Here is a 276,621-nt window from a genome sequence, read left to right on the forward strand (position 1 = left end):
GGCTTGAGAAGAGCAGAGAGGATTTTACATTTGTCTCTATTTGGGTTTACCAGGACGTGAAAGAAAAGGATATTCTAAAGGCTGCAGGAGATTCAGAGAACCGTTGCTGAATGAAGAAGCTGGAAGAGTAAAAACACCCACCTGCAGCATAGGATGGAAGGAAACATATCATTGTCATTTCTTTCTTTCTTTTTTAAGATTTATTTATTTATTTATTTATTTATTTATTTATCCATGAGAGACACAGAGAGAGAGAGAGAGGCAGAGACATAGGCAGAGGGAGAAGCAGGCTCCATGCACCGGGAGCCCGACGTGGGACTCGATCCCGGGTCTCCAGGATCAGGCCCCAGGGTTAAGGCGGCGCTAAACCGCTGAGCCACCCAGGCGCCCCCCACCCTTTTATAAAGATTTATTTATTTGAGAGAGGCAGAGCATCCTTGCAAGTGTGGGGAGGGGCAGAGGGAGAGGGAGACAAGCAGACTCCACGTTGCGACCAGAGCCCGACAGGGGGCTGGATCCCAGGACCCTGAGATCATGACTTGAGCCAAAATCAAGAGTCTTCCGCTTGACCAACTGAGCTACCCAGGCCCCACCTTGGTTTGTCTTTCTAAAAGTGGGTCATCCTGTTTGTCACTTAGCCTAATGCTTCTGAGAGTCACCCGCATCGTGTATTTCAATAGATCTATTGGGAGATCTACTAAGGGTATTTTGTAGGATGGATATACTATTGTTATTTTTTTTTAAATCTATTCACTAGCTGATGGACATTCTTGCTGTGTTTGGTTTTCGGTGATTATGTGCACATGCATGTAGGGCTCTGTATGAACGTATGTTTTTCTTTTTCTTGAGTAACTACCTTGGCGGAAATTGGTATGTTGGATGGTAAATGGATGTTTCACTTCGTGAGAAAGTCTCCAGGGCTGCCCGTGTGGCTCCACGGTTTAGCGCCCCCTTCGGCCTGAGGCTTGATCCTGGGGTCCTGGGATCGAGTCCCACATCGGGCTTCCAGCACCGAGCCTGCCTCTCCCTCTGCCTGTGTGTGTGTGTCTCTCTCTCTGTGTCTCTCATGAATAAATAAATAAAATCTTTTTAAAAAAAGAGAGAGAAAGTCTCAAATTTCTTTCCAAGGAGGCTGTGCCATTTTACATTCCCCCCACCAGCAATACGAGTTGCTCTACATCCTAAATAGCATTTGGTGATTTGAGTTTAAATTTTTTCCCCCTTTTCAGCCATTCTAATGTTGTGTTTTTTAAAAATTCCACCGCAGCTATTTTGATGGACATTCACAACTGTCTCAAATGGAACTGAGACGAAAAGAAAACAGAAAGATAATTCTTCCTGTGAAGCTGGAGAATGGGACAGGTGTGGCGAGGGGCCTGGGAACGCACGTGACCCTGAGCATGTTCCGGGGAAGGAATCCGGTTTTGGCTGAGCTTAGCGTCAGGATGACCCAGACCCTCCCCTCCCCCAGAAGCTCACACCAGAACCCTGAAAGTTCCCAAGAGGGAGGAAGGAATAGAGGAGGGGAGGGGAGGGGAGATGCTTGCTCAAAGTCCATTCTCAGAGGGTGGCATTCATGCGAGCTCCATGAACTGCCCATCCATCCGCCGTCGGCCTGGTCCCCTGCTCTGTCCAGAACCTGGCTCGCTGCCTGCCCCTTGACAGGAGCCCTTGGGACACAGCGGGATGAATGAGGGAGTGTCACTAGACTGCCTGTCTTGCCATCTCTCCCCACTCCTTTGTGGATCTGGCCCTGGAGTAGCAACTCCACCTCCTGCCAGCTGGGAGAAAGCCCCTTCTGTTCCCCCGAGGCCCAGTTTGTGGCCCATCTGGTTGCTTCCTCATACCCCTCACACCTACCCACCCCACTGCTCCTCCTCTGGGACCACTGACAAGCTGCCTAACAGCCCTCCCTGCGCCCTCACTTCTGATCTATCCTATCCTGCACCAGTGCCAAATTCATCATTCCCAGCCCTTCCTGGTAGCTTTGCATGCACACATCTCCGCTGGCCCTTTGGTGCCCACTGGAGAAAAGCCAATGGGCAGTCTGGCCCTGCTCCCATCCTACATCCCAGCTCCCACCGGCCCTCTGCAGGGCTGGGGATTTTGGTCAGCTTGCACCTTCATGTCTTCTATCCTTTTTCTGCTAATGCTACTTCCTGTCTAGCCTGTGAAGCCCCTCAATGGAATGAAAGAACTAAGGCTTGAGAATCAGACAGACATTGCAGGTCCCCTTATTTCCTAACCAAGGGGACATTGACAGATTCTTTACCATGAGCCTCAATGTCCTCTTCTCCAGGATGGGCAATAAAAATAACCTACGTTTCGGGTGGCTGTAAGGAGATGGAATGTATAAAGGGTCTCTGGCACATAGTAGGTGTTTAAAGAATGGTAGATAATATTTTTGGTAATTTCTGCCTCGAATAAGAAAGAAAAAAAGGCTAAAAACAGGGATAATTAAGCCTTTTTTTCTAATCCCCATCCAGCCAAAACACTGGGGGGACACTTCCCTAAAAACATCAGAGGAACTGTCTGGAAGAAATAGAGTTTTAAGTATGGCTGCTGCTGCCTCTCAGAAAAGTGCCCTCACCATGGCATTTAGGGTCTCCTCATCCATGTTAATAGCTCCCATAACCCAGAATTTGGTCAGTCAAGATGCTCCCCACTAGTCCCTTCTACCCACTTCCTACCCACTGGCTAGCCTTCCTCCTTGGGAAAGAGATGAGCTAAAAGATCAAGTGTACAATGGGAAGAATAGGGAGACCAGCCAGTGAAGAACTCTCATTTTCCAATGTAGGCAATACGGGTCATCTCATGTGTGAGCCTCACAAAGGAGGACGGTCAGGATAAGCCAATAGAATGTGTTCCTGGGGCACCTGGGTGGCTCAGTGATTGAGCATCTGCCTTTGGCTCAGGTCATGATCCCAGGGTGCTAGGATCGATTCTGCATGAGGCTCTCCACAGGGAGCCTGCTTCTCCCTCTGCCTGTGTCTCTGCCTCTCTCTGTGTGTCTCTCATGAATAAGTAAATAAAATCTTAAAAAAAAAATCAACAAGACAGAATGGGGTCCTGATTTCCTGATTAGGAGCTCCCTGAGGGCAGCCACTGAGCCAGGAATGTCCAGAGCAGGGACCAGAAAAGACAAATGATGGAGATCTTCCAAGAAGGGGACCTTAAAGCTTCTCCAAAGCAATGGGCCCCTTTGGAATAGAAGTTCCCCAGCATTGATAGTATTCTAGAAGGAACATTTATGATCATGCACTGGGGAAGAGCCTGAAGCTTCAAATAGGCTCTTTGATTAGATGTCCTCGCAAGCCCAGCTTCATTCTGAGTCCTGCAACTGAGAAAGCTCTGGGGTTTTGAAAGCCTTTCAGCTGCTTGAAAAGTAAACATAAACAGAAGATGGTCATACGTCAATAGCAAGTAATTAAGGAAAGTGGGGGCTATAAATATGAGGCAATGTCAGTATAAGGAGATGTGTGCAAAGCCGGGTCATTTTTAGTATTTGGTGAAGGCATATTATTCTTTTGACGATAATAATAAAGACAGCAATTAGAAACTCCAGGAAAGTCAAAAGCTGTACAAAAAGACATGGCATACAAGCAAAATGCGCTTTGCCTTTGAGCAACTGGTGGAGCATGAAAAAGTTGAATACATTTGACTTTGATGTGTTCCTAGTCACCCTTTGTGTAGCTTGGCCATCATGACATGGGATCAAAGGACAGGAAACGTAATCCTTAGGTACATACTCCTGGGCTCAGTACTCACACAGGCATGAGAATGTAATATTGGTTTGTCACTTTTTTTTTTTAACTTTTAAAATCAATATATGGCCAAAACGCAACTGTTGAAACAACTTCAAAAGTGCTTAAACACTATCACCTCTGAAATATAAAGGTAAGGCTATTACAGACAGGCTAAGAGGTAGAAGAGTTGGGGGAAGAGGAAAGATGGGAGTGGAAGATTTCTCATGTTCATAAATAGTCATTAAATAGCATCTCCACTCTACAGAGGAGGAAGTAAGGGGCATTGTTTAAAGCACAAATGTCACCAATAGGGGAACCAAGAATATTTTAACTAGCAAAAAACGGAAGGAGGAAGGGAGGGAAGAACAGGAGCACGTAAGTGAGCTTAAAGCTTATTTTGTAGATGCATGTGTTAGTTTCCTAGGTTTGCCATAATAAAGTACCAAAACACGGTGACTTAACAGAAGCGGATTCCTCTTTGAAGGCCCTGCTTCCAAATAAGATCACATTCTGAGGTACTGGGGCGGGGAGTGGTTAAGACCTCAACATACCTTTTGTTTTTTAAAGATTGATTTATTGATTTGAAAGAGAGAGAGAGAGAGAGAGCACAAATGGGAGGTGGAGAGAGACAGGAAGAGAGAAGGGGAGACAATCTCAAGCAGATTCCTTACTGAGCGCAGAGCCCAATGTGGGGCTTGATCCCATGACCCTGAGATCACATCCTGAGCCAAAACCAAGAGTTGGACACTCAACTGACTGGACCACCCAGGAGCCCCTCAACATACTTTTTTTTGAAAGGAATGCAATCCAACCCATAATAGGGAGTCATTAGTCATAATAGGGAGATATTGTCTAAAGTTTCCACACTAAGACATGGTCGTCTGTGCACGTAATTTAGACTTATGTGGGTAAATATCACTTCACTCTCGGAACCCCATGCTTTAGAAGGCTCTGCTCTGACTCTCCTTTGGCCCAGTGTTGCCAGATTTAGTAGAATTTTAGACAAACAAGGAATAGGGCTTTCTGTTTATTTACTTGTTCTTATAATTAATATGTCCCATGTAATATTTGGGACACGCTTATATAAAAAATTATCGTTCTTTACCTGAAATTCAAATTCAACTGGGTGTTCTGATTCTTATCTGGCAATCTGGCAATTTTCCAAGGCATCTTTCTACCTAGAGCTTACATCCTGCTTCTGGACCAGCCTTTGAGGATCTGAGACCCTGGAATTCTCTGCCTAAATGAAATGGCCTGAGCGTGTTTCCAGGGCCTCTGTAAGCCTATCACCCTGACCACTCCTCCCCAGAGAGGACTATACCAAGACATGTGTTTCCCTAGGCCCAAGTCCGTTTGAGGGAGGTTGGGGACGTGGACAGACCTTGACTGTGAAGACTGAGGTGTCTACCTACCTACCTACCTACCTACCTGCCTACCTGCCTGTATGCACAGCGCCCTGCATGCTGCATGATGGAGCTGGAGGTGGGAAGAGAAATAGGACAGCTGCAGGTTGGGAGCTGGAGGCTAGGGGCTGCCCGTCTAGCTCAGGTGAGGGCCTCGGAGAAGTCCAAGAGCTTGGCTTTCAAATGGCTGTGAGGGACATTTGTCAAGGCAGAAGAAAAAACACATTGCAGTTTGTAGGGTTTATAACTTTTAAATATTTAGACATACGGTATGTGTGCCTCCCAATGTCCTTTACCCCAGGCCCTGCAGACGTTAGGGGCAAGGCCTGATGTGCGGCCATAGCGGAACTAAAAACAGAAACCATCCCAAACTGCTGACTCTGGGGAATGGATTGGGGGAGAGGAGAGAGGGGAATCTGATTTCCTGTGTTAACATTTGCATTCTTTACTTTGTTTTGAAAGTTATTCAAGTTCCCAACCCTTCCCCGGAGTCTTCCTGACCCCGACTCTCACCTCTCTTCTAGGAGCTTCTATAACCCTCACTGGCTGTGCAACATTCTATCCGGCCTGGACTGCTCTCCCAGAGGCCTCTGCAGCCATGTCCCCTCCCCAGGCAGACTGGCCGCCTGTCTCCTCTTGTTGTCTCCCCCAAGAGTGGCCGTGGGCTGAGGTTAGCATGGCCGGTTGCGTACCCTGCCTGCGGTCAGCAGCCCCGGCTGGAGCTCCTCCCATGCCTCTGTCTCTAGGTGGGGCTCGCACCTGAACCCCTAGTCAAGGCCCTCAGGGGTGGGAAAGCCAGGGTCCCTGTCTGCAGCCTCTTGCTGGTTGGTAGCGGGGAGCAGTGTGACAGGGAAGCCTCGCTGCGGCCTGCCTGTTGATGAGAAGCAGTGACCGCTGTGCCAGATGCCTATGCTGTCAGTGAAAGGCTCAGCCTTGCTCCCCGCTGTCCCCAGCCTCTGCCACTCCTGTTCTCTTCATGGCTCAGTCTCTGCCTCCTTCCCCCCCGCCCCCCGCCCTGTCTCCCCATTTCTCCTCTGGGCTCTCACTGCATCGCTCTCTAGCCCTCTGCCCACTGCTTCACTTCCACTTTCGCTACGGGCCACAGGGGCACTGCCACCCTCCCATTCCACACCCCAGGCCCCACTTCACCCACGGGGTTACACCACCCCACCCTCACCCCCCACACCTGCACCCACATCCAGTCCTGGTCTTTCAGGCTACCAGATGGTCCTCGGCTCAGGCCCAGTGCCCCACAGCTAACGCAGGGCCTGGAATCCCGACCCTGTAACTCTGTCCCAGTGTCATAGAACCTCAATTCAAACACTCTCATTCATGCCGCTCCCCATCCTACCCCCAGCCTTTGGGAGGGGCGGGGGTGGAAAACTGGAATCTGCTCTGTGCCCTGGGCTATGGCCAAGGTCTGGATTCCTGGAAATTGTGGGATCGGCCTGGGGAAGAACAAAAATAATTCTCATGAAATATGCCCCAGTTAGTGCTGCTGCTAAAAACGGCTCCACAGACTAGGGGAAGGTCAGGAGAGGGCAGCAAGGATGGTGCCGGGAGGAGGACCAGAAATACAGGCTGGAGAGGGGCCAGGGAGAGGGAGGTCAGGGCCACACAGAAGGGAGGAGGTGGCGGTTCCCCCGGCGGGAGGCGGACGGCCGGGGGGCAGAGGCTTCCTGCTGGATGCACCAAGGCCATTCTTCATCCATCCTTTCAACAGCAATTTATTGAGCACTTACTCAGAACCAAGTGCCCACCCACATGGAGCTCACTCTCAGATTGGGAGGATGGATGACAAACACTCCCAGATATGTCCGTGGTAGATCTTTCTTTGGGAGAGGGAGACCGAGACTGACCAGGCCTTTTTTTTTTTTTTTTAATAAGCTGGTCCAGGAAGGCCCTTCCAGGAAGCTGGCATTTGAACAAAGGCTCCAAAGACAAGAGAGACGGAACTCTTCGAATACACAGGGACAGAGTCTAGTTCGAGAGAAAAGCAACAGGGATGACCCCAAGGTGGGAGCAGCTGAAGGGTGGGCCGGACACTGGGAGCTGGGCAGCGATGAGGCTGGAGACGGAGCCAGGGGCAGACCACTGAGGCACATCCAGGTTTCCAAGGTGGGGGGAACTGTGAGCCTCACATCTGTGTGACAGGGAGGGGTGTGCGGAGAGGAAGGGGGAGAGCGGGAAAGGGAATGGGTGGGAGTGAGGCATCTGCTGGGGGTCAGCTTGGGGCCAGGCCGCCTCTGCCCCGGCTGGGCCTCTGGGCGGCAGAGGATGCAGGGGAGAAGGTCCCACCAGGTGCACTCGTGAGCTCATGCACTCTCCGCCCCTGGACCCACACGTGAGCGACACTCACCATCACATACGCAAACCCGGCAAGGCTCTCATGTGCATGAGTAGGATTGATTGCATGTGGACACACACACACACTCACTCACACACACACACACACACACGCGCGCGCGTGCAGACTCATCGTTCATTAGAATTTCAGGGCTCAGGTCACCTGGGCAGCTCAGGGGTTGAGCATCTGCCTTCGGCTCAGGGCGTGATCCTGGGGTCCCGGGATCGAGTCCCTCTTCGGGCTCCCTGCATGGAGCCTGCTTCTCCCTCTGCCTGTGTCTCTGCTTCTCTCTGTGTGTCTCATGAATAAATAAATAAAATCTTAAAAAAAATAAACATATCAGGGCTCTAGGACATTAGATCTTCTCGTCCAACTCGCACACAGGACAGAGAAACCAAGGCCCGGAAAAGGAAGGGACTTTCTCGAATCCCGTGAGCTGGTGGTGTGGGTGGACCTCGATGCCCTCCGCAAGCACACGCATGCACATGCACCCACAGCCCACGCAGACTTCCCCCCACGGCCTCGGCTAGTCAAGGGCGCAGGCCTCTCCCTCCCAGGAGAGCCCCGGGGAGCTGCAACCCCTTCTGCCTGGAGCTGCTGAGCTTCCGCCCACCTAAGCAGGGCGGCGGGGGGCTGCTGGGGTGGACCCGGCCCTGCCGGGCAGCGTGCTAACCCCGGCCCCCAGCGCAGCAGGCACCCACTGGCCCTTCCGGCCCGGAGCCGACTCCAGGCCCGCCGCACCCTCTATCCCCACCCCTGTCTGCATCTCGCACCTTCTCCCTGCCTCAGGTCCAGCCCTAGCCGTGCCCGCACCTCTGCTTTCTCGCCCCCATCTCTGCGTCTCAGTGTCTCCAGGCCTCTCTGTCTGTGGGGCTCTGTCCTTCTCCCTCTGTTTTCTCTGTCTCTTTGGGATCTGTTTTAACTTTCCAGGAAAAGCTGGAGTGGCCCGGCCAGCAGCCTCTGGTAAGCAGGAGCGAGGCTTCCTGGGGGTGAGGGGATGCAGGCTCACAGCAGAGGCAGCAGCGCCCTGGGAGGGGGCAGACAAATGGGAGGAGGAGGGGCTGGCCTCTGCCGAGGGCACAGGGTGCACAACGGGGCACAGGAGAGAAAATCCCTGTGGGAACAAGTGAGAACTGCCCCCTCTCGGTGACCAGTCATGCCAGAGACTGTCAGGATTTTAGTGCCAAGAGTCTGTCATCGCAGAACACGCCTCAATCCTAGGCAAACTGAGACAGCTGGTCACTCTCTGATAACTAGTGAGGTCTGCAAGAGCCAGGGCTGGGGTGGGAAGGAAGGACTCCCAACCCTGTGCCCCCCAGTTCTGCCTTCCACGGCTGCGGGGCTACTGAGGACCCAGGGGGGTGGAGGGATGGCGGGGTCTGAGAAGGGCTCTCCAGGCTTGGGGCCCTGAGGCCAGCTCAGAGGAGGCAGGGACAGAGGAGATGGTAGCCCAGGAGGAGGTAGGGGAGCCAACCTCAGGCTTGTCTCCTGCCTAATCAATCATGTTATCTCCTATGGGACGGGCTTTTCAGGAAGAACTTTAAGCCTCTGACAGCCATGGAGAGATGCAAGGGGCTCCCTAGGACATAATAAGCCCGCATCCTTGAAGGTGTATGAACAACTGGGAGCTGCACCACCACCCCTCAGGTCTACAGGGGTGCTCTTGTGTGACCCACTGTGAAGCATCTTGGAGGGTCAGATGGGTTTGGCTAAGGCCCACTTGGCCATGGTGGCCCTTGCCCTTGTGCTATTGGCCTTCCTGGTGGAGGTGGGGCATGACTACACCCTGGACAGTGGGCAAGAGCTGTCAGTGCCCAATGTGTGTGGACCCAGTTCTGCCTGGGTAGGCGGCTCCCTGTTACTTTTTCTGCCTTTAGCACCCCCTGGCCGTTCCACAGTGAGGTTCTGAGGGCAGACTAGTGTTCAGCTGTCATCAGGCCTTCATGATGGGGAATGGGGGTTCAAGGGCTCCCCTCCTTCAGGAAGGCTGCTGACATACTCAACCACCCAAGAGTGTGGCTCTCCCACGTTGTGTGAAATATTCTTAAAATGTCCTGTCCTAAGGCACCGTGTGACCCCAGGCACAGCCCTGTCCCAGGCTGGACCCTGAGTGCCTCTCCCTAAACGAGGAGGTAGAGAAAGTGACCTCTACAGTATCATTTCTGGCATTTGATGGCCACCCCATTCACCCATTCATCAAGTCAAGAAATAGTTATTAAACATCTCTGTGCCCGGGATTACCAGCAACCGGGAGGATAAGACGTCTGCCTTCAACAGGCTTTCTCTCTTGCGGAGGGCTCTCACATTAAACACGTGGGAAAACATTTCTGCCGAGTGAATTAACTGAGGAGAGCTCTCACAGGAGAGACAGAGTCCCAAACCAGCCAGCCAACAAGGAAACAGGCAGTGCAGACAGAAGGAAGCCTGAACAGAAAAAAAGAGAGAGAGCTATTACTATCTTTGCAGAAATAAAGTATCCCTGAAACAAGAACAGGGTACAGCATGTTTTAAAGAGAACATTCAGGGATCCCTGGGTGGCGCAGTGGTTTGGCGCCTGCCTTTGGCCCAGGGCGCGATCCTGGAGACCCGGGATCGAATCCCACATCAGGCTCCCGGTGCATGGAGCCTGCTTCTCCCTCTGCCTGTGTCTCTGCCTCTCTCTCTCTCTCTCTGTGACTATCATAAAAAAAAAAAAAATTTAAGGAGAACATTCAGCAAATAAAAAGGAATCTCTGAAATTAAAAATTTATGTACCACTCTATGAGAAGGGTGGAATGGTGACACAGGGAAGACCTCCCCAAAACAGCGACAGGAAGATACACAGAGGTGACGAAGGAGGGGAGAGACGAGGAAGTGAGGGGTCCCTCCAGGAAGCGAGACACCTGGCTAACTGGGGTTCCAGAGAGAACAGAGACAGGGGAGGTCAGGGAACCACAGGCTTTCCCGGAGCTGGAGAACAGCTCGGTGGATTATCAGAAGCCGGAGATACAGCGGGTCCTACGGGCTGCCAGAAAGACAAAGCCCAGGTGGCCTGCACAGAATCGACGCCCCAGCAGCGGTGCAGCCCCCACACCAGCCCTGTAAGCACCAGCAAAGCATCGGCTTTAAAGGGAGGGCGTCCAGCAAAGTTCTAGGGTGCAGAGCTCCAGCTGGAGTTCTATCCCCAGCCCAACTATCACTGGGTGGGGGGAGGGGCGGCACCAGAGTCTCCAGACAGGCGGCTCTCCCAACACCCCTCCCATGCACCTTTTCTGCGAGGCGTTGGGGGGTGGGTTCTGCCAAAGTGAGAGTGGGATCAGGAAGCAAAAGGTCCAGGCCCCGAGAGCTGAGTAACGGACCCCCGGACCCCCGAGCAATGGAGGTGGGCCACCCGCTGTGCCTGCGGCCCGGCCACCCTTCAGGTGCACTGGGTAGGAGAGGTCAGAGGCCTCAGGGGGGATCCTCCAAGGCAAAGCTGACAGAGGACCGCATGTGTTTACTCATACTGAGAGATTTACCCAGCTCAAGGAGAGTGGGGAAATGAAATGGTGATAAGTATTAAAAAGATAAATAAAACTAAAAACAAGCCTCCCTCTCTCAAGAAAAACTAGGGGAAAAAAAAAAAAAGAAAAAAGAAAGAAAAGAAAAACCAGGGAGGCCCATGAGGACAATTAATGGGCAAGCCTGCTTTAGTTTTGGCGGGCTCAGAAGGCGCTGCTCTGATGAGATGTTTGACGGAAGCCTGAAATGGGGGCAGGTGCCCGCCACAGCAGGGGTCTGCGGGCTGCGGAGGATCTTCACACTCTGGGCCGGGTGGAGACCGTGAGCTCCTCAGAGCACCTTGGAGGTGGCACGGCCCTCGTGTGAGCCAGGTGGTGTAGGGGCTGCACAGAAGCACAGGGAAGCCCCTTCCACCAGGAAACCCTCCGTGACTGGTATGGAGGTTGCCGAGTTCTCCTTTGCAGCGTGATGGACTCTGGGTGTCGTGCTTCCAGCCTCCAGCGGAGCCACCGAGCTCAGGGCTTTCTCCCCACTTGCCCAGCGCAACAACGACGATGCCAGACAAGGCTTCACCCGCAGTGGGACGGAACTCAGACTGCCAGAACCTTCTCAGGATCAGACTGCGGGGTTTTGCAGGGGGTATACTGTCCTTGCCCGGACTTCTGCAGCCTCGCTTGGCGATGGGAATGGGGGGTGGGGGTGGTGATGAATGCGACGAGGGCTCCCCCGGGGATGCTTTTGACCAAAGAGGACACTGTCTTTGGCCCTGCCAGGACGGTAAGTTGAGTCCTGAGCAGGATTCAGTCCGGTATACAGATGGAAGGAAAAGGAAGGTTGGGGGACGAGGGGGCTGAGGGGACGTGAGCAGGCTTAAGGTGTGGAGGATAAAAGGATCCAGTCTACAAAGTGCTTTTCGGGGGCTCTCCCACCGTCTGGCTTCTCTTGAGGCTCTCTTGTTCTGGGCCACCTTCTCCTCCCCGTTCCTATTCCTCTGAGCCCTCCTTTTCGGAGGAAGAGGTCGGATGCCCTCACCCTGGAGGCATATGTCCCTTCCACACACAGCTAGCGTTGGGACAGTGGAGCCCAGAGAGCAGAGCCGCCTCCACAGACATCCAGCACCAGCGGTGGCATTTCAAGCACCGTGGGAGGACACAGAGAGAATATTCTGGAAGGAGTGAGACCCTCAGCCTCACCCCGGCCTGTCAGGTGGGCCATCCTGGGTAACAAACTGTCTCTGTGAGCCTGGGTATCCCAGATTCCTGGCCGGGGAAACTGGAGGCTGACCCGTCCCTGTCCTGAGTTTTGGGCCACAGGGTTGGGAGCCTCGTCACCCCTCTGCCTGCTTCCCCGACCCTGCCCCTCCCGGCACAGCGGGGAGCCCAGCTTGGCCCCTGGGCGCCCGGGGACTCCCCGGACAACTGTGTCTCCAGCAGCCTCTCCTCGGAGCCAGCAGGCAGGCCTGACACAGACAAGGAAGCTGTGTTTTCTCACAAAAATGGGACTAACATTTTGGCTTCTTACTGAGGTGTGGGAGCCTGGCAGGTTTTTCACACACTTTGGCCTTCTCAGCTTCTCATTGAGACACACCATCACCCACACAGACACGTGGACACAAAGACCCACACTTCTACACGCAGACACACCCCCCATCCACACACAGACTCGCACACACCGGGACAAACGCGGAGACGGCGCACAAAGGCACAGTCTCACGCCTACGCAAACACACGTTCAAACGTTTCCCAAACACACAGATTCACACACATGGTCTCACGCCTCCGTTCCGCACAAACATACAAACTCACCCCCACACAGAAATGTCACACACGTGTGCCTACACAAGCACTTCTCCGGCCCCAGCCTGGCCCAGACCCCCCCGCCCCCCGCAACCCCGCGCATTCTCTTATTCGAAGTGGGGTTCAGAGTGTCCCGCCTTCCAGGAGACTCATTCTTATGCTTCGCTCCGTAAAAAGTCTTCTAGCCCCATCTTCTCCTGGGTCCTGTCCAGCTAGTGCTGTGTCTTTAAGGAAGTTGAAGCTGCTAAAAGTGAGTGAGAGAGAGGGAAAAAAAAGAAAAAAAAAATTGGCATCTTTTCCCTCTCAAGTTTCTGGTGTCACTTATGAAACACGGGTCCTCGCTGCTGCAGAGCAGCAGTTGTTTTGCTAGAAGGAGGGAGTGTCCGGGCCGCCTGGGCTCCCTTCCTGCAGCCTCCTCTCGGCGAGGCCCCAGGCACCCTGTCTGGGGAAGGGCGGGCACGGTTGGGGCGGGACGGGCTGCCCCTGCCGCGGCCTCCTGTCCTCCCTCGGGCACCCGTGGCCCTGCGGCCTCCCCGGGGCCAACTCGGTCCTTTGTTGCTCTTTGGTTCCACCGTAGAAGACAGTCGTCCACTTGGCTAGGAAAGACTAGTTTGAAGGTAAGCCAGCTGGAAGGCGGGAGGCCTGCTGGGCCCCGGAGCTGGACGGCCCGGTGCTTCCCCGTTGGGTCGGGGTGCTGGGGATGATCCCTTGTTTGGATCTGTGCACCGGGCGTCTGCCCCGCCAGCAACCGCATCCCCGGAAACCCCAACAGCGCTTGGGCTGAGCCACTGGCCTCGCCCAAGCCAGCGGAGAGGTCCTGGCCGGGGTTTATTTAGGCAGCTGCCCCTGCAGCTTGAACAGAACAGGCCACGGGTCTGACTCCGTAGAAAGGGTTTGGTGTCTGCTGTGGTCAGAGCCTGTAGGACGGGAGGGGGCGGACGGGGTGGATGGGGGCGGCGTGCACTGCACAAGGGGCCTTGTCTGGGCCGGGGCAAAGCATACCTATGGGGGGCTCTGGTGGGAGGGGCGGTGGCCAGGATGTGGGAGGGCAGGAGGGAGGTTCCCGGAGTGCTGGGGGAGGGGGCCGCTGAGAGCGGATTTCAAGTCATAAAGTCAGCTCGGAGCTGGGGAGCGGGCGAGGCAGGGAGAGCTCTCTGCTTGGAGGAGGAGCTGGGGTCCGTCTTCGCCTCTCCTGGCTGCATGACCTCGGGCAAGTCCTGGCCCTTCTCTGGGTCTCGGTGTCCCCTTCTGTAGAATGGCCTGCGGGCTAGGTGGTGTTGGGGCTTAGCTGGATTTCTGGGGGGCAGGGCCTTCCGATGGGGAAGAGCTCTGGCTGGCTGGGGTCCCGAGAGGGCCGAGCACCTCGCACGGGTCCTTCGGGTCACCTTGGCGGCATGTCCTTCTCTGCAGGAGGTAGGATGCCGGAGCTGAGGCTGCTGTGCTGGGCGCTCCTCCTGGGCCTGGCGCGGGCCTGCCCCGAGCCCTGCGACTGCGGAGAGAAGTACGGCTTCCAGATCGCGGACTGCGCCTACCGTGACCTGGAGGCTGTGCCACCCGGCTTCCCGGCCAATGTGACCACGCTGAGCCTGTCAGCCAACAGGCTGCCGAGCCTGCCAGAGGGGGCCTTCAGAGAGGTGCCCCTGCTGCAGTCGCTGTGGCTGGCGCACAACGAGATCCGCGCGGTGGCCGCCGGCGCCCTGGCCCCTCTGGGCCACCTCAAGAGCCTGGACCTCAGCCACAACCTCCTCTCTGACTTCGCCTGGAGCGACCTGCACAACCTCAGTGCCCTCCAGTTGCTCAAGATGGACAGCAACGAGCTGACCTTCATCCCCCGGGACGCCTTCCGCAGCCTGCGTGCCCTGCGCTCCCTGCAGCTCAACCACAACCGCCTGCACACGCTGGCCGAGGGCATCTTCACGCCGCTCACCGCGCTGTCCCACCTGCAGATCAACGACAACCCCTTCGACTGCACCTGCGGCATCGTGTGGTTCAAGACCTGGGCCCTGACCGCGGCTGTGTCCATCCCAGAGCAGGACAACATCACTTGCACCTCGCCCCACGTGCTCAAGGGCACACCGCTGAGCCGCCTGCTGCCGCTGCCCTGCTCGGCGCCCTCGGTGCAGCTCACCTACCAGCCCAGCCAGGACGGGGCTGAGCTGCGGCCTGGCTTCGTGCTGGCCCTGCACTGCGACGTGGATGGGCAGCCGGCACCCCAGCTCCACTGGCACATCCAGACGCCCGGCGGCACCGTGGAGATCGCCAGCCCCAACGTGGGTGCCGACGGGCGCGCCCTGCCCGGCGCCCCCGCGGCCAGCAGCCGGCCGCGCTTCCAGGCCTTTGCCAACGGCAGCCTGCTCATCCCTGACTTTGGCAAGCCGGAGGAGGGCACCTACAGCTGCCTGGCCACCAACGAGCTGGGCAGCGCGGAGAGCTCGGTGAACGTGGCCCTGGCCACACCGGGCGAGGGTGGCGAGGATGTGCTGGGGCGCAGGTTCCACGGCAAAGCGGCCGAGGGGAAGGGCTGCTACACGGTTGACAACGAGGTGCAGCCCTCAGGCCCGGAGGACAACGTTGTCATCATCTACCTCAGCCGCGCCGGGGCGCCTGAGGCTGCAGCAGCAGGAGAAGGGGTCCCTGGGCAGCAGCCCCCGGGCCTGCTCCTCCTAGGCCAGAGCCTCCTCCTCGTCCTCCTCACTTCCTTCTAGCCTCCCCCCACCCGCCCTGCCCTGGGCCGGCTGGAGCAACCCCAAGGCCTCCCTGATTCCCGCCCCCGCCCACCCCGACACTGTGCCGAGGGGCCTGAGGATGGCAACTCCCAAGGCCTGCGTGGGGGCCTCCACGTCTTCCTACCTCCCTTCTCGTCTCTCCTGGAACGCTCACCACCCCCAACTTGTAAACTTGCTCAAAGCTAGGGACTAGAACCGAATTTGATTCCGTACTCACCGTCTACGGTGCTGTTTGCTGCTAACCACACTGCCCATGCTCCCCGAGCGGGGCGGCCTGCCAGCAGGGCCATGCCTGACCGACCGGGTGAAGCCTCACTGATGGAATTCCGGGCGCTGGGACCAAAGAGCTGGCAAAGGCTGGGGCCCCGGGGCTGGGGCTGGGGGCTTGGCGGGGAGGTGGCCCGAAGCAGACAGGGCGTAGGAGAGAGGACTAGGGTCTAGGGGCAGTGGCTGGCATGGCTCTGGGCTCTTGGTGACCTGCTTAAGCTCCTGCTGCCTCTTGGCATTCTCTGATGGTTTGGGGGCTCGGGAATCTGTGCCCTCATCTCAGACAGGACTGGAGGATCCAGGACGGCCTTCAACTTCTCCCGCTCTGTGCCCCTCCACCCCGGACACCTGTCCCGCCTCTCTCTCCAAGTATGCATCTGTAGCCTGCCCCTCCACAGAGGCTAGCCAGCCCGGGGCGGCCGAGAAATAAACAGCATTTCTGATGCTCTCTTGTGACTGCCTGGCGTTTTGTCTGAATCGAGGACCCCTCCCTATCACCCCGGTTGGGGATAGGATAGGGAACTGGAGAGTCAGGAAGGCCAGCCTGCCCGTCAACATGCGAAGGGGCCTGTGAGGCACACCCAGACTGCGAGGAGCCAGCACGAGAGGGGGGAGCCCGTGGGTCAGGGGCCGGGCCTCAAGCTGAGCAGAGCGGCAGGTGTTCCCTGTCTTTCAACTGGCCTAGGGGTCAAGTGGGGGTGCGGGCCTGATAACCATCACAGAGCTTCCCTAGGGTCCTGCTGGCCCCGAGCAGTGCTTTCTGCCAGCAGTGGCCTAAGGACGCATGGGGTCTGGGGGGCACGGAGGATGGAAGCACCCGGATTGTGGCCCCTCTTCCCAGTCCTGCTCCTGGGAGAGACGTTGGGGAATGGAGAGGAAATGAGGAACAGACAAGGCAAGATGGAGAAGAAAGAGAAAGGAGGAGGTGGGGACACAGACCAGGGGAGAGAGAAAGACCCAGGGATTGAGGACGAGAGCGTCCTGGAGGGGGATGATGGAGATGATGAGTAGTGCTTTCCAGGAAGAAGAAACGGTATTCCTGGAGGAAAGTCATTTGTGGGAGTCTTCCCCACACAGCAGGTGGACTTGGGGGGTGGTGAGGGCCTAGCAGAAAGCCGCAGGTCTCTCAGAGTGGGGAGCACGTGGAAATGGAGTCAGAACCTGGAGACTGATCCCCAGATGTGTGTGAGTCAGAGATGGATCTCCACCCCCACCCCTTTCCAGACCGAAGGGTGCTACACAGAGGGACAGGACCCCCCGTGCAGGAGGCTCTGCGGCCTCCCGAGCTCTGCACTCAGGACCGCTGAGGCCGGCAAAGTGGAGGCAGGGATGCCCAGGAGCCTGGGAGGCAACTGTGAGCCTTGGAGGCTGGCTGGCTCCCCTTCCCAGTCCTCCTGGTCCACAGGCAGCACCTCCCCAGACCCCTCCCCCTGAGGTCACCAGCAGCGCATGTCAAGGGTCAAGGACGACTGCGCACCTGGTGGGAAGCAGCAGGCGAGAGCCAAGTCCCCTGTGCTGTGCCACCTTGGGCAAATGGCTGTCCATCTCTGGGCTGCGGTGTCCTCAGAAAACAAAGGACTGGTGGGATGCTTAAGGGTCCGACTGACTCTGATTATCTAAGGCTTGACATCCTCACCCACCTTGGACCCCTGACATCTCTGGCTGCATTCAGCCCACGCAGCTTGTCTTCAGGAAGTGGGGCCTGGGCCTAAGACCCGAGTCGGGGCAGCTGGGGAACAGCCGAGCTCTGAAAGAACTAGCTAGCCCCCTGATTGAAAGTCCTCGTGGCGCCCCAGCCCTCGGGGTGAAGCCCAGGTCCCCCAGCCTGCCGTTCACCGCCCCTGCCTGGTTCTCCGCGGTCACCCACTACTCCATGCTCTCCCGGACCCGCTACTTAATTGCTCCCTTGGTGGTCTGTGATGTGTTCCCCTCCGCACCTTTCCCTGCGTTGTTCCTTTGGTCTGGACACCCTTTCTCTCCTTCTCACTTGGCTAAGTCGGCTCAAGTACCACCTCCTCCAGTAAGCCTTCCTGGATGCCACACCCACTGGCTCCCAATGTGGATGAGGTCCCCTCCTCTGACTCACACAGCCCCGGGTGTCCAGTGTCCCAGCCTGATCACACTCTATTGTGTCTGTTTCCTTGTTAAGGGCAGAGACCCAGTGGGTCTTCTCGTCCCTGTGACCCTGTCGGACACCAACGTAGGGCCAGGAAGGCATTTCTCAATGGACTGCGGTGGGATCAGAGCCTGCCCTCTTTGCCCTCCTCACGGGCAGCCTCCCAGGTGGGTGTGAGCTCCCTGGCCCCACCCCTAGCTTCATGGGTATTTGCGGCTGTAGTGGGGATGCAGGCCATGTGGGCGAGGAGAGCGGTCGTTCTCCACTAATTGTGCAGACATTTCTCGAGAGCCCACTGACCCAGGTCTGTGGAGTGGCCATGCTTTCCCCTCTCTGTAGCCCCCAGGCCCACCGTGGACCCCATACCCTCAGGCATACATCCTCTACCTCCACCAGTTCCCAGCAAGGGCAGGGATCCCCCCTTCCTCCCAGCTGCCTTTCCCTTCTACGCACAGGGCCTACTCCTTTTGGGACAGCTCTGTGCTGTGCCTCCCCACCACCTCCACATCTTTATTATAATGGTTCCCCTCTTCCTGAGATCTCTCCTCCCCAAGTGCTGCTCATTCTTGAGGACCCAGAAAAAGTCCTACCTCCAAAGTCAATGTCCACAGAGCTCGGGGTTGGCATCATAGGGTCCCTGGTCCCTCTGCCACCCAAGGGGGATACGGCTCTGGGTCCTCCCGGGCCCCGCACCTGGTGCCCAGCCCCACACGCAACCAGAATACCCCAACCCCCCGGGGCCCCACAAACGCAGCGTTGACTTACTGGCAATAGGGCGGTTTCCCCCATGTGCCCCGCCCCGAAGGAGGACTGTTTCTCAGGGACAAGTTTATTACAGGGAGCACACTACCCTCTTTCATAATATCTAAAGGCACACCAACTGCAAACATATCAGGCTCTCAAGTGTGGCCAGCGGGGTGTGGGGCCTGGTTTGTGCCACGACTTCGCTGCCGGGTGGGAGCCCATGGTTTCCTCCAGGGGCTGCCTTACAGGAAGGCCCGAGGCCCCCCAGGGAGCAGCGGGGGAAATGCTGTGTGGTTCGTGGCGGTGAATCCGAGGCTGAGCTGGGCTGAGATGGCACAGGAGGCTGTTCTGGCCTGAACCCCCGGCCCGGTCGGGAGAGGGTTGCAGGGCGAGCTGAGGAGGGTGCAGAGCCAGCACGGGGAGTGGCCTGGACTCGGCCGCCCAGCTCCACTGACCCCCAGACCAAGGGCCTAAACCACCAGTTCCTTCCTCCAGAGGAGGCTTCCAGAGCCTGCGGGGGCCCAACCAGGACCCAACCAGAGTCCAACCAGAGCCCTCCCAAGGCTCCTGGTGCGGACAGACCTCCGCCCGAGCCCAGCGCCCTGGCTTCTGCTGCTGGCGGCTGATGGGGGAACTCACTCAGGCGAGGAGCTGTGGGCACTACGCAGAGGCTCCCAGGGCTGGGAGGATGCTGGGGAGGCTGGGGAGGACGTGGGCTGGGAGGAGGGGAAGCACCCCAGCACCCACCAGGAGGCAGTGGCTTCCCCACCCTCAGGGCCACACTCGTTGGCCTAGGCGCCCGACAGGGCCGGCTTCCGGAAGGCCTGCAGGGCCGGGTTGTGCAGCAGCGTGTAGGCCAGCCCCCAGCGGGCCCTGCCCTGGCGGGCCCTGGACCCCACTCCCCTGGCGGCCGGGTCCTTGGTCTGCAGCAGCTGCATCCCTAAGAGGGAGAGACTTTCTGTGAGTCCGTCAGCAAGCACCCAGCCGAGCCCCCTGCACCAGCCCTGAGCGGCCTCAAGGTCCCTGGGGGGCCTGGGGCCCAGGGGGTTCCGAAAGGCTCAGGAGGTCATCCTGCAGGTGGCAGATGGGGGGGTGGCGGGCACTGGAGGAAGAGCTGGGGTAGCCAGCTCAGTGCCCACCCCCCCGCCTCCTCCATACTCTCCAGGCAGCGGGGTGAGGGGGCAGACACCTCATTTTGCGTGTGAGGAGGGGGTGTGTGTGTGCGCTTGTGGAATGCAGAGAGGAGACGTGTCCGTGTCCGTACCGTGGAAATAAATGACCCTGAGAGGGACCAGGAAACTCCTCACTTCCTTTCTCCCCCAGGCAGCGGAGGAGGGAGGGAGGAAGCGAGCGTGTTCCTGGCACCCACCCCGCTGTCCCCCATTGTCGTTGCACACGCATCCTACGTGGGGGGGACCAGGTGTGCCTCCCTCAGAGAAGAGGGTGGTCTCCACTCCCATAGCCCAGGGGGAGGGCGCACCTTCTTCTTCCTCCCCCCGTCTGAGGCCATCCTGGGGGCGCCGGGGTTGCCGCGTGCGCAGAAGCAGGGTGCAGAAGGCTGTGGTGGCTGGATGCGACTGGCTGGCCTCAATCTTCAAGAAGCTGCAGTATGTGTAGTAGCCTGGGGAGGGTGAGGACGGCAGCGCTGGGGGGCGGGTGGCTTGTGCACCTGCCGGAGCCCCTCCCCGGGAGCCCCCTTCCCCAGGAGCCCACACACACCGCTATACGAGGTTACAGACCGGCTCTGCGGACGGATTACCACGTGCACGAGGTCAGGGCCCGGCCGCCCTGCTCCTGGCCCTGCCCGGTGACCCTACCTGGGTCCAGAGCGGCTGCCCTAGGTGGCATCAGGCTGAGATCCATCTGGCCAAGGTGGATGGCGTTGTAGAGGGCAGAGAGGAGCACCCGCCAGGCGACCACCATGGCACCCACCAGCACGTTGATGGGGAAGAGAAAGAAGGTGACTGCATAGAGCACTCGCCTGGGGTGGGGGGAGAGAAAAGCCTGAGGCTGGACCCCCCCCCCCCCCGACAAGCCCCTTCCTCAGGGTCAGGGGCAGACCTGGATGAGCACAGCCGCCGAGTGTTTATGGACCAGCTGCCGTTTGTCGAGTGCACCTTCGAAGCAGCCTGCCCTGTGCTGGGCCTGCCCTCCCCATACGGCTCGTGTCCCACCAGCATGGGAGAAGGGGGGTGGTACTCCCTTCCGTAGAAGGGTAAACTGAGGCCCGGAGACATCAGGTGGCTTAGCTAAGGCTGTGTAGCTCGGCAGAACTGAGGCTCATGGCCTGGATCTTTCTGTCTCCCTCCCCTAGTCCCTTGTCTACTGACTCTGAGTCCCTCCTGGCGCTGAGGTCCTCCCCCAGCCTTTCCACCTAACGTGCAAGTCATGTTTCTATTAACCTCCTTCCTGTGAAGGGGGGAGGCACATGGTTTTGGGGGCACAGAGGATCCAGGGGGGGAGAGCAGTGCTGATCTCCAGAGCAGCAAAGGCTCCGGGAGTATTTCTGGCACTGTGATAGGTGAACAGAGGTATCCCGGAGTAGGCTGGGCCACTGTTCCCTTTCTGTTTGGGAAAGACAAGCTCTCCTACTCCCCACCGGGCTTCCCTGAGATAGAAAAGGGAGGCATGGCAGTGGAGGCAGAAGGACACAAAAGAAAAGACCCCGAAGAAGAGGCTGAGGTCCTGAGGGGGCCACAAGCCCAGGAGGCTCCTCACCGGTTGGTAAGCTCTGGGCGTCCATGGTGAGTCTCCAGGAAGACCCAGTGGGCTGCCGTGTTCTGTAGGATCACAGCCAGGGACAAGGTCAGCCAGAAGGGCCTGGAGGGGGGGTGGGGAGGATGTCACTATTAGGAGCCCTCTGGGAAGTGGTCCCAGAGCCCCCAGCTCCTCGCCTCTCTCACCATGAGGACTCCAAGTGTCGGAGGAGCAGGAGGTTCCTGCCGTGGAGCACGGGCATGAACACCAGGAAGGCAAGGATTGTGGTCCCCAGGAAGAAGATGATCTGCTGTACCAGGAGCCCTACAGGATGGCGAGGTGCAGAGGGACAGACGTGGGGCTCTGCACGACCCGGCCGCCCCGGCAATCCCAGGGGCCCAAGGGCTGAGGAACGGGACGGGCCTGGTTTCCGATCCCTGCTCTGCCACTGCCTCGCTGTGCCAACCACAGTGAGTTACTTTGCCTCTCTGAACTCCGGTTTCTTCCTCTGTCACCTGGGGTAGTGGCCCCTACCTCGGAAGGCTTATGGTGATGATCCAGTATGTCTGTGGCCACTCTAGGACAGCCTCAAAGTGCTCTGCAAAACTTATGTCCCCCCCAATGGCCCCGGAGTCCTTGGGGACAAGATTGCATTTTGAATGAACGTTTAGGGTCCTACTGGCCAGAGCCTGGCACACGGCGGGCACCGGCAAGTTGTCTATTGAAGCAACTGGCTAGTTGTTTACGTGGGAGACGTGGACAAAAGAGCTCGGGAGGCGTAAAGTCCGCCGGGATGAGGAATCCCAAGTATTGGTGCTAGCAAGTCCTCTTCTCCTGTATCAATCTCCTCCTCCCGCAGGGAGGTGAGGACTGAAAGAACCATCCGGGAGGGGAGTCTGGCCCTTGCTTTTGCAGCACGGACCCCAGCCCCTCGCTTCAGAGGCCTTCATTCACCACACCACCCCGGGGAAGAATCGGAAACTTGGAGCTGGGGCAGCCCCATTGGCTCAGGGGTTTAGTGCCATCTTTGGCCCGGGGTGTGATCCTGGGGTCCCGGGATCCAGTCCCACGTCAGGCTCCCTGCATGGAGCCTGCTTCTCCCTCTGCTTGTGTCTCTGCCTCTCTCTCTGTGTGTGTCTGTCATAAATATATAAAATAAAATAAAACGGAGCTAGGAGGGGTCCTGGAAAGCAACCTAACCTAACCCTCTCGGGGCAGGACCCCTTTCGCAGCCCCGGGGACGGCCACAGACCCTGCCTTCATACCCCCAGTGACAGGGGTTTCACTACCTCCAAGGCAGCCCATGGTGGCATAACGCTCCCTTAGAGAAGCAGGAATAGGCCTCCTTGAGCTTCCCACCTTGCAGCCCTGGGTCTACCCTGCGTGTAAACAGCTGGTGGCACTGAGGGGCTATCCTCGGGTGAGGGCTGTCTTTTCTCCAAGGGCTTCTGCACCTGCTCCCCCTCCCCAAACCTGAGTGGAGGCCGAGAAGGAAGGTGGGTCCGTCTTCTCACTCTCACCCTGGAGTTGGCCCCAGCACAGGTAGGCAGCACCCAGGGGCATCCAAGACCTGCTGAGCACTCTCCCTTCCCCAACTGGGGCCAGTTTTGGGGACCAGTGAAGCCAGCTGGGGTGTGCAAGGGGGAGCTCACCAAGGCAGGTAAAAGCAGTGTGGTAGGCGCTGAAGCTCATCCAACACACTATGGCCTGGCGGGAGGGGTGGGGGTGCTGGGGCAGGGGGCCCAGGTCCAGGGCAGCCCCTCGGTGCAGAGCTTGCAGGTTGGTCCTGGTTGGGGGACAGGGGTGAGGAAGGCAGGGACCTCAGGACACACACACACACACACACACACACACACACTCCCTAAATTCCTCCCTGTCTACTTACAACCTGCGGCCATGGGCAGGAAAGCCAAGGGCTGCAGGAGCCCTGGGGAGATTACTAACCCAGCCTGGGTGGTCAAGTGGGGCTTCCTGGAGGAGGTGGTCTCTGAGTAGAGTCTTAAAGGAGGAATAAGAGTAAGTTTTGGTGCCCAGGTGGGGGCGAGGCAGGGATCAAGGAGACAAATTTAGGCAGAAGGCTCAACCTGAGCCAGTCAGAAAAGTGAGGAAAGGACCGTAGGAATGGAAAGGGACTCGCAGATGGGCCACCAGGGCAGGAGGCAAGGTTCCCGGCAGGCAGAGGCTCGGGGGACTTCCGTGCCAGCCTGGGTAGGGCCAACCCTATGGGGAGAGATCCCTGGGCGAAAACCCCGAGGCCCGGCCAGTGTGCCCTCCGACATCGCCCCCTTTCCCATCACCCTGCTCCCAACCAGAAGCTGCCCTGCCTCTGCACCCACGACTCAGCTCCGTATCCCTCCCCGCGAAAGGGCAAGCGCAAGCGAGGCAGCGTGGCATTCCGCAGCCCAGGGCAGCCCAGCAGCAGCCGGCTCTCCTCCACGCTGACGCGGACACCAGCGCCAACACTGGCACGAGGCAGGCTTGCTCCCGCTGCTGCTCCTTACGCAGCCCTGCAGCCCTTCCTCCCTCTGCTCTGCCTCCTCTTCCCATCCCAGGGCAGGGTGGGCTTTCCACGCTGCCTTCCCCATTGAGTCAGCCCACCCAGGTGGGCCCCTTCCAGGGCGCAAGGTCCACAGGCCACCCCTGGTCACCGAGAAGGCCCCGGGCAGCAGGGCGGACACGGGGACAAGTGGGGCCTACGGTGGCTCTCCCTTCTTCCAGCCCCAGGGCCGGCCCCATAGGCCTCCTGCAGCTCTTCCCCACATCTGCACCCGAGGTCAGAGCCTGCCACTGACCTGTGTGTCACCAGCGAGCGGATCAGCATGAGGAAGGTGAGTGAGCACGACAGGACCAAGGCCGAGATGTAGCAAGCTGGAGGGGCAGAGAGGGAGCCAAGTGGGAAGCGGGAGCCTGCAGTTCCCTCGGGAGCCCCTGAACTGCCCCGGGGAAGTGCCTGGTGGGAGCTATCAGGGCCCATACCCACGCCCATACCCACACCCGCCCTGAGCAGAGGCCCTTGCCACCGCCGCCCGCCCGGCCCTTCTCGGCTGCAGTGCGAGTCACCGATCCCAGCCCTCCCATCCTGCTCAGTGACACGGTGGCCAGGACAAGGAGAGGCCGGCTCTGAGCCTCCAGGCCTGGTCTCCACCCTTGTCTCGCTGCTCCCAGTGCTGTGTGATCCCCAGAGAGAGGTGCCATCCACCCCGGCAACCGCCTCCATCTCGGCTTCCCGGCCATGTGGCGTTCGGGGGGCCACTCGGTCCCCCGGCCTCAGCTTGCTCATGCCGGCACAGCGCCGGGCTGCCCATCTCCCAGCATGACGTGGGCCTTAAAACCCAGCCCTGGCCATGCCCGCACACGAGTCTGCTGGTCCTCAGAGCAGGGGAGCATGCACCATGCGGAGCGAGCGCTGAAGTATTAAAGCCCAGCAGGCTCTCCTGCCCTCCATCCGCAGCCCGCCTCGGCCCGCGCCCTCACGGCAGCCCCACCGACAAGGCCGGGCCCACCCGGGAAGCTGAGGCTCGGCGAGAGGGCCTGACCCTCCAGCCGCACCGCTGGGAAGCGATGGGCTGACACCAAGCAGACCCAGCACCAGCCCAGGGAGCCTGCCCCCCGATGGCCTCAGTCATCCCAGGGCCAGTGTCCCACCCGGAGACTCAAACACACGCGGAGAGGCAAACGCTACTTGCACGTCGCCTCGAGGCCGTAGCGGTGGTCTCAGGGCCGGCAGCCCAGCTGGGCCACCTGGAGCAGCAAAACCCCTCGCCGCCCAGGCAGCACCCTGTGCCAAGAAAATCGGAATTTCTGGGTGTGACATCCGGTCCTGAGCTTTTGGAGTTTTGTGTGCAGCCTGGCGGGGAGCCGCTGCACCGGGGGCCTTCCAAAGATGATGGTCCAGTTGAATCATTGGATCAATTGATTAATTGATCCAATGATCCAATTCATCATTGAATTAATGATTCATTTCAATCAGCAATTGATTAGAATCAACCAACCCACCGATTGGTATCAGGTGCCCGCCACAGGGGTTCTCAGAGGGAGGCTTGCATCACAGCCACCAGGACGGCTCGTTCAGGCATAGAGGCTGGGCCCACCCTCAGTGGTTCTGGGGTCTAGCAAGGGGCTTGAGCCTTGGGGTCTTAAAGAAGTTAGCGGGCGATGCTCAGGCGCAGCCACGGCTGGACACAACTGCAGAGGAAAGCGCTGGGGGTGTGCAGCTCTGCCCTGCCCCACTGGCCCTTAGGGAGCCAGCGTGGCCCCAGCGGGAGGGCACTGTGGCCCGTTTCCTGCCAGGTCAGGAGCCTGCCGGCTGAGCGGGCGCAGGCAAGTGAATGGGTTAACACAGGGGGAAGGCTCAGCAAGCCCCGTGGCGCCAGGCCTGGCTTTTGATCATCATTCATCTACCTCCTGCCCCGCTCTCCTTCAGTTGGTTCCAAACTTGGGTCTCCCCAAATCCTGGTACCCGTAAACCCTTCCTGCTATTTGCTTCCTGGGACCCTGCCTGGTAGATAGATCTCTCTTCCCCCACTGGGTGGAGGGCCTCAGGGACAAGGCTGCCTTTGTAGCTTCAACACCGGTTCTGCAGTCGGGAAACGGGAGTCCCGAGAAGCCGTTTGCCCAAGATCACGCGGATTCTAAGTGATGGAGCGGGAGTTCTAATCTGGTCCACCTGGCTCAGAGGCCGAGCCCTCTGCGAGTGACGCCAGGCTTATGGCCCAGGTGCCCAGGGGCAGCCCTAAAACAGGCTCTTGGAGTTGAGAAGACATGAACTCAGTACAGAGCAAACGGCCCCTGGGCCCGGATATGATCCCAGTTCCAACTGTGGCTTACTGAGTGGCTTTGGGCCTAGCTCTAATCCTCCCCTGCCTCAGTTTGCTCATCTGTGGGCTGGGAGAGTAAACCCTACTCTGTTGGGCCCCTGAATCTGAGAAGATCCAAAGTGGAGGCCTTGAGGCTCGGATGCGATGATAAATGTCAGTGTAGGAGGTAGAAGCAAAGTCCGCCATCCTGGGCAGGTCCCTCCTGGCCTCCGAGCCTCCATTTCCTGTCCTGCAAGATGAGGATTGACGATGCCGACCTAAGAGGGCTGCTGTGTGGGTGCCGGCCTTGGATGCAGGCGGATGTGGGCCACGTCCGCTCCTGCCTGTGGTCCGGCTTGCAGCCAACTCGGAAAAACCTCCCTGGCGATGTCATTTGCAGCCCACCCAGAACTTGTCACCTGTCCAGCTTACATGGCCACAATTGCAGGGTAGCCTCCGGGATGGGAGCAGAGGCGCTCGGGAAGGTGGTGGGAGTGGCGGCCTGGGAAGGAAGCAGCCCCTGCACCCGTCTGTGCCCACCCCCACTTCCTGCCTCTTTCCAATCTGTGGGGAGAGGACGGTGCTAACGGCCAGGAGCAGTGGCGCCGCCGGAGCAGTCACGCCCCATCTGCAGGGTGAGCAGCCTAAGCTCCGACCCCCGTGGTGCTCCTCAGAAGCCAGGGTGCTCATACCCGCGGGGCTCCCAAGTCAGCCGAATGCAGGCCTCAGGAGTCCTGACCACCAGGCTTTGTCTCGAGGTGTGGAGGGAGCCCCAGCAGGTGGCAGGAGGCTGTATTCCTCTTGGCTCCTCTCTAGCGGGTACAGCCCCAAGCAATGCCGCCCTGAGAGTCAAGGGGGGCGCTTCCCCATCTCCTCCGCAGGGCTATTGGCAGGGCCTGTGAGGTGGTGCGGGTGCAAGGCCAGACTAAGGGCTGAAGGAGGCATCAGACCCCAGAAGGGGAGGCCGGTAGGGTTCCCTGGCCCAGGGCCTCATTGTCAAGGCTCCCCCCAAGCCTCCCAGGGAGGGAAGGCACAAGGAGAGGGCCCAGGAGGACAGGGATCAGGGAAGAGGAAGCACTACCCTGCCCAACCCCGCCCGCCATGGCGATTATTAGCTCAGAACCCGGCCCCCTGTCCCACATCACTGCCTCCTTCGCTCCCCCGGCAAGGCTGGAGGGGCTCACACACCCCGAAGCCTTGCCCGGCTCCACACCCGAAAGCTGAGCGAAGACCCGGGAGACACCTCACAAGCCCCGGGGCTGCTCGGATGACTCCTTCAAGTCTCAGAGACCCGGACCCGGAAACTGCCAGCACCCCAGCTTGGAGGTGAGGCAGGTGGGACCCAGAGAGAGGAAGGGACATGCCCAAGAGCACCCCGCGTGGCCCTGGCAGGCTGGAACTGAACGTGGGTAGCCCCTCATGTCCCCGCTGGGCCCCCTCAGGCCTCCCGGGGGCCTCACCTTCCAGAGCCCACAGGTAGTACTTCACCAGCCCCACCACCTCCTGCTTGTCCTCCGAGAGAAGGATCCCGAAGCCGGCCAGCAGGTAGCAGATGTCCGTGGTGATCCCCGCCCTCATCCTCTGGATGGTGGGTACGACGCCCACCAGCAGCAGCAGGGCCACCTGGAAGAGCCCCACGAGGAAGGTCGGGGACCTGGCCGTGCTCACAGCAGGCCCCCATCTCGGACCAAGTGTCTTCTCAGCCAGCAGGGTGACTTTGGGGCAGAAACCCTGGCAGCACACAGCCCGCATCCCCCTGCCCAACGCCCCTCAGGGCTCTTATCGGCCCCTCACCGGCACGTTGCAAAGAGATACCAGCAGGCCACAGCCGTGCTTCCAAGCAGCACAGCCGTATGTCTACACCTCTATCTATCCGCCGTCTATTGTTTAAACTGCAGAAAATAACATTCCCAATCGCCCGTGTTGGCAAGAGCCAAGTATCCCATAGACGAGCACAGGCATTGAAGCTAGAGGGACCTGGGCTCACATTTTGGCTACCTTGGGATATTAGCGATGGGAATTTGGTCAGGTCTAATTCCGAGCCTCAATTTTGCCCATCTGTAAAATGGAGAAAAATCACACCTACCTCCCAGGATTTGGGCTTCTCAGTTTTCCGGGGGTGGCAATGGAGGGGATTATTCAATATCTCAAACACATATTATTTCCAAACTACCCAAAACTGCCTAAACCCTCCCAAAACTGCTCAAAGAGGAAAGATTCTAGTTCCTCTATTTTACAGCTAATGGGTTCAGAGATGTTGAATAACTTGCCTAAGGTCACACAGGAGGTAAATAATGGAGCAAGGATTTAAATCCGTGTCTGTATGACTCCAAAGCTCATGCTCTGAGTACAGGAGCCCCATGAGAGTTGACACTCCCTCTCCTGCGTGTAGGCCAATATTCCCAAGGTGTCCAGGAGCAGCCGGACAGGATTGCGGTTGGGGCTTTTGGGCAGTTGAGCTGGGCCTAGGCTGTCCCAGGCTTAGGGGTTGGGGGCAGATGGCACGACAGGGGCAGGACATACCTGATAGATGGCGCTCCCTGTCAAAGTGGCTGAAAGCACCAGCTTCAGAGGGAGTCGGAATCCTGCAGACCCCAAAAGAAGGGGTAAGATGTAAGGGGTAAGGTGGTAAGCCGTAGCACCACCTAGGCCCGGGAGCCCCCATCCCTCCCAAAGGGCCCAGGAAAAGGGCCAGGGCTTGTAGGCCCAGCAAAGGCAAGCCAGGGATTTCCCCTTGTCCCCAGCGGGGCCTGTTCCTCCTGACAAGGGTTCTGGGGGACGGGAGCTGGCCTCTCACTGCAAGGGACAAGCGAGGTGCCCTGCCACTCCGGCTCAGCTGCCCCTCCATACCTCGCTGTGGAGTGTAGACGTAGTTTCTGTAGGACACCCAGGCCCGGGACAGGAAGCCGTGCTTGGAGGCGCGGGAGCTGCAGAAAGACAGAGGCAGGCGGTTCCCTCGGGAGAAGCCCCTGCCCTGAGCCCGAGCCCAGTTTGGTTTGTTTCTCATGCTGCCCCCCAGGCTGTCTGGGGCAGCCCCCGAAGTGGCCTGCCAACTGGGCCTGCCCAGCGGCCGGAGGATGCGTCTAGGACCTCACCTGCTTGCCAGCTTCTTCCGGCAGAGGAGGGTCCTCAGATAGTCCTCCGAGTAGCTGCTCTGCAGCCCCTGAGGAGACAGACGCGCGAGCAGATGAGACCCGACTGGGGCTGTGGCGAGGTGCAGAGAAGGGCCAACCTGCGGGGGCGAGGGCCATGGCCCTTAAAGCCGCCCTTTCTCCTCCCCACATGGGAGACAAGCGCCAGGCTCTAGAAGACTCAGCGCTGAGCGGCTATTCCTCCAGCTCTCCGTCTCCCCTGGACACATCCCTGAGCGGGACACAGGACGGGCCGTTCCAGGTCACATCCCCCAGGCCTCTCCTGCTACCCCAGGGAGATCACAAGGGTGACAGGATTTGCCTAAGCCACATTCCAGGCCCTAAGCTGCCTGCCAAGTGCCAGAGGCCCACGGCAAGATGGGGTGAGCCCCTGCCCCCCATCATTAGGAGAATACAAGGCTGTCACCTGTTGCCATGGCAACCCCGGGACCCCCCCCACCCCCCACCCCCACCCCCACCCCAGGGTAGCTGCGGGTCAGCTCTAAGCCTGACTGGGTCCCTGAGGCTTAAACCGCTCTGCCCCAGGGCCAAAGAGGATTTGATTTCTCCCAGGACTCCTCCAGGGGAGAGGCGCCAGAGGAGGCCCCGGCGGAGGGTGGAAAGGGCCCCAGCAGGGAAGACGTGTGCCCCTGGGGGAGCCGCTCCCTGCTTCGGAGCCAACTGAAAATGAGGGGACAGTGGGCTTCCCCAGGAGAGTGAACGTCAGGAGGGCACAGGGACAGTAGCCGAGGTGCCTACTGCTACCCACCCGGAGTGGGGTGGGCCCACGGAGGACCCGGGGCGGCCGCGGGGGGACCGGAGCCCACAGGCCTCTCTCCCCTCGGTCTCCTTCCATCCTTGGGGCCCGCGATCCCCCTCCGGCTTCCGTCCCAGCCCCCTCCTGAGCCCCGCCCGTGGTCCAGCCGCCCACCGCCACCCAGGACCGCGCATCGACCCCCGTGCACCTGCTCGCGCCCGGCGTCCGTTCCAGGCCAGCAACTGGCACCAGCAGCTCGCTGCTGTCTGGCCCGCCTGCCGCCTGCCGCCCTTCCCCACCCCGAGAGCCACCGGGCCCCTGGGCAGCTGTGGCCTCGGCCTCCCCGCTGCTGCCCCTCCCTTTGGGGGCCTCTGAGGCCTGGTTTTCGTCTTCCTCCTCCCCCACCGAGAAGAGAATTGACCCGGCTCTGCCCTCGCCCTCTGCCCTCGCCTCTGGTTGGGCCCCGGCTGCACGTCTCAGGTCGCATGGTGCCCTCTGTTGCTGACTCCCCGGGCGCCGGGAGCCCCTGGAGCGCACAGTCGGTAGCTCTGGGCCCTGGCGCCCTGCTCGGGGCCTGACCCTTGGGAGGCTCCTTGATGAGGTTGCAGGAATTCTCCCTCGCTGTGATCCACCCACCCGTCCATCGAAACCTTCAGAAATATTTGCAGAGGGTCTACCACGTGCTGAGATCTGCCCAGAGCTACAAATTACATGTGAACAAAACAGACACTACCCGTCTCTGCCCCTTTGCTCCCTCCTCTTCCCTACCCCCGCCAGGCCTTCTTATTCCTCCCGTGCTCCCGGTCCTCCCTGTCCTTCAGAGCCCCTACTGAAGCCTACCTCCTCCAGGAAGCCCTCCCAGCCTGCCTCAGTTCTCCCAGGCCCCTGCTTTATCTCACTTTATCCAACCAGCCCCAGACTGATTCCTACGCCACTCTGCCCCGGGCGCTTCCTGAAGCACGTGGGCACCCGCAGAGCTCCCAGGAGGCACCAGGCTCCTGGCCGGTCTCATTTCTCTGGCTGCAGTCTCCATGCATCAGAAGCAGAGCTCGGACTTCCCCGTCCCCCGGCCCACCCCCCCTCTGTTGAATCCCCACCGCGCACGCAGCTGGGTGCCCCAGGCATCCCGGGTGCCAGCCGAGGGCCTGGCCTAACCTTTGCTCGGGGAGGGAGGACTACCCAGTCACTTGGTGACTCGGCAAATATTTTCGGAGCACCCGCTATGTTCTGTGGCTCATGTCAGGCGTGACAGGACAGGGAATCAACAGATACGCAGCAGTTCGGGACATCCTGGGAGTGAAGAGGAGCCCAGCCCGGCCCTGCCCCTTTACCTCGGAGCCCGCTCCTGGCCTGCGCCTGACGCTTCTCACCAGCTGCACCGGGTACCAAAGGCTCAGGAATCCAAGGCCCAGAAGCAGAGGCAGGGAAGCCAGCAGGGAGTAGTACTTGTGGATCTAGACAGAGAGACCGACATCCAGACACACCTACCTTCAGCCTTCCTCCCCCAACCGAAGACCAGGATCCACTTCCCTTCCCACTTGGCTCCCACTGGGCCTGAGGGTGGTCTGAGGCTTCTTCTTATTTTATTTTATTTTATTTTATTTTATTTTATTTTATTTTATTTTATTTTATTTATTTATTTATTTATTTATTTATTTATTTATTTATTTATTTATTTATTTTTGGTCTGAGGCTTCTGGTTCTATCTTCTGGTTCTTGGCTCCCAGGCCACTCAGCACAAACACTCCCACTGCCCTCCTGAGGCTCCGTGGAGGCACCTCCCTGGGGCTCCTGGGCTCCTGGGCTCCCACAGCCCTTAGAGAAGTCCAGCGAGGAAGTTATGTAATCCCCTCCTCCCTGCCCCAGGGAGCTGGGGCTGCCCTGGGGTCTGAAACCGGGGATACCCACTTTCTATGCTCCTTTGTTCCTGGGCTTTGGGCACAGGCCCCTGAAAATTAGACAAAGGCCTAATTCTACCTACGTCCAGTTGCCACCTGGGCACCAGGGAAGCACGAGCCCTACCTCCTAGCACTGCCTTCCCGGGGTCAGGCCCCTTCTGGATCCACTCATTTATTTCTCAATTCAATGCATTTTTACTGAGAGCTTAGTATGTGCCAGGTTCTGGGTGATGAAAAAGACCAATGAAGTCCCTGCTTTCAAAGAAACCAACTAATCTTCATCTCTACCCTGGAGGATGGTGTTATCTCCGCTTACAGGGGAGGAAACTGAATCTCAGAATGGTGACATGGTTTCCTCAAAGCACTTAGCATCACCTGGCATCATTCTGTATATTTATGTATTTGCTGTATCTTCCCTTCTGGAATGGCAGCTCTCGGGATGCCAGGGACTTCATCTGTCCTGTTCCTAGCTGTATTTCATTATTAGAAATGTCCCTGGTACAGAGTATGTGCTTCAAATATGTTTGTGGAAGGCAGCAAGGAAGGGAGGGAGGGAGAAAGGGAGGGAGGGAGGGAAGAAAGAAGCTGGGTTCAAACTCAGGTTGTTTGGCTCTGAAACCTATGCCTCCACCCTTTGGGCTTAGACCTGGGAGCTTCACACTCCAGCCAACAGCCTGTGAACCAGGTTCTGACGTTCTAGAATTCTCTTTTTAGCCATCCCCCAACTCAGGGCTCACCCTTCTCCATCTCTTCGCTCCCACTCTAGCCTGGCCAAAGCCAAGGCTGGGGAATCAATAATGGAGGGATTTCAGGCTTCCTCTTCCTCCCTCCTGGCCCCCTCCTGGAGCAGAAGCTCCTGAGGACAGGCCCAGCTGCCTTGCCACCCACTCCCCCCCTCCAAGGACAGAGGGCCCAAGCTGGGAAGGGCCTGTGTGTACAGGAGTGGAATTCTGTGCACAGCAGGCCACAGCAGAGAAGTCCAGCATATAAACAGAGGAAAGGAGCCCCCCGGTTCACGCAGCCCCTCCATGCCCCTCTGCTCAGGCTCTTGTGAGTCAGGGGTTACCTGGGGTGTCTGAGGACACTCTGCCCTCTGCCAGACCTGGACCCCAAAGTGAGCCCAGGACAGCATGCTGCCGAGCAGGTGTGCGGCTCCGTGCCTGACGGTGGCGCAGGCGGCCAGAGGGTAGTAGAGGGCAGGGTAATAGAGCAGGGCAAGTATCTTCCAAGGCCCTGGAAGACAAGATGGGCAGAGGGAGACATGTGATGGGGAGGCAGATGTGGGCGGTCTGGGCCCAGCCCCGGCGGGCCACTCTCCTGCCTCCCCCTCCTGAGCCCCTCAGCTGCTTCCGTGAGCAAGAGCCCCACATTCAAATTCAGGTTCTGACCGGTACCAGCGTTGTGATCTCGGGCAAGTTACCTCTCAGAGTCACAGTTCTTCCATCTGTAAAATGGAAATAAGGGTAGCACGTTAGCCCGCCTTGACCCCCAGCGTCCTCCAGGGTGAAACAGGGCTAACAGCCACGCTTCGAATTGTGGGCATTGTGAGGATTGGCTGCTCTCAGGGGGTCATGTTAAGGATGGTGGCCCCTCTTGGCGGCAGCTGTCCTAGTACCATCACTTCCCTGAGCCCAGCTCAATTCTCCAGAACTGTCCCCGGCCCCCGCTTCCGTCCCGCCCTCTTTCATTCTCTTTTCTGGAAAAGGGGTTGGCACAAGAACAGAGGAGGTGGACAGGGCGTGTCACGCACTGTGGCTGGGAGGTTAGCAGGACAGCATCTTCCTGGCGGTGGCTCAGGACGGGGATGACTCCCTGACTCCCTGCAGAAGAGCTCTGCCCCAGGCTCTGGACTTCCACCCAGCCCAGCCCAGCCCGCCAATCCGGCCCCAGGACCTCCTCTGCCCCGGGTACCTCCGCTGGGGAAAGAGGCCAAGGTCAGGAAGGGCAGCGCGTCCTCAGCGGGGAGCAGCAAACACAAGGAGCTGAAGAGGACCATGAAGACAGCCGCGGGCACTGTCCAGGTCATGTCCCCAGCCAAGAAGTCCACAGGGCTGGGGTAGAGACAGGGACAGGACAGAAAGGGGTCGTTCAGGCCCTGCACCCCCATTTCCCGCCACGTCCCGTAAACCAGGCAGGTAGAGGGGGACACTTTCCAGATGGAAACTGAGGCCCACCCTCTGTCCACTCCACATCTGTGGAGTGCCCCCATGTGCCAAGTTCTGGGTCCCATGGCAAAGTGACTCAAGAGCTACCCCCACACCCCCAGCCTTACACACTCAGGCAGTGGGAACAAGCCCGAGCACTGCTCCCTCCGCCCACCCTGGAAGCTCCAGGAAACAGCTGCCTCCACACAAATCAGTCTGTCTCAGCTGGCAAGTCTTCAGAGAGCATGGAGAGTCACAACATCCTTATGCAACAACCACCGCCCCAGCCCGGGTGTGGCCCCGGGGCAGAGGGCAGACATCGGGCACAGCTGTCCCAGGCATCGGCCCTCTGGGCTCAGTGCAGGCCCCACTCAGACCCTCTGCTTCTGTCGAGCTTGACCTCATGCCCTGAGAGCTCCAACCGCTTCCTTCTCCCTCTACCCAGGGCAAGCTCTTACCTGGGCCCACCAGTAGCCCAAGCTAGTTCTTCCCAAATCTATCATGGCAGGACTCACCTGGTGCGTGGCCTGGGCCTGGGGGGCAAGGCTGTCTACACTGGGGCTCTAACCACTACCTCCCCCAACCCTTTGGTGTCTCCCGCATGAACCTGCCCAGTCTCATCTCCTGAAGTTCATCCCTGTCCCAGGCTCTGGGTTTGCAGGACTGAAGGAGACAGGGGAAGAAAGTTCTAGCCTTAGGGACTGGAGATGAGGCCCACATCATCTGCCATAAAGCATCAGGGTCCGGGTGAGACCCTCAAGGGAGATGAAGGTCCAGATGGCATGGGATACGTGTCACCAGGCTATGGGCCATCTGAGGAAATGGGTCGTGGAGCTGGTGTCTCCCTGGGTCTGGGACAGGAGCAGGCGGCCTGAGTGGGGCCCTCCCCTTCCCTCTGGGTCCCCGCCTAGGCCCAGAGATCCAGGTAGTCCATTCTTAGTAAGAGCGAACGCCCCGGGGCTGAGAGAAGTGGGGGTGTGGCTGAGGCCCTCACTGTCCCAGAGTGGCCCTGTCGGCGCCCAGACCTCAGCACCCACCTGGGCAGTCTAGGCCCACCATGCCTGCAGCGGGGCCGGAGTTGGCGGCGCCTCATGAGCACAGCCAGCAGCAGCAGCACGAGGACCTGGAAGGAGAGCGCAGAGCAGGCCCTGGGTGCCCAGGACAGCACCCCGCCCAGGGCACCATCATGTGGCATATCAGGGCCTGACCAAGAGAACCTTGGAGGGGTTGGACTCGGCCTGCATCCCGGTTGGGGCCCTACCCTGAGACCGCTCCCGGATTTGAGGCTCTCGGGGTCCCCCTCCGCCAGCCCCCCGCCCAGTCTGGCAATAGGGTGCAAGCAGTGACTAGGCTGGCCTCAGGTTAGACTCACCGACAGCACCGCCAGGCAGGTGTGGAGGAGGCCGGAGAGCACGCTGGGGTGGCAGGAGGGCACTGCCCTGCAGAGCGAGGGAGGGCTGGCTCAGGCTGGTGGGAGGACCCCTGGCATGTGCAGCCAGGCTTGGGGTTCCAGGCTCTACACTGGGCCCTGCCCGCCACCTCTCTCAGCCCTCTCATCTCTCCCCAACAGGCTTGCCCAGTTCCACCTCCTGAGGGTCATTCAGGGCTCTCAGGCCCCTCATGGGGTGCCAGCCCCATGCCAAGCTCTGAGGTTACGGGGCTGAAGGATACAGCGGGCGCCCAGGGGAAGGCACGGAAGAAACAGAGGGGGTCAGCTCAGCCTGGAGCCCCCTTCTTTCCCATCCATTCTTCCTGGCCTTCGAATCCCACTTCATTCCCCCCTCCTCCAGGCAGCCTGACTGCTCCAGGCCTCACAGACCTGTCCTCGGAACTGTGGGCTGAGCCCTGAGCGAACTGCCTCGGTGGAGCAGTCAGATGTATAGTCCTATGATTGGCCCTGTGGCATTTGATTTGAGTTTAAAAGATGGTTTGTTATGGCAAAGAAGGGGAAAGGGAGCTACGCTCAGGGGGAGGAACACGAGGAAGCGTGTGTGGAGGCAGCAACGGTGTGGCTGGGGCCTAGCAAGGCTTTCAGGTCGGCTGCTGTCACGGGGTGGGGGCAGGCGGGGAGCAGGTCACAGCAGGCGCGAGAGGCACTAGGGAGCCATCGAGGGTGTTGCAGCGCCAGTGTTCTAGATCTGGGGAGATTCCTAGGGCTCAATCTCAGTAATAGCAGCAGCAGTAACTAGTACTTACTAAGAATGGACTACGTGCCAGGTGCTGTTTGCTCCACGCATTAACCCAGGCAACCCAGGTATTACTGAAGAGGTGGGTGCTATTATTAATCCCCTTGTGTAGACAAGGACACCAAAGCTCAGAGAGGCCAAGTATCTTGCCCAAATCACACAGTTAGGAAAGCAGCAGAGCAAGGATTCGAACTGAGGTCGTCTGGCTCCAGCGCCCACATCTGACCGGGAGGGGAGAGGTAAGGAGGACGGAAGGAAGCGTTAGGTTTAAGAACCGTATGAAAGAGTCATTTCTGTACGGCAAGAACAGTTGAAAGTTAGCATTTCCAAAGAGTTCAGCATAAGCAGTGCTGGGGGAGGGAGACGACAGGCCGCGCTCGGAGGCGAGTAGGAGGGAGAGCTACATGGAGGGGGGTTTCCAGGATGACCGCAGAGCTCTAGGCCCAGAGGGGAGGTGGGGACCAAAATCACACGCAGCCGGGGAAGCAGGCTCGGTCTCGCACTCAGGGGCAGAGGCCGGACCGCCGAGTGGGGAGGACACTGAGACCAAGGAACAAGACAGGGACGCCCAGGTGGCTCAGTGGTTTAGTGCCGCCTTCAGCCCAGGGCCTGATCCTGGGGCCCCGGGATCGAGTCCCACGTCGGGCTCCCTGCATGGAGCCTGCTTCTCCCTCTGCCTGTGTCTCTGCCTCTATCTCTTTCTCTGTGTCTCATGAATAAATAAAATAATAATAAAATAAAATAAAATAAAATAAAATAAAATAAAATAAAATAAAATAAAATAAAATAAAATAAAAAAGAAGGAGCAAGACAAATGCTTCTAGAAGTTTGTCTCTGAGCAGGAGCCCACAGAGGGCCCCACTCAGAGGGGAAGGGGGAGCACATGTCTCTGGGTGGGAGGGAAAGCTGACCACCCGGGTCCTTGGACCCTGATACACTCCCTGCCCCCAGCGCAGGGCCTGCAGATCACCCGGAGCTCCTGCTGGGAGGCCAGGCCTGGAGGGAAGCCTCCGATTCCCCAGGCAGCCCTCTGAAGTGGCAGGGAGGTAGACAGCTGTCATAGGCATTCGTGTCCCCAGGCTCTGGCCCAGCAGCTCAGTATTGGTGATAAGTGGATAACACATGGGCAGATGTCAGGCTGGGCACATGACAGGGTTGGGGGGCTCCGGGGTAGGAAAGGGCCAGTCCTGTGCCCACAGAAGATCCCAGATGACACATCCCACCCCCATCAGACTCACTACCTGCCTCCCCAGCCCTTTCATCAGGTATTTCCAGCACGAGGACAACTGGACAAGTGTGACCAGGAGAAGGAGTCCAGCTGGCCACTGTCGCCAGTGCCCGCCAGCCGGAACCCCAGCCAGCTGAGGGACGCTGAGATGCAGAGGGGGATCACCATCAGGAGCTCCCCAAAGCTTTGGCGCGCCGCCTCCCTGGGGTATCTGACTCGCTTAGGGAGAGGAAGGCTCAAGGTCATCTTGTTGGGATTCCCCTGAGCTTCCGCCTTCGGGGGTGGTGCTGGGGGGGGGGGTGCCAAGGTACGCAGCTCAGATTGGCCAAGTAGGTAGAGTCCAACAGACCTCATCCTTGGGGCAGTGGTAGAAGACAGCGGCAAATTCCAGATGCCTCCCTCGTCAGAGGCAATGCTTCCCCTCCCCCGGGCCCGGCCATGTACCCAGCTTCGTTCTGAGGCCATATCCCAGGAGCCTGGCCCCAGCCAATGCCCAGGGCCCTGAGGCTCCTGGGAATGCAACTACAGATTAGGGTCTTAACCCAGGTCAGAATCCATAACCTCGTGGGTTTCCGGGCCCCTCCCCAATTTGCTGCTTCTCTTACCCCCAAAATATGCAGCAGAGACAAGGAGCCCACGGGCTGTCTAGATCAGCCAGGGAAGGGGGCAGGAAATCCAGGTGGCCGGCACCTTGGGTCCTCCCAGCACGAGGCCTGGGTGGGGCCTCCGTCCCTGCCGGGTGACCCAAGCGCGGCCAGGCCACAGCCCCAGCTCCCGGGGACGCCTGCCAATATTTCCCCCACTCTAGTTTGAGTTGTTGATGGAGAGCAGATGTGTGCACATCTGGTTCAGCCCCCACCACCCCTCCCCAGCCTCACCTTTTCAGTTCCTCAAACCCTCAGAACAGGGAAGCAGGGGGGATGAGGAGAGGCCCAGGAACAAGAAGGGGGGATCTGGACTGTGGGGCCCACATAGGCGAGGTGTTCTTGGCAGCATGTGGGGCCCAGGGAGGCCCAGCCCCTCTGCCAGGGCGCACAGACTAAACAAAGACAGGTTCTGGCCAAGGGAGCCATGGGCCGAGGTAGTCACCTTGGATGGGCCGAGGCTGCCTCCCGCCGTGGGCTCCCCCGAGCACTCTGGCAGAAGAGAAAGGGCCTCCTCATCTTCGTGGAGACTCAGAGCTGCCCAAAGGCCAGGGGGCGGGGGGGGGGGGGCATCTTTCCTCAAGGCCTCCCCCTGCCCTGGGCTGCCCAGGGAGCCTGACGCTGCTAACACTGCACCCCAGATGGTCACCATAGGGACCAGTAACCCCTTGAAGTCAGGCCCAACTTCCCTCACCCACTCAGCCAACACTCTGCATCCCAGCCACAGGCCAGAGTCACCCAGGAGCCATCCCGGAACCAGCTGGACCTGAATTCGCAAAGATAAGGCCCAGGAGACTGTATTTCTCACAAATCGCACAGGGGGCACCTGGGTGGCTCAGCAGCTGAGCGTCTGCCTTCGGCTTAAGGTGTGATCCTGGGGTCCCCGGATCGAGTCCCGCATCGGGCTCCCTACATGAGCCTGCTTCTCCCTCTGCCTGTGTCTCTGTGTCTCTCATGAATAAATAAATAAAATCTTTTTTTATAAAAACAAACAACACATCACACAGGTGCTTTCTGAGTGACAGCCTGGCCCACGTTCCCCACCTCAAGCATCAGCACCAGGGCGAGGGCTGTTCTGGTGTCACGGGAGGCTGAAGCCCGGGGAGGCTGTGCCTTGCCAAGGGTCACGCCGCAGAGGAGCGGCCCCGTTCCTCCCAGGGGCCCTTGCCCAGGGGCTGCCCCGTCCCCCGTCAGCAACCTCTGCCGTGGCCCACTCTGCTGGCAGACGCGGTGGGGGCCACTTACCCCTCTGCCGGGAGCTCCTGGCCATCCTGGGGCTCGTCGAGGTACCAGTCGCTGTAGTCGTCTGCGGCTCCGGAGGCGGTCTGGTTCCCCGCCGCCTGGGACGACATGCTCCGGCCTTTCTCCTCCCCCCCTCCCCTGGACAAGGGGGGAAAAACCACTACAGATGTGAAAAGAGGCTTAGGGAGAAACAAAAAAAAAAAAAAAAGAAACCCAAACAAAGAAACGTTTCTCTTTAATCCTGAAGGTTACTTTCTTGCTCTTAGCTCTCTGGGAAAAGCCGTCCGGAGGGCCGGGCTGGCCCACGGGGAAAGGGAAGGGCTTCTCCGTCCCTTCCCGTCCCTTCCCGCCCCGTCTTGCCCGCTCCCCCAGGGGGCGTTACCCCCTTGGGAAGTGTGCGCCCCCGGGGTCCCTGGACTCCTGCCGGAGCACCTGTCTGATCATCTGACCACCAGCCCTTGGGCGAAGGACCATTTTCAAAGAAAGTTTGTCCAATCCAAGCTGCCCACAGAGACCCCCCCCTCTTCCTTCCCGCTCCCCAAAGCCACCCAAACGGACCCACAGACACATACTGGGGAAGGGCAGGGAGGAAGGAGCTGCAGAGATGAAAGGATGGGCGGGCAACAGGCAGGCGACACAGCTGGACCCTCCCAGCTGGGCTCCAGGTCCCTCCTGCCCTCCTGGTCGGTTGGGTCGGGTCGGGGTCGGGTCAGGTCGAGTCCAATCCCCCTCTTTGCTGGGCTCCCGTGGAGACAACACCGCCTCCCCAGCCCCAGCCCCAGCCTGCGCTCTGCTCTGCTCTGCTCTGCTCTGCTCTGCTCGCTGGCTCCTTTGGCCCTCGGTGATGGGATCGCACTGTGGTCCTTACAAGCTGCCCCTCCCAGGGTAGGAGGCCCCAGTTCCACTGGTGGCCTGAGCCCTGGAGGGGTGTGGCCAGGAGGGTCCAGCACCTGGCTGCGCACACATACCTGCCTCCTGCGCCTCCTGCACACACATCCTTGCCCACCGCATCTGCAGGGCCCCCCGCACCCCCAACACACAAGTCCAGCATTCTGCAACCCAAAGAGGTGGCTGGGGCTGGAGCAGGGGCAGAGGCGGGGATGGGGAGCCTGTCTGCGCCTTCTCTTAGGTTTCCATGAAGGAGGCAACATGTGTCTCACTGGTCAAAACTTTAGTTTCCAACTTGATTTCACCAGGAGATAACTCACCCTCCCCAGGCGGAGATTAGTCCTTTAAACACAAACCAGACCCAGGGGGTAAGTAAGAACTCCTCCTGCCTCGGCTCCGCCCACGCCATGGGGTGAGGGTGAGGAAGGCAGGGCCCAGGCAAGGTCTGGGGCTTCCCCTCCTTCCCCCCACCCCTGAGAAGCCTGTACCCCGGCCTGGCTCCCCTCCCCCTCCTGGCCCCAGCTCAGAAGGGAGACAAGATGCAGATAAACACACTGAGTTGTTCTCAGGCCCCTGTCCCTGGGTGGGGGGGTCAGGCCCACGGCACATTTGAAGCTCCCTGTCTTTCCAGCACCCCAGGGGGGCCCTCCCCAGCCAAGGCACTCGTTCATTCCACAAGTGGCTGCTCAAAAAGCATTTATCCTTGTACTCTTTTAACGTAAATTCATTGAACAGCTACTAAGCGCAGGCCGGCTCTGGGCCCTGGGACCGGAGAGTGTGCCCTCCCCGGGGAGACGCAGACAATTAGCCAAACCACACGGCTGAGTCTTCCTGCCTACAAAGGGAAGACAGGCTGCTCTGATGCATGCCACAGGAAGCTGAAGTTGGTCCAAAAAAAATGGGGGATTCCCGAAAAAAGAAACCTTTCCATGGAGGTCTGAGGGTAAGGAAAAGTTAGCTATGCGGACAGTGGGGGTCTTGAGGATGGGAGTGGGGGAGAAGGAAGTGTGTTCTTGATAGAAGGAACAGCGCCGGGGAGGCTCAGAGGAGACAGAGCTTGAAATCCTAAAAGCTGGGGAGCCTGGGTGGCTCAGTGGTTGAGCTTCTGGCTTTGGCTCAGGGCATGAGCATGACCCTAGGGTCCTGGGATCGAGTCCTGCATCGGGCTCCCTGCATGGAGCCTGCTTCTCCCTCTGCCTGTGTCTCTGCCTCTCTCTCTCTCTGTGTCTCTCATGAATAAATAAATAAATAAAATCTTAAAAAAAAAAAAAAAAGAAATCCTAAAAGCTCCCCATTCAAACTTAGTAGCCAGCCCCACAAGGCCTTCTAGGATTAGAGACTGAGCACTCTGCTGGCCCCGTGGCTCCCCCTCCTTCCCAGATGACCCTCTTCCAGGAAGAGGGCTCAGACCACCCCTCTGCCACCCCCAGAGCTGTCAGCGGCAGCCGACTCAGAACTGAACCCAAACTTTCTGTGACGCAACAGGGAGCAGGAGCCCCCACTGCCCATCCGATCCCGGAACCCTGGGCTGAACCCAGCCTCCCAGGCCTGGCAGCGAGGTCCTGGGGCACCTGCCTCTCCTCTTCTTCCTCCCTTATCCCACTGATGCGCACTCAGCGCGGGGCTCTTGGGTGACGAGGACTTTATAAACTGGGTTTGGCCAAACCATGGCCTGTTCTAGTGAGCATCACTTGTCCATGGGCCTGTCCTGTGCAGCCTACTCTGCCTCCAGCCAGGCTTTGGTCTCCAGCCTCGGCTCCAACCCTACAGCCCTGCATTCCCACCACTGCTCAGGAGCTTTGGACTCCCAGCCTAGAGAGCAGCGACTCCTATCCCATCTTAAATCCCCACTCGCGATTCCTCCAGCAACTGGAGTCCAGTCTGTGATGGGGAGCTCACTCCCTGTATACAAGGCAGAGGCGTTCACAGCTGGGCAACGCTGCCTCTCAGAAACTGCTTCCCTCCCTCGAGGGAGCCTCCCCAGGCTGGTTTGTTCGTTCATTCATTTATTCAACAAATGCCGATTGCATCTCCCTTCTGCACCAGGCAAGGTTCTACACGCTGAGAAGGCAGCAGTGAGCATGGACCTGGGGCAGCGGGGGACACCGTGTCATGGTGCTGAGAGGGAAAGTAAAGCAGGATCAGAGAAGAGGGACACAGACAGGAGGTGGCTGCTTTAGGCCGGCTGGTCAGGGAAGGCCCCACAGAGGAGGGGGCATTTGAGCAGAAACCTGGGGGAAGGGAGGGGTACCCAGCTGGGCACGGAAGAAGCCATCCGGGTGCCTGAGGAGCCTCCAGCAGCCTCGGGAGCTGCCAGGGAGGTCCCAGGCCAGCCCAGCCCCACAGCACCTCTCCCTGACCGAACCCCGCTAGGCTCCCTGGCATCCATCGCGGTGGATGCCTTCTGGAAGACTGTCCCCGAGGGATACCCCAGTGCACATATCCCCTCCCTCCTCCCTGGGGAGGCCCCCACCAGAGGCGAGGACATTGTGAACTTTTTTGCTCACTTGGGTGCAGGCACAGTGGCCAGAAGGCAGCGTGTGCCCGGTGCCCAGATCAGGGCCACGCGGGAAGCAGGCAGGAGCAGGCCCCGGAGGAACAGCACGGTTGCTGGATGGCACTGGAAAGTGCCCTGGTTGGGGAGGCAGGCTTACCTGGGTCTGAACCCTGGGCTGGCCGAGTGACTGAGTGACTCCCTTGGCCTCTCTGGGTCTCAACCCGCCTCGTCCCAGGAGGAGTAGGGCTTTCAGCCTGGAGATTCTTTGTGGGCTCTCTTCTCCCCAAGGCCCCTACTCCCTGCCCTCAATGACTTCATGGCCCAAGAATGTGGAGCCAGCACACTAGGCACCCGGCTGGCTGGCTGGCTGTAGCAAGAAGGCCAAAGCCACTGAGGCTGTGATGACCCAGGTGTCCCCCCTGGCCCCCCGCCCGGTGTCTTCAACCCACCCTCCTGGCCCGCAGCTCCCCACCCATCGTGCTGGGGGCTGGGAAGAAGACAGGCCAGGTGGCACCACGGATACTGGGTGGCTGCATGGCTCAGGCTGGGAGGGGGACCCCGCTTCTTGAGCCAAAGTACCTCCCCAGCTTGGAGCTGGAAAAGCTTGGGGCCTGCCTCTGTAAAACGGGAGGGTTGGCTCCAAGGTGTTAGGAAAGATGCCACCAGGCCAGACAGCAAGCAGGCTGGGAAGCATACTGAGAAGAGACACCGTGCTCCCGAAGAATTTCCCCACCCGGCAGCAGGGTCCACAGCCAAACCCCTGGAGCTGGTTTTAGAGCGTGACTCATGCCTTGAAGAGTCGGAGACTGGCGCCTGCCACCAGGAGAGAAGGGCCTGGAGAATGGAGGGACTTCAGAGACACACTGCAGACACTCGGGGAAGAGAGGAGGGGGTGGGGGGGCGGACAAGGAGCCGTCCTAGGCAGTCTTGGAGGCTTCCTGGAGGAGGGGGCCCGGAACAGGGCCCCAGCGGTAGTAAGAATGAAACCTTAAGAGAGCTAAGAAGGGGGGTCTGGAAGGCAAGAAGACAGGGCAGGGGTCAGGACCACCTAGGTGTGGCCTGCATGAGCCCACGTGGGCACATCCAGGTGAGGCTGATGGCAGGACCTGAGGGGCGGCCCAGGCCAGCAGGGCTCCCAGCTGGGCACAGACTGGAGGGTGTCTAAGCCCTACTCAGTGTCAGAGAGGGTCGCAGAGAGGGTCGCCAAAGGCTTCTGGGTTCCGAGAAGACAAAGGCCATCTCCTCCTACCTGGGCTGGGCACGGAGCTGCCCTGCTCTGCCCCTGGGGCTGGAGCTGGCCCACGGAGGCCTTGGGACAGGGCTTCCTTCCTCCCCATGTTTTTGTTCAAGTTGATTAAATCTGAGGAATGTTTGCGTCCAGGAACAGAGGCCCACGTGTGCGCCTTCAGCAGCCTCTGGTTATCAAAATCCTCTAAGGGCAAAGTGCTAGGCTTAAAAGGAGCTAACAGTGGGCCAGAGGCAATGCGCAAGGCCAGCAGCATCCCCCGAACCTCAGCACCACCCCCAAGGGCTCCGCATCCTCCAGAACACCTCCAGAATCTCAGCAATAGCCCCCAGAATTATAGCAACACCGTGAGACCTCCTGGAGCCTCAGTGTCACCCGCACAAGCCCCCAGAAGGTCAGTATTGCCCCAGAACCTCTGAAACACCTCAGAACCTTGGTCGTATCCCAGGGACCCTCAGACATGGCCAAACCAAGCACAGGCTGGGGCCCGATGGTCAGAACCATGGTGAGCAGTTGCAGAAGGTCCAGCCCACTGCCCACCGGCCTCCCAGCCCGGCCCCGGCTTCTCGGAGTCCAACACATCCCCCTAAAAGTTGCACAGTACCCAAACTTCAGTGACACCTCAGAGCCTCAGCAGTGTCCGTCACCCCCAGGAGTCAGCAGGGAATGCCCAAGGGGTGTTGAACTCAGGAGCAGGGGCGGTGCTTTGCAGCTGGGCCCTGCCCATGGGGTCCGTTGTGGAGAGGGAGCCCAGTCAGGTTCGACCCCACGCAGGTCAGTGGGCTCCGAGTCTGCTCCCATGTACAGGGCGCCCATGTAGCAAACTGTCCCCAACACACAAGGGTGCCCAGCCTGTCCCCAGGCACAGCCTGACCCCTTCAGGGGCCTGAAGGCCTGCTGTTGGCTGCTAAGCTCATGAGGGGCGAGGGGGGATGGCTCTCTACCTCCTACCTCCTTGCCACAAGGGAGCATCAGGCCTCACCTGACACACCCTTCCTGGAATCCTGTCCCTCCCACCACCACCACCATCAGACAGGAGGGATTTCGTCCCGACTGCTCTGGTGGGAGTGTAGACACTGACTGCTCGGGTGGGAGGAAGATAGCCGGGCCAGGGAGCGGCATGTTCCGCCCCTCCCGGAGTGCGAGGCTAGAAGTGACTCAGAGGGGGGAAGCTAGAGAGGCCGACTTCAGCCCAGGACAAAGGGAGCTTTCTTCCTCTCCCAGGGTAGTGAGCCCCCAATCAGGGGAGGCAATCAAGAAGAGGGCTAGATCGAGATGCTACAGAGGGTTTCCTGCCTTCAGGAGAGGACTGGCCAGAGGGCTGTGAAGGTTCCCCGGGGCTGGACGAGGCCGGACTCCTAGCCCGTCCTGCCCCGGGTGGCGCCGCCACGGTTTGGCCTTGAGACGGAGCCATCGTGCTGCCCACCCTCCTTGCCACCGAGGAGCTGACCGGAGGCAGATCCCCGAGCTCGCTCCCCTCCCTCCCTCCCTCTCTCTCCCTCTCTCTCTCCTTGTTCCCGCCGCTCACAGTAAACCCTTCTGATGTGTCCCTGTCTTTGGAGCTGGCGCAGGCTCCCAGGGTCCCCTAGCACCGCCGCCTCCAGGTCTCCAGTCCCACCCCCGCTGTGCCCCACGCCTCCGTCCCATCCGGCCTCGGCCTCGGCCCTGTTCCCCCCCCTCCCTGTCCTACCTGGCCGCGGCCTGGCTCCGGCCCCCCGGGGGTGCTCCCCAGCAACCCAGGCCTCCTCCCCCGGTGCTGGCTGGGATCCGGGAGGCCCGGGCGCTGCGGGCTCAGCAGAGGGCCCCAGGGAGGGTCCCCAGCACCTGCTTCAGAGGTGTTCCGTCTCCTCCTCCCAGGAAGGCGGCTCCCTCCTCCCACCCACCCTCCCACCCGCGGGGGCTGGCCCTGCCCCGCCTCCCAGCCCCGGCCTCCTGCCCCCCACCCTGGGCCTCCCGCCTGCGGTTCCAGAACTGGACAAGCCCCCCCCCACCTCTCCAGCCCGGCCCACAGCCAGCCTAGGCCCCACGCAGCACACAGGACGGCCTGTCTCCGAGGGCCCCCCGCCCCACCTAAACCATTTGCCCGAAACTCGATCTCCCTGGCCCTCAGAGTCACCTCTGCTGGAGAAGCCCGCCGGGCTTTGATGGCTGAGTTTCCCCAGCTGTGGCCCCGGATGGGCTCAGGAACCCCCTACCTACCGTCATTTGTCACCATCCGTCACTCCCGGGGCCACTGCCTGATGAATTGCTCCAAGCCGGAGGGGAGCCACCAGCTAAGCTTTTAATAACCCGATCAGCCTCCCGCTGCTGCCCAGCTGGGCTGAGGGCCCTGACCATGGGAAGGGGGACTTTGTCACACTTTTGTGGGGCTTTGGAGCTTGGATTTCAGGAATGATCCATTCAAGGGGGAGAGCCTTCTCCTCAACTCCCCATAGCCCAGTCTCTCTCCAGAAGTAGGCCGGGGTTCTGGGGCCTGCTCTTCATCCCAAACACATTCCTGCAACCCCCAAGGCTGTGGGGACAGTGGGCCAGCCGATCCCCATCCCCGTCCTCTCTGTTCACTGGAGGCAGGCTCAGGCTCTCCCCTCCTCCTCCAGAGCCCTGGAGGGGTAAACAGCACTGGTGGTACTGGGGCAGCCGGGGGGAGGGGGGAAGGGGCAAAGAATCAAAGCCCTAAATCCCCAGGAGATGGACACCCAGGGAGGCACCTTCTTCCTCCTCCAAGGAGAAAGGGGGTACAGCCAACAAAAAGCTTGGGCAGCCTACGGAGCACAGGCTTTAGGATGGGGGATTGCCACCCCGAGGTGATGAGGACCCAGACAGAGGGCATATCCCTGAGAAGAGATATGACGCGGAAAGGGGTAAACCCACAACTCCGAGAACTCCCCTTGGCCCCTTTTCAGGAAATCTACCCTCAAAGACCCTTTGCATACAAATGCAGGGAAGTTGCCCTGCCTCTTCCAAGGCCCCTCGTCATGCAGAAGTTGGCAACAAGCCCAAGTCCACCGCTCGGCTTTGCTAAGTCTTGTAGAGTGAGGTCCTTCCTCAGGGACGGGATGCTCCGACCTCCAGGTCCCGGCGCCAAGTGTGCCAGCCATGAACGCCAGGCGCCGAGCAGCACACGAATCGTGGCCCCACTCTTTATGTGCACAGGTGCGTGCATGTACGTGTGTGTGTAAATACACCAGAAAATGAATCTAGGGATCCCCGGGTGGCGCAGCGGTTTGGCACCTGCCTTTGGCCCAGGGCGCAATCCTGGAGACCCGGGATCGAATCCCACGTCGGGCTCCCGGTGCATGGAGCCTGCTTCTCCCTCTGCCTGTGTCTCTGCCTCTCTCTCTCTCTCTGTGACTATCATAAATAAATAAAAAAATTTAAAAAAATGAATCTAGTAGACGCACAGCAAATTGTTCGTAGTGGCCACACTCGGGACAGGGAGGAGTTTGGGGCAACGAAGGAGGATTTTCATCGCTCGAAATGTGTATTTACAATCTGTCTATCTACCTACGTATCGAGTAAACAAAAGGTAAACACTCTAAGGCTGTATGGAAGCCTGCTGCGTGAGAGCAGCTGCGCAGGCATCTCTGAGCTGTGTGAGACTGTGACCCCGGCCTCTCCTGAAGCTGACATACAGCCCCGAGACTAGGAACTGGCCAACGAGATGGAAAAGGAAGTGTTGACTGTAACTTCTGAAGAGAGGTGTTCTTTACAAGACAGATGTTTTCTTTCCTCCTTCCTCCTTCCAGCTGGCTGAAATGCAGGTGTGACGGCTGGATCTCAAGCAGCCGTCTTGGACTATGAGGTAAAGGTCATGAGTTAAGTAGGAGAGAGCAGTAAATTAGCTGCAAAGAAAGAGCCTGAGCCAAAGCCAGGCCTTAGGGCAGGAGCTCTCAGAGACCCCTGCTCTAGCCATACTCACCGTCACATCTGGAGGAAATGGAGGCCCACAGAGGCCACATGATGTGCCAGGGCAGTGACTGAGCTAGGAGAAGTTTTGCCTGAGATCCTCCCTCCTCCCACCCCCTACGCATGCACAGAGCTCACAGCTCTTTGCCCAGAAACCTCCCTTTCCAGGGCCTGGACTCTGCTCCCTCCGTGGCTGGGGACTCTGCCTGGGACCCAGTCCCTGGAGTTGGGTGAAGGCCCCCGGAGATGGGTAAGTGGCCTGCCTGAGACACACCGCACAGCACTCGGTCTGATGAGAACACAGCAGAAGCTCTGCACACGGGTGCCTACTGGTGGGTCCATCAGTAACTCCCGTTTGGCTCCTTCCTCTCTTTCTGTGTCCTTGTCCTTCTGCTGCCCACCTGTCCCAGGCCCCAAGTCTCTCCTTCCATCCCCGTTACCGTCTCTCTAGCCCAACCTCGCCTCGCCCAGTCTAGCCTGCCTCCCACCTTTCTGTCTCTCCTTCCTGTCCGGCTCTGCCCCACCCTATATCGATCTGTCTCTCTCTCTCTCCCCCCACCCCCCCCTCCACTGTCCTCCCCTTTCTGTTCCTCTCTCCCTGTCTCTGTCTCCCCGTCTGAGCCTGACTGTGAAGTTTGTCTCTCCACCTAAAGGTTTGAGGCGGCACCTTTCCTTGGGCCTTCTGGTGTGCTCACCTGGTACTGCCCCTGCCAGCTCCCGCTCTCCCTCCCCAGTCACCTGCCTGTCCATCTCGGGCGCACAGGAGGACTGCTGCTGGTCTCCGAACCCCCAGAGTCTGCAGGGCGCCCACGCAGGCTGGATGCCGGCTCAGGACTTTGAGTCCTCGGAGCCAGAAGAAGAGCTGAGTGAGTAGGCGCAGGGAAGGCGAAGGGCAGTGCTGCGGATGCTGCCAGACGCTAGGGCCTTCTCCCTTCTGCTACTCGGGAACTTTCTCTCTTCTGAGCCGAGGCTGGCAGAGAGGGGCTGCTGGGTGAGGACAGGGGGTCACGGGTACAGCCCCAGCCTCCTGCTCAGCTGAAGGCCAGGGAGCCGGCTGCAGGCATGACCTGAGCCCGGAGCAGGAGGCCAGGAGGGGCAAGATCTGCAGCCTGACGGTGCCAGAGGCCAGGAGATGGAGGGCACAGTGTCGGGGTAGCCAGGCCCCAACCCTAAGGCCCACTATCAGGGGAGGGAAGAAACCAGACTTCTAATGTGGCCACAAAGAGGCCCTGTCCTGCTCTGGGCCTGTTTTCCAATCTGGGTGATGGAAAGAGGCTGCTGCTATGCTTCGCTTGACCAGTGCTGAGTCTATGATCTTATCACCCTGTAGGCTTCTGGTGCTGTGGACTTGAAAGGAGTGGGGTGTGGGCCTGGGATGGTTCCCCTCGGGCCAGGGGGGTGGAGGGGGCAGGGGCAGGAGGGGAGAGGCTGCTGGGGGAGGCTGGGTGCTGAGACCACCCCACTGGCCGGGGAATCCGGAGGCCTGAGGTCCAGGTCCTTCCCTTCACTCCCCTCTGTGATCTCTCTGAGGCTCTGCTTCCCCATTTGTAGAAGAGGATGGTAGAGCCAGGAACTCTCAGACGTCCCTGCTGGGAGGACTCAACTCTGAGCAGACACCAGGAGGGTTGCGGGGAGCGGGGGAAGCTGAAGATGGCTCCTTGGGGGTGAGGATGGGGGTCTGAGGGCCCACAGGTGTCAACAGAGGAGGCTGAAAGGAGCCCTTGTGGGCAGCGGGAAGGGGCCTCTGGGAGGGGCTGATCACAGGCCAGGCTCTTCCAGACAAAGCCAGCAGCCTCTGAGCGGCCACTCTTCCAGGGAACAAAGGACACTGGAGGGCTTCACCACGGCCTCGCGTGCTGGGGCCCAGGAGGGCGGCCTGGACCTCGGCAACGCCGCCCCCTCCTCACCCACACCCTGCCCCTTCCTGTCCTTCTGCGGGAGCCAGGCCTCTGCCTGCAGTTTAAATCTTTTGAAAACTACAGAAGGCTGAGTCAGGGAGGCAGATGGGCGTAGAGGCGAATCCTGGGAAGGGAGGAGGGAGCTGGTCCTGATCTGCTACCCGGGCTCAGGTTTTCCATCTGTGAAATGGGGGTGCTAGCCGGCCCTGACCTCTGGAAATTCACTGAGGTGGAACAGAGGCCAGGCCCAGAGAAGTCTGAGAATTAGGAACCGCGACCTCCTGGGCTGCCCGGGTGGCTCAGTTGGTTAAGCATCCAACTCTCGATTTCGGCTCAGGCCATGATCTCAGAGCTTGTGGGATGGAACCCCGTGTGGAGCTCTGTGCTCAGAGGGAGTCTGCTTCTCTCCTTCTCCCCCTCCCTCTGCCCCTCTGCTTCCTCTCTCTATAATAAATAAATAAATAAATAAATCTTTTAAGAAAATCTTTATGAGGGCAGCCCGGGTGGCTCTGTGGTTTAGCGCCGCCTTCAGCCCAGGGCGTGATCCTGGAGACCTGGGATCGAGTCCCGCATCGGGATCCCTGCACAGAGCCTGCTTCTCCTTCTGCCTGTGTCTCTGCACCTCTCTCTCTGTCTCTGTCTCTTATGAATAAAAAAAGAAAAGAAAAGAAAGAGAAAGAAGAAAGAAAGAAAAAGAAAGAAGAAAGAAAGAAAGAAAGAAAGAAAGAAAGAAAGAAAGAAAGAAAGAAAGAAAGAAAAGAAAATCTTTATGAAAAAAAGAAGAAAAAAAAAGGAACCACTACCTCCTGCCCTGTCACTTACCTGGGCACCAGCCTGCACCAGGATGTATCTAAGTCCAAGTATGAGTCAAAAGCCCAAAATGGTCTTTGCTTCTCTCTGCTGGAATCCAGTTGAAGTCAACAAAGAACCTTTTCTTTCTTTTCTTTTCTTTTCTTTTCTTTTCTTTTCTTTTCTTTTTAAAGATTTTATTCATTTATTCTTGAGAGACATGCAGGGAGCCCCATGTGGGACTCGATCCCAGGACCCTGGGATCACAACCTGAGCCCAAGGCAGACACTCAACCACTGAGCCACCCAGGTGCCCCAAAGAACCATTTCTTACTCTTTTGTGTGCAAGTAAAAGCTGGATTGGGTTTGTCCATCTACTCATTCATTCATTCATTCATTCGTTCATTCAATAATGCTTTAATGGTCCCCTCGGTACCTATCCTTTGCTCGGCCCTGGCCTGGACACACAGACATGACCCCTGAAGCTCTATTCCGTCCAGTATGGCAAGTCATCATTTGAGACAGAAGAGGAAGGCACAGAGTGGGGCACAGGAGGGAGTCACTGCCCCAGTTACAGAGGAGGAGGCTTTGAGCCTCCAGCAGGATGCACAGGGTGACAACAGGTGTGGCTGGGCCTTTGGGGCAGAGGCAAGAGTACCAGCAAAGGCAGGGGAGGGGACACAGGGCAGGCCGGGCCGGGGACAGAATGCCCCAGAATGAAATAAGCTGGTCACAAAGGGACAAATACTGCTACTGCGTGACGAGGTGCCTAGAGCAGTCACTCAGAGAGCCAGGAGAGTAGAAGAGTGGTTGCCAGGGGCTGGAGGGAGGAAGGAATGGGGAGTTGTTATTTAATGGGTGTAGAGTTTCAGTTTTATGAGAGGAGAAGGGCGCTGGAGAGGGGTTGCGCCATAATGTGAACGTACCTAACACCGCTGAGCTGCACACATAGAGGCGATTAAGATGGTACATTTTACGTTGTGTATATTTTGCCACAGTTTTATTTTATTTTTTTGAGATTTTATTTATGTATTCATCAGAGACACACAGAGACACAGAGAGAGGCAGAGACACAGGCAGAGGGAGAAGCAGGCTCCATGCAGGGAGCCCGACTCGGGATTTGATCCCGGGACTCCAGGATCACACCCTGGGCCGAAGGCAGACGCTCAACCGCTGAGTCACCCAGGGATCCCCTTTACCACAGTTTTAAAAGATAACTGTACACACACACACACACACACACCAAAAGAATGAGCCTTCCCCAGAGGCTGAGCTGGGGTAGGGAGGCCCCTGGGGGAGGGCTGGAGCGCCCCATGCTGAGAGCAGCATGGTCACCCCCCCCACCCCCCATCCCCCCCCCACCCCCCATTCCCCCCCCCCCCCCCCCCGCCCTTCTATAGAAAGTGGAGGGAGGGAGGGAGGGAAAGGAGAGAGGAAGGCAGGAGGGGCCGAGGGTTGCCTGGCTGGGGTAAGCCAACTAGAAGGAACAGCTGTGTGCAACGGAGCCTGCTCACTGGGACACAGGGCTGGGCGGCGCACGGAGGTTCGACTCCCACCTTGTGACATCTCTAGGGCGGCACTTCAAAGTGTGAGGGAATGGGCGCCTGGGTTTGGCTCAGGCCATAATGCCAAGGTCCTGGGATCGAGCTCTGCGTAGGGCTCCCTGCTATGCAGCGAGTCTGCTTCTCCTCCGTCCCTCCCCAACACCTCTCCCTCTCTCTCACTATCTCTCTCTCTCACTATCTCTCTCACATAAATAAATAAGTAAAATCTTAAAAAACAAAACAAAAACCCAAGCGTGTAAGGGAAGAGAGCTGCTGAATCTCTAAGACCTTAGACCTTAGCGGGACAAACCACAGCTTCTAGACCCAGGTTGGTCGGTCAGGCCCAAAGGTTTCCAGGGGGCCTCTCTTCCCCAGATGGCCAGACTCTGACCTTTCCCACCGTGACTTAGAGTTTCAGACCTCCAGAGCTGGGGGAAGACTTCCCATCCAACTCACACTTACGGTACAGATGGGGCCACTGCCCGAGTTCACGTGCAAGTCAGGTGACTAGACATCTGGTCTCCTAAACCCTCTTTGCCTCAGTTTCTCCTCGGGGAAATCTGAAGGAACTGGATTCTAATCATTGTAGAGGAAGCCTACCGCGTACATCAGGTCCCTTAGCAGGGCTGGCCAGTACCATCTTTAGACTGGTTATCTCTTATTTTATGGAAATCATGCATTCCAGCCAAGGTGACGTCGAACGAACTCTTGAACGAAGCCTATGTCTCCATACATGTACTTTTCGGACTCAGAGCTGTTCTTCCCCAGCTTTAGGATACAGAAGGCCCTAATAGTATGAATTTCAGGCTTCGAGACAGTCCCAGGACAGGTTTATTATTTTTTTTTAAGATTTTATTTATTTATGCATGAGAGACACAGAGAGAGGCAGAGACACAGGCAGAGGGAGAAGCAGGCTTCCCAAAGGGAACCCGATGTGGGACTCGATCCCTGGGATCATGACCTGAGCCGAAGGCAGATGCTCAACCGCTGAGCCCCCCAGGTGCCCCCAGGACAGGTTTAGTAGGGGAAAGTATAGTGATAGGTACAGATCTGGGTGATCTCTCAGCCTCCGATTCTTCATCTGTAAAACGGAAATGAGTATATCTATATCACATAGTCACATAGAGTGTCTGGTACACAGGAGCTGCTCAACGATGAGTATCATAAATGGTGATGATGATGATGATATTGGAGGTGAAGATGGTGGGATGGTGGCGATGGTGATGATGATGGCGATGGAAATGATGGTGATGATAGTGATGGTGATGGTGGTAATGGCAGTAATGGTGGTCATGGTGATGGTCATAGTGATGGTGGTAATGGCAGACCGACGTGGGACTCGATCCCGGGACTCCAGTGACTATGGTCAGTCATAGTGATGGTGGTGATGGACACAATGGTGATGATGGTAGTGGTGATGGTAATAGTCATGGTGATGATGTTGGTTGTGACAGAGATGGTGGTGATGCTGATGGTAGAGATGGCTCTTACTGAGGCGTGTTCAGAATTTCTGCTCTCCTCTTGGGTATCAGCAAGACCCAGGCTCAGGAAGGTTGGGTTCCAGAATGACAGCTCTTTAGTGTAAGAAGCTTTGGGCTCTCTGTAAAGTGAAGCTGTGCCCCATACTGTGAGTTTTGATTACAAAGGCAAACTGGTTCCAGAAGCAGGTGCCAAGGCCATCCTCCCAGAGAACAAACACTGTCCCTCTTTCCTTGAGACCACCCCCCTCAACTCACCAACTCTTGGGAATGAACAGGTATGTAGAGACAGGCTCCCCCAGAAATGGAAAGTGCTGAGAAACCAATAGCCTGTGCAATTCTGTGCCCCCCACCCCAGTATTCCTCATCCCTGACCCTGCACTAATATTTTCATAGAATTAGTATCTTAAAAAAAAAAAAAAGAATTAGTATCTTCTATCATATGTTATAATTTACCTATTTTCTATATTTTGTGTCTATTTCTATCTGTCCAGCCTCCCTCCCCCACTAGAAGAGAAGCTTCAGGCAGACAGGATCCTTCATTTGGTTCACCGCTATATTCCAAACGCCTAAAATAGTCCGTGGCACACATTAGATGCTCAATAAATATTTGTTGAATGAACAAATGCTGAAAGGGACAGATCAATGGCAGCCTTCGTTCTCTACAACAGGCCCAGCTCCCTGGCTTGTTACCTGGTTTCTCCTCAAACAAACAAACAAAAAGAGGGGTGGGGTATAGCCCTGAGCGCCCAGTGTACAGGCTTTCAGACTGGGCCCAGGCTGTGGGAGGGAGGGGGCGGTGCTCAGCCTGGGGGGTCAGTCCCCGGTCAGTTCATGGCCTTCCGGGGGCCTGAACCCTGGGTCCCTCCATCCCTGCAGAGCCAGAGGCTGAAGGCCGAGGAGAAGACACTGGATCTGGAATTTGAAGTCTTGAGTGTGGAGTTTAAGGAGGAGGACGGATATGCCCTGCAGCTGACAGCTGAGAACGCCCTGAGGGCTGGCTCAGGGACTGGGGTACGGTTGCAGGTAAATAATGGGGACCCCCTCCCTACCTGCTCTGCTGTCACCGATGTCATTGAGCAGCAGGATCCTGGCCAGAGCCTCGCCCTCACCAGGAACAAGTTGGTCTTTACTTTACCCAAAGGTGCGGAAGTAAGGGTGGTGGCTGGGGGGAGAGAAGGGTCCTGTAACTCCCACCTCAAGCCCCCCATCAGGGACCCCAGGGAGCCTCGGGGAAGCTGGGAGGGGCAGGGGCAGAACTCTGGACTGGATCCCAAAGCTCCGCCTGTGTGATCTTGGGCAAATGCAGGGTTCTCCGTGAGCCCCTGTCTCCTTCAGTGTGACAGGGGACACTGATGCTGGTCATACTGGTCAGGTGAGGAGGAAATAAAAGGACAGATGAGGAATGGCTTTGTAAATTCACAAGAGCTGAGCACCCAGCAGGTTTGGGGCCAGTCCCACTGGATGTCACACTGAGTGACATTAGAGCCAGGGTCCTGAGTGCCCAGCCCTGAGCACCACTGGACTGTGGGGATGGGGGTGGACAGAGAGGGGGAGACCTGGGTCTGGCCTTCAGGAAGTTTCCAGGTTAGGTAGAGGGGCAGGAATTTCAAACAGAGAATAGTTAAGTCGTCTGGAAGGAGAAGGTCTATGCCTAGGTCGGGAGGCCATGCAGGCAGGCTTCCTGGAGGAGGTGGGATGTGAGGGAATGGGGAAGCCAAGTCCCAGGCCTTCAGGTGGCCAGAGATGAGGGACAGGTTGGACTCTTCCCTCCACGTAGGGACACTCAGGACCATGTCACCGGCTAAGAGCCCTCCCATCCCCACATCGGTAAAGGGAGGGGTCAGAGTGGGGCCCGAGAGGGGTCAGGGTGCCACCCGCAGGGAAATCTTAGCCAGGCTGGGCTTCCACTCAAAGGACAGGCCGCCCAGGTGTCATCCCCACCCCGGGGCAGGCCAGGAGCCCCCAGACCAGGCCCCTGAGCACATGCCTCCCGTCTCCAGGGTTCTGCAAGCTGTGGTGGAGGCACTGGCTGGTCGGGGCCTCAGGACAGGCAGCCCAGCCGGTAGGCGAGGCCCTCTTCGGGGTCCTCTCGCGACCAACCAGCCCCGCATGGACCTGTGGGCCGCCGAGCACCGACCCCACGGCCCACCTGACAGCGTGGCCTTCCGAGAGCCCCGGCGCTCAGCCTCCAGCCCCACACTGGTCTCCAGGACTCCCGTCTCCGTGCCCAGAGCCCCAGCTGTCGGGTGGGTGCTGCAGGTGGGTGTCCCCTGGGACCTGGCTCGGGCTCTGGCATCAGCCCTCCGTACCCACCCCCGCTGGAAGACCCAGAGTCACTGACTGATGGGCCTGACTGTCCCCAGATCCTCACTGAGCAGAGCAGCAGAACTTCTGAGGGTGGCCTCATTCCGTTCTGGAGAGCCTGCAGTTGGAGAACGGAGACCGGGGTCCCAGTTTGCAGGGGGTGACGGAAAACGGAACAATGCCCATACAGAGCAGGGACAGCAGTGGGTGGGGTTTCTTTTGCCCAATGGGTGAGCTTCCCCTGAGAGCCTTTGGTCCCCAAATTCCATCTCACACCTTGTCATCAAGTTTTGAGAGAGGCCCGACCGAAATGACCACGGGACAGAAGTCTGTGTGCGCCCACCTTCAACCCTGTCCAGCTCCCACCTCGGCCAGGAGGGGTTCAGCCCTGAACCAGATCCTGGTGGCCTCAGACCCAAGGAAGAGAGTCTAGTCCTTGTCCAGGCTGAAGGAGGGTCTCCCAATGTGGTTATGTTCTGCAGCCAGGCAGTGTGGCTGGTGGGCCTCGAAGCCAGGACAGGTGGAAGCTAGTGGAGCCAGTAGTAGCCCATTTCACAGGCAGTGAAACCGAGGATCATCCCCAAGGTCGCAGGATTCCATTTAATACCAGTGACATTTCCTGGGGGAACTTAGTGTGCACTGGGGAAGGGGATCCAAAGCCAGGCCAGTCCCAGAGCTCGCGGTGCCACCTAGCCTGACGACATTGGGCACAGTGTGGGCCTGATATAGTCCCGTAAGGCCCGTGCTGCAAGGGGCGCCCTGGTGAGGGAGGGTGCCAGTCAGGCTCCTCCGAAGAGATGTCATTTGAGATGAGTCCATTCATTCCATTCGTTCAACCATCAGACATTTGTTAGGTGCTGACAGTCCGACCCTATGGGCCTATCCTCGGCGGGTAGGACTCCAGGGTGCCGGGCCGGGCTCTGGGGAAGGTGTTCCAGAGGGAGGGACCAGAATAAGCTGGCTGAGAAGGAGAGGGTCTCCCTGGCAGCAGGGGCCGCGCCGAGGTTGGAGCCCAAGGCACCTGGCTTTTCCTGCAGCTCCTCTCTCTGGGCCTGACGGGGAGCCCAGCGTGGTGGGCTGGTCGGGTTCAAGGGGGGCTGATGGGCCGGAGAAAGGGGAGCGAGTCAGGGTAAGGTGGCAAAAGAGGCAGGTGGATGCTCAATTCGGGAGGCACAGGGGAGAGAAGATAACATCGTGAGCCGCGCGTTAGGCAGCAACCCGGCAGCATGTGCGGGACAACCGGAAGGGACCCAGGCAGTCTCTCCTCCAGGTCTCAGCCTGTTACTGGACCACTTTAGCCTCTGTCCATCCATCCATCCATCCATCCATTCATTCATTCATTCATTCACTCATCAGTCCATTAACAAATACTTTTTAAAAAATCTACTAATACTTTGGACCACCTCTTGTATACCCGGCCACGCGCTGGGGGCGGAGAAGGCTGCTTGTGAGGGACTTGGAGGGTCCCGGGTCCTACCTGACATCCCGCTCACTCAGACTGCACGCGCCCTGACTTCGGCGGCCCTGGCCCCTCTGTCCTAGTTTGTCACAGGGCTCCACGCACACACACAGAGGCTCAGAGCTCAGGGAAAAGCCGTCCCCTGTTCTCTGGGACCAGCCCGAGCCAGGGCCGTGCAGGCAGCTTGCAGGCTGCTGCCCTGAATGCATGTGGCGGGGCGGTGGCTGCAGGGAAGGGGGGCCTTGGGCTGCGGGAGCACGGCGGCTGCTCTAATTTCTGTTATTTAATGCCATCATCTCCCTGCCATTCCACCTCTTAAAGTGTCAGATGTCTGCTTCTACCAAGACAAGAAAATGGCTTTCAAGGGAGAGAAAGATCGCTTCCCTCCTGGGAGGTCAGCAATCACAACCCTGATGGCAGGGCCTGGAAGCCAGTGGGGGACACAATGCCACGGGGCCCTTCAGAGGATAGCCGGGCCGCCTTCTTTCCGCTCAGGTGAACGAGGACGACGGGCACCTTTCTGGAGCTGGGGCTGGAGGCTCCAAGCTACTGCTGGCAGGACAGTAGCGAGACGGGGCGGGGACAGTCCCTCTGGCCTGTGGCCGGTGCCCTGGGGAAGTTGTGGCCTAGAACCGCAGGAGCCCTCGGAAACCCTCCTCCCCCCCCTTTGCCGATGGGAAAATGGATCCCAGGAGGGAAGGACTTCACCCAGCTGTCTTGGGCTCTCAACTAAAGAGGAGGAGAAAGACAGCTGAGAGGAGGGTAGGGTGAGGTGGTGAGTCGAGGCAGTGATGCAGAAGGATGGAGAGAGGAGCCTGCAGGCACTGCAGCCAGTTCGGGGCCAGGAATGGATTTCCAGGCTCAAGGTCACCTCCTCCAGGAAGCCTTCTCTGCATTGATTTCGTTCCTTCCGGACTACCTTCCGTCGTCGTCGTCGTGTCTGCATCAGGCACTTCGACCGTCGAATCTCTTCGACGTACAGCTTCATTGTGAGCTCACAAGTTGTTCTCCATCTTGTGTGTCAGTCTTCAAAGCAGAACTGCTGATGGTCACGGGCTGAGTGCGGAGTCCAGGGCAGAGGGCAGGGGCTTAGGAATGCAATGATCCAGAGAGTAGGCAGGCAGCAGGAGGCGGGGCTCCAAGTGGGTGGCAGTGACTGACTTGAACCTCAGCCCCTGTGCCCCTGAGCCATGTCCACAGGATGTGCGGCCAGAAAGGACGCACTGGTGCTGCCGCTGCATTTCCAGGATCCTGAGACTCTGCTGGGCTGGTGAACACCCTCCCTTCTCCAGTTCTTGAATTCACCCGTGTGTGCCGGGATCCATCCAGATCCCTCCCCAGGCCCCTGACCCATGGATGGGGCACTGACACATAGGCAGGGGCCCCATTGGCGGGGTGGAGGGGGGGTTCCCAAGCGTGGAGCCAGCTCCAGGTTTCCTGCCACCAGCTGTATGGGGTGTTTGGTGGCTTCCTCTCTGGGCAGAGCTCCACCAGACTCATTCTGGCCCCTGGAGCTACCTCCCTACCCTCTTGGCAGCTTTTTTTTTTTTTTTTTTTTTTTTTTTTTTTTTTTATTTATGATAGTCACAGAGAGAGACAGAGAGAGAGAGAGAGAGGCAGAGACACAGGCAGAGGGAGAAGCAGGCTCCATGCACCGGGAGCCCGACGTGGGATTCGATCCCCGGTCTCCAGGATGGCGCCCTGGGCCAAAGGCAGGCGCCAAACCGCTGCACCACCCAGGGATCCCCCTCTTGGCAGCTTTAAGACCACATGGCCGTGCCACCCCGGCACCCGCACGGCCTTCCCTCCTTCCCCCAGAGCAAGAGGGAGTTTATCTGACCAGAATGAGGGTGGCCTGTCCAGTGCCGGGCATGGAGGGTCCCGGAAGGTGAGGAAGCCCAAGGTGGAGGCCACAGTCAGGCTGCTGGAGTCAATTCTTTTAAGGGGGAACGTTGCCTCCTGGGGGGGTTGGAGGCAAAGGACACCACAGCCTTGGGCCTCAAGCCACAAAGCCCTCAAGGGCCACATCCCTCCTGGTACCTCACTCAACCTCTCTAAGAGATGCTGAAAGTTTAAGGACAAACTCCCACAGGCGGAGCAGTTTAAGAGAGAAACCTTGGGCTGGAAATTCCCAGTGATGGAAATTTCTGGAAACATGAACTTAAAAATGCCTTGCTTGTGGCTCTGGGAGCCATCCTGGGGGCTCCTTCACTCTCAGAGCAGGCGAGCATCCTCCCACTGAAGCTGGAGCTGGGGAGGAGAGGGGAGGGGAAGGCGGGAAGAGGGGGTTGGGGGGATGGGGGTTCCCTCCCCCACTCTGCCCTGCATTTACCTCCTCCAAACAATTGCAGTTTTGTTTCATGGAAATGATTCAGTTCCCTAGGAGCCTTTTAAATGACGCTTTCAAGGGTCTTTTTTTTTTTTTTTTTGTATTCTTTCCATTTAAGACACTTTTTTTTTCCCTTTTGCCCTGGAGGGGGAAAAAAGAGAAGAAAAAGCTAATAAAGCAATCACCAAATGCGGAGCACCTGGCTTGAAGCCTGTGGCTTCTGATGGTGGCTTTGGCACCAACCGGCTGGGGGCTTTCATTAAGGAGAAGTGGAGGGGAACGGAGGTGGCAGTGGCTGGCGCGGCGTCCCCTCTGCCCTCGGTCCTTAGACCTCTGGCTCCCTCTCCCTCCCTTTGTTCCCTCCCTCCCAGTCCCTCCCCCCCCTCCTCGCCCTCCGCCCCCCCTGCCCCCGCAGGCCCCCCATTCTGGGCCTGAGCCTGCACCCTTCGGCCGGCCTGCGGCTCCAAGTCCTCCCTCTCCTCCCTCTTTACTCTTTTAAATTCATTGTGCCTTTTATTGCTCGCTGTTGCACACGCGGCCTCTATCGCCCGGAGACTGGAAGGGTTCGCGGGGAGCAGGGCGCGCCATGTGGGTCTCATTAACTTTACTGCAGATCGGCTCGGTGGGGGCGGGGAGATGGGCCCCCCCCTTGCTCGGCGTCGCCTCCGGGCGGCCTTAGGTGTCCCCGGCAGGTAGGCTTCCCCCACCCAGAGCAGCCTCCTTCCCACTTTCCTGCCGGGAGGCCGCCCGTGGCCCGTTGCACAGGTGGGGACCCAGGCTCCGGGAGGCAGAGGCCGGGCTGGACAGAGATGGGAGGTGGGAGGTGGGCACCTGGGAACTGGGTAGACCGGCCCTGCCAGCCCCTCCCGTCTCGGTCCCCAGCCCCTGGGGTCGCCCCTGCTCCCCCCTCCCTCCCCAGCTCCATCAAATACCGGGATTGGGGGCGGGCAGCTCCTCCTTGCAAATGAGGCCGTTTTATGGGCTTTAGAAAAACACTTCGATTGTTCCCTCAATTACCCCGAGCGCATTGAATATATTAATCTCTCCCTTAACCGAGGGAGCCCGGGCTGCGGCCCCTCCCCCAGCACCCGCACCCTCCGCGGCTCAGCTGCAGCGACTCCCAGCCCCTGGCCTCTGGCCCTCGGCGCTCAGCCTGGGTCCGGGCAGCAGGCTTTTGCTGCACGCGCGTGAGCACGCACACACATGCACACACGCACACACACGCACACGCATGCACACACGCACACGCATGCACACGCACACACGGGCACCCGGCGGACAGCTGCTTTACGTTTCTCTATCAATTTTCATTGATTTCCTCCTTTGCTGTTCTTTGGAAGAGGCTTTTCTTGGAGTAAACTCGATCACGGTAGTGGGGGGGTGGGGGGCCTGCAGGCAGCTCCCCCTTCTGCCGGTGACAACTGCCTCCAGCTTGAACACACTCTGCCTCAGGCAGCGGAGCCCCTGTTAAAAGCTACCTGAGGTTTCCCTTTGTAGCTCGATTTTCTTTTATTTCAGGGAAACAAAGGCACTGTCAGGGCATTCCCAGGGAGCCTGTCACCCACTGGGGAGGGCTGAGGCTGGCAGGAGAGGCAGGAGAGGCAGGGCTGGCTGGTGCTGGCCCAGCGACAGGGACCAAACTGCCCCCTCAGGAAGGGAAGGGCCCTCGGCTAAATGTACCACGATGGGGGCCAGCCTCCCGCCCCCTCTTTCTCCTCTGCGACTCCCAAGGACTTTCTGCATTTAGGGGCCCCGAGGGAGACCTCAGAGCTCCCCAGACAGAGCAGATACAGACTTGAAAATGCCTAAACTGGGGCGACCCGTATTCACGTCCTCGCCAGGCCTGCCCCTCAGCCCCTCCTTCCTGACCCCCGAGTCCCCTCTCTGTCCCCTCCCTATCCTCGCAGAGTCCTAGCCAGGAGCCTAGCCGGTGCCCAGAGCTCAGTGGGGTGGAGTATAGACGCAGCTCGGGGTCAGGCAGCTGCCCTGGGGCCCGGTGAGCCTGGGCTCAGATCAGTCTCTGGCTCCGGTTTGGTAGCTGTGCAGCCTTGTGCAGATTGCGTAACTTCCCCCAGCCTCGGTTTCCACATCTGTGAAATGGGGGCGAGCGGTGCCTGTGTCTTCCATCGCTGGGAAGATAAATGAGCTAGTTTACAGCCCTGGCTTACACCTCCTGCCCTGGGGGAGTGTTGAGTAAGTGCTTGCTGTTCCGGTAATGAGTCGAGATGATGTGTCTGGGCCTCAGTTTCTTTATCTAGAAAATAGCCTTGCTCCTTCTTGCCTAGCCGGCCTCCAGGGGAGGGGTGATGGGAACCTGGGAGCCCCACTCTCTGGGACCTGGGTACCGGGTTTCGGAGTAGAGAAGCCTGGCCCAGCCTGATGCTAGCCTAGGAAGAAGCTCCATTAGCAGATTTTGTAACTGAGCATGCCAGATGGCCCCCCTGCCCTCCCCCTCCTCACCTCCCCCCACTCCAGCCAGGGGCTACTGCTGACTCACACCTCCTGGAGGCTGGAGGCCTGCGTGTGTGTGTGTGTGTGTGTGTGTGTGTGTGTGTGTGTGTGGCAAGGGGGAGATGGAGCGGAAGGGGATGCTTGCCTCTGATGTCCTTCTCTCTAGCCCGCCCAGGGGAGGAACTGTGGTGGGCTTCTCCTCTCCAGAAATTACCTTCCCAGTGAAATAGGAGGGAGGAGGGGCGGGAGGCTCCAGTTCTCTGGCCTTTTATGGTCATCTTCCCCTTTTCTCCTTCCCTGACACCCCTGGGAGGGGGATGTGCCCCTGGCACGCACTCCTGAACACAGCCACCCTCGTGCATGTGCTGGTATACACACACCCAGCACATCGCATCCTGGACATACAGAGATCCCCGCACCCCATCACAAAGAGAGATTCACACCAGCTAACTGGTGGACACATGGGACACACGCCCTCCCACACACAGATCTGCACCTCCTTGGGGCCTTGCTGGCTTCATCCCTGTACAGAACCCCTCACGTGCAGCCTCTACTAGGGAAGAAAGGGACCTGGGGACACGGCAGGTGTGCTGTACGAGGTGAAATTAAAACTGCATGTGAAACCAATCTTTAAGAAAACAGTGGATGATGAAGGGCTGCAGAGAAGGAACATGGACAGCACCCGCACCAGCCTGACCTGGGCCTGCTTAGGGGTTGGCCTGTGGGGAGTCAAATGAGCCCCCAGCCTGCTCTTGGCCTGGTTCTGCAGAGGTCCTGAGCTCAGGAGCAGCTGAAGCCAGCAGGGCCCAGCCCCTTCCCCAGACAGATGGAGAATAAGTGGGGCTTTCCCTCTTCCCTCTGGATCTGATAGCCTGCCCTGGAGCCCAGCGGTGCAACCTCCCCGGGCCCAGGGTGTTCATCCATCCATCCATCCGTCTGTCTATTCATCCATTCCCCCAGCAGTAAACAAGGTAGCTGTGTCCCCGAACCCTCAGCGAGCCTCCAAGCTGAGCAGGGAGAGGCAATAAGAGGACAGTGACTCTCCAAGCTGACAGTGAGGACCTGGGGAGGAAGCGATGGGCATGACTGGGTGATCAAGGACTGGGTCTGCTGTAGGAAAACCAGCTCCGGTCAGGAGTCAGAAGACCTTGGTCTAGACCTATGTCTCCGTTGCAGTGTAACTTGGAGCAAACCACTTGACCTAACAGTGCCTCAATTTCTTCATCTGTGCAATGGGCAGAGCAGTGCCTACTGACGGTGAGGTTGTGAAGTCAGGTGAGGAAGGGGGGCGGGAAATTACTTGGTTTGTCAAAACCCACCTCGCAAATGTCAGGGGGACATCTGATCCCTTCTCAAAGAATGGGTGGGATTCCAAGAGAGAGTGAGAAGAGTGGTTTCCAAGTGGAGAGGACAGTGTGAGCAAGGGTGTGGAAGCAAGAACGTGGAGGTGTGTGAGGGAACAGCAAGCAGGGAGGAAGGAAGAAGTGGGGACAGCATCTCTGTGGGGCGGGGAGTTGCAGGGATGTCAAGGGAACAGAGGGCAGGTGTGCTGGCTCTGAGGACCCTGAGCCCTCTAGCCCTCTGCTAGCACCTGCTTTGAGCCAGGCTGGCAAAGGAGGAGACTGCGAAGCCCACTGAGGCGTCATAAAGGTCTTGGGGGTGGGGTAGGACAGGTAGCTCTCATCCCGTCCATTTTCTGGAGCAGGAAACTGAGTCCTTAGAGGAGGTGGCAGCTTGCCTGCGGCTCCTCATTGGGTCCATAGCAAAGCCAGGCTGGAATCCAGGGGCCCCCACGTGTTTGGGTTTCTCAGGGGCAGTACTCAGCACAGAGCGGAGAATGACGGGGGACATGCCTTCCCAGGGAGACTCCTACTCTGACGGGCTTTCTAAAGCATGTGACAGGATCAAGGGGAAGCGGTCTGGGGGAACAGATTTCTTCCTGGTGGCCCCATATGGCACCAAGTCCAGTCAAGACGGATTACGGAGCCTGAAGTTGAGCCATTGTGCCCCTGGTGCTGGGTGGATGGAGAGCAGGACTGGGGATGGGGCTGGGGCTGTCAATGGCTCAGGGTCCCCAGGCAACCCTCCTAGCCCACCGGAGTTGGCACCTGCCAGGGAGAAAAAGGTGTTGCGTCAATAGTGCCAGGACAGAACCGTGCCCTTTCGCTGAGGGGTGCGGGAGGGCTACAGCCGAGAAGGTGCAGGGGAGAAACATGGGCTTTGGCCTCAGATCCCAGTCTCTGCCCCATACCCGGTGCTTCTGATCAAGTCACTTCTCTGACCCTTTGTTTTCTCCTCTGTAAAATGGGGGTAACGATGCTGACTCCGCGGCGTGATTGTGAGGATTAAATCATCTGCCAGCCTGACTGTAACTCGGCAGCCCTTCCTGGAGGAGAGGAGATTCCAAAGACTTCCAGAACAGACACAGACTGGAAGGCACCGCGGGTCCAGCCTTGAGGCAGGGGCGGCAGGACACACATCCGCATGCCTTCTGCCTTCTGCCTTCTGCTGCCGCCCGGAGGTGCAGGGTTCTTCTGTGTGAGGCCCCGATTCTGGGCCAGGCCTGGCCTCTCGGGGCTCCCCAGGAGACAAGGGACCCCAGCAAGGCCTCTGCGGTCATTGGAGGCCAGAGGGGAAGCCCCGAGCCTACCCTGGGGGAAAGGGTGAAGACTTGCTCCTTCAACCCCTGCTCTGCCTCCTTCCCTCCTGTCAGATGGCGGAGGCACGACTCCCCTGACATTGTGGACTTGAATTTGCAGCAGATTTAAAGAGGACACGAAGTGCTCCAGGAACACTAGCTGTGATCCTTGTGCTGGAGGATGGCGGCCTGCCAGGTAGACAGGGCTGGGAGGGAACGTTTCGGCAAAGGCCCGGAGCTTGGCTTCCTTTGGGAACTTGGGGGCCATACAGGGTGGGGGGGGGTCAGGTGAGGAGCAGGAGTCTGCCCCCACCCCTCGCTGAGCAGGGAGCCTGCCCTTGACTGACTGCTGGGAGGGGGTGGGGGTGGGGAGATATTATTTTAATCTTCCTCTTAAAGCATAATTGCTTTTTGTCGGCGGGTGTTCCGGGAGCCGCCTCCCGAGAGTGCTGTGCAGGCTCCGGTCCTCCGGGACCCGGGTGGGGCGGGCCAGCGCTGAGCTGCATTAATACGCTGCAAATGCGATTTCATGGCCTCAAATGAGATTAGGGCCAGAGGCTGTGCTCTCTGGTGGAGACGGGCCCGGCCATGTGGGTGAGGGACCGGGAGCCAGAGAGGGAGGGAATCAAGGATCCCAGGCCCACTAGGCCTGAATAAGCAGTTTCCTGTAACCTGAGCTCCTCGGGCCTGCTGGGTCATCCCAGCCAAAGGGCAGGTGGGGCGGGGGCCAGACTCCCCACAAGCACCTCAGTAAGGGGGAGGCCTGTGGTTACAAGCACACTGTGCAGCCAGAAGCCAGATGGCCTGGGTCTGAAGGTTGGCTCTTCTGCTCCAGGCTCTGCCTCTGTTTTCTCATCTGTAAAATGGGGACTAGAGTAGTACTTACCTCAAGACTAGTTACAACGACTGAGTAACATATGTAAAATGTGTAGAATAGGGCCTGCCACATAGCAAGTGCTTGTCAATTTTTAAAGATTTTTTTTTATTATTATTCATGAGAGACACAGAAAGAGGCAGAGACACAGGCAGAGGGAGAAGCAGGCTCCCTGCAGGGAGCCCGATGCGGGACTCGATCCCAGGACCCCGGGATCACAACCTGAGCCGGAGGCAGATGCTCAGCCACTGAGCCACCCAGGTGTCCCTTAATTTTCAGCTTTTAATACAAGGTTCACACACCAACAATTTGTGCCCTAGGAGGGCAAGAAGGCCACAGAGAACTTGGACTCTGGAGGAAGGAGGATTATCTGGGGGGCAGACACCATTACCCTCGGCTGAAATGGGGGCTCCTGGAGAACTATGGGGAGGAAGGCATCTGATGTCATCCTTCACTCATTCAATGAGCACCCACCTGGCACCGAGCTTGTGCCAGGCAACAGCCTGGGCACTGAGGGGGGACCCCCAGGTGGAGTTCTTGTCCTCAGAAGAGACAGACCCTCTCCCAGAAAAGAACAGTGGGTCATAAGCCTGGGCACAGAGAGGCCTAGGGGCTGTGAATCCAATGCTCCTGGGTGGGGATGGGGGCCGTGGGGGCAGGTTTCAGGAATGATTTGCTAGAGATTGTTCCATTTGTGTCTCGAACAGGCATCATGAATTATTCAGGCTGGCAGAGGGAGGAAGACAGTCCAGGCAGATGGAACAGCATATGTGAGGGTCAGGGAGCCCATTCAGGGCACTGCAGGCACCATGTGGCTGGAGCATGGGTGTGAGGTGGGGATCGGCCGCCCTGACGCTGGAGAGGCCGGGCTGGGCAGACGTGAGACTTTCGGGGGGCCTGTGGGAGAAGGCGAGTCTCTCCTGAGAGCAGTGGAGCCCTCCTGACATGTTTACTGAGGCAGAGGAGGGGCTCGGTCAGATTTGTGGGTGGAAGAGTCGGTGTGAGGGGAGGGCCTGGGTGGCCCCCCCTGCATCTTAGCGGGGCTGGCTTCTGCACTCCGCACCAACTAAAGGGAATGGCAGGTGGCCTTCTTTGCTCACCCCCTTATTTAGTTCTTTGTTAACGAGTTATTGATTTTTCAAAAGAAAAATGCCCCAAAGCCACGTTGCATCTTTAGCAAAGTGATTCATGACGTGAGGATGGGCCCGGAGCTGCCCCCGATGAAAACTCTGGCTCCCCAGCGCCCGGAAGCCTCCTTCAACAGGGCGGTCAATAACCGTGCCTGCTGAGCCAGTAAGGGGAGCGTAAGGGGAGCGGCATGCCCAGTTACAAGTCCCCTGCTGCAAGGCTGGGGCCAGGGGCTCAGGTCGGGCACCCTGGTGCACACGTCGGGGGAGCTGGGTTCAGAGCACCTGCCCCTTACCAGGCCCTGGCAGGTGGGACATCCTGGCTGCTTTGCAGGTGAGGAATGGCAGCCCTGCTGGGTCCAGAGGCTTGCCCAGATGCTCACTGAGGGGCCGAGCGGAGCCCAGGGTAAGGCAAGGCGGGCTGCGGACTCAGCATTGCAGGAGGGGCCCCTCTGACGTCTGCCCTCCTTCAGCCCAAGCCCGCCCCCCCCCCCCCGCCCCGCATATACCACTCGGGCCGGGGGCCACCTTGGCATTTGGAGATGCAGACCCTCCAAGAGAACTGCCTCAGCTGACAACTGTCAAATGCCAGGGGAGGGACAGGGACTGCAGCATAGACACAGGCAGGCGTCACCACGAACAAAGAGGACCGCTCGGAGCAGGGGAAGAAGGGAGTCAGGAAGGCTTCCCGGAGGAAGTGTCTTGAGCCAGACCCTGAGGACAAATGGAACGGAGGTAGGAAAGCAGGCGGCCTTGCTGACATGTCGGCCTGGAGAAAGGCTGTGGAAGGAAGGGCCTGGAAGCCAGCCAGGGGTGGGTCTGCAGAAGAGGGGCGGCTGGGGCTGGAAGCCGGGGGCGCAGGGTGAGAAGGCTCGCACACTCGCACGCTGGCAGAGGGGCGCGCACTTCACCCTGCAGGCATTTTTTTTTTTTTTTTTGCTTCTCCGGCCCGTGTCCACTGGGGAGATCCAGGCCTCAGTCTGTTGAGCAAGGGAACGAGGAGCATTTTTGGAGTACTCCGCTGAGCGTCAGTGCTAAGTGTGGTACCTGCATTGCCTCTTTCGGTCTTCACAGAAGCACCGATTTCCCCACTCTGAGGAGGGAGGCCGAAGCTCAGAGAGGGTTAGTATTTTGAACCAAGATCACAGGGCTCTAAGCTGCCATTTGCTACGGAATCACACTCAGTTTCCCCGTCATCCTTTACCTAAGCCCAATGCATCAGCCCAAAGGAAATAAAGAGAGAGTGATGGGGGGGGGGGCACAGAGGAGGGGAGGAGGAGCGGGGTTGTGTGTGTGTCCAGGGGTACGGGACAGGCCCACGGGGAACGGAAGGCCAGGTTTGACTGCTCTGGGGGACAGACTTCCCTGGACTTGCTGCAGGGATATTCAGGCCCAAGGGACATCTGGGACGCGGCAGGAGGGACTGTAGACAGCTGTGAACCACTTGTCTACACTCTTCCTGCTGCCCAGCAAGCCCAGAGCAGAGCCGAGGCGGGAGGGCAGGACCCCTCCCTCCCCAAGGGCCAGCCTCAGATGCAGCCCAGAGGCTCGCCCTCCGTAGCTGTGGGCTCCCTAAATGGCCCTTTAACCCCTGTGTGGGGCTACTTGGCGGGGGCCACCAGGCCGCTCCAAGTAGGGGGGGCGGCGGGGAGGGCTACCTATCAGCTGTGAGATCACTCATTACCTGCTTCCCCTCAAGCTGGAATCTCTCCGAGTCCTCAGAGCCTGGCGCCAGCCCCCGGGCATTGGGGTGCGGCTCATTTCCCTTGGCTGGGGGAACCAGAGCTCCGCTGCGGGGAAGGGCCATGAGGCCAGAGGACAAGCTGGGGAGGCAGGGAGAGAGGTGGGGCTCATGGCTGCGTTAAGTAGGGAAGCCACAGGCAGTCCGGGGCCTGGGCTGATGGCCTTCTCACCGCCAGGGAGGAGCAGTTCCAGGGGAGGGTTCGTGTGGCACAGGAGCGAGTGTCCCAGGGGTCCTTGGCCCAGGGCACAGGCAGCCCTCCAGGGGGGTGGTAGGAAGGCCCTTCTGGTGGCTGCTGAGTGCACAGGCTCGCGAGCACGCTGGAGCCAGACGGCCTGGAACCGGAGTCCAATTGCATTATCTTCTTCCCAGGCAGGAAGGCCAGCAGGCTGGGGCTCCCCGGGCACAAAATTCTCTCTGGGTGAGCACCCCGAGTCCAGGCAGGGCAGGTCTAGGGGCCACAGTGAGGCAGGGACGGGGCTAGGGTGCAGGATTTGCAGACAGTGGTGGTCGGAGCACCCTCACAGCCCCGAGACAGCGCCTCTTTCAGCTTTGCTCCCGAAGTACCCTGCGGGCCTCCCCCAGCCCTGCTGCAGCCTTGGGAACTAACAGGAAGGAGCTGGCACCCTAGGGTGGCTGGGGAGCCATCACCGAGACCCTGTCCACGCGTGCGGCGGTCTGGTGGTGACATTATCAGCCCAGGAGGCAGGCCTGGGAGGGAGAAAACTGGGAGTGCGACTCCCTGCTTTCAGCCTCCGCCATCTGGATGAGCTTGGCTGGTCTTTCCAGTTCCAATGGGAGGTGAGGCCTAGTTTTTCTGTCTTGAAACTGGGGAGGGCCACATCCTCCTTGCCTTTCTCTAGACTAGGGCTGCCGGGGGAAGGAGCAGTCCTCCACAAAGCCATAGCTCCTACCTCTTGCTGCCAGAGTGGGCCTGCTTTTGGTCCCCAGGCCCAGGACAATGCAAAGAACACTTAGTATGGGGACGCCTGGGGGAGCTCAGTGGTTGAGCCTCTGCCTTCAGCCCAGGGCATGATCCTGGAGACCTGGGATCATGGCAGATCGAGTCCCACATCGGGCTCCCTGCATGGAGCCTGCTTCTCTCCCTGCCTGTGTCTCTGCCTCTCTCTCTGGATCTCTCATGAATAAATAAATAAAATCTTAAAAAAAAAAAAAAAAAACAACAGTATGGAGTCTAAAACCGCTGGCCAGAGAACGAGGCAGGCCACAGGAGTCTTCCAGATGCCTGTCAACCCCACCTAGTACCCCAGATCTCACGTTTCCTAGCCCAGGATTCCTGGCCATGCTGCCTAGCATCTCCGTGGAGCCGACCTCACCCCAGGCCAGGGGCCAGCCACCCCTCATTCTGGCCTCTCCCTGCACAGAAAAGCACTTGGAACCGTGCCTGGCACATAGTAAGTGCTACGTAAAAAAAACGGTTATCTTTGTAATAATTCCTTACGGAGCTCAGAATTGGACTAGTCATAATACTGGGTCCATCCCCCAGAACATTGTTGGCTCTCTTTAGTTATTTATAATTTATTTTTGATGATATGATGAACACCCATTAACTGGCCGATGTAAGCGGCGTTACGATAACATACCTCCTTGATCCCCGTTCTCTCTGCCACCTTCCCACTCAGCCTCCAAATGAAACCATTTTCTCCAACGTTGTGTTTATGATTATTCAACAAATGAGAGACTACGGGCACCCAAAGAGGCAGGACGGCTGCAGATTCCTTAACCGAAATAGCTGTTAGCCAAGTTGTAACTTCCTGCGAGCAGGGTCTCAGCCTCCACCACCGGGCTGGGCCACTGGTGAATCCTGGTGGACGTGCAGTTCGGGGTACAAAGAGCAGGGAGGGTGAGGAGTGAGGGCCACAATGCAGGCAAAACCCAGCTCCCAAAACATGGAGAAGGGCTTCTGAGCCCCCACCCCACTCCACCTGGACTCTACCTGGGGGACTTGTGCTCTGCCCTGTGATGTCACACAGCGTTGCCCAGGTGATCCTGCCGGGGGGAAGAGCTCATAGCTTTTCCAGGCCTGGAGAGAGGCAAACCCCTGTCTTTACCTTCCTGGGGGTACCGAGAGCCAATTGGTTCAGCCGCTGACCCTATGGAGCTGGTCATGGCCCAGAGGCCTGAAGCCAACTGCACTTAAAGAATGTCTCGCTACTGAGAAAGCTCCAGGCTGCCCTCCTCCCCGGCCCCGCGGGTCCCCCTGCCTGTTACCCTGTCCAGGTCCCAGAGCCCGTGTATGGCACCCCTGAGACAACACTGACGCTCCTTACGGTACACCAAGCCCAAAGGCTCCAAGGTGCTCAGGCCAGCTGCCTGGACAGGACTGATGCCTGATTGCCCACGGATATCAGGTACTGGTCCCCAAGATCTGTAAACAAGGTCAAACACTCCTGCCCCTGAAGAGATGGGACGGAAAAAGAAAAAGGTGAGGCCTGAGGGCATGGGTCCTGCGCTTGCATGAGTTCATTTCTCCTTCAAAGTCCCTTGTTGTATTTGCTTCTAAATCACGACCAAAGCTTCCCTTCTCTGGGTCTCAGTGTTCTCAGCTGCGAAATGGAGAGCAAGGAGGTCTCTGCGATGCTTCCAAGTTAGGCATGCTAGACTCCTGGGCCACATGGGATCTGAAATTCGGCATGCTTGCAGGTGTTGTCAGCCCCCGCCACCCTTACCTCATTGTCTCTGCCTGGTATCCCCATGACCCAGGGAAAAATGTAGCTTGAACTGGTACCTTCCCCTACCAACAGCCTGGAAAGGAGTTTTTGCCCCATTGTCACGGAGGCTCCGAGACCCCACTGAGATGGCTCCCCATCACCCTCCAAGATCGAGGAGATTCCCAGGCTGCTGCCCAAAGCTCCACTATCTTATGCCCCTCCAGCCCTGGCTCAGACCCTTGCCCCAGGCCACAGATGCTCAACTCCTAGAAAGAAGGGATTCTGGTCAGTTTTGATCACTGCTGCATCCCCAACACTCAGCACAGCACCTGACACATAGTAGGTGCTTAATAAATAGCAGGAACAGAGCAGCGAGACCCTGCCAGGAGGGAACGAAGATCCCAGTGCCGTGAAATGCAAACAGTTTTAAAAAATGAATAAATCTTTTTTAAAAATGCAAACAGTTTAGTATGAGGCTTCTCCTTACCCTCTGCTGACTGTCAAGGCAGAGCCAAGGCCCTTGACTGTGCCAAGTACCAACAGGGAGGGCAGAGTGAGCTGAGACCAAAGGCACCAGGTACTTGCTAACTTGGAATAGCCTCTTTGCAGTTAGACTCAAACCAAATAATCTACGTGCCCCACTGTGGTTTCTACTTTATTACCCTTGACTTTGGTGTCTGTGGTTCCTGGCGTTCTCTCCCTACAGCTGCCTCCTCCCCTTGACTCCACCCTCCCCCTTTCAGCTCCTTTCTAAATGTCAGGGGCGCTAAGTGGCCAGCTGGTCCTGACGCTCATTCCCACCTGCCCACCTGAGCTGGATTTGGGGATCTGAGGAGCATGCATGGGAGCCCTGAGAAGGACACAGATTTGTTTCATTTAATCCATAACTTAGTGGAACATTTTCAATGACTGAGTACAATGCCCTGTAAGGACGTGCATATCACGTACACGGTAGCGCACAGTCACATTTCTTCTTGCGTGAATCTTCCATAGATCTTAGACGTCAGTGCTCTCTGTGTAGTAAGGAAATTCATTCTTTTATACATATTGCAAATATTTTCTCCTGTTTGTCTTTCCTTCGTATCGTGGTGAATTGGTGGTTATCACAGAAGTTGGCATGGATATTTAGTGGAATCAAAGCGTCAGTCCTTCCCTTTATGAGTTGTGACTTTTGTGTCATCTTCGGAAAAGCCTCTTCTCCCTGAATAGCACAACTCCTACTGCTCCCACTAACAAGCACGGGCTCCCCGGATCAGGAGCCCAAGGGCATATACGTTGTGGCCCATAGAAAGCTCAGCACATCCAGAGAGCAGAGCAGGGACGTCTGCGAGCTGAGCCGAGCGCCCAGATGCAAGTGCTTTTGCCTCCCTGAGCCCGTTTCCCCACCTAGGTTGTGGCCATCACAATCCCCAAGGAAGTTTAGATGCTGAAACTAGAAGGAACACGCAGGATCATTTTTTAACCCAAAACCTTATGACACAGCTGCAAAACTGAAGCAGGGGTGGGAGGGAGCATTTGTCCTGATGCAGGCGCCTCTCGGAGAGAAGCCTGCAGATCCTCATCCAGACGGAGGAAGGGGAGGCAGAGAGGTTGGCTCACGGCCCCCACTCCAGGCCTCACACTTAGGTCCTGGCCTCCCTGGCTCTGGGCCCAGCCAGCCCAGCGGGCACATGCCTGCAGGCCTCACCAGGAGGTGCCAGCCTGGCAGCTGGCCGCCTGCCCAGAAGTGAAGCCCCAGCAGTTTCCATCAATTCCCCCCCCACCCGCCCCGGAAGCTTGATTTCCCAGAAGGCTGTCCCAGAGCAAGTAGGGGACAGAGAGGGGGCCGCAATTCATGGGCCCGGTCTGCAAAATCACTGATTGGGCTCCGGGGCTACCAGAGTCAGTGAGAGCCCTTGGGCAGCTGCCGTGCTGCTGGGCCCTCACTTCTGGGGCCCCAGGGAGCTGGGGACAGGCCCCGTACCACACAGCAACAAGGGGGATGGGGCCACCCTCTTAGGCTGCTCCTGGGAATCGGGCCATCGGAGAGACATTAGTCATCTCTCCTGGCCTCACCGCAGGAACCATAGGCCGGTTACAGGGAAGACTGAATTACAACCATCCCAGACATCCCCACTGACCAGGAGGGAAAGTGAGGACCTCACAGGAAGTCAGGGCAGAGCTGGCCTGAAACCTACCTCTCTCAACACCCTGGGCCGCTGGTCTTGCTCCCACACAGCTGAACCAGAAGACTAAGCGTGCTGGAGAGGGGAGTGGGTTATGGGGGAGCACACAGTGAGGGGGGGAATATAGGAAGGGAGCGTCTCTGATCTATGAGTGGGAAGGGGTGGCCCTGTGCCTGCTTACCCCCACCCCCCACCCCGTAGGGTTTTTCTCTGAGCACTGACCTCCCTCTGTTCCTCCCACCCTGGCCTGGCTCAGGGAACAGGGAGCGGGGAGGAGTAACTCTCAACACCTCTGCAGATGGTGACAGGCCCCCCTGGGCCCTAGTCAAGGGGCACTCCTCTGTCAGAGGGAAGGGGCCCCTGTAGGGTGGCACTTCTGGGCCTGGGAGGTGGGCTTCTCACCTCCTAATTAGTCATCTTGTTAGGCAAGGACCACAGCTTGTACCAAGATGGCCTTTCTGATAAGGTGAGACCTGTAGGAAATGAGGGAGTAAGCCACAGGAATGGACGCGCAGGGGAGGAGGGAACGGCCTGGAAAAGGCTTTGAGGCAGGAGCCAGCTTGGGGTGTGCAAGAAACCCCTGGAGCCAGGGGCAGGGGGCCCAGGGATGAGGTGAGGGCGGCTTCCTGGGCCAGAGGTCCTTACAGGCCTTCGCGGGACTTACAGGTCCTCACAGGCCACTGCGAAGCTCTGGATGGACCGGAGCTGGTGCTTGCAGCAGAGGAGAGATGTGGTCCGACTGTGAAGGATCACGGGGCTGCTCCGGGAGACGGGCCGGGCGGAGGCAGGGTCGGAGAGGAAGTGAGAAAGCAGTCAGGAGCACGGAAATCCAGTGTCCCGCACCTGAGTGCTTGGTGGTAACGGTGAGAAGGGCTCCGAGTCCAGACCCCCAGACCCGGTTTGAAGCAGGGCTGGAGGAGCATCCCGCTGGGGAAGCGGCCTCCCGGAGCCTGACTGGCCCAGAGCTCTCCCTCCGCCCAGGGCGCATCAGGACTGGGCCAGGGGATCCACCGACGCCCACCCCACCCCCAGAACTGGGTCCTTACTCTTCTCCTGGCCTCCATCTCCCCTCTATGTCACAGGACATTGTTTTGTTTGGTTTTTAAAGATTTTATTTATTCATGAGAGACACACAGAGAGAGGCAGAGACACAGTCCCGGTGTGTCCTGATGTCGGGACTCAATCCTGGGACCCCGGGGTCGGGACCTGAGCCAAAGGCAGACGCTCAACCGCTGAGCCACGCAGGCATACCCAGGACATTGTTCTTGATCTCCATGGATGCGTCCTACTTTGAGGACTCCCCCTACCAGGGCCTGCCTTGGAATGCAGGTTCTGACAGGCTGAACTTTCTAGATAAAAGGGCAACCCTCACACCCCCTTCAGGGGCCCATCTCCAAGCTGAGGAGGTCCCTGGCTTCTCTCCTGGGGCATCAGCTAGTGCTGATCGATCAGCAGAGGGATGAGGACGGGGGCAGCCTCTGCCAGGTGAGGCCTAGCACGGGTGGATGTGGGTCACCCACGTCCAGCCCTGGCACTGGGAGTGAGAGTCCAGCAGCCAGTGCAGAGGAAGAGCGGCCCGAGCCACAGCAGTGCAGGTCCACAGCTGTCCCCAGCCCACAGTGTTTACTCCCAAACTGCTGGTTCTGCTGCCCTCCGCAAGTCCTCGTGCCTCCGGAATCAACGCGAGCCTGCCCTGAGCTGTGGGAGCTCCCTCCCCGCCCTGCACCCTGCTCCAGCTCCCCAGTCCTCCCAGCCATATGTGTCCTCCCAGCTCTGTAAGGCCTCCTCTTCCCAGCTGCCTTCTCTGACTGCACCGGCGGCTGCTCCTGTCTCCTCTCCAACAGTCCACAGCTTGGGGATTCAGGGTGCTTGGGGCCCTGAATCCCCAAGCTGTGGACTGTTGGGCTCTTGAACTCCTTCTCACGTGAGTCTGCTTGGGGCCACCAGCCCAGAGGCCCCGTGCGCCGGCAGGCACCTCTCCGCCTTCCCGGTCTGCAGGGTTCTCTGGGTGGAAGATAGAGGGGACACATTCATCTCTTTTTGCTAATGCATCAGGTGACTCCGTGGATGTGGATAAACTTTGTAAAGGGCCGTGCATGGGAAGGGCCTAAGGTTACAGGTGGACTGAGGAAGGCCTGCTGCTAGCACCTCAAAAGCAGGCAGGACTTAGGAATCAGATGCAAGCACCTGCAAAAGCAGAGGCCCAGTGGTGAGACGACTTGAGGGATGAGGCCCGTCTCTCTCTGCAGGAAGTGACGCAGGGCTGGGGCGGACGTGCGTGGGATGTGGGCCAGAGGTGGGGAGAAAATGGGGCCAAAGGCAAATGCCCTGTAGTTCCAAACTGGGTGGAGGGACGACTCAGGGAAAGGCGCTTGGAGGGGAGCCGTAAAGGGCTGGAGTTAATAGGGAGGCTGGAAGGACAGGCAACCACCCAGAGGAGGGCACTCAGCCCTGGCTCTCTCCGCAGGTCGCCGAGAGCCCAGAGGAGCCCCTGAACACCGTCCAGAGCATGGAACCCATCACCAGCCACCTGTCCCCCTCTAATAAGGAGACCATCATGGTTACTCTCCACGGGGCCACCCACCTACCCACCTGCAAGGATGGCTCTGAGCCGTGGCCCTACGTGGTCGTGTAAGTAGTGCTGGGAGCAGAGGTCTGGGCTGGCATTGGGCTGGGAGCAGAAACCAGTGTACGGACATTTGCCCGTGAGCAGCCAAAGGTCGGGGGCGGCACTGTGATACCCAGGGGGGAAGCCAAGTGTGAATCACACAGGGGCTGCAGGCTCCGTCCATGTGAGGCCTGACATCTTCCCTGCTGGGTAGGAAGCTGTGCACAGGGCTGAGGAAGGAAGGAAGAGCCACTCCTTGATCCCGAAGCCAGCTGGGCCGGCTTGGCCACAGTTTGACCTCAGGGAGGTCGGCCCCTCCCCTGCAGGGAGGCCTGGGCTGGGCTCAGAGCAGGGTGGTGGTCAAAGGAAGAAGACCTGAGCCTGCCTCTCTGGGCCTCGGGGTGCCCGATCCGACGATGCCCCATTCCAGGGTAGGTGCTCGCGACCATCCTGCTCCTCAGCCCCCACTACTTCTCAGGTCATTGCTATCACGGGGGATTCCCTAGTTTCTTTAACGCACCCCACACCCCCGCCAGCCAGCTGCAGTCAGGGCACACTTCTCACAGCCTAGTGCCTGAGTGAGGCCTCACTCCTCCCAGAAAGGCATCGAGGAGCAAGAGTGTCCATCCAGCCAACCTTCGGCATGGACGTTGGACGTGCGTTCGGTCTTGATTACAAGGTGCTGTGCAGTAACCCTCCCACAAGCTTGTCGCCCCTGAGCCCCTGTGTAAACAGTGGGAGCCACCAGGGCCTCCCCAAAACCTCCTCTAGGACACCCGGCCTCATTCAGTGCCTGCCGCAGCCCTCTCCCAACACCTGCTGAAATCCCACCTTCAAAGCCTTACCCCTGACGCCTCCTCTTCCAGGCAGTCACCAGAGTTGAGCTCTCCCCGCTCTGGGGTCCAGCACAGCAGTGACACCTCTGAGCAGACGCACTTTACATAAACAGGTGCTGCTCTTGTGTCCCCCAGACTGGGGTTCCAGAGCACAGATCCTCGGTCCGACGTCCCCCCTCCCCATGCGCCCAGCACCGGCCTGAGCACCCACCTGGGGCAGAGGAGCCACTGAGACAAGCCCTGCACCCCCACACAGTGGGAAGGGGGATGGAGGGTGCGCTGGGGACCAACAGGTGGAACACTTGCTCGGCTCAAAGGCCCCATCCCCCAGCTCCTGGGCGCTCCCCTCCCCACCCCCCTCCTGGGCGAGGAGGGACAGGTGGCAGAAGCGCGGGCTTGGCAGGGAGCTGCCTTCTCCCCTCAGCTATTTCCATAAACCAATTATCGCCGATCATCCCGGGAGATGCAGGCCCTGCCTATCACCAAGCCGCCCGGGCGCGGGGAGCGGGGAGCGGGGAGCGGGGAGCGGGCGGGAGCGGGCGCCAGCGGCTCCTCCGCGGCCGCGACCCGGCGCCGGCACCGGTTACCATGGCAACGCGCGGCAGGGGCGGGGGCGGGGCGGGGCGCGCTCGGCGGCGCCCAGCTCGGCCCGGCAGGGGCAGGGGTAGGAGCAGGGGCAGGGGTAGGAGCAGGGGCAGGGGCAGGGGCAGGGGCAGCCTCGGGTTCGAGGCCCCAGGCGCGCGCCACCAGCCCGGGTGCTAATGAGATGCAAATGACAGCAGAAGGGAGGGCTTCTGAGACGGGAGGCCCAGCTGTCAGGGACCTGGAAGGGGCTTTCTCAGCCAGCCCCGGGGCGGGGGGCACCCCAGAAGCCCCAGGGCCCGGAGCGCAGAGTGACAAAGCCGCGCGCAGGCGGGAGCATCAGTGCCGCAGTGTCCCTGCCCCTCCTGATGCGAGGTGGGGCTTCCAGTGTACCCGGTGTCTCCTCAGTGCCCATGAATAATCTTTCATGTTCTTTCGAAACACATTTTCTCATTTTTTCCGTCGTCCGTGTGATTGGTTCCCTCAGCTTGGTGTCCTGGCTGAGGTCCCCGCCGGGGTCTGCTGCATCCCACCCCGCACACCCCCCACCCCCCGCGACCTCTGGGGGCTGCAGAGGAGCAGGAGCTAAAAGCTAGGCCTGAGAGTACCCCGGAGCCATGAGCTCATTCAGCCCAAGAGTGGGGACCCCCTAGCTGGGGGCGCTGCGGGGAGGCTGGGTCAGCTCACTCCTGTGCAGCCTCCCCCCGGCTAATGATAGGGCGCCCCTCTGGTTGGGACTGTCCAGACCAAGAAGCCCACGAGGCTCATCTTGTGGTCCCGCCTCTTTCCATCTGAGCTTCCCATCCGACCCCACTACTCCCCTGAAGTAGCTTCTCGGAAGCCAGGGCTGGGCCTGACGCTGTGTGCCCCCACCCTGTGCCCCCCCTAGTGATGCTGGCCTCCTCCCTAGTCACCCCTCTTCCTCTGTACTGTGTGCGAGGAGATCTCATCCTCATCCTGGTGTGGAGGATCACATTCTTCCACCCCCAACGCCGCCCCGTCCCCTTCTTGTCACTGTGGCTCCTACCTCTGAATCTGGCTGCTTCTCCACGCCAGGCTCCCTGATCTTAGGCTACCGCTGTTTTCTTCTTAGCACATCTGATCTTGTCCCTTGTCAAACCCCAAGGGTTTTCACTGCTCCCAGAGTAAAGAGGATTCCGGGCTCCCCGCGTGGTTGGATCCTTGCCGCACCCAACCCCCCAAGCTCCCCAGGAACAAGACCCCCCCACCTCCCTTTCTTGGCTCCAGCCATACAGGGTGCGTCTGTTCCCTAGCAGACCCTGTTCCCTCCCATCCTAGGTCTTTCACGCTCCCTCTTCCAGAACACCCTCCCTTCCCCTCCCCTCCTTGGATCCCAGCTTAGTCGCCTCCTCAAGGAAGCCCTCCCTGACCTCCTAGACCGGGCCAAAGGCTACCGCACCCCCTGCTTCCCTGGGACCACACACCTCTGCAGGTCACAGCTGCAGCTCCACATGGTTGATGTGCTTTGATGGGATGACGGGCATATTCCTCCTCAGTGCCCACCCCTAGGGAGCCCCTCTAGTTCCACCAGCGACCACCAGGTCTGTTTTGCTCTCCAGTCTACCCCCCACTGTTTAACAAAGTACCTGGAGCTAGGACACTGTCAGTAGATCATTGTTGAATGACTCTGGCCCCGTTTCTAGCTCGCTCTGGGACTTCGGGGAAGTTACTTCTCCCCTCAATGCCCCAGCACCTCACCTGGGAACCTGCATGGGAGGGCTGTAGAGATGGTGGAGGCCCAGGGAGACGCTGACAGTCCTAAGCCTGCCCCGGAGTGAGGGAGATCCTTAGTGCCACACCGGGCACGTGAGATCTACCAGAAGCAAGCCATGGGGCAATGGAGAGAAGCTAGAATGGGGCCAGGAAAAGCCAGAATCTGGCCCACGCACCTGACCCCCAGTGTGACCTGAGGCCAGGCCATGGCCCCCTCTGAGCCTCCCTTCCCGGGGTCCGCATGTCTCCGTGCTGCCCCAGGCTTGCCGAGCTGCTTTGTGCTCTGGCCTCTGTTCTTTAAAGACCACGAGTGCCCCAGCTGCACACGCAGGACGGACTCCACACCCGGGTCTGCTGGACTGCTGCCCAGGTCCCGGGTCTCCTCTGACTGATCTGGGCCCCAGGGGTGCCCAGCACCTGCCTCCCAGCCTGGCACAGAGAGACCTGCCAATCAGAGCACAGCGGGGACCCGGAAGGCAGTGGCTGATGGGGGGGGCGGGTGGCCAGCAGGCTGCTGCGGGGAAGGGGCCAGTCAGGAGACATCCTGTAGGGTTCTGACCCTTGGCCAAAGGACTGGTGGCCGGTTTGGCAGCTGCGTCTCTGACTGCCTGCTGCCCACAGCTAAGGAACAGGGAAGTGCTGCTTCCTCTGTGAGCCTGGGGGAAGGCTTGGCCCATGCTGCCACAGTGGCAGGGGCAGAGCACAGGTCAGGGCCAGTTAGTCATACTCCAAGGATCTTTGGTTTTCTTGGATCAGAGAGCCCTGACCCTGGCCCCTAATGGAGACTGACCTTGGTCATACACTGAAACCTGACTCTGGTCACAGACTGAGTCCTAATCACACATGGAGCCCCTACCCTGGCCACACACCCAGCTCTGACCCTGATGACTAATTGAAGAAAGTATTGAAAGTAGGACAATTGCATAAGGTCCTGGTAAGAGAGGGTACATTTACGGAGTGCCTACCGCGTACCTGGCAAATATGCTAGGAGTGCATGCACACACGCGTATGTGTATATGTGTTTGTGTGTGTGGTGTTTTTCATAATTTAATCATCATTTAGGCCTTTGAGCTAGGTAAAATATTGTCTCCATTTTACAGATGAGATTACTAAGGGCTCAGTGTGTTTCCATGACTTGTCCAATATCACTGAACTAGTGAGTACCCAAGCCAGGATCTGGGACTCCAGAACCTAAAAGCTTTTTCAAGCTCACTCCCTGACTTGATCTTCATGCAGTTGGTCACCCCTCTCAGAAGGGGAGTGTTGGGGCAGCCCGGGTGGCTCAGCGGTTTAGCACCGCCTTCAGCCCAGGGCCTGATCCTGGAGACCCGGGATCAAGTCCCGTGTGGGGCTCCCTGCATGGAGCCTGCTTCTCCCTCTGCTTGTGTCTCTGCCTCTTTCTGTATCTCTCATGAATAAATAAATAAAATCTTAAAAAAAAAAAAAAAAAAAGAAGGGGAGTGTTAGCATCAGGGTCCTAACCCAGACTTCAGAGAAGATCTAGTGACCAGTCTGAAGACCCCTCCTGGGATCTGGATTGCCCACACCTTCACCCATCCAGCTGTGGGCCTTGGCCAAAGGCCCCAGAGGACAGGGATTCCAGCAGGGGTGGGTGGAGGCCTGGTATGACTCACAGGTGACCCGGGAGCTTGCCTCAGCAGCCAGAGGGTCGGGCTCAGCAAAAATAATAATACGCAGTGACAGTGATCATGGGACAGCACCAGGAATAAAGCAGCCCCCATTTGCTGACGGTGGCCCATGCTGAGCTCTCAGAGAGCTCGGTTCTCCTTGCACTCTGGCTTTTATACAGCCGCCCCGGCAGACAGGTTGCATAAGCCCCATGTGATGGCCAAAGAGGTCAAGACCCAGGGACATGAAGGGCCTTGTCTGAGGTCACATGGCCGGCCAGTGAAAGTGGAGCAGATGAAGATAAGTGTCTCCCATTTGGCCACTAGCAGCTCACTCTGGTAGAGTTGCTTCCCTCCCAGTAGGATGCTTGTAGAAAAAGGCACAGTGTTGGGGAGAAGGCCCAGGGAGGCCTGAGAGTCTCAGGTCTTATCTCCCCTGCAGGGCCCCCAGCCTATGGCGTGGCCTGACCTATCTGCACCTGCTCCAAATGATGTCAATCCCTCGAGGCTCAGAGCCTCAGAATTTTTGTTCAGTGAGAACATCCCCGTATCCCAGAGCTGTAAACACAGCTGGTACCAGAGATTAAAAGGGGGGGGGGGGGCTGCCTGAGAACCCCACCAGCCAGACTGAAGCCACAAGGACTTTCCAGATATTCCCCTATCACCGACGTGCAGGGCCCTGAGGTCTTCTCACACTTGAGACCCTTATTCAGACCCAAAAAGCAAGAGCCCTTCCCCAGAGACACCCGAATCCTGGCGAGCAGCCCAGCAGGGCAGTGCTGACCAAGAGAAGCAAGTTCTAATGGGAAGATTTCAGGCCATGAGGCAGGCCCCGGGGGACCCTCCTGGTGTCCTCACTGCATTATGCACAGGCTGTCTCATCTGCTTATTTCTGAGCATGGGCACAGCTGCTGACAGGGCCCCTCCTTCTCCCGGGACATCGCAAGTGGCCAGAGGCTGGGTCCTCCCTCTGGGCTTTGTCTGGCTGCTGTCCCGCTGGCCTCCCACCGGGGGCTTCCAGGTCAGGTGCTGCACGGTCTGGCATCTGTCAAAGAGGGAGACAAGCCACTGGGCGGGGAGCCGGGGCTTGCTTCCAGTTGGGCTCCTCCTGCCCTAGTGCTGTCCCTCTTTATGTCTCCTCCCAGCCTCTGCACACACTGAGCTTCCATCAGAGGAGGGCCCCGGGGGTGACGAGTCAGTGCCTTCAGGCAGAAGGAGCCAGCTCCGCAGATGCTCAAAGCAGCGACTGGCTGTGCGGGCCCAAGCAGGAGGCGTCTTCAGAGGAGCGCCTGGTCCGCACGCAGGTTGCGCCTGGAGGAATGCAGGCTTCGGTTGCCCGCCCTTTCCACTTCTCATGAGAAGCCAGAAATCCAGATTGTGGAGTGCAATCAGCTAGTTTTTACATGAAGCCCAGACATCTGGGCTCAGCTGACTCCTCGGGCCTCCCCTCACGTCTGCCCCCCCGAACCCCGGGCCCACCCGACTCAACCTCAGCATCCCACTTCCCCAGCATCCTCTTCTGCCTGGGGCCGCTGGTCTCCCCGCGGATGCCCGTTCTCTCTACAGGACTCCCAGACACCCCCCCCCTTCCTGAAGCCTCCTCTTTCTTCGTTTCTAGGACAAGCCTCTCCTGATGCCCTCTTCTCCCTTGGGCCACTCCTGTGTGGCATCCTCCCTCCCTATACCCTGGACGTGTTGGTGCTCCCTGCCCAGTCCTTGGCTTCTCCCTGGACCTCTGCTCCCCTGGGAGGAGAGGAGATCTTCCTCCTCCCAGGCGAGCCCCAGGCCCCATCCCCAAGGCCCAAGAATGTCTAGATCCAGCCCAGGCCTCTCTCCTGGGCTCCAGCCCCACGGACGCACCTGCCAGTGTACACTCCACCTCAGACTCACACTCAGCCTTCCCCAGACTGGCCTTGTCACCTCCTGCCCCCCGCCCCGCCAACAGCTGGGGTTCACCGACCCTCCAGAAACCTGTGAGGTGTGGAACACAATTACGTGGAGGAGCTGAGCTCAGAGATGTTTAAAGGATGAACCACAAAGCTGGTAGGCAGCGGGGCCGGGGCTGAAAGCACAGCCTGTGAGCCCGAGCGTCAATCCATCTGGCCTTCAGCGTGACGGGCCCGGAGGTGCTCAGGAGCCTATGGGGTTTTATCCCTGGGGAGGGCAGGCTGTGGCTGCTCCCAAACAAAGGTGGGGACAGATCCGCTGCTGGCCCTACGTGAGCAGAAAGGCTGGTTGTCCTGCATCTCCCTCCCTCATCACTCATTGTCTGACTTTCGGGCAGCTCTGGGGCCTGCGGGAAGTGCCGGGCACATGCCAGGGTGCTCTGGGGGCTGGAGTAGCAGGGCCTGGGGCCAGCCTGTGACTGCGAGCGGGGGCCCTTGGGATGGTCAGTGTAGCCAGGAGAACCAGACCCAGGATTGGGCCCCGGGGCCCCAGGGCCTTGGGGGGCTCAGTCTCCACAGCTGAGCTCTGCTTCCCTCCTTTTGAGGACATGCTCTTGGGCTAGAACTTGAGACCTGAGGCCCCCTCCCAGCCCAAGAGCTGCTCCTGAGGCCGTACTGAGAAGCTGCCCTGATTTAGAACAGGTTCCAACACAGGACACCCGGGTGGCTCAGTGGGTGAGCGTCTGCCTTGCGTTCAGGTTGTGACCCCGGGGTCCTGGGATCAAGTCCCACGTTGGGCTCCCTGCATGGAGCCTGCTTCTCCCTCTGCCTGTGTCTCTGCCTCTCTCTCTGTGTGTCTCTCATGAGTAAATAAATAAAATCTTTTTTAAAAAAATAGACTAGGGTCTCAACAGCCTGGGCCAGGGGCTGGCCTAGCAGAGCTGGACAGGAAGGGCTGCCTCTGTCCCCGTGTGAGGACCCAAATGTCTGCCACCCCTTCGCTCATTCAACAAGCATTTGCTGGGTCCCACTGTGCCCAGGTGGGAACTGGAAACAGTTCCCGCAGTGGAAAGTCCCTGCGTGTGAGGAGCTCACTGTCACAGTCCGGGGTGGGAGGGGCCGTGCTCTAAACAGATCACACTCACTCATCCTTTGCCCACAGTCTCCCAAGGCAGAAGGCAGCTGAGCAGGCTCCAGACCCCTGGGCATCGGGACCCCTTGGGGAAGGCTGGTCTCTTCTGGAAGGGGGCAGGAGACAGGCTCTGTGTCTGAGATGCCAGACCCAGACCTTGGACTGAATGCCATGCAAGTTAAGCCAGAAACAAGAATCAGAATGATTCAGGTCACTCCCCTGAGGTTGGGAAGTTCACCTCTATGTCTGCTCACATTCCTCCTCCCGAAGACAGCATCCACAAGAGAGGGGGTGTTCAGAGTAATCCATCATGAATGAGAGCGAGGCCTCCCAAGCAGGGCTGTTTCACCCAGGCCTATACCTCACCAAGGGACTGTCATTCTGCCCTGTAGGGCCATGGTGCGGCCTAACAGCTGGACCCTCTTCCGTTTGCCCAAGAAGATGGTTCTCGAGCCCCCTTACCAAGCTAGGCCACAGAGTGGACCACAGCTGGACACTCCCAAGGCTAGCAGATAGCTCTTGGCCCCCCACCCCCACCCCCGCCTCGGCAGACAATGCCCGACAGGCTGGGCCTGGAGTCTGGCTTTGCACCCATCACAGAATTCCGTGGGCTGAGGTTTCCCCTGGGTTGTGTGGAGAGAATACCCCTGCCCTGCTGCCTCCCTGAGCACGGAGAGGGGTACACGGTGGACCGTGCGGGTCTTCCTTGAGAACAGTGGGATTGTTTCAGATGACCTATGTATGGGTAGGAAGGTGGGGAGCAGCATTCTTGTTTTGTAGAAAACCTGTCCCCTCTGCCGGGGTGCTCATCCCAGAGTGCCTGGGAACGCCTCGTTTCTGGTCTCCAGAGCAGACCCCACTGGCTGCAGGACGGGCAGAGGGGAGCAGCCGCGCCCACGTGGAAGGGGAGCTGGCTGGCCTCCAGGGCTCCAGAGTCAGCTCTTCCCTCAATCGGGGCCCACCTGTAGTGGTGTAGCACCATCAGCAATTAGTGATGGTTCATTAGAGTCCAATTAATAAATGAAACCCAGGATGAGAGCCATTGCTTTGCTAAGGAGACCAGCCCTGCTCTTGCCTAAAGTGGCAGCCTCCCAAGAGCTCAGAGCCCACAAGAACCAGCTGCCCTGGGGGCTGGGGGAGGGGCACCCACCGGGTGGGCGCCAATGATGACGTCGGGCTGTGGTTCACAGGACAAGTGTGAGGCGGACATCCCTGCCTGGAATCCTCGCTCCTCTTTGTGGAGCCCTGGCCGCATCTTCTGGCCTGGCAATCCCAGGGGAGCTGGGCCAAGGCCAGAGGAGGGCAGGGTTTTGCCCTCCTTCCTGCTGGCCTCAGAGGACAATGCACATGAGTATGGAGAGAAGAGGGCTGGAGAAGGAGCCCACAAGCCTCACTCCTCTGACTCCCCCAGCCCATGCTCCCAGCACACGGACCCTGGATGAGCCAGCCGTGCCCTCCCCGCACCTGCCCCTCAGACTGCTCAGGCCTCCCTCAGCCTCAGGCCCCATCCTCCAATTGGAAAGGTCCTCCTCTCCATCTCTGCAAGCCCTGCATCCTCCAAGAAGCCTTGCCTCCCTAGTCCAGCCCCGGCAGGGTCACAAACCCAAGAATCCAGCCTTTGACCACCCCGTTCAGGTGACCGTCTCCGCAGGGGCCGAGTCTCCCTTCCTACCCCTGTTGCGTGAGGCTGGGCTCCCGGGCAGGAGACAGGTCATTGGGTTTTTCTGTGCCTTCCAGGGATGGAAGTAGGTCTGTGCCTGGGAGTCTGGCTGCCTCTTAGGCTTCCGGGGGATGGGGAGGCTGGCCTTGCCGGCGCAGAGGCCAGCGGAGAGGGTACAGGTAGAGGGGAATTGCCCTGACGTCTCAGGACAGAATGGGGCCCAATCATGACATACCTGCACCTGGCCTGGAGGACTCTCAATCTGAACCAGTTTCCTCACCTTCTCTAAGTTTCCCAGGTGAGCAAGCAGTAGGACTGTGAAGGATCAGGTCAAAAGACGGCAAGACATCTTCTTCTACCATCCATCCACCTAAAGCTTCTAACCTCTGTCCCTCCTGGTTCTGCCTGCCTACCTCCTTCCTCGAGGCTCCTGGGAACATCCCTCTGGTCTTTCAGGATTCAGAGTCCTGCCTAGCTAGGACCCCAGCAGCCAGAACAGACCCCCGTTGGAGTCCTCCCCTTCCCCTTGCTCTCCTAGGGGCTGCCCTGGGATCAACCCTCAGGACAAGCCAGGGGGTCCGCATCCTGGGCTTCCAAAGCTTTGCCCTGCAGGCGGCCAGACCTTGACAGCTGTTCTTGCTCCATACCTTGGGGAGTGTGGGAGACCAAGCAGACAGGGAGGGCAAGTGCAGGGGTGGGGGGTCTTAGAGACCTAGGAGGCAGCTTGAGGGCTGGCACACCGTGGGTGTGGAGAGGGGTATCACGTGTGGCACCCAGACCTCCCGGGGGAAGCCTGTGTGTCTGTGTAAGCAAGTCTCCATGCACGCACACACCTGCTTGTGCTGGTGGAGGGGAACCCGAGGAGGCGGGGGTACTGATCAGGAGAAACTTCCCGCAGGCAGGACAATGGCACACACAGGTGTGCTCTAGCTGGCCTTCCAGAGGATGGGTATGGGGAGTGGCTGGGGAGCTTGCACTCTCCCCATCAGTGCCCCATGCTTCCCCACCGCTCACCTCCCTGACGGCTGCAGCCCCTGGGGACCAGACCATGCACCTCCCTTAATTACAGCCCCAAGAAGGAAAGCAAAATCCATCTTCTTCCTTCCTGCTCCGAGATGTGCTTGGGCCTCAATCCCATCCTCTTGCTTGGGTGGGAGCCCCAGAGCCTCCTGACTGGGAGGAGTGTGCTGGGGGATGGGCCTGGTAGAGAGAGGGTCCTCCCCCCCCCCCCACCCCCACCCCACAGCCTAGGGACCAGGATTGCTCAACTGTGCCTCTGAACCCAACTCCAGTTCCATCCTGGTGTGACTGCCCGCCCCCCATGGCTGGATTAAGTCTGAGCCCCAGGACAGCAGGCAGCACCAGGCAGCTCCCCCAGGGCCTGTGTGCTACAGCCAGGCCAGGGCATTAGGGACGGGAGGCAGGATCCTGCTCTTGCAGCTGGGCCATGCAGGTGCAGGTCCTGAAGGGGCCCCTGGGCTCAGAAACTGCCCTGGGAGACCTAAGCCCCATTAGGGGCTGGGCGTCCTAGAACCCAGCCTCCCACATACCCAGCTCAGGGTACAGATTGGGGACTAGGAGCAAGGGGTGAGCCAGCCCCCTTCACCCCTCGAGATCTCCAGTTTCTAGAATAGCATCAAGGCCTACAGGAGTCAGCTGTGCCAGGAGAAGCCATTACCCTGACGGCCTCCCTCCACCTGCTAAAAGCCTCCCTCCTTCCCCTGGGGCCTCACCCCTCCTAAGTTATTTTCCCCCACTCACCTAGCACCTGCAGACCTCTTTGATGTGTGTCTTGGGGGAAGGGAGGAAAGAGATGCTCGCTTACCCCCTCCTAGGCTGAGCAGAGTCAGCACCAGCCCTCTCCCTTGGCCTTGTCTGTTGCCGACCCCCATCTCTTGCTACCTGGAAGCCCTCCTGCCAGAAGCCCAGGAGCTTGTGAGAGAAGGGGAGGGAACAAGAGGCTGAGCACCTCGGGATGGTGGAAGACAGGCTGGCAAGTACAGGTCCTGGCTTCCAACCTGACCTGCTGTCACTGCACTGCTGGTGACTTGAGTCCCCTGCTTACCGCTGTGTCTGTCTGCTCTGGCCACTGGCAAGCGCCCAGGGACACACACACACCAGATGCTCATGCAGGAGCAGGTTGGATGTTTGCAGTGCAGAGGGTTGATTTCGTCTTTACACAGAATGTAAGGCACAGGGTGGCGGGAGGAGGGCTCAGATTGCTCCCCTTAGGGAGCAGAGGTCACCAAGTTGGAAGGAAGGGAGCTCCAGTGCCTCCCAGCCTTGATGCCTTCTCCTCTCCAGCCTGGCAGGCTCCCACACAGCCCCGAGCCAGGTGTGGGGAGGCCTGGTGTCTGGGAGATGCGAGCTCCTGGTGCTCCTCGTCTTAGCCCTCCTGCAGGGCTCCCAGCCCCTGCCAGGCCGCTCTGGGTCAGTGACCTTTGAGAAACATCCATCTTGTTTCACAAATGAAGGAATAACATGAACTGGGGCCTTTCTTCCTGGTCCATGTAACCACCCTGGGAGGGAGGGTGCCCTGACAGAGCAGGACACTGAGGCCCAGAGAGGGCAGGTGGCCCGGTCAAGAGGCAACTGTGGGCTCAGACCAGTTGTGTGGGTCCCTGATGCCGGTGCTCTCTCGGGGACTCCATACCATGGTCACAGCAGCCAGAGACACCCCCCCACAGTGGTAGATCCAGACTGGGGGTCAAAATGGGGGGACACCAGGCCAAAAGCAATTAAAGTGATGATGATCATTACTATTAACATGGCCATGTACTTACACATACAAATGCATTCCCTGCCCACAATGGCCCTGCGTTACCAGCCCCATTTTCACAGATGAGGGAAGCGAAGCACAGCAAGACCTTGCCAAAGTCACACAGCCACTAAGGGGCAGAGCTGGGATTTTGGAACTCCAGGGACCCTGTTGTCATCACCAGGCCACACTGGCTGTCAGCTGAAGCAGAGGGATTTTGGAGACAGGACTGGCGAGAACGGTTGTCCGCAGGCATCCAGTAGGCGAGCGGGGAGCAAAGATCCAGGCTGCTAGGTCCCTCAGGTCCAGAGGTCGGAGAAAGCAGTGAGGACCTGGGGGTGGGGGGGAGCCAGAAGGCTTCCTGGAGGACAGGCTGGGCTGCGAAGGCCACAGGCGGGTTTAGCTCCCACGTGGGGCACATTGGCTCTGAGCTCCTGGGCCAACGGCCCGCTCCACACTCCCCTTGGGGGCCTCCAGGGGTGGGTCGGAGGCTGGTGAGGACACCGTCTGTGCTTCCCGCCTCCCCGCCTAGGAAACCACTGGTGCACGGCACCTCCCCCTCCCAGGTCCCTGGTGTGGCTCCCCTGCTCCAGGCTCTGGGATGATCCCTGCAGTTAATGTAGCAGTGCCATTTACAGCCCCACGTAATAACCTCCTCAACAGAAGAAGTATTAACTCGCTGAACTGTTTGATGGCCCAGGAGCCCAGGGACACTTAATTCAGATACCCTGTGGCGTGCACTGGGTTGCAGAGGGCCCAAGCTACCGCCTCACCTTGCACGGCCTGTCCCACGCCAGTGTCCAGCCCAGGGCCCCGGGCGCAGGGAGGGCTGCAGAAGGCAGGAGCATGTGTGTGCTCCATTGAAGACGCTCAGAGCCTGGGAAGCTGGGCCGAGCCTGGGGAACCTGGGCCAGCAGGTTAGAGACGCGAAGGTCAAAGGAGAAGCCAGCCAGGCGGGCACCACACAGCCAGCCGCCCTACCCAGGGACTTCCTCCCGCTGAACAGGATCTAAAGGAGAGAGGCAGGACGGGGAGTCTATGCACACAGTCTATCCCCGCCTGCTGGGGAGCCGGGCCGGGCAGGGGGCAGGAAGTCAGACAGGCAAGGCATCTATCCCCTCTCCCATCCCCACCCTTGGCCTCTGCTGCCCAAGTCCACAGGAAGGCCTCAGCGGTGGTCAGCAAGACAGTGTGGTCACCTGGGCAGTCAGGGGAGCTGAAGAGAGAGTCCCAGTGTCCCCTGGGCCTGGGATGACTGGAGTGTGTCTGCCTCGGAGGGAGCTCTTCATTCTTTGTCCACGCTTTGCTCAGATTTATGGACAGTGAGTCCAGGAGGGGCGAGTGGCTGGCAGGACATCCTTCCTCTGACTCAGCCTCCTCCTCCCCTCCCCAGGAAAACCACATCGGAGGACACGAAGAACCAGAATGCTAAGGCAGTCACATCTGTGACCTCAGAGCCCACCACAGCCCCCATCTGGGGGGACACGGTCAAAGTGGAGCTGCAAGCTGAGGATGCGGGGCGAGAAGGTGAGGCGGGGCGGGGGTGGGGGCCCACACAGCTGGTGTGCGCGGGAGGGGTGCGGGGCCGAGGCAGCCTCCCTCTAAACTCAGCTGGAAGCCACCTGAACACCTCTTTGGGCTCAGTTAAAAGCACTTTAAAGGAAAAAAAAAAAACACATAATACTGTCATGCCTCATCTCCTCAGTCTGCTCGAAAAATGAGTTGTTCCACATAAATGAATTTTCCAGACAATGAAAGCTTATCTTTTTATGGCCACTGTTATCTTCATGGTTGTTATTACTACCGTCTCCACTGAACCAGCACATTACAGCTTCCTGGCACATCCCCACACGTGGCTCGCTGGAGTCACACCTCCTGGGAGAAGTGATGCTGCTCCCATTGCTTAGGTGGGAACGCTGAGGTTCAGGGAACATCAATTATTGGCTCAAGCTCAGGCAGCCAGTAAATGGGAAGCCTGGGATCAGCACATGTGCTCTTACTGCAGTTCCAGTGTTCGAGCTGCTTCCCTAGAATGGCTCCTCGTCCTGCCCTGTCTCCCCGGCACTGCCCACTGTCACAGAGAGCAGTGTTCCCGTGCTTCCTGAGGGCAAGGTGCACTCTTCTAGAAACTGCCTGATAGTTCTTGCTCCCCCACCCCACCCCCAGAAGCATTTCCAGTCCTGCCTTTTAGCAAATTCTAACACTGTAGGTAATTTAAGTTTTTCAAGGTGGGGCTCATACCAAAATCTCCAGGTGCCTGTTGCGTGTGTGTGCACTCATGGTTTCCGCTGTTGGGCGAGAGCTCAGGCTGGGCACACAGGAGTAGAGACTGGCAGATGCCAGGAAGCTGTGGGCACTGGCATCAGGCTTCGTCAGCAAGAAGCTCTGAGGTGGTGCTTCTCCCTACAGGCTCCCCTCAGAGGACCAGCTTTCCTTCTGCTCTTGAAATCTCACTAGGACTTAGAGCTCCTGTCTGCTCACAAAGAACAGAGAGCAGCTGCTACAGACCAGGGAGCAGGAGAGGAACAAAGCACAGGAGGCACACCAGTAAAAGGGGAAGGAGCTAGCTCTGGGTCAAGCCAGAGGATATTTTTCTGCCTATAAAGGGATAAGTGGGGCTGTGGAGGTGAATTAAGAATACGTGGAAGAGGAGGGGAGCGCCTGGGTGGCTCAGTCGGTTAGGTGTCTGCCTTTGGCTCAGGTCATGAGCCCAGGGTCCTGGGATGGAGCCCTGAGTCAGGCTCCCTGCTCAGGGAGGAGCCTGCTTCTCCCTCTCCCTCTGCTGCATCCCTTGCATGCGCTCTCGCTCTCTCTTGGTCAAACAAAATCTTAAAAAAAATAATAATAATATGTGGAAGAGGAGGAAAAATTATCTAGGACTTCATGCACATGAATGTGTGTGCCTGTGTGTGAACGTCTTTGTGAATGCCTGCCTATTGGCTCGTGTGTGTGTGAATGTGGTGTGTGGAGTGCATGCTTGTGACTGTGCCCATAGGCTTGTGTGTCTGTGTGTCACATATACGTACGTGCAGTCACAATGTGTTGTGTGCCTGGCAATACGCGTGTGTGTACTGTGTGTATATGTGTGCGCGTATGCATGCATCTATGTGGCTGACAGGAAGTTAGGGGTTGTGATGAGTGATCCCTGGGTTGGGATCCCACCTTGAGCTCTGCACATTTGGGGTGACTATAGGAAAGGACATGATGAGTCAGTGGCCCTGGGGCCCATCTGTGCAGCAGACAGGGGGACAACACGCACTGCAGAAAGAATAAGAGGGTAGGGAAGCCCTCCTGGATAGGCAGGGACTATTGGCAGGCGCCTCTTTGCAGATTGAAGTAGCTGGATGCTCATTGGAACCTGGTTGGAACCGGTTGCTGTGGTGATGTCTGTGGTGGGGGTGGGGAAGACGGGCCAAGCCAAGAGGTGGCGGGGAGGGGAGGAGGTAGCTCAAGGAGGTGTTAATGAAAAGCAAAGGGGAGTTGCAGACCCGTGTCAGGGCCAAAGCAGGGGGGTGACAGAAATGGCTTGTTGGCCACACAAAGGGAACAGGGGGAGGCTGGAAGGGCACAATGCCCAGAGAAGAAGCTGATGAAGCATGTTTGTAGCATGGAGACAGGAACAGGGAGGGGTGGCTGTCCGTTACCCCCAATTGCAGCTCATCTGCTGGCTGCCCACACAGAGCTTGGGGTAGGGTGGAAATGCAAATACCCCTTCTTCAGCCTCAGCAAATTCCGACCAGATTTGGGGACTTGGGGCCCATGGGTAGTGGCCACGAGGGGCTACAGTTTCCACAGCTACTGCCGAAGCTTTGGCTGGGAGCACTGGAATCCTCCAGCTGAGTTTTTTCAGTTCTGCTCAGGGCTGGGTGAGTACACAGAGCACTACAGATGGTTAATGAGAAGGAAAATAGTGACAGCTACACGGAGCATTTGCTTAGAATTTCATAGCTTGAAAAACACATTTCCCTTCCTACGACAATATTAGGAGAGGGATAAGGTTTTTCCTTTATAAAATATTAACATTTTGCAGAACAGGAACATGGAGCTCAGAGAGGTTAAGTGACTGACTAAAGACCACAGAGCAAGTCGGTGTGTTCGTACTGGAACCCAGGTCTCCTCTCTTCAAATCCCTTGTCTTAATCTACGTCCTGCAAGGCAACCTTAAGTCTTTTGGGTACCCATTTCCCTTTCTTTCCTTTTGGCACAGATCCCATATGGCCAGCTCTTCTTAAAGGACTTTGGCAAGTGTCTTTCCCTCTCTATGTATCCAGGGTATGGGGAGGGGGGAGGAAGAGTAATTAGCAAACGCTCCTCCTCTTCCATCTCCTCCGCCACCACATGCTCATCCAAATGACCCACCCAGTTCCAAGTGACCCAGCCACACAGGACTCCCACAGCCCGCTGACCCGGCGTGGCCGGCAGCTGTCCGTGGTGCTGACACAGCCTTGTCTGGAGAAGGAGGCAGGAGGCAAGAGGCTGCTCCCGTCTCCCTCAGATACACCTGACCTTCCCATCCTTCTCCAGAACTTTTATTTATTTTTTTTAAACTTTATTTATTTTAATCTATGATAGTCACACAGAGAGAGAGAGAGGCAGAGACACAGGCAGAGGGAGAAGCAGGCTCCATGCACCGGGAGCCCAACGTGGGATTCGATCCCGGGTCTCCAGGATTGTGCCCTGGGCCAAAGGCAGGCGCCAAACTGCTGCGCCACCCAGGGATCCCTCTCCAGAACTTTTAGATGCTTCCCTCCTCCATCTCCCTTATTCTCTCCTCCTCCCTCCTTCTGTCGTTTTCCTCCTTCCCCACTTTCTCTTCTTCCTCAAACCATGGACTTCCAGAGTGGAAAGATGCCTCCAGGGTTACAAGCCCAACCTCTCCCATCAGCCATTTACTAGATCTGTGTTGGTGGTAAGTTATTTAACCTCTCTCAGCCCCACTAACATTTTTTTTAAGATTTTATTTATTTATTTATTCATGAGAGACACAGAGAGAGAGAGGCAGAGACACAGGCAGAGGGAGAAGCAGGCTCCATGCAGGGAGCCCGACGTGGGACTCGATCCCAGGACCCTGGGGTCATACCCTGAGCCCAAGGCAGAGGCTCAACTGCTGAGCCACCCAGGCATCCCCCCACTAACATTTTAAAAACAGAGATTTTTAAAGTATGATTTAAGTATCATACTTAAAAAACTTAAAAATCATACTATCATAAAGTATGATTTTTTCAAGTATGATTGATACTTGAGGGGTTGCAGTGGGGATTTGTTGGAATAATGGCTCAGGAGCACCCATTCCCATATCTGGCATGCAGCAGGTGCTCACCAAGCAGAATCGCCATGATTATTTCCAGGTCATTGGCATTCTCCTCACAGTTCATCCTGAAGTTCATGCATTTTATGACAAAATGTAGTCTCCTTGGAGGCTGTTTTCTAAGTGGTGCATAGTTCTTCGTGTTAGACTAGTTTTCATTTCCTTGGAGTAGACTTTTGTTGATACTTGTATTGAAAGATTTCTTGAGCAGATCACATTTCCTTACTGAGACTGAGACATTTGCAACATGTGGGAGATAAGCCCTCCGCTCCCTGCCTGAGGAGCTGGTAAGAGGAAGGGGTGCTACGCCTGCTTGTGTGTGTCTCTGTGCTAGCACATGTGTGTCTGTTGCCACGGGGGCTCCGTGCTGTGTGTGCCCATCTTTAGGCTGGGTATTTCTGCACCACAGGAACATCTTTGTTGCATCTTTGGATCCTAGCCGCACCGAGCATGGAGACTTGCTCTGGGCTGGGGCTCACACAGTGCTTGTGAAGGTGTGTGTGTGTGTGTGTGTGTCCCACATGTGTATACTTGCATGTTGGTTCCTTAATATGGCCCCTTCTTCCTGCTCTCAGCTACATGCTCACCTCCCACTGGCTCACTTTACTGGGAGTGCAATGCTGGTCAGCTAAGCCCTGAACTTGTGCTCTTTTTTTCTCTTTTAAGATGTGATCCTCAAGGTGGTAGACAATAAAAAGAAAGAGGAGCTGTTGTCCTACCAAATCCCCATCAAGTACCTACGTGTCTTCCACCCCTACCACTTTGAGCTGGTGAAGGTGAGTCAGGGCCCTGGACCCATGGGCCCATGTGGGCCTGAGACAGGTAGGGGGAGAACAGGTGGGAACCACCTTGATGCCCCCAGCTATTCCTTCAGAGCTTCCCATGCTCATCCTGCAGTATGACAAGTCTTGGGCCATATGAGGCTCAAGAAACCCAGCTCCTGACAGGTAGATGTGAATGATTTCCTTTTTTTGTTTTGTTTTAATTTTTTTAATTTTTTTATTTATTTATGATAGGCACACAGTGAGAGAGAGAGAGGCAGAGACATAGGCAGAGGGAGAAGCAGGCTCCATGCACCGGGAGCCCGACGTGGGATTCGATCCCGGGTCTCCAGGATCACGCCCTGGGCCAAAGGCAGGCGCCAAACCGCTGCGCCACCCAGGGATCCCTCCTTTTTTTTATTTTTTATTTTTTTGATGTGAATGATTTCCATGAGAATTGGGAATTCTCCAAATTCATCTCTGTAAAATAGCCCAATAGCATGGAATATCTTCTACATTAAATGAATACACCAGTTAAACATATTTTTCTAGGGGCGCCTAGGTGGCTCATTTGGTTAAGTATCTGCCTTAGGCTCAGGTCATGATCCCAGGGTCCTAGGATCGAGCCCCATGTTGGGCTCCCTTCTCAGCAGGGCATCTGCTTCTCCCTCCATCCCTGCTCTCACTCATGTACTCTCTCTCTCTCTCTAATAAATAAATAAAATTTTTTAAAAAAAAAGATATTTTCTGGGATCCCTGGGTGGCGCAGCGGTTTGGCACCTGCCTTTGGCCCAGGGCGCGATCCTGGAGACCCGGGATCGAATCCCAGATCGGGCTCCCGGTGCATGGAGCCTGCTTCTCCCTCTGCCTGTGTCTCTGCCTCTATTTCTCTCTCTCTCTGTGACTATCATAAATAAATAAAATTTAAAAAAAAATAAAAATAAAAAATAAAAAAATAAAAATAAAAAAAGATATTTTCTGATTTCATATGTTAAAAGTGGGAATATATCTAAAAATCAAAGAAATACAGTATTTACAGAGTACCTAGTATGTCCCAGGTCCTGAGCTAGACACCATCTCTAATCCTCAAGGTGAAGTACATTTTGCATACATAGGGCTGGAGACCCAGAGAGAGGAATCCTCTCAACATGGGTGACAGAGCAAATGAGTAGCAGAGTGGAGGGTGAGCCCGGGTCACACTGTCTCCCAGGTCAGTTCTTTCTGTGCTGTCTCCACACACTGCCTTGGCAGGAGGAAGGCCCTGGAAATTTGGGACATGTGGGAGGGAAAGTGTTCCCTGGAGTGCACCCCTCTAGTAGGCAGCTGGGCATGAGCCTGAGTGAGGAGCTGCAGGTGCCTTAGTCCGTGGCCTGAGCTCCCCAGGGCAGCTCCCCCACTGACTCCCTCTCCCCAGTGCTGATTGGTGGAAGGGAGAACTCACTCTTTCAGTGCTCAAGTACTTAGTAAGTACCTACTGTGTGCTAGGCACTGGACCAGAGATGAACAGAAGCACTACTTTCCCTTCAACGTGCACTCCAGACCCCTACTGTGGTTTGGAGTAAAGAACAATGTGGTGTAGGATTGCCTGGGCTCCTATCGGGGGTCTTCCTCTTGCTAAGTATATATCCATAGGAAGCTGCTTAACCCCCTAGGTCTCTGCTTCTCGTTGGCAAACTAGAGAGACATTGAGCATGCATTTGGTCAGTCAAATGCAACAATGGGCGTCAAGCCCCTAGCAAAGTACCTGACACATAGTGGGTGCTCACTTTGGGTTAGTTCTGTTCCTTTCTTCCCTCCCCACTTCCCATCAGGCCCTGCACCAGTCTTCTTTCCAAGCACCTCCTCAACCATGGCCTCGGGGTCTTTACCTTCCATAAGCCCCTTCCCTAAGCCTGGATGAGGTACCTGGGACAGGCAGGGACAGGAAGGCCCAGAGAGATCAGTGAGTGACTCACCTGGAAGACTCAGCACTTTAGCTGTGATTCTGCGATCATCACCCAGGCTCTCTGGCCACTTCAAAACACAGGCCTTGTTATCACACCTTCACGAAGAGAGCAGTCAGGCAGTGGTCCTTGTGAGGGTGATGAAATATTCAAATAGAAAAGGAAAGATTTATTATATTGATCTTGGAAGGGCTCGCGGGGACCATGAGCTTTAATTATCAGCTTGGAGCCCCGGTGGAGCAATGCCAAGTGATTGTCTGCAGAGGGCTGGATTTATGGCAGGGCCTGCCCCTTAGTCACTCTCCTTCTTGTGTGTCTTCTTCCCTCACCCTGTCCCCAGGCCGCCCAGTCCGGAAAAGCTGAGGAAGCCACTGCCAAGACCCACCTGTATGCGACCGTCGTTCGGAAGGGCAGCTTCTTCCCCCGCTACATCGGCAGCAACCACACAGCTCTGGAGGTTCCAAGACTGGGGTCCGGGGGGGGGGGGGGAGAAGTGGAGGGGGGAAGGGGCAAGCTTTGAGCAGCCTCCAAGCCCTCCCCTTCGCCACCCCTGATTGGCCTGACTTTGTGAGGCAGAGAGGGGTGTCTGGGAAAGAAACCAAGAAGGGAAAAAGCAATAGGGCTTTACAAGAATAGCCAAAATAGGGACGCCCGGGTGGCTCAGCGGTTGAGCACCTGCCTTCGGCCCAGGGTGTGACCCTGGAGTCCCAGGATCGAGTCCCAGGATCGAGTCCCAGGATCGAGTCCCAGGATCGAGTCCCAGGATCGAGTCCCACATCGGGCTCCCTGCATGGAGCCTGCTTCTCCCTCTCCTGTGTCTCTGTGTCTCTCATGAATAAGTAAATAAGATCTTTATAAAAGGAATAACCAAAATATTTTGTGAAGAACAAGCCCTGGGATGACAGGGATAGGGATAGAGATAGAGATGAAAATGAAGCCTAACCTTTCCCAGCATTTCCGGACACAGTCCTGCCCTAACGTTGCCATCTCTTGTTCTGCTTCACACACACTGTGAAGGGAGATGGAGAAGGGAGGATGGAGAAGGGGGAGCTCCCAAAGGCTTCTGTCTGCCTGAATCTCATGTGGGGGGGGAAGCCTCCACTTTGGCCCATATTCTCTTCTTGTTTTCTCTCTTGATCTAGGGCTTACCACCCTATAGCCACCTTGTATGCTAGTGTAGGTCAGCCCTGCAGGTTCCCTCTGTTCCAGTCTCCCTCCCTTTTACATTATGTCCTTTCCTGAGACCTGACAGCAACCCTCTCTCTCTCTCTCTCTCTCTCTCTCACACACACACACACACACACACACACACACACACACACACGAAACAAGGAAGAGTGGCCACAGCTCGACCTTGCTGTTCCCAGGCCACACCCCACAGTGAAAAGGCCATTTGCTTAAGACCCAGCAGAACCCTGGCCTGCAGGAGTCTCCACGGAGGATCCACCCCACTCCCACCCCAGCCCCCAGAATTACTGGTATAGAGTCTCTAACGTTCCACCTACCCCTTGGCCCCAGCACAGCTGTCCCCCCTTCTGGTTCTGATGGCAGACTGGAGAGCACAGTGGGAAGAGAAATTGCTTCTGTTACTTATTGGCTGTCATGAGCAAGTGGGCTTGGGCAGCTATCTCATTCACACCTGACCATTCAGCGCTGAACAGGTGTAAATTAGCCACGACCACCCACCTCTCAGAGACCTACTCTCAGCCCCTACACCTGTTGGAGTCCCTGTGAGCTCTAGGGCCTGACAGCCCTGCAGTGGACTCCCTCACCCCAGACTCCTGGCCCCACTCAAAGTTTGAAACACCCACATCAGATCCAGTCCTTTGAATCTGGGTCAGGGATTCAGTCTCCAGGGACCCCAGGGAACCCTGAAAGGCCCTAAGCACTTAAAAAAAAAAGATTTTATTTATTCATAAAAGACACACAGAGAGAGGCAGAGACACAGGCAGAGGGAGAAGCAGGCTCCCTGTGGGGAAGCCCGATGTGGGATTCGATTCCAGGACCCCGGGATCACGCCCTGAGCCAAAGGAAGACGCTCAACCACTGAGCCACCCAGGTGCCTTTTCCTAAGCACTCTTTTAAGGCCTGATCAGTTCACACGTGTGGGGAGTTGTGAGCTACCAGCTAAGATGGTCCTGGCAGAGGGGCCTAGAAGGGAGTGCGCAGGGAGGAGGAGAGAGGAGCCAGAGCAAGCCCCTAGTCCCAGGTGCCCTCTTCCCCATGAAGGTCAGAGGGAGGAGGACCAGCACAGTAACGTCCCACCCCTCAGGGTCTGAGCTGGGATCCTCAGGCCCAGAGTGGAGCGGGGACCAGCCTCGGTAACATAGTGGCCCAGCTTTTCCTGAGTGGCCCCTCAGCTGTGTTCGCAGCCCCTTCCTTCACTGCTTGCCTTCCCAAGAGCACCCCGTAATCAGGACCCTCACCCATCCCCCAAGAGCAGCTCAAGCCCAGCCCCTCCCTGAGGCCTGGCTTCTCCTCCTCCCCTCCCAGCTGTCAGCGCTTCTGTCTCTCTCACACTCAAACACAGCCTCTCCCTGCCCGGTCCCCTACTTTTCTCCTTCATAAATGGAGCTCATTTATCCCGGAAACACACACAGAGCTCTGACTCTGTGCCAGGTGTGTCTGCTAACAGCTGGGGACATAGCAGTGACTGAGGTAGACATGGTCTCTGCCCCTCTGGAGACTTGGTTCCAGCCAGATGGACAGAACACGAAAAGAGAGAAGTTAGAGTGAACACAGGCTATGAGGAGTGCCGAGGAAGAGGTGGTCAGGGGCTAAGAGAAGGGGGTGGGCTAGTTTGGCAGGAGTGGTCACAGAAGGCTTCCCAGAGGTGGTGACGGTTAACCCTAAGGGAAGAGAGAGCCAGCCACTGAGTTGCTGGGGCGGGGGTGGGGGTGGGGAGTCTAGGCAGTGGGATCATCATGTGCAAAGACCCTGAGGCAGAAGCAAGTGAGCAGGTTGGAGGGGTGAGACGTGTGAGGCTGGAGCAAGGGAGGACTTGGGGGCCGAGGGCAGACAGGCCAACACATGCAGGCCTTGGCCCTGATGGTAACAATTGCGGAATTCATTCCAAGGGCAGTGGGAGGAGTCACTGCTGGTCTCAAGCTGGGGGATGACACGGTCTAATTCATTTTTCACGAAAGCAGTTTTTGCCATCATGTATTAAATTGCTGGGGAAAGGGGATGGGTTGGGGGGCAAAATAGAAGCAGAGGCCAGTGATGGGGTCAGAAGTAAGAGGAGCCACAGGACTCACAGTTGAGGGGTTGGGGTGAGCGCTGAGGGGTGAGTGGGAGCCCATTTGGTGGATAAGGGGTGAGGGCCAGGAGCCAGATCAGGAGTCGCTCGGGAGGGCAGTGGAGGCATATGGGGGACAGAATCCGTGTCCTCCCCCTGCCTTCCCAAGGCCTAGTCAGGGCCTGAAGGAGGGCAGCTTTGAGCAGAGAAGGAAGTAAGTGAGGCAGATGGAGGCAGGGACGAGCTCATTACTGGGGAGAAAGGTGGCAGGCGGGTTGGCCTTGTCCCCGAGAGGGCTCAAAGCCACCCAAGGCTCACCTGCCTCCTCTCTTCCCCAGGTCTTTCTCCGGGGAGTCAATGAGCCCCTGGTCAACAACCGTGACCCCATGGTGGTCATTGCCAGGGTGGTTCCCAACTACAATGATTTTAAGTGAGTGGGGCCCAGGCGGGTGTGGGCAAGGAGAGGGCGGGCCCGGCAGAGGACAGAGGAGGGGAAGGGCTGTCGCTGCCACCACAGGCCCTGATTCCAGGAGCCCTAGAACCCTCCCCTCCCCAAGGCCTTTCAAACCTCCCACTGGGGTCTGAGGTTCAGGAAGTTGCCCACAGTCCCTGCCTGGGAAGGGGCGGCTCAGAACTCCCTGCAGGAGGTCCTCAGCCCTCCACACCTGCTTCCCGTCCCACAGTCCCCCCTCCTACTCCAGCGCAGGACCAAGGCTCCAGCCAATGGTTTTTCCCAAAGAAGGCAGCCTGTGGGTCCGCTCAGAACTTCATGACCTTTAGCCCCACCTGTGAGTCCTCTCCCTCACCCTCCTGAGGTCTCCTGGCCCCAGCCAAACTCGTGCCCCTCCTCCCCAGACCACCTTTGGGGGTTTGGTGGATTTGCCGTCCTCAGGAAGGGTATTTGGGCTAGCGTGGCCCCTGAGGGTCACACAGCGTGGGGAGTCCCCCGGTGCACATGGGCCCTGTGTGACAGCTCCATTTCCTGGGGATCAGCTGTCTGCCTCTGTCACTTCCTCTGACTCTTCTGGCCCAACAGGACTGCGCCACACCATCTGTTGACCTGTGAACACTCCTTGCTTATTGAAGGAATGAAGCTGATACACTCCCTCCCAGCCCTCTTAAGAGCTAGGCACATGGCCACACGCTTGCTCGCTCGCTCGCTTACTTGCTCACACACACACCCTGGACCCTGCCCCTGCAGCCTCCAGGTCCCCCTTGACCTAAACTAGAACTGCCACCACCAGGGTGGGTCATTCCGGCAAGGACTTCCAATGGCAGGGCTTTTTAAAGATGGGGCCTCTGGGGCAGTCAGATGTGGCCAGGCCACAGCGAGTCACGCCTTGGGCCGGTGATCAGAGGACCAGGGTCCATCACCTGTCCTGGTGTCCAGAGCCCTGCGCCCTCCTGCAGGCCTGAGCCACCCGCGGCACTTGTGGGCTGACCGTCTCCTTGCCTCCCCAGGGTCAACCAGATAAAGCAGGACGAAGCTTCCGTGGGGCTGCCCATCACCCGCCTCTCCTTCCCTAACCCATCCATGATGCGCTTCGACGTTCCTCGGGGCAGCCAGAACGGGTGCCCTCAGGTACGGTCCCCCCTTCCCCCCCTCCCCGTGCACCTCCAGTGTCCCACCCACGTGTCTATTCATTGGCTCCCTCGCTGGGCTATTCCCCTGACCCCTAAGGGGTTTACTGTGTCCCCAGAGCCAAGCCTCCTGTGCTGTGGAGGAGCTGCCCTCAGGGCGCCCTTGATCCAGGGAAGAAGAAGGCCTCACGCACATGAAAGGGTCACACGCCCACACAGGTAGTGGGTGACCTAGTAACAAACCAGGAGGGACTGTCAGGCCTGTAAAAGGCAGAGGAGAGAAGGACAAATGATGTCTGAAGCCGCTGATAGGAGGTCCCTAGAGTACGCACATTCGCAGAGACAGGAGGTAGAAGGGTGCTCGCCAGGGACTGGGGGGGGGGGCTGTTATTGTTTCATAGGTACAGAGTTTCCTGTTTGGGCTGGTGAGAACGTTCTAGAAATTGATAGTGGTGATGGTTAGACAATATTGTGAATTTACTTAATGCCACTGAATTGTGCACCTAAAGACGGCTAAAACGGGACAGTTTATGTTGTCTGCATTTTGCCACAACAAAAAATAAATTTTAATTCGAGGCAAGAGGGACGTGAAGCCTGGCTGATTGGAGCGGGTATCCAGACACAAGACTCTTGAGTGTTTAATAGGGGAGGGATTGTGCAGGGCGATAGGGAACAAGAGCACGGGAGTGGAGCTGGGGTGCACAGGACAAGACAGATGCACGTTCAGGGCCGGAGGGGAGAGTGAGTGGTGTGTCTGAATACGTGGCGGAGGGGTGTGCAGACTGCGGCTGGGTACCAGGGAGTGGCCGGGTCCGTCTCTTCCCATAGTCTCTACTTCAGCTGGAGTTTGCCCCACATGATGGTCCCCACATTCCTAGAAGCCTTAAAGAAGACAGGGGTGCCTGGGAAGTCCTTCCTGTTGTCTGCCCACCACTCTTCATGTCTGGCATGGCAAATACAGAATGAGGCACCCCTTTGGAGCCCCCTTCATTTAAAGGCAAGGACATTTGAAGGCTCAAATATGGACAAGAATGATGGTGGCAGGGAGGGGTAGGACGAAGGGGGACCCCGGGGATAGAGGCTTCAAACCCAAACCAATCCTCGGCCTGATTTCCCCAGAGTCCTCTCACACATGGCCCTGCATTTGCCCAGAAAATTATGAACCAATCAGCAGGCGATCCCGAGGGGCAGGAGGCCTGGCTGCTGTAATGAGGGAGCCCCCTCCCCGCCCCGGGCCCTCTCCGGCTGCCTTTGCTGCCCCACCAATCTGTGTAGCGGAGGGGCCCCTAGGTCCCAAGACCTGCCTCCAGGGCCTCCCGCATGTGGGGGATGGAGGCCAGGGGCCCTGGGACACCAGGACACTTGTCGAAGTTCATGAGGCCACATGGCATTCGGGCAGGTTGAGAACTCACAGAGGTGCGGGCGGCGAGGACCGGGCAGGCTTGCTGGCGGGGGGCAGGTGGGGGTGGGTGCCAGCCAGCAGCTTTCACGCTGCCCTTCCACTTTCCCTTCCTGCGCCTCCATCGCCTCACCTGACTTCAGGGGCGGTGGCTGGGCCAGGTAGTGTCCGGGGCCACCTGCCCCCTGACACCTTGAGCTGCTGTGACCTCCTCCCCACCCTGCCCACATGCCCGAGCCCTGCAGCGGCGATTTGAGGGCCTGGTGCACCTGGGTTTGCCTCTTGCTCTTGACTTGTGAGCTGCGTGGCCTTTGGTCCCTCCAGTCCCGGAGTCCTACCCTTACTGGGCTGTCAGCTGCGCTCTAAAGGGCTCAGGTGCACACAGCGTGGGGGGTGGGGGTGGGGGCTTAGGGGCTCCTCCCCTGTCGGAGCTGCTCCTCCCCCAGTGTTAGATGCCCCCTGAGACCACAAGTAACAGACACCTCAGGGACGAGTTCCCACGAGGTTTGCCGTCACGCTGGGCACGGGGCCCTAGGCAGGCAGCTGCCGGAATTGGTGGATGTACCATGTCAGCGGTGTCCCCAGGACCTGCTCCCGACACCCCTGAATTGCCACCTGCAGCTGGCTAACAGCTCTTGGAAGCAAAATGTCAGGGCACCCCATCCAGGCAGGGCCAGGACCCGCGAGGGAGCCCCTCCCCTCTGCACCTGCACCTGCACCTGCGGCTTTACTGAAGGCCCGGGACACTCCCCTCTTGTCTCATGGGCCAGAATTGGGTCATGTATGCTCCTCTCAGCCAATTACGGGGGGCGTGGCATCACCGTGGGGTCTCTGAGTGACAGGTGTGGGGAAGGGGTGGGCCACCGGCCGAAGCAGGTCACCTGGGACAGAGGAGAGTGGCCCTTAGGGTCGGCTTCACACCCCTGGAGGCCTGGTGATGAAGGCACCACAGTCAGTGAAGGGACGGTTGGGCCGCAGGGCCCAAAATGGGGCGGGACTCAGCAATTCCTCCCCCCTTGCACCCTGCACCTTTGGGGGGGCCATTGCCCGACAGGCTGCCCCCGTTGGCCTGCCCTCCCTGCAGAGCTGAGGCAGAGTTCCTGGCCGATGGGGAGGAAGCAGAGGAGAAAGAAGTTGCCCACCGTCCTCCCCTAACTCAGCTCCCACGCCTGTGGGCACCCAGGCTCTCATGGGGCCCCTGTCGTGGGCCTCGTCTCTCGTATGGACCACAGGAGTGGCCTCCACTCAGGCCCTTCCCCTGGACCCCTGGCTGACAGGACGCAGCCCTGGCGGGCAGTCACGGCTCCCAGGCCTACCGGCCCAGCCCCACAGGCTTCCAGCAGGTGCACTGGGTGCCCAGGTGTCCACATACATGCTGTCCTCTCCGGTCTTGCTGCACCCAGCCTAGAATGGCCCCTCCCTCGGATCCCCCCCGCCCCAGCCAGGAGTCCTTGCTTTCTCCTCCAACATCCCAGCTCCCACCACCCATACTTGCTTAGACCTCTGCATGGATCATAGGAGTGTGTGTGTGTGTGTGTGTGTGTGTGTGTCCGTGTCCCATCACCTAGGAAGATGGTGAGCTCCAGAGGGGACAGGGTCTGACTCTAGCTCCCCGAGATGCCCCGCAGCACTCCTAAGGTATAGAGCATGGAGACGCCCCCAGGCGCCTCGGCTGAGTTCAGCTGAGCTTTCACCTTGGTGGCCAAGCAGGTGTCCAGAGCCAGGGTGTCCTAGTTCCCTCGAGGTCCCCCAGCCTCAGCCTCTCCCCAGGATGCGCAGAGCCGGCTGTGGTAGGTGTGGGTGTGGATGCGGGGGCCCAGGGGAAATGCGAGGAGGCCTGTAGGGCCGTAGCCTTCACGTAATGAAGGCTCTGCCCCAGGGAAGGCGGGTCTGCCTCAGTGGCCAGGGGTTAATGGCTTTGCTGAAGATCACAGCGGAGGGTTAATCACATTCCTTAATTCTACAGCCCGCCATGGCCTTGCCCATTAGCGTCTGTGGTCAGTGGCTTCCCCGCCACACACCCTGCCCCCACCCCGCCACACACACATGCCACCAACACCTTCCCCGGGGCCCTGGCATCAGACTGCAAAGGAGGCTTAACCTGGAGTCCTTGCCGCTCCCCCTCCCTCCCTCCCTGCACACGCAAGAGAAGCCGCCCCTCTCTCCCCAGGTGGAGGTCCCAAGGGATCTCTCTTGGAGGAGGACTCCTGGGAACCCATTCAGGGAAAGACCTGTCCTTACTGAGCAGTCAGACACTATTTCTTGCTTAGTCGACTCCATTTGGACACATTAACAGGCCCCAGAGAGGACAGCCAGCAGCCATTAAATGTCCCCCTTCCAGGGTGGGAGCAAGGGATGGGGGCAGAAGAGGACTGAGTGCCCCAGGGCCTGGCAGATGGTCCGGGCTACAGGGAGGCCCCTGAGGCTCCCAAGAGAATGGGGCAGCTCTGGGATGGGCATGGTTTGGGGATCAGTCCTGAAAGACCATTCCCAAGCCCCACAGAACCTGGAAGCAGCTTCTTTAGCCTGGCCTGGTGGCCCCGTGGTTGTCCCTGAGCTCCCTCCAGAGCCCATTCTCAGGAACAGTCCGGTCACCCCAGTCACAGTCCCTGTGTTCAGGACCCCTAGCCCCAAAGTGACTGCAGCCCATGTCCCCAGGGGCAGGGGCCTAGGCAGACACAGCTGAGCCTTGGGCTGGGCCTCAGAGAACCAGAGCGGACACATTAGTGTGACAGGCAGGAGGGCCTGCCACCGCGGCGGGGGCGGGGGCGGGGGCGGGTGGACCCACACTGATATTTCAAGATCCTGCATCAATAACTCTCCAAGCCAGTGCATTTGTGCTGACCTTTCTGAGCAATGACGGGTTCCCGCAGGGGAGCGGGAGGTGGCAGCGGCCTCCACTGTCACTGACAGCCCCTGGCTGGGGACTAGGCGAGGCAGCCTCCGGGGGAGTCTGCACCAACGACCCCAGCCCCTCCCTGTGTGGGGACCATGCAGGGCAGCCTGCTGTGCTCCATCCCCCTTGTCCCACCTTCCAGCCTTTGCAGAGGCCTCCTCCCCCTGGAGTCCCGCCTTATTCCAGGCATCCTCCAGCCCTGCCATGCTTGGAACCACCACCACCTCTGTTTTCCCAGCCAGAAGACCTCCCTCCTCCCCTTTGCCCTCCCACGTCTTGCTTCAGAGCCGTCCTCTGGTCCTGCTTCCTGCAAGACAGCTTCTGTGACCACCGTCGGGAATGTCCCATGCAGCCCCCTTATTCGGGGCTCTAGTCAATGCCGTCTTGTTTCACTGTGTAAATATGACTCACGCCCGTGCCCCAGCTGGGGCCTGGTGTGCTATCAAATCCCCCAAATCCCCAAGGCCTGCGTTGCCAATGCACCAAGGCTCAGGCATCTGAAGAGCCTCTGCAACCCATGTGGGGCAGAGGGGGGCTGGGCCCAAGGGTGGAGTTCATGTCTCCTTTGGCGTCTATGACACCACCAGCCATGGGTGTGAGTGGGCGCAACTCTTTAGGAAAACAGTTTACCCACGAGTAGTCAAGTGCCTTAAAAGGCACATCCTTGAACTCAGCATTCCCATTTTGGGTACGCAGGAAATGATTTGAGACACAGAAATACATGTCAAAGAATATGCAATGCAGTGTTACTGTAGGGCCACGTGGGAAGGGGGAAACCAGGGCACCTGGACGTGACAAAATATCCTCTGGCTACTGAGATCATGGATGCCAAGTATTATTTGTGACTCTGGATATGCTTAGATTTTCACAGTAAATGAAAAGCATAGGATGTTAGGATGACAATTAAGTACAGAATAGGCTTAGGAAAAAACTAGAAAGATACACACAGCCTGGGGCACTTGGGTGGCTCAGTGGTTGAGCATCTGCTTTTGACTCAGGGCGTGACCCCGGGGTCCTGGGATGGAGTCCCACATCGGGCTCTTGCGGAGAGCCTGCTTCTCCCTCTGCCTACGTCTCTGCCTCTCTCTCTGTGTGTCTCATGAATAAATAAATAAAAATCTTAAAAAAAAAAAAAAAGAAACATACAGCCTTAGGACGGTTGTCTTTAGTGTAGGAATCTACGGTGTTTGGGGGGAGGGTTGTTTGTTTTTGTTTTAAGTAGGCTCTACACTCAGTGCAGAGCCCAACTTAGGGCTTGAACTTGTGACTCTGAGACCAAGACCTGAATTGAGATCAACAACCAGATGACTTACTGGCTCAGCCACCCAGGCACCCCTGGGGTTTTTCTTTTTAATCCTTCTACTTCTCCATATTTTCCAAAATTCATTCATTACACGTCTGTTGCCTTTATAATTGGGACGAACGTTTGTGATGTGTGTAGACACACCCGTATGGCTATATCTGGACATCCCTCCATTTGGGAGAACCCATGGCCCCGCCACTGACTCCCACTATCTTCTTTCAGCTGTCCAAGCCTGGGGGACCCCCTGAGCTGCCCTCGTGGAATCAGTCCTTCCTCTTCCAAGGTCGAGATGGAGCCACCAACTTCTCAGAAGACACAGCCCTGGTGCTGGAATACTACTCCTCGACTTCCAGTGAGTGCCCCTTGGTGCCGGGGTAGCCGTGCATCAGGACCTGAGGACCAGGGGGTGCTCAGACCACCTGCCTCCGCCCCCTGCAGGGACGCCCCACTGCGTGCAGACAGGTGGAGGAGTGCCTGCCGGGCGCCAGTTTCCCCTCCAAGCTGTGAGCCCTGAGGGATCTATCCCTCCGTCCTCACTGACGGGCACATGGGGAGGGGGTAGTCATGTGATAAAAATGCACGGATCTAACACGGGAATAGGACCCGTGTGTCCTGCCCATGCCAAAGGACAAGGGAGCCAGGCAGGCGCTCCACCACGGAGAGAGTAAGGCCCCCAAGGGCAGAGACGGGGGAGATCCACGTACAACCTAGAAACACCAAATATGTGGAGAGCTGGCCTCGAATTCAGGGAGCCCTAAGAGCAGAGGAGGAGGCTACTTGGGCAGGGCAAGGCCAGGAGGCAGGGGAGTGAGGCGCGGGAGAACGGGATGTTAGGAACCAGAGGATCGAGCGCCTGCTGGAGCCTCCAACACGGGGCCCGGGGGCCTGGGCTGGGGTTCTGGTCGGAGTCCCAGCTGGTCCTCCCCGCAGTGAAAGGCGGTGAGCCCTGGACCCTCAGCAAGCCCCTGGGCGTCTCCGTGTTGCCACTGAAGAGCCGTTTGTACCGCAAGATGCTGGCAGGGAAAGGTCTGAGTGGGCTTCGTGTGGAGAGGCTCCCCATCACTGTGAGTGCCCCCAGCAGAGCCCATGCCGGTGCCTGCTCCCGCCCCACCCCACCCTGTTCCACCTTGCCCCACTAACACCAGTGAATCTAGCTTCTCCGGCAGCTTCCCCCGGGGCCCCTACCACGGAAGCCGACCACTTTCGAGTGTAAGGAGTTCCCCAAGCTCCTGCGCCAGCGACAGGAAGAGAAGCACAGGGAGGCCCCACCGGACGGTGGCAAGAGTACAGGCCTGGGTTTAAATCCTGACTTGCCTTAGGTCTCACTGTGCAACCTGGGGCAAGTTTCTTAGACTTTCTGAACCTCAGAGTGCCCACTTCTAAAACGGGATCAACATGCCTTTATAGGATCTCTCTGTAGGATAAGAGAGCCAAGAGCCCAGGCTCTAGAGCCTGACTGTCTGGGTCCAAATTCTGGTTCCACCTCTCATTAGATTATATGACTGCGGGAAAAATTAAAGTCCTGGTGGCTCAAGTTCCTTGTCTGTAAAATGGATTCATAGTAATAGAATTTTTCTCATAAGGTTGCAGTGAGGTTTTTTTTTTTTTTTTTTTTTTTGAGGAAATATGTGTAAAGTGCTTAGAATAAGTTCTCAATAAGAATTAATCATCATGGTTTATTTCTATGCCACCTTTTCCCCTAGAATACTTCTGGCCTTCCTGACATAATAGACCTCAGTAAATGGGACTTTCGCCCCTGTGCCAGGACGCAGGTCTGGAAGTGCCAGTCAGGTCTTCAGTGGAGCCGGGAAGGGAGGTTCGAGGCAGTGAGGGTGAGCAGAGGCGGGGGACCAGCTCCTGCCTCCCTCTCACTCCCCAGGCAGAGCCCCCAGCAGGCCCCCTCTTGAGGAATCCGTAGCAACGGGCAGATCAGAGGCAGAAGCTGCCCTGGCCAGCATGGACTGACTGCTCCGCTCTCCTCCCCAGGACACCAAGCTGAAAACCATAAATGGTGAGGCCCCCACAGTGGATATCTCCTTCCAGCTGCTTTCCTCTGAGGTAAGGCTGCGGGGATGCGAAGGGCAGCCGAGCGCCAGCTCCTGTAGCCCCGTGGTGGGTTCCAACCCCCTGCACAATTGCTGGCCTTGTCCAGGGGCTGGGGCCAGAGGCTCTGGGGAGGAGGGGACCACTGCTTTGGCTAGAAATGTCTGAGGGTGATTTAAGGCTCCAGAAAGCGAGACAGTAAACTGAGATTAGGAAGAGGAGAGCTGAGAGAAGAGGCCCCCCAGGCCTGGGAGTCGGACTCTAACTCAGCCCAAGGCAAGCCTGCCTCACTGGGATCAAAGTTCTACAAGTCCTACAACGGGGATTTGTTCAAGTCCTACAAACCTACAACTAGGATGTCAGCTTCCATGGCTGTGTAACAAACTGCTACAAACCTAGCGGCTTAAAACAGCACCCACTTATGGGCTCACACCTGTATAGGTGGGCAATCCGACAGGGCCCGACTCAAGTCAAGATGTTGGCAAGGTCGCATTCCTTTCTGGAGGCTCTGGGAAAGAGTGTGCTTCCGAGGCTCCCAACATCTCTGTTTCCTCGCTGGCTGTCAGCCGGGGGGCCTCTCGGCTGCTGCAGCCTACCTACATTCCTTCTCCCAGGGCCCCCCTCCACCTTTCAGCCAGCAGGGATGTCAAATCCCCCCCCTACATACCTCAAAACTCCCTGGCTTTCTCCTTTGTCAGCAGCCAGAGAAAACCCTCTGCTTTTAGAGGAGCTGATGTGGTGGGGGAGGCCCACTCTGATAATGTACCCATCTCAAGGTCAACTGTGCCACGTGACGTGAGCCCCGGGGTCATAGCTCCCCATAGGCATGGGTGCTGGGGATTAGGGTGTGAAATCTTGGGGGCCCGCTTTTGGAATCCTGCCTACCACAGCTGGGTTGATCCAAGTGGAAAGCTACTACCGGCCGAGCCCCGCCTGATGGATGGGATCCCTTCCTCCAGCCAGCGCTCCCTGGACTCTGAGTCCCGGCTGGACCCTGGTCATTTGGCTCCTGGCAGGCACCTTCTGCCACTTTGTAGTCTGGGATGCTAAGACAGACACAAAGCGGGGATGTGGGCAGGTCAGGACCATGAGCCCGGAAACTAGTGACGAGGGGCCAACTTCTGGGTCAGTCCCCTCCTGTCAGCTTCCCACACCAGGAAAAATAGCCACTAGCGCTGGGGTAATACTTCCCTGTGACCTCACCCATGGAGCACACAGGGAATTGCCTGGTATAGGGTAAGAGGCACATATCTGGGAACATAGCCACTCGAAAAATGTGTTCCTACAAGGCCTCTGGTAGGTACCTGGGACTTCCCATTAGCACTTCCCCCTCTGGAATGTTCGGCATTGTCTTCTAATTCCTGATTCCTCTAATTCCTGGTGAAAGAGTTTGTTAGATACAGCCTGGCACACACCCCCGCTCCCACCTCCACCTCCATCCCCACATCGGGTGTAGGACCAAGAAGGTATTGGGAGGGGAGGACATAGAAGCAGCAAAAGACCCTAAGAAAGAATGAGGGTCCTTAGAGAAAATGTCACAGATTTCCCAGATTGGAGCTCAACCCCCCACCGCCTCTTGCTGGGGTCTTGAGTCTGCCGGTGGCCACTGCCTATCCCTCCCTCACCTGCCCCTGCCTCCCAACCCTTCACTGGGGTACATGTGTCCTGAGGACCGAAAGGAGCATCAAGTGCCCCTGGTCAGGCCATTGAGGGACCCAGGCAGGCAACAGGCAGGTGGACCGGACCCTTCCCCAGTCGCCCAAGGGCTAGGCACAAAGGTCTCATTGATGAATTATTCACCAGAGCTGTGCTAAGTGCAGAATTAATCCCTTTCCTTCCAGCTGGCGGCCTCACTAAATTATCCCTCCAAGTCATGCGGGAAAACGCTGCCGAATTCATTTAGCGGCTGAGTGTTTTGATCTGGGCCTTGCGATTTTAGCTTCCCCTTCCCCCAGCCCCCTCCCCCTGGAGGCGGGTAAAAAACCTTTCAGTAATGGATTTCCGAGAAGAAAGGAAAAGAAAGGGATCAAGATTGGGTGTGAACCAGGAAAATAGTACCAGAGGAAATTCAGATTCTGCAGCCAAGCATTCACACACAAACACAGCTCCACACTCGCACACTCCTCACACCATCGCATGAGACGGTCCCATATGCACAGACATGCACACGTGTGCACCCCCACCCCCCTTTGCAAGGGTGCACACGCTTAATGTGTATACCCATGTTCGCACACAATGCAGGCTGCCACACAGACATTTTCACACCCCTGTTGGCGTGCACAGAAGCTGCATATCTTTGTGGCTAAACTGTTCCTTGGTGACACTATATGTGAATTGGCCCATAACTGACTCACTTTGATTCTAGAATCTTGAACTCCAATTTTGGGGCAAATGTGGTGGGTTCCACATAGGTTCTTGCAGCCAGGGCACCCAAGCCATTCATTGGCTGTCCTTGTGGATACAATGAGGAGAGGGAGGGACTGGCAGCCATGGAGCCCATCTGCCTTTTTTCACCCTCTTCGGGCTTGGACCTGGCTCTCTGCTAGCATCTGAGCCCTTTTGGCATCCTTCTCGCTAGGGGTGGTGGGAGAGTGTTGAGAGCTGATGAACAGGTGGATGGTGTCGTAGCTGAGCCCAGAGGGCCCAGCCCCAGCTCCCTCACTCACCATCGCCCTCACGATCACAACACTGGTGTTCTCTATGCCACTGCCAACATTTATTGGGCACCTACTATGTAGCAGATACTGTCCTGGTTTGAGAGATCTTACAGTCCTCATAAAGCTTGCATTCTTCGAGGAATCCAGGGAATGTGGACCAGACAACCAGCAAGTGAGTTCATGAGTAGCATCAGCTCCTGGTAAGAGGCCTGACGAAACCCAGTGAGAGCAAACACTTGACAGGCTCTGAATTCCTTGCCTCTTCCTGTTGCACCTATGATGTTGTCTGCAAATTCATGGTGAAAGGTACCTGGCCTTCATGTCTGCATTCTTGCCTGAGGGACCACGACCATTGCTTCTTCCATCTTTTAAATCAAACACTGCTCAAAGCTCCACCGCCTGAAGCCTGGGATCTTAGAGTCCCAAGGACACTCTGGCTGCAGGGGGGCTTGGGATAACGGGCCTCCTGGGGCCCCTCGTCCGTGTGGCTAATGGTTCCATCTCAAGGGCAATTCCCTGCAAGTAGTCAGACGTGCTACTGAAAGGTGATGCTTCAGGAGAAATAAATACACATGGCCTATTTGGGTACTGCCCTCCTGAGGACACATCCTCTTTCTCCTGAGCCTCCATGGGACAGAGACATGTTATCCTGATTAATTGAGGTTTTGGTGAACACCAACCCCCCACACCCACTGCTTCCACATCACCCATTGTCAGAGCCCTGGGAACAAGAGCATTGCAGAATTTCCAAACAGGCAGAGACCACAGAGCTGTCTCTCAGGAGCCCACCCTGGACAGGATTCTCCCTGACAACATCCACTGCAGGTGGACTTAACCTTACTCTGCCATGACAGGATGCTTACTACCACCAGAAGTGCCCTGTCCCATGGCTCAGTGGCCACAACAGATAGAAATGATCACCTCCCACTGAGTCCACCCTCTCTGTGTCCCCAGGCTCCTCCGTGCAGCCCTGGCAAGCCCCCAGTGCTGGGGATACTGGCACACGGTCAGCCATCCAGCATGCTGCCTGGCACACCAGCCAGCAAAGCCTACAGGTTCTGTGAATGGCAAGATGGACTGTGCTCAAAGCTAGGTCTGTTGGCCATGGGTTAAGCTTTTTCCCTCTGATGGGACTTGTCTACAGGCACCTGCTGCTGAGAGTGATCTGCTTTCAGCTGGAGTTGTGTGTGTAGATGAATATGTGAGTAACTACATAGATTCACCAAAACCAGAAAAACAGACTCTTGCATATATGCCACAAACTTCCCTTTATCACACATGCTGTGGGGGTTGGCCTTGGAGGTCCATTCGGCTCTAGGAATCCATAAGCCTATGGCTACTCCACATATACATATATGAATAACCTTTTGCTCTCTTCCACTTTCCTTCTGATGTTGGCCTCTTCCCTTTGAAGAGTGTGATCTGGTCCCCCAGGAGTCTGTGCTTCTCCAGGCTAAGTAGTCTGCCTCTTTTAATGAACTGGTTTCAAGATCCCACAGCATCCTAGGTGCCCTCCAGCTTACAGGAAACCTCTTTGAAGCGAGGCCCATACTGACCAGGTTTCCTAGGCTGACCCATGTGGACTGGAGCCCAGCATGCACGTGATAGATGCTCACGTGTCAGTGCTGCCTCCTTGCATGGAAATGTGCCTCCTGCAAGGTGGGACAAGTCTATGCAGTCATCTGGGTGTCTGACAACAGTGTGCCCTCTCCAGCTGGGATTTGGAATCCAGAGTCTTATGCAGGCAGAGATGGGGCCCCTCACACTGGGTGGCTGCCTCCTTCTTAGCCCACAAGCCTGAGAGGTGCTGGAAGGACTTGAAACCCATGCATTTCCTTGGACTTTGGCACAGGGTAGGTGCCCTTGAGGAGAGAAGGAGAAGGCCCCTGCTGCCACCCACTGAGGGAAGTGGTGGTTCCCACAATCCCTTCGGACCCTCCCCCTTCCCTGTTCTTGCAGGGAGAGGCAAGGCAGGTCTTCAATGCCATGCAAAGGGCTGCCTGGTGTTTTCACTCAAATCAGCCACAAAGCTCTCTGGAGACCAAACCAAAGTGGGGACAGGTGGCTGTTTAACAAATGTGGAGGTGAGGGCAGGTAATAGGCAGAACCATGCTGGTTTTTGACGAATTTTTATAAGTTTCTATGAAAGCTCTGGGTTGGTCCTCAGAGAAGCCCCAACATAAACCTGCCTCCATTTCCTCATGAAGCACAGCTGCCTAGAAGGCCCAGTGTTCAGGATGGCACGATAGCATCCTCCGCTGGTTTTGTCCTCTGAAGGGTTCTGTCCCCACCCCCAAGACTCCAGCTCTGAAAATGCTACCACAAGGACAATGATGGATCCCGAGAAAAAGGACCCTTTCCCCTCCCACAACCGCACAACATCCTGCCTGTCTTCCTTTCCACCCCATACCCCCTACACAAACAGGGTGCATCCTTAAGTCTGGGTTTGAATCCTGGATCTTTCACTATCTTAGCCACCCTGAGTCCCACCTTCCTCATCCACAGAGGGGAGGTGTGATCCCTACCAGCCAGGAATGTAGTGAAAATTGAATGAAGGAGCATGTGTAAGTGCCCAGCCCAGTGTAGCTGCTGACAAACATGCTGAACTCATCAGAGATGAGGACAGGGCTCCTGGGGGAGGGGAACAATGAAGCCTTGCTAATCTGTCACTCGGCGCCCGCCCCTCATGACAGCCGCTCCACCAGATTCACATCCATAAGGACATCAGGAGGCCTTGTCAAGTGCTGAAGATAAACATCACCAGCCCCACATTTGGTCTCACAGCAATTTTTCAGGGAATGAAGAAATGGAGAAGAGACAGACAATCATCTCTCTAGAGGCCAGAGATGCTGAAGTCCCCAGTGTACCCTGCCTTGAGCTGGGAGCTGTGGAGGAGATGGAGAAAGAGGAGACCTGCTTTCTGGCCTGTGAGTGGGTAGGGCTGGACCAAGAGCCATACTGCATGCTCACCCCAATGGCTCACCAACCACAGGATTCTGTTGCCTTGAGAAAGTGAGCCCGTGGCTCGCAGCCAGAGATGGAAAGTATTGAGTCAGGATACAGTGATGGCTATCGAAGCTGGACATTTGGGCCCTCCCCTGGCCTGCTCTGCTCTCTCTCATGTACAACCGTTGGGTTGAGGAAGGGGGGCGGTGAGAGAGGGCAAAGCTTCCAGACCAAACTATTCAGAGAGTGGGGGCAGAACTTTTCTCAAAGCCACACTATCATAGCTTAGACCTTTCTTCAGCCAAACCATATGTACCCCCACTCCACCCGAGGCCATTCAGGCATGAATTGTTAGCCAGTTTTTAGATCTCCAACCTGTGCCAAGCAGTAAAGCACCCTGGCAGGTCATTACCACCCATCTTGCTAAGGTTTCTGGGTGAAGTACACTGAGCATACAAAGGTCAGGGGAAGAGTCACAGGAAAGAATGGTTTGAGCTATGCCTCAAGGAATGGCTTGAAAATTGGCAAGGCAGAAGGAGTCACAGACGCAAAGCCATGGAGCCATGACAGTATCAGAAGCACAGGGGACGAATGGTGGCTGTTGTGGGCAATGAGACTGGAGAGTTAGATGGAGCCTACTCTGTGGAGGGCCTGGATGCCAGGATGCAGGTTTAGACTTTGGTGGTGGTGGTTCAAAGCGGTTTTGGCAGCAGTAAGATGTGATCTGATCCATTTCCAACTCTATTTTGGTATCTCTAGATGACAATGGAGGAACCCAATGGGAAAGATTAAATGCAGAAAACCCAGGTTCCAAGCTAACGAGAGTGAGCCCACAGACTGTCCAATGAGCTATAGGCAAGGCTCTATTTAATACTAAAATCCTTCCCAGAATTTTAAAATATCCCAATCACTGGCTCCCCTCCCCTGACCCCACAACTTGCTTTTAGATTAACCCTCTGAAACCATTTTCTGGAGAATGAATTATGGTCCCAGTGAGGATTAACACTCAGACCCTCTTCTGCTAGCAGACAGACTCAGAGCTTCCAGCCCCAGCGCAGGTGCAAGACCATGCAGGATGCCTTAATGAGGCTTGTGATATGCATGGGAGGCAGCAAGCACTCTTGGAGGGCCCCGTTTTCTGAGCCTCGCCTTCAGCTGAAGAGATAAGAACCTACAACTGGGGCCACAGGAAATGACAAAGCAGTGACTGATCAGGGAGCTGCTGCACGGGGCTCATTATGATGCTTGCCAGCGGGCGAGACACCCTTATCAGGGAGAAAATTGCATCAGGCCTCCTGAATTACTAGCGATTGGAAGCAGATTTCTTGGGACGCACTTTGTTAGATACCTAATGAGTGGGATACAGGCGGGCAGAGCCCAAGGCCGGCGGGGCGGGGGACAAATGTCTTTGTTAAACAGAATTTGTCAGTTTCCGCTGCAGGTTCCCCGGGGAGGGTTCAGGGCCAGCTAATTGAATTAAGAGCCTGTGCGCTCCAGCGAGAAGCTCAGGGCGGGGCGAGCGGCGGGCAGGCCTGAGGGCGGGCGCGCTCAGCACCAAGGACAGCAGCTGCACCCTGGCTAGTGGGGTAATTGCCAGGGCAGGCTGGAACTGTTGCATTTTGCATGATTAGGGATCTAGGGGACCGAGTGGGTAGGAGGGAGGCAGAAGATGTTAGGGGAGGAGGAGGAAACAGGTGACCCAAGAAGCCTCGAGTCTGTGATGCTATTGGCCTGGTCTGTCCCAACAGACCCTCCTCTGCAGGCAACGGCGAGGCCTGAGAGGCATGAGGAAGGGAGTCTTCTCTCCACCATGACACTCACGTGGTGTGGGGCAGCTGCGGCAACACGAGCAGCAGCGGGCTGTGCAGCGAGCCTGAGCCGGTGCATGGCTGTGCATTGCTTTGAGCTTTCAAAGTAGGTCTCCCAATTACAGCCCTAATGAAGCAGGACGCGGTGCAGCCACGGAACCACAGAGTGAGGGGGCCACTTGTCAGCCCCAAGCTGCCTTCACAAGCAGGGGCAAGGCCTGCCGAATAGCAAAGCAAACAAGCCGGCCTCTGGGGTGGGCTAGCAGCCTCCACCCCCACCTGGAAGAAAGGGGGAGAGCTAGGTAAGGCTGGGCTTAAATAGGGAGGAGTAGTCCCCAAGGCTCTATCCTCTCTCCTCATCCTCATTTTAGCACTGTCTCCCTCCTCCATGCTCCACCCTGACCACCCACATTCGGAGCAGCCTGGCCCCTTCTTATAGCCCCAGACAAGCTCTCTTCCCATGAGAAGCAAGGAAGAAGGGCACACTTGCCTCCCCACAATGTGGGTAGACTGAAGCTGAGCAGTCTGAATAGGCGATATTAAGAAGAATTTAGGTACTGTGTGGGGCATTGTGGGCCTCCTGGTGCCCCTTACCTCACATGACAAGAGCAACAGCTTCTGGACCTCCCTTTGGGGCCTCTACTGTGTGGGAGTCTAAAGATTTTTCTATAAAAGTCACCCACTTGCTTGCCCCCAACTCCCAGGGCAGGATGGATCCTGACAACGTTGATTAGAGCGGGAGAGTAGAATTGTGGGCAGGAGTCCTGCAAGGACAGGTGTGGGAGGTGGGGAGGTACTAGCATGAAGCAACTGTGGGAACGGGTACAGTCCAGAGCCCGCTATGGAGAGTTCAGAGCAGAGTAGATCCACTGAGTCTGGTAAGGGCTACAGGTAGAGCAGCTGTGGGTCCAAAGGTACAGAAGAGTTGACATTCATCACTACTCTGCCTTTCCTTCCCTCCTCCTCAGAACATCTTCCCCCCATAATCTGCCTCAGAGACTGACAAGGTGAAGTCACTGGTCTGGATTGAGGGGCCAGTGTCATTTTAATTTTATCTTTGTGATGGAAAATTAAATGAATTATACATCATAAATTTCAGAATCCTACGTAAAAGTACCTGGTGAGTGGATGTGAGGGTGATCTGGCTGCAACATCTCTCACCCCATTGATCACCAGATTGATTCAGCTGATCTGGTTGGCTAGGCAGATGTCCCCTTCCTCCCTCACTGCTCCACATGCATCCCTCCCGAAGCTGTGCTGTCTAGATATTGAAGGCCAGTTCCTCAGTCAAGGGTATACGAGTAGCTGCGCTCCCCTGCTAGAACCTCTAAAGCTCTCAAGGTCCATTTGTAGGAGAACACAGGGTAGTCAAGCTTCCAAGACTCCAGACACGTCTAAATGAGTCCCTACTTATGACAATCTGCCTTTTAAAAAAAATTTTTTTTAAGTACCTGGTAAGTGCCCTGCTTTGATGAGGAACCCAGTAAACGTCAGCTCTGGGTCACTGAGTTTACCCAGCTGGTACTGGGCCTACACAGGGTAGATGTCAGAGAGACAGGCTATGGGGGAAGGGACTCCCTCTGCAATGTGTCCCTGCTTTCAGAGCTGATGGGGCACCTCTGGAGACCTCTCTCTTGATTTCATTACTTCCACTTCCTCCCCTAACTGGATTAGATGGCAGTCTATGAAATCCAGGGCAGCAAGATTGGCTTTCTGCCTGGAAATGAGGAGAGATGTCATTACAGGTCCTGAATCAGCATCTCGCCCCAGTCCCAGGGGCCACCTGGTCAATGGGGAGTCCGTCTTTGCCCTGGCTAGTTGTTCTTTCCTTCACTCTCTCCTGTATCCATCTACCCACGCATCTCCAGTAATCATTCTGTAGTTCTCCTGCTACAGCCAGTCTGGTGTTCAGCTATTCTGAGCAGGAGACACATGCGGTGCTTTTTCCTATCTAAAACACGAAGACGGGGCACTTGGGTGGCTTAGTTGGTTAAGCATCTGCCTTTGGCTTGGGTCATGATCTCAGGGTCCTGGAATAGAGCCCCACATTGTTGGGTTCCATGCTCAGCAGGGAGTCTGCTTCTCTCTCTCCCTCTGCCCCTTTCCTTGCTCCTGTTCTGTCTCCCTCTCTCAAATAAATAAATCTTTAAAGAAAAGAAAAACTCAGAGACAACAAGACAACCCCAAACCACCTGACTTAGATGTTATCCAAAGGCACTGGTGTGTTCAGTGGGGAGGCTCTAAACGAATCTCGCCCTCCCTAAACCATAGCTACTGGGAGAGGCAGATGAGAGAGGTGGCCAGGTCTGAAGCCCAGGGGCAAAACAGGCCTGGAAGTTTGGGTACAATAGGTGCCAAAATCAGACTCAAGGTCACTCAATGCTTCACTCTTCTCATTTCAAGAATCTTCATGTAACTGCTTTCTCTTTGGAAGTGTCTGTCCTTGTACCCATCTGACAGGGTGGGTCAGAGATGAGGCCCAGACTGGACTGGATATGACTCTGTTCTTGTATGACTATCCCTTACTCTACTGACAGAGGCCTGAAAGGACTTCCTGTTAATTTCTGTATGCCAAATTTTATATTTTTAAGATTTTATTAATTAATTAATTAATTAATTAATTAGTTTATTTAAGAGAAAGAGTAATGCATGCAAAGGGAGGAAGGGCAGAGGGAGAGGGAGAGAATCTCAGGAACCAGACTCTGCACCTAGTTGGGAGCCTGACTCGGGGCTCAATCTCATGACCCTGAGAACATGACCTGAGCTGAAACCAAGAGTCAGACGCTTAGCTGACTGAACCACCTAGGCAGGCGTCCCATGAACTTCTGCATATCAAATTTTATTTTAAAAGGGCATAAAGGAATCATTAGTTAAAGGATCCAAGTGGTAAAATGAAGGGTCCTTATCCTGATTCATCTGGTTCATATGTGTGGGTTTTCATATAGTGTCCACTTAAAGAGAGGCTTACCTGCGCTTGTTCTCCCTCTGTTTGTTCAGGGACAGACATTCAAGCACCTCTAACGTTGAGCACATCCTGTCCTGGTTGGCACTATGCCCCTTGTTCTATTTGCTTCTAGCACAGATGGTGGCATATTTATCTGCTATGTGGCTAAGACAGAACTCCAACAACTGATGTGGGGTAGAAGCTGGTTGCCTTTGAGCTCCCTACAGCCTTTGAGCAACATGCACGTTAGGGCTAACCATGGATCTCCACCAGAGCTTTAAAGCAATCTCTCCTAAAGGGAACATAACACATGTCTCTAAGCCCAGGGAACTTAAAGTTCGGGCAGAAAAACAAAAATGGCAAATGAGCCTGGAGTTAGAGAACAGTGTGAGAGCAGAGAGAGCCAGCTGCTGGTCTGGAACATTCCAGAAAAGCCTAAAGTGAGTGTGGGTGGAGGCCATCAAGATTTCCTGGAGAGGCTGGGATCTGAGTGAGGCTGGGTTCTAGACAAGCAGGGATGAGAGCTGTGGTCCTGCCAAGGGAAGAAGGAAAGAGGAAAAAGAACCTGGAAAGACAAAGAGGAGGCCCAGCAGAGTAGAGAGAGGAGACTGTTTAACAGGTAATAAGGTAGAGGATAAGGCAGGCATGGAATGGAAAAGAAATCTACCCAGCAAAGGGTGTCAAAGGCGCAAGGCTGTTGCTACCGTACCAGACGTGAGAGTCCTGGATGGCATGGTTCGTTTATTCCTGGAACAAATATGTGTTGTGCACTTACAATGAGGCAGCCACTGGGGATGAACAAAGTCTCTGCCTACATGTCACTTGTGTCCTAGTGTGGGGAGGAGAGGAGGGAGGCAGACACTAACCAAGCAAAAAGAGTTTTTGCAAGTTTAATTTTCTGGCAGAGTTGAGTACTGTGAAGAGTAAAATGGATAATGTGAATAGAGTACAGTAGAGGAGGGGTGACTTTAGAGAGAACGGGCCTCTATCTTGAAGGCCAGGGCCCATCCGGGAAGATTACATCTGGGCTGAGACCTGAATGACGAGAAGAGGACAGCCCTGTAAAGACCCATGAGGCTTTCTGGGCAGAGAGCACAGCAGATGGAAAGGCCCTGAGGCAGGAAAGAGCTTGGCTCATTGGAGGAATGCCAAGGACAGTGTGGTGAGGCCAGTGAGCAAGGGGGTGGATGGTAGGAGGTAGACAGGGGCCCGCATGCAGGGCCTCCTGAGCCATGAAGAGGAGAAGCTTGAAGAATCTAGAAAGTACACTTGTGGTAGAAAGACACAAATTTCTTTGCACCTTCTCTTCCCAGAATCCAGAAAACTTCTTGACGCCAAACAACAGCCAAGTTCTTCCCATCCTAGACCCCAAGATCTTAGATGAAAAGCTGGGTACCATCCGTGAATCCTGGTCCAAGGCCACGGTGAGCTCTACAATGGAATCCAGCACATCTACCGCTCAGGAAGCAGAGGAAGAGCCTCAGTCACCCAAGATGCCCCATGAGATGGTGAGTGTTTCCACTCAGCACTGGGAGGGCCAGAGTGGTGATGGGGTCACAGGGAAGGGGTTTGGCCGTCACCTGGTCACTCTTCAGGTGGCAAGGAGGCCTCCCTTCAAGCACACTCCGTATGTGACTTACCCCAAAGCTGAACTGGTGGAAGGTGTGGATTCTTCATTTTACAGAGTTTCTTCATCTTTTGAATGGAACTCCCAACACAATTTCCCTTGGGCAAACCCAACACTTGTAAGACACCATCCATTGACTCAGGTAGTGAGCAACCCAGAACTTTCTCAGGTACACGTCCACTGGGTAAAGGAAAGCCCCTCTGAGTCATTAGTTTTGATTTCTCAAAGAAGAGTTTGGGGCTCAAAGAAAAGAGGACGTCATCTCTGGTTAGAGTCTGTGTCCTTGGTCATGCCCCCTCCTGGCAGGAGACCAGATGCTGGGAAAGGGTTGATGAAGTGGCGAAGGTGGCATCTTAATTTGGTGAAGGGTCAGTGCTGAGTCCTGGCCCCTTCATGCAAAGAGGTGAAGAACAGGCTACCTGTAAGACAGTCCAGTCAAAGTCTCCTGCAGGGGTACCACGGGTCCCTTCATGCGTGGCTCCCCCCGTTCTTCCACAGCTGATCCCATGGGGAACATGGATCAGAAAGATCCTGAGGAAAGGCCCCAGCCAAGGCCACTGGCCCCTAGGGAAGCCCAGGGCCTCTTCCTCTCAGGACCTGACCCTCTCCACCGACAGCCTCCGCATCTTCCCCTGGCACTTCTGCACCTTTCTGAAACATGTCCCGTCAGATGAGTAGGAAGGTTTGCAGACTGCTGGGTGTGCCCAGGGTGCTCCCACGTGGACTGCCCCTGGCCACCCCGGAGCAGGTCCAAGAGCACTCACGGGCCACCTTCTACACCCCCTTGTCTCACCTCTGCCCCTTGGGAAACAGCTCTAGGGACTGACCTGCCAGCCCGGCTCTCAACTCGGTTGAAAATAAACATTCAGACCTTGTCTTTGGAGACTTTGGCAGCATGAATAGTGCCCGTGGTCACTCTTCATCGTCTCTTAAGGATTCCGCTGTATGAGATGGTTCTAGACTGCAGCTTGAGAAGTCAAGGTTAGCCAAGAGCAGGAACTGTTCTTAAGCAAGAGGCCGAGTAACCATTGTGAATGGTGGAGGGGAGGAGGAGAAATAAGTAGCCCAAGGGCATGACGACAAGATTCTGGAAGGTTCTGAGCGCCTACAAGGGGGATTAGGGCTCCCCTGTACCCACAGGCTGAGTGGCTGTGAGTTAGCTGCATCATCCAGAGATGTGTTGCCCTCTCTGGGAATCACCCAGTAGCCCTGTTGGCGGGCTCGTCCCTCTACCTTCCCCCTTGCTGGGCACCCGGCTAGATGGTGGTATCTCCTAATTTGATAAAGGGTGGCAATGAGGAGGCCCCGAGGTGGGGTGACCCTGCCGAAGGCTTCCAAACCCCACTGTCCCATGCTGCCTTCCCCAGGCCTGTGCTGTTCAGCCAACCTGACACCACTGGGTCCCTCAGACGCTCATAGAATATTCAGTACACTGGGCCTGCCCTTCTCCCTTGCCCATCACACCGTGTCAGGCCCCCTTTCCCTCCCAACCCTGCATCATCTGTCCCTTCCCACCTCTCTCTCTCAGCTCAGATTTACCATCTGGCTATTCCTACCTCTGGTTCTTTGCCCTTGTTGGGTCCGGAAGACCCAGCCCCCAGTTCCAGCTCCTACCCACTCCCCAGAGCCCGCCCGGACCGGGGCGGGACCCAGACATTCACATGGCCGGCAAAGCCCCATCCCAAGCAATAGAGCGTGGGTGAGGAGCAATGTGCAGCTCCGTGAAATCGCAGGTAGCCATGCAGCAATGGGTCACTGTTCCATAGCAACCAAACAAAATTACATAGCGATAGACGAGCTCATGCAAACAAGAGACAAAGTGACAAGCAATAGAACACAGTCAGGGAGCGGTGCAGTATTGTTGCATAGCAATAGACCCCAGCCCTGCAGTGACCCTTCGCGGCACATATTACAGGACACGCGACCGCAGACTGCCGTGGTAGTGAGCACAGAACACAGCACGTAAGCTGCAGGCAGAGGCCCAGAGCAATAAAAGATACTCGAATAACACTTGAACACATCCAGGTGGCAGTGGCCCCCTCACAGGGTGTGACTCCTGGATGTGTGGCCAGCAGCAGAGCCTGGGGCCGGGGGTTAGTGGCAGTGGGACCCAGTGACATGGCAGTGGTAGAGTGGCCAGCAGACAACAAGCTGCCTCCCCTCCTCTCTCCACCTCTGTTCAGACCGTGAGCCTCTCATTGGCACCGGATTCCTGGTGCATTTGTGTGTCTCGTCTTGTAGTGGGGTCTCCAGAGCCCAAGAAACAATTTTGCCTGAGTCCCTCCAGAGCCTACTCTGGCTTAATAGGAAATCTAACATTTTCTGGAGAAAGGAGCACCTTGGGAAGAGAGGAGGAGGTGGAGGGGATGCCGGGTCGGTCCCCTCTCCGCGAAGAGGCCACGGGTGCTCCCCGCTGCCCCAGGGCCTGCCAGCCTCCGCTCTAGCCCCCCGGGCACCCTCCCCCACCAGGCACCCTTCCCCAAGTGCACCCTCGGGTCCGCCTTCATTCCCAGCTGCAGTCCTGCCCAGTCTCCCATCGCAGGCTGGTCTTCACACAAGCTTCTCAGGTGCCACTGTGTGCACGTGGTGCAAAGCTCCTGTCCCGAGTGGACCCACTGGGACCAGGGGCCCACGGGTGTGGTCTCCGGTCAAGTGTCGGGTTTGGCGGAGCTGGAGGAAGGGTTTCTGGGCAGCCCAGAAAGTCTTTCCAGGGAGAGGTGGGCTTTTGGGTGTGAGGAATGCAACGTCAGGAGTCATCTTCAACCCCCAAACATGAAACAATTTGCAAGCATCCCCCTTCACCCCTCCCGCCCTCCCCCGCGCACCTCCCGCTGAGCGGGTAACAGGAGGGGCTCCGGTTGGGTTCACAGAGGCCTTCTAAAGCCCCTGCCCCCCACTGCCCACTGCCCACCGCCACTCGCAGCTACAGCAGCAGTTCCTCCGACCTGCCAGAAAACCCGAACCCCCAACCCCTGCCAGGTGCCCAGTGCTGTGTGCAGAGGTGCAAGGGGAGGGTGGTGGACAGAGAGGCCCAGGGCCCGGGCTCTGCAAGTTCTCCGCAGGCGGGAGAGAGCCCCACTCCACAAACAGCAGAGCAACACAGACTAGGCTCACGGGAAGCGGGTGAGGGATGAATGGCAAAGGGGCGCGGCTGGCACCATTTCTCTTCTTAAGTGCCACAGTCACCCAGCATTGCCGGGCACGCCCAGTGAGCCCTCAGGAAGAGAGGAGCCAGGAAGGCTTCCTGGAGGAAGCAGAAGTACTCAGTACTTCCCCAGGCCTTGCCATTCAGGAAGTGTGTGTTGAAATTCCAGCGGAGGGTCTTTACCCTCCTCTCTCTGCTCCCTCACCCCACTCCCCGTCCACACACCCCCTTCTCTCCCCCCATCCCCCCCCACCTCGGCATCTCCCTGCTTCTGCCTGTCTTTGGTTTTCTCTTTCTTTCTGATTCTCTCTCTCTCTCTCTCTCTCTCTCTCTCTGACTCCCCCCTCCCTCCCTCCGGGCTCAGCAGACCAGAGGGCCCTCAACCAGCAGATGAATAATTGACAAGGGTTGTTTAAAGATTCAGTGGAGTTTTCCCTCCTCACCACACTGGAATAACTCATTTCTCTCATTCTCTCTTTGAAAGCCTCTCCCCCTGCCTCCATCTCCCCTTGCCGGTGCCCACGTGCCTGCCCCCCTCTGAGTGCAGCTCTTGGGTCTCTCCTTTTCTGAAGCCTGCTGGACCCCAGAATGATCCTGTTTGGCCCCCATTTCCTTAACGTCACTTGCCCCGCGGCAACACCCCCTTTAACCTCTCCGAAGGGTGGTAGGTTGACTTCAGCTCCCCCGGATAGCATGTCCCCAAGAAAGAGCGCCCCATTTCATGGACCAGGAGAGGAGGGCAGGCCCCAGGAACTGTGACTGTCCCAGATGGCACAGCAGCAGAGGTGGGGTTCGGGGCACTGGGGGGCAGGCCTCTCGGAGCCCAGCGCCCACCCCCCCCCCCGCCCCGGGCCCCTCCGCAGGGGAGAGGTGCTGGCTCTGTCCCGCCTGCCCAGGGTAGTGCTGAACACTCTGTCCTTGAGCTTCGGTCTCTCCATCTATAGCACAGGAGAGCTGCTCACCCTGCTCAAATGGCCCCTGAGGACCAGATGGGACAGATGAGGGCCCTTTACAAAGGAGGGGACTGGACGTGTAGCAGAGATACCGTGCTGCATGCCTGCCTGCATGGACTGAGTGTGCCCAGGGGTCCCCGAGCCATAGGACTTGCAGTCTAAGCCAGAGGCGGACTCAGCTGAACCAGGAAGAGGGTCACCTGCATGGCATGGGCCTTCCCCCACCCCAGCCCCACTCGGGTCGTGGCTGCCACAGCCTCACCCTCTCTGCAGCCCACAGTGACAGGACCCCCACCCTCTGCCCGCCTGGCCCCCTGCACGCTGCCCCCTGCTCTCACAGAGCTCTCACCGGCTCCTGGAGGTGACCTTGAACTCCCTTCCCTCTCTGGGTTCCTTCCTGTGTCAGCAGAGGAGGTTGGAGCCGATGTTCCAGAGTCCTCTGGGGCTCCTGTGCTGCTGTGACCAAAGCCTTGGTCCTGCCCTGGCCCCTCCCCGACCCCCACCCCCAGGACAAGATCTGTAGGCTGGTGGGGCTGGGGTCAAGGAGCTCAGGCCAGGCCCCGCTCCCAAGGCACCACCTGGCGGCAGGTGGCAGGTCCTGGCAGTGGTTACCTGAGTATGACCCTGCCTACGCTGGCGGCAGGAATGTCCATCTTGGGAGAAGGTATGGCAAAGGCCAGGAGTCTTGCGCCCCATGAGCCTGAGTGGCACGGAGCCCGACCTGGGAGGCAGATCACCCCGGTCCTGTGTCTGAGCCCTACCAGGGGGACCTCGATACTTTGGGCCACAAGAGGCAGAGAAAACACAAGAGAATCCAAGTGGGACAGAGAGAGAGAGCACGTGGCCGTCCGCCCGCTCGTGGCTCAACAGCCTCCAGGAGGTGAGCCTGACTGGGTTCCCCTCCCGGCTACTCCACACAAGCCGCCAGATGCAGTCTCAAAACGGAGCATCACTGTCACCTTGTCCCTCTAGCTCCAGCTCCTCTCAGTCTGTAGTCCCCAGCTCCCCTGCCCGGTGCCCGGGCCCCAGCGTGCCCGGGCCTCTTCTGTCCCGTTGCCTCTGCAAGCACCCGTGTCCTGAGGCCCAGGCCAGGGCATACGTTCATCACACATAAGCACTGTGCACACGCGGCCCACGCCACCCCTCCAGGCCCAGTTCCCACAGGCAGGACGTCCTCTGGGGGCTCCAGCCCTCCCCAGCTCCTCCCCTGCACCCCGCAGCTGCTAAACTTCGAGCTCCCGTGTTGGCACTGGGCAGGGGGCACATTCCTAAACTTAGATCTTGGAGTGGGCGGCTGTCACAGCTCTCGGACCCACCTGAGGCCCTCACCAGCTCCTGACTCTTCCTCTCCGGACTCTGTCCTTCTCTTCTTCCACATACAGGGAGAGGGAGAGGGAGAGGGAGAGGGAGAGGGAGAGCCAGCTCACAAGCATTTGAGGAAGGGAGGTAAGGGAGAAAGGTGGGAAAAAGTAGGAAGACCATCCTGCAGGTGTCCTGTTGTCTCCCCCCCGCAGCCCCTCCCCTCCTCTCTAGGCAGCCCCAGCAGGCTTCTGTCCCCACCACGCCAGAGCTATGTGACCTTGGATGAGTCACACCACCTCCCTGGGCCTGTCTGCCATTGTTAAGTGGAGGGAATAGTCCCTCCTGTCCCCCTCTTGAGGCTGTAAGGAGGATTAAGGAGAGCAGATGGCAGTCACGGGTTGGCCACCGTGCCGGAGGCTTAGGACTGCTCGCTGTGTTCATGTGTTCATGGGCCCTTCGAGAAGGAGAGGGAAGCTGTGGGGGGGTGGGGCAGGCACTGCCGCCCTCCACCCTCTGACCCTTTCTCCAGAAGGGCCGTTCCCAGACCCCTGGCCCACTCCTCTCCCCCCTCACCCCCGCCCTATGAGTCTCTGGAGGGCCATCCTCCTCCCCCATCCATCACCTGGGACTAAAGAGATTAATAAACAAGACTCATAACTCAGCTGCTGGGATGCAGCAGATATTTACGGCTCCGTTTCAATTTGCAGAGAGATTAAGTGTTTGTCGATTTATTGTCTCTTGGTCTGTGTGAGCACCGAGCAAGGCCCCCTGCAGGCCGGCCGCCCTCCCTGACTCCACGCCTCACACGCTGGTGGGCGCACCACCCCCTGCCTGGTCCCTGGAGCAGGTGGGGAAGCCTGGTGCCACCCAGCAAAGGGAAAGCCACTGGCTGCTGGAGTGGACTTGTCTTTCTGATCAACTTGACTGCAGGGGCGAGTGACCTTGGCCCCAGGAAAGGGTCCCCAGGCCCCTGGAACAGGGTTATTAGACAAGATGGGGGTACCAGGGGCAGCCCTGGTGGCGCAGCGGTTTGGCACCGCCTGAAGCCCGGGGCATGATCCTGGAGATCCGGGATCAAGTCCCGCGTCAGGCTCCCTGCATGGAGCCTGCTTCTCCCTCTGCCTGTGTCTCTGTCTCTCGCTCTCTCTGAATAAATAAATAAATATTAAAAAAAAAAAAGATGGGGGTACCGTCCTTAGATGATCCAGAGGGTCCTTCTGGGGCTCCCACCATACTCGTGTCTCCCCATGGGCGAAGGGTCCGTGGGGCTGGGCAAAGTACCACAACTGTTGGTCACTTTCTGGGTATCCAAGACCCCAGAATTCCCTGCTCAGATGGACCTGAGTCTGCTCTTGAGAACCATGCAGACCTCTTCCCAACCCGTCCTCCCCAGAGTCGAGTACTTTCAGGGAGAAAGGGCCAGGCCCAGGGGATGGCCCTTTGGGGACAGAGGGTGGCCCATGCCAAGAGCCTCCTCTTATGCCCCTTTCACAGGCCCCACAGACAGTAGGGATCGGATCTGGATGGGGAGGCACACTTCCAGTGAGAGAGCTGGGGAGTGGGACAGCATGGGGAAGCTGGGAGGGCAGTGGCACCGGCCCCAGGGGCTGCCCCGGTGTGGGAGTGCTTGAGGAATAAGAAGGGGGCACAGAGAACAATCGTCAGGGGCTCCCCACCCGCGTGGCCCCGAGCTGCCTCTCTCCTTCCCTGGTGACTGTGGCCTGGCGCACACACGCATGCACGCATCCGTTCATTCGTTGATTAGGCCAGCTTTCTGTGCCCGAGCTACGTGCCCGCCCCGTGGCCTTGCCCTGCACAGCCCTCCCACCTGTGCAGCTGAAGCAGGCTCCAGTTCGGTCTCCAGCACTCAAGAACTGTGTGACCTTGGCTCGACCGCTCCCCCTCTCTGGGCCTGTCTCATCTGTTGAGGGCATAACTCTCCCCATCCCGACTGCTGAGGTCCTGGAGAGGACCGAGAGAGGGGATGGCGTGTGTAGGAAAGTACATCACTAGATCGCCACGTCACTACGTCAGGGACGAGTGTAGGAGGGTGGCTGGGGGATGGTGGGGACACAGAGGGCCGTGTACCTAACACTAAGCCCCACCCCGTCCCACCCCATGTCAGTCATTAGTGGTTGTCAGTACGAAAGCCATGACAGATCTTTGATTTGCTGGTAGAAGTACGGGTCGGTGAACTTGTTCCTGTGAGGGGCCTGTTGAGTCGAGATTATCTGTGTGTGTGTGTGTCTGTCTCTGTATCTCTCTCCAAGTTGGGACCGTGGCCAGGGTTCTCCCCGAGAAGCACTGGGGGGCCCTCCTTCCGATCTAGTCCTGAAGCTAGGACCTCAGTTTCTCTCTCTGTCAAATGGGGAGGATGCATCCCTGCAGTGAGAGGTGAGGAGGCCTTAGGGCGTGGAGGCGAGAACTGAGGGAAGAGCGGGGACTGTGGGTTGGCCAAGTCGGGGCCTGCCCCAACAGGGGATGTGGATGAGGGGCCCACTGGGGCAGAAGCCCCTCAGAGGAGTGAGAAAAGTAACAGCTGAGGGAGCTTGGGACGGGACGGGTGCCTAGAGACCTGGGTCTGGTTCTGACTGCCGCTGACCTAAGCAGTCGCCCTGGCTGCACCCCCTCCTCTCTGGGCCCCAGCGCCCCCTCTGTGGAGAGAGTGGCCTGGTCTTGCTGATTGCCCCTTTCATCTGGCCAACAAGGCGGACGGAGGCAGGACGACCTCCGGCTCTGCTCCGTGGAGACGGCTGGCACCGCGCGGCATCGGTGCCCGTCTCCGCTCCTGATTAAACACTGGTGGGTGGGCCAGAAGCGGGCTCTCTGGGGTCGGGAAACAAAGCCGAGGTCTGAGGCCATAAATTGCTGAGGGCTCGAATCGATTGGTGCGCGTAGGAGAGACTACAGAACCAGGGGTGATACCTGGGAAATGCGGCCCATTCCTTCTGCCAACTGCCAGCTTAGCCCTCCTCGCAATAATGCTGACTATGCCCACCCATCTCTACTGAGCCCCTACTCTGATCCCAGGACTTTAATCATAATCTCGTTTCCTCCGTGCACCAACCTGATGAAGGACGGGCAGTTATCATCCCCACTCTACAGCTGGGGAAACTGCTGGAAGCTCAGTAGCCCTCCCAGGACCCTAGGGCAAGACAGAGGGGGAGCAGTCATTGGTCCAACCCAGGTCCGGGGTCTCCAGCCCCTGTCCCTGCTCCTGCGGCTGCCTTGGCCAGGCCTCGGGACTCAGGAGTCAAGAGCCTGGTGAGCTGGACTCCTCGCCTTCCCAGCCCATCTGTCCGGGTGGGAGGCCTGCCTCAGTTTGCTGGTAAACACCGAAACAGAGCTCCGGGGCCTCGGCTCCCATCCCCGGCCCACCCCAAGCCTGTGGGAGGACGGGTGGAGGTCTGCACACCGCACGTCTGAACTCCGAATTACTAATAACTAATAATTAAGCTGTTAAATGTGTTCTGTTCTAGTCTTCCTTCACAAATACACTTTATTCACCAGCTCAGAGAATCCCCAGCTTCCCACTTTGGACCCTGACAACACGGTGGGTGCCGCTCCCAGGCCCTGCCCCTGGTTCTCCATATCCCAGGAGGCGCCCCCTTTTCAGTCCCATAAGCCGATGGCACAATGACCACGTGAGACTTCTCTCGGTGCCCTCGGGAGGACAAGCCCTGGAAGTCGGAGGGAGGTCTGGGCTCCCGGGTACGGGGGGGGGGGGGGGGGGGTTGTGGTCTGGAAGGGTGCTCAGGCTCGGGGTGGGCTCAGCTCCTTGGCCCCACCAACTCCTCAGCCCAGGGCGGTGGCCAGAGCAGGACCCTGTAACCCGCGGGCCCGAGGCGGGGGCTGCCCGGCCAAGGCTAAGGGCAGGACAGCCCGCCCCCAGCTCAGGGACTCCGTTAGGCCGCACCCCTGAGCTCTGATTAAATGCTTTTCAGTACAATCCAATTTCCTCCTGACGGGCACTAGAAAAGCCCCGTCTGTCCACGCGCACACGCACACGCACACACACACATGCACACACAATGCATTTGGTGTTAAATACCCAATCAGGTCCAAAGATAACAGAGAAGGGCCAGTTCACTCCCAGTTTAATCAGATAAAATGCTCATTCATCGGCTCCTGCCAGCAGCTGACGTCTCCTCCTCCTCAGCCGCCAGGGCCCAGCAGGGTGGGGGTGCGGGAGGGGGGCTGGAGGGGGGCCCTGGGGGGGAGACATGGGCTAAGTAGGTGGGCTGTGCCTTTAAATCTTCGAGGAGGGGGGCCAGCACTGCCCACCGGGGACTAATTATCCTTCAGCCTTTCGCCAGCTCTTACTCAAACAGACAAAAGGGGGGCTAGCAGCCCCGTGGCAGTGGCGCTAAGCAGTTTTTTCACTCTCAGATATGCAAATGGAAGGCGGCCTGGTGGCCCCTCGGGATGGCGTGGGGAGGGGGTGGTCGGCAGGGGCGGGGGGGGGGGGGGGGGGCGGCCTGGTGGCTGGGCCCCCTCGCAGGACAGTTTTGGAGACTGGAGGCATCTCACCCTCCCTCCTCTGGCTGCGGGAGGAGCCCTGCTTCACAGGGGGGGGAGCCTGATGGAGGCCAAGAGGACGGCCCCTCCCTCTCCTTTATGGGGGTGGGGGCTCCCTCAGCAAGCTGGCCCGGAGACCAGGAGCTGACAGCCCAGATGGCGCCCTCCTGTGCGCTTGGCCCCTCCCTTCTAGGACTTAGCCACCAGCTAAACTAGCCAAAGCACAAATCTAGTTGTTGCCCCTGCCATACACCTGTCTGTGGCTCCCTCACCTGGTGGCCCCGTGACCTCTGAAGCCTGTGTCCCAACCCAGAAGATTCCACCCATGCCTAATCTGAATGGTAGTCACTCAGTTCCGAGCCTTGGCTGCTCTGCTCCGCCTGCCTTATGCCCCCGCCTGCAGCCCCACTCCAGGTACCTGGCATACAGTAGGCGCTCGGTAAACGTGTCCAGGAAATGCATACAGTGCCCGTTCCTGGGCAGCCACGTAACCCGGGGAGACGACAGGTCTGGATCAGAGACAGGAAGAGTGCCTTCTGCTGAGCCCCCGGCCGGCGCCTACTAGAAGCTCAGTCTTTCCAGCTGTGAAATGGGGTGATGATAACCCTTTCCCTGCAGGCTGGCTGCCAAAGCTCCCTGCCTGGAGAGGGCTCGAGGACTTGTGAAGGGCCTCTGGTGGCTTATCAGTCACAGTAAGGTGAAGAGGACAGTGTGGGGAGAGGGCGGTTAGAGGCCACATGCCATCTCTCTCAGCCCCTCCAAGGCTCTCCTATCAGGCAACCTCCCTTGGGGAATCCATCCCCACTCTGGATGGGTCTCTGCCCAGCTGAGGATTTTACTGCCATCTCAGCAGGAGGGGCCTGGGGCCTGGACCCGGGGCTCCCGTGGGAGGGGAGCTTAAACACTCCGGGAGGCGGGTCCTGACGCAGGAGTGAAGAGGGGCTTAGTGCAGAAGGTCTGGCTAATCGGGATTTGGATTGTGAGACTGAAGCCGGGGCCTGAGGTGGGCAGGAGACAGGTATCCCAGGAGAAAGAGTGGGTGGCAGGGCAGGGGGGCGGGAGGGGGGTGACCCCAAGCAATGGGAGATGCCCTCGTGAAGCTCCCTCCCCTCACTGCTGCCTGTATTGTGAATGTCTGGGCCCAGCAGGATGGATTCATGGGAAAGGATGAGTCATGAGGGGGGCAAGCAGCCAGGAGAGGCCGGGCAGCAAGCCGGTGAGAAGGGTCTCTAGGGACCCTCGGGTGGCTCAGCAGTTTAGTGTCTGGCTCAAGGCATGATCCTGGAGACCCGAGATCGAGTCCCACATCCGGCTCCCTGCATGGAGCCTGCTTCTCCCTCTGCCTGTGTGTGTGTGTGTGTGTGTGTCTCATGAATAAATAAAATCTTAAAAAATGAAATAAAATAGGCTTTATCTAAAAAAAAAAAGGGGGGGTCTCTAAAGGGGCCAATAGCCATGAGACTCAAATCTCCAAAGGCAAAGTGTGACACCTGGATTTCCAGAAGCATTGCCCAGGAGTCCGAAAGCAGACGCACCTAGTGAAGCCTGGCAGAAATGGAGTACAGTGTCTAGTAACTCAGGGCTGGGGAGAATGTGCCAGCCTGGGCTGGAGGCAGGAAGGCAAACCAGCCGCAAAAGGTCTAGCTACTGAGGATGAGGGGTGAGGAGAGGACATAATAGCCCCTAAGAAGGAATCTAGCTGGGGTTGGGGAGGCAGAGACAAAGTAGGTGAGCTCCCAGGACGGGGACCTACACATGTGCAAACCCCAGCACCTATTAAGGGATTGCCCAGCCATGCCAGCCTCCCCTCCAGAAAGCCCCTGGAGTCTGCTCCTTCCAGCTCACCAGGCCTGGGCATTTGGAGTAGAAGACCCTCCCCTCCCCAAGGACTCCCCCATTGCGGGCTGTCCAGGGGGCTAGGGTGAGCACGGAGAAAGAGGGAGCTCCAGCTCCCCTGTCCCCAGTCCCTTCTCTACCCCCCAACCCAGCTCAAGATTGTCTCGGCCTCCTTGGGTCCCTCCAGACACCCCCAGATGTCCTGCCTGGGGCTCCTTCCCCCACAGCAGAGACCTGGCCGGTGGCCCCCAGGACTTCTCCCCCAACCCGCAGCCCAGCTCTGGGGCTCCAGGAGGGGACACAGAATGGGAATTGGGGGCACACACACCTTCAATAGAAACGATAAAAGGGCGCAGGTGGGAAATAGCGAGCTTAGAATTCACAGCTGGAGAACACAAGAACCTGGAGATGGAGCTCTGTGCCCGAATCGCAGTCCGCGGCGGCCAAAGCCAGCCAGGACACACCTGTGACCCAACGGGGTTGGGTTTATTGATTCACTGTGGCCAAGGGGTGGGGGGCGTCGGGAAGGGTGGGTTGGAAAGGACAGAAAGGCTGCAGCTCGAGTTAGGCGATGTGGGGGCGTTCGAGGACGCGGGATTTCGCTCTGGTTGGATGCTCTCGGGACGCGGGGTGGTTCTCACCCGGGAGGCAGCAGGAGCACATCACGGGCTAAAGCTGTCCTCGATAAAGAAGCAGCAGGCGCTCAGTTTGGCCAGGAAGGCTGCTGTGGGGTCATTTCTGTGGTTTGAACAATGTTCGTGTTTTATCCGTGTTCACCCGTGGTTCCGAGTGGCCTTGGTTTTGTCTTGCCCCAGCACGGTCAGAACGTGGCTTTGTATGAAGGGCGGCGGGGGGCTCAGTCAGTTGGGCGTCCAACTCTTGATCTCAGCTCAGGTCTTGATCCCGGGGTCGTGAGTTCAGGCCCCACGCTGGGCTCCCTGGAGGGCGTGGAATCTACCTACATTTAAATTTTTTTTTTTTTTAAATAAAAAGAGGCCTCAGATGATGCTGTGAAGTGATGTCCGGCAGCAGGCCCAGGTGTAGCCGTGCAGGCCAGGCCAGTGCCGGGCGCCGGGGCTGCTTGGCTCTCTCGGGGCCTCCGGCACAGTGACCGGGGACAGGGGGCAGGGGCGTGCATTACACACGCACTGGTGCCAGGCACTGTGCTCAGCCCCGGACCGACTCTGCCCGCTCGGCTTCACCATAGCCCTCTCCCCATTGTACAGATGGGGAAACTGAGGCTCAAAGGGGCAGAGTGCTCGCCAGAGTCAACGCCAGCTGGAAACACCCCCTGGCCCCGGCGCCCTTGGCCTGAATCAGGCTGAGCTCCGTCGGCTTCACGGGCCCAAGACCCTACAGCGCGTCCCCCAGGCATCCCGGTGGGGCCCCTCCTGCTGCAGGGGTTCAGCCCGGCTGTCACGGCCAGTCCCCTGGGCCCAGAGGTGTGAGGGGTAATGAGGCCCCGTAATTAAGGTTCCTGGAGACGCGGCCGGGAGATTTATAGACAGGCTCTGTCGATACGGCTCGGGCTGCGTCCGGGGAGACGCTAAGTGCTCGTTACAGCCTCGCCCCACGCCCGCCCTGCCCCCCAACCTCCCGGCCCCAGGCCGCCTGCGCAGCGCCTGTGTACACAGGCTTCGCTCAATTAATTTGCACTTGTTGGCACCATCTGTTCTTTTCCTGTGTGCTTATCAGGCGCGTATGGGTCCTGCCTCCTCCTCAGATGGGCTCCAGAGCGGGGACTGGCTCCCCGCAGGCTGGGGCCCCTGGGGTGGGGCAGCTCCCCTCCCCCAGGCCAGGCTCCCCAAGGCGCGCCCAAGACCTCCTCCCCCTGCACCTCCCTCCCTCGCCTAGCACTCGCCCTGGGGAGCTGTGCTGTCTGGCCCCTGGCAGGTCCCCCCGAGCCTGGCCCCTTCGGGCAGGGCCTGGCCCTCCAGAGGAAGCCCCGGGCCCAGTCGAGCTATCCCCTGGAAGGCTGGCTGCCCCTGGGGGCTAAGAGGGCCCGGCTCCGGGCCCAGCATGGCCTCCCACGGCCTGAGCTTTGGAAGGCGTCTGCTCCAAGAACAGTGACATCACTGAGTCACAGGGGTGGAGGGGTGAGAAGGCCCTGCCAAGTCTCTCTTTCTCTTGAGTACACGGGTCAAGGGGGCTCCAGGGGTCTGGACTTGGGCAGCCCCCAGAGCAGGGTGGGCATAGTCTGGTGGCCCCAGGATGGCAGGCAGATGGCCCAGCCAGACCAGTGAGGAAAGGCAACATCCCAGTAATGCCTGCCCTTGGCTGTCTCCCCATCCCAAGGCTCTTGGTGGCTGGCATCCTAGCCCTACTCCTCGCGGGGCTGCTCTCGCCTCCAGAAGGGTCTCTCAGCAGCTGCCAGCTCTGCTGGACTGTGCCTCCAGTTTCCCTAGATGGCCAGGCTTTCCTGAGCCCGGGGGGGGGGGCGGGGGTGAATGCAGGCTGGCTCTGCTGGGAGAGACTGGCCAACCTCTTGCCCTCCCTCTCGGGCTCCGGGGACCTGGGAAGCACGCTGGCAGATTTACAAGGAAACCAGGCCTCATCCTGGGAGTTATGTTTGGAAATTCATAGTCAGTATGTAGCTGCAGCCCAGCCCACCTCACCTGACTTAACAGGCTCCACAGTTGGGCCTTGGCCTGGCATTCAACGCCCCATGACTAGACCCTGCAGCCACGCCAGCTTCGTCTCCCACCTCCTGTCCTCACTGTCTCTCTACACTTCCCCCGGGTGCCAGGCGGCTTCTAACCTTCACACCATTGCCCCTGCTGTTCCCTCAGCCAGGAATGCACCTCTTCCTCTCTCCTTTAGCACCTGGCAAACTCTTACTCATCCTTCAAAACCCATTACCAAACTCCTTCTGGGATGGCCTCCTTCACACCTCTGCCTGCACCCCAGGGCATGAAGGGGCCTGGCTGAGGGGCTCTCCAACTACTGCCCTTACTGTGCTGATGTATCGTGTCACACTGTGCCTGCTGCCACATTCACTACAACACAAGCTCCTCGAGGACGATACAAGCTCCGAGCCTTGGTCACATCTGTATCCCTGGTGCCCAAAAGGGGCTACTAGAGAGTATGTGTTGAACTGGACCGTGCCCAGCATCCTTGGCCCGGGCTGGACGAAGGGCAGTACTCACGGCCCCCCATAAATAGAAGGTGACTCCCCCTTGTTCCTCTGGCTGCCCACCAGTAGGGTCATGGAAGCCTCAGGTGGGCAGCAGGCTCGTTAGGGCAAATGCGGCACTGGGGAGGCACACACGGAAGGGGCTTTGCCCAGCTCCCTGCCCACCCTCCTCCTGTCGGGCCCTGCCCTGGGCCCATCCCAGGGACCCGGGAGTCCTCTGCCATGGACGATTCCAAGTATCCTGCCCAGGTGCAGGGGGTGGGGGCTGGGATTCAGCAGGGTGGTGAGAGGCGAGGGGGGTTCAGGCCTACCAAAGTGTTTCAGGCCCACTGGTGGCATATCTGCCAGGAGAGGGTCTTAGGAATGCAGACTCATGCTCAGCTGGCACAGGCTGGGCCTGCAGGCCCTGGTGTCTCAGGCTCCGCACAGCCCACGTGCAGGGGTCGCAGATCCTGGGGGCCCATAAGCCTCGGCCTAGGCTGGAGCCCAGGCCCACAGCTGGGCAGGGCGCAGAGACACCGGGCGGCATGCCAGAGCAGCGCTGTGGACCTCCTCAGTCCCAGCCTCTTCACCGCTCCCGTGTGCCAGACCTGTCGCCGGGACGTGCTGTTTCAGGACAGCCTCAAAGTGTAGGAGCCAGGCCTAGGACCTGGGGGATGGCGGGCGGGAGCGCAGCGGCCACTGGGGACCCATACGTGCCCTGCCCCGAGCTTCCCTGAGCTGGGGGTCCAGCCTTGGTGAGGAAGTGGAGAGCACAGCCCTGCCTTTGTGGGCGCCAGAAGGAAGGCCAGCTGGGGACAGGAGCCAGCCCCAGGCTCCGCGGGTGCCCAGTGCTCCCGCCTCACAGCCCTCCCCTGCAGGATGGGCACAGGATGTCCCTGAAGGACAGACCTGCAGGGGCGAGGTGAGGGGGCCTCGTTCTGTGGGTGGAGGAACTACTTCCACTCTCCCCCCAACATCCACCCCCCACAGCTGTGATGGGCTGACCTCGAGGCCATGCTGGGTGAATCGAGCCCCCTCCGGGGTCACCAGGAGTCTCCATGCGCCCCTCTTCCTGCTCCCCCCGCAACCTGCTGCCCCGTGCTTCCGGTGGGGTGGGAGGAGGCTCCCCACCCCATGGAGAACCCTAATCCTGACGTGGCACCTGTCTGCTGTGTTTCCCCACACTTTCAGAGGCGGGGGCTCCTTAGCACCCATTTGATTTTTTAGAAAAGATTTGTTGATCTATTTGAGAGGGAGGGGGAGAAAGCACAAGCAGAGGGAGGAGACAGAGGGGGGGAAAAGCAGGCTCCCCCCTGAGCAGGGAGCCCGATGAGGGGCTCAGTCTCAGGACCCCGAGATCCTGACCTGAGCTGAAGGCAGAGGCTTAGCCGACTGAGCCCCGCAGGCGCCCCTCACCCACGTTAGAGTCTCTGAGATCGGATGGGTCCCCCCGGGACTTCAAGGGGGAGGCTCAACACTTTGGGAGCGGCATCCCCCCCTCAGCATCCCGCGCTGGCTGTGCATCCAGTGCTAGACCCCTAAGGGATCTTGGTGCTCCCCTGCCTCCCGCCAGGGCAGGGCTGGAAGACAGCCGTGTCTGGGCCTGGCTGAGCGCCGCCGATGCCCCCACGTGGTACATTATTGATGGGGCCTCTAATTGTACGTTTCCCAAAGTCTACAGGCCTTTGATGAAAAATTCATGGCATGCCTGAGGATGGGAGCGGATTCAATCGATGGGCAGCGCGGCGGGCGCAGGAGCTCTGGGCCCCTCTCAGTGAGGGGGTGGCTGAAGCCCGGGTGGGGAGGGGGCACCCGTGTGGCATTGCCTTGATCCGCGACTTCTGGCCCCAGGTCTTAGGATGGGAGGCGCACACACAGCAGAATACAGCAGCCCGTTCCCCCCCCACCCCCGGCAGAGTCGGGGGGCGTAGGCGCACCTCTGGGATGCCATCTGGGTGGCTGGTGCCGCCCAGAGAGGGTGGCCGTCTCCATCACGAGCTCATTTTCACTTTAGAGAAGTATTTGACCCCCTGGAGCCCCCGTGAGTGGCACAGAGGTGGGAGTAACATTCCCAGTAGCACATCTGCGCCAGGGACCCTGCTTGGAGCTTTATGCTCACAAGCTCATTAAATTTCCCACCGCTCCGGGAGAGTGGGGAGGTCATGCTCTCCACCTTACAGAGGATGAAACTGGCTCCGAGAGGTTCAGGACTGCCCTGACCAACATCACACAGATAATGAGCAGTCGAGCAGGGACGAGAACCGAGCCCTGAGCAAACGTAGGGCCCACGGGCTTTCTACTGCTCCTTGAGTAGAGCCACAAAGCACTGTGGGGCTTGTCCTGTCCAACTGTCCTGCTATTATACAAAGGAAGTAACCCCACTAAGAAAAAGGATCTCTCCAAGGATCTCCAAGTGAATTACATGAAAACTGAGGCCTGCAAATGAGCAAGCCCTCCCCACCTCTGCACCAGCAACAGAGGCCAGAGGTCCCCCACGCATGCGGAGTCTGAGCTAGCACCCAGCAGCCAGGGGTAGGGGGCTCCTTAGACCAGGGTGGAGCCTTTGAAACAGGTCAAGCTGCCTGCCTTGGGCTGTCCAGTCGGGGATTAGTACTGTGCCACCACTGAGGCCCCAGACCCCTGGCATTCACTCATCTGTTAAGTAGGTGAAGGAATATTAATGGAGTCCCAGCCCCGTGCAGGCACTTAGCTGGGTGTAGATGGGGTGCCTCTCGGGAAAGGCTTTGGGGCCAGGCTTGCCTGAGACAGACAGTCTGGACCCAACACAGTCAGGGGAAAAAGCCAGACAGACCCCCTCCATGCCCTTGGAGGGGGTCTCTGCAACCCAGGCCAAGGGTGGTGCAAACAGATGGCTGCCTTAGTGACCAAGACCGTTTCTAGGTGGTGGGCTGCTCTGTTTGGGTTTGTTTTCCCTTGCTTCCCAGTGAGTTCCTTTCAAAAACATCCACCCATGTCTCGGCTGAACTAAAGGGAAAGGAATTTGTCCAGACCATCAGGAAAGCAGAGATGGGAAAGCCCGGGGGGCCGGCATGGGGCCTGAGACCATGCTGTCCAGCTGCGAGAGGAGCCCAGCCTAGCTGTGGTGGGGAGATCACTGAGGGGGTGGGGATGGGGGAGCAGAGCGCAGGGAGGTGGAAGCGGAGAAGGGGGGCACTGAGGCACGGCTACAGGGCAGGCTGGGGGCAGAGGGTTGCTAAGACCAGAGCTGGGGGGAGACAGAAAGCCAGAGCCCTCCGGGCCTGGCCCCTTCCTGGGCTCCTGGCCCCACCATCTCCTTGCAGTTCCCTGGCCAAAGAATGAGCCTAGCCTGACGCCGGCTACCCCACCCAGATGCTCCCCACCCTGGAACAAAAGGGAAGTGGCCCCTGGAGCCAGCCTGCTCCAGCCTGGGGCTGGGCTCAGTCACCAAGCAGACACTTGTTGTGGCAACGGTCCCTGGGGACGCATCCCGGGGAACAGGACAGCCAGCAAGAAAGATGGGGGAGCCAGAGTCCCCAGCCCCTCCGGCCCCCAAAGCTGCCCCAGGCCTCCCAGACAGCGGCTCTGTAAGTCCTCCACACCCGCTGGTTCTGGGAGGAGGAGGGGTTTACCTAGAGGGCAGGTGAGTTGGGGTGTCCCGCCTGGCAACCAGAAGTGTTCCCAGAGCGAGCACAGGGAGGACCAGAAGATCAGGCCTGCGGGCGTTGGCCCCCCCAGGCCCCTGGTCCCAGGAACCTTCCACTGGGCCACCAGCCCCAGCCCCGGCCACCTGAGCCCACACCTGGGAACCCCGAAAGGGAAGACAAAGGGCTTCTGGGAAAATGCCTTAAAGTGACCATTGTCTCCTCCTCTTGGAGGTCCAGAGCCCTGCATCCTAGAAAGCACCTGGGCCTGGGCCAGCGGGGGCGGGCAGGCGGGCGGGCAGGCAGAGAGGGCTTGCAGTGTGGGCCCAGCTCACGGGGGCTCTGGGGGCGTGAGGTAGACGGGGGCATGGGAGAGGAAGTGGGTCAGCCCTGGCCGGGGCCCTGCGCTGCCCGCCTCGGTGACACCTGCTCCCTGGGACCCCAGTTCCCAAAGCATTTGCTCTTCCTCTGTGGCAAGAACACCATTGCACACCCCCGACCCGGATCGTCACCCCAGCTTGCCCATGAAGTGTCTGAGCAGGCAAAGGCCTTACTTAAGGTCATTCAACAGATGTGGGCAGAGGCTGGATTAGAACCCAGGGTTCTAGACTCTAGGCAAGGCTCTCTGCCTACCCACCCCCCCACCCCTGGCCACGTGGGATAGTCAGAGGCAGCAAAGCTCTAACCAGAGAGGATTACGGCAGGAGGCGACCGGTGGGGTCAGGGGTTCTCTATGGAAGAATAAGCAGGGCCCGCGAGGCCAGAGCTGGGGCCAAGCCCCTCACCAGCCCCCGGAGCGCTCGGCCCGGCCCTGTACTTCCTCGGGCCCCGAGCTGAGTCCAGGAGAGGCAGGGCTCTGAGCCACAGACCTGAGGAGGAGTGACTGATGGTTGGGCTCGGGGTCTGGGGGGTCTTCTTGGAGAGGAGGGCCCAGGGTAGAGCCTTGCAGGTGGGATAGGATTCTGGGAGGCTTGGGAGGGGAAATGGGAATGGAACGACAGACGGTCCTCCAGGAAGCCCACGTCCAAGCCAGCCCCACCCCCAGCCTCATTGTCTGGACCCCTTCCAATTAGCCCCCCTGGCTCCAGCCCGGCCAATTAGGCTGGGGCCGGGGTAAGCGCAGGACAAGGCCTCCCCACCCCTCTGAGCCTCACTGTGCAGAAGCACAAAAGGCACCATCTCTGAGGCAGCAGAAAGGAAAATAAAGAACAGTAGGAAGAGAAAATGCACTCCTTTTGTTTCTTTGCCATAACCTTGGGCTGAACAAAGAAGCGACTGCCTCCCCCTCCGGGAACCTGTTTTAAACAGCAATTTGCACAGAGTCGCTTGTGATTTGGAGACTCAGCTGACATTCAAGGGGAACCGGGAGCAGGGATCTGGGGCGAGCAGGGCCCTGGCTCTAGGACCTTCTGTAGCTCTGGACTGCCCTGGATCCTGAAGCAGAGCCCCGGGCTGCCTCAAGAGTGTGGTGGGTGTGAGATCCTCCAGCCACAGCACCCTCAGGCGCCCAGGGCACCCTGCCCTCTGCCAAGCCTGCCAAGTGCAGCCTGGAGCCCAGCCCCTCGCCCTTGGCCGTGCATCGCCTCCCGACCTAAGTGGGCCAGCCCCGCTCACGTCCCCTCCAGCCGATGGGGCTCTCTGGCCTCCCTGGTCCTCCTGCCAGTGGTGATGAGGTTCAAAAAAGAACGAGGAAAGGAAGAGTCTAGTCTCACGGCCACAGATTTCTGCTGTCACACTGTTCCATGGAACAGAAGGGGAGCCCCACTGGGTCGGCAGTGGCCGAGGGTAGAGAGGTCATGGATTTAGTGTGTGACCCTGGGCGTATCTATGAGTGAGGGGATCCTTGGCCAGCATGGGCCCTGAGCCCTGGGAAAGGCCCCGCCTTTCAGCAGATGTTTAGCACAATCCCCCTCCCCGGACCCGTCACGCCCTGCCCCCTTGAGGCAGCGCCCTAGAACTGGGCCCTTGCTCAGAGCTCGATCTCAGGACCTGGGGGAAGGCAGTACCAATTGCACAGGCTGCGCGTATCCATTTCATTTTAAAGAGATGAGGCTAAGTCCCATTGAAGGTATTGGAAACCTTAGATTGGCCGAGAGTGGGCTCTCAGGCATCCTGAGGGGACCTGCAGGAACTCCGTCCATCAGGAGATGGCAAATCTGGCCGGAGCAGTGTCGCCAGTCCAAGGGGTGCCCGCCTGGCCCTCTTCCCCACCCTGGGACGGCCACTAGAGTCTACAGAGGGGAGGGGAGGCCCTTGCATGATGTCGGGGTCTCCTGGGAGCTGGAGGGAGAGCGTATCCGTGGTCCCTGGTGGGAAGGGGAGCTCCGGGCTGGGGGCAAGGGGATCGGGGATGGCTTCCTGACAGAGGTAACAAGGCTTCAGAGATAGAGAGGGGCCCAGGCCCAGGGTGGCCGGCCCATGGTCGGAGCGGTCATGGCCAATTTCTGAAGGGGTCTAACTTTGCCAGAACAGATGGCCTTGAAGTTCAGAGCTGGAAGTTCATCACAAGGGCACGTGGGAGCCATGAAGGGCTGCAGAGCGCAGGGACAATGTTCCGTTAATCTACTGCCGCGTAGCAAACCAGCAAACCGCCCCGGACATCGTGACTCGAAGGGACCACTTTTTCCGTTTTCTCTATCTCTGTTCTTTGCATCAGGGGCGTAGTGGGGCGGGCTGGTCTCTACCCACCCGGACACGGACCCGGAGGGCAAGGGGCCAGAGCAGCCCGGGCTGGGGGTGTGGCTCCTCCCCCACCATTAGTTGGGGTTCCTCGCAGCCCCGGGGTCTCGGGGTGGCAGGGTTTCTTCCCTGGAGGACAGCAAGTGTTCCAGGAGGGAGGCGGCAGCCGCGAGAAATCCCGGAACCTCACCGTGCACAGTGCGCGGTGCCCTTGCAATTCTCTGAGACTGGCCCGGGTCCAAGGGGAGGGCGCTTCGACGCCAGCTCTCCCTGAGAGGAGCCGCACAGCGTTGTTAGCCACCTTTCACCTACCAGACAGGGTGCCTGTGCTTTGAGCACAGAGAAAGCCCAAAGAAGCAGAGAACCAGGAGGCCTGCCTGTAGGAGGAGGCTACAGAGATCAGACCAGCTGGTCAGCAGCAGTCGGAGGGGGAATGCCACCAGGAGATGCCCCTCCAAGCAGAGGAAATCCCGGGATGGGAGTGGAAACACTCTATTATTGGCTGGGTTCAGGCCCCTCTCAGGCTGGTGTAGGGGTACAGCGATGCCAGGAAACAAGCCTGGTCAGACCTGGGGCAGGGAAGTGGGGGTGCGCAGTGGGAGGTTGGCAATCTCTCTATCTCTGACTCAGAAAAGCAGCCCGGATGGACCCTAAGAGCGCGTCATGGCTTGAAGGGGATCACACGGCCCTGGGTGATGTGTAGACCTGCCCTCCCCCGGGAGACACGGGGCCCAGGACAAACAGCCCCAGGCCCAGGGGAAGGGGCAAGGTCGAGGGCAGAGTGGCACCTTACCCGACCCCCTTAAAGACCGTAGCCCCGGTTCTCCCACCGCAGGTTGGCTCCCTGGGCCTATAGGACAGTCCTTCAGCCACGTCCAGTGAGCCCCACGTCACCGCAGCTCTGACAACCGTTCCCTGTGGGCCTCAGCTTCCTCCCTGGGAAGTCGGGATGAAAATGCCTCCCCTGCAGGCTCCTTGTTTGAACCAGAGAAAAAGTAGGGAAAGGGCCTGGCCAGTGCAGGCGTTCACCAAGGCGGGGTGGGGAGGAGGGTGCGGGGCAGGAGGGGGCTCGGGTTATCAGGCCCCGTGGCCCTCGCGGGCCCCGCCTGGGCCCAGTGTTCATAGTGTGACTTCCGAGGTGGATAGAAGGATCTGGTCTGATTTGCAAAGACTTAGGGTGTGTGTGTGCGTGCGCGTGTGTGTTTAGTACACTTTGTAGACGACACCCAGGTCTCGCGGGGTTGGCACTTGCTGTATCACCGTGGGCAAGTCACTGTCCTCTCTGGCTCCATGGGCGATTTTTGGCAGAGGACACCCAGCAGGAGTCCGAGATGGAGTTCACAGGCAGCTGCGGGAAGATGGACAAGGGCCTTTCGGAGGAAGGACAGGTGTGGGGCTGGACAGCAGGACAGCAGGACAGCCCCGGCCTCTCCGCCACCCCCGGCGCCACCCCCACCGGCAGAGCTGAGGCCGCTCCGCCCATTCCCGCTTGGCTGAAGGCAGAGCATCTGTGGGAGGCGGCTGCCCTCTGCGGGCGGCAGAGACAGACAGCAAGGCCGGAGCCGGGGCTGCCGGCGGGGCCTGGGGGCGCCCCGAAACCCAGAGCTTAGAGGGCTGCTCAGGGAAGGGCAAAGGAGGGAAGGTGAGTGCTGGGCCCAGCAAACCCACCGCCGGGTTCAGGCTCATTACCCCCCCCGCCCCCCCTGCTCTGCACCCACTCCCCCCACTGCAGAGCCCTGCCACCCTCACTGCCTGGGCTCGGACACCTGTCTACACCTGCCCCAGCCTCAGGCTTCTTCCTTCCCCTTGGAGAGTAAAGGCCCCCCCTGCTCCTACCCCCGCTCCAGCCCCAGCCCTCCATATGCTCCTCCATCTCCTCACTCTCCCAGAAGTCCTCTCTCTGTGTACCCCCACACCTCTCCCCTACCCGGTGTCCCCAGCTCCCTCTGTCCCTTCTCAACCTCACTGCCCCCCTCACCCCATCCCCCACGTTGTGGCATTCAGAGCCCTGGCCAGGGTGACCCCTGCTCACCCCTGGTCACCCCCTCCAGGCTGTGCCCAGAGGCTCCCTCTGCAGATCAGAAGAGAAGCTATTGAGCCTTTTCACATTCTTATTTTTTTTCAAAAACCTAAATTGTGAAATGTGACCCACATGGGTTGCGTCGAACACACACACACACACACACACACACACACACACACACACACACAACCAAATTCTTAGAAAGCAGATGCTCCCGTAACCACCGGCCAGGTCACTAAATAGAGCATCGCCAGCACCCAGAAGCCCCTCGTGCCCCCTCCCCTAGACAGGACCTGGGCACAGGCCCCTTGCCTGGCTTCGGGCCTCTATCCTGTCACCGCCCAAGTGTGCCTCCCCAGGCCTGCGTCCTAACAGCCCACGGCTTGGCCTTTCTCTAAAGGGCATCACACCCCGCGGGTCATCTTGCGTGTGGCTCTCTTGTTCCACTTCACGTGTGAGATCCGTCAGTGAGGCTGCCCGGGGCTCGGGTCCTTTGCACGGCTGCGTGGTGCTGCTGCGTCCCTGCGCCCTGTCCCGGAGGAGGTCCTCGGCGTCTCGCCAGCTCTTGAATGCTTTGAGGACGGGGTTTCCTCTTTGTACCCAGGTTTTAAGGTCATCTGCAGGCGGCAGGCGGAGCGTCTCTTTTACCCAACATACCGTTACCCAAAGACCCTCCTCCTTTCTGAGCTCTGCGGCCTTGGCTTTGCCAGCCGCTTTCTGGCTCTTGCCCTGAACTTGAGGGCTCCTCTCCTGTTGCCGCTTTCCTTTATCCCGGAGTGCCCCCCACCATTCTATACTTCCCTAGACTCTGGAAAATCTTCCGAGGCTTCCCTTGAACCTCCACAGGCTGCCCTCCTCACCCCACCTCCAGCCATAATGTTCCCCAAACTTGACCACCCTCAACTGCCTGTGACCACCCCACACCCCACACGCCTCATGCCTCCCTAGGCGGCACCTCCTCCTCCCCACTGGGTGCATGCACCTCTTCCCTGTCCCCCAAGACCACAGACCCCTCCTCCTCCTCCTCCTCCTCCTCCTCCTCCTCCTCCTCCTCCTCCAGCCCCTGCCCTCATCTCCATGCCTGCTGCCTCTGCTTGCTCAGGTCCCATCTCTTGTCGCTGGCCCACTGCGCCTGGCCTGGTTCCCTCTGGGCTGGGCAGGTAGGAAGGGTCTTATCACGCACACGCACATGCACACACACACCTGCCCTGTGTCTTTGGCCCTTCAGTGACCCTACAGGACAAGTCCAAGCCCCTGACACTAGCCCTCAAGGTCCTCTTCTGTTTGCCCTGCCCCTCTCTAGCCACATCCCTGCACTTTCCTCCCTGCACCCTGCTTTCCACTAATTGCCCTGCTTTGTTCCTCATCACATACACACCTCCCTGCCTTTGCCACTGTGTCTCTTCTGCCCAGAGAACCCACACCCACACCCACACCCGCACCCCTGCATAACAGCTTCTCATCCTCAAGAGTCAACTCAGATTATCAATTCTTCCAGGAAGCCTCCCAGCCTAGGTTAAGAACCTCCTTTGAGTTCCCCCCTGAAACAGGCACTTCCTGCCATCTCCTCTGTGCAGATAGGACACCCCACAGGCCGGGAGGGACAGTCGGGCTCCTCTGTGCTCCCTGGCCCCCCAGCATGGAACAGACCTGGCACAGAGTGGCGCTCAGCAAGTGTTGGTTGGCTGCATGAGTAGGAGCTGCTTCCAGCCTGGGCTTTATAACTGAGTCTCTGTGACTTTGGGCCTCAAGGCATTTCTGGTCAACCTGGCCGTAGTGGCTACAGGTATGTTTAAACGCCCCCACTTGGATGACACCCCTCAGATCCCACCATGAGAACGTCTGAAGGGGGAGGGGGGAGTAAGTATTGTCCTCTCAGGCTCTGGTGAAAGATAACCACGACCCTTTCTTTTTAGTTAATGACGAGGAGGGTGAGGAGTGGGCAGGCCCTGGGGTCTGTAACATGGGTGATAATCATACCTTCTATGCCTGGTACCCAGGGCTAGTATAAGACTAATTCTTTTAAAGCACTTGTAAGGGGACACCCGGGTGGCTCAGCAGTTGACTGCCTGCCTTCCGCCCAGGGCGTGATCCTGGAGTCCCAGGATCGAGTCCCATGTCAGGCTCCTGCATGGAGCCTACTTCTCCCTCGGCCTGTGTGTCTCTCATGAATAAATAAATAAAATCTTTTTTCAAAAAATAATAAAATAAAAAAATAAATAAAAATAAAATAAAATAAAATAAAATAAAATAAAATACTTGGCAGGTGGTACAGGGACCGGAGCCAACGTCGTCCTCTGGGCTAGGGCCTGAGCTGACCCTCCGCACACCCACTCACCCTGCAGCCGCTCCCAGTTAGGGCTATTTTCCTGCTCCACGTATGAGGACCCGGAGGCTCAGAGCTCAGCTGCCCCCCTCACGGAGTGGCAGAGGGGTTATCTGAATCTCACCTCAACAGAGCCTGAGAGCCCAGAGTCCTGTGAGGGACCCCTGGGTGAGAGCGGCACAGAGGGCGCTCGGGGTCAGACACGGGAAGAGTCGGTGTCCCCAGAGAATGTGCTAGCCCAGAGGGGAGGCGGGGAGAGCGGGCACCCTACCCACCAGCTCCAGAGCAGCCCGGGAACTGGGGGAAGGAGAGGGCAGAGAGGCAGAACCACAGCGGGAATCTGGGACGCGGTGTCGTGATCTCAAGGCCGGGCTGTGACGCAGAGCGTGGCCCTGGGCCGAGAGCCTAGCCGGGCTGCGGGGACAGGTCAGGGCCTCGCTGCCGAGGTCGCTGCTCAGCTGCAGAGGTGGGTGAAGCTGAGAAGGGAGGTGCAACGCTGGGCGGCCACTCCTCTGGGCCCCATGGGCAGAGGGCGCTGGCTGGGCCAGAGGCGCAGGGAGGCAGGCCAGGGTCCTCTCCACCCTCCCAGGGAGGCGGCACCACAGACGGCAGCAGGCCAGGGTGCCGGAGCGGCCTGTGGGAGGTCTCTAGGGCTGAGTTCCAAGGCGCAGAGTCCCAAAGGACCCGCTGCCCTCCCCCTAGCAGGGGCCATCTGGCTGAGGCGAGGACACCCCTTCGGGAGTCATGCTCTCCCCCGCCTCCTTTTCCCTTGCTCTGAGTCTCAGCTCTCTTCATTTGTCAGGAGGGGAGGATGTTAGAAAGAGAGGCTCGCTCACCCCCAAGACCGTGGAACTCGAGAACAATAGGACCTTAGAAAGAGTGGGGCCTGGATGAGAGGAGGGGTGGCCCCCCCAACTCCCTGCATGCACACGTGCATACGTGCACACGCACACCCCCATGTGGACGATAAGAAGACCAGGGGCAGTTGTGGGAATGGGGGTTCTCATGTTCAGCATGAGTGTGGGCATGAAGGAGGGCACAAGAGTGTGTGCAGGAGGGGAAGCGTGGCTCCCATGCCTGAGAGAGGCCTCCATGCGAGCCCTCGGACTTGGCATCTGAGTTGCCACAGCACTGGAAGGGGACTGGTCCACACCTGAGGAGAAGGCTGGGACCAAGGCCAGCCAGGAGGATCTCAGCCCGCCACCCGCCCACACCCCGACTGCCGGGCCGGGGGCTCCAGCATCTGGCAGAGCTGTTCCCTGCTCGGGGCCGCTGTCCCCCTACCACTACCCTGGGGGCCCCGTCCTCGATCAGGGAGGCCCATGGCTCCCTGTGGAGCAGATGGGAGAACTCCTTCCACCTCCACCCCGAGGCAGTCTTGACCTCAGACACAAAGGACAGAATGGGGCTTGGGGACATCAGATGGACACTGGCCACTCCCCCATCACTGCCACTCAACTTCTGTAGACCAGTTGAGCTCAAGTCAAGCCAGGACTCATTCTTTCTTCTCTCTGGGTGAGGCCTCCACCCCTCCTCTATCAAGGAGGTACAAGGAGCGTAGCTTTTTTTTTTTTTTATTTATGATAGTCACAGAGAGAGAAAGAGAGAGAGGCAGAGACATAGGCAGAGGGAGAAGCAGGCTCAATGCAGAGAGCCCGATGTGGGATTCGATCCCGGGTCTCCAGGATCGCGCCCTGGGCCAAAGGCGTGCGCCAAACCACTGCGCCAAGCAGGGATCCTAAGGAGCGTAGCTTTTTGAGTAGAGGTGGATTCCAGGGCTAGAGCCACATTTGCAAGCCAGTTGACCTTGGACATGTCCCTGAAGCCATCAGAGTCTCACAGAGTCTCACAGGATCCTCTGAGGCATTGTGTAGGCCCCTAACAAGGATCAGTAGTCATGCTTCTCCTCCTCAGAGGGCCCTGCCAGGAGGCGGAGCAGAACCCTCCCTGCTCCACAGAAGTCTGGACAGGGCCTCACAGCAGGAGGAGGGGCCATGAGGGCCTGGGGGCAGGGCCCATTGGGAGCATCCAAACTCAGGGCTGAGAAGAACCCATTACTGCTGAGAGCTGGGAGGGTCCCTGGAGGAGAACCACGGTATGGAGGCTTCATGTACATAAACAGACTTGAGCCAGGATTCATTTATTTTTTAATTCATTAGATGTTTTTAGCTTTTTTATGTGAAGTACACACATTCAAACAAATGCACAGAACATAAGCATGTTCGCTGCAATGTTATATCATAAAGTGAACATGTGTGTGTAAGCCCCACGTGTCCCACAGGTCAAGAAGTGTAGCACTGCCAACACCCTAAAAACTTCCTCACACCCCCAGTCACTGCCCCGACTGCCCCACATAGATCTCACACCCTGACTTCTAACTCTAGTGCTTCAGATTGCCTGGTTTTTGTTTTGTTTTGTTTTTTAAATATTTTATTCATTTATTTGAGAAAGAGAGAGAATGTGTGCAGAAGCAGGGGGGGCAGGCAAAGGGAGAGGGAGAAGCAGACTCCCCGCTGAGCAGGGAGTCAAGGTTTGGGGGGTGCTGCTCCGTCCCAGGCCCCTGGGATCATGACTTGAGCTGAAGGCAGACACTTAACCAACTGAGCCACTCAGATGCCCCAAGTTTGCCTGGTTTTGAGCCAAATCTATATGGAATCATAGGGTAGGTACTTCATGCCCAGCTGCTTTTGCCTGAGATTTTTTTTTTTAAGATTTTATTTATTTATTCATGAGAGACACAGAGAGAGAGAGAGAGGCAGAGACACAGGCAGAGGGAAAAGCAGGCTCCACGCATGGACCTGACGTGGGACTCAATCCCGGGTCTCCAGGACCAGGCCCTGGACTGAAGGCGGCGCCAAACCGCTGAGCCACCCTGGCTGCCCCTTTGGTTCCAGATTATGTGTGAGAGATTCCCCCCTGTGGTTCCGTGTAGTTGACGCTCATTTATTTTTACTGCTGTCTATATTCCATTGTATGAGTAGAGTGTGTCTCCGTTCTAGTGTGATGGGCGTTTGTGTGATTTCCATTTGGGATTCATACAAGTGATGCTTCAAGGAATGTTCTCACATCTGCTTCTTGATGCATGGATGCACTCGTTTGTGTTGGGTACACACACAGAAGTAGGTGAGGATCGCCTACATTCAACCCGAATAGTATCCAGTAGGCAGGTGTTTCCCCAAAGCAATGGTGGCCCTTCAGGTCCCCCCAGCAGTGAATAAGTATTCCGCCTGTTTCACACCCTCACCCACATTTGACACCATTGGGATCATTTTGTTCCGTTCTTGTCATTCTAATTGGTGTATCGTAGTATCTTCTTGTGGTTTTAAGTGACTAATGAGGGTGGGCACCAATTCACATGTTTATTGACTTATTCTATCAAGTGCCAGTTCAAATCTCTTGTCCATTATTCTCTTGGGTGGTCTATTTTTTCTTATTAATTTGCAAAAGTTATTTTTCCATCTGAATATGAGCCTATCATCGTCGTGGGTATTGCAAATATCTCCTACTGGTCTTGCCCATTCTTTTTTTTTTTTTTTTTTTAATTTTGGGTTCAAGTTTTAGTTTATTTTTTTTTTTCAAATTTTTATTTATTTATGATAGTCACAGAGAGAGAGAGGAGGCAGAGACACAGGCAGAGGGAGAAGCAGGCTCCATGCACCGGGAGCCCGACGTGGGATTCGATCCCGGGTATCCGGATTCGCGCCCTGGGCCAAAGGCAGGCGCCAAACCGCTGCGCCACCCAGGGATCCCTGGTCTTGCCCATTCACCATTAAATATATTTTTAAAAGGTTTTATTTATTCATGATAGACACAGAGACAGAGGCAGAGACACGGGCAGAGGGAGAAGCAGGCTCCATGCAGGGAACCTGACGTGGGACTCGATCCCGGGTCTCCAGGATCACGCCCTAGGCTGAAGGTGGCACTAAACCAGTGAGCCCTCTGGGCTGCTCGCATTAAATATTTTAATATTTTAAAGATATTAAAAGAAAATAATATCTTTTCATGAATAGAGGCTCTTAACTTAAATAGCCTAAACTTATTAATCCTTTCCACTCTGGTTTGTGCTTTTTTTTGTGTCCTGTTGCTCAAAACCTTTCCCTCCCATTAGTTCTTAATGATATTCTTGGACTTGTCTTTTAGAGGCCTTACTGTTTTACCTCTTACCCTTCGATCTCCACCTATCTGGAACTTAATGTTGTTTATGATATGTGAGAGCAGCCAAGTTTCCCTTTCCCTTATAGATATCAGATGGATGCAGCACCATTTACTACCATCGCAGTCCTTTCCCGCAGCCCCCAAATGCCACCCTTGTCATGAATTAAGGGTCCATATACATGTGGGTCTGTTTCAAGTCTCTCTATCCTGCCTCTTTGGCCTACTTATCAATCTTTGCACTGATATAACTCTGTCTTAATTACTCTAGCTTTATCATAAGTCTTGATAGCCAATAAAGCAAGTCTTCCCAACTGTTCCTTTTCAACAATATTTTAGCTATACTTTCCCTTTTATTTCTCACACATTATAAAATCAGCTCGTCTATTCCTACACACACACACACACACACATACAGTTATTATTTTTTATTGGGAGTGCATTGAATCCATAAATCAATTTTGGGAAGAACTAATTCTTTAAATACTCCATCTTTTAATCCATGAAAATGGTATGACCCTCAGTATATTTAGATTTAAATTCTTTTTAATTAGATGAATAATATATGGATATATTTATTTTATTTTATTTTATTTTATTTATTTATTCATGAGAGACACACAGAAAGAGAGGCAGAGACCCAGGCAGAGGGAGAAGCAGGCTCCATGCAGGGAGCCCGACGTGGGACTCGATCCCAGGTCTCCAGGATCACGCCCCGGGATGAAGGTGGTGCTAAACCGCTGGGCCACTGGAGCTGCCCATGGATATGTTCTTATTAGAAATATAAAATTAGAGGGCAGCCCAGGTAGCTCAGCGGTTTAGCGCCACCTTCAGCCCCGGGCCTGATCCTAGAGACCGGGGAGACCGGGGATGGAGTCCCACGTCAGGCTCCCTGCGTGGAGCCTGCTTCTCCCTCTGCCTGTGTCTCTACCTCTCTCCCTCTCTCTGTGTCTCTCATGAATAAATAAATAAAATCTTTAAAAAATAATAAATATAAAATTAGAGTGGAGTGCCTGGGTTGCTCAGTCAGCTAAGTGCCAGACTCTTGATTTCACCTCAGGTCATGATCTCAGGGTCATGAGATCAAACACTGCATCGTGCTCTGTGCTGGGGGCATAGAGCCTGCTTAAGATTCTCTCTCTCTCCCTCTTTCTCTGTCCCTCCATCCCACTCCCCTATGACTCACATGCTTTCTCTCTCTCTCTTTCTCAAAAAAAAAAAAATATATATATATATATAATATACAACTAGAAATGAAACAAGTATTCCTTTTTTTCTTTCTTTTTTTTTTTTGAAACAAGTATTCCTTTCCCTTCCTAAACACAACAGTAGCCACTCTTCTTATATATCTATGTGCACACACATACACACACACACACACCAGTTTTGGATGGGATCATAGTAATTTGCCACGTGCTTTTTTGCTTTTTTATTTAACAATATTGTGTAGACATCTCTCTGTGTCAGAACAATTTATCTAGGTCACTCTTTGTAAGTACTGCCTGTAGCTAGAGACTGAGTGTGCCTGAGTAGAAATCTACAGACTGAACTCACTGAGCATCTTGGAACATGTTTTCTTGCATGTCTGTGTGTTCCTTTAGGAGATTTAATCCTATAAGCAAAGAAACCCATTTGGATACTGCTGTAATTATTCGGAGCATACATAATAAAAGTCTGAGGTAGGCTGGGGAACGAGAAGAGGGATGAATTTCCCTTTCCAAAATAACATTGCTTCTTCTTGACAGTCCTGGGCTGTCAGTCACGGGACTGCCAGAAATGGAAGATGTAGAGCACGGCAGAGGAGTGGGCGAGGGAGCCCAGCGTGAGGGCAGCAGGGATGAGGAGGAAGGGGCCTGACCTGGTGATTAAAGCAGCCACTGAGCAGAAGTGGGGCGAGAAGAGAATAGGATGAGAAGCCAAGTCATACTTGTCCTGGGCAGGGTCCTATGCCAGTTGCCACACAGACTGACTCTGAGCTTTGAGATAACCCTGTGATTAGCCTGTAAGAGAAATCTGAAGTTCAGGAAGATGAAGGGACCTGTCTGGGCTCAGTGAGTCAGTGTCCACACTGGGCTTCTGACCAAAATCTGACCACAAAACCCCTGTGTCTCTAAGCTGAGCCTCTTACTGAACAATGCTGGACCCAGATGGGCCGATCTAGAGGTGCCAAGGCCTGGAACTCAACTGGGACAGGTGCTGGGGAGATGGGCCCCACACTGGCACCAGTTAGAGGGTATCTGGCCAGAAGGCTAGACAGTGGCAGGTGACAAGTGGTGTCTGAGGAGTCCCTGCTGTCTGGGAACCCTTCTCTAAGGAGCCAGTGGCCCACGGGCAGCAGGTTGGAGGCAGTAGCTGGGAGCCCGTCTACATCCCCGGTCAGCAGGGGGCCCAGGTAGGAGTTGGGAGCAGAGCTCCGCTTCCTGGAAACTTGTGCGCCTGGTGGGACCTAGGAGCCCCCACTCCCACATGCCAGGCCTCCGAAGCCTCAGGAATGCCACAGGCCACCAGGGCTTAGCAAACTGCCAGCCTCACTTCCCTCCACCCACCTCCTCTCCCTCTATCAACCTTCCTGGTCTCATATTTTGAGTCCCTCTTTCATATTTATATTTAAGAAACTCCCTTTTAAATTTTTTTTCTAAATAACAGTAGGGAATTTTTGTATTACAAAACAAATGTCATTAATGTAATCTACTCATCTCCTACACATACATGAAGGTAGACGTTAATTTTTTCCCCTCGCCAAGATTATCCTGATCATCCTTTTTAGGAAGCTGCTTCTAAACAAAAAAAAAAAAAAAAAAGGAAGCTGCTTCTACCACTTATTTTTTTCTTAAAGATTGTTATTTCTTCATGAGAGAAACACAGAGAGAGGCAGAGACACAGGCAGAGGGGGAAGCAGGCTCGATGCAGGGAGCCCGACGTGGGACTCGATTCCAGGACCCTGGGATCACGTCCTGAGCCGAAGGCAGATGCTCAATCACTGAGCCACCCGGGTGCCCCTGCTTCTACCACTTCTCAACATACTGTGCAGTTTCCCTGGATGGGGGCATGTGGCAGGATGGCACAGTGCTTAAGAGCACAGACTCAAGGGCCAGCAGGCCTGGGTTTCAGACCCTCTCTCTGCCACTCATTAGTTTTGTGACTGAGCGAGTTACACGCCTCTCCAGGCCTTGGTTTCCCCGTCAGTCGAATGAGGATGATGACAGGCTAGATTTGAGGCTCAGTGTGGGGAACTAAGTGAGGGAGGGCCTCGCCCAGAATACACTGGGTGTCTGATGAGCACCAGATACTAGGACTATCGTTATTCCTAACCAAAGACAGAGCCTGTCAGCCTGGCCTGACTTTATACACAAGATCTTGTAGCTGGATCCCAGCCTTGACCTCAAGTCTTTATCTGGGTCTCCTGGGCCTACCCAATGTCTCTTCCTGCCCCCTGGGATGGCCGGGGGCTGGGGCCAGGGCTCAGCCACAAGTAGCACTCAGTGGGTTCTCAGTGACAGGAGTAAGGAGGACAGGGATTAGAAAAGGGGAGAAGGAGAAGGCAGAGAAATGGTTTGGAGTTAGCCAGACTCTGGAACCCAGCCTCAGGGCCTTTCAAGATTTGTCACTTGTTTGAGTTCCTTCACCAGGTGTGCGAGCCCCAGGTCCCCTCCTTGTTGGCATCACGGGAAGAGCCACAGCCCCTGGGAGAGACCACCAGGGTGACTCCTCTCCCGTGGCCAGGAGGGGGGAGACCATGTCATAACCACCCACCTAAGGAGTTGCTAAGACTCAAGGGCACAGCTTGGAGTTCAGTCTGTTCGTTGGCCCGCTGACTTGCAAGTGTGGATGTGGGGTGGGGATCCCAGGGGGGCTGGGGACCAGCTTCTGAGCTCTGGGACCCACAGGAGTTGAACAACTACCGGCGGGCCATGCAGAAGATGGCAGAGGACATCCTGTCCCTGCGGAAACAGACCAGCATGCTGGAGGCCGAGAACCGCATGCTGAGGAGCCAGCTGACCCAAGAGGAGGGGGAAGAGGAGCAGGACAACAGCAACGCCCAGAAGCTGGATGAGGGTACACGGGCCACGGAGGGCATCCGGGGGCCGGCCTGAGCCCAGGCTCTGGATGGCGGGCCAGGGTGGGTGGAGCCTTTCCCAGGCGTGCCTGCCCCTGGACACCAGCAGGGGCCCACACCCTCTCAGGAACGGGAACGGAGACTCCAGTCCTCTGTCTCAAGCCCCGGGACTGAGAGACCCCTGCCCCCACCCAGCTGTGCTGAGCTGGAGATGCCTCTTCCCTGAGCCAGCTCCCCTCCCCCACCAGTGTCCATGAAGCAGAAACTGGTGCTGAGTGAGCTGGACATGAAGAAATTGAGGGACAAAGTGCAGTATTTGCAGAATGAGCTGATTCGAGTGAGCCGGGGCTGGGGGAGCTGAGGGGAGGGGAGCTGGGGGGTATTCAGCCAAGAGTCTGGGAGCAGATGGGAGAGAGGCATGGAGGGATGGGCTCACCGTAGTGGAAGGCTCAGGGGAGGGCCCCAGTGTGACCCGAGGCACCCCTTCTTTCCCCATCCCCCTCCTTCCCCCACCATCAGAAGAATGATCGAGAGAAGGAGCTGCTCCTCCTGCACCAGGCTCAGCAGCCACAGGCCACGCTGCTGAAACGGTACCAGGACAAGCTGCAGAAGATGAAGGCGCTGGAGGAGACCGTGCGGCACCAGGAGAAGGCAGGGGTCACAGGGGACAGCCCGCCAGGCGCCAGCCTCGGAGCACAAGGTGGGGAGACCCCCGGCCAGCCCAGCCTCTGTGCTCTGCCCTCCAGGTGATCGAGAGGATGGAGCGGGTGCTGGAGGACAAGCTGCGGGATTGGAGGGAGCCCCTGCTAAACAGGCCTCAGGGAAAGCCTCCCATGGGTGCGTCTGCTCCCCGGCCTTTGTCCCACCCCTGGGGGCCCCGGCTACCCGCAGCAACGGCTCCGAGGGCAGAACTGGGGCAAAGGATGCTACCTCCCTACGGATGCAGGCAGGGAGGGGCTCTCAAGGGTCCCCTGGGCTCCCTTCTGCCAAGGAGCCCCTCAGGATGCATCGGGACCGTGTGTGAGCCAGGCTGGAAAGAGAGCGGGTCCTGCTCAGACCCCAGAGGAGACGCCCCCTGTTCTGGAGCAAGCAGTCAGGGGCTGCCCGAGAGGAGGGGCGGCCTAACCCTTCCCGGTACCTCCTCGTCTCCCCAAGTTCTCAGGGAGTCTGCTTCTACAGAACAAACAGTACTGGCCTTGATGTTAAGCAAAGCCACCTAGAACTGGCCAACTGGGTGGCTCAGATGAGCTGGGGAGAAGCGGGGGGGCCCAGGCAGGGAGCCCCCGAGCCTCCCGTGCAGCCTCACTGAGAAGCCCTGTGTGCCCAGCCCGCGTCAGCCTTCAGTGCATGGGGTGTTGGCGGGGGGCGCTTCGGGAGGCCTTCGGGAAGCAGCGCAAGCCGGGGCTGCCTTCCAGGCACCCCAGCGTCATCCCAGAGCGGGGCCGAGGGGGGCCGAGGGGGGCCGAGGGCTCAGAGCATGGGCAGACCAGGGGCGGGAAGGAAGGAAAGAGAGCGGCAAAGAGCTACAATAGACCCAGGGCCAACAGGGAGCACTGGGGGCGGGTTCTAAGGAGCCTAGAATGATGCCTGAGGCCTGTGGCCCCGGTTCCGTGGGCGGCAGGGAGCCACGGAAGACTTGGGAGCAGAGGAGGAGCAGAATGGAGCACAACCGGGGCGGAGCAGCCCGGGGGCGTGCGGACGGGAAAGCCCATCTCAGAGCCTGTGGCCCGTCCGCAGCCTTCCCCGTGCTCCCAGCCTCCGGCCTTCCGCTGGGGACCGCAGGAGAGCCCCTGCCTGCCGACCTGTACTCAGCCTTGCTGGCAGAGAACTCCCGGCTGCGGGCAGAGCTGGAGAAGAACCGCCACCAGCCGGCCCCCATCATCCTGCAGCAGCAGGCCCTGCCGGTAAGAGCCACCAGCACCCACTCGGCCCGGGCCGCCCCAACAGGTGGTGGGTGCGTAGCGGTCTCACCCAGCACAATCCGAGTAGAAGACCACGACCAGGCGCTGGGCTTCCGGGGTCTCCAGCGCACCCCCAGCCCTCGGGCCTGCTCTTTTCTCCCGGGGGGAGCACACGTGGGCCTGCAGCCTCCACATTTGCCCTTGGCTAGCAGCCTGGGAGAAAGCAGGTCCCTCGTGGCCCCTGACCTTTGATCCCTATTGCCACCTGGCTGGCCTGCACTTGGACTCGGCGCCAGCCTCTCTGAGCTCTGTCCTGGAGCATTTCCTGGGATGGTACAGCCTTGGAGAGCCTTTTCCCCATCCCAGGAGGACCCCGGGGAGTTGGGAACAGGAGGAGACCTGGCAGAGAGACTGCAAGAGACAGATGGCCCAGGCCACTCCAAGGGCACAGAGACCTTGCCCGCACAGGTGGGTGTCCCGGCCCCAGAAGTGCCCGAGCCCCGCTCCATCTCCAAGGCTGCTGCCGGCACCCCTGCTTTATGCAAACCCAAAGACAAGACACTGGAATTACAGAAGAGGGGTGGGCAGGGAGCCCAGGAGAGCTCTTCTGTTCATCCCGGGACTTGCAGGAGGTGAGTTCTGTTAGAAAGCACACCTGATGCATGGACATCCAGGTAAAGTGCGGGGACAGGGGAGCCCTTGCTTCCATAGTCTTCACTTTACAAAAAAGACACCCTCCTCCAAGATTCCTTGCTGGGCGCTCTCGGGGGCTGCTTAGTGAGGTTTACGGTTAGAAAGTGACTTGCAGAAACTCCGCATAAGCGAAGTCCCTGGGGGAGGACAGGGGTGACAAAAGCACCTGCCATCTCAGGTCAGCTTCGGGAGGAGGGTTCGGCGCTGGGCCTGAGGCTCTGCACTGGGGAGCTGGGAACTCAGACCTGGCTGGCGTCTCCCTCAGTGGCTCACGGCCCCCCGAGCCCCCACGGCTGCGGACCCCGCGGGAGCCGGGTGGGTGAGTCTCCGCTCCGCCCGCAGGATCTCCTTGCCAGCACTTCGGACAAGTTCAGCCTTCTGGCCAAGCTAGAACGAGCTCAGAGTCGGATCCTGTCCCTGGAGAGCCAGGTAGGTGAGCCAGGCAGGGGCCAGTCAGGCTGGGCACACTCGCCACTCAGCCCTTGACCTTTAGGCTCCCAAGTACGGCCAGGGTTGTGACTCCGTGTGTGACCAGGGTCAGGGCTCAGCGTATTGTTGGAACTCAGAGAAGGTCTGTCCGTGTCTGGATCAGGCTGCCCCTCCCCACCCACCCCTGCCACACCTGATGTGTCTGGAAGGCAGCAGGCCCCCGGTGGCCAGGGCTTTGCTTTCTACCTGGAGAGGAGGCTCAGGCTCTGGTTGTCCTGGCTCGAGGGATGGGCCCTGCTGCCCAGCGGTTCCCCATTTGTCCCTCTCCGTGTCTGCAGTTAGAGGACTCGGCTCGACGCTGGGGACGAGAGAAGCAGGACTTGGCCACACGGCTGCAGGAGCAGGAGTACGGCTTGGGGCACCCCTCAAACTCCATCATCACTGATCTGCCCGTGAGTGATCCCTCTGGGCAAGCTCCGTGGGGTGCATGCAGTGGGGCTGGCAGCTGCCACCCCGACCCTGAGTCACTACTAGGCCTTGAGAAGCACTGTCAGGGGAACCTGCAGTCAGAACACCTGCGCCCAGTTTCTGCTCCGTTACCGTCAGAAGCCCTGGCCTGGTCTGCACGCCCCACTTGCCTGAGGGGAAGAGAAAGCCCCCCTGACGCTACCCCCTTCCCACGGGTGGTGGTGAGAATCAAGGGGACATGGCCGTGGATGAAGGGTTGTCCACACAGGCATTTCTGGAATGCTCTGGCCCTGGCTGTACTTTAGCACTGGATTTGCTCATGAGCAGAGTAGCTGTGGCCCCCACCCAACCCCAGAGCCCCAGTGTTCTCCCGTGAGCACTGCGACTTGGCACCTGCAATGCTGCACACCTGCCGGGGATGGGAACACGTTGCCAGAGAGGAATGCTGCTGGCCCCCTACACACAAACAGAGCTCTTCACGACCCCCTCAAGCTCAGCTCCAAGTCCCCAAGCCTCCCAGAGCAACACCCCTGCTAGCTCCTGCTCTTGATCGTCAGGGTTCTGCTCATTCCCAGACTTCCGAGAAGGGCTGAAGAGGATGGGGGGATGAGGGTGGGGACCAACAGGGAAAGCAGGGCTAGCTACCTTTGCAAACTCGCTTGCTAAGACCTGGGGGCTCATAGAGAACTGGGTGGGCCCGCCATGGTTAGACAGGTTTGGAACCCTTTGTGAAGGCATGGCCCACTGGTTTGGATCCTCTGAGGCCTGGCCTGCCAGGCAAGATGCTCTCTGATGGGTACCCCTCCCCCGGGGGGAGGGGCAGAGGTGCACTCACTTTGCTTTGCTTTACATACCACAGAACTCCCTGGCCCACACCAAGGACCACAGACGACCCTTGAAGCTGGACCCCTTGATGCCCAGCTCAGACACTAAGCTCAACAAGCCTTCAAACTCCCAGAACACCTGAGTCTTGGCTGATCTGAGTAGCTGGAGCAGGCCTCCCTCCCTGTGCACTGGAGAGTCTCGTTCCACCCCCCAAAGGACAGTATTAAATGGTGTAGGCCAGTGAGCCTTCGCCTCTTTCCTGGAGTAGGGCAGCCTAGGGAGCCCGGCTTCCTCTGTCCAGGTCCCACTCTGAGCCTGGACCCTCTGCTACGGCCCTATAGCCGCCTGCCTATCCCAGAAGCTACTATCTTGGGAGAGCCAAAGGCCCTGGAGGATCGAGGAGGGTGGGAAGAGAAGAGGCCTCCCAAAGTAGGAGCCCTTCCAGACCTCCAGAGGAAATGAGACCACCAGAGGCCAGCTCCACTGGGAAATGTGAGGGAGGCTGCGACTTTCCACTTGCCCCCAAACATCTCATATCTGAAATCCCTTCTTTCAAGTTTGATTTATCTGTTTCCTGGGAAGGGGAAGACTTAAAGCCTGCCTGTGGCAATCAATTACGGGTTAGTGTGAAATACCCTCATTAACCTGGGCTAGGCTGAGCTGGCAATGTTGAATCCAAATACAGCCGGGGCAGGAAAGCAGATGGGGCCAGGGGAAGGAGTCCTCCCCTGAGAGTCAGGAGCCCTGGATGCTACAAGCATGCCGTGTGGCCTTGAGTGACTCAAGCAACCTCTCTGGGCTTCCATTTCCCCATCTATCCCGTGCAGAGCTTGCCTTCTTTGATGGTAAGGGCCTTTCCAGCCCTAACATTTCTGCATCATAGACAACTAGGGCCCAGAGAAGAGAGAGGAAGCAGGAAGGAGAGAGAAAGCCAATGAGAAAGAGGATCGCATGGCAGGGAAAACAGAAAGACTCCAAGAGTGGACTCCGAGACCGCAGATGCTGGTAGAAGAGACCCAGGCAGCAGGGCCGCTCTACTGAGTGGGATTAGCGCCCCTGCCTGCCTGCAGGACTTAGACGTGGCTAACAGAGGGCCAGGCGGGTTCAGGCACCTGATCAGGCCAGGAGTGGTGCGGCTTGGGAGGGGTTAAGAGGACCGATGTTAGGGCCAGTGTCAGACAGTCCAAATAATACACCCAAGACTTGGCCAAGTCTTCTTGCCTACTGCCCACAGTGTGGACAAGTGGGCACATCTCCCTAGAACAGGAAGCCGGGGCCTGGGGAAGCTCCGAAAAGGTCAGGTGAGGTGAGGTGAGGAAAGCATGCTTCTCCTCCAGGTCAGCCACCTCACACCAGCCCCTCACCCACAGGCTGTGGCCCTGGCCACACCCCAAAACTCTAGCTGGACCTTGGCAGGAAGTCCTCATGAGCCCGCGGGGAGCTCCCACCCAAGGTTCGGCCGATCAGAGCCCAGCAAGAGCCTCAGTCCTGCTAGGTGGCCCTGCCCCGAAGCCAGCATGAGCCCACCCCTCTCAGGCCACCCTGTTCCCTCCTCAGCAGCCAGAGCCTTGGTACCTCTGCCTACTGCTCTAGTAGCTCCCGGCACGGTGGCAGTAGCCCACCACCTGCCGCACCTCGCCCCCACCCCAGGCAGCAGGGAGGTTGATCCTGCGGGCTCCCAGCTGCTGTAGGTGGGGGGGTCCCAACAGAAAGGGCCCCGAGGCTCAGCCGTTCCTGCTCAGATCCCACTGTTGACCTGTCAGGGAGCATCTCCACAGGAGGGCGGATACCTTGGGGTCCAATAGAAATGAAAACACTTCTCATAGTTCAGCCATTTATTGCCTTCCTGGGGGCGGGGAGGGAAAAGGTGGCGCGAAAGGGGGCTGTCCCCGCTGAGCTGCAGCCGCTGCCCCCTGAACACCAGCTCTGTCTCCTGAGAGCTGGTCCAAAGGGAGCAGCGGAGGGGCACCGAGGACCGGGGAGCAGACACCCCCCAGCTCCACCCCCTCGGGACTTCCTCCGGCAGCCCTGCTGGCCTGAAGGGGGGAGAGGCAGTGTCCACCCTCTCATCACACCTGGGGTGGGCCCTGGTTAAACGGCCTGAAGGTGAGGAAGATGGGCTTGTCGGGCATCAGGATGAGGTTGAACGTGGTGCCCACATCCCTGAGTTGCTGCATTTCAACTCTGAAGTTCTCCAGAATCTGAGAAAGAGGGGAGAGATGGGGAGGGGCTGTCCCCACAGGGCCAGGCCCATTCACCTGTGGGTGTCGCCCATGTGGGGTGACTCAGGGAGCTCTAAGGGGTCACCTGCCCACTCCTGTTTACCAGGTGTAGTGCCTGAAAACGCACCACTAGTGCTTTGTTTCCTTGGTCCACCTTAGCTCCTACAAAACCCTAGCCCACCCCACACCCATCCTGTCACCACTTCCAGGAGGCAGATGGCCAGAGAACACCCATGGGCAGTAAGCAGATTAGCCCAAAATTGTGGGGGGAGGTGGAGGGCAGGTCACAGGAGGCAGGTGTCCCCAGCCCTGCACTCCCTGGGCTCCGGGCAGAAACGGAAACAGGAGGCTCAGGGCCTCCTTTAGGGCCACGGCCAGGCCGGGTGCCCGACGTCCAGGGCAGGACTCACGTGGATGAGGAAGAGGGTCATCTCGAGCTCAGCGATGCGCCGGCCCACGCACTGCCGCACGCCCCAGCCAAAGCCCAGGTTCCGGAAGTGGATGAGCTCCTTGTCCTTCCCCAGCCAGCGGGTTGGGTCAAACTTGCTCGGGTTGAGGAAGAAGGTGGGGTCCTGGCCCATGGCATAGGTGGACACCTGCACCAACGTCTGAGCACAGGGTGGCAGAGGCCTGAGTACAGGCGTCACCTTCTCGCAGCTGGGGCGTACATACCCCGGCTCCCCGCTCCCACCCCTAGCCAGGCTGTCCTGCTCCCCGACTGCCTGACCTTGACAAAGGCCCCAGGCATCCCTGAGCCTTGCCCAGCAAGTGGGCAGGACCAAAGACTCAAGGCCAGGATGCCCTGGGGACTGTCCCAGAGGGGCTGCCCTCCTAACGCAGGGCTCCGGCACCACTGCAGACCCCGTCCCCCCTTATGCCCGGTCCCCAACCCTTTGTCCACACGTGCACTGCTGCCACCAGGGACTAGGAGGGGATGGAACCCCACCGGCCCATCTGCCCCCACCTGGCCTCCCCCATACGACTGGCAGAGCCAGAAGCACCCCGGCTGCACCTACCTTGGCGGGAATCATGTAATTTCGAAGAACCAAGTCATTTTCAAGGTATCTCTGCAGGGTCACGGAGATGGGGTGGAGTCTGCCAAAGGAAGGCATTAGGGAGCTGATGGCCTGAGGCCAGCACGGGGCCCCAGCTACTGCACCCACCCCACAACCTGGAGACAGGACCGCCCCCTTAGTTCCCCCCTCCCCGCGCCCAGCGGCCTCCGCAGACTTCTCGCCTCTGCCCTGCCCGGGGCCTGGGAGGTGAGGCGGGCAGGCGTGGCCGGTGGGCTTGCCTCAGTGTCTCCTTGATGCTGGCTTTGAGGAGCGGGACCAGCTGCAGCATCGTGCTCACGTTTCCCTGGGCCTGGCGCCGCGCGGCCAGGACCTCCTCCCGCAGCACCTCCTGCACCTCCAGGCTGCGTGCCATCTCGTAGAGGTGCCACTGCAGTGTCATGGACGTCTGGCAGGAGTGTGGGGGTGCAGAAGGCAAGGGGGACTGTCACTCCTGAGACATCCAAACCCACGCTAAATTCTCATTTCCGGGATCCCTGGGTGGCGCAGCGGTTTGGCGCCTGCCTTTGGCCCAGGGCGCGATCCTGGAGACCCGGGATCGAATCCCACATCGGGCTCCCGGTGCATGGAGCCTGCTTCTCCCTCTGCCTATGTCTCTGCCTCTCTCTCTCTCTGTGACTATCATAAATAAATTTTAAAAAAGTTAAAAAAATAAAAAATAAAAAATAAATTCTCATTTCCAAGAATCTCTGCCCATCTTCATCCCTGTATCCAGAGACCACCATCCGCAAAAGCAAAATACAATTCTAAAGGCGAAGGCCCCAGAAGCCTTCCCCACCCACTGCAGGACAGTCTAGGGCAGCACTTGTCCCAGTCCTCGTCCTTGATGTCACCAGAGCCCACCTGTTTCCCCAACCAGTAGTCACTCAGTCACCCTTCTTCCAGAGGACTCCCGGAGAGCTTTGGAGCCAGATCCTACTGTGACGATCTTACTCCCAAATGACTGCCATTCTACCCCTCGCATAATAGACCTTCCCCCAACCTCAGCATCTGCCTGGGGGAGCATAAAATAAAGTGAGACCCAAAGATCCTAAAACCAGAACAACCAGACCTGTTTTCCCTCAGCGTCGCAATTAGCCTGTGGTAGATCTTAAGATGAACCAACTCATCTCTGTATTAGCCGGAGGTGGTGACCATTAGCCCTACATGGAGGTAGGAGTGACCCTCATCAAACCCCACAGCCCCAGATTCTTTGGTGGTGGGACCCCCAGGCTGGAGCCAGCCTCCCTCCTAGGGCTGGGACATGTTATCTTACCAAGGATTATATTTCTGTCCAAGAGGTTTGGACACTCTCCTACCTCCCCGCAGGAGCACTCAGGAAAAAAATGCCATGTAGTCACTTTTCTGCTTAAAACCCTTATGTGGCCCCAGACGCAGCTTGTGAAGCCCAGAGATCTTCCTCATGCCGTTTCCTCTTTCTAGAACTCTCCTCCCCGAACCCAGGAAGCAACGATGTTTTCTTTCTTTAAGGCTCGGAGAAAACGTGTATTTGTCTTATTACCCCCAAGGCCTGACACAGAGTGGGAGGGTCAGGAGATACTTGTTTGATAAGGTCGTCAAATAAGTTACTAGCGGTGTGACCTCGACTAAGTTACTTACCCTCTCTGTGCCCCACGTGCCTCAACTAAAAATGAGGGATCATAGTAACATACCTCCCAGCGTCGTTTGTGGGTACTAAATGAGCTAATACATACGAGAAGCTCAGGCCCCTGCCTGCCATATAGGACAGGGTTAATACATTAACAATAAGGACAGCTGCTTTGGTGCAGGAAAGCGATTTTGGAGGTGCCTTCTACATAACTGACAATGTTTAAAATATGCTCAGAGGCGCATCTGCAGCCTGTCCCATAGACCAACACCCCTCTGTTAGAGCACAATAGAAAGACGGTACCTAGGAAAGAAAGTCATTAACATGGGAGCTTGGGCACCTGCTCCTCCCTCCTCCTGGCAACAGCCCTCAAGACACAGGTTGAACGATAGGTCCCGTATGGCGCACTCTACCTATCCTAGGCCACGTTCTCTCTCCCCGCTTCTCAGCGCCGCCAGTCCCCAGCACATGCCTGGTCGTCCGCCCTACAACACGGTGTGGTGGTCCTCTGTGCACGTGCTCCTCCTCATCATGGGATGATCATCATCATCATCCTCATCACAGCCCCACCAAGCTCACAAGTTGCAGTCCTGAACCCTAGTAGCTCACACAGCAACTGTATCGGGAGATAGGGCCCTTACCAAGCCAAGAAAGGTAAAATGAGGTCCTCACGTTTAGAGCAGGCCCTAATCTAATAGGACTGGCATGCTTGTAAGACAAGAGTAGGACACAGACGTGCACAGAGACCTTGCGGCGAAGACACAGGGAAAAGACAGCCATCCGCAAGCCACGGAGAGGCCGCAACCAACCCAGCACACTAATATGCCCTTCCTCTCTGAGCCATCTGGGGCATTTGAGGTCCATCATACTCATCTTTATAGTCTCAGTGCCTGAATTCCAACTAATAATAAACACTAAATAATTAACTCTCACTATCACAGCAGCATGAGAAAGTTCAAGATATTGGGAAAAGGGAGGAGCACATGCCAGAGACATTTTGACATTCTAGAAGTTTCTGGGGTACTGCACTGCCTGTGAAGAGGACCTGAGGGAGACATCACAGAGCATGTCTTCAGGTGTCGAGGCGGGTGTCGAGGGGGACTGAGGTCTGGAAGGGGGAGCACTGGAGGCAGCAACGAGACCCCAGGGCAAGTTCCACTGGCTCCTCGCTCTTCTGAGGGCCAGCCCGCCTTCCTGAGTGAGTGCGCTGTGTCCTCCGCCTGTGACTGGAGGCCTTCTCCCTTGTAGACACCAGGCACAAGCCGGCCATCTACACACCTAGTCACTCCGTTTTCAACGGCAAAGAAGAAAGGGTGGGTCAGCCTCAAGGCAAGCTCCATGGATGACGAATGTGATCTGTCCTTCTAGAAGATCCGTATTTAAGAAATGCAGCCAGGAAAGGGAGACCCACCCCCACGTAGATAGGGCTTCACGCTACAAGGTGGCCTGGTGAGTAAGGGGCACAGGGCGCAGGAGGCGACAGGACGCGCCGAGGGCCATCTTACCGTGTCCACACCCCCCGCCAGCATCTCTGTGATATTGGCCTTGACGTCCTCGAAAAGCAGCTTGTTACTTTTTAGGAGGCGGTGCAGGATGCCCGGGTAATTGTCGACGTCTCGCTTCTGCCTCAGTTCCCAGTAGAAGTTCTGGGTGTAGATCTCGGCTGTGCAGGGGGGAAGGGAGTGAGCTCTCTGCAGGCGGGAGGGAAGGTGCGAGGCGGCGCCTAGAAAGCTGGGCCGCTTTACTGAGCACACACTCTCTGCTAAGCCCTTCGAAGCCACCTAATTCCTGACCCCAGCTCTAGGGGGTAAGTGACGTCATTCCCATCTCACAGATAAGGAACCAGAAGTCCTAGAGGGTAGTGACTTGCCCAAGGTCATGGCGGCATCAGGGGCAGAGTGGACCTGACTCCCGGTCTGGCATCAGCACCACACCCCAATCCTCTTTCTCCACCCTGCCTTACCATCTCTCCCACCAAAATCCTAATCCGTCAGCACGCCCAGCCCAGTCTGATGCATGGTCCTTGACCCTCCGGGGATCCTGGTCTACTTTGGAAGAACAGGCTGAATGCCTCTGATCCTCTTTCTCCGGAAAAATCTAACCACCTCCAACAGTCAGCCTCTAGCCCACCGCGGCCAGTGGTTCCAGGGCCTCCCCGCCTCCCCTCCCTGCCCACCAGAGCGCAGAGCCTTCTCTCCCTCCCCCCAGCCCCAGGCCTGGGTTTCCCACCCTCTGAGGTGGACAGGGCTCTCCTGGCCCCCAGACTTGGCTACCCAGGATGCAGCCGTCACCTTTGTTGAAAATCACATCCCATGCAGCCACATGGTCCCTCCAGGTCTTGGTCTTGAACAGACGGAACAGGTCTGGGGGGAAGGTGAGCATGGGGACACTGGTGTGAAACATCTGGTAGACAGCATCGATGAACCGCTGGGCCTCCGGGTCCACTCTCTCCTCCAGCATCCCCAGGCGCTCCCCGAACATGACATTGGTGATGGCTGCAGAGGGACGCAGAAGAGGCGCTTCCAACCTGGCCATCGGAGGGCCTCAGCCCCCAGGAACCTCACCGCCACCCCGGCTAACACAGAGGATCTCCTGCACCCAACCTCAGACTCCTTCAGAAAAGAAACAGAGGCCTGAGTCCCCAAGGGCTGCGATTGCAGAGCTGAGCAACCTGCCCCCTGGCAACACTCAGGTCCTTCAGACAGGAGAGCGGAAGACCCTGCAGAGGGTGGTGGGAGCAGAGTCTCGGGCAAAGCTGGGAACCAGACCAGGAGGCGTGAAACTGCTTCACCCCCCACCGCTCTCTCAGCATCCGGAGCAGCCTCTGCGCTTTCATCTTGGGCAGAGAGGTAGATTGCTCATCTATAATTGACCGAATTGGCTAACGATTTCCTGAAACAGGTCAGATGGCGACTAGGGCACACAAATCCCCGGAAACTGGCCATCTAAGACCCACTGTGGCTGGACCTGTGGTTGTGACTACAACCACCCCAAGTGTTTCCTGCCGATGAGGTCAGGAATTTGCATCCCAGATCTCCAGCAGCGATCAGGAAACCCCCATCTTCCCACGAGGCCCACGCTGCCTGGCCTCCTCCCCCATCTGTAAAACTCCTACATATCCTCAAATACCCCATTTAGATGAACCACCCAACCCTCCTTTTCCCTCCCAGACCTCGAAGGTCAATGCCCCGGGACAGAAAGAGGTAGAGGATGTGTCTGGCAGCTCATCCCGATGCTTCTTCAGGGTCTGGGCTGAGTCTCCAGGCAGGAGGCTGGTTCTCCCCCCCACAGGACCACTGCCAGGTAGATAAAGCCCCTTACACTCAAAGGCGAAGCGAAACAGATCATCACTGATGTCTCCTGAGAACTTTCCGGAGCCCTGCTGCTTGATGCGCCTGTGCAGGACTTTGACAAAGTCCTGAGACACTGGGTCCAGCAGGGGAATGAAGTTCTTTATGGCCTCTGGAGCCATCACCTCCTGGTTCAAAGCCAGCCGGTCTTTCTTCCACGCTCCTGACTTCCTGAGAAAATACAAGCCCTCAGGCCCTGATGGTCACAAGCCTTGCACGCCTGGCAAACACCGAGAGGGGCTGACTCGGCTGCGCCACAGCTCAGAGCCGGGTACTCACTCCCACCCCCAGCACCCTGGGCCTCCCATCTCCCAGCCTCTGCCTGGCCTGGGGGAGGAGACAGGAAGAAAGAAGGTGAGAGAGGGAACAAAACCCCCACCCTTCCTCCACACCCCCAGTCTCCCCTCCTCTGCACCCCCAACATGTCCCACTGCTGACGTTGGTGGGGGATCTCAGGTGCCCTGAGCTGGGTCAGTGATAAGTCTCCGCTAATGGCCCATACTCCAAAGTAGATCCATGCAAAGCTCTCTTTGTGGTTTTAGGGTTTGCTTGTTTGTAAGGATGTTATCACAAACTCACCAGGCAGCATGGAAACTGGGAGCTCGACAGTAACTTCCATGTGCCCACCCAGTCCTCCCACCACTGCCTCCCTGGCCAAGGGGACTCCCTGGCTTGCTTTTATATCTAGTTTTATCCGATCTGTATCTATTCCAAGACATACTTATAAAAACCGTATCTTTGTTTTCAACTCCTTAAAAAGGCTGCCATGGTTTGCTTTTTCCACTCGATTTTATATTTCTAAGTATCATCTGGATCGTTGTGGCTCACTGAGTCCGTTCACCGTGACTGGTGTGTGCCACCGCTCACTCAGCCTCACTCCCGTCGGGCATTTAGCTGGTTTCCCGGGCTTTGCCGTCATGAGCAGCCCTGCTGCAAACCTTCCAGCTCGTGTCCCCCCGGGACTCCATTCTTTGGAGTCTATCCCTGGACACAGAACTGCTGTCTCGTACGTATGTGAACGTCCAACTGCAGGAAGGAATGACCATCCATTTTCTGAAGTGGTGGCACCAGCTTTCACTCCCCTAGCAAGCTACGAGAGCTCTCATCTCTCTGTATCCTCAGCAACACTTGACCTGCCCATTTTAAACTTGTGATGACCAATTTGGTAGAAAATGGTATCCGTTACACTTAAATGCAGGGACTTGTCTGTGCTTCTCACTGTTCCTGTAGACGCACGGTGGCAGGGCCCTGCCCTACTGGTCACTATACCCCAGAGCCTGGCACATAGTAGGTCCTCAATAAGATGGGACTTAATGCATGAACCAATCAATGAGAACTTTCCTAGGTCTTTATTTACTCAGTAGGATCTTTGCCCTGAGCGCTTCCCTGAGGCTGACAGAGTAATTCATGGTCAGCTGTTTTATGGAGACAGGAAGACCCCAGGGATTTGCCCAGCAGCCCCAGCCAGAAAGAGCAGGGCAGGCACAGCCCATCATCTCCCTCCAGCCCCCAGGAGGTGGCCCAGGACTCACTTCAACAGGACGCCGACGGGTCTCTGGTGATACTGGTGATAGGCCACCCAGGGCGGGATGCAAAATCGTTCTGGAGTGGGACCCTCAAACTTAAACAGAAGGGCCACATCTTCCGGGTCGATGATATAAACCGACTCCACGCTGCCCAGCTTCTCCCTGGAGGAACAGAGGAGAGGAGCTACGGTGGATTCCAGGGAAGCCAAGGTGACCCTGGGCAATCAGGATGGGGCTCATAGCCTAGAGCACAGATCAAACAGTCCTGGGAGCAGATCCCCCTTCCGCAACCCCCTCGCTGCGTGGCCTGAGGAAAGGCGTTCACTCACTCTGAGTCCCAGTTTCCTTTTTTTACTAAATGGAAATACAGTCCCTGTCTCACAGGGTTGCTGAAGGGCAAGATGCTAACGCCTATGGATGTGACTCCTGCTAAGGCATTCTACAGTGACAGCTTTATGCTCATGTCACAGTAGCTGCTGCTGTACCATGGCATGCCCCCAGGCTAGCTCCACCTTACCCAGGGTCTACCTTGGCCATCGAATCCATGCTCCCATGCTCTTCCTCCTGCGTGTCCACATCCTCAGCACCCTCCCCCCATCGCACCCCCTGCAGAGCCCAGGAACAGCACGGTCATGTCACCATTGGAGTGACTCGGTGTGGCTTGCTAGGTAGGCAGTCCATACACCTGGCCAACCAGTCTCTTCTAGACTCTAGGGTTGAAACTCTGGGAGTAGGGATCCCTGGGTGGCGGAGCGGTTTGGCACCTGCCTTTGGCCCAGGGCGCGATCCTGGAGACCCGGGATCGAATCCCACGTCAGGCTCCCGGTGCATGGAGCCTGCTCCTCCCTCTGCCTGTGTCTCTGCCTCTCTCTCTCTCTCTCTCTCTCTCTCTCTGTGACTATCATAAATAAATAAAAATTTAAAAAAAAAGAGAAAAAAAGAAAAAGAAACTCTGGGAGTGACCACCCTGCCTCTCCTTGGATGTCAACAAAGCACTTTGTCTCTATTCAAACAAAACCACGGTTAAACATCAGGCCTCAAGCATAGATATATGTCACAAAGCACTTTGTGGGTGGTCTCATATTAAAATATGACAGTCAGGAAATAGTAGAAAAGTCCAAATCTTATATACATCTGCCTTTTGCATAAGAAAGTTAATTCAAGGGCCGCCGCCTTCAGCCCAGGGCCTGTTCCTGGGGTCCCAGGATCAGTCCCACATCGGGCTCCCTGCATGGAGCCTGCTTCTCTCTCTGCCTGTCTCTGCCTCTCTCTCCCTCTCTCTGTGCGTCTCTCATGGATAAATAAATAAAATCTTTAAAAAAAAAAGAAAGTTAATTCAAGACACACTATAGGGCAAAATACAAAAATATATAGGTATAAGCCAAGTTCTCTCTCTTTCCCCTTCCTCAAAGTGAGGAAGGAGGGAGGAAGGGAGAGGATGAGGGGAGAGGGAGAGAGTGCTCTTTAACCACGAACCCATTAAGCCCCAGCCTACCTTCCCAAGTCTCCTTGGGCTTCGTCCATGGCCTCCCAGAAAATCCCCTCAGTGTTTTTCCAGCTACCAAGTGTCCTCACACCACTAGCTCCATCCCCCCACCCCAGCTCAGCAAAATCCTTGAACTGCTATTATTATTATCAATTCCAACTCTGGGAATCTAGCCCAAGGCAGTGATCTGATGCGGGACAATGATGCCTCTAGGCATCGCATCTAATAGTGAAAAATCCCAGAGAGAGCTGGATGTCCACTCTAAAGAACTGGCTTCAATAATGTGGCTTATCCATACTACAGGCTACCATGCTGCCTTTTAAAATCATATTAAAGAAAAAACAGTCATATTAAAGAGAGAAAAGGGAAGCCATCCAGGTGTTGTTGTGGGACCCCACCAAACAGCATACGTAATATGTTCACATTCATAATGCTACATAAATATTATCAACACTGAGATGTATCTGCTCGCAATTTCCATTTGAGCTTGTCGGCATTTTCTGAGTTGTTTATTCACATGTATTCAGAAGTTTATCACTTCTGGGCCATACGTTAGAATGGAACGACGATACCAAACTAGGAATCGGACGATTGGGGTTCCCTGGCTTTGTCCTGATGAGCTGTGAGACCTGGGCAAGACCCTTCACCTCCCCGGCCTCAGTTTCTCCAACTGTAAAATGTGAGTAGTAACATCGCGCTTAAGGATGCGTCAAGAGGCTCAGAAAACAGAAAGGGGCTTGATAAAAGGAGTTCCTACCCGAGGGAGAGGAAGCAGGGAAAGAGGAGGAAGGGAGGAAGCAGGAATAACAAACGATCTCCCTGAAGAGAGGAGTAACCTTCTCCCAAAGCTGGCACCCAGCCTGCAGGGCTCCCTGCCTCCAAGCAGCTGCGCAGAAGGCCCTTTGGACTTCAGAAAGGCTCATGGGAGAGGGAGGCAGGAGCCCTGACGAATGAGCAGCTGGACCCTACCCAAACCCCCTGCCCTCCGGCCCCAGCCCCACCAGCGAGCCTGCCAACATATCCTATCAATGCCCTTTCCCCACCTTGACCCTTTCACTTAAAGTAAAAAGCACTGTCGCCCCTGGGGTCCCCTCCCCACCCCCAACTGGCACCTCCACCACCTCCCATCTCCCTTGAGTATCAGAACCCCGTCAGAACAGAACCCAGGTGTGGCTTGAAGGCTACGCACCAGAGAAACTGCCGAGCCAGAGCGAGCGAGGCCTCCGGTCAAGGGCAGCCCTCAAACCCACCTCCAGGGTTGGGGGGAGGAGGAGCACATTCAGAGGCTGAAAGACCAAAGGCCTGTCCTCCTGGCAGAAACCAAGGCAGAGGCTTGGAGAGGGGCTCTAGCCAGGCCAAGTGGAGGGCACAAAGTGGGCTGCTCCCGAGCTAGCCAGGGCTGAGGGCTGAGGCCAGCATCCCAGCAGGACAGGGATATAGCTGGGTGACCAGGCAAGGACGCTCATCCCTCAGAGCTCGGGTTCCTCCCACAGGGGGGATGATAGCCTTACCTGCCAAGGCATCTGGAGGATATTGGATGGAGGGAGGCAGTTAACAGGGCTTGTTCTCTTACCGCCATCACCCCCGTAAAGTTTCACAGGGTGTAGGACCTGAGCAGCCTAGAGGCCTCAGGCTGGGGACTGAACCCACTGTCTGGGAAGCCTTGTCCTTTCTGCCACTGTCCTCAGGCATGGAAGAAATAAAGTCAGAAAAGGTAAGAGCAGGGGTGCCTGGGGGGCTCAGTCGGTTAAGTGTCTCACTCTTGATTTCAGCTCAGGTCATGATCTCAGGGTGGCAAGATCGAGCCCCGCATTGGGCTCCAAGCTGGGCGTGGAGCCTGCTTAAGATTCTCTCTCTCTCTCTCCCTCTACCCCTCCTCCCCTCTAAAAAAAAAAAAATAGGGGATCCCTGGGTGGCTCAGAGGTTTAGCGCCTGCCTTCAGCCCAAAGAGTGATCCTGGAGTCCCGGGATCGAGTCCTGCATCGGGCTCCCTGCATGGAGCTTGCTTCTCCCTCTGCCTGTGTCTCTGCCTCTCTCTCATTCTGTGTGTGTCTCATGAATAAATAAATAAAATCTTAAAAAAAAGAAAATATGATTTAAGAATAATTTAAATATTATACATGTTTAAAAAATAATTTAAAAAATAGACAAGAGCCTAGAATGGAGGACAGAACTTTTGGGGAAAGGGAGTCCAGAAGGGCTTCTCAGGCCCCTCTACCCCGCTATCCCACCAGCCCCACACTGCCAGGCTTACCTGTAAATGGGGCCATACTTCTGGAAATTCTGGACTTGGTGATAGTGGATTTTCTGTGAGCCCATTTCCCTCCAGAAATTGTACAGGTTTAGCCAGCCATTGTTTCCTGGGGTGGGGATCTCACTGAAGGGGCGAGGAATCTGAGTGGAGATACTGGCTCCATCCCCGGTGGGCACCCTGGGATGCCCTGGACCCTCCCACACGGTGCTCAAGAAGGGCTGGCAGCCTTTGACCAGGACTGAGCGAAGAGGAAGCCCCTTGGCCAGCATGCCGTCCCCACGATCGCTACCGTCCCTACTCGCACTGCAGCAGGCCTGCCAGGGTGACTCCGGCCCTGAGCCCCTGCAGTCCAGCTTATAAGCACCAGCTCAAGGCTAAGCGAGCTGACAAAGCAGACAACCTCCCTCCTTCTCCTATTGGCTCCAGCCCACACACAGCCCTTCCCAGACTTGGGGTACCGAGGCTCAGTGTGAGATTTCTGCAGACAGAGAGGCTTCCTGAAGCACAAGGAGGCTCCCCTGTCTCTGCCCTCACTATCAGCCCCAGCAGGCCCCTGCAATGGCACAGCTTTGTGCCGTTCCTCTGCCAGGGCCTCCTGCTCCTCCCTGCAGTGGGACCCAGGCCCTGGCAGACGTCCCTCAGGGTGTGTGGACAACCTGGGGCCCAGGTTGGAAGTGAGAGCCACCCTGCAGCTTTTGGGCAGCACTTATTTATGATAGATAAATAGAGAGATGATAGACTGATACATAGATTCATAGCCAGGTACATACATAGATACACAGATACAAAGTAGAGACAGAGATGATTAAAACCTGTTTTTGTATAGTTCTCCAATTTTTAAAGTTCTACTTTTTCTGCTTGGAATAAAAAACTTTGTATTTTCTGGAAATGTCATAATTGACAAGTATTGTTATCATTTTTTTAAGATTTTATTTATTTATTCACGAGAGACAGAGAGAGAGAGAGAGGGAGGGAGAGGGAGCAGCAGGCTCCATGCAGGGAGCCCAATGTGGGACTCGATCCTGGGACTCCAGGATCATGTCCTGGGCTGAAGGCAGGTGCTAAACCGCTGGGCCACCCAGGGATCCCCTCATTATTTTTAAAAACACTATTATCTATAAAAAATAACAGTCAAGGTTGCTCACTGTAGAACACTAAGGCAAAGGACCAACAAGAAAAATCAAAATCTCCTGAGACTTTCATGATGAGTGAAAGAACCCCACACCTGGGGTTTGGAGCAGCTTTGGACCCTGCTCTGGTGACGTGTAAGAATCAGCGAAGTGAACGTGCGGCGACAGGAGCGCTCCCCTTGGGCCGCTGGGTGGCTCAGTGGGTTAGGTGTCCGACTCTTGATTTCAGCTCAGGTCATGATCTCAGTCAGGGTCCTGAGATGGAGCCTCGTGTTAAGCCCAGTGCGGAATCTGTTTGGGATTTTTGTCCCTCTGCCCCTACTCCTGTTCACGCGCTCTCTCTCTCTCTCTCTTTCAAATAAATAAAATCTTTTTTAAAAAATTTCCTCAAAAAACAAACAAACAAACAAAATTTCCTCTATGTCTTTAAAAAGAAGGAAAGAAAGAAATGCTTCTCCTGTGGGGTAATGACCAGGGGAGGGCATCAGAGAACTTCCTGGGGTGCTAGAAATGTTCTCTGTCTTGATCTGTGTGTTTATATCTATAAAAATTCACCCAAACTGTACACTAGTGATATTTGCATTTTATGGAATATAAGGTACCAAAATAAAATGTAAAAAAAAAAAAAATCTGTCTTTTTCCTAAGAAACTCCTTTTCCTAAGAAAAACAACAGGCTTTGACAAAGAGGACGCAGCCTTCCCAAGTAGGAGTTAAACCCAGCTCAAGCTTTGGCGCCGCTCCCTCTCCTAAGGTAAGTAGGAGAGGGAAGTCCCCTGAGTCACGGGAGAGCAAATAGTCACTAGGCGCCAAGCAGGGCCCACCCGGACGCCCCCACAGAGAATGGGGAGGGGACTGGGAGCCTTGGCCCGAGAAGCTGGGCAGGTCACTGCCACCTGGCAGGGAAGGCCAGCAGTTTGCTCCGTGGGTCTCAGTAAGGATGATGGCATTGCCACACCTGAACATCTGTCCAGCTGGTCCAGGCGGCAGTCAGTGGACTGTCACCGTATATGGGCCGACAGATGTGCTCCTGCTTTTATCAAAATCTTCTGGGCATCCAGGGAGGGGCTGCCCAGACACAGATGCTCACAGATTGGGTTTTTTAGCAATTCCCCAACTAAGGAGACAGCAGCTGCAAACTCCCTTTTCCAGAGTCCCTTGTGACTAGGATGCAGGCAGATGGATTAGGCTCCCCTAATTTTGGAGGAAATTTTGGTTGGGAAGGTGGTGGCATGAAGAGGTGAGACCACGCGAAACCCACTGTGGCACATGTGGTGGCAGAGCCGTCGGGCCCAGGCCGGCTGCAGCGTGGGTGCCTCGTGCGGGTCCGTGGGTGGCCAGCGAGGCAGCCCTGGGATGTGATTCAAACGACATTCCCGACACCTTGGCATCCGAGCCTGACTATCCACCCTCCTGCCACAGATCCAGGATAGTCGGAGGTGACGATATGAAGAAAGACTCGGGGTCTCACTGAATTTTAACCTGGGGGGCGGGGGGACCGAGACTTGGACTAGGACTCAAACCACGCTCGGACTAGGACCCGAGGCTTTGTCTCCTCCAGGTTTTATTAAGAGAGTTAACAGGTTGGCTGTAGGAATGATTGACTTTAGGAAGCAGAAAAAACATGTTTACTACAAAAGGTCAAAGAACAGGCTATTGCCTCAAGGAAGAGGGCACGGAGGAGCTGCAGCTGGAGAATAGTGTGGTCACGAGTCAGGGTGCCCACTCAGGACCTCCCGTGTCCCCAGCGTGCCGAGGACAAGACTCAGCTCTCAGGCTCTGCAGCTGGCTCCCCACACCCTCCCGGAGATTTTGTGGACTACGTAGCATCTCTTGATAAACCCTCCTCTGGGAAATACTGGCTGGACTCTGTTCTTGATGACTAGGAACTCTGATACAGGAGTAAGCAATCGGGTTGCTAAAAATCTGTCACACTTCTACGTGTCAAATATCATCTGCACCTAAATTAATAGGGCCAAGTAGGATCCATTTGAACCATCCAACTTTAATTTTAATTTTTTATTTTTTGCATCCAACTTTTAATTTATGCCCCACACAGGCTTGAACTCGTGAAGGGGACATTCTGGGAACCAAAGAGAAAAAGTCCCATGACAAAGTCGTGTGCCATGGAAGTAGGGGGACAGCGGGGGTGGGGGGAGGTTTGTTATGGGGACCACCAGCTGGAATGCGCGTGACTCCACCACCCGGAGATAAACACAAAATCCATTCATGTATTTCCTTCCAGTCCTTTTTGAATCAATTCTTCTCTGCTTTCCTCTTTCTTTTTCTGAGGGCTTGAAATTGTATTTATTTTTTACTTCACTGTCTAGTTTTATCCAAATAATCCGTAGAGTGGTTTAAAAATTCAGTTAGCACACGTATGAGGCTGGGTCCAATCCAAAACTAGTCGGAGGTGCGTGAGTGGAGTCGGAGGCTCATGCAAGTGGGGCTGGCTGGGCGAGCCTGAAGGGCACAGGCCTGGGCCGGCTGTCGGAAGGGCAGGCTGGACGCTCGGGCACAAGCAGAAGCTGCGCCCACAGGTGCTAGGCCTTCTGCTTCAGGGGAATCTCAGATCTGCTCTTAAAGCCCTTCAAGGGGGTGAATCAGACCCACCCAGAGGGTGGAGGATAATCTTCTTTATTTAAAGTCAACCGGTTATGGATTCAAATCACATCTGCAAACTGCCTGCACAGCAACACCCAGCTCCGTGCCTGAATAACTGAGGACCGGAGCCCCGCCAAGCTAACATCTCCAGCTGACCACCGCATCACTCCTGAGCGTGTCAGGAACAGTAGCAATCCTCTGCCCCAGCCTCCCGACTCTTGAAGCCACTTCCCAGAGGGGAAAGGAACTCTCTTCTCAATAATCAAGGTCATCCGGGTCTCATCCATCTCTGCTTCTTCTTGGAAGCTGCCCTCCTGGGGCCTGCTCTGCACTCGCTTCCCCCACCCATGCTGCCTGTCTCTGAGCCGCGACAGCTGCCATCCAGGGACCTCTCCCTCTGCCCGTCCACGCCCCCCTCCCATGGATGCTCTCCCTCTAAAAAAAAGGAAGAGAGTGCATGCAAGGTAAAATGTTAAGACCTCACTTACCTACTCGTATCTTTATTATGCCCTCACACTAGATTGAGAGTTCAGCCGGAGATAGAATTCTCGGTTGAGAATAATTTTTTTTAAGAACTTTATTAATTTGAGAGAGACCGAGCGGCAGAGGGGCGGAGGGGAGAGACTCTCAAGCAGACTCCCCACTGAGCGCAGAGCCCGACTCAGGGCTCCATCTCACAACCCCGAGATCATGACCTGAGCTGAAACCAAGAGTTGGATGCTTAACCGATGGAGCTACTCAGGGGCCCGTAGGTTGGGAATAATTTTTTATTTTTTAAAACAAACAGTGTTTGAAAACATAGCTCCATAGTCTTCCACTTTCCAGAACTGCTATTGGGAAATCCAAAGCCTTTGTGATTCCTGAACGCCTCCTTGCTTTTGACCTGCTCGGCCTTTGGGCTGCTTCAAATTTCACAACGCCGCTTGCCACATCAGTTCTTGGGCTGGGTATTTGGTAAGCCCTTCTTATCTGGAAACTCATGTCCTCAAATTTCTGGACACTTTCTTGTAGAGTTTATTTCATAATTTCTCCCTCCACTTCCTCTTTTCACTCTTTCTTTTTTTTTTTTTAAGTTTTTATCTATTTATTCATGAGAGACACAGAGAGAGAGAGAGGCAGAGACACAGGCAGAGGGAGAAGCAGGCTCCCCACGGGGAGCCCAATGCAGGACTCGATCCGGAACTCCTGTTCTTCATCTGGGATCCTTCTGGATCTATCTGGTACTGATCTTCTCCTGTATTTCATTGTCTTCTCATCCCACCTAAAGACAGAAACCCTGCTTCAATCCCTCTAATCCCTATTGTGGTTTTTATTTCCACTATCTGGCTGTTTGTTTGTTTTTTAATTTCCTGGGGTCCCTTCCTGTATCTGGATATGGACACCATACAGACACAACGGCTCCTCAAAACTCTCTAAAGATACGAAATCATACAGTTGTTTAGTCGTTGGGATTCTTTGGGTGTTTCTGTTTTCCTTTGCTCTCTGTGTTGTCTCTGTTCCTCTGAGTTTCTTTTTCTGTCTGGTTTTGTACCTGTCTTTCATGTTAGAAGTTTCCTTCAATGTCTGCAGACTTGGGACAGTGCACTAGACATCCTGCCAAATTTGAGAGTCACAACCCAAGAGGCTGGTGAGCGTAGAGCATGTGGGCGGGACTTGCCCAGCTGTGGCTGCAGAGCAGGATTGGCAGGGAGGACTCTGACAGATTTGCAAGGCCAGCGGCCTCAGGCTCTTCACTTAGGCTGCTCATTCTCCCTGAGGAACAATCTGCTACGTCTTCAGTATGGGACCCCCTCCCTTGCCTCGCTATGGCTGATGTCCCCCAGGGCCAGAGCCTTCCTGGTTCAGTGAATCCGGAGAGCAAACCTCACCGCATTGACCCAGAAGCCCTTCAGGTGGGCTGTGCACACAGCCATGGTCTTCGGGTTCACAGAATTTTGTGCACTACTGTCTTTTCACCCAAATTGTCATAAGCATTTTTCATTTCTTAATTAAATACTCCTGAACTATCTCTTGGAAAAGCCACATCACAAAAAAAAAAAAAAAAGAAAAGCCACATCACATTCTGTGATTGTGCTTATCTCCGTCTTATTCTTTTATGTTCAAAATTCAAAGGTTCAAGGACACCTGGGTGGCTCAGCGGTTGAGCATCTACCTTGGGCTCAGGTCGTGACCTCGGGTCCTGGGATCGAGTCCCGCATCGGGCTCCCTGCATGGAGCCTGCTTCTCCCTCTGCCTGTGTCTCTGCCTCTCTCTGTGTCTCTCATGAATAAATAAATAAAATCTTTATTAAAAAAAAAAAAGCTTGAAGGTTCAGAGGTCACCTTGGGTGGTTAGGAAGGGCCAGACCATGAGGGGTAACAACCAAGGGGTGGGGGGGATGGTGGATCAATTTATTCCCACACCTGCAGCATTCCACATCTCTATTCCGGGCACTGGGCTGGGTGATGGCATAGAAGGGAGGGACACAGCAGCCCTGGCCTCGGGAAGGGCCCCATCCAGGGAAGTAGCACAAAATTGAGGATGCTAGGAGGTTTCTGGCCTCATGCAGAGAAGGATGAAGTGGGGTTTGTGGGTGAGGCTCAGTGGCCCCCATGGTGCGAGTGGGAGAAGACAAGAATCCTCCGAGGACCAAGGAGCACTTACAGAAGGCTGCCGGGGACCAGGAGAGGGCCACGTCCCAAGAGGAGAGCAGATGAGCTTCTCAAACCCCACGGAGGGAGAGGCGGGGGAGCCAGCGTGGGCTTTCTCAGTCCCGAGAGCATTCATGCCATCTGTGACCTGCGCAGTGAACTGCCCCCCAAGGCTAGTCGAGGGCACTGCCCGCAGCCTCCGGTCTCTTGCCCAGGCCCTCCTCTCTAAGGCAGCTGCTGAAGGAGCAGTTCCAGAGAAGCATTGAGACACGGGACAGGAGGAGCCTGGAAGGAACCCGGCCTCCTACTGGCTGGAGGTCCTGAGACACTGATGCATCTTCTCTGCGAGTCCACCTCTGCCTGGAGGGTCACCCAACAGGGCACTGTCCCCCGAACCCTATGCACAGACCTTGCCCTCCATGAACCATCGGTGTGGACCTCCCCCAGTGGAGTGCAGGGATCGGGGGAAGTACCCGGATGGGGCAGACAGGTCGAATCAGGGTGCTTTGATTTCTCTTCTCCCGAGCTAAATCATGGGGGATCCTGTGCAGGTGGAGAGGAGCGGAGAGAGAAGGAGAGGCCAGAGAGGAGGCCGGGCCAAGAGCCTGGGGGGAAGGGATTGAAGGAGTAGGGGCAGGAGGGAAATCAGCCTCACTGAAAGTTCTTTCTGGGTCATAGTATACCTGGCCATGATGAGCAGGGCTCCGGATGAAGGAGGAGAAAAACAGAAGGAAAATGAGCTCTGCCCTCAGCACACTGCGCCCCTACAGGAGTGAAAAACTTGGCTCCTGGTGAGCGGATACAGCCTTGTCCAACGCCTGAGGCTCAGTCCACAGGCCATCCGCATCCCTCTCTCAGGCCATCCTCCCCTCCCGCAGCCCCAGAATCTCCCTCCGCCCCCTCCAACACACTGCCAATAGGGGATAAACCAGACTGGCACCCAACAGTAGAGGAGAGGTGTGCTCCCAAACCGCCTGCCTCCCAGGCCTCTGGATTTGGGAACATTGAGAAAATCCTGGTTTTCCACTTCTGCCCCTGGGCAAGCCCCATGACTTTCCACATCCACATCCTAGAACATACTGGACATTTCCTATGTGCAGGGCACTTTACATGCATTATTGCACTTAATCGTCACCCTGTCATAAGTCCTAATGTTTCCCTGTTTTAGAGACGAGGAAATCAAGATGTAGACAGGATGGGCATTTACCTGAAGTCACAAAACTAACCAGCGACAGAGCTGGGATTAAAACCCAGGTGGTCGGGGGATCCCTGGGTGGCTCAGCGGTTTAGCGCCTGCCTTTAGCCCAGGGCGTGATCCTGGGGTCCCGGGATCGAGTCCTGAGTCGGACTCCCGGCATGGAGCCTGCTTCTCCCTCCTCCTGTGTCTCTGCCTCTCTCTCTCTCTCTCTCTCTCTCTATGTCTATCATAAAATAAATAAATAAATCTTTAAAAAAATAAAAAATAAAAATAAATAAATAAAACCTAGGCGGTCCCTTGGGGTTCCTGGCCTGCTCAGTTGGTGGAACATGGGACTCTTAACCTCGAGGTTGTGAATTCCAGCCCCACATCGGGTATGGAGCCTACTTGAAAGGAAAAAAAAGTCCCAGGTGGGTCCCTCTCCCAGGGCTGGGCTCTCAGTCCCCTTGACATGCTGCTGAGAAGGCCTCAGGGCACCAGAGGAGGGCAGGTAATGAGCACTCTGCAGACTGCAAACCAATGACCAAATCCCCTAAACTGAGCTAGGCCTCGCAGCCTGAGAGACAGGGAAGTGATATACAGGTATTATTTCCTTGGTCTCTCATTAAACAGATGAGAAAACTGAGACCCAGAAAGGGGCAGCCTCCTGCCCCGAGTCACTAGAGCAAAGCAGGAACAGAGGCAGGCCTGAAGCCAGGCCCTGAGCCCCCATCAAAGAGCAGCAGGGGGATCCCTGGGTGGCGCAGCGGTTTGGCGCCTGCCTTTGGCCCAGGGCGCGATCCTGGAGACCCGGGATCGAATCCCACATCGGGCTCCCGGTGCATGGAGCCTGCTTCTCCCTCTGCCTGTGTCTCTGCCTCTCTCTCTCTCTCTGTAACTATCATAAATAAATAAAAATAAAAAAAAATCAATATATTAAAAAAAAAAAAAAAAAAAGAGCAGCAGGGCCCAAATCTATAGTGGCCACATAGAGAGGCATGGCTGGTTCCTCCCCACAGCCTGTCCTGGGTGAGGCCAACCCAGCAATCAATACAGACTTCCAGAAGAGTAGGCACCTGGCTGATAGTAAACAGGAAGTCCAGAGGAGGAAGGGGAGGAATGAGAAGGCCTTCATCTCCCAGGCCTTGAAGAAACTTAAAACAAAGGAATCTCACCTTGAACCCCAATTCTCGTCATCCCTCCTCAGCTGGCCCTGATCTGGAGCCAAGATTCAACATGGCTGACTCAGAAGGAGCCCTGGGTCCCTTGAGTGAGGTCTGTGGTCAGGCCACTCTGGATTCACTCCAAGATCTTGGCAAATCAGGTCACCACCCAACCCGGGATGTCAACTTCTCCCCGTCCACACGCAAGCTCTCTGTTCTGTCTCCACAACCTGCACCACTATACCATGTCCCCAAACCCATCCCAGCCAAGGTCAGCAGCCCCCCACAGCACCCCCTTCCTACACTCAACACCTTCCCAGACAACAAAGATCGATCATGATAGACTTTCAACAAAATCACAGCCCACTTGATAAAAGTGTGTATGTCAGAAAGCACACGCATATCATGGAGAACATTTATTTCAAGACAATAATCCACACTATACCATATGCTTCACATTGGACAATATGACTTCTCTCCATTTTTTTCAGACTTTTATCTGCTGGCAAATGAAGGATATATATACATTTTAAGATTTTATTTATTTATTCATGAGAGACACAGAGAGAGAGGCACAGACACAGGCAGAGGGAGAAGCAGGCTCCCTGCGGGAAATCTGATGTGGGACTTGATCCCAGGACCCCGGGGTCACACCCTGAGCCAAAGGCGGACGCTCAACCACTGAGCCACCCAAGTGCCCCAAACAAATGATATATTTAAAACACACTTATAAGAGACAGGAGTGGCAGATGCTCAGGGCCGAGGGGATGATATCTAAAAGGTATGGAGTTTTAGGGCACCTCGTTGGCTCAACCGGTTGGGCATCCGACTCTTGATTTTGGCTCAGGTCATGATCTCAGGGTCATGGGATCAAGCCCTGTGCTCAGTGGGTAGTCTGCTTGAGATTCTCTCTCTCTCTCCTCTGCCCTTTCCCCCTCTTGTGTGCTCTCTCTTTCTAAAATAAATAAATCTGGGATCCCTGGGTGGCGCAGCGGTTTAGCACCTGCCTTTGGCCCAGGGCGTGATCCTGGAGACCTGGGATCGAATCCCACGTCGGGCTCCCGGTGCATGGAGCCTGCTTCTCCCTCTGCCTATGTCTCTGCCTCTCTCTCTCTGTGTGACTATCATAAATAAATAAAAATTAAAAAATAAAATAAATAAATCTTTTTTAAATTATAAAAATAAAAACAAAAGGTATGGAGTTTGTTTTTGGGTGACAACGTGAAAATATTCTAGAATTGATTATAGTGACTGTTGTCTGTGAATATACAAAAAATATTGAATTGTACAATTCAAATGGGTGAATTGTGTGGCATGTGAATTATATCTCAATAAAACTGTTACCACTCCCCCACCCCACCCCTACACACACACATAAGATGATGTCCTCCCGCCCCCTTCTGCTGTGTCTATCAATCCCTATACAGCCACGCAACCCAATATTTGAAGAACAGTGTTGGACCATTCCCAACAAATTTATTTATTTATTATTATTTTTATTTTTTAAAGATTTTATTTATTTATTTGAGAGAGAGAGAGAGCAAGAGAGGACATGAGCAAGGAGGAGAGGGAGCAGCAGACTCCCCGCTGAGCAGGGAGCCCAGGACAGGGCTTGATCTCAGGACCCGGGGATCATGACCTGGGCTGAAGCCAGACACTTAACTCTCTGAGCCCCCCAGGTGTCCTCATTTCCAACCAATTTAAAGCAGCAGTTTTTAAGTTGAGGGGGGAAAGAAAAAAAATATATATCTATATATATATATTTGCACTTCTCAAGAATGGTTATTGCTCTGCCTGGAAGTGTGACCGCTGCCCCTTCCAGACACAGGCTTTCTGATAAAGAGCTTAGAGGGAGCTGTTTTGCCTCACTGCTGACCTCGAACCTGGAATGACATCAGCCGGGGAAGGCCACGTCTCACAGGCAGCACTGGGGCAGTGAGCTTCCACAGAGAAAAGCGCAGAATCACAGAACCAAGGTAAAATGCATAAATTCCTGACTGCAAGCCAAGCGCTTTGTCTCAAGTGACCCCCACTTTTTTCCTCCCTGGGAGGAGCTGATTGGCCTGGCAAGGTAGACCTGTGGTCCTCCTCTGGGAAGCACCCCAGATCTAGTCGGGCCTCCCTCCACACCTGCCCCTGGGCCTCTGGGACCCCCTGGGGAGTGGCCTATGGAGGGGGGGAGTTATTAGCCTCATCCCACCCCGGTCAGCCATTGGTTGAAGGATAGGCCTGTGATTAGCCCAGGGCCAATGAGACCTAAGGAAGTGTTTGATGGAAGCTCCTGGAACCGAGGCTTCTTCATTTTCTGGAAGAGCTTCTAGAAACACATCATTTTCCCTGAACATGCTGAATATGCTACTTGTCTATTGCTGCTGAACGAATTATTCCAAAATAGTGGCTTAAAACACAAATGTTTCTTACCTCAGTTTCCGTGGGCCGGAATCCAGGAGCAGCTTTGCTGAGTGGCTCTAGCTGGCAATTTCTCATGAGGGGCTGCCTTCGGGGGAGGCCTGGCCCCGCTTGATGGCCAACTCCCAAGCTCATGGCATTAAAGTGGCCCCACTTCAAGGCTTTTCAGTGGCTACCTGCAGGGGACTCATTCCCCAGGGCTGTTGGTTGGAGGCCTCAGGTTTTCACCGCAGGGGCCTCTTCCAGGGCGCTCGCTGCTTGACCATCCTCTCAACATGGTGGCTGGTTTTCCCCAGAGCAAGTGATCTGAGCAAGAGCAAGCAGACAGCTGCCTTCCCTTTCATGCCCCAGTCTCTGAAGCTATGCCAGCACTTCTGCTTTTTCCTGCGGGTTGGAAGAGCACTCAAGGAGTCGGGGATTTGGCTCCGACTTTTAAAGGAAGTGTCAAGGAATTTGTGGACATATTTTATTTTTTTTATATATTTTTTTGTGTGTGTGTGGACATATTTTAATCTGCACAGAGGAAGCTTGCAGCCCCAAGGGGTTTTGGCAGCCATCTTGCAATTACGAGAGGGAGCCAGTTTTTAGAAAAATGTGAAGAAACCAAGCCCTTGATGCTACTGTAGAGATACTGGATTAGAGAACCCGAAACCAGACCTACTTTGAGACTTTCCAATACACAGGCTGATAAATCCTCTTTATAGTTTCAGCCAGTTTGAGTTGGGATTTCTGCTGCTTGGAATCAAATATCTCTTGATCCCCTTAGAAATGAAGAAGACGGGGCACTTGGGTGGCTCAGTTGGTTAAGTGTCTGCCTTCAGCTCAGGTCATGACCCCAGGGTCCCAGGATCAAGTCCTACATTGGGCTCCCTGCTCAGCGGGGAGTCTGTTTCTCCCTCTCCCACTACCCCTCCCCTCTGCTTATGCTCTCTCTTTCTCATGCCCACTCTCTCCCTCTCTCTAATTAATAAATAAAACCTTAAAAAAAAAAAAGAAAGGAAAAGAAGATGGTACAGTCACATGATCTAATCACCCATGGTATATTATAAGGGCAAGCGTACCTTCTGCCTGGGGGGATCCAGGACACTGCCCACCCACTCACTAGGCTGTCCTGAGCAGAGGGGCCAGCGGGCCTAGGAGAGCCCTCAATCTGATGTGGAGACTCACTTCAGAAGAAATTCTGGAACAGTCACACATCTGGCCTTTTCTCATTTTGTTTCCCAGAGAGAACGCTCGAATGCTTTGAGATAAAACCAAAGTCCAGGAGATACCTTAATTGGGTCCCAGAAATGAGACCAGGTTCATGCACTCAGGCTTCAGTGGGTCCTACACCCTCCATACTACCAAAGGTTGTTCTGGATATGCCTTCCTGTGCCTTCCACCTCCAACTCAGACAAACACCCATATGTAGTGGGAAAAGTGCCAACAATTTTAAGAATCTGACAAATATGTATGTGGTCAAGCTTTATATCTGGCCCCTACCAGCTGTGGGGCCCTTGGAAAATGCTGAGGGTCATCGTCTGCTCATGGAAAAATTAGTACGCGCCTCACCAGACTATTGCAGGAAATAATGGAATCACATGCTGTTTCTTCATCTATCTACATAATATAAGCATACATGGGGCACCTGGATGGTGCAGTTGAGCATCTGATGCTTGGCTTTGGCTGGGGTTGCGATCTCAGGGTCATGAGATTGAGCCCCACATCGGGTTCCACACTCAGCGTGGAGTCTACTCAGGATTTTCTCTCCCTCTGCCCTCCTGCTTGTGCTCTCTGTCTCTCTCTCTAAAATAAGTAAATAGATATTTAAACATATATATAATTTTTTCCTCCCTCCCTCTCTGTTCCTGCTAGTGCTCACTCAAGCTTCCACCCTCTCAAAAGTGATAGCAGTTGGGTCCACCCTCACCAAGCTCTTCACGATGGGAAAGTGATTTCTCTGGTAGATGAGGGTGGACTAGTGAGCGGGCATGCCTGAGTCCTTCCTGGCTCTCTAGGAGGGTGGGCCAGTGCATACAAAGCCCACACCGCCCCCCCTCCTCTTGCCTCTGCATCCTGTAACTACCCCATAGTTCTCAGAGTAGGGCTAGTATACACTTAGATCCACCTAGAATGTTGCCTGTGACCAAGATGGTGATTAGATTGATTGGGATCAGGTTTGGATGGATCAACAGCAAACCCAGAGTCCAGGCTTCCTGTTCCCAGAGCCCCTAGAGGCCCAGCTGCACCTGCCTCCTTCTGGTAAACCCCTAAACTGCATCCCCTAACTCCAGCTGGGTTTCTGTCACTTGCCATCAAGAACTGGGACTACCCCCCAATCACCTCTTCTTTTCCAGGAGAGAAGAGCTTCGTGTTGTAGAAAAGTATCAGTCAGAACTCTTGTGGTAGCAAGGGCAAAAACCCAGCTCAATCAGCTTAAACACAAACAAATACATAAGTAAATAAAAATGCATTGGCATAGGTTTGAAAAGTCACAGTAAAAGCAGGCAATCCAATGGTGTTCCCGGGCTCGCATGCTCTCTAACTCCCCCGCCTCTTGATTCTCCTTTCTTGCTCATTGGCTGCACGCTCCCACAGCCATCTGCACAGGGCAAGGAAGGAGCTGGGCCCCCAGATTCTAGGGCCCCTGCAGCTCCTCCTCTCAGGGGTAGAGGGGCCTCCCCTCCTGCCAACACCCACAGATCTCACTGAGGAACTCATACAGTTTTACATCGGATGGATGTGGGTCAAGTCCTAGGCCAGTCACTGAGTGCTTGGGTGGCCCTGAGCAAGCTACTTGAACCTTAACTTTTTCATCTTTTTTTTTTTTTTAAGATTTTATTTATTTATTCATGAGAGATACAGAGAGAGAGAGGCAGAGACACAGGCAGAGGGAGAAGCAGGCTCCATGCAGGGACCCCGATGTGGGACTCGATACCAGGTCTCCAGGGTCACGCCCTGGGCTGAAGGCAGGCGCTAAACCGCTGAGCCATCCAAGGATCCCAACTTTTTCATCTTTAAAATGGGGAATCACAACCAGCTTTTCAGGATTGTTGCAAGGATTAAGATAATGAAGCCCTCAGAGAATGTGTGGGTGAGCCTGCCAACCCCACCGCAGCTAATGCCGTCCTACCACCCCCTGGTGGCTTAGGTTAGGATACAAACACCACTCAGGAAATTGCTTCTTTCTCTTTCTTTTCCCAACAGGCTGGGTCAGACTGTCATGAAGTCAGGCCGCACCCCCCAGCCCCCCACTCTCAGGGTGAGTTTCTTCTATGCTCTCATGACACAACCCACAGTCTAACAGTTCAAGAGTCTGGGGTAGGGTAAGCAGGACCTAGGGCAGTTTAAAGAGAAACAGCCCTGGTGACAGGCCTCAAGCTTGTGGCACTTCTAATTTGAAGTAGCAAAATCTGACTCAAAATTTTATTATTATTGGGCACCTGGGTGGCTCAGTGATTGAGCGCCTCCCTTCGGCTCAGGTTGTGATACCAGGGTCCAGGGATCGAGTCCCAAGTCGGGCTCCCCGCAGGGAGCCTGCTTCTCCCTCTGCCTGTGGCTCTGCCTCTCTCTGTGTGTCTTTCATGAATAAATAAATAAATAATTTTTCTTTATTATTATTAAATGAACACTAAATTCCTTTTGCTATTCACTGTTTCTTCTCTCTCTCTTTGCCTTGGGAGGGGTCATGTGGCCATTTGCCAGTGGTGACATCTTCCCAGGAAGAAATGACAACATCTGTCTCCCTACCCAGGCTGGCCATCATATAACCAGGGTTAATAGACTGAGTGTTCGTGCCCTGGAAGGAAGGGGATCCCAGCTGGGAACCTTCTAATGGACCCTGGGCTATTCCTTCTAGCCAGAGAGAGTGAAGTGAGGGAAAATATGGGACTGAGTTGACAGAGCTTTTGGGGTGGAGGTAAAGTAGGATAGGGCAGTGGAGAAGATGGGACCTGGAACCTGGTGGCCAAGGGCCCAGAGCCCTTAGCAAAGGAGTGTTACCACTTTGGGGTTCCCTGCAAAAGGCACGTCTGAGGGCTGGCCCCAGATGCCTCCCATCACAACCCTCCTATAAGTACTTGCTCCACTTGAATGTCCTGAGGGTGAGAGCAAGCCTGACCCTCATCTTCACTCAGTGACCCTGTGGCGCCTCCCGGCTCCTATAAGACCCCATAACCCCTGTGCGTACAGAGGAGCTCCTGCACCCCAACTCAAGGCGTCGAATAGCACTCCTTGAAGAAGTAAAAGAGAACACTATCCCTCCTCCTTCCCATCACCATCACTGTCCCCACCCTGTCCCCTGAGGCTTTCCTGTGCCCCATCACCACCCCCCACCCCCTCATCCTCACTGATTCCTCCCTCGCCCTCAGATAAAGAGCTGTTTTTAGGACCTCTGCAAGCCCTGGCATCTTTATTTTTGACAGCTTCACCCCATATCAGTGCAAACATATTAAAATATTAAAAATCTGCTGTAAATATTTTTGAAAGGATATTTATAATTTTGCTCTTGAAACCATTTGGCTGGGAGTAACTGATTTAAATCACAATTGGGAATTCTTGTAAAACCTAGCCCACACACTCCTTCAAATGTAATGAAAATTTTATGAATACTAAATTTAACAATTAATGAGGTTGATATAATGTTACGGTTGGACATTTGATTAAGAATTTATTGATTTCAAAAAAAAAGAATTTATTGATTTCAATTTTGCAGCGTAATGATTTTAGAAGCAATAATTCTATAAAAAAAAAAAAGAAGCAATAATTCTGTTTCGGCTGTCCAATACTCACACTGTCCCCTTTGGGGGGCTCGGGCCATGGGTTCCTCTCATGGGTAACACAGAAGTAACCCGGACCAGCAGGTGTTCCCTATCTTCCACCCAAAGCATGTGCACCTTCACACACACACCGTAGGGAGAAACGTCACCTTGGCTGGACTGCGGAGCTGGAGTCCAGCTCCCGATGGAGAAGACAACGGAGCCAAGTAAGAGCACGGACCGAAGCGATGTCTCCATGTCAGGTGAGAAATCAGTGGCTGCAGCTGCTGAGGGCACAGAGTCTGAGACAAGCTGGCCTCAGGGGTGGGCACAGACACGTCTTCCCTCCTGAGGACGGTGAGCACTGGCGCGGGAGAAGGGCCCACTCACCCTGATTTCCGCAGCCAGCCACAGAGCGCTTCCCACCCCGTGTGCGGACTTCAGTGGACAGGTGGACGCGGGGCGGGGGGCTCGGGACCGGGAGAGACTTCTCCGTGGCACCAGGATGGGGGCAAAGGCTGACACAGCGACACAGGCAGCCCTCCAGGCAGACGCACCGAGGGTGGGGAGACGGGGCAGAGAGGGGAGGAGGAAGGGAGAGGCCTGGCTGCGGGCAGGGACCGAAGCGGGAAGGGTGCCAGCGCTCCAGGGAAGGGAAGCATCTCCCGGGGTCGCGGGAGCTCTGGGTCAGCAGCCGCTGGGTGTCAAGGCCAGCCCAGGGGTGGGAGCGAGGGTGCCAACTTCTCCGAGAGTCCTTGCCTGTTAGGTCACCAAACCTTCTGGAGGCAGAGGGGTCTGAAGGGGGCTGTGTGCTTGGTAAGAAGCTCCCAGTGCCTCAGCCTCCCCTCGGAATCAGAGGGAGGGGCTGGGCCGAGGCAGAAAAAGGCCACTCTGTGCTCGCTCCAATGTCACCAGGTGTATCCAGGTGTCCCCACCACTTACCTGCCCCGGCCTTCCCCCAGCCTGTCAGCGCCTCTGAAGTTGAACACTGTGCCACTAGGTGGAGCCAAAGCCCACAGCAACGGCGCTGGACTGGGCTGGACTGGGCTGGACTGGGCTGGGCTGGACGGGGCTGGACGGTGTTAGACTGGGCTGGGCTGGACGGGACTAGACTGGACTGGGCTGGACTGGGCTGGACTGGGCTGGACTGAGTTGGACTGGGCTGGCCGGGGCTGGGCTGGCCGGGGTTGGCTGGGGCTGGACTGAGTTGGACTGTGCTGGACTGGGCTGGACTGGGTTGGACTGGGTTGGACTGGGCTGGGCTGGACTGGGCTGGACTGGGTTGGACTGGGTTGGACTGGGCTGGGCTGGACTGGGTTGGACTGGGTTGGACTGGGCTGGGGTGGACTGCGCTGGGATGGACTGTGCTGGATTGGGCTGGACTGGGTTGGACAGGGGTTGGACAGGGGCTGGACAGGGCTGGACTAGACTGGACTGGGCTGGACTGGACTGGGCTGGGCTGGACTGGACTGGGTTGGGTTGGACTGGACTGGGCTGGGCTTAACTGGGCTGGACTGGGCTGGATGGGGTTGTACTGGGCTGGATGGGGCTGGACTGAGTTGGACTGGGCTGAACTGGGCTGGACTGGGTTGGACTGGGCTGGGCTGGGCTGGGCTGGGCCGGGCCTGGCCGCTCGGGGTTAAGAGGACGGTGGGGTCGGGAGGCAGAGGACTTCAGGGGAGAGGGTCTTAGTCGGGCCCTAGGGCGACGGGGCAGCCGGCCCAGCTCCGAGTGGATTCACTGGGCCCCCAAGCCCGCGGGCCGTGAAGCCAGCCGCTCTCGGGGCGCACGGAGGGCAGGGCGCACGCGAAGAAGGTGCCGCCTCCAGACAGGGCGACCCGGGGCGCGGGCACCGGCCGGCACCCGCCTGCCCCCGAGGCCGCACCCGAGGCCGAGCGCAGGAGCCGGCAGGTGGCGGCGGGGGCGGGGCCCGGCCGGGGACTCGCATTGGACGTGGGGGTTGCTGGGGCTCTCGGATTGGCCGGCGGCGGTGGGGGCGGGGCCGGGGGCGGGGCCGGGGCGGGGCCGGGGCGGGGCCTGGGCGGGGGCGGGGCCGGGGCGGGGCCGGGAGCCGTCAGAACCTGGATGGAGACTCGGTGGGGAAGGTGCGCGGACCTGGCGCAGGTGGCGCGCGTCTTTGCGGGCGGGGCGGGGAGCCGGAGCCGGGGGGCCGGGAGCCTGTTCGGCGTCGGCGGGGAGCCTGGGCCGCATCGTCCCCAGGCACAGGTGTGCGGCGGGGACCAAGTCCTGAATCCAGGACTCCTGCTGCCTCTCCCCGGGGTCTAGCGACCTCCCTCCAGCCACATCGGGTAGGTGTCCAGACCTGTTCCAACCCCCCGCCCCTCCCACCAGCAGCTCTGCCCTCCCTTTATCTTCATCCTTCCCTTTATTTATTTTTTTTTTAATTTTTATTTATTTATGGTAGTCACACACACAGAGAGAGAGAGAGGCAGAGACACAGGAGGAGGGAGAAGCAGGCTCCATGCACCGGGAGCCCGACGTGGGACTCGATCCCGGGTCTCCAGGATCGCGCCCTGGGCCAAAGGCAGGCGCTAAACTGCTGCGCCACCCAGGGATCCCCCATCCTTCCCTTTAAATATGCCTCTTCCCAGAGTCCGTTGGCGCTCATCAGCGCAGATCCCGCGCCCCCCCCCCCTCCCCGTGATGCCCCAGTGGATGCCCCGACCCTCTGCGGGGGGCTCTCAATAGGAGGAAGGAGGCGCAGGGAGCAGCGAGGCCACACGGTTGCCTGGGGTGCGCACCCGGTTCCGCACAGACACTGGGCCTCAGCGCTGCGCCCGGCCCCTAATGGGCCCCGAGACAGAGCTGTGAGCCAAGCAGACGCGGCCTCTGCTGTTCCTCGGTTTGCACACCAGACTGTGGCCCGGAGAGGAGGACACAGGTTCGAGGAAACGGCCAGCTTGTCCCCACGCTGGGGGTGCGGGTGATAAAGTTTGGCTTCGACCGTGGAATAAGGACGTTTGCAGAAATGTATTGGGGTTCAAGGTAATCACACCTGTAAAAACGGAAAATGATCAATGAATGTCAATACCAAGAAGAATTGCCGCCTTCTAGCTTCACACAAAGCAATATGCACACACCAACCCAAAAGTGACTTCTGTTTGGGAGGAAGGGGAAGAAATTAGGTGTCTGGCTCTATCCAGGAATCAACCATGAGGTTTCCTTACGTGGCAAATGGCCTTTGGAATCTGAAGGATGACATGGCCTCTTCTGGGCACGCCAGGGGTCCCCTCAGGATGGCGCAGTCAGCGTCCGCTAGAGGACAGCAGAGAGCTGCAGATGCTGGAGAGAAGAGCCCTGGGTGAGTTCACCCCCCTCCAGAGGGCCTGAGCAGCCTGTGAGGACAATGCCAGCAGCAGTGCCCCGGTTCCTCCAAGCCAGGCATCCTTCTAAGGGCTTTATAAGAAACTACTTCATTTGGTGCTCCCAGCAACCTATGCCGGGGATGCCGGGGATGCCGGGGATGCCGGGGGATGCCGTTGTGCTCACTCCGTTCCGCAGGTGAGGAAACGGGCTGAGTAACTCGCCAAAGGACGCACGGCCAGTAAGTCCATGCCGGACGCGAACCCTGAAGCGGAGCTGTAGGGCCCGCACGCATCACGCCGTGCAGTTCTGTCCCTGTGAAGAGGGGCAGGATGGAGAACAGAGGAGGCCGCCGAGGTCGCTGCCGGCATAACCCCCACGGGCTCTCCAAGGCCAGTGCCACAAGCAGGCACCAGACAAGGGCTCTTAGCTAATCGAGAACCTCGACTCCTCTGTCAAGTAAGGTCAGAAAATCTGAGCTTCCCCCCCCCCAGATGCCCCACATGCTTCACCAGGGATATACGGCACCAGTGAACCCCATCACCACCTGCAGCCGGACCCAGCCCTCCGGTGCCCCCACCATGGTGCACCCTTCCAACCGCCGTGGCCTCTCACGCTTAGACGTGTGAAGCTGGCTCCAACCCTCCGTTCCCCTGTCCCATAGGCAGCCCCCACCCCGCCTACCCCCATCATGGCCTGGCTCAGGCCTCCTCACTGCAGTCAAGAAGGGGCTATCGGAGAGGCTGGGGTCCAACAAAGATCAAGAGGACATTGATGAGGATCCTGTCCAGGACAACCTTTAGGGGAGTTGAAGACCGGAACCCAGTCCTCTCTTGGTTTTCTTCTCTGCAGAGCTCCTGCTGTGTGCGGGCCCAGCGCTCACGGCACAGGTTGCAAGGGCATCTTGCTGGGTGCCCCGAAACAAGCCATTTATCCACCCTGCCTTCTGTTCTTTCCTCTTCCATAAACTGAGAGGTTGGAGACCAGGAGTTTTTAGCTGGGGACCGACATTGCGTGGGTTTGTCTGAGTACATCTGTCTAGATCAGGCCTTCTCAGACTTGGCAGTGTTGATGTTTTAGCCTGGATCATTCTTTCTTGTGGGGGCCTGTCCTGGGCATTGTAGGATGTTTAACAACATCCGTGGCCTCTACCCACTAGATGCCAGTAGCGCCCCCTCCCTGTTGTAAGAGAAAAGTAATGTCTCCAAACATTGCCAAATGTGCCCTGGGGGTTCAGAAACACTGTAGAAGAGGGGCGCCTGGCTGGCTGGGTTGGTTAGGCCTCCGACCCTTGATTTTGGCTCAGGTCATGATCTCAGGGTCATGAGATTGAGTGGGGCTACGCACTGGGTGAGGAGCCTGCTTAAGATTCTCTCTCTCTCCATCCAAAGAAAAGAAAAGAGGAACATTGTAGAAGAGCTGCAGGAAAGCCCTAGGCTAAACCGACAAGTTCATCGGTGCCCCCTCCTGTACGATGAGGGGGAGGTGGGGCTGCCCTGTGTAGGGTGAAATGAGGCGATTGGCAGGAAGTGCTCAGCCCTGTCATCTTTCTCATCCCTGACCTTCTGGAATTCTAAAGGGTCAACTGCCCACAGAGGGGCGGGGATGCCCCTTTTAAGAAAGAACCTGAAAAGGCCCATTCTTACCCAAAGTTCTAAGGGAGGAGCACTTCAGGTGCCCTCTTTGAAGCCTTTCTGCCTGCCTCCCCCATCGGCGGCCAGGCTGGGAGGGGCGCAGGAGGGTGGCACGCTGCCATGGACCGTTTGGGAGAGGAAGAGGCAGGACCTCCTCTGGGCCCCACTCTCTGTGAGCCCTGCCAAGGCCGCCCACACTTACCGCCTCTCTGGGGCCCCTTAGCCCTCGCCTGGCTGGCTGCCCTCCACCCCGGCACCCGTGGACGCAGGCCCCAGCCAGGGGCCTCACCTGTGTCCCCAGGAAAGCCCCGAGGGGAAAACGGGCCAGCACTTGGTGGCAGATGTTGGAAGCCAGTCATCCTGCTTCCCAAGGCAAACCCCGCATCCTTTCTCTCCTCTTCTTTGGCGGCCTTCATTAAGCTCTGCTGTGCGCCCAGCCCTACTGGAGGGGCCCGGAGGGCAGGGGCTGAGCTCCGTGGTGCGCTGAAAAATGTTTCACAGCCAGCCTCTGGGATGGGGTGAGGGGCCCCAGTATGTGGCTCTTACTCATGTCTGTGGTGTCAGCATTCCTACCCTGGCAGGTATCAAGGCACCCATCTGACGTTGATGAATGGCGAGTTGGCCCACATCCTTATATGGTGTGTGTCCACCCCCAGATACGATAGCCATAAATAGCCTAGGTTAGATAACAGTAAAATAATTGGGAAGTGATGCAGTTTTAGTGCATATTTCCCTTTTTAAGAAAATGGTTTTCACTGTAAGTTTGTAAAAATTAGTTTCTAATGATGGCCGAGTTTAACAACCAGTTCAGAAAATTCCTAAAAATTGGGCAGCCCGGGTGGCTCAGCTGTTTAGCGCCGCCTTCAGCCCAGGGCCTGATCCTGGAGACCCAGATTGAGTCACAAGTTGGGCTCCCAGCATGGGGCCTGCTCCTCCCTCTGCCTGTGTCTCTGCCTCTCTCTCTGTCGCTCATGAATGAATAAATAAATACTTTTAAAAAAAAAGAAAAGAAAATTCCTAAAAATTTAACCACGAGCTCATGAAAGCCATTTGAAGCCAGCTCCAGCTCCCCACTAGTGATCAGATGAGGTCCGAGACCCCGAGATCACACCAGCTAACTAGGGAAGACAGGCCCACCCAGGGTGGGCAGCCAGCGGTGGAGAACCTGGGGAGGAGCTGACCCTACCCAGGCGTTCAAGGAGGGCTTCCTGGAGGAGGTGGTGTCACACAGAAATCTGAGGGAAGAGGATCCCAGCTAAGGGTGAGAGTGTACCAGGCTGAAGGGAGTGCTGGCAAAAGACCAGGAGAGGAGAAAGTGCTTGGCGTGTACCAGAAACCAAAGCAAGAGGCCCAGTCCTGATGAGTGGAAGGCTGGGCTCCTGTGCAGGGTCTTCTGTTGACACCTCTGTCCCTTGGGGCAAGTCCCCTCCCTTCTCCAGGCATCTTCCTTCTGTCGGACTGAGGCCTTGAGCCAGATGGCCGCCAGGCCTGTTGGCTGTCTAGAGCCCCCAGGGTCTGCGGAGGGGCCTGCGGCGGGAGGCGGGTGGAGGCAGCCCACATCCTGCCCTCTGCAGCCAAGTGTTCACCTCGCTTCCCTTCTCCCTTCTAGCCAGCTCCCCCAGGTGATGCCCGAAACTCCTGGTTTGGCTGCAGAAAGTAGCTCTAATTACAGTTATTTAGAGAGCAGTGTGCTGCGTCTCCTAATTACCAAGCCGCGCAACCCCAATTACATGTCTAAGGAAGCGTCTAGGGAGCCCCTTTCCCGGGGCCAGCCTGCCAGCTGCAGCCCCGGGCCAACCAGAAATGGGGGGGCAGGCTGGCAGCTGCTGCCGGACCTCTCTCCATAGCTCCCTTCGTGCCAGACCACGCAGGAAACGCTGGTTCCGAGGTCTGCCCTGCGGCAGGGGAAGTGCCCCCCAAAGAGTAGGGCTTGAGACCCCGAAGGGCCAGAGGCAGGAGGCCGCCATGCACAGCAGGTGCGCTGGCCCCGGCCACCGCACACGTCAGAGCTTGAGCCCGGGAAAGAGGCTCAACGTTTAGGAAGAGACCCCTCCCCGCCCCCCCCCCCCAACTAGATGCAGACTCTCTGGCCTCGAGCCATCACCGCCCACTGCAAAACCCCCTCAGGAACAGCCCTCACCCTGCAGAGGGGTCGTGCAGCCCTGGAGCCCAGAGGACCCCAAGACGAAGCCTGTCTTCTCGTTGAGAGCTCCATTTACGAGGAAGAGAAGGCTCCCTTTGTGCAATGCCCGCCGCCAGGTCCCATGTCAACCCCCGGGCTACTGTGCCCTCCGTCCTGGGGGTCTCGATGGGTGCTGCCCCCTTTGGCTGGGGAACCGTGCCTGGCTCCTCAACCAAACCGGTTTCCAAGAGGACCCTGACCCTGGCTCCCCAGGGCTTCTCCTGACGCTGGGCTGACAGTTCACAAGTGGCTCCCAGCCTGAGTCCCGAGCATTGCCGCCTCCCGCCTCCCACAGCCCGGCCATCCGGGGCCACCCACACCCACAGCCACACCATGCCCCAACCCAACCCCACGAGCTTCTTCTGCCCCTTTCCATCCAGCCCTCAAAGCCTCAAACTCTAGAACTTCCTTCTCCCAAGGATATTCAGATCCCATCCTCTGCCCCAGGACACCTGGTCCTGCCTGACTCAGGGTACCAGCCTCTGCCACCTAGAACTCTGCAAGGCCCCTGGCTGGTCTCCCCACCGAGTCCCAAGAGGCAGGGGAGCCTGGAAATCAGGTACACGGCTCCATGGGTTCCCCTCCTGGCTCCCCCGCTCACAGCTGGGCTCCAGGCCTCGAGCGAGCTACCTAGCATCTCTGTGCTTCATTTCCTTAGTACTGGCACCTGTCTCCTCAGTGCCTGTGGGCAGGATGGTTCCCGAGGACGTCAGAGTGGCCAGTGGGGGATGGGGACAAGGGGGAATAAAATGAGGCAGAGAGGGGCACAGGAGCCAGGTCTCAGGACTTCTGTGTTCGAATGAGGCCCAGGAACTTGCTCCTGAGATGAGTGGAGACCCTTCAGGGTAAAATCTCCTACCAACCTTGGTATCTTAGGTGGTGCCCAAGGGATGTCCTACCTCCTGTTCTACAGAAGCCGAGAGCCTGTCCAAGCAGGGTGTGGCTGCAGCCCCCACGTTGGCTCTAGAACCAGTGAGTGACGGAGCTCTGCATGGCACAGTCTTGCCTCTCTCACCACAGGGCACCGGGACGGGACACACTAACCCCCTGCTGGGGAGGGTGGGCCAGTGGCCGGGGCATGGCCCTGCCGGCAGGGGCCCGGGGGACAGTGGCCTCACATCCACCACCTATGAAGGCCTTTTGCAAACATATTATTAGCTTGTTTAATTCTCGTAACAGCCCCGGGAGCTGGGTGTCACTATCCCATTCGACTACGGGCTCACTGCACAGTGGTCCCCACATACCCACATCCAGGCACCGTCCTTGGAAAGCCCCCCATAAAGGCCACTTGACCCACACTCAATCCTCCAGTTGTCACCAGCTGACTGGCTCCTCCGCCCAGGGGACAGACAGGATGGGCGGGGGACGGGAGTCACAGCGGGCACCCCGGAGACGGCGGGGCAGGAGAAGTAGAGGTGGGGACAGAGGAGGCCAGCATGCTGGCAGGTGGCAGGCTTGCAGTACGGAGAGGGGCTGGTGACTCATGGACGACAGAGGAGCATTTCCTCCTGGAGCCGAAACCAGACTGGGAGCGCCAGACAGGGAAGGGCGGGAGGGAGGAGCACACATCCTGCAGGTAAGGGTCCAGGTCAGCATTTCCGGGAGGCACGGCGACCCTCCTGCTGCCTCATGCTGTCGTCAGAGTCCCCCGCCCTGGTGGCTTTACGGTCAGGACCTCCCACCCTGTCCCACTGCCACAGACACCCAGGTTCAGCCACTGTCACCCCTGCTGGGACGACCATAGGAGCTTCAAATCCCCGACATCCTCCCACTTCTGAGGCTCCCATCCTGAGGCCAGGGAAGGCAGGCCTCCTGGGGTCCCCGTCCCCACCCCAGCCGCCCAGCTTCTCAGCTCCTCCTGCTTGCAGGCTCACAGGTGCCCGCTCCTCCAAGCCCTCTGCCTGGAATTCCCTCCCACCCCACACTTTGCCCATTCAGCACCTACTCTTCAGATTCAAGCCAAGTCATCTTCTCCTAGAAGCCTTCCCCGACCCCCCAGCGAAGCCAGATGCCCCCATGATGTGTGCCCTGACCATACGCCCCTCTGGAGCCCTGGCAGGAGCTGCATAGTGTCATGAGGTTTAGTCGTCTGGGCTGTGACAAGTGCCTGCCTCCCCCACCCGGTCAGAACTGGGCCTGGTGTGGTCTCCGTTGTCTGCAGCATGGGGTGCAGGGCCAGGCACTCCCGGAACGGGCCCGAATGAAGGGATGCCCTGTAGTGGGTCCACAGCCCCTCACCGCCCACCCCACCGGGCCCCAGCTCCTCTCGGGGGCCCTTGTCATCTGCAGGCCCTGAGCCTCCTGCTGATTGGGCTCTGTGGTGGGAACTGGGCACTCCGCCCCAGGCCCCAAGATCAAGGCCAGACTCAAGAGCCCTGTAAATTCCTCAGCAGGTGCCAGGGATCGCCTCTGTGACACCACTTGCCATGACCTACCGACTCAGAGGAAGCCAGTCCTCCAGAACCCAGCCCCCCAACAGGAGCAGCCCCAGCTGGAACCAGATGTCCAGAGAGGGTCAGGGCCCAGCCCAAGGTCACACAGCAAGGCTGCCACAGAGCTACGCCAAGAATCCAGGGCGCCGGCTCCGGCTTAGGGTGCTCCCCGCATATAATAAAAGTGACTATTTTTAGGAAGCTAATTAGCAAGTCAAATATGACTCCTGCTAATAATAATACCACCTTTATGCTTTTCAGTCTCTGCATCACCTCATTTGCTCCTGCAACAGCGGGGTAGTGAAGTAGGAGGTGAGCTCATTGGAGAGGTGTGGTCAGGAGAGAGGAGGTACGGGTCCTTGGCCGGTCCCCCCAGCTCCGCTTAGTGATGCTCTCCGCGGCCACGGTGCCCCAGAGGCTCCCCTCTCCAGGGCCTGGCTCCGAGCCTCTCAGGAGAGGTGACCCCCACCCCACCCACCCCGCCGAAGTCAGCCTCCTGTTTGTCCCCCGTTCCCTGCTGGCTGCAGCCCCAAACCTGCCCCCTCCAGCTGCTGGGCTTCAGGTGGCCCCAAGAGAGGGTATCCCCGGAGAGATCTCGTCCCCTGCCAGCCTCCAGCACCTGTACAGGATAGTCCTGGGCAAAGAGGGCCGGGCAGACTCGCCGTACAGCCGGGTGCTCCCCAGCTTGGGACCCCGCTAGGATGGAGGACATGATCCCAGCAGGGGCTGGAGTCCGATCCATCCCCTCATGCCGCAGGCCCACCTCCTCCCCACTCCCTCCTCCTCCTCCGCAGAAGCTTCTAGACATCAGCTGGCACCAGGCAGGGCCGGGTAGATGCAAGCATGAGGTCAGATCCTCGATTGCTTCCTGTGACCTTCCTGGAGGAAGGAGGAGGAAGGAGGGGCGTCCCACCAGGATGCAGCCGTGCTCTTCTGTCAGGGAAACGGGTCAGGGCAGAGTGTGACGGGGCCCCCCGTTTCTCAGACAGGCCACCGCGGCCTAGGCCAGAGAGCTGTGCCCCTTGCCTCTGGAAAGAGCCTGCGTGGAGCCCCAGGGGCCCAGCACCTGCCCGAGGTGGGGGAGGTGTAGGTGTAGAGGCTGGTTCCCAGGAGTCTCGGCTCCCAGCACAAGGACCCCTTCCCAGACCCAGGCTGGGGGGCCCTGCAGTCAAGAGGGCTTCTCATGGGGGGGCGCTGCAGGGGCTCGCACTGGGGGGCACTGAGACAGGCACAGCAGGTGCAAAGGCCTGGAGGATCGGAGGGGCTGGGCGACCGCCCCTCAGCAGAAGGCCCCTGGCCCGTGCCCCACCTCAGCTGGATAGACTGGCCTGCAGGGGAGAACCCGGACTCCTGGCCCACCACAGGTGGGCACGCACAGGCCCCCAGGTGTGGTGACTGCCCCCTGGGGTCTCTCCACCGGTAAGTCAGGCTAAGGCCCTGGGCCCCTGCCCAGGGAGGGGCTGCTTCCAGGACGGGGACAAAGGCCATCCCGATGAGAAGTGGGCCTCCAGGGGGCCCACAGATGCCCTGGGGGCAAGAGGTGCCTCCCCGTCCCCCCATTACCTGGTGGGGGGCTCCCACCCCGGCTACAGGACAGGGCTCGCCTGGCAGGGGACAGCAGTGATGCTGACACGGCAAGACCAAGGCTGTCCGTGAACAAAGGGCGATGGGAAGGGGGAAGGGGAGCCGCGTGTGCAGGAGTCGTTTCTAAGGTGGCGGCCGGCCTCACCGGCTGCGTGTCTGAGGGAGGAGGCGCGAGACCCGCTTCCCCCGAGTGTGTCCCCGTCACCGGCCCCTGGTGGCCACAGCTCAGGGCGCGCTCCAGCCTTCCTGTGCCCCCGTGCCCCCTGCCCCGATGGAAGAGGGCTCTGACTTCCATCTGAGGGCTGAGAGCCGGGTGTGTTCGGCAGCCCCCGCCCCTTGCCCCTGCGGGCACCCTAGCACCCCTCTGGGCGGGAGAGGGGGTCTCCATTAACAAGGGAGCCCAGAAGGGTCACGCTGAGCCCCAGGGCAGGCTGCGCCCAGGGAGGGGGACGCTATTAGACACCATGGGCCTCGTGGGCCCCCGTCACCGTGAGGGAGGCACCCCGTAGCGGGGCAGGTACCGGAGCCCCGAGGTCGGGCCTGTCACAGCATCAGGGGAGGAGCTGCCAGCAACCAGCGAGGGTTAGGAGCCTCGGGGAAGCTTTTCAGCTGAGTGAGCGACAAACGCTGGCTCAAGTGGAGTTGGTGCCCCACTTTCTGGCACAAGCAGGGCCCGGGACAGAGTGTGCGGCGCCAGCAGAGGCAGCGCAAGGTCAGGGGACAGGTGGCAGCAGGCCCCCCTCCCCATCCTGATCCCGCAGGGGAAAGCGAGGCCCACTAGGTAGGAAGGGAGGCACTGGTGCTGGGCAGGAGTCCCGCCGTCCGGGGGGGCGGGGGGAGGGCGGGGGCAGCTCCCTAGAGCTCAACGGAGCACCATGGCCTGCATCACCCCGGTGCTGTGCGGCTCAAGTGCTGGGAGGCAAGCAAGAGGGGATGTGCCCTCCGGAGCCGGGTCCTGGGGCTGCCCCAAGACAGCATCGAGCTTAGACCCAGGCAGGAGGGGCCCCCATCCTGGACCCCACACTCTAGAGGAGCCCACCCCTCCTCTGGCTTCATCCCTGTGAGCGAAGGAGACCTGCCCTCCTCCTGATGCAGGACCCCAAAATCCTCTGCCCCGCAGTCTGCATGGGCCTTTCCCCCAGCCCTGCACCTGGTATGTACACCCTGGGCCTAAGAGGTGGCCTGGACTGTGGATTAAAACGTGGCTGGATGGCCTGGGGCAGCCATGGGTGACACCCACCTTTGGAGTCAGGGGAGGGGCTGAGGCTTGGCTCTCCCCACGCCGCCACATGCCTGCCACTGGGACCCCAGGAGTCCAAGAATTAATGCAACCTGACCTTCCAGGCTATTCTCAAAATACGTTTATCCACGTGGGAGGCTAATTTTGTTAGCTTGATTTATAACTTTTAAATATCTAGACGTGTGATGGGCAGCCCGGGGGGCTCAGCAGTTTGGTGCTTCCTTCAGTCCAGAGTGTGATCCTGGAGTCCCAGGATCGAGTCCCACATGAGGCCCCCTGCATGGAGCCTGCTTTCCCCTCTGCCTGTGTCTCTGCCTCTCTCTCTCTCTCTGTGTCTCTCATTAAATAAATAAAATCTTAAAAATAAATAAATAAATATCTAGACATGTCTTACGTGGGCTTCCATTTGTCCTTCTGCCCCGAGCCCCACGACTGTGAGGGGTGGGCCTAACAGAGGTACTCCGTGCAGGTCCCACACCACCACCATGTGCTTCTTCATTCTTGCTCTGAAGCTCATGGCCTCTTTCCTTCCAGATGCCCTCAAAGGGACATGAACCCCAGATTCCCAGGCAGGACCGTCAACTCCCTGAAGCAGAGGCCAAGTCCTAAAGCACCACTCCGGTTCATTCCAGAGCTGACTCAGGCCCCGTGTGAGCAGCTGATGGTGGGGGTTGTCCCAGGAGGTTAGTGGCCTGGAGGAAGGAAGTAGAAGTCACTGAGCACCTCCTGTGAGCTGGGTTCTTGAACCATCTCCCCTAATCCTCAGAAACCCTCTGGGGACATTGTCTTTGTTAGCATCCCCTTCCTGCAGATGAGAGGATGAAGGTTCACCTTTGGGGAGCTTACTGACCTTGCCCAAAGTCACCCAGGTGCTACGGAGCCTCCCCTCTAAGCGCCAAGCCCACACTCTTTGCACTTGAGCAGGAGAAGAAAAGTGGGGGGCATTCATAGGAGGCTAGGGGCAAGCAGAGTGCAGACCCCTAGGGATCACATCGGGGGAGCCAGGTCTAGCCAGCATGCCCAGACCTGAAGTTCTGATCCCCTTCGGAGCCAATCCCCAGTCCCCAGCGGGGTGCCCTAGGGACTGCGGGGGGTCCGAGAAGCAGTCCATGGGCCGAGCACCCTTTCAGAGCCTCTCTCGGGCCCCGAGTGCCTCTCACCAGAGGTAGCAGGACTCTTTCATAGGGTCTGTGAGAGCCTCGGGAGGCACAGGCCTCCAGGAAACCAGCACCCAAGATAAGAGGGGAGATGAGAGGTTTCCCCAGCAACGTGGAGCGTCCGGCTGACCATGTGCAGGGGACAGGTGACACCACGACCTGGCCTCTCCACACCTCCGTGTCCGTGCCCTTCATGTCACTACACAGCGTGGCCTTGGGTGAGTCACCGAGCCTCCCACAGCCTCAGCTTCCCCATTTGTCAAGAATGACAAACAACAACGTCCTCTCGGTGAGGCCCTTTCACCCCAGGTGAATAATAATGCTCCAGGCTTGGCCCCTGCTCGTCGTGTGCGTGTGTACGTGCGTGTGTGTGTGTGTGTGCATGTGGGTGTGCGTGTGTGTACGTGTGTGTATGTGTGTGTAGGGGGGAGGGATATACAACAAAAGTTAGTTCTTTTTCTCCAAAATGAAGAGGCAATTCCGATTTTCAGAAAAGAGGAAGTGGACGATTCCTGAGAACCTTTAGCCGGAGGGGAAGCCGGCCCTGGGGAGAGCCGGGCTCTGCCCGTTGAGCAGTGAGGCCAGGTGTGCGCGTGAAGGGAGAGGGGCCCGGACATGGACTGTGAAGCTGGCACCTGTCCCCTGAGTTCTCGCCTCCCCCATCCGCTCCCTCCCAGCGTGCCTGGCCCCTGCCCTGGACACGCGTGGGCCCCTGGAGGTCTTCCCAGGCAGGGACAGAGGCGGGCGCAGGGCCTGGCAGGCTGGGCTCCGGGGACGGGCTTCAGGCCCCCTGGTCCCGCTCCTCCCTGGTTCCCCTCATCAGCAGCAGCCCCCCCCCCCCCCCCCCCGGGCTCCCAGCCTGCGCCCAGGCCGCCCTCCCTGCGGGCCCAGCCTTCTCCCACCGTCTGCCGGCTTGGCCCCCCAAAGCCCTCCTCCAGAGGCCCGCCGGGGCCTGCTCCTGCTTGTTCCAGAAATGTTTTCAAAAGACACCTCCGCTCTCACCGGTTTCCCTTCCGGTCGTCTCACCGCAGCGGGAGTGGCCACGACTTTACCTGAAAAGATGTCACACTTGCCCCACTCCTGCCTCCGGCCCGCCCTCGCTCTGACCCTCTGACCGGATCCCACCCATTCCTCGCCTGCCGGGACCGGGAGGAGGTCATCGCAGCCTTGTCCCCCGGAGGCTCCGGGAAGCTCCTCGCTGACCTTCACCCTGTCTCGCCTGCAGCCCAACCTCCCAACCTCCTGCCCACCCCCTCCGCCGCTGCTGCCCCCAGCTCTTGGCACCAAACCCTCCGCTTGGGTCCTTCCCGCCCTCCAGGAGCCCCCTCGGCCTCACCTCCTGCCCAGCCTGGCAGCTCTTGAAAGGGTTGTCCTTACTCCGGCTCCACGGCCACCCACCTCTCACCGCCCCCGACCCGAGGTCTGACTCCCGTCCGGTGCGCCAAGGTCACCGGCAGCCTCTCCGCTCCTCGTGCCACTTCGCTGCCCGCACCAACTCGCCTCCTCAGGGTCGGTCTCGCTGCTGACCTCTCACCCTGGACCACCCCCCGCCGCTCGGGCCCCGGCCCCCTTGTCCCGATGCCACCTTCACGTGAGCTTCCACCCAGAGCTCTGCCCCGAGCCTTCTCCTCCTCCTCCTCGGGGACAGACGTCTCCCACCCCGGCTCATGCTCCTGCCTCCTCCGGGCTTGGGCTCCCCGGCTCCTCTCTGCACCCCAGGCCAGACACCGCCGCTGGCTGCCCCTCAGGATCTCCCTGAACCTGCCCTCCCCTGCGCCCCTTCCCCTCGTCGGCCCAGATGCTGAAACCAAGCACACCTTTCACTTTCTCCCACCAGATCTCAACGAGGCATCCCGTGCCTTCTGTGCTCTGTGAACACCCACAGATGCACCCACCACCCCCAGCCCAGGGCTCTCCCCAGGGCCCACTCTGCGATCCACTTGACGTCTGAGAAACACGAGGAGCGTCCCAGCTCCGGCTCCTCTGCCTGGAATGTCCTCCCCGTGTACGTGCAAGGCTCACCCCTCGGCCGCCTTTATGCCTTCATTCAAACGTCACCTTCTTGGTGAGGCTTGACCTGACCGTGCCATCTAAACCTTCCCGAAGCTTCCTTGACCAGGACTGCCAGCCACCCTTACCTTTATTGTATGTTTTCCACGCTTCTAACGGACTACGTCATTTACATAGGATTACATATATTTTTAAAGATTTTATTTATTTATTCATGAGAGACACAGCGAGAGAGGCAGAGACACAGGCAGAGGGAGAAGCAGGCTCCCTGCGGGGAGGCCCGATGCGGGACTCGAACCCCAGCCCGGGATCAGGCCCTGAGCCAAGCGCAGCCATGGTTTTGCTACGTGAGTGAATGAATGGTGGGATCTCGGGCTCCTCCCCTTCCGCAGCATCCACACCCCACACATCACCAGGTCTCCTTTCCACCTCCCTAAAATTAGGCCTTCAAATCTGCACCTGAGTCCTCATCCCATAGCCACTGCTTCACCCCCAGGCCCTATGGCTCTGGTGTCTGGGCTGCTTCGGACTCTCCCTTGCCCCCCGCCGGCCCCCGCCAGGCCGCCACCCTGAGAGGCAGGACCAGGAGCCAGACTGGCTGGGTGCTTCCCCTGGCTCTGCCAGCTACTGGCTGTGTGACTTCGGGCGGGTTCCCTAACCTCCCTGTGCTCTATGCCCCCGTTCGTGAAACAGGGATGATGATAACAGCACCTCTGTCGTGGTGTTCGGAGTTGTTGAGAGGTTGAATGAGACAAGGTGGTGAAAGCATATTATAAACGCGGGCTGCTGCTTTGCGGTCGCCAAACCTGCTCACCAGACAAGGCAGAGCAGAACCTGCTGAAGCCTGTCCCTGGGCTCCTGGTGGTTTTCGGTTTCTTCTCTGAAGGATGGGGACCCTCTCCTTCTGATGTGGTCGCCCTGTGACCCGCCGGCATTGTCCCTTCATTCCGATCTCTCTCTCTGGCTGAATTCCCCAGGCCTCCTGAGCTGTCAGGCCGCGCCCTGCCCCCGCCCAGGCTCGGGCCACCCTCTCTACCCTTCGCTGACTTGTACTTGCCTTTTCACTGGACAAAAATTCCGGAGCTTTTATCGCACCCTCGTACACAGAGAGCTTCCACATTCTTCTTACAGCTGCGTGGTGGCCCACGGACACGCCGCAGTCCCGCCCGGCCGCGCCCACCCAGGCGCAGGTGCTCCGAGCAGCGCTGCCCGGAGGCTCTGTGCACCGTCCCAAGCACGTAGGCGTGTCTGGAGGACAAAACCCCAAAGGTGGGGTCGCCCGACCAGAGGTGACCAGCGAGGTACGGGCTGCCTTCCTGCTGCGCCTGCGTGCCCCGGCCCAGGAGAGCCCAGCTCGGGGTGCAGAGCCCGGGGCTGCTCGCAAGGAGGGCCCGAGGGCGACCTGCCGCTGTATGCACAGGCCCTGGGGACCCAGCGGGGAGCACTGGGATGCCCCCCGGCCTCTCCAAGGACACTCTGAGGCTTCATGCCCGCCAGGGGCAGGAGTACGGACTCCCGCCCTCCTGGGTCTCCTCTCCTGGCCGCTGCCTCTGAGCTGCCCATCGGCACCTGCAGCATCGGCACTGTGGGTCCCGCCGGAGGGAGAGCGGGCTCGGCCAGCGAGCAGCTGCAGGGCCACTTCCTAGCTGGGCCTTGGCCGTCACACCGGCCCCCGAAAGGCGGACTGACCGAGCTCGGCGACACTGTGGTGGGGGCGCACCCCCCCCAGTGCCGAGGGCTCCCGTGGGCCGCGTCCCGCCAGCCGCTCGAAGCCAGAGCCCAGTCGGTGGCCATCTGCCATGGAGTGGGGGTGCCTGTGCCGGCTCCTCCTGGGAGGCCTCCTGGCACAGAGCGGAGGGGCTCAGGGGGGCCTGGCTGGGGCCTCAGGGTCCTGTCGGAGCCTCCCTATTCGCCCTCGTGTCCCCCCACATCCACTCTGCCCCAGTCGGTCATGTGGAAACACCCGAGCTCCCCGCCGAGGTCATTCTGGTTCCCACCGCCGCACCCCTGACCTGGCAGTTGCCCTTGGCCCCGTCTTTGCCCAGCTGACGTCTACTTTTCCACACAGAATCCAAGAATCACTTTGGTGTTAATGCCCCCCACCCTGGGTTCACTGCTGTCAGGACTCTGGCCCCCACTGGCCGGCCGGTCCCAAGGGCTCCAGTGAGGTCCTCACAGTACCCCCAGCCTGGGCAGCTAGGCCCTCCAGGGGAGTTTTAGCCATGACGAGCACTTGGCCTCGCCGAAATCCCCCACCTGACCGTGCCACAACCCCAGGGCAGCCCCAAGGGAACACCAGTCCTCCAAAGGCCGTTTGCTAAAGATCTAGAAATTGCCCCCAAAGCCCCACGGGAGCTCCATGATGGGGAAGTGAGGCCTTCGGGAAGCCAGGGTAGCAGGCGGCGCTTCCAGGACATCATCTTCTGGACTTTCCCAGGCCCCCATGACTCGAGTTTCTCCGCAGCATGGGGGCTGCCACGGAAAGAGATCAAAAGATAACACCAGACTGAGCAAGCCGGGCCTGAGATGAAGAGATGAGGGGGTGTAGGGCGAGGGAGACCAGCAGGCAGGATGGGCGTGGGAGCCACAGGGCTCCCTCCCAGCTCCTGGAGCTTCCAGCCCACCCACTTGGGCACCCGGGTCTGGTTGTCCCAGCTGTCTCCATCCCATCCACGCTACCACCACTGCCTTTGCCAGGGCCGAGGGCGCTTCTCCTGCTGTCTGGGAGGACAAGGGGCTGCATCCCCACACACCTCAACACCTGCTCTGGCCAGGAACTTCCCCCGGGGCCCCATGAGTCACAGAGCATGAGGGCAATGGTGAGCTCATCGCAACTTAGTCCTAGAAAGTATGAGCTCATTGAGCAAGCTTTTCCCAAACCTTGCTTTTGAGACCAGCCACCGGAGGTTCCAAGTCATGCGATATGAATGCACACAAGGCCACCAACTCTTCCAGGCCCGTCCTGCTGTAGCTCAGCCCTACTCACAGAGGGTGGGCCCAGCCAGCCTCCAGCCTCCTCCCTCAGGCTGCAGGACCTGGGGGGAAGGGCGAGGACAGGAAGGCAGGCTGAGGGAGGTAGCTCCAACTCCGTGGTGAGTCCCCCCCAACCCTGGGGTCTCAGGGGGCCAGTGGGGCAGAACTGAAACTGGGCAGAGGAAACTGGTCTGGAACAGACCCCAGGGACCTCTAGCACTCATTCTTCACCTACACACCTTGCCCAGGGCCCCTCCCTTGAGCCTGGGAAAGTCTTCGAAGCTTGGCTTCCTCTCGCTCGGGCCCCATTTGCAGTCTCCAGCCCCACGCTCCCCGGGCCTCACCCCAGCCCGTGGGAACTGAAAACACTCTGGTTCCCTCCACCAGGGCTTTCTAGGATGACCTTCGGCAAATCATTCCCCACCCTGAGCCTCAGTGTCCCCACCTGGCCTGGGCTGCCGGCCCACCATCTGGAGATGAAGGCCCGGAACAAAGAACAGGCTTCACGGGCAGAGGGGAGGCAAGGGCAGGACGGAGGCGCCGGGCACCTCGATCATCAGGTGCCCCTCCCCGGGGTCGGTGCTTCCTCCGAAGCCTTCCCGCCGCTCCCTCGCTCGGAGGGCCCCAGGACTCGGCCTTCGCGCCACTCGCCACGAGCAAGCGAGGACCGCTGTCCTGTCTGTGTCCCCTCGGCTCTGCCACAGTGGCCTGAGTCTCTGCCCCTGCCCCTGCCCCCTGCCCCCGGTAGGTGCTCCACAGAACAGGTGTTGAAAGGAGAAGGGCACGGAAAACAATGAGTGGAGCGAGTGGAACCACACGTGGTTGGGGAGGACGTAAGTGGTACCCCCGGGGAAGGCGGTTGGCGGCTCCCCGGAGCCACGCACAGCGTCAGCGGGTGACTTCCCAGCGCCACCCCCGGCGGGCAGACACCCCAAAGGACGGAAAGCACACGTCCGCAGGGGAGCTTGCCCGCCAGCGCCCACACGGCGCCACTCGCGGTGGCCAGCGAGGGCAAAGCAGCCCGGTGCCCGCAGCGCGAGCCGTGCGGAGGGCGAGGCCCGGGGGTGAGCCACGCGCCGTGCGGGTGCACCGTGAGGACGCTTACGAGAAGTGAGAGAACCAGGCTCCTAGCACCTCCGCGACGAGCGCGTTTCCGGGAAATGTCCAGGACGGACAAACCCCTGGAGACAGAGAGTAGATTTGTGGGGGCAGCGCCAAGGGGAGTGACCGCTAAGGGGCAGAGCTCCCCGGGCACGGAGGGTGCCGATGGTCCCAGCACCGTTAGCACCCCGACAAGCTCCGGATCAACGCTTTAAAACGTGATTTTGACCTCAATTAAAACAGGGGCGCCGGGTGGCTCAGCCCGTTAAGCGTCTGCCTTCGGCTCAGGTCATGATCCCGGGGTCCGGGGGTCAAGTTCCTCATTGGGCCCCTGCTCAGCGGGGAGCCTGCTGCTCCCTCTCCCTGTGCCGCTGCCCCTGCTCACACACACTCTCTTTCTCTCTCGCTCTCTCTCTTTCTGTCTGATACATAAAATCTTCTTAAAAATTTAAAAAAAATAAAATAACATAAAATGAAGGCAAACAACCTCCCTACGGATGAGTTGGAAGGCCAAGCTGGTTTGTGTCCGAAAGCACCAGCCATGGCAGCCCTGCAGCTCACCACACCCCTGCCCCGCACTCAGCCCGGGAGGGGTAGGTGGGAGGGGCCTGGAGGCCCAGTGGGCCTTGTAGTGGGATGAAGTGGTCTCCCTGTGCCCCCAGCTTCAGGACAGGTGCCCCACGACAAGGGGGCTCGAGGTGTGGTTACAGTCTGGTCTCTGACACAGGTCCCGCTCGCTCCTCCCAGCCCGCCAGCAGCCCACCGCACCCTCCCACGCAGAGGCCTCTCCTTTGGCGCCCATTCCAGCCCGGTAGGGACGCACAGTTGGGAAGTTCTTCCTTTGGTCTGACTGTAGTATCTGGCTTGGAATCAGCAGGGGGTAGAGGTTTCCACTGAGTCAGTCTGATTCAACGTTACTCAGCTTCAGGCCCCCACAAGGGTCCTCACCCCACAATGTTCACTTCACCATTATGGGGCAGGATGTGGGTTCCCTGCAGCCCCTTAGCAGCTGCTTCCTGAGGTGGTGCTGGTGGGAACCAGTGAAAGGGGAAGGCTGACACCCCCCCACCCACCTGCAGCAGCCCCCCAGGCACCCTTGGGGGATGCGTTGGTGCCACCCTCCCCCGAGCCTCTTGGGACAGGCCAAGCATCAGGAGCGAGTAGGTGGGGTAGGAGAGGCCCTGGTCCACTGGGCCTGCTTCTGCCCCAGGCCTGACCTTTTTCATTTTGCCAGAGTGACCCCATGTGTCTGCTCGCCTCTGCTCTGTACATCCTGCGTCAACCACAAGCCCAGCAAAGCAGAGGAGTTTAATAAGTAGCTACAGAATGAGTGAGCGAGATCAGATGAAAGGCCTGAAACCCCAGTCTGTTAGTTTTTAAGGTTTTATTTTTTTTATTTGAGAGAGAGACAGAGAGGGCACAAGCAGGGGGAGAGGCAGAGGGAGACAGAGAAGCAGACTCCCCACGGAGCAGGGAGCCCGATGTGGGACTCGATTCCAGGACCCTGAGATCATGACCTGAGCTGAAGGCAGATGCTCAACTGATTGGGCCACCTGGGGGCCCCCGAAACCCCAGTTTCTTGAGAACAAAACCTAGATGCATGTTTTTGCTGTGAAGTGTTAATAAATTACATACCCTCTCTGCCTTTAATAATAAAATGGAAATGATAACAGTATCGACTTCATAGGGCTGCTGAGAAAATTAGGATAATCATGTAAAACTCCCAGAATACTCTAGGCATACACATCATAGGTGGTATGGGGCCACCACTATAACTGTTCATATTACTGTCCTCATGGTCTTTCCCTTTGAAGCCTAGCTTAGGGTGCTGGCTGACTGATGCCCCTCTCTGGCAAAGAGGGAGGGTGGAGGTAGGTGACACCTCTCAGAAGGACCTCTGCGGGGGGGACACCCGGGTGGCTGAGTGGTTTAGCGCCACCTTTGGCCCAGGGCGTGAACCTGGAGACCCAGGATCGAGCCCCACATCGAGCTCCTTGCATGGAGCCTGCTCCTCCCTCTGCCTGTGTCTCTGCCTCTCTGTGTCTCTCATTAATAAATAAATAAAACCTTTAAAAAACAAAAAACAGACCGCTGGGCTCCCCCTGGTCAGTCCCAGGCCCTGGAGGGGCTCTAGCTCCTGCCCCGGCAATGAAAGGTGCCCCCTTCCCCACGGCCAGCCTGGGTGCCTCCTCCACACAGAGCTTGTGCTTAATAGGTGCTCAATAAGTGCGCTGCTCAGGCCAGAGAGAGGCTCTGGGGACCACTTGAGCACAAGACCCCGGGGCAGGTCAAGTCCTTGGTGACTCCGCAGGCTTCCTGCCCGCCCGACTTCCCCCCACCCCCACCCGTGGGATCACTTTGACCCTGGGAGACCAGGGAGGTTAGGCATTCCAGGAAAGCACCCATCCGCCCAGGAAACCCAAGTACCTGGTGGGGCCGCGTCTGGCCTATTGTCCTAAAATGACGGAAGCGAGGCCTCCGTCATCATAGGACCCCCCCCAGGGACATCCAGCCCCCAGCTCTCCACGGGTGGGGTTCATGTTCAGTCAGCCTTCCTCCCTGGGGCTTCCTATGACCCAGTGTTCTTATGTCTGCAGCTTCCAGGTGGGCCAGAGGACATCTGAGCAGAACTCTGGGGAAGGGGCCTAACGTGGGGCTGGGGCCCCTCCGGGCCAGGGCATCATTAACTCCACGTTGTATCTTTGTGTCTCTATCTCCTCGGCTCACCTTCCAGGGCAGTCTCTCTCTCTCTGTCTCTCTCTCTCTCTCTCTCTGTCTGTCTCTCTCTGTCTCTCTCTGTCTCTGCAAGTGACTTGGCCCAGTGATCCCCACTAGATTCCCCAGATACCAGTGGGGTTCCCCGCCCAGACCTTCAAGGCCCCAGTTGTCAGTGCCAGGGAGGCGGGGAGAGCTGAAAATTAAATGAGGGTTTGCCTTGAGCACGTAGACACGCTTCATGCCCCCCCTCAAGTGTGTGGACAGGACCCGAGGATGGAGGGTTTCTGTGGCCAGGTGCTCGTGTGCACAGACAGGCATGCCTGTGTGTGTGTACATGTGAGTGGATCATGTGTGTGGTCCTGCGTGCCTGCGTGTTATACTATACGTGCTTATGCTATGTGAGTAAACATAAGAGAACAAGTCAGGGAAAATGAGGAAGGACACGAAGAGACCAACAGAGAAGGAGTGAGACAGAGACAGAGAAAGGCACAGAGATAGAGGCCCCGCCTTGCCATCTTCCCCAGCAAGGGCTGCTCTCCTTTCACTACAGTGATGGGGATGGGTCTCCAGACAAGGTGAGCAGATAGCAGGTGGAGCTCAGGAAGGGGTGTATCAGGGCTAGGTTGGCAACAGTCCCCCGTCTCCTCATTCACAGCACCAGCCTGGGCCTTTTTTCAAGGTCTGTGGTTTCCTCAAGCTGAAAAATGGGTCTAGGATTCCAAGGATGCCTTCCAGGGTACAGCCAGGAGAGGGGAGCACCTCTGACATGCCTCATAGCCAGAGGTGAATGTCCTAAACCTGACACCTTGTGGTGGCCAATACTCACCCTGAGGACAGCCCCCCTCTACTGGGAAATGAGCACAGTGATAGGAGTAAGAAAACCTCAAAACCTCCCCAGCACCTTTACCTTGGCCAAGAACCATCTAGATCACACCCTCCTCTGCTTCCTTGGGGGCAGGTGTCATGTAAGGGTGGGAAAAGGCAAGAGTCCTGGGTTCTGGGCTGAGCTCTTGTGGGCTGTGCAGCTCGGGGCAGGAAACTCCCCGCCCAGGTGCCAGCCTCCCATCTTCTACTGGGGAGCAGCAATGCCCACGCTGGCACTCTGCCTCCCAGGGCTCTGGTCAGTCTATCAGATGTTGGGGCAAGAGGCAGCTTTGGTAATAGGATTCCCGGAACCCTTTAGGGCAGCTTTAGGAAGGTCCGCCCCGTGAACTCAGCATTTCCCTGAGAGTCAACGTCCCAAAGAGGAAAAAGTAACTTCCGCTGCCCCCACTTCCTGCAGCTGGGACCCTGCTCAGTTCAGACTGAGGAAACCGTCACGGGCCAACAGCGTCACCTGCTCACTCACTCTTGCCACCAGGAAGGCCCTCCACAGAGCGGGGCCCCCAACCCCACTCTTCAGACTCAGAGCAGGATGTGCTCCCAACAGTGATGGTCTGACCTCAGAGTGAGGGGATGAGCCCCAGCAGGACACCAAGCCATGAAGGTCCTGGTGCTGGCCCTGCCTGGCGCTCCAGGCTGTTCCTGTCTCTGGGCATTGGTGGGGAGCCCTGCTGGCCCACCTGCAGCTTTATCAGCAGGCAGGAACCCCAGAACTCAGAGCTGGAAGGCTCCAGGGCTTCCCACAAATCAGAGGTATGGTTGGGCCAAACTGGAGAGATGAGTAGCCCCCGGGGCTCTACACACAGTGTGGACAGCATGGCAATGGCTCTTCCATCGGGGCGGCCCCTCTGTGCGGGCCAGGACAGAGCCAGCCGGAGGACCCACGCACGGCAGGGGGGCTTCCAGCCTGTGCCTGGCCCGCGCTCCAGCTTGTCCTACCGGTCCTTCCCACAGTTTCCCCTTTGCCACAAACCATAGCAGAACTACTTGGTTTTGTGCTTGCTGGTTCCACTGCCTGGAACACCCTCAATATCCCCTCAAGGACGGGAAAGAGGACCGGACGTAGGGTTTGGAGGTCCAGGGCTCGGGGTCCAGACTGCTTGGGAGGGCAGAGCAGTAAGCAGACCCTCTGCAGGCCTGACAGTGGGAGCCCTGAGCTCAGGTCCCCAGGGGTCAGGATGGGACCGAGGCCGAGGAGCCGGGGGTCGGGAGCTGGGGCACACTGTGCAGACAATCTGGGCCGTGGAGGAGCTGGCAGGCGCAGGGCCCGGCTCGGCGCGGGCGGCTGTGGGGGAGGCTGGAACTGCAGCCTATTTTTAGGCTCCTGCTGGATGGAGACACAAGGATGCTCCAGGCTATAGCCCTTGCTCGCTGGGGAAAGACTCAAGTGGCCCCAGTTGCCCCCCGGGAGCTCAAGAGCGTCCTGTTTTGTCCCTAGGGACCAGGGGCTGGGTCCAGGAAGTAGACCAGAAGCATCCCAGCACCCCAGGGAGGCAAATGCCCTTAACAGGTGATTTTCATATCATTTACATGCTGTCCTACTGCCTCATCAGAAGGAACCAGAAGTTCCCCTTCAGGGGACCAGTGGCAGAGAAGAGCTATCACCCAAGTCCACCTCCAGCTGTCCCTTCTGGGTTCTGAGAGGGTCCAGAGAGGATGATACATGCTCTAAAATTGGGAGGGCACAAATGGGCATTTGAGCCCCGTGCTGGAGCTACTGTGCAAGCTCAGGGTAGCAAATGCGTTCTGATTAGTTGGTGATTGTTCCCTGAAGAACAAGGAGTCATTCATTCGTCGCTCATTCCACAAATAATTATTAAGCACCTACTATGCAGAGAGAGGGGGGCCTGGGTGGCTCAGTCGGTTAAGCGTCTGACTCTTGATTTCGGCTCAAATCATGATCTCAGGGTCGTGGAGTCCAGCCCTGCATTCAGCAGGGAGTCTGCTTGAGACTCTCCCTCTCCCTCTTTCCCTCCCACCGCTCGCACTCTCTCAAATAAATAAATCTTTAAAAAAAAATGGGGGGATCCCTGGGTGGCGCAGCGGTTTGGCGCCTGCCTTTGGCCCAGGGCGTGATCCTGGAGACCCGGGATCGAATCCCACATCGGGCTCCCGGTGCATGGAGCCTGCTTCTGCCTCTGCCTGTGTCTCTGCCTCTCTCTCTCTCTCTCTCTGTGACTATCATAAATAAAAAAAAATTAAAAAAAAAAGACAACATTCCCTGTCCTCACAGAGCACATACTCTAAAGCACTGCTGCCCAGTAGAAATATCTGTGAGCCACACTGAACATTTTCAGTTTTCCCAGAGTCACAATCAGTAGAAGTCAAGAGGAACTGGTGAGGTGAACTTCTACGATATATTTTATTTGACCCAATATATCCAAAACATTTTCGTTTCCCAGTGTAACCAATGTGACAACGTATCAATAACCTTCTTTCCCTATTACGCCTTCGAAATCCATTTACGTCTTTTAGACTTATGACACCTCTCAATTCAGATAAGCCGTAGAGCTTGAAGAATGTGGTTCCAGAGGAAATCATTTCTCTGAGCTCAGAAGCAAGAAATGCCCCCCTTGGTTAGTTATGTCTGCTCTGGGCGTGAGTCAGCCCCCTGAGTGGGGTAGGCTGCAGGCTGCGTCAGCCAGCACGCTTGGGGCGTGTGTCCACCCCAGCCTAAGCCCTCTGAGCCCATTCAGCCCAATCTGAATGAAGCACCAGAGAGGGAGCCCAGGACTTCGGGACTTTTTCAGGTGCTGACTCGGCCATCCTGGCATGGGCGCCATCCTACAGGGAGGCCCCCGCATGCAACAGGACAGTGCTCCCCGGGTGTGGTTCTGTGCTCTTTCCTCTCTTGTGGGCTGGTCTGTGGCCACTGGGGATCTTGGGAATGTAGTGTTGTTTTTGTTTTGTTTTTCCAAGGACGACTCGTCCCAGAGTTGACCAATATCAACATAAAAGTGTTTTCCTGAGCCTGAGTGAACTATTTCAGCCTCATTCCACCGACCCACACCCACAGACCTCCTGGCCGGAACCCCGACGGGGAGGGCCCAGCCCAGACGCTCCACTTGCTTTTCCAGACAACGAGAGGCTAAAATTGGGCCACAGAGGCAGCTGGAAATGGCTGGGGATGGGAGAGGGGGTGAGCTTGGGAAGAGGCAGGCAGGGATGACACGTGGGCACTGGGGGCCCCCATCCGGCCCCCAGCATCCTCACCAGCACTATAGTCATCATCACCCTCCTCTTGCTCGAACTCCTTCAGTGGCTCCCTGGTCCCTGCAGGGTGGGGATCTGGGGCCTTCGCTATCTGGGGCCTTCGTTCCCAGGAGCTGCACTGACAGAGCCATTGATTGTACTTTCAGATGCTCTCTCCTCTTTCATCCACGGTTTCAACAGGAATGTGTTGCAGGCACCATTCTCCGTGCTAGAGATGCAGCCACCACCCAAAAAAGATTTTTTTAAGATGTTCTTTATTTATTCATGAGAAACACAGAGAGAGGCAGAGACACAGGCAGAGGGAGAAGCAGGCTCCATGCAGGGAGCCCGACGCGGGACTCGATCCCAGAGCCCAGGAGCCGAAGGCGGACGCTCAACCGCTGAGCCACCAGGGCGCCCCTGGTGCCACCCAAACTGACAGGAGCCTCCCTGTCCTCCCGGAGCTCACACTACTCCAGCCAAGCCCAGGACACTCCAGGCCTCCGCAAATGCCGTTCCCTCTTCCATTCTCCGGTGACCTCCCCACCCCGGGGACTTCTCCTTGTCCCCTAAGGCCCACTCAAGCCACCCTCCCCCGCCACCATGGGCCGGGTACCCCCCCTCCCAGGATCGTCACTGGCACGGTCCCCAGCCAGCCCCACTCCTGCTTCCCCGACCGGGCTTCCAGGGTCCCAGGGGCGGCGGCCGGGCCTTCCTGGGCCAGGACCCCAGGGACGCACCCCCAGCCCGCAGCCCAGGATGGAGCAGGCCGCGGGGTCAGTGGTGCTGGTGGAAGGGACAGTCGAGGACTCGTCTGAAGGATTCCAAGTCGGTCTGCAGTGTCTGCCTGGGGTCACCCTGCTCCTGGCCTTCCAGGGGAGAGACCCACAGGAGCAAAGGTGGGCGGGAGACCGCAGCTGAGCATCGAGAAGGCAGGGGTGTGCGGGGCTGTCCACGGCAGGTCAGGGACCCGGCCCCAGAGACACTAGAAGGCAGAGGCCTCCCCCAGGGGAGACGGGCCCCCAGGGTAAGCCTCAGGGGCCCCTCCAGTTATGAAGGGGTCTCCGTTCCCTCTAGCTGCCCCCAAGGAGCGGAGCCTTGGTCTTCAACAGCACACACGTCCTCCCCTCGGGGCGGCAGGGGGTGACGCACAAGACAGAAGGCAGCGCAGGCCTGGCTGGCGCCCCAAGGGGCCGATGTTGGGGTGTCAGGTGGCCCTCGGCGCCTGCAGGCCCAGCCGGACGGCCCACGCGGCCCCGCCGTGCAGGGCCCACGTGCTCCTCGGCCACAGGGGAGCACAGGCCAGGGGTCCTGTGCCCGGCCTGCCCGCCCGCCGCTCATTTACGTGGGATTTACATGCGCTCGGTTCATGCCTCCCGCCACAGCTTCCTCCTGCCCAGCCCTGCTGCTGCCTCTGCAGAGGCAAAGGAGCGTCTTCTGTCCCTCGAGTCTTCTCCCAAAGGCCCATCTGGGTACCGAGAGCACCCCGACTGGAAAAAGGGAGCCTGCTAAAGTCCAGAGAGAGCAGGGACCTCACTGGAGGTCACCCAGCCATGCAGGTGGGGCCGGGGCTGGAGCCCCCCACCCCTCCTAGCTGCTCCTGAAACCCACCCTTTGTCCCCCTCCCCACCACGGGCTGGGTGGGCCCCCGAGGAGGTAGACAAGGCCATGAGTAGGCCCTGAGTTCCCTCCAAGACAAAGCAAATTGGTCTTAGAACCCAGAACTGTGGAGGAAGGGGCCCCACAGAAGCCCTGACCCAGCCCCTTCTTACAAACAAGAATGAGTCTCAGGGAAGGCAAGGCCCGCCCAGGATCATGAGGGCGACTGGGGACCCACGTCCTGCCCCCAGCCCAGAGCACTTACAGGCCCCCCAGATGCCCAGGCTCCTGGCCCCACGCACCTGCTGTTGCCTTGGTCAATCTGGAAAGGCTGGATGTGGGGGGGAAAGAACCAGGCAGGGTCGTGGGGGGCTGACCCAGGAAAGCACAGGGCAGACGGACAGGGAGGGGGTGCCATGGGGGGGGTGATTCGAGTTCTGTGGGTGTCCTCCAGAGCCGCCCAGAAGCTGGGCTCAGACTCAGACGGGGGACCTGTCCCAAATCTCCCACACACCCCAGAAGGCCCAGTCCCTACCGCCAGGGGCAGGCCAGAAAAGAACAAAGAGAGGAAAGGCCCCGGGGGAGGGCAAGGTTCCTTCCTCTGCATTCCCTGGGGCCTTAGTCTGCCCACCCCCTCCCAACAGCCTCCGAACCCCTCCCTGCCTCCCACGGAAGGAGCCCCAGGAGCCCCAGGGCTTCTAAGGCGCAGACCCCAGCCCAGCCCTCCTCACTGCCCTAGGGGCTGAAAAGCCAAACTCTGAGGCTAGGGCACAAACTTTGCGTCCTGCCCGCCAGTTGCCCCTTGCTCGCCAGCCACCCCCCTGCATGCAGCCTTCACCCCCACTCCTGCCCTGTACCCCATCCCCACTCAAGCCCTCTTGCACACACACTGCCATCACCACCATTTAATCCACCCCCCACCCGATGCCCCCCCACACTGCCCTCTCCTCCCCGCAAAAGGCTGCCAGGCCAGGCCTCTCTGGAAAGTGGAAGGAGGAGCCTGGGGGGATGGGTGCAGGGGGAGAGAGGGCCAGCTCCTGAGGTGTGAGGAGCGGGGTGGGATGCGGAAGCTGCCTGGGCTCCGGCCCGCAGCTTGGCAGGCAGTGCACTGCTCAGGAGATGCGGGTTCGGATCCCATCAGCCAGGAGCTCCACGGAGTGCTTCCGGGGCTCCAAGGACAGAGGCAGTTAAGTGTGTGTGACGCCTGCACAGGCAGGAGGTTCTGAGCCATAAACAGGACAGGCCCCCCCCAGCCCTCAACCCCTCCCCCCCAACCAGCAGGGCTTTGCAGGCAAGGAGCAGACACGGGTAAATAAATAGCTGGTTTATTAGTAATATGTTACATTATTAAAGTGCATTGAGAAGAGATGCAGGGGCCCAAGCTGGAAGGCCGCCGGCCCCAGGCCCCGCCCTGGGCTGGCCAGACACAGCCAGAGAGGGGCCCGCTCTCTGCCGAGATCCACCGACAGGGCTGGGGGCAGAGCCGCGCACCTGGAGAGCTTGGCCCAGGCTGTCCCCACCGGAATTCACAGTTTAGCCTAAGTTATAACATGTCCTGAGCTGAAGGTGGGAGACTAGGAGCATGGAAGCGCAGCCCCTGGGGAAGGGGGCTGAGGGGAGGGGAGAGGACCCCCCGCCCCCCAACCCCCAATGCCAAGGGCAGAGTCTTGGAACCCCCCCCTGAGGACCCGGCTCCTCCTTCTACATGGACGTGGTGAACCCAGGGCTCAGTTTCTCCTTCATCCTCCCCTGTCTCCCTCACCCTACCCCCTCTCATAGCTGCCCCCACAGCGGGGACTGGGGCGTGTTCCCTCAGACTGGGATCCCAGGGCAGAGCCAGCTCATGCCACTCTCCGCGAACCCATGCCTACCCCTAGACTCTCACCCCGTCCCCGGAGCCTCGACTGGGACCCCCCTCCCCAGCCCATTTCTCCCCCAGTCCCTCCCTGCCCCACCCCACCCCCAGCCTGTAGTTTTGGTATTTTCATACAGATGCAGTCAGAATTAGCTATACATGAAATAAGCCTAACATAAAAATAGAGCTTTTTCCGTCCTTCCGTCCGGAAAGCAAACATCCTTCAATAAACATGCAAGGCCGCTGCCTGGTGGGACCCAGGGCTGGTGAGGACGCCACGGAGGCAGCCCTGGGCTCGCCGCGCCAGGAGCAGGAGCAGGGGCAGCTGGGGTGGAGGGGCCGGAAGGGCTCCAGCCTCGGCCCCCAGGTCCGGAGCCAGGGTCCCAGCTTCCCTTCCCGAACCCCGCTCTCCGCCCCGTGGGCTCTTGAGGACGTCACCGTGTTTGGCCAAGTTTGAGGAGGAGCGTTGGAAAAGTGGTCTCCAGAAGCTAAAGTCCGAGGTCACCCATGCCCCAACTTCGCGGCCCCCACGGCCCGTGCCCCACGCGGGCCTGGCAGCCGCCCGCGGCTGGCCATCTCCAGGCCTGGGTCCTCCATCGGGCCGAGCCTCCCCAGGAACCCGCGCCACGCCCAGCCCCGGGGCCCTAGTGGACCAGCAGGCCGAGAGCCAGCGTGGGCAGGATGCACAGCCAGAGGGAGGCAGCCAGGGCCCGGGCGTGGCCCAGCAGGTGCTCGGCGGTGGCGCCATCCTCGGGCAGCAGCTCCCAGTGCTGAGCCTCGTGGAAGTAGGAGCCCTCCTGGGCCTCGCAGTGGTAGTGGCCGTACTGGCGCGCCGTGAGGTTCTCGATGAACAGGATACAGTTGGGGCTCTGGTGGCCCGGCTCGCAGGTCTGCTCCACGTTCTCCTGGTGGCGCCAGGAGTAGGTGGCGTGACGGGACTCCATGGGGCAACTCAGGTAGTAGCGAGAGTTCTGAGCCAGGGAAACCTTCTGCAGTGGGGCCTTGTCTGGAGAGGAATGGGGGAGGCAGCCATGAGGGGGGCCGAGGGCTCCCGAGGCGGGCTGTGCTCTCCCCTGCTGGCCAGGCCTCTGGGCCCAAGGCTTCTAAAGGCACACGGTGCCCACCGTCCTCCCCACTCCCCCCACCCGGCCTCCCTCCCCGTTCCGTCCCTCCCCACAACCGCCCCATATGACACCCCTCCAGCCCCAGCGGGACTGGCCTGCCCCATCTGCCCAGGGCCCCCAGGACCAGGCCATGTCTCCGTGAGATGCGGCTGTACCACCCCAGGGGACTGGGGCCCCAGCAGGGCCAGATCGGGTACCTGGTTTGGGGTTGGGGCATTCTTTGTGTGGCTCAGCTGGATGAATGGACTGCAGCATTGACCTGGAGCTGGAAGGGGCGAGAGGGTAAGCGGACAGGAGCCCACGGGTCTGGCCCCTTCCCTGCCCTCACCCCCTGCCACGATCAGCAGCAGTCTGCCCCCAGAGGACCCCCTGCAGCCCACCTCCAGCACCCCCACTCCTGTGTGCACCCCCACCCCCCAGGGCCGAGGGATCCGGGCCAACGTACGCTTGGGAGCTGTAGATGGAGACACAGCGGCCCTGGTCCCAGCCGCAGTAGGGGTCTCGGGCCATGAGGCAGCCGTGGCAGCCCCCGCCGTAGACCTCACACAGGTCCAGGGGCACCTGGCTCACCTCCCACTGGGAGCTCACATACAGCTTCCGCTGGAAGGAGAGCAGGACTGCGGTCAGGCACGGCCCCCCCAACACCAGCTAAGTCACCAGGCCAGCCCTGCCTCGGCTGGCCCTGGGGACAGGGACGTGGGGAGGCTCACCCGCTCGGCGTCCAGCGACATGGCCTGGATGGCAGCCGGGTGGTGAAAGGGCTGGATCTCCATGATGTTGAAGACCAGGCTGCGCTCCCGCTCCCCGGACTCCACCACCTTGTGGATGGTGCCCCTGTCTGGAGGCGAGGGGCAGAGGGTCAGAGGGCCAGCGCGGGGGCTCCATCACCTCCCTCCAGATGTGGAGGAGGAGGCTGGGGGGCATGGCTCGGGCCGGGGGTGCGCGAGGAGGGCACGACTGGAGAGGGGCGCGGGAGCCTGGGAGAGACCCTGTGGCCGGAGGCCGGGCCGCAGGCGCTGGAGGAGGCCGCAGGGGCAGCCGGGCCCGGGGCACAGAAGCGGTCCTCAGGGCCGTGCTCCACGCTCTCAAGAGGCGGCTGCTACCTCCCTGATTCGGGACGAGGAAATGAGGCTGAGAAAGGCCGAGCCACTTGCTCAAGGTCACACAGCCGGTGCCTGGAACCCGGAGACGTCAGATCCCCACCCCTCAGCTCCTACGATTCCCCTGCTTCCTGGACTCTTCGGGGGATGTTTGCCTTAAATAAACTTTGCATTTTGGAATATTTTTAGCTTTACAGAAAAGTCACAAAGACAGTACATAGTTCCCGAACACCCTTCACCCAGTTTCCCCCAACGTTACTACCTTATATAACTGTGGCACATTTGTCACAATGGGGCAATTGACACTGGGACGTTACTCTTACCTCAACTATAGACTTTATTTGGGTTTCTTGGGTTTTTCCACTAAAGTCCTTTGTCTGTTCCAGGATCCAATCCAGGACTCCGTATTGCATTTAATCTTACGGGATTTTTAAAGTTTTATAAAAATGTTTGATTGGAAAAGGACCGTAGATGCCACATAGAGATTCCCAAGGTCAGAACCAGGCTGCCTGCCTCCAAGGCCGTGCTGCCTCCATTCCTACCTGTCGGGGACTAATGGGCATTCTGACCTCCAGGTCCTCCCATTCCCACCTCCCCTGCTGTCCCAGTTTCTAGAATAGCTTACCTCCCTCTCCCTCCCTCCCGATTTCCCAGGGCATCACTTGCCCCAAAAAAGCAATCAGATGATCACCCACCTAGGACGCTCCTCTCTGTGTCTATGATCCCCCTCTCCGGGCTCCGAGATGTGACCAGATGCCCCTTTGTCCTGACAAGCCCCCAGCCTGGCCGCTGCCTTCACACCCCCACGCGTACACATTGCCCTCCGCCTCCTCCACGGCAGCCCGGTGAGCGCCTCCCACAGCTTCTCCCAGGTGTGAGACCTCCCACTCTCTGCAGTGGGCTCAGAAAGTTCTATTTCCTATCTGGCCCCGATCCTCCCTGCCGCAGGCTCCAGGATGCTAACTCTCCCACGGCCCTCACGGATAAACGAGGACAACTGCCTCATCGTTCAAGTGCGCTCGCCTCCCCGGGGCTGCAGGAGGGGAGCCCACAGCCCCACCCAGCTTTCCTTGTCCCGGCTCCAGCTCCCACTCCTGTCCTCTGTGACCCTCCCTCTCCTGCACCCCAATGCCCTGCTATCTATCCCCCTGGCTGACCACAGCTAGGCCAGCCACTGCTGAGCGGAGCCAGGGCAGGGGACCACGGGTGCAGCCAGGATGAACAGGGGAGTAAAGAATTGGGGTCTCAGGACCCAGGAGCCAGGCCCCTTGGGGAATTCCTCTTCCCTAGGCTTCCGGGAGTCAACCAACCACTAAGGTCATTCGGGCCCTGAGACAGCCACAAGGTGAAGCAATAGCAGGAAGCCCCGTGGCAGGGGAGGTATTGAGGGTGAGCGCCTGAGGCTCTGACTGTGGGGCCCCAGAGGCTCTAGGCTCCCGGGGAGACACTGTCCCGGGTGGCACCACCACCCAGTCTCAAGGAAGGCCCGTGGCCCCGCCAATACTGATCTTCATGCCTGCTCCCAGGAGCCCCTTTGCCCACAGCCTGGAACCAAGAAGCTGCCAAAAACTCAGCTCAGGCCTGGCTCGTCCCCAGCTGGTAGCTTCCCAGAACACAGGGGTATCTCCCAGGGCATTCCCCCCGGCTTCCGGGCTCAGCAAACTCTGCCACGGGTCCTCTGCGAGACTCTGCAAAGGCTCTGCTGTCTGGAAGTCCTCACGTCTCACTTCTTGGCATCCCGCATCAAACATTTCCCCCCGCCTGCACGGTCTCAAAGACAAGGAGAGAGCCCGATTTCCTCATTCTGCCCGGCAAAGGCCCCCAGGATACCAGTGACCAGGTCCTTCCTCCTGACTTTGCATTTTTCTTCCTACCCTCTTCCCTGGGTCAGAGGTCGGGACCAAAGCTACACCCAGCTTTGCTCAGACTTGCTCCATTTCTGCCTCTGAATCCTCACGCCTGCTCTTCTCCCATCCTAGGATAACCGCTCCCCTTCCCTCTACCCCCACCTCCTCCAAGAAGCCCTCCCTGCCTGACTCTTCCACAGCCGCACATATGAACCCCTGGCAGGTCTTGGTCACCAATTCTTCCTTCCAAGTATAAAGATCCAATCAGATGTTAGTCATATTACCATGTGTGTTTTTACAAAGCAGGCCAGAAGGTCGCGGGGTAGCCCCTCACCTGTGGTTAGGTAAAGCACGTGGAAGGTCTCCCCGCTGCTGGCCTGCATGCGGTGGACAACCACTTTCTGGTAGTGGTACTTCGAGTGGAACAGGGGCGTCTTCAGAGGCCCCATGGGCTCCACCCTCTGTGCCACCTCGGGGTGACTGTCAGCCACCTGGAAGGTCTCCGTGGGTATGGGCTGCCGGTCCGGGAGGCACTGGGCAAGGAGGACGGGTCCAGGTTAGTGGTGCGGCTGGGAGGTGGGCCAAAGCCTAGGCCATGGTGGGGGTCAGCTTACCTTGCCCGGCCGAGGGTTGGGAAGGCTCATGTGGTAGCCCTTGAGTGAGGATGTTCGGAAGACCCTGTCAATGTCACCGAGGGAGTACACGCAGACGGCCGAGTAGTTCCTGGGGGGCACAGAGAGCACCTCGGTGGGGGGCCCGGGACCCACCGCCCTCTCTCACCCAGGCCAGCCCAGCACCGGACAGAGGCGCAGCCCAGCACCCTGGTCTGGGAGCCGTGTGGGGACAGGCACTACCCTGGGGGTCAGGCCGGGTGCCCAAGAGTTATCAGGCGCCGGGGAAGACAGGAGGGAGGGAGGGACAGCAGGGTGGAAGGCAGGAGGAGGGGGGAAGGCAGGGGAGAGAGGCAAGTTCAACCAAATTTCTGTCTGCTGTAATCCCAAACCCCAACCTGCGTTCTTCACAGAACCACTCAGTGCAGAGGGCAGCCCCGGGGCTGGAGAAGTCCCAGCGTGTGTTCCAGGGGGTGCTTCTCCCACTTCTCTGGGCACAGCTACAGCATGCTGCTGCCCGAGGAGACCAGACTCCGCTTCCCGCCCCGGCCAGGCTGGATCTGCCCACGCTCAAGCAACAGGACGGGGGCCTGGCCTCCCCACCCTGTCCCCCAGTTCTCCCCACACACACCAACACTCTCGCCTGCCTTGTTTTCAATCAACGAGAGTGATTAAGAAGTGTGAATGATCAGGTGCAGGCAGCGCTTGAGCAGGTGTGATAGCACCCGGCACCCTAAGAGGCCTCGGCACCCCCTCTGAGCACGCGGCTGAGGGACACACAGGCACCGGCACAGCCGTAAGCACGCCCGTGGCACGTGCACACATACCCACGTGCCCAGACTCCAGCATGTCAGCATATTCATCTCCCTGAACGTGGCCATCCCCCCCCCCACAGGCCCAGCAACCGTCCCCGTTCGTGCCCAGCAGGGCCTACACCTTCGGATCCCCACTGGACACGTAACCGATGCCAGCCCAGCCCCAGCCCCAGCAAAGCTCACTCACCAAGGGTTGGAAAAAACACCATAGACTCTAGTGTCCCTCCACTGGCCGTTAGGGTCAGGGAGCAGAAAGACATCCTGCAGCCTGTTGAAGTTCTTATTGGTGGTGACATCGCTGCACACCAGCATGGCTTTCAGGAAGGTGTTCCACTTGGAGACTGACAGCGAACTCTCGCCACCCTGGTCCCCCTGAAAGGAGGGAAGGAGAGGCCCCTCAGCACCTGCCCCGGCTGCCACACAGCCATGGCACCTGCTGCCAGGAATGGCAGCACCCAGGCTCCAGAGGAGGCAGGGAGGCTCCGAAAGGGGCCGGGACCTTCCAGGTGACGAGGCCCAGGTGCCTGTCCTCCCAGGCCAGGTGCTTGGACCCAGCTCCAGCCGCGGGCCTGGCTGATCCAGGGCACAGGGCCAGCAGTAGGGACCTGCAGGTGGAGGGCGCCCGTCCCCAGACAGCAGACCAGCTCAGACACGCATTTGCCCACTCTCACAAATACACACTCACACACATGGCACAGATGCATCCCGGCACCTTCAGACGGCTGAAACACACGTGTAAACACACTTCCACACTCACGAACACATGCCACAGGAGACACACATCTGCACACTACCACGCATGCACAGGTGCCCAGACCCTCTTGTGCACGCACGTTCGCTCCCACAATCCCACACCCAGATTCACGCGCACATGTCACACGCTCCTTCCTGCAAACGTGTGCGACAACTGGCCTAGGTGTGTTTTCACACATTTGCTCACTTCTGCTCAGGTGTGGACATGCACTCTTGTCCACTCAGCCGCCCACTCACCCTGCACAGCTGGGCCACGCGGGACACGTTGAGAGGGGCCTCGGGGTTCTTGTCAGGATTGTCCTCCCGGAAGAAGTAGTAGATCTTGTCATCATAGGCCTGGTCTTGGTGCACGATGGTAGCCTTGATGAACTGGGGGTCTGCCAGAGACACAGGCGAAGGGGTGTGAGGCTGGGAGCCCGCTCAGAGGACCCGCTCCTGTATGCACGCGTGCGCGCACACACACACACAACCCGAACCTCTACCAACAAACCCGGGGCAAACAGACCTAGAATAAAACCCAGAACATCGGGCCAGATAGCCCAAGGGGCCTGAGCCTCTGCATCCCCACCCCACACCTGTTTTGCCCTCTCCTATAAGGATATGGTCGGCCCAAGAGCGATGACTTCATGCCTGGGGACTGGGGGGAGGTCCCCGGGGGCCCCTATGTCGCTTCTGCCTAATTGGCAGCGCCCTAATGAGGAGGGAGGAGGTGTTGCCCCCACATGAGCTCAGCAGAGGGACGCACTGGCTCAGGGGAGCCCACACTGGGTCTGCGGCTGCCCCCTGCCCCCACCCTATTGTCTCCCGTTCCCCTGCCTCTGGCCCCTCAGGCCCCCAGTGTCTTGAGGGCCCAGGGAGCCCCCAGGGAACACGAGGATTCCGCCCACTGCCCTGGGCATGCACACCTCTCCACCCCCTAGCCCAGCTGGAGCCTGACGTACTCTGCATGACGGTATCACTGGTGTACAGCTCAATTTCGCCCTGGATGCGCCGGAACCGGGGGATCTTTCCATTGTATTCCTGCTTCCGGATGGTGGAGTACACTTCATCCCCTGCGCGTGGTGGGAGGGGCACGGGTAAGGGCAGACAGCTCCTGGGGGTCCCTTCTCCGAGCCTGGGCCACCGGACATGAGCTGACCGCCCTCCCCCAGCCCAGGGCAGCCGCCCTACCGTCAAACAGGACCAGTGAGTTCTCATCCGGGCTGAAGGGGGCATAGCCTCTCTTCTCACCAAGAGACTCGACGGTGCCATTCACCTGGGGGAGACCAAGGAGGGTCCAGCAGCCACATGATGCCATGGCCACTGCTCCCAGGAGGCCAGCTTCCCAGCCAGGGTCTACATCCTCCCAGGGACCCTATAAAGGCGAGGCCAGCCTCCGAGTCCCTCCAGCTCCTTCCCTATACAGGGGGCAGAAGCCCACCCAGACACGGCCCATGGGGAGGGCCTTCTCACCAGGCTCCAGCAGCTGGGACGCCGGGCATTGGTGCCGCAGATGAGCAGCCCGTCGCCCTGCTTCTCCAAGAGCGTGATGTAGTTCTCACAGTCCTGCCCGGGAGAAGGGGAAGGAGAGGGTTGGCTGGAGGCCCTGGCAGGCCTAGCACTCGGACCCTCCGTCTTGGGGCAGGAGGCATCAGAAGTCTGAATCCCAGAGGCACCCTTCAAAAGGAGAGCCCAGGGGGGTGCCACTGACCCCAACCCCCCCAACAACAGAGTAAAGGCAGAGAAGCCTTAGAGAATGACCACGTCTCCCCATCAGAACTGGGAATCCTGGAGCTCCCAAGGCTGAGCTATGCCTCCTTCCCCAGACTCAGGACTCCTGTCCCTACACCCCCCTACTTCCTCTCCCCCACTCACCCGCTTGTCCAGGCAGGACCCCTTCGTGGAGCCGATGTCCACCTGGGGGAGAGGGGAGAGCATTAATCCACTCCGCCGAGGTGAGATGCCTCTAAGTACCTTCCATGCATCTTGGGGATGAGCTCACTTTATAGATGAGCAGCTAGGGCTCTGAGAGGCTGAGCGATTTACCTGAGATCACACAGGCTGGCCTGCTACCCAGAGCCAAAGCCCAGAGCCAGCCCAGAAATCTTGGAAGAAGGGGGCCATGGGGTTCTGGAGCCCAGCTTCCTGTCCTGCCCACCTTCCTCCTGCAGCAGCACAGTCCACTTGGCCCAGGGGGCTAGCTCTAGGCCTTTCTCAACGTTTCCCCAACACCCGTGCCAATCTGGACTACCGTCAGGGAGCCCTCTCCCAGGGACCATATGTGGGATATAATAGGAGGTGGGCCAGTTTACAAAGGGATGCTGGCTCCCAGGGATTCCCTGAGGCCCCCCTACCAAGGCCAGAGGGGAGACAAGGAGTGAGACTCGGGGCGGGGGGGGGGAAGGAGGGAGGGGCCTCGCTCGGTTCCTGGGGCCAGCAGGGGGATCCAGGCAGAGGGGTCCGGGCTCACCGTGCGCATGGAGGCATTCTTGCCCTCGGGGAAGTTGAAGAGATAGACCTTGCCACGTCCACCCACCCACACGGAGGAGCTGCCGGGCTCATGGAAAAGCACCGTGTGAGGCTCCGCCAGGCCGAAGTCAACCCAGTCCCGTCCTGCGCGGCCTGAGGAGGAGGCAATTGGCAGAGATGTTGAGGCGAGGCCCTGGGCAGCAAGAACCTGCCTCCACCCCCCTGGCACTCCAGCACCTGCCTGGCAACTAGCGTTTGCGTCTGGACTGGGGCAGTACGAAGACGCAGAGCCGTGAGTGGGAGAAGCGAAGGGCCCCTGCTGGGGTCCAGCAACCAGCTGTCCTCACCCCAAAGCCATGATCCCTACCCTACAATATGTGTAGCCTCAGGGTGAGGGCAGGATTTAGGGATCCCTGGGGAAAACAGACCTCCCACCATCCCTGCCCAACGCACACGCACGCGCGCGCACAGGCGCACACACTTCAGTCTGCTATTCCCAAGAAGCTAAGGCTTCAGGACTAGACTGGGGCTCCCAGGCTTTGCTCTGTGAGAGTCACCCCTGCCAGGACAGAGGCAGCAGCCACGGCTGCCCCGTTGCAGGGAGTGGGGCCTCTAAGCAGCCCACTCAGAGTCCGGGTTCCCAGGGCTCACTTTGGTCAGAGCCCAACCCCTCCTTTGGGAAGCCCTCTCCAACCCCTCCTGACCCACCCAGGCCAGCTTTCATGGGAGCTAGAAAAGGAATCTGAATATCCGCTCCTCCCCATTTTTACAGATGGGAAAATGGAAGTCTAGAAGGAGGCAGCCCAAGGTCACAGGGTCGGGAGCAGGCGCTGAACGACCACGCACGCCGCAGCCTGGCCTGTTGCGCGCTGCGTCCGGCCTGACCTCCCCAGCAGCTCTGCGACCGGGAGCCCGTCGCAGGGCACAGCCGAGGCCTCGAAGCAGAAGGGCTGACCAGGACAATTTTGCCCAAAAAAGAAACTGTCTGTAGCCACTACCTCCAGGGACAGGATGTCTCATCTCCGGTGACATTGCTGAGGTTGGCCTGGTTGTAGGACTAAATTAGAGATGGGACGGCCTGCGGCTCGGCCCCCTGCAAGCAGCCCCAGCTAGCATCTTCCTGCCCCTGACCAGCTTGGGCTCACCCCAGAAGTCAGCAACCGCTGTTTATTCAGCTGCAGCAAATTCAGCGTTTCCCACCAGCGCCGGAGCAGGCCGCAGCCTGGCCCACGCGGAAGAGGGCCGCCGTTCCCTGAGCCTGCCCCGGGTCCTGCCGGTGCTACAGTCAACGGGGCGTCCCTGCGACCCTCTCCTCTTAGGCAACCCCCGCCCCCCCGCCCGCACGGTCAGGTCAGTCCTGGACGTGGGATATTTTCAGTCTTCACCTTGGCTGTGGCCTGGCGCAGGGCCTCTGGGGGACACGCCAGCCCAAGGTCACACGAGAAGGAGGACGGACTGGCTCCTAGAATCGGTTCTCTGCCCGGGCTTCCCCTGGCTCTCCCGGAGCGCTCCACGCACAGCCTGAGCAGCCGGGCTGCACCCTCGCTCACCCTCTCAGCCCCAGCTGTGCAGAGCGATGCTGAGAGCCCAGCTCGGCACTGGGTTGGGGTGCGGGGTGCTGGCCGAGGCTTGGGCACCGCCTGGCTGGCAGGGCTCAGCCCCCAGGCTCCCCCCACCTCTCCAGAGTGCTAGGGTCAGCTGCCCGGCTCCCCTTTCACTGGCAGCCAGCCAGGGATCCAGACAGTCTGTGGCTGCCCCTTTTCCACCCCCAGCCGGCCACGGCCAGGAAAAGCTGCCTGTCTGCATCTGCATCTGGAGATGGGCTGGAGCCTGAGAGCTGAGCCCCCCGAAGCCTACCCCTCAAGCCACACCGGCCTGAGAGGAGAGAAGTGTAAGGCCAACCACAGGTCGGGCGTGGCGGGGGCGGGGGGGGGGGGCACCAGAGTGGGTCCCGGGGACAGCTCTAGTCTAGGGGTTGCAGTCCTGCCCCGGGGAGTCGGGCCTGACGGGAGATGCACGGCCTGGCCCCGGAGAGCCAGGTGTGAGGGGGAGACCTGGCCCTCCGCTGAAACCCAAGTGACACAGCCACAGCAAAGCGAGCCTCCCCGAATCTCGTGCAGACCTGTCCCCGGTGCAGAACTCAGGGCCGCTCACAAGGTCTTTCTGAGGACACAGAGGGAGGGAGGGTGAGGGCGGCCTGCTGTGGGGTGCGGCGCGAGGGCTACGACACTGGGCGCAGGACGGCCCTGCACAGACCTGCGAGCCCGAGTCCCACTCCCTCTGAACCCCGGCTGCAGCAGCCAGGGCTGCGTGACGCAGACATTGTTCGCCCCATTCTGCAGAAGAACACACGGGGGCCAGGGAGCACTGCCGCCCTTGGCCCCCAGACTCCCGCCCCCCACTCCGCGCCTGGTGCAGTGTGTGGGTAGGACGGCACCCGCTCAGCCCCAGGACGCAGCCTTGGCCCATTCTCCACCCAGCCCCGGCCTGGCTCCCGAACTGCCCAAGGCCCTCAAAGGGCCTGATTGTGCCGGGGAAGTGTCTGAGCAGCAGCAGCTCGATGAATACATGAAAGAAAGCTTTGTTCAGGTTGTAGGAGCTGGGTGGGGGCTCAGGGGCAGGAGGGCTGCCTGGAAGTGAAGGCAGCACCAAGCCTTCACAGCCAGCACCCGCGGCCCCATGGCACCATCACAGAGAGCTGGGTCAGGGAGGGGGCGGCCTTCAAGGCTCTGCCCAATGCGGGGCAAGGCCAGGCAGAGCGAGGCCAGAGCTTGCCCCTAAAAACAGCCAGCGGGCTGAGCAAGTGTCACATCCTTACGTGCATCTTTTTGCTTCCCAGTGAATCCGAAGGGCTGGGGGAGGTGGATCAAAGCTAGATGGGTCAGGAACAGGCAGGAGGAAAATCCCAGACAGGGGAAAGAGCCGAGCGAAGGTGGGAAGGCTGACTGGACGGTGGGTCCCCAGACCCAGGGGCCCCGAGCACGAGGGGGTGGGAAGGTACAGCAGCACAAGGAGCCTGCCCATCGGCCTGCAGCACTGCCTCACCTCCCTCCTCCGGGCAGGGCTAGGATCCAGAAAGCCTCCCCTCGCTCCTCTGGCATCCCCCCACCTCCCTGCTCTCCCTGCCTGACCAGCTCCCTCTGCTTCCCATCCTGGATATCTAAAAGGAGCACCGTCTGGCACTGTGTCTCCCCCCTCGCTCCCCGGCCTGACGCATTAGTGGCTGACTAAGTGGTAGCTAAAAGCTCCCAGAATAACCAGGGGTTCGGGCCAGGGAGGGGGCTAGGTGCACCTGGGCGGGGGGGGCATGGCCCCAAAGGTGGGCCAGGCACAGGACCCCTGCCCCCACCCCCATGTGATTCTGAGCCAATCCTTGCTCCTTCTGGACCGAGAAAGAGCACACTCAGGCTGCCCCGTACCCACGCCAGACTCCATGGCCCCGAGTCCCCACCCTCCTCGCAGTGGCAGGAGCTGCAAGACCCAGCCTCAGCCAGAGAGGAGGGTCAGAAAGGTGGCCGAGCGTGGGAGGCAAGGTGCCACCGGAAACATTCAGACCTGATCACTCTCACGGCCCACCCTCCCACCACCATCCCAGTGGCCTAATGGCTGGAACAAGTCCGGACTTCCATGGGGTAGGTTTTCTGAAAGCAGGCTGCCGTGGGGGGATATTGTTCCTCCTCTCCCACACTCCGGGTGCTGTCTCTACCTGGTCCCCACTATGCCCACATCCTCACTGCTTACGAAAGAGAGAGGCAGCCCAAGAGGAGGATGGGAGTGGGGGCTGGGACGTAGGGGATGTTGTTGTCCATGAAGGGAGCAAAAAGGCACAGGCCCTGTAGCCTGGCCTGGGCAGGGACGGCCTTCTAACCTGACCCACTGACCCGACGGGCCTCGAATGCCAACATCAAGGAGCCCTTTGAAAGTGGGCATTGAGGCAGGCGCTGAGAATGGCAGGAATGTGGACACCAGCAGGGAATGCCTGAGTCGGGCAGCTGGGGAGGCCCGGGCACAGGGCAGGAGCCAGGCCAACCTCGGACTGGGGACCCAGCCACGTCCTCCCACGGGGTACCCCACCCTGCATTCCTACCACGCACACCTGGCTGAGAATGAGGAGGGAGGGCCCGCGTGTGGCCCGGGAATTAGTATGCAGCCTCTCCAGCCTTTGCCACCCATACCCCACAGGTCACAGAAGGGAGAGGATCTGAACAATCACTGAGCTAAGGAGGCAGAGCGGCAGAAGAGCTTGCCACTGGCCCAAGGCACATGGCAAGGAAGGCAGAGGTAGGGGCGGGCCACAGCTCCGGCCCTGCAGGACCACATCCCCCACCGCCTGGAGAGCCTCTTGATTTACAAAATGCTGTGTATTGCTTCTCTCTGCTTCCCCGGGTCACCTCCTGCTCCCCATCCTCCCCTCCCTTGCCCACTGGGTGAAAACCTGCTGGGCCAACGGGGCACATCCTCCCCCCCCACCGAGGTCAGCTATGAGTGGGAGCGGGGCGTGCCTCACAGGTGGGCTCAGCCCTGGCTCCTAGAGGCCTGTGCTCCCTTTGGCAGCCAGGTGGCTGCTTGGCTGTGACCAGGGCCTTCCTGGGTGGCTTCCTTCTCTGTGGGCTGAAGGGGCTGATACCTGCTAAGGTCTAGGTTTTCTGATCCAACCGCGGTTCTCAGGACAAATCACAAAACAATCAGCTTTGAGTTCAGGGGTTGTTTGGGGGAAGTGTGGGAGTGTAAGTCCCAGAAAAGCCAGAGATGGCTTTTTGAATGGAGGTAGGGGCAGCAGAAGAAGCCAACATCCCCTTCTGCCTCCATCAACTAGCCTGCCAAATACCCCGGCCACCGTGCAAAGAAGGCGGGAAAACTCGGGCCCCTCTGGGTGGGCAAGGGCTGTGCGCTCTCTGCACCGTGCCACTGCGCTCAGGGGACCAGAAGCCCGGCTGGTGGGAAGCCCTGCTGGGGTGAAGGCTTCCAGGAACCGGGCAGTGTGGACAGCAAGCTGGGGGGGCCCTGGGCTGAGCCAGACTCGGGAGACTCAGGGAAGGAAGGTTGAGCCACGGCCCACATGGAGCAGCGAGGAGCCTCAAAGGCCAGGGAAGGCAGGAAACCCGGATGGGCCGCATGCCCTGTCCACCTTCTGCCTCTTCTTCAGCCCGGCGGGTTCCAAAAGCCCCAGAGAAAGTCCAAGGTCAACGGGTGGCTCCTTCAAAGGAGAGGATGGGCAGAGAGGCAGGGCCTGCCCTTGGGCCCAGAGCCAGGGGCCGATAAGGGAGCAGGGCAGAGGTGGGGGAGAGGGCAGAGGATGGCTGACCCACCCCGGTACAGGGAGGCAGGCGAGACGGGGAGACCTGAGAGAGGCTCCCCAGCTCAGCCTCAGCCTGGGCCGGGGGAGAGGGGGCAAGGGGAAAGAGCGAGGGCAGCCTGCCAGCACGGCGTGGAGGGAGCGCGGGCAGGGGCCGGGCTGGATCTCGCCAGCAATCAGAGACGCCAAAGGAGGAGAGCGGCGACAATGACACCCCTGCCACCTAACCCTGCACTGCACTTCCGACGTGCCAGGCACTAGTCTAAGCGATTTTTAGATACATTAACTCATTGATCACTGCTGAACTCTTCGAAGGGGGGTTCTTTTATCACCACGTCTCACAGCGAGGGCAGCGAGACACAGGAAACTGGAGCCACTTGCCCAGGGGCGCACAGCTATTAGGTGGGGGAGTGGAGCTGCGCTCCATAGCAGGGCCCTCGGAAGCTTCCAGGCCAGTGCCTCCCACACAAAAGAGAAGACTGGGGCCCAGAGAGGGTGGAGCCTGGTCAGAGGCCTCTGGGCCCATGAGGGTCTGACCTCTATCCACGATGCCCTACAGAGGCCGTGTGTAAGGGAGCACAGGCGCGCGGGCCTGAGGCAAGGGGGTGGGGGGTGGCAGGGATCTGAGGGCCAACCCGCATGACTGACTGGGGAGGTGAGTATCTTGAGATCTCGGTACAAAACAGCAAGGCTGGGGTAGAGCACAGGGCAGGGCAAGATATGCTCGGAGCCCTCCCTTACTATCTGCCCAGCCAGCTTCCTCCCCAGCCGGCACCGGCGAAAACACTCGGCTCCAGCCCCGACTCGGCTCCAGAACCCGCCATGGCTCCCAGCGCCTCTCCCCGCAGGGCCCTCCCCCTCTACCTGGCAGCCAAGGCCCACCTCTGCTCATCTCTGCCACGGCTCTTTCCCTCCTCCTCGCCTTTGCTCATGCTCTCCTTTCCCACGGTTGCCCTCTCCCCTTCCGTCTGTGCACATGATCCTACCTGTCCTTGAACACCTGGCCTCAGCCGCCTGGCTTCGGGAGGTATTCCCGGCTGCTCCAGCCCTCACTGCTCCATCCTCCCTCTGACCTTGCACAATACACCATCTGGCACACACCATCCGCCCTCAGATCGCACTGTCTGGTGGGATTTTGCCTGGACCGTTGGGTCCTGAAGGTGAAGGCCAGGCCTCCTCTCATTCCGTGGGCCCTGGGCCAAGCCAAGGCCAGGGCTGGACAAGTAAGGACAGCTCAGATAGCAGGGAGGGGTGGACAGGAGTAGTCGCCAAACTGCTACATCAGCGGAGCAGTCGTCTTGGAACGGGTTCCTGGGCCACCGACAGGGCACTGAGTTATCAGGGTAACATTCCTTCCTCACTAGGCCAGGCCAAAGCCCTGGGCCCAGGAGATAAACAGCACGAGCGGGTCTGCCCTTCGCTCTCACCTGGCCCCTGCTCCCCACCCAGTAAGTCTCCCCCCCGCTGGGCCACCTCACACTGAAATGTCCTGCTCTCACCTCCTGTCGCGGTCCTTGGCTCTACCCCTAGGTTCGGATCTCCCGGGTGCCCTCCCTGGCCCGCAGCAGGCTGACCTCTCCAAGCAGCTCTGTGCTCCCCGAGGGCCAGCCCGGGCCTTCTCCGGGGGCAGGTGCCGCCGCCCTCCGCAGTGAGAGCTGCCCCGAGGCGTTAGCGCAGAGCCCGAGCCCCTGACTGGAAGCAAGGGGTGCAGGAGGCAGGGTAGGATCAGCCTAATCCCAGGGGGCCGTGACGGTTAAACCCAGATTAGCCCAAACTGTGACACAGATCAACCTGCCCTCAAGACCTGACGCCCAGCTGCCCGGAGGAAAAGACCAGAAGAGCCACATGGACCCGGCCCAATCTAAGGCCCCGAGGGAGGCTGGTCAGGGCCGGTGGGCTTCTGGAAGCAGACAGCACTGGGGCAGGAAGAGCCTGGGCTCAGCCGAACTGGCCAAGGAGGAAGGGCTCAGTGAGCCTCAGGCCCGGGGAGGGAGCGGGTAGGCAGACGGGCAGGTAGACAGAGGCCAGTGGCCGGGCCCACAGCAGGCTTGGGGAGAAGACCCAGCCCCGGCCCTCGCTCTGCCTGTGTCCTTGGGTGACCTTGGCCGCCCTCTATCATCTCTGCCCTCAGTTTCCCCATCTACGGAATGTGTGGTTGGCCCAGCTGATCTCTGACGTTTGTCCTCTGATGTCCTAGGCCCTGCTCTATCAGGCCGTGAGGTGGAGTCATCCAAGGCTTTTTGGAGGAAGTGAGACAGAAATGGCAGAAAGGAGAAGGGTGATGAGGGTGCAGGGAGGGATGACGAGCAGGGCAGCAGCACCGAGGCAGGAACACATGGGCGCTGGGGAGTGAGAGGAAAGGTGTGGGAGAGAAGGTGGGTGCGGAGCCCGGCCACAGGCAGCCCTGGGGAGAGTGGTGGCTCTGTCACTGCACAGTACGTGGAGGGACGGAAGGGCCGCAGGGGACACATCTCCCCGGGAAAGGGGAACGCGTGCTCTCCGACTGCAAGGTCAATAAGGGACCACCGTCCTCCAGGCTCTAGGAGGACCCCTTCCTCCCCAACCCTGGGAGGAAGGAGACCTCTGGGGGCAGACAAGCCTGGCCAAAAAAGGAAACTACGAGAAGGGGAAGCTTTCCGTCCCCAAAGCTACCAACCAGAGCAGAGGAAGTATGGTCAGGCCCTTGTGACATAGCCAGACGCCGTGTGGTAGCTGAAATAAGGGACACAGGGCTGGGGGTGGAGGACAGGACGTCAGCTGGGGCCTCAGCTGTCAACAACAGGGCCACCCACTCCTATCACCACCCCCCTGCAGGCTGCTGGACCCCTTTCCCTGGTCCGAGCCTCAGCTTACCACCTACACGTCAGGGGCCCTGGCCTGGCCCTTCATAAAGAAGGGTGCCCAGTTTTCACTGTTTCTCCTGAGTGCCCAGAATCCCCCCAGGCCCCCCAGCCCAAGGAGTGATCTACCCTCCGCTAAGGAGGTAACCGTGCCTGGAAGGGGAAGCTGACCACAGGAAGGGATCTGCCCCTCCCCGACCAACAGTGCCTGGATGGTGCGGGGCGGGGGGGCGGGGGGAGTCCTCCCATCACGGCGACTCTCAGCCCAGATACAGGAGAACCACAGTCAGGAGTAAGGCAGAAAGCTCCTGGCTCCCCATACGGGAGCTAGGACACGCAGGAGGCCTCCCCTGCCAGCCACGGTCCTTCCTCCCACTGGCTGTATAAGATTAAGTGGCCCAACTCAGATGTCCCCTCCTGTAAGAAACCTTCCTGGAGTCCCCAACCCTGGCTAACTCAATGTCTCCCTCCTGGGGGCACCCACTCAGCTCTTCTCCTCTCCCTGGTCCTAGTTGTAAGTTTTTGGGTCTAAAATCCTATCACACTAGGTACTTCCTCCTGTCGCTCCCCTCCTCAGCTGGCTTCTACTACTCGTGTCATCCCAACTTACCATCTCCTCCAGGAAGCCCTCCCTGATTGGGCAGACTGGGTTAGGTGCCTCCTCAACCCCCAGAGCTGCCCTCTGTTACAGGCCCTGCCACATTTTATTGTAACTGAAGGTTGACCTGCCTGTCCGTCTCCCCATCTGCACTGAGAAGTCTATATAAACTGGTCGACTTTCTCATCCCTGGGTCCCCAAGCCCTGCCCTGAGACTAATACAAGGTTGACCCCAGCAAATGTCAAATGTCAAACCCTAAATCACTATGCCCACCTTTAAGACTACTAACTAATGAACCACTTCCTGCAGCTGATTCTCGGCCGTCCGCTCCTAGAGAGAAAGATAGGAGAGAACACAAACCCAAGGATTTCCCCTGACTTCCCAGGTTTCAATTTCTCCTTAATGCTGAGGTTTGAACCGGCTACCGCAGCCTCTGCCCGTCCCAGAGAGGCAGGATTCCCAGGAAATCCGTGCTCTGTTAAGTATAAGCTCCTCCCTCCACCCACTTTGGACATCTGAGGACACTGAGCCTCAGAAAAAGGCAAGTACCTGCCCAGAGTCACACAGCAAATCAGGTCAGAGCGAGGACCCGAGCCAGTTCCTGACCTCTGCTCTTTTCCCCACACTGTGGATGCCTCAGGCCCATGCCTGCATCTGCCCACCCCAGCCTGCTCTCAGAATCTTCACTAGTAAGGAACAAGGGGCCACACAGCTTGGCCGGATGATGTCACCTGAGTGACATCATCACTCAGAAAACCCCGTCTCTCCTCCTGGGAGAATTGCCCCCCCTTCCCTGGTTCTGCAGGAGGAGTTCATCTGGAAGGTGATGAGCACATCTAAGTCCCCAAGGGGGCAAGGATTTCCAGTGGAAATGCTGATGCTTGGGGAGCCCCAGCTGTGACCTCATCCCCTGGAGAAGGTGACAGCAACCCCCTGCCCTGGGGAGTCACCCCATAATGGCTCCCCCAGCAGCCACCAAGTCAACAATAACATCCTGTTGTTTAATTGGACAAGAGATAGCGCAGAACCGGCTGGGCAGGTGGAGACTGGAGACTCAGCTGTGTTTCTCGTTGTAGACACGCTGGCTCACCTCTGATTTGGGGGGTCAGGACCTGCCTGGGTTTCCCCAGCTCCTCCCAGCAGGGATGGAATGAGAGAGGAGTACACAGCTTACACAAGCACGCCAACCTCTTGCCCCCACTTGCAACCCACTCCCCTCCAATCCCTGCTGGCAGGGAGGTCAGGCCCTTACTTTGCCTCCGTGATTGGCCCATGTGTCACAGTGACACCCTCAGAGGACAACCTCCAGAGCCCTTCCTGATCTAACTCTGAGGGTCAGAGACAGATGCAGAGTTCAAGGGCACCCAGCAGGTCGGTGCTGACACACCCATCTCTCTCTGGGCCAGGCCGTCAGCAGGCTGGAGAGGCTTCAAGCTCCCTAACAAGTGCAGGCTGGGAATCTCCCAGAACTCCCTGATCAAATCTTTCCCTGAGGCTTAGGAGTACAAGCGACACAAAATAAACGGCAGAGATGAACCCTGCAGACCTAGTCCAGTCCCCACACCTGTCCTGGCTCAAAACTAAAAGCCCAGTCTATGCCTCATAGAAAAGTGTCTCCAGAAACACCATTATCTTTGGTCTAGTCGTTGGTGGAGGCCCACCCGCTGGAAGTCAGGGGTCTGGGTCTACAGCAAGGCTGGAGGGTCCTCTTCTCAGCCTACTCCGCATCTCGCCCTGCCCAAGCCCATTCCTGTCCGACTGCCATGTGTCACCCCACGGGAAATCGGAGGCAGCTGTCAGCCAGGCATACCATCGCCAGCTGTGGGCCCGGGGGAGAGGCTGATGGCAGGGTCTGTCTGGCCGGCGGGGCGCCTGGCACTGGTGAAGACGTGCAGAGAGGCTGCCTTCCGTCGAGATAGGTGAGGGGGCGGCAGGTCCGGGTGGGGATCGATAGTGCATTACCAAGCCCAGGGCACGGCCAGCGCGGGCCCGTGTGGTACAGTTGTGAACCGTGCGCAGTGGAAAGACAGTGGAGCTGGGTTGGGAGCCTTGAAAGTGGGCAAGAGGGCTGAGAGCATCTTTAAATAGCCCCAGGGTGGGGACTAAGTGGCTGAGCTGTGGAGGTTCACATTATGTGCTAAGAAGTGGCTGTGCATTAAGTATGGGGGGAGGGGTCTTAGGAAGCCTTGGGGGTAGGGGCAAGCAGAGCCAAGTGCAAGGGATTTGGTGCAAGGGGAGATTCCAGAACACTCGAATGCGGCCGTAGGAGTCCCCTTCAGGGAGCCCAAATGCAGGGCTGCTCAGGACAGCCAAGGAGACTGAGGTGAGGCAAAGACGCTGGAAATGCAGAGAAAGCCTGGGCTGGAGTGAGGGGTGTGCAAGTGTCCACCCCGAACAGAGGGCCCGAGGTCCGGCTTTCTGCTCTACTCCCACCGCGTGGCAGAGCTCGCCCCCAGGGAGCCCCCTTCAGGGCCCAAAAGCTGCCTAGCTCCTCCTCCCCTCCCTAACTCATAACTGGCGCTGGTGCTGCGCCAGATCGAGCCCCCCCCCCCCCCCCCCGTCGGCACCGGGAGCTCCTGTGCTGCGGAGTGACCTTGGGCAAGTCACATTCACTCCCTCCGCCGCAGCTGCAGATCGGGCCGCTCGTTTTGTGTGTGGGATTTTTTTTTTTTTTCTCCCTCTCTCTGCTAAGAATACCTGCCCCAGATAATGCTCAGGCTCTCGCAATTCCTGCAAACCGCCTCAGGCATCAAAGGCTCCCGGCTGGGCCAGACCAGACCAGTCCCCCAGCCCCCACGGCGAGTCGGCCACCGCCACAGGGGGGCCGCAGTGCCGCCAAATTCGGGGGACAGAGCCCTGCGGGTCTAGGGGCGGGGAAGCATTTGTGTGCAATGCAGGGGAGGGGAGCTCAGTCCCTCGCGGCAGGAAGCCCCCAACCCCGCCGGGCCTGCTTCCTGACCCATCACACAGGGGTCGAAAGTGAGGCGCCCCCGGGGAGGTATGGCCCCCCGGGTTCGCGTGCGCACCGCGGCCTAAGAGCGGCGCCCCCGCCCCGGATCCGCCGCGCGGGGGTCCCGACGACCGCGCCCCACCCCACGGGCACTGGCCCCCGCGCGGGCGCCAATTCCTGGTGACAACTGCCACGTGCGGACGAGGGGGGAGCGGCTGGTCCCGGCACTGCGGAGGCAGCGCCCGGTGCCCCGAGCCTCCGCGCCGCGCCGCGCCCCCGCTCGCCGCCCGGTGCCCAGCCCTCTGCCCGGCCTGCGCTCCTGCGCTCCTGCGCTCCCGCGCTGCTGCGCTCCGGGCCGGGGCCGGGGCCGGGGCCGGGCCGGGCCCGGGGCGGGGGCAGGCGGCGGGGTCTTTGTTCCCGCAGCCCGAGCGCGGCGGCGGCGGCGGCGGCGGCGAGGGTCCGCGCCCCCCTTGCCGGCCCAGCCCGCGCCCCGCGCGACAGCGGCGCCCGCAGCGCACGGAGCGGACCCCCGGCTGGGGGGGCCCGGCCGAAGAGAGGGTCCGGTGCAGAGGTCCCGGCGCTGCACAACCGGGGACGCCCCCCGGCCGGGAGGGGGCCCTGCCCGCGCCCCGGCGCTGCGGCTCCCGGCCCGGGAGGACTTGGAGCGACTTAGCCGGGCCCGGCTCCCCGCGCCGCGCAGCCCGCCCCGCCTGCCAGCGCGCACCCCGCGCACCCCGCGCACCCCGGCCCCACGCGCTCCCGCGGGGACGGCCCGGGACCCGCAGCGCCGCGCGCGCACTGCCCGGGGGCCGCCCTCCCCGCGCCCCGCGCCCCGCGCCGCCCTCCCCGCGCCCCGCCGGCCGCGCGGCGCCCCCACCTTTCCAGACCGCGGAGACGCGGGGTCCGCTCCTCGGGTGGCCTCGGGCGGCGGCGGCCGTGCACAGCAGCAGCAGCAGCAGCCGCAGCGGGGGCCGGGGCCGAGCCGGCGGGCCGGGAGCGCGGGCGCGCGGGGCGCCGAGGGAGGCGCATCCGGGCGGAGGCGGTGTCATCCCGCAGCCCCGAGCGACGGCGGCGAGCAGCCGGGACTGAGCCAGCGCCCGACCGCAGCCGAGCTCCGCGCGCGAGGGGCGGAGCCGAGCCCTGACCCCACCCTCCCCCGCCCCCCTGCCCCCCCCCCCCCCCCCGCAGCCTCCCTCGCCTCTGCTGCCCGACGGGGGCGCAGCGCCCGCAGCCGGGGAACCTCCGCCTTCCCTTCCCCGGCAACTTCTCGGGGAGAGAACCCGGGCCTCCGGGGACAAGACTCACTTGGGGGCTTCTGTGATCGGTGCAGGCCCCGTGCGTCCCTCTTTGGGCCCCAGATCCACTCCCCGCGCCCCACGAAAGGGCTGGCCTACCAGTCGGGGAGGACCTCTCCCAGGGCACCCTGCAGGGAACCTCACTAATGGCCGGCTCGGTGGTTTGGACTCTGAAAGCTGTGGTTCTCCGAGGACAGCCTGGCTTAAGTGGACGCGGTTCCCGCAGAGCCTAACAGGGACGAGCAAGATACTTTCCCCTGGAGCGGGGGAAGAGGGTAGATGATCTGTGGGGAGCACTCAGCACCCCATCATCGCTCTGCTGTGAGAACACAGAATATTCATCTTGGCCTGACTCCCTCCCCTCTCCCTTCTCCTCCCTTCCCCAACCAGCAGCCTTCTGGGCTGCCTCCCCCCAGCCAGCTGGTGTATGCTCAGAAAATCCAAACTCATTTCCATGTGAGTGGAGGGGGATGTAATTAAGAAGGCCCCTTTCCCAAGTAGAAAGAGAAAGGAGCATCCTGCATTCCCAAGTCTTGCTGTCCTGGAGGCAGGGTCAGACCAGCCTTGGGGAGTCTCGGCTCCCAAGGCATCTAAGGGTTCAGCCATGCAGGCAACCTGATGACCCAGCAGTGATGCGGGCAGGATCCAGACCCAGTCCCTCTGCCAGTTCTGTAAATAGTCCCGGCAGCTCTGCCATTAGCTGATCTCTCAGAGCCACATGCCTGCCCTTTGCAGAGGAGTCTCCTCTCCCTTGGGCCGGGGAAGGCCCAGGCTCTCCACCTTTGTGCCTGAGGGGACCATGGATAGGAATTCCACTTATCCAGTGCTTCCTGGAGAGCTGAACTGGTATCTGTCTCCGGGGTGAGCTGCACCGAGAGGAAAACAGGGTGAGGAGGAGGTAGCAGAGGTGCCGCTAGGCCTCCAGGACCCACACAACTAGCTGGACTTGATTCACACACTGAACATACCAGCATAGAGAGGGGGCCCCCGGCCCCGGCCCCAGCCCACAGCCAGCAAAGTTTCGTCACCAGGAAGTCTTTTGCTTGACCATTCCTTATTTGGTTACCAGCTATCCCTTTCCTTCTTCCCTATGAGCTCCAAGATACCCCAACAGACTAAAAGGTGAAATCAAGATGCCTCCAGAGACAGGGCTAGGTTCCTGGCCTCCTGGGTGGGGCCAACAGCTTCCAAATGCCCAGAGGTACGGTGCCCCAAAGAAGGGGAGGCTGTGGACAGTTCAACCCCAGGTGTGCAGCCGAGGCTGTGGCCCTGAAGTGAGCAGCGTGTCCTGGCCCAGGCTGGTCTCCAAGACACATTCTCCCTCTAGTCCAGGACCTCATCTGCTGAGCTGTGTGGCCTCCATTGTCTGTCCTCTCTGCAAAGCAAAGGAAAATTAAGAAATCATCTCGCTCCTGCCTTTAAGAACTGAGAATTCAGAACTGATGACACTGCCCTTGTGCCGCCGGGCAACTCACAACCCACAACTCACTTCCACCTCTGTTATCCCCAGCAGTTCTAGGTCGTCTCCCTCACTGAGGGAGAGGGGATAAGCTCCTATTAGAGGCCACCAGGCACATGGACGGGAAGGGAGCTGCCCAAGGAGGGCCGGCTTTTTGGACTGCAATGGCTGGCGTCGAGGTCACTCTGTGCTGTGCACGCTCCGCAGCCTCACTCTAGCCCCACCTACCTTCACAGTCGGCTAAGGTACTTGCTGTTATCTGGCTTCCTTTGCACACAAGAAAACCAAGGTACAGAGAGGGAATGCGATACATCCAAGGTCACACAGCTATGCAGAGGGCTGGGAAGCAGCTCAGGCCATCTCCCTGCGGCCTACACCCCCATCTTCTACATCATAATCTGCTCTCTGTGCACTGCACCATACTGCTGCCGCCTGCTATGTATGGCTGCAGAATGGATCCAAATGATTCTCGGAACGACCCAGACGGGGCCTAGGTTACCACCAGGTGCCAGGCAGAAGGGCAGGCCAGCGGCTGGGCTCAGCCCCTCAAGCAACAGGGCAGCAGATGGAAACTGGGGTGGATGCCAGGGAAGTTTTTTTTTCCAGGCTGGGATGGGGATGAGGGGGGGAATGCTGGGGACTATTCCACTTCATGCCCAGGGTGGGGCTCTGGCGGAGCTCCTCCATGCCCAGCTTAGCACCTGCTGCACTAACGGGCACCCTCCCAGCCCGCCAATCTAGGGGCAAAGGGCCAGATGGCAGTCCACTCCTGGTTGGCTACAGGCGGCCAGGGGAGGTGAGCACCAGGCCTATAATTTGAGCAGTAGCTCTATAAAAGAAGAGAGCAACTAGACTGCAGGCCTAGAGGGGACCAGGTACCAGGGTGGGGAAAGCCGAGGACCAGTGCTGGAGTGGACCTCCCCGCCTCAGGCCACACAGGGACATCACATGAGAATGGTAATAGCCGTGACAGGAGCGGGCCTGCCCCACTGGAGGCCCAGGGTAGCTCGGAGGCCTGGAGCAAGGGCGGAGGCACAATCCTCTTTCACAGCAAATGGTGGGAAACTGACCTGCAAAAGCAGCCACAGATGGGAATGCTGATAGGTCTGGGGGCGGGGTGCGTGCCTGTCCTCCCAGTCCCCACGGCTCCCCACGGCTCCCGGTATGGGGGACACGCGCCAGGGGAGAAGGCTGGGGCAAGAAATGGTGCAGGGGGTCCTATCTAGAAGAAAAATACTTTGAAGAGGTCTTCCCTGGGGTAGCTGAGGCACAGCCAAATCCAGAAGGCCTCTGGGGGAGTCAGAGTAATGGACACACACAGACCTTAGGTTCACAGCCCTGAAGCCGCACTGGGACCTCTCCCCAGCCTTCAGAGCAAAGCCTTTCAGGGCCTACTCAGAGCATTCCTCCTCTCTCCAAGCTTCCTCTGACCCCCTTCTCAGCCCTGATTCCAAGGAGTGACCCACCCCTAACCAGAGGCCCGACGTAGGGCATAAGGAGCCCAAGCACATAACAGCCCCTTCAGGCCAGCCCCACCATGCTATGGGGCCTCAGCACTTGGTGTCCACCCCGGCCTTCGCTCCACTCACAACAGCAGTTCTTACTGCTGTTACTTACTCCCCCCCCCACCCCCCAAAAAATACTAGCACCCCTGGGGGGAGCAGCAGAAACCAGGGAAATCCTCAGAACAGTGGACTGGGCTTGTGGCAGAGTGCCACCTGGTGGCCGCCTCGGAACCGAGCGGAGTCAGCCTCAAGTGCAGATCCCTATACTCCCAAGCCTTTCTGGAGATAAACGCCTCCCTCCACCCGCCCATGCCCCCATCACCACCCCCATCCCCATCTCTGAGCCTCCATTCTCTGTGCCCAAGGCCTGTGGCAGAGCAGGATCTCATGGGAGTCATGTGGAACCCATCTAGACTAACAAAGTCTCCTGACCAGAGGTGGCTGGGCACAAGTCCCATCACGGCCACTGACCCAAGAAAAGCAAAGCCCTGCCCCAGCCCAGCCCAGGCCTCGGTTTCTTTGTTTACAAAATGTGAAAGAGGAGCTATTCTTCTGGTCTGTCTCTGCGCTAGGCCAGAGATCAACAAACCTCTCTCATCCTACTTTCTTCATTTCCTTTTTGTTTGCCGGTTGAAATAAATATGTTTTTAAAACTCTCTGGGGCAGCCCTGGTGGCGCAGCGGTTTGGCGCCACCTGCAGCCCGGGGTGTGATCCTGGAGACCCAGGATCGAGTCCCACATCGGGCTCCCTGCATGGAGCCTGCTTCCCCCTCTCCCTGTGTCTCTGCCTCTCTCTCTCTGTGTGTGTGTGTGTCTATGAATAAACAAATAAAATCTTTAAAGAAATAAAAAATAAATAAAACTCTCTCTGTAGGATACGGGTCCCAGGACCCTGCCAGCTCCGATGTGATGCTGGGGCTGCTGGGACCGCCTGAACGAAAAGAAACACTTGCAGACACGAGGTGTCCCATGAACTATTTGAGTTCTTCCATGGAAACAGTGATCTAAGAATCTCAATTCTCAACTCTCAGAGGTCATTTGCTCCAACCCGGGAGCCTCATCACAGCAGCCCTGATGGCAGTCCTGCAGCTCCTCACATACTCCAGGGAGGATGAGCTCACCTCCCAGGCAGCCTCGCCCACCTTACTTAGCTCTGATGAAGTGGCTCCTCCCACCCCCCACCGGGGAAGACTCTCACGAGGGATCCTAAATCTGTCCTCCAGGGCCACACAGATCACTCTAATCCCTCTTCCTGGGATAGAGCCAGGGGATTTCAACAGAGGATTTCAACACAGAGGTCAAACCCTTCTAAATCTACTGTTTTTTCAGGGTAAATAACCCCAGTTCCAACTAGGTCCCTCATGGGGTTTTGCCCATTCTCTGTAATCCTGGCTAACTCCTAAGACATCTTAACAATCGTGCAGAGAAGCTCTTAGGTGCTGGGCAGCCCAGTTTGTGGCCATCTCCTTCAAAAATAGGGTGGCGGATCTGAACGCAACATTTGGAAAAGCTTAGCAAAGGGTTGAAAGATTGACTTCCTTCCTAAGGCCCTCCAAAGGCACTGCCTTACTGGGCTGAGACCCCTCCGGCTACTAAAACCTATTGATCTTAGTCATCCTTGGGCCAATTTCCACCCATCAGCAGTGGCTTTCTGGAACACTGGTTGAGAAAGATGATGAGTCTGAATCTGGGCCTAGGAGGGGGAAAAATAAGACCCCATCCTGCATGAAAGCAGTCCCCACCGCAGGACCTTGGATTGTCCCTATTCCTGTCTCTCTTGGTCGGGATGCCTCATCATCATGACCCTAACTCCATCAGTCATCTAGAACATTCACCAGCCCAGCCCTGACTTGCACATTGTCAATATCCACTTATACAAATCAAGGGAAAATGTCAAACAGGACACCGGTGCGCTCCAAGAGGTTAGGCTGTCTGTGGAAATGACCTAACTCTCAGCCAATCTCACCTAGAAGACTGAATCCCTTCTAAGAAACAAGCTGCCACCTCCTGGAGGGATGAATGGTGAGCAGGCCCCCCAGTGACTCCCACTGGCTTCCAGGTCTGGCAGCCAGGCATGAGGCCTCAAGTGATGGACTGATGGAATCGTGCCGGTCCAATCCAACTCGAGGCCCAGAACGGCCAGTATGGCCCAGTATGGCCACATCCTGTTACAAGAGGAAGCACTCATCTATAAAAGGAAGAGTAGGATCTACCTCTCAGGGCTGTCATGAGGTTCAGCTGAGATGGCATCTGTGCTTGCCCAGCTCAACGACTGGCACAGAGACGACAGTGCCTGATAGATGAGCACGACCGTACCGCACTGCTGTCGGCGGCTCTGCCAGGGTACAGTAGGGCAGTGCCCGGGGCTCTGCACGAGGCATTCCGAGCATACAGGAAGCTGAATTCTGTTACCAGCAACTGCAGAGCGTGAAGGAGCCAGACAGGGCCAGGCCCAGGGAAACCAGGGGCACAGCCAAACCGACCTAACCCCCACCCAGACCCCGAGGGGACTTGGAGAGGCTGGGTAAGCACACGGAGGCCTGGAGGTGGAGGGGATTTAACCCCCCAGTTTTCTCACCAAACGTCTGATGCCACGGCCTGCGGCAGAGGTGACAAGAGGCCAGCTCGGGGCAGGGCTGAGAGCTTGGTCTGGGGCCCAGGCCAGATGGGGCCCATGTGCCCAGCAAGCTGTGCCAGCTCAGCCCATGCCAGCCCAGCCAAATTTGAGTTATATCAGGAGAAGGGATCTGTTCAGAAAATTCACCCATCTTTGCATATTTACATATTCTATTTTGGGGTCTTTTCCTTTTTTTCTCCCCGTAGCTTCCTAGAAAAGTTCTCGTGATCAATTCCAACTTCACCTCTGTTGAACTGCAAAAGCTCACTCTCAGTTCCATCTCTCCTCTAACTGCCAGCTAGCTCCCCCCAGCTACCCTCTCACAGGCAAGGTTCCCGAGTTCTCTACCCTGCCTGCCTCTGCCGCCCCTACCTCTTCACGCCTCGACTCCGATCACCGATCACCGGGCTCTGGTTCCACGTTAGCATCTCCCCAAGGTCACCATGGCTCAGGTCGGCAAGCTCAAGGTTAGAAGCCCTGGTTACTAGGTCTCTCCATGGCAGCTCAGAGCACTGACCATGCCCTCCCCACCCCGTTCCTTCCATTCCAGCCTCATGTTCCCAGAGTGGCAGATGCCACCCCTTTCCATGCTCCATGGTCACCAGCCGCCATCCCCTGCCTGGTCTAACGCCTTAGCGGGTGTCCCTCCCTGCTACCTGTCCCTGAAAAGCTGAATTCCCTTCTCACATGATGCAGGCCCAGTCTTCAACTTAAGACTTGCTGGCCGTGATCTCCAGCCTAATATCTAATTGTTCTACGACATCCCCGCCTGGCTGCTCCACAGCACCGTGAGCCCAACACGTCCCAGACTGGCCCTGCACTCCAAATCCCACGCCTAATCCCTCACTCTTGCAGCACCGTCCCCCCCGCCGCCCCTTCCCCGGCTCATCCCGTCTAGCCTGTCTTTCACATCTCACATCCCTCCCCCTCCACCCAGCCCCCCCTGCTGCGGCTCTAGTGGAGGCCCCCACTTGGGTCCCATCTGCAGGCAGCAAGCCTCCTAGCCGGTCTCCTACTGCCAATCTCACTTCCCACAAATCCAGCCCCCACACAGCTGTCAGGCTACCTCACATGAATCTGCGCCCCCCCACCCTCCCGCCTGCCCCTAACTGCCATGCCTAAAGCCACCCAAGGTGCTCTCTGCCGTGATAAAGCCCAAGCTCCTGAGCCGGGGCAGACCCTGCACCACGGCCCAGCCCTCCCCACCCACAAGCCGGGGGCAGCAGTGGGAAGCGGGCCAGCTCTGGAGTAAGACAGACTTGAGTTCCTACGCTGACTTGTCCAAGGCCTCACACCCCTTAACCCCAGTGTCTGCACCTGATAATGGGGGCTAGTTAAGCACGCTCACCTTTCCCAAGATGCACTAGGAACACGGATTCCTCGATGCTAATTTGCTTCCACCCGCCCTCCTCCCACACGGCCATGCCATGCCGCCTGGTGAGCCTGTGGTGGGTCACAATAAGCGGATCACAGCTTCCTCGCTGGCCTCCCCCCGCCCCAAGCCTGCCCGACGCCCCACCAGTTCACACTCAGCAGCCAGGGACCTCTCTAAAATGCAAGCCTCTCTCCCCTGATTCAAAATCTCCTGGGACTCCCCAGCGTCTTTAGAGCAAGTCCAAATTCCTTATGTGGCTTAAAATGATCCAGCCTCTGCCTACCTCAAAATCCAGCCTGCCACACTGGGCTACAGGAGCTGTGTTCTTCCCGCACCCGGCCCACTCAAAACTACACCTTCCTGCCCAATTCTTTCTCCCCCTCAGCCCTAGGCCAGACACCACTCTCTCCAGGAAGCTCTCCCTCACACAGGTGCCCCCGCCCTAACCCAAGTGAGCTCCCCTTCCTGTGAGCCCCAAGCCCAGGGGAGCTGCCTCCCGAGGCTCTCATCAGACTTTAGCGCAAACATCTGTTTTTCTGTCTTCCCAGTGACGTGGCTCTGTGACAGCAAGGACTCCAACAGGTTTACCTGGCACAAAGCAGAGGCTGGATGGATGTTTGTTGAAAAGGTAAAGGAAACAATGGTGAGGAAGGAGTCCTCGGCCCATGGAAAGCCCCGGGCCCCATGGGGGCACTTATCAGACTCAACATATATTATTTAAAACATGGCCACAGGAAGCAAAGCCAACTTGCCAAGACCCTGGAGGAAAGAGCTGACAAAGAAGGGAAAGGGAAATCATGGAAACGGTTCAATTCTGGGAAGCAGTACAACTGGTATTTGGGGGTCGGTTCCAGGGACAGGACAGAGTTACCCAAACGTCCCATAGCATGGTGGGGGGGCCGTTTAAGGAGATCCAGGGCCTCCAAAGGCAGTCCCCAGGGGCACAGTATGACTTGCCACAGAATGACACTAGCTCCGGGCAGGCAGTCCCATAGGGAGAAGGGTTGTGTCAGCCCCATTTGACCAAGTGGTCCCACAAGGATGGAACTGGCCTTTGCCAGCACAAATAAGCCAGAGACACCGGGTACTGAGATAGAGCTTCCTGGTCTTGTTCTCAACCACAAAGTGGCAGCTGGGCTCCTAGTGGACCACTGAGGCATAGAGAAGCCTGGCACCAAGGAACCTGGTGAGTTCCAGGCCTTTTCAGCCAATGCAAACACCCCTCAACGTTAATTCTAGGACCGAGACGGGAATGTGGGAAGATTTCCTGTTTTCTAGAGGAGGAAAGGAACGATGTGCTAGCCGGGCCATATCTGGAACGGTGGGTCCCCCCAGGTACCTCCTGTGAAGAGAAGCACTGGTAACTGGAAGTCATGCAGGGAGAACAGGATGTGCTGGGCACCAAAGCCAGCATGAGCCACAGGGGCAAGCGACCGGCTGCTCCTCTCCCCAGTTAAGGTCCTGCTAACAGAGCAGAGGGAGCAGCAGGCTTGGCTGGGGGTTCCCTCAGGGTAGAAAGGAGACGGAAGGCCAAATGCTCTGGGGTACAAGGGACAGAGGAGGCAGTCCTCAGGAGCGGGTAGACCTCTTGTCCCAGGAAGTGACAAGCTGTCGCTGAATGACCAGGACTGTGGATGCTGCGGACGGAACGCCTGCCAAAGGCACAGGGCAGGAGCAACCTCTGAGCGCCTTTCCAGCGAAACACCATCTGAGGGGAAGGATGTGACAAAGTATTCAAAGCACATGAAACCCACTCGCTCAACTTGGACGTGTCTGCGGCGCAGTAGGGAACGCTGTGCCAAGGGGAACGAGAGCCCAGGCAGATGGAGCAGCAGCTTGGGGGTTGGTGCCCTCTCTTCGAGATGAAAGCTGAGCCCTGTTCGTGTTGGTGTTGTTGTTTAGTATTGTTATTTAACTGCTCTTGTATTTACGCCTTCAGGACAGAGAAGAGGGCCCTGCCTCCTGGCACCACTCTGAGGTCTGGAGTCTGGCGTCATTATGGAACAGGCGGCAGAGACTGCCTGACGGGACTAGGCCAGGGGAGGGACATGGAATCTTCTGGAAGCTCGTGGGAAGGCAAGCAACCCTACCTGTTCCCACTAAAAATACTCCTGGCCACTCCCCAGCCTGGGGTCATCTCAGGAGCACGTGCCTCTTCTGGTCACAGCGGTCACACAGCAGCCACCCTGGACACTGGGTGGCAGCCTTGCTCCAGCCGTGGCCACGTCCTGAGGATGCCACAACCCCAAGCACCAAAGGGTCTGGGGCTATCACTGAAAACTTCTCCCGAAAGAGAACATGGGCATCAACAACATCCCATGACACAGGCCTCAAATTTTCCACCCGGGCTCAGAGACAGGGGCGAGCCACGCACCAAGACCCACACACCACACTGCCCGTTGCCTCCACCAGCTCAGGTCAGCCAGAATGGCCACGCAATGGACAGAGCAAAAGGTCAAGCATCAGATGTATTGGGGAGAGGGGAGACGGGGCACCTTCAGGAGTGCCTCCCGTGGGCAGCCACCTCGGCAGTTTGCTGGGGGGTGACAAGGAGCAGGAGTTCATGGGGCTCCTCCGGCAAAGATGAGCTCCAGCGCCGCTTGGATGTCGCCGCTGGTGGCCTGCAGGGCCCGCAGGCTCAGCTCGTCGTCCTGGATGCCCATGTCACGCAGCTGCTGCAGCTGAGGCTGCCACTGGCTCTGCGGAAAGACAGGACCAGGCAGACGCTGTTAGCTGGGGTCCTACAGACTCACTCAGCTCTGCTCTCTCAGGCGGACAGAGGAAGGCTGCCTCCTACAGCACAGTCGCCCTGCGAAGTTCCACAGGACTCACGGCTTCGAGGGAGACGCCCTGGGGGGCTTGAGGGCTTAGAGAACAAACAAGAAGTTTTCCTAATAAAAAAAGGAAACCGTCAACATAAAGACTGAAAGACAAGGTTGCAGGTTACTCACTGTCTAAATTTCAAAAAATTAAACTTTCTCCTGTTCATTGTATAGACGGATAGACACATACACAAACGGGGGGAGGGCGTACATTTTTTAAATGAGCTTTGTTTCTGAGCATGATGTAGAGTGAAAAATTTCACTTATGGGATGCCTGGGTGGCTCAGCGGTTGAGTCTCTGCCTTTGGCTCAGGGTGGGATCCTGGGATCCTGGATCGAGTCCCACATCCGGCTCCCCACAGGGAGCCTGCTTCTCCCTCTGCCTGTGTCTCTGCCTCTCTCTCTGTGTCTCTCATGAATAAATAAATAAATCTTTAAACAAACAAGCAAAAAAAAGTCTCACTTGTATCCACTCCCATTTCCACCTCTGAGAATCTATTTTATTTTCTTCGAGAAAATATAAATATACGTTCCTATATCTACCCTTTTCTCAGAACCTCGTTCTACAGGCAGCAACCCCTCCCAACATTTTTCTAGCATAATTATGTGATCTCTCTATGCCACTAAATAAAGAGATTCTTAATAATTGTACAATATTCCAACTCATGGACATCCTGAAATGTACCATAACCGAGCTGTTTCCAACTTTTTGCCATCACAAACGATGTGGCAGTGACTGTCTCTGTACAATGTCGCTTTTGACACACGCGTACCTCCACCTCCAGGATAAATTCCAAGAAATGGTGCTGCAAGGAATCACACGGCTTGAGAGGCCACCCGCACTTCCTTTCCACGAAGAGCCTATTCCTGTTCTTTGCCCGTTTTTCTATGGAGCTCCTGATCGTAAATTACTAGAATTCTCCATGCTGGGGGTTTTACCCTTTGCCTGGTATGTGTTACAGATGTTTTCCCAGTTTGTTGCTAGCCTTCAGTGTTTGCTTGTTTTGTTTGTTGGTTGGGTTTGCTGTGCAGAAACCTTCACTTCTACAAACTCAAAATGTATTACTCTTCATGTGATGGCTCCTGGAATTTGCCTCTCAGCTACAAAGGCCTTTTCTACTATAAGGCTTTAAAGAAGTTAACCCACATTTTCTTTTAGTACTTTCAGAGCTTTATTAATATCCCTACCTCATGAAGGAGGAAGTGCACAAGTTAGGGAATAGTATGCTCACCCGTGGGAAGGAGAAGGCAGGGGGTGACAACCAAATTCAGAGAGGCGGGCACGCAAGGGTGAGGAGCTGACGGCTTTTCAGAAACCACACAACCCAACTCGGACTCACTTACAGGCCAGGTGGAGCCAGTGAAAGCTCCTGGGCTGGAGAGCACAGTGAACAGGCATCTAGCTGGGGAACGTGAAGGAACAACAGAGAAGACCAGCCGCCCATGGGTCCTGCTTCTCTTCCCCTCACTGTCCACCGGGGCCCATGGTTTAGAGATAGTGTTTTACAGGAGCTTGAACTCTTGTCTTTCCCACTTGAGGACTTCGTGACCCTGGACAAGTTCCAGAAACGCCACTCATCCCCAGGTTCAAGTGAGGAGCAAGGATAGCGGAGTGAAGCCGACAGCTCATGCGCGGGGACACGCAATCAAATGTTCGTCCCTAGGGTCTTCAACTTAGGTGACCCTTATAGGAAGCAGAGCAGTGATGGTATCACTTCCTGCTTAAAATCTTCATGGCTTCCTGGTGATTGCAAAATCAAGCCTCGTCTCCTTACCCAAGCGTACAAGACCTTCACACGCAGGCTCCTGCTCCCCTTTCCACTGGCTCCCTCTCAGGATCTTTTTTTTTTTTTCTCCTCTCAGGATTTTCTCCACGAAAACACCGCCTCCTAGCTTGTAGGCTTGGGTAGGTCATACGTACTCCATGTGGATGCCTCTGCCTGAATACCATCCTCCCACCTAAATGCCCCCTTCCCGACTCGGCTAACCTCTCATCAACTCTTTGACAATCAACTCAAACACCTCTTCCTCAGGTAAGTTTTGCCCAGGCCCTCACCTCAAGCCTAGGCCAGGCTTCTCACACTGTTGCTCCCCAGTTTCAATCTGCTGGTACTCCTTCAGGACTGGGATGATGACGGCTTGTCTCTGCCCCAGGAGCTGAGCCTGGGTCTGGTGTATATATGTTCAACACTCAGTCCTGCTCGAGGGATGAATGACTGACTCCTTGACTAAAACTGCCCAAAGTATCCAAGCCATGCAGTCAGTGGAGTCAGGCCACAGTCACAGGGTACAGGGTACAGGAGTGGAAGCCACAGGGGCAACTGCTCTTGCTGGAAACATCCTCTCCTGTCACACTGCCACACCTCAGCTTCTCCTAGAACAACGAAGGCCCTCTGGAGAACAGAAAGGAGTTGACTATCCAAAGCAACTAAGAAGTCACCAGTAACTAGGACACCGGGAGGAGGGAAAACTGACCTGAAGGCTGGGCTGCCCAGAGGCCTGCAGGGCATGCTGGAGGGCTTGGCTGAAGAGATCATTGGTGATGGGTGTCCCTGACTGGACACCAGAAGACATTGGTGAGGTCCCTGAGGAATGGCCCTAGAGACAAATCAGTGGTCAGTGCCATCCTCAGAGCTACCTCAATCTTCCAGCATATACCAGCTGTTGTCACAGCAGCCCATCAGGGGTCCCTAGGGTACCCAACGACTGCCTCCCAACAGAGACCTGCATAAGACAGCCACACAGGGATACCTAAAAGCTTGCTGTGGCCAGGAAAGATTCCACCCTCTTCTGCTCCAGAGAAATGGAATCGAGCCCCTGACCTAGCCTAGGACCCCAGCACTGGGAGAGATGGTCTTGGCAGCTAGAGTGACCATTACCAGGAACACTTAAGCTGGTGACGGCTGAGCCCTGTCAGGGATGAAGAAGGGCATATTATGTGAGGGGGGTGTTCTTCTGAGCTATGAGGGGAGGAATTCTGGACTATACTGAATCCCCGAGGCTGAACCCTAAGGGCAAGTGAGGGGGAAGGTCGACCAAGCTGCAGTGAGAACCCCACCAGGGCTCCAGGCAGACTTCAGTACAAATGAGATCTAGTATCAAGGTCAGCAAAGAGCCCATTGGAGCTTCTCCCCCGGGTCCCGGCCTCCATCTTGAGGGCCTCCCTCCATACCTGGGTGCCAGGAGTCGGCGTGTGAGAGCTGCTCTCCGGAGTGCTGGCCAGGGCGAGGGCGGTGGCCAGCTCACTCTGGGTGATGGGCCGGGGGCCAGCAGCTCCACTGTACCCCAGGGAGGCTGGGCGCGAGCTGGGTGTGCTGCTGGAGGGCGTGGACCTAGAGCTCTGAAGAAGGGAGGCAATCAGGGAAATGGCACTGTGACATTCCCAGGGGGGACTCCACCCTCACTACAGGAACTACCCGAATAGCTGCCAGGTTCAGAAGGGAATAGTATGACACAGATTGGCCACCAAAGGGGTTAAGACCCCCTCCCAGCTTGGGTGTGCCAAGTCCCCGGGAGAGGCGCGTTCCTGGCACCATATCCTCTAAATGGCAAGCAGCCAGGCCACTTACTGGGTGAAAGTCGTCTTCATCATCTGAGAGCCCTTCAAACAGGAAGCCACCTGGAGGAGGGAGAACAGATTTTGGGAGGAAGAACAGAAAGGCACAGGCGTAGCTCCAGAATCTCAGCTCAGATACTCTCCAAATTCACATTTTCATTTCTCTCCTTGGAAAATTACAGGACAGATGCACTCCCTGACTCAAGCCGAGAGTTCCCAAGGAACGCCCTCAGCCAGCGCTATACATAGCTGCTGAGGAAAGCAACTCCCGGGGCCTCCACCGCTCCCTAGGGGGCCCACATTACACCATCCTGGGGCCTACCCGGCATGTCCCGGTACGAGCCGGAGGGCACGCTTCGGGAAGAGGAGTCAGCTCCCGGCAGCGGGGTGCTGCCTGCCACCGAGTGCAGAACCAGGACGATGGCATTGACCAGGGCTGGGTGGGCAGGCACCAACCTGGGACAGAGGCGGGAGGAAACAGAAGGGTGACCAAGAAGGAACGAGCACCCTCAGCATGCCACAAGCTCGGGGTGCCCCTCAGGCCGATTGCACTGCCCGTGCCTGCCTTTAAGTCCCTCAGCACCTCCCACCACTTGGCTCTGTCCTCGGGCTGCTCTGCCCCCAGCACGGTGGCAAGCTCTGCAGTCCTAGTATTCACTGCAGATGCTTCACCTTCCCCTCCAGCAAGGCATGACGGGACATGCACAGCCTCGGAGGCTCAGGGGTCCTTCTCCAGGCTTGACTCCATTGCAACTTTCTCCTGGGAAATCTCTGGGGGTCCCTTCTCTTCCCCAGGCTGGGGCTGTTTTCTTCACTTGCAAAACAAGGCAGATCACCTTTATGTCCCTCCTGGCTCTAAACTTTGAGGGACTAAAATGCATCTGCCTCTCTCCCCACCCTAAAATATTTCAAAGGCTCCCCCATGTCTACAGCATGCTGAGGACCCCAGAAGAGATGTGGACCCCAGTTAGGGCACTAGGAACGGGGGGCAGACAGCCATCCAATCTGTACTGAGCCTGGCTGACAAAGCCACCTCCCTCAGAACCTGCTTCGTCCCCACATCTGCACGTGTCCCTGCCTGTGGGCTCTCTCGGTCCACCAGTGGCCCCTGCTCTTTCTCACCTCCTGCCAGAAATTACAGGTGGACTGGGGGATAGTTAGGGTTGGGCTCCAAGAGCAGAATCCAGGGCGACAATTAGGCTTTTGGCCTATCTGAGGAGATAAGGGACCCCGTAAGTAGATGGGGATGCTTACGTATCAAGCATGCTGGGATCCGCAAAGACAGAGAAGAGGTCCTTGTCCTGGAGAACGCCTGAAGAAGAACAGGGCTCACCTCAGAGACTGGAAATCTAACCAGATCCAGGAGGGTGAAGAGGCTTTAGGCCTCAGAATGACCACTCCACAGGGCCACAGAGCAGCTCCATGAGAGGGCGGGGAAGAAGTACCCAGAAGTACAAGCCAAGTGTTCACCACCTTGTGCCCCTCTCACCACCTCCCCCTGCACTGAGGCCACACGCCACTGACCAACACACCAGTCCCTCTTCCCCAAACTTCCGGGTTCATCCAGGTTCATCTGGGGTTCTTCCCTTCGCCGCCTCTTCCCTTCACCACTCCATGTGTGCAGGAAATCTTCCCTGCTGGGGGCTAACTGCTGCCCCCATCTGGCACCCTCCTGTCTCACTTAGGATGGTAGGTAGGTCATGATCTCTCAGGGGCACTGACCGCTTCTGGAGGGCTGGGTACATTGAGAAGCAGCTTGGTCCCCACCCCCGCCCGCCAACAAGGTCAGTGATTCTTGACAAGATGGGAAGGGCCTTCTCTTGCTTTCTCCTTCTCCAACAATTCCTGTTTCCTCAAGTTCAGTCCAGCACTTACCAAGAGCAATAGGGTCACTGCTGAGGCCTGGGGTGGCCACAATGATCTGATCTAGAGATTCCTTATTGCTGAGCATCTTAAAGACCTGCAGGGGAAATGATGGTGGGGGTGAGGCTGAGGACTCAACTAGCCCAACCACACAGCAAACACCCGCACACCTGCATACACTGCTGAAGGGCTTCCTCCCTCTACGTGCTCACACACACACCACAATGGAGCAAGCAATAGCCCCAGGAACCAGAGAGACCTCTCCAGGAACCAGACAGACCTCTCTTTGCTCTAAGATTGTGGCTTACTGGAGGGAAAGCAAACAATTTAAAAAAAAAAAAAAAAAAAGCAAGACCACAGTAAACCTTCAATTTCTAGTCCTCTCTCTCATCTCCAGTTCTAATGCTTCCAAAATAAAAGCTCTCTTTATAAGCCCAATAGCAAATGTTCCTCTAGGTCCCCAAAGCCCTTTTCAATCTCTAATAAAATTATCATTTTGTATGCGTATATATTGGGAAGTTTGCAGCTCTATTAATTTTGCTTATCAATTCTCCTACCAAGAGACATCAGCATATTTTCCCAGCGGGGAAATCCAGGTAGGAGCAGTGGGCCTGCAATTCAGCAAAAGTCAAAGAATGAGGTCCTGCAGAAACAGTATGTGGATCCACTGACTGGAACTATGTTCATCCATGAGGCCAATATCAGGAGAGGTGGTACCATTATCATTAGCGAAAATCAATAATACCTAGCTGAGAGAGCCTCTTTGGAGGATGATAGGGCTCTACTGAGACCCACAGGCATGATAAAAACTCCCCGAGGAACTCTTGGTAGCCATGGCAACGGGCCTCCAGCTCCCATTCTACACCACTAACCAGCATTCACACCCTCTCCTGCCACCCTGGCAAGAGTCTCGGGCAAGGGGCCTAGGCATACACTCACCGCCTCCCTGTAGGAAGAGCTGCTGTGCAGGGCAGTATGCAGCACCCGGAACTCCCTCAGGGCAGCAACTTTGTCCACAGGTTCTGGGGACAAGACACTTGGTTACCTACAACCCAGCCCTGTCCCTGCGGCAGATGCAGAGCATCATCATTTCAGCGTGTTCCCTCAACACCCCACTGAGAATGTGAGTGCCCGTTCAGAAAAACCCACTGGTGCTACAGATGTGCAGGCTGCGCTCTTTTAAGCATCTCCAGTACATAAAGCCAAGAAATTCCAGTTCCAGCAGAGGTGAATCTTACCACGAGAAAGAGGGCTCTGATCAATATCCTGCGGGAATTCTAGTCTGCGGGAATTCTAGACTTCTTACATTTGGAAAAGGGGAAGGTATAATCAACTCACTAGAGTTTTAGACAGTGATTTAAAATAAGTACCGAAAGCCATCTGAACAATATGGAGCTATACTGACACAATATGCTAAGGGAAAGAAATAGAACACAAAGTTGTACGTATGTTCTCTAGTAAAACTACAGAAAACGTGTCTGTGTGCACGTGGCCCAAGGCTGGAAGGGAACAAAGGGAAGATGAAAAATTCGGGAGGGTGGCAGGATCAAGGCTGATTGTTTCCCTTTTGATATTTTCTTTCAGGCTGTAATATTATTTTGAATTTTTAAAAAATAGGTAAGAAGGGCAGAGAAAACACACTGTACCCCTAGGGTTCTTAACAACCTTATATCACGTGCCTGATAGCAAGTGTTTCACTGAGACTCGAGGCTCCCTTCTGATCTTTGGACACTATGATTCATTCACATATATGGGAAAGTTTAGCAGTTATCTTACTTCTACTTGGTTACTTTACTATTTAGGACATCAGCCCATTTCATAGGCAAAGAAATTTGGGTAAAAGGAGAGGGAGTAGGTAGGAAGCTCAGGCTGGATCACACTTTTAAGTGTGGTTACCCTCCCCTAGGACAGCTACTTGGGATTGTACACACTGTGTACTGCCAAGTCCAGGCAACAGTCCCAAAGCAAGGTGAGAATGGCACCCCGGGGCCTGGGGTGGCAACCATTGTCCTTACCTATACTTCTAATCAGGACAATGGTATCTCTCAAAAAATATTCATCTTAAGTGAATTCCCAATTTATTCATTCAACAAACACGTGCTAAGTAATTTATCCCTTGCCTGGTTTTGGGAGAGGCACAGGAAGGCAGAAAATAGAGTCCCTGCCACAACAAGGAACTCCTGGGACAGGAGTCAAAGCCAGACTAGATCAAATCCACAAACACACAATGACAAAACAGCATGCTGAGGACCCCAGAAGAGATGTGGACCCCAGTTAGGGCACTAGGAACGGGGGAGAGACAGCCATCATGGAGAGGGCAAGCCAGGACAGAGGCGTTGTCTCCCAAGGGAGACCATCTGAGAGGGTATTTAAGGCAAAGCAGACGTTTACTAGTAGGATAAAGTCCTAGGCTTAAGTGAGAACATGTGCGAAGTCATGGGGGGAATAAAACAATGAAGTGCTTTGATAGAACAGCAAACTGGTTATTGTGGCCGGAGCTCAAGATCCACATCGCCGCTGGCTAAGTGAGATCCTGAAAAGATTTGTACCTGCCACAGAGATCCAGGTGGGAAGAGAGGGACTGACAGGTTCTCCTCCTACAGGTGCTAATCTAGTGGGAGATCAAGAAATGTGCTTCCTCTAAGAGCACTCAAGGATAAAATATCCAAAATGCCATCATGATACGTTTCTTTTCAGATCTGAGTTTATTTTCACCCCCAATAAAACGTGCCTTTGTTTCAAAAATAAATCTCCAGGCCAAATGGAGGAGGAAAAGGAACTCTTTATAGCTTAAGCCAGGAGTCAGCTAAGAGTTATGGTTGTCACTACATCTCTGAGCTAATCTCAGTCTCACTCTTTGGAAGTGGGAGGCAGCCGGCCCAGTGGAAAGAACGTGGGCTCCAGAGCCAGGAAAACTTGATTCATATCCCAGCTCTTGCATTCACTTTCTAGGTAGGTGACCTTGAATAAATACCTTTTCTAACCCCTTTTCTTCATCTATAAAATGCTAATGCTGTCATCTGGCCTGCAGGTCTAATGATTAAATGGGATATCGAAGAGAAACAATCTGGCTTGACGGAGCAACAAATGTTACTTTCCTTCTGGCGTGCCCTCCAGCCAAAGACCAGAGGGGCACACTGCAGTGGATCAAAGTGGGTTTACTGCTCTGTAGAGAGGATGCATGCCATGGAAAGTGTGGGCATCCCAAGAGGATGCTTTTAGAGAAGACTTATAGGATTTGGGCTTTGGCTGTGATCGGGGAGGGGGAGTTTAAAGCAGCAGGGTTTTGCTCTAGGTTGAATGCTGTCAGGGAGTGGAAGTGACTTTATGATGGGATATCTTAATAACTGTTACCTAGAAGGAAGGAAATCTAGAGCAAAGCCAAAGCTGTAACTGGTAAAGATGGAGCAGTCACTCATAATAGCCGGAGACAGGGATATTTGGTCATTTTTGTGATTTGGACAATGTCCAGGGTTTTGTCTCTGTTCAGAAATGAGAGGGATCTTATTTTTGTCTTGATCCATTACTGCCTCAGAGCATGTGGCCTTATAGATGTTGGTGATCTGTCAAACTTCATGTTTCAAGGCTTACCTGAGGGCCAGGCCAACCCCTTGAATGTTAGAGACTGCCTTTCTTTTTTTCTCACTTCCCATTAGTGGACAAAAAAAGATATTTTTTGTCTTTTATGTTTAGAATTGAAAAGAGGGGAAATTTCAAGCTGATAACCAACCACAGCAATCATGAACGTACATAAATATAACAAACTGCCAGTTTCACAAAGCTTATCTGTTTTATACAGCTTAGCTTTATCCTTGGGAAAACTTTTTAAACACAGATGTAAAACTTACATTATGAATTCCAAGCTGCACCTTTTATAAATAAATAAAAAGGCATTTGTTTTGTAAGGTTTTGGAAGTTTTCTCCCAGAGCTACTTTAATATTGTTCAGATATTTTCAAGCTTCAGGAAAATACATTACCAGTATAGCAGGAATGACCTAAGTGAACAAATCACCGCCTAGGGCCATTTCTGGGAAGATTTGCTAACAAGAGGACAAACTACATCATTACAGGAACACCAGGAGTTTTCAGTTTTTTTCCTAATGAGAACAATAACAACAAAAAGATACAAAGTTCACCGAGAAATCAACTGTTAATCTAAGAAAGTTTAAATAGACACTCACTCCCTACCCCACTAGGAAACAGTGGGTAATGAATTTAAAAAGTAGAGTAACAGGGCAGCCCGGGTGGCTCAGCGGTTTAGTGCCGCCTTCAGCCCAGGGCCTGATCCTGGGGTCCTGGGATCGAGTCCCACATTGGGCTCCCTGCATGGAGCCTGCTTCTCCTTCTGCCTGTGTCTCTGCCTCTCTCTCTCTCATGAATAAAAAAAATATTAAAAAAAAAAAAGTAGAGGAACAAACTCCCTTCCCTTAGCGGTGTTGATAGCAAGTAGATCAAAATCGCACTCTACTGCCAATGGAAGATTAATTCAGTAAGTAATACAGATATCCTCCATCACCATCTCACTTTTTGTTCTACCCAGGCCATGCCTCCAGAACACACAGACCCTTTTCTTGCAGATATTACAGAAACTCTGTCTATCTCAGGGCCCTCCTCACTCACCTGGTTTCTGATCAGGCTCGGGCCAGGACTTCCGCAGAACATGGACTGTGGACCCAGGTTGAATGCCGTAGAAGTCAAGGGTCTGGTCATCTTTAAGCTTCCGGCCACAGTATATCAAATCTAAAAAGAGAACGGTCCACTTATATTTTGCTTCTCAAAACAATGTGGATGGCTTCTGCCTCATAAGAAACTTACCTCAATGGGACAGATAGCCGGAGTGCTTTAAAAAGTACTCTTATTTAATAAATACATTTCAATAAAAATCATTAGCGAGTACAAAGTCATAAAATACAGTCTATGCACGGGAAAGCTCTAGAGCTTAACATCCGGGAAACTGCTCGATTTAAATAAATGAGAAAGGGCATCTCGGTGGCTCCGTGGTTTAGCGCCGCCTTCAGCCCAGGGGCTGGATCCTGGAGACCCCGATGAGTCCCACATCGGGCTCCCTGCGTGGAGCCTGCTTCTCCCTCTGCCTGTGTCTCTGCCTGTCTCTCATGAATAAATAAATTAAAAATCTTTAAAATAAATAAGAAAATGCAACAATAAAAAAAGGATGAACCAACTGGATCCCTCAGCTTCATAAATTATGTTTATCATTTAATTCCTTCTTCCTCCACCTAGAATACCCTTGCCCTCCTTTCCTTTTTTCCCTTTTTACTGCCATCTCTCTAACCGATCAAGCAAACAAAAATCCTTCCAAGCATCCCTCAAAACCCATCTCGAATACTACATACTGGGGCCTCCCCCAAAGATGAGCTCCTCCTTCCCTAGCCCACCCCAAATTCAAGCTCTTTCATGTCATTGTTAAGGAACTCCATGATAAAGAAGCTCCGTATGATGCACAACTCAAATGGCAACCCGCAGTTTTATTACTTGGCTTACAACGACACTCACTTCCCTGGACACAGTTAACACGGTGGAGGTAACAGACTCCAAACTCTTAGTCTACTCTTGTAATTCCAGAAGTGTCCTCCCCAGAAAGAGGTCAGAACAGCATCCCATCCCCAGTCCACAGAGACTCACCAATCAGCTCAGGGTCTGGAACAGACTCCTGGAGTTTGCCAGCAATGAGCTGCTTCAGAAATGAAATACTGTAGCCCCCCAGTGAGTATTCACCCAACTCTGACTCTGGCAACTGGAGAATGGACTTTGGGGCAAGTGGCTGGTCAGCCAGCTTCACCGCCAGGTGCCAATCTGAGAGAGACATCCTCTCTCTTTCGCGCTCTCTCTTTCTCCCTGTAAAGGAACAAAGCCTGAGTGGTTACAGGGCAGACCACCACCCTACCCCTCCCTACCCCACCCTCACCCCCATGCCCACCCCCACCCAGGGGTTGAATGAACTGCGAATTCAGTGTGACACTGTTGGAGAAAAACACAGGACGCAACCTCAGGCCAGAACCAGAATCTGTGAGTCCTCCCTCTCCTTACTCATCCTATGAGAAACAGCATAAGACTTCAGTTTTCTAGGCCTCAGTTCCTTCAATCTTTAAAGTGGACATAAAAACCCCATCTCACCTAATAGGAAATGTTGTGAGGTTCAAACGAGATCATCCAACCCTCTCCCTATGTATGCTCCTTATTGCCAATTTTCTTCATCAATTCTTTTCTTACATGATTTAAAAAAAAAAAATTTTATTGGAGTTCAATTTGCCAACATGTAGCATAACACCCAGTGCTCATCCCACCAAGTGCCCCCTTCAGTGCCCGTCACCCAGTCTCCCCAACCTTCCTGCCCACCTCCCCTTCCACTACCCCTTGTTCATTTCCCAGAGTTAGGTGTGTCTTTCTTACATGATATATATATATATATTTTTTTAATTGGAGTTCAATTTGCTTCTTCCTCAATTCTGTATAACAAGTTCCCTGCCTCTTGCCTCTCTCCCTGTCCAATATCCACGCTGCCCCTCAACCCATCACTTTAGTGTTTTCTACTCAAGCGTTTGCATTCCTTTCAAGCGTCCAATACAGCGACTCACCAATTTACAGCACTCCCTGCTCATCCTGCTCATCACCTACTTCTCCCATCCTCCACCCCCTATCCGCCCCCCCCCCCCAGCTCCCTCCTGGAACCATCTGTTAGCTCTGCCGACTCCTACCTGGATCCTTCAAATACAACCTCCTCCGTCCCGTCTCCCTTCCCTCTGACGTCCCCACACCCCCCTTTGTAAGCAAACGCTTGCAAATACTTATTTAATGCCCAACCCCCCACCCCATTCCCATTCTTGGGAGGCCCTGCCGTGAAAGCAAAGAAGAGAATTTCTGCCTCTTCGTCCCAGTGTTTGGCCGATGTGTCCAGAAAAATGAGTCAGAGACTCCTGCGGGTGGGAGACCCTCCTAGGGCAGGGCGGGCCGTGGTCAGGATCATGACCCCGTATCTCACTTGCTCCTCCCAGCTGCTCCCTGAAGGGCCTTATCACGCACAGTACAGACCAGGGCACCGAAGCCCCTGGCCCAAGGTTACAGCCAGCCAGCAGCGGGGCAGGGACGCTGTGTCGCAGGCGACGACCCCGCCGCCCCCACGGGGGCTGCTAAGTAGTGGACGCTCGTCGGGCCCGCGCGGCCCGGGGCCCCCAGCGCCCTCACCCGTCCCGCGGAAGGAACCCGGCCGCAGAGCCGCCGGTGTAAACACGCTCCGGGCCACTCGCCGGAAACCGGAAGTCCCGCGCTGCATTCTGGGAGTTGCAGTCTTTCTGCGGCGGCCCCGCCCCTCCCGAGGCGCCGGCCGCCTACTCGGCTTCCGGTCAACCCACGCGGGGGGCGTGGCCTCCGGGCAGCTTGAAATTTCCCGCGCGGAGACTCCACCGCTGGGCCCCCCCAGGAGTCGCGAGAAGCTGCATATTTTGGATGCACTGTAAGAATTGCATTGTAAAAAAAAATAAAAATAAAAAATAAGAATTGCATTGTGTTTGCACGGAAGTTAGGATGAGTGCTCAAATGTGGAAGAAGGGGCAGCCCGGGTGGCTCAGCGGTTTAGCGCCGCCTTCAGCCCAGGGCCTGGTCCTGGAGACCCGGGATCGAGTCCCGCGTCGGGCTCCCTGCATGGAGCCTGCCTCTGTGTGTCATAAATAAGTAAGTAAGTAAATAGATAGATAAATATGAATAAATATAAATAAATATAAATAATAAATAAATAATAAATAAATTAAATTAAAAATAATAAATAAAAATAAATGAATAAAAAATAAATTAAATTAAAAATAATAAATGAAAATAAATGAATAATAAATAATAAATAAATATAAATAAATAGTAAATAAACTGAAGAAGATATCAAGCCTTTAAGAGTTAAGACATGATGAAAAAAAGAACAGGCATATTTGAGAAGAACCAAAAATAACTTTTAGAAATAGGTATCGTCACTGAAATTAAGAATTGCACAAATGTAGGTCCTCGTCAAGAATGTGTATTATGAATATCTTCCCAGTGGTTGGCTTGCTCTTTCACACGCTTAATGGTGTTTTGTTTTTTGGTTTTTTAGATTTTACTTATTTATTCATGAGAGACACCGAGAGAGAGAGGCAGAGACACAGGTAGAGGCAAAAGCAGGCTCCTCGCAGGAGTCCGATGCGGGACTCAATCCTGGGACTCCAGGATCATGCCCTGGGCCAAAGGCAGACGCTCACCTGCTGAGCCACCCAGATGTCCCAGGCCTTTTCAACTTGAGGCTGAGTCCTTTTAACATACAGTCCTGGAAGTTTTTGATGGTTTCCACACTGTCATGACAAGAGTTCTAGACTCATCTTGTACAATTCCTGCCCCAAACCCAAAATGAGCCATTCCTTCAAGAAGCTCAAATGGTTGTTAGTGGGAAATTGTATTGCAAGATCCCAATCAGCACCTAGAGATGCTTAGTGCTACTAGATTGCTCATTATTTCTAAGGTGCTTTGGTGGTCAGAGCTAGAAAGAGATCTAGATCTTTATAGAGATAAAAAGTTTATATGGTTCCTTCAAATTCACGGCTGCAGGGGGGGGTTTTCATAATCTTTTCTATGTTGCATGTTTATTTCCTGTCTTCCACACTGAGATTCTTAGTTCTCAAGAACATAGGGGTATCTCTTTTCCTCCCCGGCTGCTTGAAGCTCGGCCACCATCATGAACGACACAGTAACTATCCAGACCAGGAAGTTCATGACCAACCACTTCAGCAGAAACAGATGCTCATTGATGTTCCTCACCCTGGGAAGGCAACAGTACCTAAGACAGAAATTCGGGAAAAACTAGCCAAAATGTACAAGACCACACCAGATGTCATATTTGTATTTGGATTCAGAACCCATCCTGGTGGTGACAAGACAACTGGCTTTGGCATGATTTATGATTCCTTGGATTATGCAAAGAAAAATGAACCCAAACATAGACTTGCAAGACATGGCCCGTATGAGAAGAAAAAGACATCAAGAAAACAGCGCAAAGAATGAATGCAAAAACAGAATGAAGAAAGTCAGGGGGACTGCAAAAGCCAATGTTGGTGCTGGCAAAAAGTGAGCTGGAGATTGGACAACAGAAGGAGTAAAGATTCTGCAGTGGCTTTATCTGTGATGATTCTGCAGATTTTTCATGGGAGGATTAATAAACTAAGAATGTTAAAAAAAAAAACAACATAGGGGTAAGCCATAATTACTCATTTACTTTAGCCCACATTATATAAATAACACTCTCCAAAATAAGAGTACAATCATTACCAATATAATTGTTAAGAAAGGTGTAAGGAGTGTCTGGCTGACTCAGTTGAAGAGCATGTGACTCTTGATCTCCAAGTCATGAGTTCGATCCCCACATTGGGTATAGAGATTGCTTAAATCAATGAATAACTTTTGAAATTAGGGACGCCTGGGTGGCTCAGCAGTTGAGTGGGCGTGATCCTCAGGTCCCAGGATGGAGTCCCACGTCGGGCTCCCTGCATGGAGCCTGCTTCTCCCTCTGCCTGTGTCTCTGCCTCTCTCTCTCTCTCTCTCTCTCTCTCTCTTTCTCTCTCTCTCTCTCTCTGTCTCTCATGAATAAATAAATAAAATATTTTTTAAAAATAAAAATAATTTAAAAATAAAAAAACTTTTAAAATTAAAAAGAGGAGAAAAGTTAAAAATTTTCTTTTGCACATACTTTTCACTCTACCCCTTCCACTCCTCTCTACTTCAACAGACATATTATGTATTATCTGAATCTATACCATTAAATACCTTCTTCCTTTTAATACTTTTTAAAAATATGTTTTATTTATTTATTTGACAAAGAGAGAGAGCACAAGCAAGGGGAGCAGGATAAGAAGAAGCAGACTCCCTGCTTAGCAGGGAGCCTGATGTGGAGCTCAATCCCAGGACCCCGAGCTGAAGGCAGACACTCAACCAACGGAGCCACCGAGGCATCCCTCTTGTAACACTTTTAGTTCTCCAAGGAATTCTGTGTTTAATGTTCACAACTAGTGTTTGCTTTTTTTGTTTTTTTGTTTTTTGTTTTTTTTTTTTTTACCATTGAAACTCACTCTGTACTAGATTTCCCAGGAAGGGTTACAATATTCCTGGAGCTTTTTCATAGCAATAGCCTTTACATGTAAAAATCAATTATCTAAACATAAAATTTTGGGTTCACATTTTCTTTCCTCAAGATATTTCATTTTCTTATGATGAAAACCGAATTTTCTTTCCCTTGCAATTTGTTTGCCCTTTTTACTTGCTCCTAGTTTCATCAAATATATTTCTTTCTTGGGGCATCTGGCTGGCTCAGTCAGTTAAGCCTGACTTGATTTCAGCTCAGGTCATCATCTCAGGGTTGTGAGATAGAGCCTCACATTGGGCTCTGCACTGAATGTGGAAACTGCTGAAGATTTTTTTCTCTCTTCTTCTCCCTCTGCTCCTTTTTCCCCAACTCACATGCACTCATGTGCTCTCCCTCTAATAAAAATAAAATTTTGGGATGACCGGGTAGCTCAGCAGTTGAGTGTCTGCCTTTGGCTCAGGGTGAGATCCTGGAGTCCCGGCATCAAGTCCCACATCGGGCTCCTTGTGAGGAGCCTGCTTCTCCCTCTGCCTGTGTGTGTCTTTCTCTCTCTGTGCCTCTCATGAATAAATAAATAAAATATTTTTAAAAATAAAATAAAAATTTAAATTCTCAAAAATAATTTTCTTTTTCTATAAGTTCTGGTAATTTTGCCAAACTATGCCTTGGTGTCACTCGTTCTAGGTCAGTTATCTCAGGCAAATGGTAAGATCTTTCAAAACATAACATCGATTTTTAAAAATTTCATGACAACTTTTTTGAATTATAAGTTTTAGAATTACAAGTTTTCTCTTGCTCTGATTTGCTTCTTAAGAAGACTCTTGTTATTCATATGTTGGATCTTTGTTCTCTCTTCAATATTTTTTGCTTTTTCTCCAATCCTTTATATCTTCCTTTTTTATTTTTTAGATGTTCCTTCTTTCCTCCTTATATTTCTCTTATAGCGTTACCTGCCGTATTTATTCCTCCTTGTGTTCCTTTTGTTTTAGGCTTTATTTTGTATTTTTCTTCTTTTATTTGTATATTCTTTTCTGAGCTCTTTCACTTCATTTCTGAGCTTTCCTCGTCCTAATTGATGTTATGCTTTCATATCACATACCATTTCCTTAAGATCTTTTAGTTCATTTGGGGCACCAGAGCCTGTTGGGTGACCAACTCAATTTCAGTTCAGGTCTTGATCACAGGGTTGTGAGTTCAAGTCCCATACTGGGCTCTACGCTGGGCATGGAGCATACATTTTTTTTAAAGATTTTTATTTATTTATTCATAGAGACACAGAGAGAGAGAGAGGCAGAGACACAGGCAGAGGGAGAAACAGGCTCCATGCAGGAGCCTGACGTGGACTCGATCCCAGGTCTCCAGGATAACATCCTGGGCCGCAGGCAGCGCTAACCTGCTGCACCACCGGAGCTGCCCGAGCATACATTAAAAAAAAAAGGAAAGATCGTCTCGGTCATTTTGAAATAAGTGATTGTCATTTATGTCTCTTGCTCATATCCTATTGGTATGCTTTCACTGCTAATAAGGATGTAATTCTGCTCCTTATTCTCTTTTTCATACAATAATCTTGTATGAGATTTGACTTCTTCCCTGTTGTTTATTATGAATAGCTATGAATGCTTATGTTAAAAAACAAGAAAAGTTCTCAAATCAGCAACCTACCTTACATCTTAAGGAACTAGAAAAAGAACAAACTAAGCCCAAAGCTAGCAGAAGAAAGGACATAATAAAGACTAGAGCAGAGAGAAATGAAATACAGAAGAGAAATACCAATGAAACCAGAAGTTAGTTGTTTGAAAAAAACAACAAAATTGACAAACTTTAGCTAGATGGACTGAAAAAAAGAGAAGACAAATCACTCACATCAGAAATGAAAGTGGAGAGGTGCCTCAGTCGGTTAAATATCTGCCTTCGGCTTGGGTTGTGATCCCAGGGTCCTGGGATCAAGCCCTGTGTCAGGCCCCTTGCTCGACAGAGTCAGTTTGTCCCTCTTCCCCTGTGTGTGCTCTCTCTGTGTCAAATAAGTAAATAAAATCTTTTGAAAAATGGAAGTGGGGACATTACCACTGATTCTACAGAAATAAAAAAAAACTGCAAGAGAGTACTGGAACAATTGTATGCTAACAAATTGGGTAACATTGATGAAATGGACAAATTCGGGGCACCTGGGTGGCTCAGTCAGGCATCTACCTTCAGCTCAGGTCATGAGTCCAGGGTCCTGGGGTAGAGTCCCACATTGGGCTCCCTGCTCAGTGCAGGATCTGCTTCTCCTTCTCTCTCTACTGACCCCCTGCTTGTGCTCTCTCACTCCTTCTGTCAAATGAATAAATAAAATCTTTTTAAAAATGGACAAATTTCTAGAAACACAAACCCACCAAGACTAAATCATGAAGAAATAGAAGATCCGAATAGAACTATAACTAGTAAGGAGACTGAATCAGTAATAAAAAAATTTCCCAACATCTGACAACTAGAGGGTGCTGAGAAGTTTTGAGTAACACTTTGCTTAAAACCCAAACAATCCAACAAAGAAAAGCCCTGAACCTAATGGCTTCGTTGGTGAATTCTACCAAACATTTAAAGAACTAATACCAATCTTTCTCAAACTTTTGCAAAAAACTGAAAAGGAGGGAACATTTCCCAACTCAGTTTACAAAGGCATTACCCTGTTATCAAAACCAGACAGCAGGGATCCCTGGGTGGCTCAGCCATTGAGCGTCTGCCTTTGGCCCAGGGTGTGATCCTGGAGTCCCGGGATCAAGTCCCACATCGGGCTCCCTGCATGGAGCCTGCTTCTCCCTCTGCCTATGTCTCTGCCTCTCTGTGTCTCTCTTGAATAAATAAGTCTTTAAATAAAAAAAAGAAAGAAAGAAAAAAAGAAAGAAAGAAAGAAAGAAAGAAAGAAAGAAAGAAAGAAAGAACCACACCCAAATGTCATGAGCATCCATGCAAAAATCCTCCACAAAATACTAGCAAACAATTCAGTGGCATATGCAAAGGATTATACACCATGACCGCATGGGATTATTCCCAGAATGCAAAGATAGTTCAACATACAAAAATGTATTAATGTAATTTACAGCACATCCACAAAAGGAGGGGAAGGAACCACAGGAGCATTTCAATATAGAAAAGGCACTGACAAAACTAATCTAATTTACTAACTGACACCCATTTAAGTTAAAGACACTTAACAAACTAACAATACAAGGAAACTACCTCAACAAAATAAAAGGGGCCTTCTTTTTTTTTTTTTTAATTTTTATTTATTTATGATAGTCACACAGAGAGAGAGAGAGAGGCAGAGACACAGGCAGAGGGAGAAGCAGGCTCCATGCACCGGGAGCCCGACGTGGGACTCGATCCCGGGTCTCCAGGATCGCGCCCTGGGCCAAAGGCAGGCGATAAACCGCTGCACCACCCAGGGATCCCAAAAGGGGCCTTCTTAATTACATCCCCCTCCACTCACATGGCAATGACTTTGGATTCTCTGAGCATACACCAGCTGGCTGGGGGGAGGCAGCCCAGAGGCTGCTGGCTGGGGAAGGGAGGGGAAGGGAGAGGGGAGGGAGTCAGGCCAAGATGGAAATTCTGTGTTCTCACAGCAGAGCGATGATGGGGTGCTGACCCCTGCCCTCTGCCCTCTCCTGAAGGGACCCTCTGCCAGCCTCCTGACGGAAAGCCATCTTTGTCCTGCTTATAGGCTCAGAGGACGTGGTGTTCACTCAAGCCAGCCTGTCCTCTGAGAAACACCACTTTCAGGGTCCAACCCACTGAGCCGGCCGTTAGTGAGTCTGGCACTAGACTTGTCTGCTAGTTTGTTAAGACTCCCCGACTTGGGGCGGCCTGGATGGTTGAGCTCAGTGGTTGAGGGTCTGCCTTAGCCTCAGGTGTGATCCTGGGGTCCTGGGATGGGGATCATCCCCGCATCCAGCTCCCTGCAGGGAGCCTGCTTCTCCCTCTGCCTATGTCTCTGCCTCTCTCTGTGTGTCTAGCATGAATGAATGAATAAATGAATGAATGAATGAATGAAATCTCTAAAAAAGAAAAGAGACTCCCCGACTTCTAGGCGACCCCTGTCATGGGGTGGGGAGGTGGGGGGTGGACCTGAGGCTCAGAGAAGGGACAGGGCTTGCCATCATGCACAGAAGCCCACAAGTCTGTCTCCTCCAGGCCTGGGCTGGGTTCTTCCCTTGGCGCTGGGGCTCCGGGTCGTCGGGGGTCACCGCCTCCGCTGGCTCGGCCCGGCCCCGCTGCTGCTGCTCTGCACGGCCGCCCCCACCCCCAGGTCCCCGAAGAGCGGACCCCGCGTCCCCGCGGGAGCGCGTGGGTCGGGGCTCGAGTGTGCGCGCTGGCAGGCGGGGCGGGCCCGGAGCCCCCCTCTCGGCCGGGCCGGGGTGTTGCTCGTCCCCGCGCACGAGCTGCGGCTTCACTCCTCACTTGCACCTGGGGACGAGTGGCGTTTCTGGAACTTGACCGGGGTCGCGAAGCCATCAGGTGCGAAAGACCGAGTTCAAGCTCCTGCAAGCGGGTGGACAGTGAGCGGGGAGGAGCAGGACGCCTGGGCGGCTGGTCTTTTTTTTTTTTTTTTTTTTTAAGATTTATTTATTATATTATTATATAGAGAGAGAGACAGAGGGAGAAGCAGGCTCCCTGCAGGGAGCCCGACGCGGGACTCGATCCCGCGACCCCGGGGTCACGCCCTGGGCCCAAGGCGGCGCTAACCCGCTGAGCCCAGCAGGGATCCCTGCGGCTGGTCTTCAACGTTGTTCCTCGTTCCCAGCTAGAGGCCTCCTCACTCTGCTCCTGGCTCGGCTCCGGAGCTTCCGCAGGCTCCACCTGGCCTGTAAATGAGTCCGAGCTGGTTTGCAGGTCAGCTCCGCACCCCTGCGCGCCCGCCTCTGCTTTTGGTTGTCACCCCTGCCTTCTCCTTCCCACGGGCGAGGCCCTGCTCTGGAAGAAAGCCCTGCCCCGGCCTTCAGCCCCTGGTGGAAAGGCCAAGAGAACTTCCCAGGTTCAGCTGCTGTTCTCTAAATGGTCAGGCTTCTCAGCGGATGTCTGTTGACTCTTTCTACGAATTCCTATTCTCAGATCTGTTAGATGCCTCCTTCCTCCCTTCTGCTTCTTTCTGCACAGATGCTAATACCGTGCAGGTCCGTGGTTACCAATCCTTTGTCCTCACCAGCTTGTATTTTGGAGTTCCTGGAAGCACCGTCACCTTGTATAGAAGTCACATCCTGCTGCCGTCGAGAAGTACCACACACGGAGTAGCTTAAACAATAGAAAGTTATTTCTCACAGTACTGGAGTGTGGAAAGTCCAAGATCGGTGTCCAGCAGGATCTGGTTTCTAGGAAGAACTCACTTTCTGGTTTGTAGATGGCCACGGTGTCCCTACCTGGCCTTTCATTGGTGTGTGTTCATGGAAAGAGACCTTTCCCTCTTATCAGGCCACCCATCCTATTGTATTAGGGACTCATGACTTCATTTAACCTTAATTACCTCCTAAAAGCTCTATCTCCAAACAATGTCATATTGGAGTTTAGGGTTCAGTGTATAAATTTGAGGGGCAAACAGTTCATAGCACCTAGTTTTGTTATAAATATTATCCTTGGGTTTTTGGGTTTGACCCCAGTTGCTCTGTTTGTGTGTGTGTGTGTGTGTGTGTGTGTGTGTGTGTGTTTTAAAGATTTTCTTTATTCATGAGAGACATAGAGAGAGGCAGAGACACAGGCAGAGGGAGAAGCAGGCTCCATGCAGGGAGCCCGATGAAGGACTCCGTCCCAGGACCCTGGGATCACACCCTGAGCCAAAGGCAGACGCTCACCCACTGAGCCACCCAGCCGTCCCACTGTTTTTAATTGGGGATCCAGAGAGATTAAAAAGCGTCTCCCTCATCACGCTAAGTAAAATAAGCCAGTCACAAAAAGATAAATATATTATTTCAATTATGTGAAGTACCTAGAGTGGTTAAAATCATAGAGACAGAAAGTTTAAGGGTGGTTGCTAGGGTTTGGGGGAAGGGAGAATGGGAAGTTATTACCTGGTAGGTGTAGAGTTTCAGTTTTACAAGATGAAAAGAATTCCTGAGATGGACGATGGTGCACCACAATGTGAAAGTACTCAACACTGCAAACCTAAAATGCTTACAATTTTATGTGTTTTTATAACAATTAAAAAATGGAGGACACACACTGGCTCAGTCAGTGGAGCATTCAACTACTGATCTTAGGGTTGTGAATTCCAGCCCCATGTTGGGTGTAGAGATTACTTAAAAAAAAAAATCTTAAAAACAATTTTTCAAAGAAAAAAACAGGGGAAAAAAGCTATGTCACCACCATCAGATCCAGAATCTTCTCTCCAAACTTTCAATCGTTAAGCAGAGTTCCAGATTAAAACCCATCAGCACCTACTCTTCACATCCTTTTCAACAATGAGTATTATCTTTCTTTAATCCATGCCTATTGGATAGATTTAACACATGAATTACATTAAAGTTTTAATTTGTCTTAAAATAATGACAAACGAAAAGATGTCACTGCAGTGTGCTGGTCAGTGTTCTTGGTTACAAACAACAGAAACTAATTCTGGGTAACCTTAGTAGAAAAGGAATATATTGGAATGGTGCTGTGAAGTTCCCAGAATCAACGAAAACAGACATAAACAAATATGAAGGGAGGCAAGAGCCAACCTTAGAAATATCCTCTTGTCAGTCTACTTGTGACCTTCCACCCGCAAGCCTAGTTTTGAAATCATGGTGCCTGCCACACTCTGGATTATGTTCCTGGGGTTAACAATGAGGTTTGGCTTAATGCCTTATCCTGTTCCTAAGATCCCAGGCAGATTTATCTGCTCAGAAAAAGAATTCTTTTTAAAATAATTAATTAGTTGATTAATTAATTTAAAAGATTTCATTTTAATTCCAGCATAGTTAACACACAGTGTTATATTAGTTTCAGGTATACAGTGTAGAGATTCAACACTTCATACAATACCTGGTGCTCATCACAAGTGCCCTCCTTAATCCCAAACACCTATTTCACCCATCCCCCTCTGGTCACCATCACTTTGTTCTCTATAGTTGAGTCTATTTTGGGGTTTGTCTCTTTTTTTGTTGTTGTTCATTTGTTTTGTTTCTTCACTTTCATATATGAGTGAAATCATACGGTGTGTCTTTCCCTGACAGACTTAGCATAATACCCTCTAGCTCTATCCATGTTGTTGCAAATGGCAAGAATTCATTCTTTTGTCTGGCTGGGTGATATCCATTGGGTATATATACCACCTCGCCTGTATCCATTCACCTATGGATGGACACTTAGGCTACTTCTGTAATTTGGCTATTGTAAATAATGCTATCATAGACATAAGGTACATTTACCTTTCCAAATTAGTGTTTCTGTATATTTTGGGTACATATCCACTAGTGGAATTACTGAATCATAAGATGGTTCTATTTTTCATCTTTTGAGGAACCTCCATACTATTTTCCACAGTGGCTGCACCAATTTGCATTCCCACCAACAGTACGCAAGGGTTTCTTTTTCTTTTTTTTTTTAAGACAATTTTATGCTTTTTTTTTTTAAAGATTTTATTTATTTATTCATGAGACACACAGAGAGAGAGAGGCAGAGACACAGGCAGAGGGAGAAGCAGGCTCCATGCAGGGAGCCCGACATGAGACTCGATCCTGGGTCTCCAGGATCATGTCCTGGGCCGAAGGAAGGCGCTAAACCACTGAGCCACCCAGGGATCCCAAGTGTTTCTTTTTCTCCACATCCTGGTCAACATTTGTTTCTTGTGTTTTTTATTTTAATTATTCTGACCTGTGAGGTGAGATCTCATTGTGTTTCTGATTTACATTTCCCTGATGATTAGCGATGTCGAGCATCTTTTCCTGTATCTATTGGCCATCTGTATGTCTTTTACCATTTTTTTAACTGGATTATTTGTGAGTTTTGGTGTCAATTGTTCTTTATATATTTTGCATACTGGCCCCTTATTGGATATGTCATTTGCATATATCTTCTCCCATTCAATAGGTTGTCTTTTAGTTTTGTTGATTGTTTCCTTCATTGTGCAGAAGCTTCTTATTTTGGTGTAGTCCCAATAGTTTATTTTTGCTTTTGTTTCCCTTGCCTCAGGAGACATAGCTAGAAAAATGTTGCGACAGCCAATGTCAGAGACATTACTGCCTGTGCTCTCCTCTAGGATTTTTATGGTTTGAGGTCTCACATTTAGGTCTTTAATTCATTTTGAATTTATTTTTGGGTATGGTGTAAGAAAGTGGTACAATTTCTTTTTTTTTTTTTCAATTTCATTCTTTTTCATGTAGCTGTCAAGTTTTCCCAGCACCATTCGTTGGAGACTGCTTTTTTCCCATTGCATAGTCTTGCCTCCTTTGTAGAATATTAACTGACTATATAAATAAATCATGGGGGGATCCCTGGGTGGCTCAGTGGTTCAGCGCCTGCCTTCGGCCCAGGACATGATCCTGGAGACCCGGGATCGAGTCCCGCATCGGGCTCCCTGCGTGGAGCCTGCTTCTCCCTCTGCCTGTGTCTCTGCCTCTCTGTGTGTGTGTGTGTCTCTCTCTCTCATGAATGAATGAATGAATCAATCAATCCTGGGTTTGTTTCTGGGCTCTCTATCCTGTTCCATTGAAATATATGTCTATTTTTGTGCCAGTACCATACTGTTTTGTTTACTGAAGCTTTGTAGTGTATCTGGAAATGTGGGATTGTGATACCATCAGTTGTGTTCTTCTTTTTCAAGATTGTTTTGGCTCTTCAGTGGTTCCATACAGATGTTAGGATCATTTGTTCTAGTTTGGTGAAAAATTCTGTTGGTATTGTGATAGGGATTGCATTAAATCTGTAGATTGCTTTGGGTAGTATAGACATTTTAGCAATATTTGTTTTTCCAACTCATGAGCATAGAATATCTTTCCAATTGTTTATGTCATCTTCAATTTCTTTCATCAGAGTGTAGGTCTTTTTACCTCCTTGGTTAAGTTTATTCCTAGATATTTTATTATTTTGGGTGTAAATGGAGCTGTTTTCTTAATTTCTCTCTCTGCTACTTCATTATTAGTGTATAGAAATGCAGTGGGTTTCTGTATATTGATTTGTATCCTGCAACTTTATTGAACTCATTTATCAGTCTAGTAGTTTTTGCTGGAGTCTTTCAGGTTTTCTACGCATATAGTATCATGTCATTTGTAAATAGAAAAAGTTTTACTTCTTCCTTGCTAATTTGGATGCCTTTTACTTCTTTTCATTGTCTGATTGTTCAGGCAATGTTGAATAACAATGATGAGAGTGGACATCCATGTCTTGTTCCTGGAGGAAACAAGGAAAAGTCAGATGTTCCCCATTGAAGATGGAATTAGCTATGGGTTTTTCATATATGCCTTTATTGGGTTGAGGTATGTTCTCTCTAAATCTGCTTTGTTGGGGCAGCCCCAGTGGATCAGTGGTTTAGCGCCGTCTTCGGCCCAGGGCATGATCCTGGACACCCGGGATCGAGTCCCACGTCGGGCTCCCTGCATGGAGCCTGCTTCTCCCTCTGCCTGTGTCTCTGCCTCTCTCTCTCTCTCTATCTATCTCTGTGTCTCTCATGAATAAATAAAATCTTTTTTTAAAAATAAATAAATAAACCTGCCTTGTGTAGGATTTTTATCATGAATGGATGTTGTACTTTGTCAGATGCTTTTTCAGCATCTATCGAAATGATCATCTGGTTTTTATCCTTTCTCTTGTTGATGTGATGCATCATGTTTTATGATATTGAGGTATGTTCCCTCTAGTATCTCGGTGAGAATTTTTGCATCCATGTTCATCAGGGATGTTGGTCTCTAATTCTCCCTTTTGGGAGAATTTTGGGGTTTCTGGTTTGGGAATCAAACTCAAGGAGGAATGCTGGTCTCATAGAATGAGTTTCAAAGTTTTCCTTCCATTTCTATTTTTCAAAACTGCTTCAGAAGAATAGTTTTTTTTTTAATGTTTTATTTATTTATGATAGTCACACAGAGAGAGAGAGAGAGAGGCAGAGACATAGGCAGAGGGAGAAGCAGGCTCCAGGCACCGGGAGCCTGACGTGGGATTCGATCCTGGGTCTCCAGGATCGCGCCCTGGGCCAAAGGCAGACGCTAAACCGCTGCGCCACCCAAGGATCCCAGAAAGAATAGGTTTTAATTCTTCTTTAAATGTTTGGTAGAATTCTCCTGGAAAGACTTCTAGCTCTGGACTCTCATTTGTTGTGAGATTTTTTGATTACTGCTTCAATTCTTTTCTGGTTATAGGTCTTTTCAGGTTTTCTATTTCTTCCTGTTTTAGTTCTGGTAGTTTTTATGTCTCTAGGAATGCATCTATTTCTTCTAGATTGCCTAATTTGTTGGCATATAATTGCTTATAACATATTCTTATAATTTTTTGTATTTCTTTGGTGTTGGTTGTGATCTCTCCTCTCCAATAAAATGTTCTTATTTATTCAGGTCCTTTCTCTTTTCTTTTTGATAAGTCTGCCTAGGGGCTTATCAATCTTATTAATTCCTTCAAAGAATCCGCTCCTAGTTTTGTTGATCTGTTCTACTATTCTTTTGATTTTTATTTCATTGATTTCTGCTCTAATCTTTATTATTTCTCTTCTCCTGCTGGATTTAGGTTTTACATGCTGTTCTTTCTCCATCTCCTTTAAGTGTAAGATTAGATTGTATATTTGGGACTTTTGTTTTGTTTTGTTTCTTGAGAAAGGCTTGTATTGCTATATACTTCCCTCTTTGCCTTTGCTGCATCCCGAAGGTTCTTTTTTTTTTTTTAATTTTTATTTATTTATGATAGTCACAGAGAGAGAGAGAGGCGCAGAGACACAGGCAGAGGGAGAAGCAGGCTCCATGCACTGAGAGCCCGATGTGGGATTCGATCCCGGGTCTCCAGGATCGCGCCCTGGGCCAAAGGCAGGCGCCAAACCGCTGCGCCACCCAGGGATCCCCCATCCCGAAGGTTCTGAAGAGTTGTGTTTTCATTTTCATTTGCTTCCATGAATTTTTAAAATTCTTCTTTAATTTCCCAATTGACTCATTAATTCTTTAGTAGGATGCTCTTTAACCTCCATGTATTTGTCTTGCTTCCTAATTTTCTCTGGTGATTGAGCAAGTTTTAAAGCATTGTGGTCTGAAAATATGCAAGGAATAATCCCAATCTTTTGGTACCAGTTGAGACCTACTTTGTGTCCCAGTATGTGATCCATTCTGGAGAATGTTCCATGTGCACTCAAGAAGAATGTGTGTTCTGTTGTGTTGGGATAAAATGTTCTGAACATATATGTGAAGTCCATCTGCTCCAGTGTGTTGTTCAAAGCCCTTGTTTCCTTGTTGATCTTCTGTTTATATATTCTATCCATTGCTGTGAGTGGGGTGTTAAAGTCCCCTGCTATTATTGTATTATTATCAATGTGTTTCTTTAATTTTGTTATTAATTGGTTTATAGAATTGGCTACTCCCAAGTTAGGGGCATAAATATTTATATTTCTTAGATCTTTTTATTGGACAGACCCTTTTATTATGATGTAGTGTCCTTCTTCATCTCTTATTCCAGTCTTTGGTTTAAAATCTAATTTGTCACTGGCTGGAGCCTGAGTCCTGGCTTCCCGTCTCACCTTCTTACTCTCCGAACAGCATGAGCTTCACCACCTGCTCCACCTTCTCTTCCAACGACCAGTCCCT

At 56.8% G+C, this 276,621-nt stretch overlaps 6 protein-coding genes, 3 long non-coding RNA genes and 2 pseudogenes across 31 annotated transcripts; 5 read left to right on the plus strand and 6 right to left on the minus strand.

The window, feature by feature from the left end:
- Nucleotides 1-13,085: 13,085 nt before the first annotated feature.
- ISLR (immunoglobulin superfamily containing leucine rich repeat) lies at nucleotides 13,086-16,213 on the plus strand. 2 transcript variants are annotated; one of them, XM_072809594.1, is made up of 2 exons: nucleotides 13,086-13,389; nucleotides 14,183-16,213. In XM_072809594.1, the coding sequence occupies exon 2, from the start codon at nucleotides 14,191-14,193 to the stop codon at nucleotides 15,475-15,477; it is 1,287 nt and encodes a 428-aa protein (XP_072665695.1). In that variant the 5' UTR covers nucleotides 13,086-13,389; nucleotides 14,183-14,190; the 3' UTR covers nucleotides 15,478-16,213. The 2 variants fall into 2 exon arrangements, with proteins under 2 accessions (XP_072665695.1, XP_072665694.1); XM_072809593.1 differs by lacking the exon at nucleotides 13,086-13,389 and adding an exon at nucleotides 13,832-13,982.
- Nucleotides 16,214-18,694: 2,481 nt separating this feature from the next.
- On the minus strand, nucleotides 18,695-46,305 carry STRA6 (signaling receptor and transporter of retinol STRA6). Of its 8 annotated transcripts, none has more exons than XM_072809600.1 (19): nucleotides 46,179-46,305; nucleotides 39,352-39,486; nucleotides 35,421-35,487; nucleotides 35,086-35,171; nucleotides 33,816-33,955; nucleotides 33,325-33,348; nucleotides 32,971-33,137; nucleotides 31,338-31,460; nucleotides 29,214-29,281; nucleotides 28,969-29,045; nucleotides 28,642-28,703; nucleotides 27,579-27,741; nucleotides 24,115-24,190; nucleotides 22,975-23,108; nucleotides 21,529-21,646; nucleotides 21,344-21,445; nucleotides 20,443-20,606; nucleotides 20,106-20,246; nucleotides 18,695-19,565 (listed from the first exon to the last, which is right to left on the minus strand). In XM_072809600.1, the coding sequence occupies exons 2-19, from the start codon at nucleotides 39,456-39,458 to the stop codon at nucleotides 19,417-19,419; spliced, it is 1,968 nt and encodes a 655-aa protein (XP_072665701.1). In that variant the 5' UTR covers nucleotides 39,459-39,486; nucleotides 46,179-46,305; the 3' UTR covers nucleotides 18,695-19,416. The 8 variants fall into 8 exon arrangements, with proteins under 8 accessions (XP_072665701.1, XP_072665704.1, XP_072665697.1 ...); XM_072809603.1 differs by lacking the exon at nucleotides 46,179-46,305 and adding an exon at nucleotides 45,670-45,840 and having other exon boundaries at nucleotides 39,352-39,527; XM_072809596.1 differs by lacking the exon at nucleotides 46,179-46,305 and adding an exon at nucleotides 45,670-45,808.
- A 2,249-nt stretch (nucleotides 46,306-48,554) lies between these two features.
- Nucleotides 48,555-58,904, plus strand: LOC140623275 (uncharacterized). Its single transcript, XR_012022941.1, has 3 exons — nucleotides 48,555-48,751; nucleotides 54,473-54,619; nucleotides 55,597-58,904. It is a non-coding gene; the product is annotated as an uncharacterized lncRNA (long non-coding RNA).
- An 11,620-nt stretch (nucleotides 58,905-70,524) lies between these two features.
- On the plus strand, nucleotides 70,525-158,923 carry CCDC33 (coiled-coil domain containing 33). Of its 6 annotated transcripts, none has more exons than XM_072809604.1 (20): nucleotides 70,525-70,965; nucleotides 75,824-75,987; nucleotides 89,574-89,707; nucleotides 94,155-94,264; nucleotides 96,533-96,649; nucleotides 99,769-99,860; nucleotides 100,892-101,012; nucleotides 106,832-106,961; nucleotides 107,540-107,673; nucleotides 108,596-108,667; nucleotides 120,321-120,515; nucleotides 154,194-154,362; nucleotides 154,612-154,700; nucleotides 154,883-155,014; nucleotides 155,110-155,200; nucleotides 156,101-156,267; nucleotides 156,631-156,732; nucleotides 157,300-157,386; nucleotides 157,725-157,838; nucleotides 158,714-158,923. In XM_072809604.1, the coding sequence occupies exons 1-20, from the start codon at nucleotides 70,945-70,947 to the stop codon at nucleotides 158,819-158,821; spliced, it is 2,349 nt and encodes a 782-aa protein (XP_072665705.1). In that variant the 5' UTR covers nucleotides 70,525-70,944; the 3' UTR covers nucleotides 158,822-158,923. The 6 variants fall into 6 exon arrangements, 5 of the variants coding, with proteins under 5 accessions (XP_072665705.1, XP_072665707.1, XP_072665706.1 ...); XM_072809606.1 differs by having other exon boundaries at nucleotides 70,525-70,891; XM_072809605.1 differs by lacking the exon at nucleotides 155,110-155,200 and having other exon boundaries at nucleotides 154,883-155,063.
- Nucleotides 141,146-144,684, minus strand: LOC140623274 (uncharacterized). Its single transcript, XR_012022940.1, has 2 exons — nucleotides 144,239-144,684; nucleotides 141,146-143,153 (listed from the first exon to the last, which is right to left on the minus strand). It is a non-coding gene; the product is annotated as an uncharacterized lncRNA (long non-coding RNA).
- Nucleotides 158,924-160,496: 1,573 nt separating the features above from the next.
- On the minus strand, nucleotides 160,497-172,529 carry CYP11A1 (cytochrome P450 family 11 subfamily A member 1). Its single transcript, XM_072809609.1, has 9 exons — nucleotides 172,179-172,529; nucleotides 168,445-168,600; nucleotides 166,884-167,083; nucleotides 165,854-166,057; nucleotides 165,068-165,225; nucleotides 162,196-162,362; nucleotides 161,918-161,996; nucleotides 161,312-161,509; nucleotides 160,497-160,880 (listed from the first exon to the last, which is right to left on the minus strand). Exons 1-9 carry the CDS (start codon nucleotides 172,445-172,447, stop codon nucleotides 160,749-160,751), a joined length of 1,563 nt encoding a protein of 520 aa, XP_072665710.1. The 5' UTR covers nucleotides 172,448-172,529; the 3' UTR covers nucleotides 160,497-160,748.
- Nucleotides 172,530-190,422: 17,893 nt separating this feature from the next.
- LOC140623277 (uncharacterized) lies at nucleotides 190,423-193,586 on the minus strand. Its single transcript, XR_012022942.1, has 3 exons — nucleotides 193,273-193,586; nucleotides 191,214-191,328; nucleotides 190,423-191,041 (listed from the first exon to the last, which is right to left on the minus strand). It is a non-coding gene; the product is annotated as an uncharacterized lncRNA (long non-coding RNA).
- Nucleotides 193,587-217,362: 23,776 nt separating this feature from the next.
- SEMA7A (semaphorin 7A (JohnMiltonHagen blood group)) lies at nucleotides 217,363-239,355 on the minus strand. Of its 2 annotated transcripts, none has more exons than XM_072809632.1 (14): nucleotides 239,169-239,355; nucleotides 226,608-226,759; nucleotides 226,013-226,054; nucleotides 225,611-225,703; nucleotides 225,329-225,413; nucleotides 225,100-225,210; nucleotides 224,396-224,535; nucleotides 223,593-223,777; nucleotides 222,594-222,702; nucleotides 222,314-222,512; nucleotides 219,743-219,870; nucleotides 219,478-219,632; nucleotides 219,230-219,297; nucleotides 217,363-218,914 (listed from the first exon to the last, which is right to left on the minus strand). In XM_072809632.1, the coding sequence occupies exons 1-14, from the start codon at nucleotides 239,338-239,340 to the stop codon at nucleotides 218,553-218,555; spliced, it is 2,001 nt and encodes a 666-aa protein (XP_072665733.1). In that variant the 5' UTR covers nucleotides 239,341-239,355; the 3' UTR covers nucleotides 217,363-218,552. The 2 variants fall into 2 exon arrangements, with proteins under 2 accessions (XP_072665733.1, XP_072665734.1); XM_072809633.1 differs by lacking the exon at nucleotides 239,169-239,355 and adding an exon at nucleotides 232,889-233,035.
- Nucleotides 239,356-240,041: 686 nt separating this feature from the next.
- Nucleotides 240,042-262,139, minus strand: UBL7 (ubiquitin like 7). 9 transcript variants are annotated; one of them, XR_012022947.1, is made up of 13 exons: nucleotides 261,988-262,139; nucleotides 260,428-260,640; nucleotides 259,405-259,524; nucleotides 255,723-255,805; nucleotides 254,796-254,880; nucleotides 254,175-254,232; nucleotides 253,243-253,376; nucleotides 252,934-252,983; nucleotides 252,537-252,704; nucleotides 251,840-251,962; nucleotides 249,038-249,241; nucleotides 240,555-240,961; nucleotides 240,042-240,452 (listed from the first exon to the last, which is right to left on the minus strand). XR_012022947.1 is itself a non-coding variant. In XM_072809635.1 (12 exons), the coding sequence occupies exons 3-12, from the start codon at nucleotides 260,609-260,611 to the stop codon at nucleotides 249,104-249,106; spliced, it is 1,143 nt and encodes a 380-aa protein (XP_072665736.1). In that variant the 5' UTR covers nucleotides 260,612-260,640; nucleotides 260,920-261,010; nucleotides 261,785-261,981; the 3' UTR covers nucleotides 248,993-249,103. The 9 variants fall into 9 exon arrangements, 3 of the variants coding, with proteins under 3 accessions (XP_072665736.1, XP_072665735.1, XP_072665737.1); XR_012022950.1 differs by lacking the exons at nucleotides 240,042-240,452; nucleotides 240,555-240,961 and adding exons at nucleotides 251,421-251,757; nucleotides 260,920-261,010 and having other exon boundaries at nucleotides 248,993-249,241; nucleotides 261,988-262,049; XR_012022951.1 differs by lacking the exons at nucleotides 240,042-240,452; nucleotides 240,555-240,961; nucleotides 261,988-262,139 and adding exons at nucleotides 251,421-251,757; nucleotides 260,920-261,005; nucleotides 261,785-261,981 and having other exon boundaries at nucleotides 248,993-249,241.
- A 1,343-nt stretch (nucleotides 262,140-263,482) lies between these two features.
- Nucleotides 263,483-263,959, plus strand: LOC140622853 (small ribosomal subunit protein eS24 pseudogene; annotated as a pseudogene).
- A 12,615-nt stretch (nucleotides 263,960-276,574) lies between these two features.
- The window catches only part of LOC140623292 (keratin, type I cytoskeletal 18-like), a 1,516-nt pseudogene continuing 1,469 nt past the window's right edge, over nucleotides 276,575-276,621 (plus strand).

The sequence above is a fragment of the Canis lupus genome, chromosome 32 (assembly GCF_048164855.1).
Source record: "Canis lupus baileyi chromosome 32, mCanLup2.hap1, whole genome shotgun sequence".
Taxonomy (NCBI): Eukaryota; Metazoa; Chordata; class Mammalia; order Carnivora; family Canidae; genus Canis; species Canis lupus.

What these genes read in the sequence shown, in the direction of transcription:
- CYP11A1 (XM_072809609.1), bottom strand. Translation starts at nt 172,447, where the DNA reads ATGCTGGCCAAGGGGCTTCCTCTTCGCTCAGTCCTGGTCAAAGGCTGC. An exon ending in AAGTATGGCCCCATTTACAG is followed by an intron (nt 168,601 to 172,178) that starts GTAAGCCTGGCA and finishes CTGTTCCTCCAG; the next exon opens with GGAGAAGCTGGGCAGCGTGG. An exon ending in TGGCGGGGGGTGTGGACACG is followed by an intron (nt 162,363 to 165,067) that starts GTAAGATGGCCC and finishes CACTCCTGCCAG; the next exon opens with ACGTCCATGACACTGCAGTG.
- UBL7 (XM_072809634.1), bottom strand. Translation starts at nt 262,075, where the DNA reads ATGCAGCGCGGGACTTCCGGTTTCCGGCGAGTGGCCCGGAGCGTGTTT. An exon ending in GCTCTTCCTACAGGGAGGCG is followed by an intron (nt 254,881 to 255,722) that starts GTGAGTGTATGC and finishes TTTCCCCTGCAG; the next exon opens with GTCTTTAAGATGCTCAGCAA. An exon ending in CGCCGACTCCTGGCACCCAG is followed by an intron (nt 251,963 to 252,536) that starts GTATGGAGGGAG and finishes ATTTGTCTCTAG; the next exon opens with GGCCATTCCTCAGGGACCTC.
- CCDC33 (XM_072809604.1), top strand. Translation starts at nt 70,945, where the DNA reads ATGGGACGGAAAAAGAAAAAG. An exon ending in TCCAGCTGCTTTCCTCTGAG is followed by an intron (nt 108,668 to 120,320) that starts GTAAGGCTGCGG and finishes TTCTCTTCCCAG; the next exon opens with AATCCAGAAAACTTCTTGAC. An exon ending in TCAGGGAAAGCCTCCCATGG is followed by an intron (nt 155,201 to 156,100) that starts GTGCGTCTGCTC and finishes GCCCGTCCGCAG; the next exon opens with CCTTCCCCGTGCTCCCAGCC.
- STRA6 (XM_072809600.1), bottom strand. Translation starts at nt 39,458, where the DNA reads ATGTCGTCCCAGGCGGCGGGGAACCAGACCGCCTCCGGAGCCGCAGAC. An exon ending in CCTGCCTGGCGGTGCTGTCG is followed by an intron (nt 35,172 to 35,420) that starts GTGAGTCTAACC and finishes CTCTCCTTCCAG; the next exon opens with GTCCTCGTGCTGCTGCTGCT. An exon ending in GGCCAGGAGCGGGCTCCGAG is followed by an intron (nt 29,282 to 31,337) that starts GTAAAGGGGCAG and finishes CTGTCTCCTCAG; the next exon opens with GGGCTGCAGAGCAGCTACTC.
- SEMA7A (XM_072809632.1), bottom strand. Translation starts at nt 239,340, where the DNA reads ATGACACCGCCTCCGCCCGGATGCGCCTCCCTCGGCGCCCCGCGCGCC. An exon ending in GTCCCAGCTGCTGGAGCCTG is followed by an intron (nt 225,414 to 225,610) that starts GTGAGAAGGCCC and finishes GGTCTCCCCCAG; the next exon opens with GTGAATGGCACCGTCGAGTC. An exon ending in TGTCGCTGGACGCCGAGCGG is followed by an intron (nt 219,633 to 219,742) that starts GTGAGCCTCCCC and finishes CTCTCCTTCCAG; the next exon opens with CGGAAGCTGTATGTGAGCTC.